The sequence below is a fragment of the Natrix helvetica genome (assembly GCF_964273705.1).
Source record: "Natrix helvetica genome assembly, chromosome: 5".
Lineage (NCBI taxonomy): Eukaryota > Metazoa > Chordata > Lepidosauria > Squamata > Natricidae > Natrix > Natrix helvetica.
This window is the reverse complement of record NC_138551.1, coordinates 63,301,638-63,552,533: the sequence shown is the minus strand read 5'-3', so window position 1 is coordinate 63,552,533 and position 250,896 is coordinate 63,301,638. Positions and strand designations below refer to the sequence as shown.

Sequence of the window (250,896 nt, the reverse complement as noted above, 5' to 3'; positions counted from 1 at the left end):
GCTGTGGTTAAGGGGCCTCCTGCACCTCAAAAATAATAAGACCTCCCCGAAAATAAGGCCAAGCGTTTATTTCGGGGGTCAAAAGAAAATAAGACCCTGTCTTATTTTCGGGAAACCACGGTAATGGTATGCATGGAATCAGCCTTCTTTCAGAGATTCTTGCAAGCATACAGTAGTGCATGCTGTATGTTCACTGAAACGCATTCATGATTAGTTAAATACGCTGATATGTTGCCGGGTTGTAGTTTTGACATTATTAGCCATTATTTTGGGAAGAGGAAACATCACACATTTTCTTAATTAATTCTTAATTTTATTCCTGCATCCACACAAGGTTTGGCGTGATCATTGAACCTAGTACCAGCCAGTAGCAGTGTGATCCATGAACGTATGGATGCCCTATATGATTATTCTTGCCTTTGGAAGTAATATTTCTTTTTTTCTCCACATAGTTATTTTTATACCTGCAACTTTTACCCAGAATGAATTCCTTGTCTCTTGTAATTATTTTGAACGCTTTTCAGCTGTGGCTAAAATAAGATATATATGTTTTTTGAAGTTGGGTCAGACTTAGTCATATTAGAATAGAATAATTCTAGAATTATTCTAGAAATTAGAATAAATTTACTAAAATCAATGCAGCATTAATCCTAATGCTGTTTTATTTTGCAGATCACAGAATACAATCTGATAGTATTTGATCTAGCATTTAGAGTTTAAATAACATACCTAAATGTAAAATATAGGAAGTAAAATACGTATTATTAAGGTAACATGTAACCTCACCTGGATTAATCTTGCATGGATTTCATACTCAGAATTTCTGGTTGGAAGATTGACTGTATCTTTATTTCTCCCCAAACAACCAAAGGATCCATTCTTTAGAGCAATTAGATAATTACAGTTAAGCTGTGTCATTTTTATCCAATAAAAATAATTAACTACATATTCAATTGCCACTAGGGGGCACATTCTAACTTGAAAATCAGTAATATATTGTTTGCCATTTCAGCAGTATTCATTATTATTCTACATCTGGTTTCCCGCCACTTATTTTTTTTTTTTAATCTGGAAATCTTGATAAAGAAACCATTATTGGAGTCAACATGTACAGTCATAAAATAGAGGAGAGTCAGTAGAATAAAAATATGTAATTGATATAAAAGCTAAATATTATTTTGTTTGAACAAAACAACAAAAGTATTTGAGCCACCAAAAGAACACTGAATAAAGCATGTCAATGATTTCAGGATTCAATGAATATAGTACTTCCATTCTCTTGCTTTTGTGTATGCTTGTTCATTCAAGTATTTGAATTTTGTGCCACAGTAGTTCCCATTGATAAAAAGGAAAGCTGGGTTGTTGGTTTTTTTGGGGGGTGACATCTCTCTTCTGCTATTAGAGGAGTAACACTGAAACTGAAAAAGAATATTCTCAGTAATATCTTTATAAACAGAGATTATACATTAATGTGGTGGTTTGGGTCATAGTTGGCAAACTGGAATTGTTTCTGTGAACATGGAATGATGATTTCAAAAACTGCTCCTTACCTATATGAGGGATTCATGCTGGCTTGGGGTGATAGAGGCTAGTTATAAAGCCATAATATAGAATAAAATTGTTCTGTTCCAGTAAATATGCCTGAGGGATTATTTCCACCACTAAACTGCTGACAACACATACATTTACATCTTGTACTATTTGAAAACTAAAATGAAATAACTACTTAATAAACAGGAGTGTGTTGGATTGGGGCCAGAATATCTGAAAGACTGCTAATTCTTGTATGAGCCTGCTTGTAAAGTATGTAACACAGGATTATGATTCTGCTACTATGAAACTCCCAACAAAAAAGTCAGAGCTCCTTTTTGGAAGTCTGTCAGTAGACATGTAGCTTTACTCCCTTCCCAAAATCAAATTCTATTAGTTGGTGAGGTATTTTAATTATTCCTGCTCCATGTTTTAATTAAAATTTTATTCTACTTTAAGTCTATTATAGACTTATACTTAAAAGTGTGTGAGAGATATGTGTTTAGTGAAGAGATTGTGTGCTTGAGGGCCAGCTTAAACAGAAAATCTATTTTTATCAAATGTTAACAAAAGATACAAGACCTGTCAAGGCATTTAAATAAAAGCTATTATTTATTTTTACTTTATTTGAACAGAAAGATGAGAACTGCCAGCTAAGTAATAATTTAACTGTGAGGTCCCCAATAAATGTTATTTTCCAAAAAGAATTTTGAAGGTGGAGAATTGGATATATCATTTGTGTTTCATAATTTCCATTAATGTTTTTCAAACAAGGTGGGTTATACATTACCCATTAATCAAAGCTGTTGCTCAAGTAACTGTTGCGCAATATAACCTTTGTCCACTCTTGCTTTTAAACAGAAAGCTATCAAGTATACTCAGTATTTTGCTGAATTCCAAATATTAAAAAACCATCAATTTGAAATTTTGCATAAACATTTAATGTGGATAGGTGTTAAATGTCAAAAGCTTTCCCACTAAATCTAGTCAAAATTACACACAGCCAGTATAACATAGGGTAATATGTTTTTAATCTCTAAATCTCATATCTCAAATATCAAACTCAAACTGTATCATCAGTACTCGCTCTCAATTTAAAGCATTTGTCAAACAATCAGAAATATTTTAAGGTGTGGCTTTTAAACAATTTTTGTGAAAACATGTCAAAAGGAAATGTTTAAAGTAAATGTGCTTGGGTCTCCCTCCATACCAACAATATTCATAAATATATACTGTTGCTTTTTTTTCTGGTGCTTTGGAGATTATTCTTATACATCTGTAATTACCTTGTGAGATTTGAAATTGTCCCAGTAAAGAAAAATTGAAACTGAAAACACTCATAAATGGATTGATATGTATTTTATTGTCTACTAGCATTATGTATACCTATATAGAATTGTAATATGCTAAATCATGACAAATGTCCAAAACAAGGATACTTAAGAAAATCCATTAGATAGGAAGCTATGCAATTTTGAGTAAAATGTTCTAATGATGACTAGCAACTTTTCCTGGCACTTGAAAGTGTCATAATTTGCCCAATGGTGGAAACAGCATTTTTTTAAAAAAAGGCATAATTAAACAAAAACATCAAATCTTGTGAAATTCTTTGCCTAGTCCTTTCATGATTTTGTTATATTTTGTGAAAAATAGTACTTTTATCATAACTGACTGATAAGAAAGTATATCATATCCATATCATATCAATAGCATTTTGCTATTTTTCTTACATAATATTATGAACCCTACATTTCCAAAAATAAGGATATTTCTGTGAATTACCCTGATGTTCAGGAATAAATAATGATACTTTAAAATAAGGGATGGAGTTTCACATGATGGAAGATTGGCTCATATCTGGAGTCTGGTCGGGTGAAATGCTACCAGTTCGGACCGGTTCACTCAAACCAGTAGTAAAAATGTTACCGGTTCACTCAAACCGGTAGTAAAAAAAAAGTGCTACCAGTTCAGGCAAACAAGTATTCCCAATGATCAGCTGTGACACACAATTTATATTAACTAGAAAGCAGGATTACCTGCTTTCTAGCTAATCTAAATTGTGTGGCACAGCGGATTCCCCATCTTGCTGTACACTTACCTTTACAGGCATGGTCGGTAGCAGGCTCTGCCCTCCTGCCTGGATGCCATCACATCTGTTTATGATGCTCTGCACATGCATGGACACTCACATTGCTAGCAAAGGTAAGTTTGGCTTAAAAAAAAAGCCACCAGTAGCCTCCCACCGTCCAGTACGATCCCACAGAGGTGGCCTTCTCAGGGTGCCGTCGGCCAGACAGTGTTGGCTGGTGACCCCCAGGGGGAGAGCCTTCTCTGTGGGAGCGCCTTCCCTCTGGAATGAGCTGCCCCCGGAGCTTCACATAATCCCTGACCTCCGGTCCTTCCGACGTGCCCTAAAAAGTTGGCTTTTCCAGCAAGCCGGCCTGGCCTGTTAATTTTATCTCATTTTTTAAATGTATTGTCCTATAAATTGGGTTTGTTTTTTGGATATGTATTTAATTTCTTTTTAACTTTCGGGATGTGTGTTTTTTAATGTTGTACGCCGCCCCGAGTCCTTTGGGAGAAGGGCGGCATATAAATCCAATAAAACAAACAAACAAGTTGATTTCACCCCTGGGCCTGGTGATATTAAAACTAGTTTATGTTTTATGGCATTTGACAGTAATGTACACAGCAAGACTGATTCCCCATTGAAATTATTTTAATATAACTGTGAATGTCTTATTCTGACATTTTTTCACTTTGTCTCAAGACTTTCTTTGTAGGTTTTCAATGGTAATTTTTTTCCACCGAAGTTCATACACATAAAGAAAATATTTCACCCAGGTTAAGATTGTGTTAAAATTTGTGAATTATTTGCAAAATTAAGCCCACCAACTTCTTACTATCCATGTAAAACATGAGTCCTTTTGCTGAAAGCAGATTAGCATATTAGACTATCTATAGATCTAAAAGTTAACAGACCAAATCCAATATGTCCACCGTCTTTTTACTGAGATAGTATACAAAGCTGCCAAAGTTTATGTTATCTTTTTATGGGCCACACAGTTAAAAATTATAGTTGAGTGGTACTTCATACGAAGAGATGCAACTAAAACCACGAATGGTTTGTTGATATTTATGGGCTGCTTTCCATATCCCCCCCCTTTGGCCAGTTCTCTAGGCTAGTCATTAAATTGAACCCAAATGATTTCATTGCTGTGTTTACTTTTATAAACAAAGAACACATGTAATGTGTACTTGGCTGTTATCAAGACATTCCCTCTTATTTGGAGTAGAGAACAATTTGTATTTGCGGAGCCCTTTCTTTCTAATGAAAGCTTTGGAGGATTGGCTTTAATGAACCTTTAATAAAGATATATATTTTAAAAAACCTTTGTACAGCTGCTCATCTTAAAATTGACTTTGGCGGCTTTTGATCAATAGACAAAATATATAATTACCAAAAAAAACAACAACAGGAAAAAAACTTGGTGCTGCAGTTACACTTTCCTGATACAATCTCATTTAATCCTGATTGCACTATATTCTAGTACCGGGGAAAAGAGTCTTGAGTGCTCTCCATAAGGATAAATGGTAATAATATATCTGATCTTAAGGGAGGGTAAGATATAGGTAAAGGTTCCCCTCGCACATATGTGCTAGTCATTCCCGACTCTAGGGGGTAGCGCTCATCTCCATTTCAAAGCTGAAGAGCCAGCGCTGTCTGAAGACATCTCTGATCTTGTGGCCAGCATGACTAAATGCTGAAGGTGCACGGAATGCTGTTATAGATATAGAAAAGGGCACAAATAACATACAATGTAGATCTGTGCAAAGTCCCCACCCAACATAGCTGCTATCTCCTCATCAAGCAATAGTTATGAGGACCCCAAATTTCACACCAGCTCCGAGTTGGAGGCATAGTCACATCCAGAGTCAAAGAGCATATTACCAGGGCCAAAAAAACCCAAATCCCACAGCCACTCTGTTTTGCCAGGGTTGAGTTGAACTTGATACCTCACTATCCAGACTCTCACAGTCTCCAGGCAGTTGGTCAGCATTTGTGATCACTTGACCAGCCAGAGTTGGAGATATATAACTAGGAATCAGCAGCACACTGATTGGTACCACAACCCATATTGGTGAATGAACCCATCCAGTAGTTTCATATAAATGCTAAAGAGACACCGAGCCCTTGGACAAGTCTTATTTATTATTATTTATTTATTTATTTATTATTTATTTATTTATTTATTATTTATTTATTTATTTATTTATTTATTTATTTATTTATTTATTTATTTATTTATTTATTTATTTATTTATTTATTTGACTTCTTAGTCGCCCCCTCTCCCCCAAGGGACTCGGGGCGACGTACACCAGCAGCGGTTATAACGATACAATATGGAGGAGGTGGAACAATAAATAAATAAATTACAATAATTTAAAACAATTAAAAAACCCAATGATAGTTAAAGTTAAAAATTAAAATTAAAAATGCCCAAGAGGTGGAGAAGCTCTAAATTAAGCCAGGCCGGCTAGTCGGAACAGGTGGGTCTTAAGTTTCGTGCGGAAGGAGCGGAGGTCAGTCGTTGTCCTAATGTCTGGGGGGAGGTCATTCCAAAGGGTAGGGCCCATCACAGAGAAGGCCCTACTCCTGGGCGCCGCCCTCTGACACTCTCTGGAGGACGGCACCCGGAGAAGTCCCTCCCTGTGCGAGCGAATAGGTCGCAGGGATGTGTGGGGCAGAACGCGATCCCGCAGGTAGCTAGGCCTTGATTTTTCTCTCCTCACCAGCATTGACTGAAACTGGATAAAGGGGGAGAACCACCACAAAACAGTGTCTCCCACTTCTAGTCCCCAAAGCCAACTTAGAAGGATAGCCCTGGCTGATGGTTGTCAGAACCCTCAAGTAAACCAGGCAAGGAACAAGAGAGACAGTTTGAACTACTGATGAAGGCGCCAGATTAGAAATGTGAGTTCTAGTCCCATTTTAGCCATGAAAGCCAGCTGGATGACCTTGGCCCAGCCACTCTCTCTCAGTCCAGCCCACCTTACACGGTTGTTATTGTGGGGGGAAATAGGAAGAAGGTACGTTGGATAATTTGTTGCCTTGAATTATTTGCAAAAATAATAAAGATGGGATAGAAGCAAAGCAAAACATGATGAGTTTCTACTTTAGTGTAAGGCTACATTAACAGAATTTTCCAAATGAGATGGCACAAACTTCCCGCTATCACTTTTAATTGTTTGATCCATTAGATTCCATTACCATGGTATTAAAAGCTGCTGAGAGAGGAAAGAAGGCAAAACACTAGCACCACTCCACTCTCAAACTCTCCAAGGTCACCTGCAAACGCAACCAGTGCTTCCTCACTATTGCACCCTGTCTTGAATCCAGATTAAAAGGGGTCCAGTAGGTGGCACTTAAGAATTAGGTTTCTGTATGTCATTGCTTCCATCTCATGCTGGTCAAGTCCAGTAGTCCTACCTTTGTTACATTAAGAGAATATTTATGTTTACCCATATACAAATGTATTAAAGCTACATCTTATGATGCTATGTAAATAAAATGATAAAGGTGACAATTGATCTGTTTAAACATGTTAGATTGGCTTTTGATGATTTGGCAGGCTCTGAACCATCTATTGTTGCTGCTCAGAACATGCCACCTCTTCTCTAATTATGTTGACTTCTTCCATGGGTGTTTTGGCTTGGTTAGTAGGAATGATCAGGCACTGAGATGTAAAGTGCCAAACACTATATGGGCTCCTTATCTATATGTGTACTAAATGCCTCAACAATCTGCCTTTGTGACAGAGGTTTTTAACTTCTTAAAATCTAAAGTCCTAGACCACAAATAGAAGGAACATCTATGGGTTTAGTGGAAGCTACAGCTCCTGACATCTGAGGGTCTGTAAGAAAATAGGAAGCTCCTTCCAATCAAATTTTGACCTATGGCTAAAACCCTCAATCAAAACTCAAACCTTAGCCCCACCTTCATTAGGAGATTGATTGGCAGATGATTTTTTGATGGCATGGAATCAACCAATCCCTTCTCTTAACTTGACATTAAAACTGGCAGGACAGTGCCACTTGTTTCATTTCTGAAGCGGCATAGAAACTGGGGCAGAGCAAATTATGCAGCATACTTTGATGCTGATTCAGGAACTATAGGGAAAGGACATAAACTTTGTTTAAAGGTTGAACCATGGCAACCCGAAACTCAGATTAACAAAGTTTGGTGCAGTTGCCACGATTCAATCTTTTAATCATTTTTGGCCTGGATAATTGACTCTTCATTGACATATTGCAAGCCATTTGGGGAAAAACCCCTGAAGTTGTTTTGGCAAGAGTTGGTCTAGTCCAATGACACTCTCTGGCTCTGCCTAACCAATTTTGCTCTGATTGATGAAGTTGCTTGGATGAGCAACAAAATGTCTCAGATTAACAAAGTTTGGTCCAGTTGCCATAAGTCAATCTTTGAACACCTTTGGCCTGGATGATTGAGTTTTCATTGACATGTGACATAGAGTTTGGTCTGAAGGTACCTAAACTGTACCCAAACCATTGCTAACAATCTTGCAAATCCTAAGGAACAATAGAGTTCATTTATATATTATAAGCTAACCAGGGCAATATTTTACTACATTCTGCATAGTTTTGCAAAATAGCATTTAATTCTCCATGTGTTTATGTTGAAAACTTTTCCTCTATGTATCTGCACATACATTTTTGGCAAGCTCTTTATTGGTCTTTAGACCTCTGATATTCCATTGGGCCAAGTGGAGAGATAGTGCAGTATTGCAGGCTAACTCTGTCAACAGTCAGGAATTTGATCTTGACCGGCTCAAGGTCAACTCAGCCTTCCATCCTTCCGATAAAGTCGATAAAAAGAGGAGCCAGATCATTGGGGCAGCAGACTGACACTGTAAATTGCCCAGAAAGTGCTGTAAAGCACTATGTAGCAGTATACAAATAATCCTTGACTTACAACAGCTTGTTTAGTGACCATTCAAAGTTACAATGGCAAAGTGACTTATGACCATTTTTCACACATGACCATTGTAACATCCCCATGGTCACATGATCAAAATTCAGATGCTTAACAAACTGACTCATATTTATGACATTTGCAGTGCCCTGGGGTCATGTGATCACCTTTTGCAACCTTCCGACAAGCAAAGATAACAGAGAAGCCAGATTCACTTCACAATTTCAGTGATTCACTTAATAAACGTGGCAAGAAAAACGGTAAAATCGGGTAAAACTCACTTAACAAATTTCTCACTTAATAGAAATGTTGGGCTCAATTGTAGTCGTAAGTTGAGGACTATCAGTGTAACTTTAAGTGCTATTGCTAAGTGCATGTTAGCTTTCATATGCAGTGCTCTATGGTCTATCACTCGATCGTGTTTGAGCTTCTAACTTCTTTCTTTCTAACTCCAGCGTTGTCTATGAGAGAGCAGAATTCGCAAGCATCCTTGGACTAAATACAAATAAGAGATTAGTCCCCAAGGCAAAGACTGTGCCTATTTCTGCCAAGCCAAATTATAAGGGAAAGCCCAATGTGAAATGTTTGCTACGGGTCCCTCATGCCAAAATAACCAAACCCAAATCAAAATAACAATGCAAAAAGAAGTCAATAAATTCTTAAGTCTGTTAAGAAAACATGGGATCCATTTTTGGCTTTGTATCAATATTTACTGTGGTTTGAGATTGAAACTATAAATTAGGGAGGGGGGGACAATAGGAAAATACATTGCAATGGTTTTACACCTTAAGGTTAGAAGCCAAAAATAATAGGATTAATTTATGTTTTCTCTCTCATCTTCATTCTTCTCTTCAGACTTTCATTAATATCATGTCTATTCTTTCTTATTCTTCCTATCCAATACTTTCTCTTTATCCCTGCCCTCATTTCTTCCTTCAACAGTCACAAATTTCTTTCATGAAAGACTTTGTCCCTAACATCTGTTCTCAAAGTTTGGGAAATGCAAAGGTAAAACTATAAATAAGCAAACGTTATGAGAGCACAATTTTCTAAACCTACAGTAATGCTTTCCTTATGTTCTACAAACTATTTTACACATTATTTTACCTCTTAAATCCTGAATGTGTCCACTTGCAAGCTGTAGTTACTAGCTGAGTGATGCTAGTTTGTTTAGGATTAATTACTTTGTCTGAATATAGGACACTGACTTGTTTTAGTTTGGTTTATGGTTATATTTTCCAGTCTTTCCTTCTAGAATAGCCTGCATCTTGCATTCAGAAAGCATGATTAATACTTTGTCAGACTTTTAGCAGTGTGACACACAAATCTCATCACATCAGCCTTGCCTTACATTCCATCAGCTTACAGTTTACAACCTTACATCAGCTGGCAGCTATTAAATCCTCAGTACCGGACATACTTTTTTTTTTAAAAAAGAGAAATTTTAAAAGAATTTCTTTCAAAAGAGAAGTGAATTTCAGAGAAATTTTCATGGGTGGAATGTGCCTGCACTTACTTAGATAAAAAGATATATGACACTTATGGGCAGTTGCGTGTTGTGGTCTGCAGTTCCCTGGCTACCCTCATTTCAATTAAATCCCAAGAGATGGAGACAAGGACTTTCTTTCATGGTGATGCTACTGTCACTACTAAGTACATGTAGTCCTCAACTGATGACCACAGTTGAGCTCAAAATTTATATTGCTAAGTGCGAAATTTGTTAAGAGAATTTTGCTCCATTTGATTACTTTTCTTGCCACATTTGTTAGGTGAATCACTGGAGTTATTAATTTAGTGACATGGTTGTTAAGTGAACCTGGCTTCCTCACTGAGTTTGCTTGTCAGAAGATCGCAAAAGGGAATCACATGACCCTGGCAGGGCCGCCAAGAGAATTATTAAGTCCTGGAACAAGACTAATATGCCCCCCAATGCAATGTACCTCCACTGTGCATGTGCCCCACGCATACACGCACAACCCCCCTGCATGTGCCCCACCCCCACACATGGGTGCATGGTCCCTGCACGCATCCTGCCCCCATCGCATGCATGTGCAAGCCCCCTAATGCACCCCTGCATGATGCGGGGGGGGGGGGGAGCTCACTGCTTTGCCAAAAAGCCATGAGGTCACTGTTTCAACCTCTGTGTCAATATCTGCAGCTATTAAGTGAATCACATGGTCAGTATGTAAATCCTCCTTTTCCCCTTCAGGGGCCCCCTTTGAGCTCCATGGGCCCTGGAACAATGTACTGGCTGCACCCCCATTCTTCTCAGGCTTGGATCCCGGAACACTACAACCGTCATAAATATGAACCAGTTGTCAAGCATCCAAATGTAAATCACCTGACCATAGCAATGTTACAATGGTCAGAACTAAAATGTCCCTTTTTTCTGTGCCATTGTAACTTCAAATAGTCACTAAATGAATTGTTGTAAGTCATGCACTACCTGTAGAACACAAGTATTTTTAATTTCAGTGAGCTAAAAAAAGTTCTAGAAAAGAGTTTATTTGTTAAATCGATCCTTGGATGTCATTGAAGTGTACTGATTTAGGGAGAACCTTCGTGACTAAGATTAAGTGCAAGAAATGTGACATTTTCTTTTCTGGTGTGAAAAACTGGCAAGATCTTTTAAAGCAGTTTTTTCTTTTGAAAAAAAAACAACCCACTGCTTTTCATAAGAATGCTTGCTTTTCATAGCATTGTCCTGTTTCTATTGCTACCTGTCAAATTTATTTGACAAAATATGTACAGGAAAGGTGTGTTCATCATACCAAACCAGCAGAAGGCTCCATCCTGTGCTGGAAATTTTGATTAAAACCCATGTGATAGAATTTATCTAGTTTAAGCAGGCTACCAAATAGATCAAATGAAAGACTTTATCTCTCTTTGGTGAAACATGTAGCGCATCTTGAGCTTTTTAAGAGTGACGCCTGGAACTGCCCTACAGTAGAGATGTCACCATGGCAACAGGCAGCTGGTCTGTTAAAATCCCTGTGTGATGCGTTGGGATGGGAGGGAGCCAACCTGACTAGTGGGGATGTGCTTGAGATTTCCCCTTCATTCTTTTGCTGGCATTAATATTCTCAATAGGATTAGCATCCTGAAGAGGCTAAAAACTTTGTGGGAAAACATTTGTGGGCCACATCTTTCTTGCTCCTCTCTCAGTGCTTCCACTGGCCAAAAGAATGGAAAAGGAAATGAAGGTAAATAAATAAATAAAGTGAAGGTAAATAAATAAATAAAATAAAGGTAAATAAAGCACGGCCTGTGTGTGTGAGTTGTGAGAACACACAAGATACAAATGTAAGATTCTACTGACTGGTTTTTTCCTCAGCCGCACTACTCTTTATTTAACAGGGTGAACAAAAAAGAAAAAAAGAAAACAAAAACCAAGTTAAAAACCTGGGAGGGATATTAAGGCCTCATTAAGCGATCTTCTTGACAACTGAGAAAGCAGCAAGGAGATTTTCATGCCTGCTTGCACACAACCCCCAGAGAAACAAGTTTCTACTTGAGGCCACCTTGTGGGAAGAAAAGTTGCCACGTCCCCTTTTTCTTACTCTCTCTTTTAATTACTCCCAAGATTTTGCTGATTTCATCCCATTTCATCCTATTCCCTGATTATCTCCTCTTGGCTTGGTTTGGTTTTCATGAACTGTTTGTTTAAACAGCATCTGTAGAATAATCCCTTTCATGCTTTTCTTAGATTGCAGATTTTTGAACCTGCCTGTCATGAAGAGAGGGAAGGAGAATGCTGACATGGCTAGCTTAACCAAGCCATTTAGATGCTGAGTGGAAGTGCCTCAAAGCTTTCCTGTTTTTCATCCTGCCCCAAGGCCTGTACCTCTCACTGATTCAACTCTTCCCTGTCCTATTGAAGATGGGAAGGGAAATGATCCATCAAAATCCCAGCCTCATGATGTCATTTCATCAATTTAGTAGGGGCTGGATTTGAAAAATACAAAAGCATCACCCGGGCATGCCTTTACCACCCACTGTGGCACCAGGAAATTTACAGAAAGGGTTGAGGTTATGACCTCAAGAATAAATCTAAGTTATGCTACCAATAGCTTAGTTTGTCTGTCCAGGGGGGGGGGGAATCTTGTTTCATATGCATTGCCCTTACTGTAGGGATCCTGTATTCAAAACTTCAATACACTTGGAAAATTAGTGGCATTTATAATATTAATGTGCTTACTGTATTGTAATATTAATTAATATTATTTTTAAAAATCTCCATTCATTCTAAAAGAAGACTTTACTTCAGAGATGGTATTCTGCCGGTTCTCCCCGGTTCCAGCGAACAGGTAGTAGCGGTGGCGGGAGGCTCCGCCTACCTGCCCAGACATCATCACACACACATACTCCCGGTTCCAAACCGGTAGCAAAGGTAAGAGGATTTCATGCCTGCTTTATTTATATCCTAATGGCCCTAGCTACATTATAATTCTTTTAAAAATGAACTTATTTTCAATCCCTGGAAAATAGGATATATATATATTCCTAATAAAACTGCAAAAATAGAATAACATATTTGATAGTATAGATTTTTACTGAATTACTACTCATGGAAATGCATAAGTAAAGTTTGTATGTATATTAGTTTTTAATAGCTTGCTGCACAGAATAGGAAAAAAATCAGAAAGACAATAGGTTAGCATTTATAGTTCAGAAAATATGTAATCTATATTAGTAGTTGTTAATAAGCAGAATATTTTCCTTTTACAGATTTAATAATTAATACATTTCCAGTGTTGATTAAAAGAGACAGTTTGGTGTAGTGGTTAAAGCATCAGGTTAGAAACTGGAAGACAGTAAATTCTAGTTCTGCCTTAGGCATAAAGCCAACTTGGTGAATTCGAATCAGTCACTTTCTCTCATCCCTAAGAAGGAGGCAATGGCAAACCACTTCTGAACAATCTCGCCAAGAAAACTGCAGAGTCCAGGCAGTGTCTGAAAACAGACACAACTGAACAGAAGTGGGGGGAAAAGTTCCTAGGACCACATTTTCTATGTGTAAGAAATGTGTTCATCAAATAAATTGGCTGTGTCAAATCCTATTCAAGTGAATAGCTGTTGTGACATCGCAAATTTAAAGTAATGGGATTTGGAGGGAAGATGAAAAACAGGCTGTATGTAAAACTATGTGCAACGTACATCTCCAGCCAAATTTTATTTTACATGGCTTTGGGGGAAAAGCAAGAATTTGTGTATTTTAAAAACACAGTTGTTAGATTCCACAGTATGTATTGAATGCTCTTCGGATAAAAAAGGGAATAAATTTTCTTTCTTTAAAATTAAATTTCTTTAAATACTTGTAATACAATTTAAAGTCCTTACTAATTTTTGTGCATTTCAATGTATTTTATTAGTATTTGGTCACTTTTATGCAGATTTTACCATATTTGTCTTGATCCATAGTCAAAATAATAAATAAACAGACTGATTGTTAAATACAGTTTAAGTGCTCAAAATAATGGCAACTACATTTCACATTGTAAATTACATTTTTGAAAGAAGAGAAATTACAGACATGGAATAGAGTATTCATTATATATCTATAGATTTCATTCCTGTAGCAGACTAAACCCACATATGTACTAACATCTTATAGCATGACAGATAATTAAGCTTTAATCAGTAGCCAGGAAACAACAGATGCCAATTACTACCAAACTGAACAACTATGCTCCAAAATGAGCTACTAGGCAGCATATTACTTTACTCATCATTCTAGTTTCAAAAACTTCAGAAAAGAAATTATTATGACCTCCTGGCTTACTCTCTAATTGAAACTCAGTGTCTAAAATTTTCCTATAAAATATTGCCAAGGAAAAGTAGTCATATTTTTTTCCAAAGAGCGTATTTTGAGCATTTCCTGATGAATAGATTCAAATACTAGTTCAGCAAAAAATAATAATACTGAAGTCTGCCTAAGAGGTATCATAAACATCTAGAAATATATTGTCTGACAGAAGTCAGCAATTTTAAATATCTCATCTTCTGCATCCATCTTTGAAAATTGTTTCCAGATAACATCACTGAAAATCAATTTGTGTTGTCATGTATTTTTGTATGATCCCTGATTATCCTACTTCAGCAAAGTAGCCTACTCATTGTAAATAGAATGCAGCAGAACAAGATGCTTACCACTAGTGTGTTGTCTTTCATACTCCAATGAAACAAAGACTGTACAAATTCCTATTTAACACCCCAAACCACAATCAATAGACTGAAAGGAAGAAAAGAATAGCCAGTATTGGATATGTAGTCTTTCCCAGTTCTCTTCCAATTTATAAACCCTGCTCTCCTCCATGGAAGGTGGCCAGCTAGTTAAAGTGAAAGAAGCACATTATTCAATTAATTATTTATTTCTACCCTCCTGATGCATGAATGCTGACTGGCTGTGGTATCTGTCACCACACCTGCTAGGATTGATTCTGCTCTCCTCCCTTCATTTGTTTTTCTTACATTCTAAATGTCAAGGATCTAAAAGTCCTGGAATCTTTAAAATATGTTGAATCTCAGCTCCTTTTTTAAAAAAATTGCAATTATGAATACTTTGGGGTTATTTCTATGGCAGCAGTTGGTACATTTGCTTTAGTCCTATTAGTCCTGTTAGCATACAGTGTTTGTTTCAATTGCTATGCTAATGACAATGTCATGCCATTCTTTTTCTAACACGGTCTACTTCATCTTCACAAGAACCCAGTATGGTAAGTTTGGGTTGATTGCCGTAACTTGTTGTTTTGAAATTTCTGAGGGTACAGAAATTAGAGAAGCCAAATTGCCTCTGAAAGTAGCGTAGAAAGACGTCTGTATTAAAGCTGCTGCATTGATACCGATTCTGTATAGAGAGTAAGAAAGATCACCTTGATAGAAATATGCAAGAAGCATTGCGTAAACAAGAGGGGGCTACAACCCATTTAAGTCCTGAAAAATGAATTCATATTCAGGAGTGACTCAGACAGATTTCCTGATTCACTGGAGTATAAGAAATGAGATGTATAGTACAATCTGACTTGCAATATTATAATCAATATCAATTAAAAATTAATATAATCATAATATCAATAATGGCCAGTGGTTAGAATGCAGTACTGTAGGCTATTTCTGCTGACTGCCAGCTGACTGCAATTTGGCACTTTGAATCTCACCTGGCTCAAGGTTGACTCAGCCTTCCATCCTTCCAAGGTAGCTAAAATGAAGACCCGTTGTTGGGGGAAACATGCTGACTGTAAACTGCTTAGAGAGGGCTATAAAGCACTGTGAAGAGGTACCGTATTTTTCAGAGTATAAGACACACCTTTTTCCCTCAAAAAAGAGACTGATAATCTGGGTGTGTTTTATACACTGAGTACAGCATTTTTTGCCTCCCAAAGCTCCATCCCTTCACCAAAATGGCCATGCATAGTCTTTAGGAACCTTGCAGAGTGCTCCTGGGGGCTGGGGAGGGCAGAAATGAGCAAAAAAATGGACTGTTTTTTGCTTAATTTTGCTCCTCAGCCCCCAGGAGCACCCTGCAAGCCTCCTAAAGGCTATTTATTCCCCCTTTTTTTGAAAAAAAAAATTGGAATGTTGAATGCAACATTCTTCCTAGAACCATTACTTTATATGGCACAATCCATTTAAAAACACGCAATAAAGTAAGTATGATATTCACATCAAACAGCATTAGCACACATATTTTAATTCTTGGAAGATTGTAATATACTTGTAAAATGGAAACATACAAAATTAAATGAATAATATACAAAGGAAATTAGATGGAAGACATGTTAATTTTACCCTCCCTGTTTGGCTGATGTTACAGAGCTCTATGATCAGATCTGGTGAGACCTTCAAGAAAAATTAGATCTGTAACTCAGATATGGAGATTAGAAAAATCCAAAAAGTGCCAATGACAAACCACCATGCTACTGTTGCCAACAAAAGTTCATGAACTTGTCTATGACATCATCAGGGGTTGAAAGCAACTTGAGGAAGTCTTTGTTTTGCTTATCTGGTGCAGAACACACCGAGATTTAGCATTATATATTAGATTACAACTATATATATTAGATTACAACTACATACTGGCAAGCTTAGAGTTATCCACTACTATACTTTCCCTCTAAATTTGTGGAGAATATAGGGAGGAACTGGATGAAGATTTGTTAAGAGATTTGTTCTGCTTCCGAGAAAGCAGAAATTTTCAAAGAGTTTCTGAAAAATGGCAGCAATGGCAGGAATTGCCTTAAGACAGGGGTGTCCAAACTTGGGAACTTTAAGACTTGTGGACTTCAACTCCCAGAATGGCTGGGGAATTCTGGGAGTTGAAGTCCACAGGTCTTAAAGTTCCCAAGTTTGGACACCCCTGCCTTAAGGTGTCTTCTTTGAGGATGTAAGTGAAGTATGAAAACCAGGGAATTCAAAGGCTTGCTTGAGACATTAGTATACAATGAAAGGCAGGAAATCTATCACCCTTTTTGGCCATTCAATTTGTGAAAATTTCTCTGAAATTCTTTTGTTATTTCAAATAGTGTTGAAACAAATTCTCTATTCTAAAAAAAATGAAAGAAAAATATATAGAATTTTAACAAAGCACTCAAGAACACTAATGATTCAGGTATGACCAAGAACTGAGCTCAGATTCCTTGTAAAAGGCAGGATCTAAGAAATAGATTGGTAAGATATAATTTAAGAGTTTAATATTCTGCTGCTAATATACAACCATTATTCTGGGCTAAGCATAAAAACAAATTAACAAAATAAAGCAATAAATAGCAGAATCAAATACAAATTAAGAACAATAGTAAAACATTTCTTTCCAGTGTTTAACATCCTTTCAAGAGTTCAATGCCCGGGAGATTTGTTCAACAAAACACTTAACTGGATGTCCTCTGCATTAGTTACACCTATGCCAATAAGTCTTCTTGACATACTCTTACATCACTTGTGGGTTGATTTAATTGTAGTTGTGTTTAGAATCACTAGAAATCCAACAGAATCATGTTTGGAAATAGAATTAGAGTGCATTAATATGAGCATATTAATCTTGTTAAATAGCATTGTTGTGGGAAATTTGTTCGGTGATGGTTGTTGTTATAAGTTCAGAAACATATATTCAAAATTCAAACTTGTCCATAATGCAGAAAAGCATTAGGAATTAATCATTTGTAAAGACTGTTTAAGCAGCTGGAATAAATGTGACTTGTCAGAGAATTCGGATAATCTAGTCTAGACAAGGCCAGTGCCTACACACACTTTCCAATTCCAGGCAAGGAAACAGTTGTTGTCACTTAGAAATATTCCTTAGATGCATATAGATGTTTTCATTCCAGATCCTCAATAACAAAAGCTATCCTTTAATAATGTTAAGGAGCCAATGCAAAAGTTATGGGCTTCTCTGAATTGGAAGTCCAAACATTAATTTCCTACTCATTTAAACATTTTATTTTTTGTCACTTAAAAAAAAGCAAAATGAAAAGAAATTCAGAGTTGCATTAGAACAAAACGAATAGTAAACAGAGACATCCCCTCATTAGGTTTTACATAAGCAGACAGCCTGACCTAAAGAATGGACTAAAAAAGTAACCATCAAAGTCAAATTATCTTAGGGCTTATTTATTTTTTTTCTCACCATTTTAAAAAAATGAAATCATTCCCCTTGACAGGGTCAATGGAAGAGTCTCTGGGAGAGCTTTAAGATACCACATTTATTATCTCAGGCTGTCAGCCATATTCTTAGGGTCATATACTGCTGAAAAGGAGACCCACTGCTCAGTTTTGTGGAATACTCTCTGGAAAAAGTTCAGTTCTTTAGCTGTACTTTATTTACAATAAGGTATCAGCTAAAATTAGGTATATCTGTGTATGCTTCTCTAAAGTTTTTATCTTTTTTAATGCCTACCTTATGAGCCAAGTGAAATAATATTATTCTTGGTGAAGACATAATGGATGGTTGATACTCGGCTGTAACTTTGACATTGGGTGAAGCTATCAGAGATTTTAACTTAGCTGGATTTAACTGGATGAAAATATTACAGACTTTGGGGTCCTTATATAAACAGAGAGCAAACTCCACTACTTTCTGGCACTGATGATGTTACCTAGTTTGGTAATGAAATGTGTGCAAGAACACAACCAAATTCAGAGACACCAAGAGCACTCATTTCAACCCTGAGCTACAAATATTCTATTCTATCTATATTACAGACTTTAATAATAGGAAGTTTGATAATGTCAAAAAAGTATGTCTCTCCCTGATACGGTGTTTAGATTCAGTAAGTTTATATTACCAAAATAAATATACAAAATTAATATAGAACAACATTATTTGATTAAAATAGTTATTTTGACAATATTAGGAATATTTCTATGTTTTTAAAGTTTAGCTAAAAGAATCATTTGATAATGTCTCATTTAAATGATTTTAAAATATTTTAACATACTATATGCTGTCATGTGGTATTTTTACTAGAGCTAGTTTTATGCAACTGATCCAATATTTAAAATTACAGTTTAAAAATTGGAATTGTTGATTTTTCAAGTTATAGTCAATATAAAAGTTGATTTGGAGCCCAGAGGAATAGGAAAGTAGGGCTTTAAAACAATACAAAATGAAGGAGGGTTTTCAATGTAGGTATGTATATATGTATGTACCATGTTTCCTCAAAAATAAGACAGGGTCTTATTTTCTTTTGACTCCCAAAATAAGCGGTTGGCCTTATTTTCGGGGAGGTCTTATTATTTTTGAGATACAGGAGGCAGCGAACAGGGTCACCTCATGGCTGCTACTGTGTTGCACTATTTTCAGGGAGCATTTATTTTGGGGGGGAGGGCTTATTTTAGCACATGAGTTCAAAATCCCAATTGGGTTTATTATCTGGGGAGGTCTTATTTTCAGGGAAACAGGGTATTTACTTATTTGTTTTCATACTTTTTAACCACCCATCTCCCTCTAAGTTGGTTGCATGAGACCTAAAGCATCTTTTTCCAATCATTTTTGCAATGTGTACAGCTTGACTTTTTTGCACTTTACTAAATTCTGAAATTTACAACATAATTTGATGGTCTTGGCATGACCCTCCAAATTTAACATTATTGTACCTAAAGGTAAAGGTTCTCCTCTCACATATGGGCTAATCGATCCCGACTCTAGGGGGTGGTGCTCATCTCCATTTCAAAGCTGAAGAGCCAGTGCTGTCCGAAGACGTCTCTGGTCATGTGGCCTGCATGACTAAACACTGAAGGTACAAGGAACGCTGTTACCTTCCCACCAAGGTAGTCCCTATTTGTCTATTTGCATTTTACATACTTTCAAACTGCTAGGTTGACAGAAGCTGGGACAAGTAATGGGAGCTCACTCTCTTTTGTGGCATTAGGGATTCGAACCGCCGAACTGCCCACCTTTTTGATTGACAAGCTCAGCATCTTAGCCACTGAGCCACCCTTTGTACCTACTTAGATATTAATTTGCTTGAAGTGGTAAGTTATATAAAATTGCAGTATTTACTTGAGAATTCCAGTCATGAGGGCTACTTTAGAAAAACAGTGTTAGCCTTCAGCTTCCTGTCCCAATTGCCATAATGAAAATCTTATATTAGAAGATGGAAGATGTGGGTGCCCCAATTTTTGATGCCATGCCTAGCAAATGTGGATGGCAAAACTCCAGAAGTCCAGAAGATGGCAACAGAAACATGTAGAAAACAGTACCTTTGTCTCTAGAAGCAACCCTGATTTTACAACTCTAATCTTATAGCCATATCACTATTAAACGGGAGAGAGAGAGAGGAGTAGTTTGCATAGTTTAAAATTCCCCACAGATTGCCTTATTTCCTTGACATGTTAGCAGAACATTTTCAGGAGCTGTTTCCTGTTGTAAGAACTTGATTCACTGCTTTGCGTCATTGCACTAACTCCCTTGCTTTTTAACAGGATATTTTTAGTTTTTGAACTGAAGCCTGCATCCCTGAATGATACTTTATTAAGAGACTATGCTAATATGAACCAAATGATAAAAGCTAATTAGTCAAGGAAGTATAAGTAAACGTGACTTTCCTTTCTCCTAGTTAGCTTAAACTTCTGTCAAAAGCATGCACAACAGTCTAATTAGATGCACATGTCTTCAGATTCTGAACCAAACTTGCCATTTGGCAATGCTTGAGTGACATTTTCACATTTTTCTGATTGTTAACTGTGCTTGACTCCAGACAGGGCAAAAGAATCTGAGCATTACAAAACTGGTCATTCTAAGTTAGCACACCACAGTATTTCTGGTAGTGTAAAAACATCTTACACTGAGTTTAATGCTCAGCACTCAGTACACCACTGCCATTTCAATGTTGAAATCAACTGTGTGAATTGTACATAATGTCTTTTCTTAGACCGAATGTTTAGAAACAGATGATACTAAAGGCACACATAACTTGGGAGGCCTAAGATAACCATCCTGCCCCACTCCCCCCCCTACTAAAAGAAAAACAAAAACAGTTAATCACACTTGATTAAAATATAGGCACGATTCATTCTTGTTTTTCCATGCAACATGGTTAAAAGCAGCTCCAAGAAAGTGTTTTTGATTGGAGAAATGCCCCGCACGTCTGCTCACTATTCCCATGGTACTGCTTTGGCGTCTGGAAGTAAGAAAAACAGTGTGATGTAGTGATTATGTTGTTGGATTAAAGTAGGGAGAACCTCAGCCACAGAAGCTCACTGGGTGATTTTGGGCCAATTACTTCCTCTCAGCTATCTACCTCACAGGGTACTGTTAGGGTTACTGCTATGGACTTGGACTCCTCAGAGCCAGAGACTAACCCTAAGGCAGGGGCATCAAACTTGCATCATCACGGCATCATCATGTGATGTACTGTGACTTTTCCCCCTTCGCTAAACCGGGCATGGGCATGGCCAGCACGTTACCATCCAGCCTGCGGGCCGCAAGTTTGACAGTCCCGCCCTAAGGGCTGATTTGTTTAGTTGCAGGTTCAGGAGTTTGCAGACAACCTACAATAAAGGGCTGATTTGGCAGAAAATCAGTGGAAAGGAATCAGATGGTGGTGAGGCCCAATCCTGACAGAACATCCAATCTAGATGTGATGTTAGCTTTGGAGGATTAAGCAGATATGCTTGCTCTGCTCTTCAAGAAGTTAAAGGGAGCAACAATGGCAAATGAACTCAACCTTCACTTGGTCTATACAGGAACTAACACCGCAACATGCCAGCTTCACATCTGCATTTCTGCATGTTGCTTCCAGCTCTGCTCCCTTGCTCGTGGCTCTTTAACTCACAACAGCTGACCAAACTTTTTGACCTTTGCCACTTGGACAATTGTAATCTATGTTTGTCTCTCTGAACTTGTGCTGTGTGACTTTGGATTGAACTCTTATGCAAGGCTTCACTCTTCTTTACATTTAACAGGACATGCGTGCACTTGTACACCAGCTCTGTGCCTGCAGTTGTGTTAGATTCACTAGTAAAGCCTTTGTAAATCAAAGCGACATGTGTGCTTGATTTGAAATAGGACAGAAAAGATAAGTTTTGCTCATTTTTAATGAAAGAAAATACTAAAAGCAATAATTGAGAAATGGAAACTGATCACAGATCTTTTGCATTGTATTTGTTTTAGTTCTTTTGTCAGTTCTGAAATTCACCCCTGGGAAACATGGTGTGAGATGATGGTATAGATGGGAAAATGGTAGCCCACTTCAAAGATATAATGTTATGTTACAGGTCATAGAATTTTTGAAAGCTGCATCTGAGGAGAATTGGAGGTTATCTCAAGTTGTCACATACTTGAGAAAATAAGACTTTTTTTATAGATTAATTTTTCTTCCCATTCTTCGTCCCCAATATTCCTTTCAGTTTAGCAACATTTGATACATACTTCTTAGGTGCTTGGTTTTATATGTCAATCACATTTTAATAAAGTCTGAGAAACTTAGTGTGATTGTGTTCAAGGACTGGAGTGTTTATCAAAAGGATTCCTATGAAACTAGCCGCACTATCTAGCAGCTGGGCAAGCACTTGTGAGCCCATATGGCTTCAAAGGGTGAGATAAGCCCTGAATGTCACATGTATAAGAGCTCTCAGGCTGCTAGTTTGTGAGAGGCAAAAATTCAGAACAAAGCTAAGGAACTCCTGCCTTCCCATTAAGCAGGGGGACGCAGCCACCTCTATCACTTTTGGAATGAATGGATGACTATGGTAGTGTTGAGGATTGTGTACTGGAGTGGGGAAAGCACTTGTGAATTTGCTGCTCTGAGAGCTCAAGTAAGTTGATGGGCTCCAGGTAGTATACACGTTGATCTGAAAGGAGTGGAAGAATAGGTTATATTTGTTCATTTGTTTTTTTTTACCAAACAAAATATTTTACTGGCGCTGTCCTTGAAGGGTTTGACTTCCTGGAGTTGTCTTTCTGGGACTGTCCTCTCTCTCTCTCTCTCTCTCTCTCTCTCTCCCTCTCTCTCTCTCTCTCTCTCTCTCTCTCTCTCTCTCTCTCTCTCTCTTTCTCTCTCTCTCTCTCACACACACACACACACACCTTCTCTCTCTTTCTCTCTCTCACACACACTCCCCCTTTTCTCTCTCTCTGTCACACACACACACACTCCCCCTTCTATCTCTCTCTGTCTCTCTCTCTCTCTGTCTCTGTCTCTCTTTCACACACACACACACACACACACACACCACTTTTTATATTGCTACATTTTTTGCTACTTTATAAGCCGAAGGGATTTTCCCTCTCAGGAGAGTGGCTTTGCAAGTACAGTTTTGCCAAAGTAATATCCAAGGAATGTATGCGTTCAGAACTGATTGCAACAGTCAGGAACAGCAAGCCTCTTTCACGAAAAGGAGTTTTGTTAAGCGCTGCGGCGAGGAGAGTTAAAATTAAATTGACCTGCAGCCAGCTTTTCCCAGGGGGCTCTTTATTTATTTTTATTTTTTAAAAAAAACTGGAGTAGAAAGTGCGCATATGGCCTACACTGTAAATCTAAGCTAGTCAGGATCTCTATTTCAACTAAAGCTCTCTTTGTGCTTGCGTGCTGCTTAGTGCCCTCAAGGATAAGTGTGGCGGGGAGCTGGCTTCCCCCACTGACACATGGAATGTGTAACGTTTTCAACTTGTTTGGGCGGGAAATAGCCTGGGGTATATCGTTTTGCTCTGGGGGCTCAAAGCAAAGGAATGACAGTCTGAGCTGTGTTACTGAGCTCTAACTAACTGGGCTGGATATTTGCATTGCCTGTCACTTCATCTGCTCTTCTGCTGCATGTTTAACTATATCCACTTTTCAGTCCTTGATGAAATCAATTTTTATTAATGAGGCACAAAAGATAATACAGGTCGCCCTTAGCGTATGGCCACAATTGAGCCCAACATTTATGTTGCTAAGTGAGAAATTTGTTAAGTGAGTTTTGCCCTATTTTACAACTTTTCTTACCACATTTGGTAAGTGAATCGCTTGCTGTTGTTAAGTTAGTAACACAGTTGTTAAGTGAATCTGGCTTCCCCATTGAATTTGCTTGTCAGAAGGTTGCAAAATACTGCAGCCATCATAAATGGGAGTCAGTTGTCAAGCATCTGAATATAAATTATGTGACCATGGGGGATGCTGCAACGGTCGTAAGTGTGAAAAATGGTCATGAGTCAATTTTTTCATCACCTTTGTAATTTAGGTCATTAAATGAACTGTTGTAAGTTGAGGACTCTCTGTTCCTGCTTTGGAATGGACAACAAAATCTACCTTCTGATAAGGCTGAAGACAATTTCAAATGCTAATAGCATTTCTGTTACTGACCTGGGAGAATGGGAACTTGGAAAATTCCTCCAGCATTTTTATAGTCTTTCAAAATTCATGGTTCCCAATATTGCCTTTCCTTCCCAAATCTGCATATCTGTCATCCAGTGACACCTATAGCACCTCAGCACCTTACAATTTCTATTCTACTATGACTCAGAAGTTTGCAGTGGATTTGTTTTTATTGGCTTACTCTAGATTGAACAAATGAGAAGATGCCATAAGGCTGGTGTTTTCACAATGCAGGATATCATGTGGAGGAGATGGAAAAGGTTACGAGAGTTCTGTTCATGTTCTTTTGAAGGCAGTTGCTTGGTGTGTCGTTAAGTAGACTGGAAAAAAATAATCCTCCTTGCATTTGAACTCGCCCAGTCAAACAGTCAAAGTGGAAAGAGGAAATCAGTAGGATCTCTGGGATATAACTGACGCAGGTCAACTAAATACTTCCTCATACCTCTGGGTTTTTTTCACCAAAAGTCAATAGTTTATAGACTCTCGGCAGTTTGACCAGTGTAGAATGAGTTTAGTCCAAATAATGTTCTTAGAACTTAAAGGCATGATTAATGATGGTTTGTTGAGAATGATTGTGTGAATATATATGATATGAAACTGTGACATGTTTTCAATCAATCATCTTTAGGAATTAAGAGAACCAGTTTGGTTCTCTAAACTACAAACTGGGAGTTTTAGTCCGCTCTTAGTCATGAAAGCCAGCTGGGTGACTTTAGGCCAGTCAGTCTCTTTCAGCCAATCCTTCCTTATAAGATTGCTGTCATGGGAAAAATTGGAAAAAGGAACATAGTTTATATTGCCTTGAGTTGTACAAAATGAAGGCAGAGAATAAGGTAAAGGTAAAGGTTCTCCTCACACATATGTGCTAGTTGTTCCCGACTCTAGGGGGCGGTGTTCATGTCTGTTTCAAAGCCAAAGAGCCAGCGCTGTCCAAAGATGTCTTTGTGGTCATGTGGGTAGCATGACTAAACACCTAAGGCGCACAGAACGCTGTTACCTTCCCACCAATCCCACCTTCCTATTTTTCTACTTGCATTTTTACATGCTTTCAAATTACTAGTTTGGCAGAAGCTGGGACAAGTAACGGGAGCTCACTCTGTTATGCGGCGCTAGGAATTCGAACCGCCAAACTGCCAACCTTTCTGATCGACAAGCTCAGCATCCTAACCACTGAGCCATTGCGTCCCTTTCAAAACCATAATAAGATTAATTATTGATCTACAGCCTCACTTACACACAAATTATATATAGAGGCCTTTCTTAACCTGGTGCCTTTTGAATGTATTGTATCTTCCACAGATGTCATCAAGAGTGGTGGTGGTGCAGTGGTTAAAATGCAGTACTGCAGGCTATTTCTGCTGACTGCCAGCTGCCAGCAGTTCGGCAGTTTGATTCTGACTGGCTCAAGGTTGACTCAGCCTTCCTTCCTTCCGAGGTTAGTAAAATGAGGACCCAGATTGTTGGGGGCAATACGCTGACTCTGTAAACCTCCTAGAGAGGACTGTAAAGCACTGTGAAGGGGTATATAAGTTGAAGTGCTATTGCTATTGCTATCATCCACAACTAGTGTGCTCAGGAGATCTATCTTGTTGATGATGTTTTGTTTGTTTGTTTGTTTGTTTTATTCGAGCTTGCTGTTCAACTTCTGAACATTTTATAACCAGGTTAGGTGACATTCTCAGCGGGATGTCAGTTGAAATATCTTGTTTCAGGTGTTTTTATCATTTCTAGATCCATGTTGCTATACAACTAGGGAAGAATAAAAGACCAATTACCTTGAAAGTATTAAACAGGGAGGACCCAACTTTTCTTCCATCACACATTTGCTGAGGATCAACAGCTTTGCGGGGGAAATCCTTATGGAACATGTTCCATGTTTTGTTGTGCGTTTTGTATTTGTCAGCGTGTAAGCCATCATAGAAAAGTGGGATTAAAATTGCTGAATATATTTTGGTAGAAGCAGGGGGAAAGGGAACATTAGCAGTGGTGGGATCCTGCCAGTTTAACAACCGGTTCAGTGATTGCACGCTTTGCTTGCGAGCTTCACGCACCGTCTGCGCATGCACAGTTTTAAGAAAACATACCTTCTGTGTTACTGCTGAGGAGTTACACATCTGAGGTGCAGCAATTCACTCTGCCACCTGAATCATCTTAGAAGATATAGGTCAGTAAAGCACAGGGGCGGGCGGGGCCACCTGAACTTTGGAACGAACTGGTTCGCTCCCAGCTGATCATTGGAGCTACTTGTTTGCCCAAACCACTCCAAACTGGTAGAATCCCACCCCTGAACATTAGTAACAACTGACTGAGATATCTTCTATGGAGTGGACAGCGAATAGGTGTGCTTGCAATAGAACCTATAATTTCAAGTAAGTCTTGGTATGTTTTTAGGAAGTTAAGAGTCAGAGGAAGAAGCTATCTGTCACACTTTCCTCCTGAGTCACATACCCAATTCATTTATTAGACTAACGTCAATCTGAGTTAGTCTCAGTACATGGCATGGTAATATAATTTACATACTTAAAATATAAGTATGCCTTCCTCTCATTAATCTTTTGGAATTCAGCTGAGTGGTTTTCTGAAAGCATGTTAGCAATTATGTGACTATTTCCTTCAATAGTATAACATAGATTAATACAATAGCTCTCAGAGTGAACAGGACAGGCTTTATTAAGGTGTGTAACAACTTTCTTTGACCTGGTGTTCTCACTGTGACTACAAATCCCAACATGCTGGTTAGGAATTCCATGAGCCTCAATTCCAACACATCAGTAAAAACATTTGACCATAAAATCTGATATGTAGTAATTTATCTGCTTTTGGAAAGCTATCAGCCTAAACCCAAGCAATCTATCTTTTCCTGTTTGTAACCCCTTTTCTATAGCCATAAAAAAGGAGATTTTTCTTTTTCTGTACTCTGTATTCCCTTTTAGGAGATACCAAATTCCTCGTGATTGCAATTTTCTTATGTAGTCTTTTTAATTTTCATGCATTTGAATGATTTCTTATGAGTTCACCCCCCCCCCTCTGCTCTTTACCAGGGGTATCATGAAGAGGTTGGAAAATACATATTTTTGTTGGAAATCTAGTTGAACCTCCTTTTCTACATTGGGAAAAAAAGTTTCACTGAGGGATGGAATATTTTTGAAGGCTTATTTTACCACAGGGTATGTATTATTTGTCCTCCCCCACTTTCCCCCCCTTAATAAACACATGTGGTCTAGTATGAGATTCTTCCCTTTCTCCTTTCTTTGACACAAGTGTGCTTAACTACAATTGGGAGAAGCTTTGGAATGCTCAAACACTTTTCAAGGGGTTCTCTTATTGGGATGCTAAGATAAAAATTGGCCTTTTCATTCATCCTTAAGTTCTGCCCACTTGAGCCCTCTTACTTCAACTCTACTCAGATGGCTGTTAGGGATATCACACTGACCCCAAGATGTGAAGATAGCTTAATAATACAATCTCCTGCTGGCAGGGGCTTACATGCATTGGAATTCTAGAGTAAGGAAGGAAATCTGCATTAGAATACATTATTTGGAACAGGTTTGTGGGCTGAGGGAAATAAGAAATGTAATGGAAACTCAAAATGTCAGGCATCTAATCCAATGTGGAGTCTGCTTAATCTCTTCAAAAAAGGTCTTAGAATTTCCAGTGTCTTTATTGCCTGATTCTTTGTGATAGTTTAGTAAAGATGGGACAATAGGATAAAGCCACAATATAATAGCTAAATCAAACTTCATTTGCCCCCACCAAAGCAATGCACCATTTTCTACCTTTTGGGAACTAGATTAACAGATAAAGCTGGATTTTATCTTAAAGGCAAGCATAGAGTGACTGTAGTACTTTTTTTAAAAGATGGTTTTAGAACATATAAAAATAACAATAGTGTATTTTAGATTCTACTTAGGGCTGCCAGATGGAAAAGAATAAAATATGTTTTATGCCTAATTGATGAAATCCAAAAATGAATATTACGTTATAGAAAATTCACACTGTATCCATATTACTTATGAAGCAAGACAACTAAGAAAAATAAGAATGACTTACTGTAACAAGGGCTTTGAAGAGATAGACCTTTGGATCACTCCATTTGTGAAATTGTGAAGTAAAGCCACATACAAATTATTATTCTAGGTTTAAAAATTATTTGAAAGAAAAATGAAATAATATGGGTATGTTAAATAAACTATCTTCCAGAAATTGTTTTAAATATTTTTTAAAACAAATAATATTTTTCTCTTCCATTTTTTGCTGCTTACACTTTTTCTGTTTTGTTTACAATATTTTGTATACTTGTTTCTGTACTTATAGTTATTTTTCATACAGGAGTAAAATTTCTGAATTTGTAAAAAATCAATAAATAAAGTGAAAATGATGTTCATTAAGGATAATGAGAAAAAGGTAGACGTTTTGACTTTGTTACCATAAGCAGAGATTGTAACGAAACTCCACATATAGGTTGCCCTCAACTTACAACCATTCATTTAGTGACTGTTTGAAGATACAATAGCACAGAAAAAAAGTTATTTATGACAGTTTTTCACACTTATGACCATTGCAGCATCCCCATGGTCAGTTGATCAAAATTCAAATGACTGAAATTTGATTCAGATTTAGGATGGTTGGTGTGTCCTGGGAGGGGGGGGGAATCATGTGATCACATTTTGTAACTTTCTGACAAGCAAACTCAATGAGGAAATCAAATTCACCTAACAATTGTGTTACTAATTTAAGAACTGCAGTGATTTACTTAACAACTGTGGGGAGAAAGGTTGTAAAATGGGGCAAAAGTGTTTCGCTTAGCAAAATAAATCTTGGGCTGAATTATGGCCATATGTCAAGGAATAAATGTACATATTAGCCAAACATTAAAATATTGTAAATAAATGCCAGTGTAAAAGTAAATATTGTCTCTTTTCTTTATCTGAAAAGTCACTATTGCCAGTTCCAGGTAAGCCACGCTCCAGCCATACAATTTTTGCACGCTTGTATGCCTTTTTATTTTGTTCATTTTTCCAAAACATACTAAAATCAACTGCTGGAACAAAAACAGACCCTTGACATGCTCCATTTTCTTCATTTGCTTAGGATAAAGTTGTAACATTTACCGATCAAGTAATTTTATGTCTTCCTTGATGCTGCAAAGATATCCAGGAAGAAGTAAAATTGGCTTGATCTATAAATATTAAAACTTTATCACAAGCAATTGAAGAAAACGGAGCATGTCAAAACTATGACCCAAATGAACTATGTAAGCATATGTTTCACATTGGCAGGAGTCAGTTAGCAATAGTATTCCCCCCCTTTTTTTTGCCTGCCCTTCTGTTATTACTGGGGAACTAATTGTTTCAATCTTCTAATTATCTGATAATGAGAAAGGGTGAACAATCTGCACATAAGTCTGAAGAAGCATAAAATTGTTTTCATTTTCAAAATAATATAGAATAGACAGTATGAGCTTCAAATTTAATATCTTCCAACACTCTAATCACATACTCTAATCAGCCCTCTGGAACGACCTCCCCCCAGACATTAGGACAACGACTGATCTCCCCTCCTTCCGGATGAAACTCAAGACCCACCTGTTCCAACTAGCCGGCCTGGCTTAATTAGAACTCTCTAACTTCCCTGGCAATTTTAAACTGTAAATTTAAATTTTTTGGGTATTTTAACTGTTTTAATTGTTGTAATTTTACTGTTATTTATTTTAACTTTGTGGCTTTTATTTCTATTTGAATTGTTAAATGTTGATGTATTTACCTCCTCCATGCCACACGTCTATATATTTGATTGTACGTCGCCCCGAGTCCCTTCGCGGAGAGGGCGCGACTGATAAATCGAATAAATAAATAAATAAATATAAAATTATTATAGAGTAACTCAGCTAAAATCCACATAATGCAATAACTTTGTACTGCATGGCTTTAAAATATTGGATTCCAAACAGAAAATTATTCTTATATAAGTTTAAAAGTGCCTCCTACACATGCAGTTTTCAACATAGAACTAAATGCTGGTCCCATTTTGAAATGCTTATGATAAAATGCTTCCTTCAAATTCAGATAGTGGTCCCTTGGTTCATTAGCACTGCTGGTTGGAGTTATTCTTTATGCTTTGTGAGACCCTTTCCTGCTTTTCCCATGTATCATCTTTTAAGGTTTAATCATAGGCCTGAAATAGCATTCTGGTGTTATCCAAAGCATGTAATGGATTAATGAACTCCTCCAGAATCAGTGGTGGGATTCACATTTTTTTTTACTGCCGGTTCTGTGGGCGCGGCTAGGTGGGCGTGGTGTGCATCCTACTCCAGGGGAAGGTTATTGCAAAATTCCCATTCCCTCCTGATCAGCTAGGACTCAAGAGTCAGAGAATAGATGGGGTGAAGAGAGGGGTGGGGTGGTATTTACTGGTTCTCCAAACTACTCAAAATTTCCACTACTGGTTCTCCAGAACTGGTCAGAACCTGCTGAATACCACCTCTGTCCAGAATCTTGTACCACTCCTTCTATTCCATAGAAGTTCTTGGTCTGTTTTGTTTTGTAAGACTTATAAAAAAGTATTTAATGTCAAATCATTGAACTGATTGCCTTATATGAATTTAAAATAGGAGTGCTTTGTCAAAACGAAGTAGATTATGTAAAAAAAAAGATTGATAGAAAGCTGTCCAGTAGATACTGGTATATGTGGGACAGGATGTATATCTGAACAGATTTTAAAAATTGGATTTTATCTGAAGTAAAAGATGTTAGGGAACTTAAGGTGTATACTGGGAATATGGTACAGTTATTAAAAACACAGGTTGGTGATAATACCATTTAATAGTTGTTTATGTGACAAGCATCTCCTCTTATGAGATTCTATGAACTAAGAATTAATGAAGAATATTGATTTAAGTAAAACATATGCTGATTATCAGGGGGAAATGAGATATGTAAACTCCAAACTAGACTTTGAATCTTCATATTAACTATCAATAGGATCTTTATATTTGTGAAGAGAGGTCATTTTATTCTAATGAAATCACAAAAAGTTAATCTCAAAAGAGAATTATCTTTATAGTTCTGATTTAATAACTTCTAATGGAGTTATATACGTTTGAAGGCAGAAGGTTCCAGTTATTCAAAATATATTGCAGCAGTGTTCAATATTTTCAAACTTTGCTTGGGAAGGTTGCAGGAAAAATCTACATTTGTTAAATTAGTTTCTCTTTTTGCACCAAAGCTAAAAGATTTTTCAATAAGGCTGACTGGAAAAAAATAACTGAGTGCCAGGTGGTTTTTGATGTGAGTGATCTCAGACTCCTCTTGATTTGTTTAGGCTTTGATAAAGAAGTGGCCTTTTTGAGAAATTGGGCTGAATCAAGGGCTCTTCAGAATTTTTCTTCAAATATTCTTCAGAAATACTAAGACTGCCAAATATTATCAAGCTCTGATAAAGGGGACTCCTAAAATGCTTTGATTCAAACAGACTTTGAAATACAATTGATTTGAAGTTGTTTCTCACCACTTAATTTATTTTATTTCTCAATTTTATCTGGGATGTGTTTCATTAATAACTCTTGTGGTTTTGCAGTTATTGACTTAAATCAAAGGATAGGTTTTCTTTAACTTGGGTGAAGCTCATTTTAAGTAGTATGAATAAAGCTCATTTTAAGTAGTATGAATGAAACTAATTTTAAATAGTATGACTGAAACTGTAAATCCAGTAGCCAGTAAGAATTGGTCCAGAGCCAAAATTATGTTTCTAAGGATGTTTTTCCTGAAATAGAAGCCAAAGACCAAAACTTTTAAACAGAATAGCATCACAATTTGGCTGTGGACCAATTCTTACTGGCTACTGATTTACAGTTTCAGTCATACATAATAATCTTCTTGTATTGTTGGTCCTTATTAGTAAGGGGTATGAAGCTGTAATATGAGAAATAGCAAACAGTCTTTAAGATTAGTAACCATTGCTAATCCAATTCTTTATGAATATGTCTAGTTCCTTTTTTATTTTAATAATCCGAACTGGTAGCCAACAAAATATGTTACAATTTAACTTCCTTAGTTGGCCCAGTTCTGAAACTCTCTGCACTTAGTCTTAAGAATGGAACATTGTGTGAGTAGGACAAAAGTTTTACATTTCCCATACCATTTCTGATTTCAGGATCTAGAAAGCTACTTTGTAACACCTGAACTTTTATCTCAACTAAAACTCTTTGCTTCATTTACTGACTTCTGAGAAGTAAACCTTTCTTTAAATGCTGTTACTTCATATTCTAGTAACAAATAATTTATTCTATAGAATTCCAGCGCATTTTAGACATTCCCATTTAAGAGCAATAAAAAACAAAGTTATATAAAAAGCTAAAAATCATATAACTATCTGGCTAAAACAATATACAAGTAAATACAAATGAGTATCCAATATCTAAAAATTGCAATCCTTTGCAATTAGAAAGATTTGAAGAATTAATAGGATGCAGTTTTTGTTCTTTTTCTTTTTAAATCAGTCTTGTCTCCCAGAAACTTTCTGGACAAGTTCCTTACAATTTTCTTGGCATGATTTTTTTAAAGTGCAGTTTGCCATTAACTTCTTCCTAGGACTACTATTTCTCTTGGGAATTATAAACAAGAAATACAATAAGGGGCTTATCTTTTTAACTATACATATTATCACGGCAGCAAGTATGGTCTTTGCCCAAAATTGGAAAAACAAGGAAATTCCACATGAAGAGGAAATAATTAGGAAAATCTTGATCAGCACTGAAATGGATAAATTGATATGGGAATTGAAGAATAAAGATGAATCAGAATACTATAAGATATGGAATAAATTTTATCGATGGTTGGAATATAAAAGGGAAAGCCCAAAATAGGCATGAGCCAAGATTCATAGAATAGAGACTAGAATTATGTATGAAGTGATAAATGCGAGAATGTACAATATAAACACAAACCAACAGGGCTGGAAATAGGTTGCTTTTTTTCTTTTTGTAAATACGATATTTACTTTACTTTACTTTACTTTATTTCGTATTTCTAGACCGCCCCCTCTCCCCAAAAGGGACTCAGGGCGGTGTACAGTCAGGCTAAAACACAAATAGGATGCATATAAATAAATACATAAATACATAAATACATAAATGGAGGAGGCTATATAAAACTGTACCTTCAAGTAAAGCATTAAAAGCAGTATTTAAAAACAACCCCTAAAAATACCCCCCAAAAAATGAATTTAAAATAATTACCCATGAAATTCCCCAATTAAAATATCTGCCAGGAGGTAAGGTAAAACTATGAGTGGGCCAGGCCGGCTAATCGAAACAGGTGAGTCTTTAGTTTTTGTCGGAAAGAGCGGAAGTCGGTGGTAGTTCTGATGTCGGGGGGGAGGTCATTCCAGAGGGTTGGGCCCATCACAGAGAAGGCTCTACTCCTAGGCGCCGCCCATTGGCATTGCTTGGTGGACGGCACCCGGAGGAGTCCCTCCCTGTGAGAGCGAATTGGTCGCAGGGATGTGTGCGGTAGGATGCGATCCCGCAGGTAGCTAGGTCCTGTGCCATGGAGCACTTTAAAGATGGTGGTCAACACCATGAAACGCACCCGAAAAACCACAGGCAGCCAGTGCAGCTCGCGCAGGAGGGGTGTAATGTGGGAGTACCTGGTACTCCCCGTGATGGCCCGCGCAGCTGCATTCTGAACTAGCTGTAGTCTCCGGGCACGTCCCAGGGGAAGCCCCATGTAGAGGGCATTGCAGTAGTCCAGACGAGACGTCACCAACGCATGAGTGACCGTGCGTAGGGCATCCCGGTCCAGTAGGGGGCGCAATTGGCGTACCAGGCGAACCTGGTGGAACGCCCCCCTTGCCACGGCTGCCACATGGTCGTCCATCGACAGCCGGGCATCTAGGAGGACGCCCAAATTGGGTGCCCATTCCACAGGGGGCAATTGCTCGCCCCCTATGGCCAGTGATGGTGTCAACTGGTTGAACCGAGGTGCCGGTAACCACAGCCACTCAGTCTTGGAGGGGTTGAGCTTGAGTCTGTTGTCCCCCATCCAGACCACGACGGCTTCCAAATACCGGGACATCATTTCGACAGCCTCGTTGGGGTGGTTTGGGGTGGAAAAGTACAGCTGAGTATCATCAGCATACAGATGATATTCGACCCCAAAACCACGGATGATCTCCCCCAGTGGCTTCACATATGCGTTGAACAGAAGGGGCGAGAGGACCGACCCCTGTGGCACCCCACAAGTGAGTGGCCTCAGGGTCGACCTCTGCCCCCCTGCCAACACACATTGCATCTGGTCGGAGAGGTAGGAGCCGAACCACCACAAAACGGTGCCTCCAACTCCCATCCCCTCCAGCCAGCGCAATAGGATACCATGGTCGATGGTATCAAAAGCCGCTGACAGATCTAATAATAATAATAATAATAATAATAATAATAATAATAATAATAATAATAATAATAATAATAATAATAATAATAATATTGAATTTATTAGCCGCTCCCTTTCCAGGCAGGACTCGGGGCGGCGTACACTAGAACATATAAAACATAACATGTGTGTACAAACACATAAACATACATATATACAAAGACATACATGCACGGAGGAGGTAATAAATTACAACATTTAGACAATTAAAACCATTAACATACCCCAATAATAAAAACCCAATATACAATAAAAATTTAAAATTTAAAAAGACAGTCAGGAGGAATACGAAAAAATTACAGTTGAGCCAGGCCAGATAATTGAAAGAGGTGGGTCTTCAACTGTACACGGAAGGAGCGGAGATCGGAAATAATCCTGATGTCACGGGGGAGGTCATTCCACAGGGCTGGGCCCATCACAGAGAAGGCTCTGCTCCTGGGTGTCGCCCCCCGACACTGTTTGGTGGACGGCACCCGGAGAAGTCCCTCTCTGTGTGAGCGAATTGGTCGTAGGGATATGTGGGGCAGGATGCGATCCTGCATGTAACTAGGTCCTGAGCCATGAAGCGCTTTAAAGATCATAATCAAAACCTTGAAACGCACTTGGTAGACCACAGGAAGCCAGTGCAGCTCGCGCAGGAGAGGTGTTACAGGGGAGTATCTAGTCCTCCCCATAATCACCCGCGCGGCCGCGTTCTGGACCAACTGTAGTCTCCGAGTGCATCTCAAGGGAAGCCCCATGTAGAGAGCATTGCAGTAGTCCAGGCGAGACGTCACTAGCGCATGGGGGACTGTGCGTAGGGCATCCCGGTCCAATAAGGGGTGCAATTGGCGCATCAGGCGGACCTGATGGAACGCCCCCCTTGCCACGGCTGTTACATGGTCATCCATGGACAGCCGGGCATCTAGGAGGACGCCCAAATTGCGTACCTGTTCCATGGGGGCTAGTTGCACGCCCCCAATGGCCAGAGATGGAAGCACCTGGTTGAACTGGGGGGCCGGAAGCCACAGCCACTCCGTCTTGGAAGGGTTGAGTTTTAGTCGGTTGCCATCCATCCAGACCCGTACGGCCTCCAAACACCGGGACATCATTTCGACGGCCTCATTGGGGTGGTTCGGGGTGGAAATGTATAGCTGAGTATCATCAGCATACAGATGATATCCCACCCCAAAACCACGGATGATCTCGCCCAGCGGTTTCATGTATGTGTTGAACAGGAGAGGCGAGAGCACCGATCCCTGTGGCACTCCACATGTGAGTGACCTCCGGGTCGAACTCTGCTCCCCTGCCAACACACGTTGCATCCGGTCAGAGAGGTAGGAGCCAAACCACCGTAAAACGGTGCCCCTGACTCCCAACCCCTCTAGCCGGTGCAACAAGATACCATGGTCGATGGTATCGAACGCCGCCGAGAGATCTAATAGGACCAGGATAGAGGAACAACCCCTATCTCTGGCCCTCCAGAGATCATCAACCAATGCGACCAAGGCCGTCTCCGTGCTGTGCCCGGGACGGAAGCCGGACTGGCGTGGGTCTAGATAATCATTTTCCTCCAGGTGACGTGGGAACTGCTGTACCACCACACTCTCTACAACCTTCGCTAAAAAAGGAAGGTTGGAGACTGGACGATAATTGACTAGGTCCGTTGGGTCCAGGGAAGGCTTCTTGAGCAGGGGCCTCACCACCGCCTCTTTCAAGGCGGCCGGTAGAGACCCCTCACCCAACGAGGCGTTCACTAGGCCCAGGAGCCAGTCGCGCGTAACCTCCCAGGATGCCAGTACAAGCCAGGAGGGACACGGGTCCAATAAACATGTGGTGGGTCGCAGACGTCCACGCAACCTGTCCAAATCCTCGATGGCAACCGAGTCAAACTCCTCCCAAAGCGGTCCCTCAAGACTCGCCACGGGCGTCTCTACTGGACCACTGAAAGGGGCCCATCCCATCCGGATTTGAGCGACTTTGTCCTGTAGATATTTCCCAAACTCCTCTGCTCTGCCCTGTAAAGGGGCTTCCCGCGGTCTCTCAAACAAGAGGGAGCGAGTCACCCGAAACAGGGCGGCAGGGCGATTCTGCCAAGACCGAACTGTGTCCAATGTTTTAATTTATGTTTAATAAAAAAACTTTTTAATTAAAACAACACTTCTTCCTAGGACTAAGAGAGAGAGAGAAGAGTGGCCCAGGGTCATTCAGCTAACTTTGTCCCTAAAGCAGGACTAGAACTCATGATCTCCCAGTTCCTAACCTGCTGCCTTAACCACTATACTAAACTCACTTCTTTTCTCTACTTGTAACTTTATTTGGCTTAATATTTGTTATTCCCTTTCTGTACTTTGCACAATATTACTTACTCAGAAATAAAGTTGCATTGTGTATGTATTTATTGTGCATGTATATTGTGTATGCATGAGAAGGTTTTTTATGTTTTATGTTGTGGGATCAGTTAGATCATCATATACCATAGTGTTGCTTACTTTAATGAGTATATCTTGCATTGTGTAATTGTGTTGTGCTTTGTGACAAGTCTATTGTTAGGAAAGAAATCTGTGCTTGATAAATTCAGCCTGCTTCATTTTTAAATTTGTAATGCTCCTTGAACAGCTTTTGATTCTAATGGCATTTCATTACATTCAGTTTCTCTAAGAGGATAAAGTGTTTCAATCATCCCATTTCAAATACACATTTAGAACAGCTAAATGTCATTAATAGATAAATGCATTTTCAGTATACTACTGTTGTGGTCCTTAGTATACAAATTATTTGGAATGCTAAATTAATTAGTTGCTTGCATGAACTTTCAGTTCTGGTTTAACAATCTGCCTGATGGCTTTTGAAGAATAAGAAAGTTTCTTCTTGATAAGATTCTATATTGCTATTTTGTCTCTCTCGTGTTGGTAGCTATTCTAGATTGTTGAAGGGTTCAAGGAAGTCGATCTAAAGCAGTGGAAAGACAGGGTCATATCCAATAGTGAAACTGCAAATGGCAAGCGACTATGCAAGCATCCATCCAAACCTTGGACAGATCATTGTGACAGATATTAGCTGGTGCTTACGCAAAAGCAGCTGCTATGTCAGTGACATACTGAAGGTTTCGGAGATCTTTTGAAGGCTGTCTGCTCCTTCAAAAGGCAATAAAGCACCAAGAAAACTTCAGTAAATTTAGTGAAATTTGTGCTTTTAAGAAAGTTATTCATAGAACATTCTTGATACATGGGTATCAAATCTGATCTTAGTGTTCTCCTATTTGGCTTCTATTAACATTTCATATTTTGGCACTGATTCTGTTCTTAGGAATTATTTGTTTATTATAGGTATGTTAACTGCTTTCAATTAAATATAAAAATAACAAAAGTGGGGTAAAGAGGCTTAAATATCCAGAAAAATAATATTAATAATAATGTACAGATACTTCAGATCTTAATACACCAAAAATCCAAGTTTCTTACTGAAGCATTTTACATAACCACTGTGGAAAAATACCACTTTTTAGTGATGCCATCAACCAAATTATCTACAGCAGATAGTAGAACACTTTAACACTTTGTCTGCCAATTAAATGTTGGAGAAATACTTAAGAGGGACAGAGAGATTTTACTCTGATATTTTCTCCATGGTTATTCAGGAAGGACTTTATTTGAGATATACAGGTACCTGCTATGATGATGCTACAATGAGAAATCTGGCACGTTGACATCACCATACATGTTCTGCTTTTTCATAGTTCTCTACTGTGTTGCACATTAGTACATAAGGGGTATAATATGCATTGTGACAATATAATGCCTCTTTTTTTTAATTTGTAGTTTTTCTGCCTGCTCTTTATCTGGATGCCCATGTTAAGTTACAATGTGAGCCAAAGTGAATCATTCAAGTATTGACACTGCTAACATCAGTGAAAGTTTGCAGATCATTTACATAATCACAGTTTCCTAAAGTAACCACAATTGGCTTTGTATAATTGCATTAAGCCAAAACTAGACACATCACATTTCAGTTTATTGTATTATATACAAATGTATCCATTAAATTAAGATAAGGGGAAAAGAAAGAACATGATTTTTAAAGAAACATATCTTAGATTCCTGTGCAAAGGATGTTGAGGGGGTGAAATGGGAGAAAGAAAAATGTAAGATCCCGTAATTTTTATGCAGCTTTGTTCATTGCAGCAGTAAATATAAGAAATATCTATGACAAATTTTGGTCTGCGAAACTCTGATTTGTAAGATGATTTACAGCTTCCTTTTCAGCAAATAGTGTGCCATTTTCAAATCTTCCAGTATATTTCATTTATAAACATCTTGGTGCATTTCAAGCATGTAATAAACCTTTTGTGTCATTCAGATTGTTTGCTGTTGTCAATTGTGGTTTGTGTAAGTGCATGCGTGCGTGCATTGTTCATGTGTTGGAACTGATTCTATCTCCCCCCCCACCCTATTTAATCTATTTATCCAAATGCTCTTGCAAAAAATTACATCTAATGAGGTTTATATACAGATTCTTTTGATGTTTTGTTTATCTGTGGCTCACACGAAGGCCTGGATGACTAAATGGTATGTTGTTGCCATTCTCTTCATCTTCACTAACTTCAAAATCAGTGTGGTGAGCATGAAGCTTGGCAGGAGTCTTAATAACTGGTTCGTGTGTTCCATGAACTGTTAGGCTGATACCTCAAATTTTCAAAACTTTCCAGAACTTTATACTACTTCCCTGAGCACTGTGCTGAACCAGGAGAAGAACCTTGCAGCAGAACCCGAAGAAATTTCTTTTGAACCTCAATGTGAAGTGAGCTATGAAGGTTATTCCTCCTGCTCTCTGAAGTCTTCAGCTCAGGAAAACAAAACAACTGCCAAAGTCAGCTTTGACTCCTCCTGTGATCTACTTAGCCAAACAAAAGAAAAATAAATGGAAGGTTCCTCAGAGCGATTTAGCCAGCTTGCTGGGAACAGCAAGGAAGCCTCTGTGAAACTAGACGTATTTGCACTTATCAGTGTATCTTTTTAAAAGTTGTGAAAAGAACGTTATGATACTGCTGGCTGACCTCAAGGGAGAATTAATTGCTGCTATTTGATCAGCTGCTAAGTATGCTAACGTTTTTTTTACAGGCTTCACCAAACTAAGATCATTTCCTGGCATCTTTGTACATCTATTCAAACTTCTCCAGATTGTTTATCCCTGTATAAAGCAGATGCCCATATTTAAACAATTTGTTGATTCTGGAGCAAGAATGAGATTAATTCTTTCATTATGAAAGACAATGCTTTCCACCGTCGGAGATAACTTACTATCACTATTCTGATAGAAGTGTGGTAGCATTTGTAAGAGATGTCAATTCAGTTTCCAGCCTTTGAAGCAAAAGTTGCTGATAAGCACCATGTGGGATGCATCAGGCAAACAGTGTGAACCTGCCTTGTTAAATGTTTTAGGTTTTTGATCCAAGATCTGAAGCAGCTGACAACTCCATTAGTGCTTATTTCAGATGATGGTATCTTTTCATCTCTATCATTCAAGAAAACACATGTCTGTCCATCTTTAAATTCTTTAAGCTCCTTAAGGCAGCTACTTCATATGGGCAGTACCCCGTATGGTCTATTCATTTTAGATGAGAGTATTGTCCCATTTAATTAATACATGCAATTTCCAAAATGAACATACTGTAGCAATGCCTTAATTTGAGCTAGGTTATTTTTTAAAGAACAATTTAAAGTATTGCTGCCCCAAAGCACAATAGCCAATGGATGAAAATAAAACAGATTTGAATGAACACACCATGAAGAAAGAAATTGGAGAAAATTTGCCATTGTCGCTTTCCTTTTATGAAAGTGTGTGTGTGTGTGTATGTATGTATGTATATATGTATGCATGTATGTATGTATATTTGAAGAAACAATTCAATATTAGTGTCTAGTGTTCTTAAGATTAAATCTTTCAGGACAAACGATTCTGACATCAATAGTTTAGAATGGTTTATATATTTATTTTCATGCATACAAAATGAATGGTAATTGAATTTAATTGAATCAAATAAGCAAAGTGTCTTTCAATTACCTGATTATGCATCTTTTTATTTAAAATCCTTGGAGGACTATTTATTTGGAATTTTATCTCAATCATCTTTAAAAAAAACTTACTTTGCTTATACAGATAGTTCTCACTTACCAACCACAATTGGGACCGGCAACTCCAACACTAAATGAAGTAATTAAATAAAATGTCACATGACTGTGCCCAACCTATGGTATCAGTTTGCCAGTTCTAGTTGCAGCTGTTGCGCAAATAATCATGGATCGTTAAATACAATATCATGTCACAGTGACATGACTTCCTGCAAGCCTCCTCATTGACTCTGTTTATCAGAAGCCAACTATGAAGGTTACAAATGGCAATCACGTGACTGTGGGATGCTGCCACCATTGTAAATGTGTGCTACTTGCCAAGCCTCTAAATCACATGATTGTGGGTACACTGTGACAGCCACAACTTCATGAACTGGTCATAACTTTCAGTGTCATCATAACTTTGAATGTCACTGAAGGAGTGATTGTTAAGCAACGATTACCTGGAAACTGCTGGCCTTCTCCAATTTTATGGTGTTGAGGCTGCGATGTCCATTTGTCTAAGATCACTGGAAATTCTGGGTGGTCAAAAAAAACAACAATCCAATTCCAAGATAATTTACAAAAGAAACTGTTATTTGACATGCTCTCTTGCAGTTGAACAACAAGATTTCAAGGGCTAGAAATATGCACGCTTTTAGATCTTCCATGATAGATCATAAATAATGTTATGCTAATTGCATTCTGCTTCATATTATAGGTGTCAATTAAATAGATTTTTTTTTCAAATGGAAAATAAAAGAGATTACACTCGCTTTTAAAAATTTAGAGAATTTGCCTAACCATTAGTTGCATGACCAACGTATAAATCTATTTTATTTTGAATAATTAAATTTGTGCTTTTAGGTTACGGTATTCTGTTCCCAACAATAATGTAGAATCCTTCCTAAGGTTTTTCCCCCCTGTGAGAAATCAATTACTTAGAATCATTCTTTGAAATGAAAGTGTTTTAGTGAGAATGCATTACAATCTCACCCAGAGACATAAAGAGTGCATTAACTATTGAAAAATTAAATTACTTGTGTGCAAATTATCCAAAACAGTAATTAAGCAATCAGCTCAATAACAACAGCTAATCCAGCAATATTACCTTGCATAGTTTACCTCCCACAGACACTGATGCAACCAGATTTTTACAAAAGAATTATTAGAACCATATTTTACCTGTTAAAAACTGCTACAACTTGTAAACATTTGTCTGTCCATCCACCCACTCATCTTCTTTAAAGCCACTATAAAGATTATGCAGCCCAAATAATAAGATGCACTACCTTTCTAATCTCTTTAATATGCAGAATAAAGTGCTCTTTATCTGACACCATGGTCTCCAAATATCAGCAAGCAATATATTGTAGAAATGGGAAAGTCTTGGGATTATTGAAAATTAATAATAATTGTAATACCAACTTTCTTTCAGGTAGATTGATGGGCTAAGGTCCATCTTTAAAATGAGGGCTGGATTGATAATCTGGTCAATCCAAACTTTCCTAAAGTTCAAATTCTATCATATTGCAGACTACTTCTCTTAAACCCTAGGTGATATTGAAAACCATTGAAAGAAAGATCCTCCTGCCACATGTAATATTTGCTGTGGATCATGGGCTTGCTAGTTCCTTTGGAGTTTCCATGGTGCTTATAGGTGCCTATTCCACACTGATGATACAGTTTTAAGAATAACGTGAACATGCAGAATGGCTATCACAATTAAAATAAATCAGAAAAAGATCTTTATTTTGATTTTACATGATGTTAGACATTTTTTTTAGTTCAGGCAATTCCTGCCATGCATTAGTGATGAAAATTCAGTATCCATATTAATATGCTCTGTCTTAGCTATTTAATTGTTTACAGCAGGCATGTCTAACCCATGGGTAGCATATGGCCCTGGATAGCTAATGATACAGCCCCACAAGAGCATAAATCTTTAATATTATTAGGTGATTTCTAGTGATAGTTACTTATTCTATATTTTATAGGCAGCCCAAGACAATTCCTCTTTACTCAATGTGGCCCAGGCAAGCCAAAAGTTTGGATACGCCTGGTTTAAAGCATGTTTACTGTACCATTCCAGCTGAAATTATTCTTGGAATATTTTCCATATGATCAGTTAAAACAAGAGCTTACAATTTAAAGCACTTAGCTTTAAAGGCAACGGAGAGAAAAAGGGTAAAAAGCAAAGCCAGTTTATTAGTAGAATTTAATGTTAGAATTAAGTTCATCTAAGGAACAGCTGGAAATTGTTCAACAAGTAATGGAGCCTACTGAAACAATTGTTTCATAGAATGTACTATATGGGCACTCCTTCCCATCTGCTTCAATTCCAGCCTAAAGAAAATGAAGAGGGAACACTTTTTTATATAGATATGCTAAATGTTCTTGAATTTGGTTTGTATACCATTTTCTGAATTTCTAAATGATTTCAGGAATTGCAGCTCTATCTGAACATAGCAGAAGTAGAGTATCTGTATCTTTCTGTAAAAAATTGTGAGAGTTAGGTCAGACAAAGATCAGAAGTAAAAAGCCTGAGATCAAAGTCACCCACTAGAATAACAATGTGCTTGTATCAATTGTTCCTTCTTGTCAAAAGCAATAAGATCTCAATCATTACATCAGATGGAAGGGAGATAAAATTTGAAACTTGCTCTGATCTCTCTCTCTCCCTCTCCCCCTCCCTCTTCCCCCTTCTCTTTCTCTCATTTTGCACTTAACTTTTTCCCTAATTCTCTTGAAAAGATCTGATGAATGGGATGAGCTTACAAGGTTTTTACAAACGGAAATATTTACCATTTCAATATATTAATATGTGTTCAATATATTAATGCGTGTTCAATATATTAATATGGGGATATTCTCTTTCTAACATGATTCAGTGAAAAGCTTGAGGCTCAATCTTTGCTTAATAGCCTTGGAATCTGTCATGTGGAAAACTACAATTTCCTCTGCCTACAAGACTTCAAGTTACTGTATCAGTCTGAGAGGAGCCTGACAACAAATCCATTAGATCTTGCTTCCATTGTTATGAGAAAAAGAATGACCAGGTCATAATGACTGGCTCTCTTGTAACTTGATTGCCTATGGATCAGGTCACTAAACCCTCGGTTTAATATCAGGTGATACTGCATCAAAACTAAGTAGTGGTTAGGTACACAAAAATGAACCAACTAGCTCAGGGTTCATACAGACCTCTATCTGTACTTCATGCCTCTTCCTGATCAAGGTCCTGATGCAAAGGCAGTTGTCACAGCATTAATCCTTCAGCACTTTGTTTGACAGAAGTGGTGAAAGCCCATTTATGACCTTCATCACTCAATACTTGTTTATCTTCTTCATAGAAGGAATTTTTTTACAATTTTCTTTCTTTTTCTTTTTTTTCAAGTAGAATTCATAATTAACCCTTTCGACAGAATAATTTTGAAATGCGTGACAGAAGAAAGCAGCCTGGATGCTGACCATGTTACTAACTTTATAGATAGGTTGGTGATTCTGTCAAATAGGTAATAGCCAACCCTAAGATTCCTATTCTTATGATAAAGGGAAATATACATTTGTATGAATGTGATTGATGTTCTATTGTTTCCTTAGAATGAACTAACTTTAGTCAACCTGTTTAAAAGGGGCTTATCTGATGAAAATCATAGCAAGAGACCTTTGGAGAATGAAAGTATTGAGCTGTTATTGAGATTTAAGATTTAGTATACAGAAGTCCTCCCTTTTACCTCCCTTTTACCCTTTTCAATTGTGACATACATCATTCTTGAGGGCATATCTCTTTCAAAGTAGCATAGAAATACCCTGCCTGGTAAAGACTCCTGCAACTTATTTTTGCCATAGGCAAGGATTTTCAGTCTGTCCAGTGCTTATTCTCAGTTTTTGTTGACCTAACATTAATGAAGTAAAGCAGTTGTTATTGAGCATTCTCTCCTACTTAGCCTTCCTTAGCTTTACTTCTCTATAATATTTCCCATTTCATTGTACTATAAATCTCAGTAAAATAGAGCCATTTTTTTTGTTTTTTGTTCTGTAATATGAGAGCCACTGCAGCTAAAATCTACAATAACTATTTGATATTATAGTCTACATATAATATTTATGTAAATATTCTGTTCACAAGAAAGGAAATATGAAGTAGAAAATAATGTGAAAGTTATCTCTGAGAGAAATTAAACTTTCAGATGTTCCCTCTCAACATACCTACCTGTCTAGCTTATCTAGTTTTTCCAGAATTCCACACTGATTTGTCATCATTTGTGGGAGGACCATAATTCTGAAAACACACACCCAAGCCCATACCTACCCACCTTCTCTTTCTTACTCGTATGCTAAAACAATGCTGTTAAGATCATGGCAGTTGTTGCCAAGAACTTTTCTTTCAGGAATTCAAAACAATATTTATTGGCCAACTCCTATTTCATCCTTACAACAGTTCTTTTTTATATATATAAGGCTGAGCTAAAAAGTGACCTTTGGCTGGAGATCATGTAGTAAGTAATGATGTAGCACAAATCTATTTCCCACTTAATCTTAATCTGACACTGATACCATTACTTTAATAAAATTTATGATCATACTAACCTTGACGGATCTAAAAATAAACTGTTAGTATAGAAGTATTTATATCTTTGTGAATTTATGATATGTTTATCACAAAACAAGTTGTTATGAACTTCTAAGATACTCTTATTTGCTGCATAATTTTTACACTTTTCATTTTTGGATAAAACTGTTCCATATCTAGATTTGACCACTCAGTCCAATGATGACTAATGGTAACTGTTCATCTGAAGGACACAACTGTACTTTACATCAATTCCCCCCCTAAAAATTATAAATATAGCCTCTCTCCAACTCCACTGTAAACCAAGAGCACCTTTGAAAAAAAACACTATAGGGGGAATACAGACAACTTAAGAGACATTATCAGGGGTCCCTGATAGACCGAGACATATCTCTTCCAGCCTAATGTATAATACTGGCAGTGCTATCTGAAAATACACAAACATGTCCACATATCACATTTACATTAAACTTTCAATGAATCTGACATCTTTGGCCATCTCCCAAACCTCTTTGTTCAAGTTACTGTAGATTTTCCATAGTTCTGCTCATCTTCTCTTTCTAAAAGACCTTTGGTCTGAAGAGCCTGTGTTGAACTGAAATTTCTAGATTCTTATATAAAAGTTCTCACAAATTGTACATTCCTTAGGAGAGATAAAGAAGGCAAATAAATAGGAATAGCAAGAGCATAGGAGCTGCAATAAGACACAATAAAAGTTTGTTTCTTGCAGCCTTGTTTTCAGTTGACAGAGATGGAATATTAGATGAAAGAGAAGAACCCCAAAGAAAGAGTTGGAACCAGCCATATACCAAAAGATTTCAAGAGTTGAAAGAAAAAAAAAGCTGTCCTGTTTTATTGCTATGGAGATTAATAACTATGGAAATCAATAGTGGCTTGCTAAAGGAGTCCAGATGTAACTATATGACATGGTCTTTCAGCTTAGAAGAAGCCAAGGCCAATATTTGTGATGTCAGCTATGCAAGTATTTATACTAGTGGTAAATCGAATGAAAAAATTCAATTGCAACTGCAATCTCAAAATTAGGTCTTCTGCAGTATATATTGAACTGTGTAACAATGCACTACACTTTTGCCAGCTAATATACCTCATAGATAATCTATTGAAACATCATCCATTGCAAGAGTTAAATTCTCACTCATATCTGCTAGTATTAATACAATAATTTTAGCAATACCCTAATATAAAGTCTCCAAAAGGAAGCTGGGGAAGGTCACACAGATCATGGAGGGGCTGGAAGTGTTGTACTAAATGCAAACTAGCTATATTTTCTGGTGTATGAAGTCATAAAATTTTTTGAAACCATCCTCCAAATTAATCATGTACAATCCGAAAGATGACACGTTTGAACATGTTCACTGTAATAGCTGATGTTATTTTAGGCATATTTCAAATTTCCTGAGCTAGCAAAAATGTTTATCGTGACTTCTCAAATACCACCCATTACAAAAGAATGTGGGACTATTTAGAGGAATGAAGTAATTTTGAAGCACTTGGAACAATAATATTGCAGTTAAAGCACCAAAGCACTCCAACCATCAACATTTACACAGAATCAGCACATCTTACTTCTATAGAAAAAAGCAATGCTCAAAGTTAGTGAAAAACCAGCAAACAAATTGGTGTCTTCTGGATACATATGAAGATTGATTGTAAATGCATATATGTTTTCTGCATCAGGGGTTAGTTAATGTGATGCAGAAGTGTACATAGGACTGAGGAAGAATTCAGCATTTATCTGAAATTGCCCACAAAGAATTTCTGCTTTAGCAATAGCAACAACACTTAGACTTATACACCTCCCCATAGTGCTTTACAATACTTTCTGAGCAGTTTACAAGTGTCAGCACATTGGCCCCGACAATCTGGGTCCTCATTTTACCAACCTCGGAAGGAGGGAAGGCTCAATCAACCTTGAAGCTGGTCAGGATCAAACTCCCAGCAGTGGGCAGAGTCAGCTTGGAATACTGCATTCTAACCACCACGGCTCTTGTACACTGTAGAAAGCCACAGAGGGTGTCTCGTTAAGAAATTAAAACTGAACCTATGGTCGCCCTGAGGTGTGCTGACACAGTAGACCAAACCAGAATTGATAAAAAATTAAGCTACATAATTTAGTGAATAAAAGGAGTACTTTTAAGTGTCAATGAACCCTGAGTCCTTTATCCCTTTGGTGAAGAGTTTGATGTCCATAAGCCATTTTGTATATCTGCAAATAAAATACTGAAGTTGAGTACATACTGTATTCTAGCAGTTTATAGGGCTGAGAAAGTCACAACATTGTAGAAGCTAACAATTGTTGTTTCCAGATATTTCCAAAGCTTTTCAAGATCAGATGGACAGAATTTCCCTTCTCATTGTGCATTAAGCTTTAAGGTCCTAATAATCTGTAGTCCTCTTCATAAGCAAATCTGTAAAGAAAGCATTGTTCGGGTTCCTTGCATCCCCTTGATTAACATAAGCCCTTGATATGCTTACTAGCTGATATAATCACAGTCTTCGGGAAATACAAGAAGCATCCTTGATATAGAAATTGTGACAATGCTGATAAAATCAAAACTCTTGATCCAGAAAGAATATTTGTTTGCTGGATGGGACAAAGCTTTCAAACATGGAACTATTAAACAACTGGGTGGAACAGTAATATTGAAGGGAATTCAGCTGGCAGCACAATGCATGAATGCATGCAAGAAATCACCAGTATTTATTTGGCAGGACAGATGTTGGCACTGTCTAATGAAGTCGTTTATTTTCTTGTTGAGTTCTGATCTTCTGCCCACTTCCCAATCTTTACTAAACCCAAGTTATTCACATACTGCTAGCAACAGATTCTGAAAACAAACCAGTAAAACAGATAGAGTTATGGAGATCTTCAGAGAAGAATTTCAGTAAAGGGGGATCCCTGTTTCTAAATGTTGGAATGGAACAGCTATGCAAAACCCAGAATCCCTTGCTGTTCAGTCAAAGCCATGATAAAGCAAGAGTAACCTCAGTTCAGAGAATCTTACCTCCACAAAAAGATCCACCTGGGTGAGGCAATGGGTGATCCATCTGCATAAACCAGGGGTGTCAAACTCGATTTCATTGAGGGCTACGTCAGGATTGTGTTTGACCTCAGGGGGGCATGGCCAGCTTGACATCATTCATGTCGGGGGTGCCTGTGATGGCCTGAGCACTCTGCTAGTAAAAACAGACTCCCAATCTCACCTTGAGTATGATAGCCCTGGCATGAATCATCAAATAAAATCTAGATTTTAATTTTATGCCACAGTTTAGCAAGAGCAACTAAAATCAAGATACTGTTGATTGTATGTAGCAATCTGCTTGCTTATACTGATTTAAAACCTTTGTCTAAATTATGCCAAATAATATATTGCATTGCTATCTTTGTAAATTATCATTTAATATGCTCAGAGCACCCCTTTCCTTCCCAGTTTCAATTTTCATGTGTAGATGACTCAAATATAACAATAATATATGAAAGGAAATATTTGGTTATTAGTGTAGCAAAATATAAATATAAATTGATATTTCTCAAAGTAAAAAGTAAAAAAGTAAATAACATTTTAGACTATATTTTAAAAATTATTATTTTTAAAGTCACAAATGTATAAATATTTGAAAAGTTACTGGAAAACATTCTAAACACATTAAAGTAATTTGTTTCTGCTAAACAGTAGGTTTAAGAATTTTGAAAAGGAACTAAATCTATAATCCTAACTTAGGGGATCATAGGAAGCCAAGCAAAGCAGACAAAAATGCTTCATTTTATTTTTCCAAAGAAATGTTCACAACTAAATTCCCCATGTCTAAAAATATCTGTCCTTTTTTCCTTCTCCAATCTTTAAAATCTGTAACCTGTATTTTAAGCATCACCGACTATTGTTAACTTCACTCACTTTTAATTAATTAAATCCTAACACAGAGAATTTAGAAAGACCTATGTCTCTTTTCAGATCTTCAGCTGAAAACTAATGAAAGAGAATGCCAGGCTGAAATGAACAATAAGGGTGAAGATGAAACGTTCTAACTTTATTTTTTAGGAAATATTACCAAAAAAGGGATTTGGGTTGGCAGTGGCTATGCATTCCTCATACAGCGATTGGCATATATTTGTAATAAACTATGTTAACATGGCCAGATTACTTGATCCTATACTCTAATATTGTTTCTGTTTATTGGAAAGTACCTTTACAATCTCAGGAACATGCTACTTAATTAAAAAAATAAGCTAGTTTAGAGATGCCAGATGGGGACTTCACCATATAAAACATGTAGTTTTATCATTGAGGTGAAACATCTACAACAGGGTGTCAAACTCGTGTCGTCATGGCGGTGTCATGTGATGTTTCGGGACCTTTCCCCCTTTGCTAAACCGGACATGAGCGTGGTCAGCATGTGACGCATCTGGACCGCGGACCGGGAGTTTGACAGTCCTGATCTACAATATACACACCAGAAATAATAACCTAGCTAGCAATGATTCATTCAAGGAATAAGACACACATGTACAATTTAACAACAATCTCAACTATTTTTGTTTTGTTTTTTAACTTAACATTTGTACTTGAAGCTAGTCCTTGTGTTTGTTTTGGCATGAATATACTATAAATTGTTTGTTTCAATTTCCGATAAGAAAAATATTTGCCCGAACATACACGGTGAGGTCAACAAATTGTCCTTGCTTTTCCTAGGTAATTTTGTTTGTCACAGGCACATCCTTTCTTTGTCATCTTTTCTTTGCTTCTGAAAGCGCCACATGTAATAACCTGGGCCAAGACAATGTAATTAATCAAGGAGTTATCTTGTTCCATCCATAGTTACTGTAGTTTTCTCCAAAAAAAAAACCAGTTCCAGGGATTGACCCATTGTTATCTACTGTAATTTCAGACATCGCATTGAGATCTAAAGCATTTTCATCAGATGTTTTTTCAGGAAAGTGTTGTGCAGACATTACCAATATGCATAATCACAATAATTCAGTTTGGTCTAGTGGTTAAAGCATCAGGCTATAAAGCCAGAGACTGTGAATTCTAGTCCTGCCTTAGTCATGAAATATAATAGGTAACCTTGAGCCAGTCATACTCTTGGTTCAACTCACAGGTTTGTTGTTGTGGGGAAAATAGGAAGAAGAAGATGTGGTGGGTATGTTTGAGCTATTTGTAAAAATAATAAAGGCAGGATATAAATGAATGAAATTTGTCTGTCTACACTGACTAAGTTGGTTATCTCCTCTTGCTTGCTCTGTAGCGCATTAAGAAATTGGTGGTGTTTCAGTGGGTAAAAAATAAATAATGCTCTAAAAGCAATTCAGAATGTTTTTATTACTGGAAGTCTTTGGCATAATTTAACATTCTATAAATTCATGATGCAGTGAATTTCCAGCTTATTATAAGTGAAAGGTTGAAGAGATGGTAGACTTTAGTTGTATTTTCACATTGGGTATTTTAGAGTTCATTGCTTCGAGGAGAAAAATGGGTAATTGTCCATGACTTCTAAGAATATTATTATTGGGAACTACTGCCACAAACAACTACAACGGTATTTTATGAAACTTAATTAACCTGATGTTGACAATGTGTCATGCAGTTTGCCCTTGGGCTACTATAACTGTTTGTTTTACTACAAATACACACTATTTGTGGTCATCACAAGATTCTGTGACCTAGTTATAACCAGTGACTCTGACTGTATCTCATCCATATAACCAAGTCTCTCTCTGTCTTATCCTGCTCACATTCGCAAACACTACAATGGTTTAAAATCTTCATTGAGACTTCATCATCCCTGAATAGTAATACTCCAGGATTCTCCACAAAGGACCAGAACAAGACACAATGAGTCCAATTTCCCAAGTCAGGATAAACACAGAGCAAATCCAGCTAATCCACAGTCCAAAACACAAACCCCAGAAGCCAAAATTCCAATTCCAAGATCTACAAGGCAAAGTCCAAAGTCCAGAAACAGAGTCAGAATCCCAAGGCAAGGTACATGGTGGCTGAACAAATGTGTGAACCAATATGGAAGAGTTGTTCTCAGCACCACTCTGCTCCATTTGCAGGGATAAATAGCCACCAGCCAGTGCAATTCATTAGGAGGAGTGAGACTGCCTCCTCAAGAGTAGCCTTGCCAAACTCTGTTGCACCTCTCTCCTGTCGGCCCTGTGGAGAAGGCAGTTCCTTCTCATCCCCACTAATTCATATCTCATAAACTTGTAATTGAATCATCCTTTTTAAGCATGTTGTTTTCCAATTTGTTATGAGATGGGTAGGTCATGAAAAAGGTAAAAACTATGAGCATTTTATTTTGCCCTAATGAGATGGCTCAAAATTTGATCAGCATAACTTAGAGAGACCAACTCAGTAAAAAAAGAAAAAAGAAGTGGTAGATGTATTGAATAAAAACAAAATCACAGGTACAAGCAACCATTTACTAAACAGATGAACAGTTATGGGCAGGGTTGTAAAGTTGGCACAAAGGATTTGATACCTGAGTAAGATGGTATCCACTTCCATGGGGCCTGCAATTCGATTGCTAATGTGCCCCTACACCACACCTGTAGGCAGTAGGTATGTGTAGCAGACCATTGAAGCGTCCAGGAGGCAGTCCACCATGCGCATTTACAATGCCTCCTGGGCCGCTTTTGCGGACTGGTGCCAAGCAAGAGGCTTTGTCACGGCTTCGGCTTCTGTGCCCCAGGTTCTGGACCTCCTCCAGGAAGGACTGGAAAAGGGTCTGGCCCCCAGCATCCTCAGGAGACAAGTCTCTTCCCTCTCCATGGTCCTGGGGGGGTGGACTCCCCACCTTCATCTCACCACCCGGTCCTAAGGCGTTTCCTTAAGGGAGCGGCGAATCTGAAACCCTCCGTGGTCCATCGATTCCCTACCTGGGATTTACCCACGGTCCTCCAGTCACTAACGGAGGCACCCTTTGAACCCTGAGGGAGGTTTCCCTTCAATTCCTGACCCTTAAGGTCATTTTCCTGGTCGCCATCACCTCAGCCAGGAGAGTTTCCGAGCTCAACACTCTGTCCAGCAGGGCAGACCTCTGCTCTTTCCTGGAGAACCGGATTGTCCTCAGACTGGACCCCGCGTTCATGCCCAAGATCAACTCCCCATTCCACAGGGGACTAGAGATAGTTCTGCCGGATTTCTGCCCGCAACCTTCCAGGGATAGAGAAAGATCCTGGCACCGTCTGGACGTTAGAAGAGCCCTGCACATCTACCTGAAGCGCACAGCATCCTTTAGGTGTTCAGAAGCCCTTTTTGTCTCCTTTCAGAATTCTACCTGAGGAGTCAAGGTTTCCCTGGCAACCATCAACAGGTGGATTAGAGTGGCCATTTCCAAAGCCTACGAGGCACGAGGTCTCCAGGTTCCAGGGGGCATCACCGCGCACTCCACCAGGAGTGCGGCCACCTCAACGGCTTGGGCCACTCAGGCTCCCATTGAGGAGATCTGCAGGGCTGCCACCTGGTCTTCTCTATCACCTTTCATCAGGCATTACCAGCTAGATGCGTACGCCTCTGCAGACGCGGCCTTTGGGAGGAGGGTTCTTCAGGGAGACCTGGACTCTCGGGGGGCTCAGGCCCATTGATCCCTCCCAAGGACATCTAGCTTTGGTATGTCCCATATGTGACTCCTCCCAGGCCTCACTTCGGAGACTGTCAGTTGGTCTTACCTGAACTGCATGTCTCGAAGATGGCATGGGAGTAGTCACTTCCCCCCTGTTAGGGAGCTGCGTGCCAAGGGCCTGAGTTAGTTCAGTGGTCAGTCAGGGACCAGGCAGGAAGGATGTGTGCTTTTATCTGTCCCTTCCTTTCTAGGTTCTTTGCTACGACCATCCGTTAATCTGGGAGGTCAGAGGAGGTACGGAGGTGTGGCCTCAAGATTTATCTCAGCCTCCAGGGCAAAAGGGCTGTGATAATATCCATATGTGACTACTCCCACGCCATCTTCGAGACATGCAGTTCAGGTAAGACCAACTGACAATCATTGCATGGACTGTTATAGAGTTTTATGCACATACTATTAAGGGCAAATTACAGACTGCTTGATACTGTGTCTATTTACCTTTATATCATGCACATTGTATTGAAGAAGAACCTGTCCTAAACCAGCAATCTCCTTATTGTAATCAATATGACGTAGAACCACTACAACGTTAAAGAAATGACAATTATTTTCAAAGAATCACCATGTCCTGAGTATACTTCCTTAATGAGTAATATCGTGATATAGTAACTGTTATAAAAAGACTTTGTTTCCTGTCATCCAAACCTTAAGTGTGATGTTGACCTTATCTTTTAATGTATCATATTTAATTTAGATTGCGAATTCTTTTTCAACAAGGAGTCTCGTGCACTTTTGAGAGATTGAGACTAATAAGTAACTCTTAGACATTTTAGGCAGAGAGCAGACACTTTTATGATGTTTTTCATTTCCTTAAAGTTCTTTGTTCCGCAAACTCACTTGAAGATAAGTATTACTTAATGAAGAATAATCTTTTGAAGGAGATTATAAGAGCAGCCACCGGAATCAGAATGGAAGTACTGTAGCTTCCTTACATTTGAAATTGATGTTACAGTTATTCTATCTCAAGTGTTTGGGACATTTATTTATGGCAGTAATAATAGTGGAAAAATAGTGATCAACAGAAATATAATCTTGTAGATTAAATCAGGAGAGGTTTTTTTTTAAAAAAAATAAATATTATTCAAAATAATGGATGATTAAGGCAAATGTCTGTGTTAATTTGATATGTGAACCAAATATATCTAAGTCATACAGATACATGCCTGTTTGGTGTTATTAATCATGCTGTCATTGAGAAAAACCTATCCTGTTTCCTGCTTTTATTAGAACCTCCCTTCCTTTTATCACAATGTAATTGTGTACTGAGGTCAGTAGAAGTCCACAATATTAAGCACGACACACACACACACATCCATGATATGTGACAATCAAATGACCCTACATTTTTTTTAAAAAATATTCTCTGATAAAGTGAGCAGACATATTTGAAAATGGACTGAACCATGGTGGTTACCATGGTTGAGCCTAGCAGAAAGTCAGCAACTGGTTTAGCCAGGGATGATGGCAATGGGGCAACTAGCTGATGGTATTTCTGTATTAGTTTGATGTGTAGCAATATTTCACCTGGGCAGGAGCAGATAGCAAGCATCACTCAACCTTGGTTGCTTGTAGAAGGTCTAGCCCTTATTTGAATTGTTGGTAAGGGGGTCATATGTTCCCATAAGTTTTATTTTCCCCATTTTCTCTGTGACGGTGTACTAGATTGTTCTGGTAAATAGGTATAGTTGGACCATATGATCTCTTCAACAACTGATTCTAAACCTTGCCTATAAGTGAGAAGCTGAGGACTGGAAGGAAACAAGAAGACAGATCCCAAGAAGGGAAATCTACTATGTTCACTTGGCCATTTTGGTTTCATTTTGAAAGCCTTATTGTTGGTCAGCAGAAGAAGCAGCCCTAGTACTCCTCACAATAAACAAAGTAAGACAATGGCATTCAGAAGATGGTGTGGCTTTGTACCAGGACTGGTTGTAGTTGCTGAAACAAAGGATTGATTGATCTCATTTGGGTGATGTTTGTAAGCATAGCTGACAAAGGGTAAGAGAATGAAAAACTAGCAGGACTGGAAGTTGGATAGAAAAGCAGAGAAGCATACAAGCCCTTTTGCTCTGGGTTTTTCTGCTGCAGATTCATTCAGCACATCTCTGCCAGGACCAAATTAGACGTGATAAGAATAAACACATTTAAAAGGGCTATCCACAAACATATTACAGAAATGGATGGCAACAAAGCTTGCAATTTCCTGTGTTTTCTTTCTCTACAGTCTGTTCCCATGACTATTTTTCTTTCGAGGATTTTTGAGATTGGAAAAGTCTCCAGCAAAGAAATGCTTCCTATGATGTGAATCAGAAAGGGTAATTTAGGAAAGGATTTAATGCATGTCCCAAGCAGATCCCTTTGGCTCTAAAAACTCTTTTTTTTTCTTTATCTAATGGAGCAGGTCCATGTTTAGATGATGGGACTGCTGACATTTCTTAATTTGAATATAATGCTACAAGCATAGCAGGATCATTCATCCATCCATCAGATCTAATCTACATCCCTTTTAAAACTGGAAAATAATTATTTCACTATACTATTTATTTTCTTTTTTTGTCCTAATATTATACAATGCTGTGAAAAATGAAACTTTGGAATTCATTTGTGTCAGAAGTTGGTAATTTGTGATATCTTGGATGTTGCTAACTCACAGTTCCCAGGAGCATTAACTAGTATGGGTAATGCAGATAGTTGCTGAGAATTGTAGTTTAGCAACATATGGAAAACACCCAAAAGATAAAGAGTTGTGTGGATTGTGGTGGGCAACAGGATATTATCATGTCGCAACCCAGAGATAATTTTTTTCTCAAGTTTTAATGAAACTGCCTTACATTTATGATGTATGTATCCATAGCTTCTCATTTAAATTGTAGTACTTGTTTTCATAGTTCAGGATTCTGCCACCAGTCTGCATTTAATTTTAAGTTGGAAATATTAAAAAAAACTACACACTTAGTAGCAGTAATTAAAATCTAGTCCTTACCTGCATTGCCCTATAGCTTAACCTGATTGGTTACGTTAGTACAAAGCTTGTGGATTTTAGAGTCATATAATCAATTATCTTGACTCTATAAAATGTTTCTCTGTGAAAAGAAGACACAAAGTTGTGTTATTTACCTCCTTGTCAAAATGTCTGATAACCTTGAAGATTTTTTTTTTAAAAAAAATATCTCATTTTGAGTTGCATAATCTAAGTTGCATAACTAGATCTGGCAGTGCGAATTCTCATGCGAAAGATGTACATACCATTCTAAAACTATTAAGCTTTTGTTCAATAGAATGTGTGCCAAAATGCATCTTACTCTTTACTAGGCATCCACAATTCTGTTTATAGTTCCATTTTTTTTCCACAAGTCAAACTGGCATGTTATCTGATCCACATACCTCCTTATAAAAGAATTCTGTGCTTCAGTTCAGGTGAAAGCATTTATGTTTTATAAGTTTGTGTTGGCTGTTTGAGCTGGGGGATTCTTCCAGGAAACAAAAAAAAAAACCAAAACAAAAAGACTGGTTCAGGCTGGGTCTATTTTCACTGATCCATCTGAAAACATTTTAATAGCATCACTGTTTTGTACAGCACTTTTTACTGATACAGTACTTGATTTCACCAGGCACGGGAATAAATATTGAAAAATGTAGTGATCAATAATCGCTTTGTTCTGTTTTTGAGTTGCAACACGATGAAAAGGATGACAGGTAGGGTTTTTTTTAAAGGAACAAATATTGACTGTCCAAAAACTCAGCTTACTTTTGGTCAAAGACAGAACCGCACAATCTTCAGACAGCTAGTAACTCTGCATGGCTTTATTGCAAGCAAGAATGTTGTCATATATATGCAGTACACAGCAGTGACGTGTGGTGAGGTTTATGGCTGGTGAGGCTGGTGACGTCATCAGGAAGGGGGGGGAATGGGATCACGTGTGCAGGAGGCTGAGGCAGCCTCAACCTCCTGCACACGTGGTCCCATTCCCCGCCTTTCTGAGTCAACATGAAGGGGACCGCGGAGCGCGAGCCCGCAAAGCGTGCTCCGCGGTCCCCTTCATGTTGACTCAGGAAGGCAGGGAATTGGACCATGTGTGCCTTTTCCCTTTTCCCTTTTTTTTCTTTTCATGATGAGAGTGGTGAGGCTCTGCCTCCCCTGCCTCCCCTGACCGCATGTCCCTGGTTAAGAGGAACATGAAGCTCTTTCATACTTTATTGGGTGATGAAATCACTGGATGAAAGATCAAACTCATGCTGTGCTAAAAATTATCTCTGCAGTTTATGCAGTCATTTTAATTCAACTTTTATGATAAAGAAAATGACCTTGATTTTTTTTTAAAGGTAGAATTTTGGTGAAAGCATAAGAGGTGTGTAGGTTCTTATATTTATTTACCTAGGTTATGCAATGCCCCAGATGTGGTTTGAGTGTTCTGTCTAGTATTGTCAATCATTTTTCTACCGGTTTTCAATTTCCCTGGCCCCAAACTTCAAATTCAATTTCCAAAGAAACATAATAAATGCAGATTTCTTTCTTCTTCTTTTAATCAGTGAAGCCTATTTTTCAAAATAGGAAAATTGATTCAGGAAATGACATTTGGTAACAATGGAAATATAAATATCAGGAAAGTGTAGCATTCTTCTCCAGTTTTCAAATAAAATAGGCTTGGAAAATCCCTAAAGAAAAGAATGGAAACACATTGAGAACGAAGTAGAAAAACAGGAACATCTTTCTGAGGGAAAGACAACTTTGAGGAAGCTGCAGAAGATTTTTGGCAGCATTAAGTATTAAATATTACATAATGATATGCATTTGATTCTGTTTCAATATTCTGTACTAAAGTATTATAGTTTACAAAGTTTTATAATATTCTAGATTAGCAAACCCAGCCTAAATCTTTTAGCATTGGCAAAGAATGAGTAATGCCAAAGTATTTTACTTACATTGGTTACAAGACTTACATACACATTCATACACATTCATACAATATTAGAATTGGTTCTATAAAAAAATTACCTCATTTATTCACTTCCTTGGAAATAATAGGATTAAACTTTTTGCAGTTAACCAAGGTTATTCTTATAGTTTCCTGTTTCTGGTCAGTCCAATACCATGCAAATCCAAGCTATTTTCTTCTAGAGATGCCTAGAATATTCTTCGCAGAGAATTCTGAGAGCCCTCCTTCCCTAACAACAAATGGGTTACCTAAAAAGGGTTGCTGGATGGCTCTTTGTTGACAAGCTAAAAAAGCAGAGAAATAACTATGTTTTCCCTCTCTTATCACCACAAATTGGTCAGGCAGGTTCACTGTTTTCTTTCAGTGAAAAACAAAGGAAGTCCAGTTGCCTTTTGAAAAAGCACTTTTGGACAACCTTTGTACAACCATGACCTGGATGACTGAGAATCTCCATAGACAGATTGATGCACCATGCAATGCTTCATAGAGCAATCTGATCTAAAGTCTTTTATCATCTATCCATTCCATGCCAAACATTCTACATGTCTATGAAGTTACCAGGAGTCAATCTTAAGTCAGAAGATGCTAACTGTAAGTTTAAAATTTGTGACACATTAATAAAGATCAATGGCTGGGGAGTTGAAGTCAAGACAATCCTATTCTGAAGAAATATTTCTGCAAATATTGGTTTTCAAAGGAAGGCAACAAATCATTCTGATTTCAGGTTCACCATCACCTTGGTTTAGTACATTAGACATTAGACAAAGTCTCCTCTCATGTTGAGTCATGCTTATTGAAAAGGGTGTTGATGGGTTGCTAGTAATATGTTGCATAAAGAAACAATTGTCTGAAAGAAACAGTTGTCTGAAAGAAAGAAGCATGCCTGAAATGGCATAGGGTCTCCTGCTTGAGCAGGGGGTTGGACTAGAAGATCTCCAAGGTCCCTTCCAGATCTATTCCAATTGATTGATTGAGTTTACAAAAGTTCTCAGACTGGGTGGAATTAAGAATGAATCTAGGATAAGGCTTTACACTAGACCTGAAATAAATTATCTTGACCTTTGAACCGGGGCTATAAAATCGATAGAATCCTCTCTTTTGACATATAGCAAAAAGGGAAGGCATGACTATAACATCATGTTTCTAGGCCATATTTTCACAAAATCTGCTAGAAATTAAACTTTAAGAACATTTTTTCTATTAGGAACAAAACTATTCAAGCTACCTTTTGTTCTTTACTTTGGCAAAGAACTGTACATACATATACCATACTGTTTTCATAGACCAACCCAAAACAATTAGTTCTCATTGATTTTCAGGCTTTGTAATGTTGGATCTTATGTGAGTCTCCTGTTTCCAATAACAAGAAAATCCTGTCAGTCTTAAAAATAAGAACAAGAAAATGAAAGGCAATATGAAGAATTGGAAAAATGCTACACTTAAGGTCTTTTGTATAATACAATGCATAACATCATTAAAAGAGAAGGAAAGAGTATTAGTTTCCCACATACTCTAATATATATATTTGGAGTTTGAAGCCATTTTTAAATGAAAACACTTATTATTAGATGTCTGGTCTGGTTTGTTTGAATTGAACTGTGATCAGGGAGACAAATGCACAGTTGCGATCTTCCAAAATAAAATCTGTAAAGCAATGCCAATTCAGATTCACTGATAGGAAGCTAGTGAAATCAATTTGGTATCCAGTAATGATCAACAGTAATGTTTAATAAAAGGACAGGGATTCATATATTTCTGTTGCAAAACATTGACTCCTAGATGCACAAAAAGGTGAAAAATGCGGTGTACTTCATTTTCCATTCTACATGGTCACTTTCTGTCAGTGACACTAGCAAGCAAGATTGCTGAGAAAAGTGAACTTTTTACCTTATTCCTCCCACCAGAAGCATTTTACTTGAAATAAACGTACTGTAACAATATCTACCCCTCATTTTTCAGCTCAATTATGAGAGAAGCTATTAACATTTCTCTCTCTCCTCCAGAAGTGGAATTAAGAAGGGATGAAGTGGGTGGGTGGGGAATGATCAGTGAGGGTGATGTTGACTGCAACAAAAAAGTTCAACCATAAAGGAGAATATTTGAAGTTCAGGGTTGAAATGAAGAGTCCTTGGTGCTATCTGAGCTTGCTTGTTCTCTTGCAGATATTTTAGGCTAATGTTAGAGCAATGAAATATGTGCAAGAAAAAAGCAAGTTCAGAAAGCAGCAAGGACCCCTCAAATTCAATATTATCATCCAGTAGACTAGGCTTCCCAAGACCATTAAGAGATGAACAAAAATGTTTATTCATAAGAACTTTTCCTTTTTTGTAAAAAACAAAAAACACCTAAATAGCTTGGCCTACTGCTTAAATATATATCCATGGCTACACTTTGTGTTGCTATTTTTTTTATTTCTTTTTTTCCCCTTACAACATTGGTTAATTAAAGGTGGAATAAAAATTTATTTTAGAATGGGTGAGCTCCCGCTACCGAACCAGTAGTGAAGCGCTCTCTCTCCCACTCCCGAACCAGTAGTGAAGATAATAGGATATCATTACTGTTCAGTATGCTGGGTGACCAGCCCCTACATTGAGTTCATTGAGAAAACCATGATTGAAATAGCTATGGATATGCAATCTATGCAAACACAGTCAGAGCTGCACAAAGGACATAGACCAGGGTGTTAAACCTGGTCTATGTCACATGACATATCACAACTTTTTTCCCCTTTGCTAAACAGGGAGTGGGTGTGGCCAATGCGTGATGCATCTGGCCCATGGGCTGCAAGTTTGACACCCCTGACATAGACTATAAAATCTGGATTTTAAAATCTATTAATGGCTCCTTTGCCTTCCCTGATGGCTATCCTTGATGCCTTTTTCCTTCTTACTCAACTGATTTTCATATAATAGAAAAGCTAGTATTTACCTCTCAAATATGTACATCGTATTAACGGCTATTCTACTAGGATCATTTAAATGATTTATTCTGAAAGGTTATCTGCTTTGTTCTGTTTTTCAGTTGCAACACAAAGGAAAAAAATGACAGGTAAGAAACCATGTTTTTTTTTTAAAAAAAATCTATAGTATTGGAATTTGAAGAATCTTATGGAACATATGTACTCTTTTCTTGTCTCCTTGGGGTTTCTAGATATACTGAACCTGTTTAGTACCATTTTACTTAACGGAAAAAAATAGATAAAATGCTATACTATCCTTGGTATTAGAATTTAAGTTAAAACTGAGATCTTGAACACTTTAATAGCACTTCCCTAAATCATTTTGAAAAGAACATAAGGGAAATTTTAATTTGGCATTCATTTTGATGATGGTATTATTCTTTTAAAAAACTACTTGGTTTTTTAAAATATTATTATTATCTTTATTGTTTCAATGTCATACTTACAAAGATGTATTTCTGATACTGTTTTAGCACATTTCCCCCCCCCCTGGTTTATGCTGCTTGTTTCTATATGCATCTCCCACTTTTAAGACCCTTTTTCATTTATGCCACAATAGGCTTTAAAGTTTCCCCCTTCACATTAATTATTAAGACAGCCATTCATTGCTTTCCTCTTGCTTCTGCTTGTACATATGTTATTTATTTATTTTTTTAAAAAAATATTGCACTATGTTTATTTATATCCCACTTTTATTGTTTTTATAAATAACTCAAGTTAACAAACATATCTAATACTTCTTCCTCTTTCCATTTTCCCCACACCAATAATCATGTGAGGTGAGCTGGGCTGAGGGAGAGTGACAGGCCCAAAGGACTAGAAATCACAACCTTCTGGTTTCTAGCCTGGAGCCTTAACTTCTAGTTATCATAATACATACATACATACATACATACATACATACATACATACATACATACATACATACGTGTGTGTGTGTGTTGTATTTGTGTTGATAAATAAATAAAGGGAGACTAGTATAAATCTATTTCAAGCTATTTAGCTCTCATCAGCTAGCCAAACCCTTACTGGGATTTGAACCTGGGCATACCAGGGGTTGTAACACAAATACATACATACATACGTACGTGTGTGTGTGTGTGTGTGTGTGTGTGCGCGTGCGTGTGCGCATGCGCGTGTATGTATGTATCTTCAAAGTGCTTTTAAATTCAATCTTCACTTTCAGTACCAATGTAATGTATATCACTTTTGATACCATTGTAATGCATATAACTTTCTACTGTGTCATCCCTTCTAGTCAACAGTTATCTGGAGAACCTCAGTGGGTGGAATGCGGGCCCTATGGGATCATACTTCTGATGATTCAATACACATGTTCATGTAGATATGTGCACATGCACACACACCCATCTAAATAAAGAATTTCACAATTGTACACTGTACAACGGTATAGTGAAAGTCTACATTATTTCTTAATAAACCAATCCTTTCTTCCTTACTGTGGTTCAGTAGAAAGGAATTTCGCTGAGAACCTAGCTTTGCTTATCTTTCTAATTCTGCTACCATGATAGATGAGCCCAATGCACAACACATTAATATATCTCTCTGCTCTAATGGTCAGAAATGGGATTCTTGAGTGGGTGCTACACAGCTACTTATCTGGAAGATAGGAAAAGGCAGTTATCACTTGTCTGTAATTCAGAGCATTCTCTGCCTTTGTCTGTTCTTCAGGGCAGGAAACATAATTTGGCCTGACAGAATCAGTGGGATTGCTTATTCCATGGAAATGAACATTAAGTATTATAGGCTGAATCATCTGCTATATTCTGGGATAATCTCTGTGCGATGAGGAACCTCAAGAATATTGGAAGGGGTAGAAATAGAAATAAGTGAAATTAGGCACTCTTCTCATGACACATCATTTCCTATGAATATATAGAAAAAGTTTTCTTTCACTCTGTATTAAAAAAAAACATTTGTAATTTTAAAAAGTGGACTGATCTAATAAGAGGTACAAGTGAGAAGTCTCTTAAAGTAGCCCTGAATCAGGATCTTAGTTTTGATGTGTTTGAATTTATCATTGTTGTGAGCCATTCACAGGGATATTTTATAAAATGGGTAGCCACGTAAGTCTTTCAAATGCATACATAAATACAGTTCAGCAAGCTATATACTATTCACATTGATCAGAGCAATGATGCGAAGCCATTCGTGCTTGGGCTCCATAGACTGCTCTACTACTTACATATGATGTCCTCATAGGAAAAATCCAAAAGATCTTACTTAAAGGTCTACAAACTAAAGAATTTAAATAAAATGAATTGGAGGATTAATAAGCTAAGCAGTCAGTAATATAAACAAACATAAATAATAGTATAGTCTGAGAGAAATCTATTGTAAGATAACATTTGAATACTAACAATAAAATTAGAAAGTATCAATAGCACCTTTGCACAGCAGCCAAGTTCCCAGAATTCCCACTGCCAATGCCTAGCCTAGTGTTCATCAGCTACACTATTACTGCACTTATATCTATAATTTTAGGTGTATGTGTTTCTGTATAATGTTTCTGGCCTAAAGGATTTAATAAAAGTTTGATGTCATTGTTAGCATAGTGTTTCAAGAAGTTCTGAGTTGCTAGTTGTAACTGCCATTTTAATTTGCCAAATTTACTGTTATGTCAGTACAATGTGGGTCATTAAAATTTGGTGAGATTTTGAGCCTGGAACATTCTATCACATGTGGTGGACATGCCCCATCACAAGGAAGTACTGGTGCAAAATTCGGAAGTGGCTAGAAGAAATTACTGAGCGAAAAATAGAACTCAAACCAGAAACATTCTTATTAGGACTGCTGGATCAAAAAATGGACAAACAATCTCAATACATACTCATACACATACTGCAGCCAGGATTGCCTTCGCACAAAACTGGCAAAAAAATCAATACACCCTCAGATGAAACTACAATCAGGAAAATACTCGAATGCGCAGAAATGGATAAAATGACAATAGAACTAAAAGAAAGAGAAGAATCAGACTTCTATAAAGTATGGAATAAAATGTACAAGTGGCTAGAAAAGAGAAGCCAAGAAAGAAAATAGAGAATACAAATATATGGATATAAATAATGAATACTATTATAAGTGTTAATACTATGTTTGTTAAATCATAGGACAAGGTTATAGTGAGAGGAAGGCAATGCAGAAGGGAGAATTATAAAAGATAAGAAGGAAAGCCGATAGAGAAAGCTGTAAAATTATTGTATATTGTTATGTATATTCTGTGTTTTGGTTTGTCTTATTGTGCTTTTTTTCTTTGCTGTGTCTATTGTTTTTAAAGATCAAAACATTTAATAAAAATTATTTATTTAAAAAAATGGTGAGATTCAGTTATATGGAATTTCTTGTAGCCCTGCTTGGAAAGTTATTATCTGTAGATCTGAAGCATCTCTAAACCTGTCCCAAGAAATCATGGACCCTTCTAGACTTCATTTTACAAAGAGTTCCTCAAACTGAAAATAGTCCTGGGAACTCTCCAAAGTTAATTACCAATTAAGTAAGACAAAAATGAATAGTGAGTTGTTACATCATGATAATGCTGAAAGAATGGAAAGAGAGACAAGGTTGAAGAAATGGAGAATTTAAGGGGAGGAAAGAACATTGGAAGATTGAATTACATAAGGCAACTCTTCTGTTAATGAAGTTAACCAAGCAGTACTATTTTCAAAGGAGAAAAAAACAGAATACAATCCTTGCAGCAATATTTATAATAAAAAATGAAGTGCTACAGAAATAAAGCTTGGGAATGTATAATCTTTCACCATATGCCTAACCTTACCCAAGGAAACCCAAGCAAGTTTCTACCTTCAAGACATCAAAATAAGATTTGCAAGGGTTTGTTTTGCTTTCAAAAAGTTTAAATGTACTAGATATAACCAAGAAATGCTATTTACAGTTTGTAAGAAGGCCTGAAATTGCCACAAATGAAAAAAAAAGGTCAAACTGTTTGCCTTTGGTGCATAGGAACTGCTAGGATGCAAATTTCTAACTTATGAACTGTGGAAAAGATATTTATAAATTTATTGTTTGACTCATATCTCAGATATAGACCTGACCTGTTCTGTGTCTGACATGTTATAGAAGGTGTCTCTTGCTGTTTACCTTAAGGACCTCTGTAAAATATTCCATGTAATATTGGAATTTGACCTCCCAATTGCATTGCATCTGTCAATTTTTCAAATGTATTTTTCAGTTTTTCTGGTTGAATAATGAGGCATCATTATCCTTATGTGTACCTGTGCTTGTTTTAGTCCTCTGGGTAACAGAGAGTGTGAATGAAGAGAGGAAATCAAGAACAGTTATTTAGTAAAGCTGTTTCTGCTATACTAAAATCCTTCCTTCCTTCCTTCCTTCCTTCCTTCCTTCTTTCCTTCCTTCCTTCCTTCCTTCCTTCCTTCCTTCCTTCCTTCCTTCCCTCCTTCCTTCCTTCCTTTTTCTATGTACATACAATGCATGCATGATCAAATCAAGAATAATAAAGACATCCCAAGTTATTATTAGAGAAGGACATCGGATTAACATTCTTTTCATGTGGCTGCAGGAAGGAAGAATAAAGACCCCATGAAAAAAAAAGAACTGCCTGCAATTGGTGCTAAAAGAATTTGTTGAAAGTCACAATGCATTTTGGAAGGCAATTGGATCATATTTCAGCCTTGGAGTTTTGACACATGTTCTGACAGCCTGCGGCAGATACGCCAAGAGCTTGTTCTATAAATCACATTTTGAGTAAAGGAGGTAGCAGCAGTGGTGGCAGTTGGTGGCTCTTTTTCTTGGCCATTTCTCTTGGATGGGGGTAGCCACTTAACCTGGCATCAGTAGAAATTAAGGAGAAACCATGTAGTTTGTGAAAATTCCAGCTCTTCTCCTCCTTGTTAACTAAGGCTCAGGGCATGTGAAGACCTCCTTAAAAAATAAAAAAGAATTCCCGTGGCACTGTGCGCGATGCAAATATGGGGATTTAATGGAATGCTGTTTTCATTTAGTTTTCTGGCAGCATTTTTAAAATATATATATATTGCCTCCCAGATCAGACCTCTCAGTGGGGATGGAAATAGCACCAGTTTAAAAGAGGAGGAAAGCAAATACGATGAAAACATTAGTCTTATCATCTCATATGCTTTTTGCTGCAAGCACTTTGACAGATATGAGAGGAATAATATATTCACTGATATTTCTTTTTATGATTAGCAATTTTGTGTCTGTCCAACGGGAGAGCTTTAAAGATATTTCTATTGTTCTCTGGCAGGGTAGTTGCATTACAAAGTTATAGGCAAGAGGAGGGATTGCTTTTTCTGGGGGCTTCAGCTTATCATTCTGGTCGCCACGACGTAAAAACGATGTGGAGACTCTAGAAAGAGTGCAGAGAAGAGCAACAAAGATGATTAGGGGACTGGAGACTAAAACATATGAAGAACGGTTGCAGGAACTGGGTATGTTTAGCTTAAGAGAAAGAAGGACTAGGGGAGACATGATAGCAGTGTTCCAATATCTCAGGGGTTGCCACAAAGAAGAGGGAGTTAAACTATTCTCCAAGGCACCTGAGGGTAGAACAAGAAGCAATGGGTGGAAACTAATCAAGGAGAGAATCAACTTAGAACTGAGGAGAAATTTCCTGACAGTTAGAACAATTAATCAGTGGAACAGCTTGCCTCCAGAAGTTGTGAATGCCCCAACACTGGAAGTCTTTAAGAAGATGTTGGATAGCCATCTGTCTGAAACGGTATAGGGTTTCCTGCCTAGGCAGGGGGTTGGACTAGAAGACCTCCAAGGTCCCTTCCAACTCTACTATTGTATTGTATTGTATCATTAAAACTTTTCTAAGATGGGACAGATTTGGTTTTCAACCATAGATTGCACTCAAACAAATGGCTGGATAGATAACAGGAGCACACAATAAGATTGGTTTTACTAGAATGGTTATAAGTACAATAAAGTAGAATATTCGTAGCTCAGGAGGGCTTCTTTGTGCGTCTGAGCTTGGTTGTTTTCTTGCAGGGATGTTTCATAACTCTAACTAGATAACATCAGCAGTGCTAGAAGAGAAGGGGATTTGTGGAGCGGAAAAGGAGAAAGGGAGAAGAAGGAGGGAGAGGAGGAGGAGAAGTGCGGGCTCCTTGGTGCTCTCTGAGCTTGGTTGTTCTTGTAGATGTTTTATTATCCAAACTAGGTAACACCATCAGCTAGCACTGATGATGTTACCTAGTTTGGGTAAGGAAATGTCTGCAAGAAAATAACCAAGTTCAGAGAGCACCAAGGACTCCTCATGTTTATAACTGCCTGGCAAAATTTTGGACAAAAGTCTGGATGAATTATCACCCTGTGTTGAGTATGAGTGAAGGGAAGAATAGATCATCTCATCAAGTATCCTTCCACTGAAAGTTTTATTCAGTCACAACAGCAAGTTGAAAAGTAGGTTTTTTCCCCCTGACTTGTTCTCTCAAAGATATTTTCCACCTCCTAATCCAGGAAAGATCAATATGTGTTAGTTTCAATAATTAAATGAATGTGTCTTTATAAAAAGTAATAAAATTAATATGTGCGAGATTAGATGTGATTTAAGACAGATTTATGATTGCCACCAAAGCCATGAAACTTTGAGGGTTTCAGACAGGGTAATTTCATCATTATGCTAGCTGGCCCAAGATCCAAGGTTGTGGGCTTTTTATATTATTTTGTTAGGTAATAAGATTGGTCACATGTTGTATATGACAGCTGAACAAAGAGATGGAGTTTCTATAGATTGTATTGTTTTATTAGCTCTCTTTACACTTGAGCTATCAAAGAAAGAAAGAAAGAAAGAAAGAAAGAAAGAAAGAAAGAAAGAAAGGACAAAATAAATTTAGTTATGTATTGCACAAATGGAAAATTGAGTTGCTATTATTGATTACTTTAAAAATGCTTAATGAGAATCCTATGCAGCTTGGGAAAACCAAAGTAGTATGTCGAGGAGGAGGAGGAGGAGGAGGAGGAGGAGGAGGAGGAGGAGGAGGAGGAGGAGGAGGAGGAGGAGGAGGAAAAGTACATATCAAAGTAGTATGTACTTTTTCCTCTTCCTCCCCCTCATCCCCCTCCTCCTCCTCTTCCTCCTTGACATAATGTTATAGTTATCACAAATGATGATAGTAAGACACTGAGTCCATCTTCTGTTAAAGTCATGACTCATAGCATGGATAATTACCCAAGGGGATAACCTTTGCATGTCCTGGGAGTAATTGCAAAATAATTTGCAATTGTTTGTGAATCAAGGATCCAGTTTTGGACTGCTGCTGCTGATAATCCTTGTGTAAAACAACAAAGTCTGGGGGTTTTGGGTCCGTGATTGCATTATTTGAGATAGAAAAATGGGTATTTGGGTCACTATTGCTACTGGGAACCACTGAATTAAATCATTAAAACCTTGTAAGACCACATAACAATCCAAACATTGTAATAAAGGGTGCCTGAGCCCCGGATTGCTGATTACTTTGCCATAAACTTCTGCCCTTGAAAAGATTCCCATTGGGGAAGAACCTTGGATCCCTTAAAATTAAATGAGTAGCAATTTATCGGATTATAGAAAAGAGAGGTCTCTGTCTCACGTATGACGTGTTTGGGCTCTCTCTACCTTCAAGGCATGCAGTGAGTTAACTTTGCCTTGTGATACCATTTTCTGAGTTACAAGTCTGTGCCTCTGCCTCTCTGTATGAATGCCACCCACACAAAAGGGGAACAATGTCAAGCCGCAACTTGCAGAAGGTAGTGTAAGACACACCTATGCAATCACTGCTTTGCTACTCTAGCAAACTCTCATGTTCCTGAAGTCTCTGCATGAACTGAATGAACAAATACAGGCCAGGTACTATTGAAGCTTCATTCCCTTTCAAATTGTACTTTTATGGTTTTCTTTCTTTCTTTTTTTTTTACTGTTGGATATATGGGAATATTGGGAGGACATTTTAATCAATGAATTCTCTCTGTGTTCTTTGAATGGATTGCATAGAAAAAGGACTCACATGTTTATTAGGAACAATACGGCTACTGGCAAGGGTTGGACTGGCTGATGCCTCTCTGTTTGGACTTGGTTGTTTTCAAGGCAAAATACTGCTACATTTTGTTTTGTGCTTAGTTTTATTTACAAGGATGTGGGCAGTGCAAAGATCATGTGAATTTCTTACTAAGCTGTTGCTTGGATAAGATACAGAGGAAAAATTGTCTGTAGCTGACAGAGCACTTTAGATGTGAAACTATAAACAAAGCATCGCCTAATTTTCATCCTAGCTTGCTTTGTGCTTGGATTTAAAAACGTCCCTTCTGTAAAATGCTTTTGTGTGTGTGTGTGTGTGTGTGTGTGTGTGTATGGGAACAAACAGTGATGGGTATCACTACAAGAAATCAAATCTAATTGAAAAGATCTGTAAAATGAAACAAGGCAAAGATAGATAGTGGCAAACATTCACTCTCTGTCAGTTAAAAGCAAAGTCATGTTGTTTATAATATTTAGGTGGAAAAATCTTCAATAGGCATGCAACAGCAAGAAAATACATCTGATTGCAAATGCAAATACATGTACATATTTGTAGGTGCAAATAGATTTATTTTTCAACCCTATTCTTTGCCATTGAATTAGATAATTCAGCATTAACTATGGTACCACTAAATTGCTTTGGGTAAGATAAATAAGCGTCCATGCACGTTTTTATGACAATGGGTTTTCTAGTATATAGATTTTCACAGAGCTCTTTATTTGTTAAGTCCAGCTCACTGGTGGGTCCCGGGTGGTATGGCCCAGTAAGGACGTACCAGTGGCAGCTGAGAGCAGTGGTCACCCTACCGGAATGGTGTTTCGGTGGGCTCACCTGCCGCCCGGGTTCCTTATCTCTATTTGAGGGAAATGGGCCACTTGCATACAGCGCCTGCGCAACCTCACCGAGCAGCTGGGGCATTGCAGGGTGGTGGTGTGCGCACGTGTGTGCAGTTTGTGTGCCCGTGGTGGGTGCCTGGCCCCGTCGCACCATGATTCCCGGTTGCGCCGGGATCTGGAATCCACCATTAGTCTAGCTTAATTGTTAGCATTTTTGGTTAGCAGAGTTTGGAAATATCGTTAGCCGAGATCTGCGACATATTCAAGTGGACTACTATAATAAAGGTGAAGCAGTGTAAATGTAATCTATGTCATTCATACTCTGGTTTAATCTAGGGCTAATCATGCAATGAGAGGGATTGGGAAGCACTTTTAAGGTTAAATCCAAGTTGACACCCTTATAAAGTCACAAGGATGTCTTTGTTAGCCCTTTCTGAAAAGAATTTAAATGGTGTTGTTTAATGTTTATCTTTAAAACCTTGTGGATTAGCAGACCTAAGATTAGCCCTTGAAGGAATACCTGCTTTTGTATCTACATGCCTCCCTTATCTTTTTCCCCTAGAGACTTTCTTCCAGGTATCCTTGCAAGTTGATATAAAATCCACATAACTGCCTGGAGAAAGACAAGGTTTTCATTGCAGAATCCTGACCACAAGACACCAATGGCACCAAGATTCTTTCAACACTTTTTATCCTCCTACACAAGTTTATGTAATGCTCTAACATGCTTTTATTTATTTTATTTATTTATCAAATTTAGGTACCGCCCATCTCTCAGATGTTAGCCTCAGATATGTTCAGGACTGTACAGTTAATCCAGTTCTATAAACTGAAAATGTAAATGAACAAATAGTTCATGAAACTGCTGTTGTGTTATCTTTCATCTAGCTGCAACCTGAACATAGAAAGGTACTTTGTAAGGCTGTTGTGCTAAATTTTTGCTTGCATATCTTTATTTTTGTAACTGCAGCATGGTACTGAAAGTGTGCAGTTCCTGCCTTGAAATATTTTATGAATTTGAACTGAAGAGTGGATTCTAAGTGGAAGAAATACATACAGTCAAGGTAGTCCTTGACTTACAACAGTTCATTTAGTGACTGTTTGCAGTTACAATGGCACAGAAAAAAGTGACTTATGACCATTTCTCACACTTACCACCATTACAGTATTCTCTTGGTCACGTAATTTACATTCGGATGCTTGGCAACTGTTTCGTATTTATGACAATCAGTGTCCTGGCGTCATGTGATCACCTATTGTAACCTTCTGACAAGCAAAGTTAAGGAGGAAGACAGATTCATTCAACAACTCTGTTGCTAACTTAACAATTGTAGTGATTCGCTTAAAAATGTGGCAAGAAAATGAGGCAAACCCACTAAATTAAAGTTTCACAGCAACATAAATTTTGGGCTCAATTGTGGTCGTAAATTGAGCACTATCTGTAGTTATAATTAATAATAGGGAAACCTATCTTCTTGCTGTATCTCTTCAGTGCATTCCTTCTTCCACAGGAATTTGCCATCTGATTTTCATAAGCACCTGTCCAATGCAATTCTAGATAAATTATTGAGAAGACCATCATGTCTGGTGTGATTTTCTGTATATGGTCAAGAAGGAAGCAAATGAGCCATGTGCAGAGAAGGTCTCTTAGATCAATTTCACCCAAGGAGAATGTAATGAGCAAAAGAAAAAAGTATATATTTATTTATTGAATGCATATAGTCATCAACCTCAAGTTTGTGACTTTAGGCCATTTACCATACATGCATACATGATATCATTCAAGAAAAGGCAAGATCCTTATTTGAGATCTTGTGTGCTGGATGGGTAGGGTAGGGTAGTCCATCTGTGATCTATGGACTTGAGATTGTCCATCTTTGACATGACATCTTTGAAACATCTGTTCAGAGAGTTCAGGAAATCAAAGGTTGCTTGTTTATGGTAATATATGAAAAATGTTCACAACCAGAGGTTCTGGAGAACTGGTAGCGGAAATTTTGAGTAGTTCTGATTGGCCCCGCCCCCAATTATTTTCTGCCCCCCAAGTCCCAGCTGATCGGGAGGAAATGGGGATTTTGCAATAACCTTCCCCTGGAATGGTGAGGGAATGGAGATTTCACAGTATACTTCCCTTGCCATGCCTACCAAGCTGTGCCACGCCCAACAAGCCATGCCCACAGAACCGGTAGTAAAAAAAATTGAATCCCACCACTGCTCCCAACGTATGACTCACTAAGACTCCATTAGCAATGAAGTGTGTTTTGATTCCTGCTTTTAAAGTAGTGTATAGTCTCTTTCTGTAGTCTGTCTTCTATTAGATCCTTTATGTCCATGGGAGGGACTTTTGTTTTCAATCTATGGGGTATACATTTTTTCCCCATTTCTCATCATCCCTTGAAATGGGGGGAAAATTGTTCCTTGGGAAACTCCTCCCTCCACTGACTTATGAAATGAATCCTGCAAAAGAGCAGTGATTTGACATGGGAATGGTAATTCCTGTCTACATCAGGAGCTATTTCCTGGGCATAGCAGTAAATGTCTCTTTAGGAACACAGACATGAGATTAGCAGAACATTTAGGCATAAGATTTGGACAGGTAACCAGGGACGTGCGGTCAGGGCAGGCAGGGGAGGCAGAGCCTCACCTCTCATCATGAAATAATAATATATAATAATAATATCCACGAGGGAGTTTCATATATATAAGAGGAAGAGGAGGGAGGAGGAGGAGCGCGTGCGGGGCGGTGCCAGCTGGGCAACCGGCGGAGGCAGGAAAGTTCTCGGAAGCGCCAATAACCTTTCTGCCTCCACTGTACTTTGCACGCTTCTTGCGACTGCAATAGACGTCCAGAAGTAGCAGGGGCTTGATGACGTCACCGCAGCTGCCATGCGTGGACTGACGGAGGTAGCCAGAGTGGCGCCGAGGGGTCCGGGCGGACGAAAGAGCGAGCGAGTGAGCGACCAAGGATCAGGCTGCCTGATCCTCCATCGCTCGCTCACTCGCTCTTTCGTCCGCCCGGACCCCTCGGCGCCACTCTGGTTACCTCCGTCCGGCCGCACCCAGCAGCAACATCGGCGACGTCATCAAGACGAAGTGGCTTGGAGGCGAAGTTCTTTTCAGTGCTTTTCTGTGCGTCTGGCGTTTAGGTAGATAGCCGGATGTCCTAAACGCCAGACGCACAGAAAAGCACTGAAAAGCAGCTGCTGTTGGGGATCGCGGAGCGCGAGCCAGCGGAATGCGCTCAGGAAGGTGGGGATTGGGATCACGTGTGCTGGAGGCTGAGGCAGCATCAGCCAATAGCACACGTGGTCCCATTCCCCACCTTCCTGATGACATCACCAGCCTCACCAGCCATAAACCTCACCGCACATCACTGCAGGTAACTAATTTTATTGTATAAATTTAATTACAACGAAGATCCACTTTCAATTACAAGGAAGATCTACTCGCCTAAGAACCTAGTTTTCTGTCCACATAAAATCCAATGTTTAAATACTGAGTTTCTTTTTCTTTTTGTTGCAAAGGACTAGTTGCCTTTCATTTTTCATCAGGGCCTATAGATGGTGTTCAGCATGCCTTTTACAAAATATTTTGTTTTTTGGGTCTATGCTCCCTTCTTTATATATCAGCCTGCCAGCTCCGGTCTTCAGACTTTTAATATTTCATATTTCACATCTCATATCCGAGCAAAAACCTGCAGGTTTCAATCTGATGACTGAGACAACCTTTGGCGAAAACTTTTAACGCGTTGTTTCCTCAAGCATTCCCTGAGCTTGTTTCTTTAAAATAGAATTTGTAGACATAAAAGGCAGGATTTATTTTATTGTGATCATATACTAGGAAAATGTCTTATATTTAGGCATTTGATAAACATCATAATACTATGATTTAGAAATATCTCATAAGGCACATGAATACGATCCATTTCTGGGAAACCAGTAAAGAATCTCAGGCCTAAAAGTTAGGCAGAGAAGTCCAAAATATTCTGGAAGGCCGTGGCAAAATAATTATATGCTGCTTCCATACAGTTTCTTAGAGATTTCTATAAAATTGGCAGAAGCTCAACTTAAATAACTTTATAGATTTATTAAATTTATATTCTGATCATCTTGTTCAGAGATGACTCTGAGTGTTTGTTTGTTTGTTTATTGGATTTATATGCCGCCCTTCTCCCAAAGGACTCAGGACAGCGTACAACATTAAAAAAAAACCATATTACAAAAGTTAAAAAGGAAATTAGATAGAGTATCCAAAAACAAACCCAATTAATATTAACAATAACATTTTAAAGTGATTTACAAACATTAAAATTAGTACACATTGAAGCAATAAAGCAAAAAAACCCCTCCACCCCAAGTAATAAATGCAACTAAAAAAAAAGTTTCCAGAGATTGATAGTCTGGTGGAGAAAATGCCTGTCTGGGGTATCAATGTTATCAACGGATGCAGATTCTATTGAACTTTGTAACCAAAGCTGATCTTCCAATTGGACAGATGAAAAATGAAGGCTAAGCAGTTGAGAAGTGTCAGCAAGAATCCTATCTGTAGTTATTTCCCAAAGGAATTAATGTTGGGAAGCCAAATGTTATATCCTATGGTAAAGAAGATTCTGTGGCTGAAAGAAACATGTCCACTCTCTACAGATTTTTGTGCTCATATAAATTCTGTGGCATTGCACTTATATTCCAAAAAGCCAGCACTAACAGATTCAGAAAAACATGAAGTCCATTTCCAGAAGCCATACTCAATCAAGGGAGTATGAGGAAACGACAAAGATGATTAGGGGACTGGAGACTAAAACATATGAAGAATGGTTGCAGGAACTGGGTATGTTTAGCTTAAGAGAAAGAAGGACTAGGGGAGACATGATAGCAGTGTTCCAATATCTCAGGGGTTGCCACAAAGAAGAGTTTGCCACAAACTATTCTCCAAGGCACCTGAGGGTAGAACAAGAAGCAATGGGTGGAAACTAATCAAGGAGAGAAGCAACTTAGAACTGAGGAGAAATTTCCTGACAGTTGGAACAATTAATCAGTGGAACAGCTTGCCTCCAGAAGTTGTGAATGCCCCAACACTGGAAGTCTTTAAGAAGATGTTGGATAGCTATTTGTCTGAAACGGTATATGGTTTCCTGCCTAGGCAGGGGGTTGGACTAGAAGACCTCCAAGGTCCCTTCCAACTCTACTATTGTATTGTATTGTAAGGGAGGTTTACAATTCTTGAGAGCTTTATTTAATATTTCCATACTGACAGGTTATTTCCTATGGTTGTGACTATTTGTGATCATAGATATTTTCTAAAAATACTAGAATATGTTATACTTTAAAAAATTATTAATGATGATGCCTGAGAAGCTATCTTAACTCTAATTTCAAATTTAATTGGACACTGTGAGAATCTTACATGAATATTTTATATACAATACAATACAATAGTAGAGTTGGAAGGGACCTTGGAGGTCTTCTAGTCCAACCCCCTGCCTAGGCAGGAAACCCTATACCATTTCAGACAAATAGCTATCCAACATCTTCTTAAAGACTTCCAGTGTTGGGGCATTCACAACTTCTGGAGGCAAGCTGTTCCACTGATTAATTGTTCTCACTGTCAGGAAATTTCTCCTCAGTTCTAAGTTGCTTCTCTCCTTGATTAGTTTCCACCCATTGCTTCTTGTTCTACCCTCAGGTGCTTTGGAGAATAGTTTGACTCCCTCTTCTTTGTGGCAACCTCTGAGATATTGGAATAATGCTATCATGTCTCCCCTAGTCCTTCTTTCTCTTAAGCTAAACATACCCAGTTCCTGCAACCGTTCTTCATATGTTTTAGTCTCCAGTCCCCTAATCATCTTTGTTGCTCTTCTCTGCACTCTTTCTAGAGTCTCCACATCTTTTTTACATCGTGGCGACCAGAACTGAATGCAGTATTCCAAGTGTGGCCTTACCAAGGCATTATAAAGTGGTATTAACACTTCACGTGATCTTGATTCTATCCCTCTGTTGATGCAGCCTAGAACTGTGTTGGCTTTTTTGGCAGCTGCTGCACACTGCTGGCTCATATTTAAATGGTTGTCCACTAGGACTCCAAGATCCCTTTCACAGTTACTACTACTGAGTAAGGTATCACCTATACTGTACCTGTGCATTCCGTTTTTGTTGCCTAAATGTAGAACCTTACTCTTTTCACCATTGAATTTTACCCTAAAGGTAATGGGTTTTCTTTAAAAAAAATACATAACCTTTTGAATTTTTGGTAACATTTATAGACTACAACTTCTATATTCTTTCTCTCTTATTTGTTTGTTAGGTGTATTAAAGTTGTTTATTCTTAATACAAGCTAATTTTCATTATTGATGTGATTTAATAAAATACTAAGGGCATTAGAGTCTTGTTAAATGACACAGATTATTCAAAGGAGAGCTAACTATGAATCACTTCTGGAATACTCCAGAATATTATATATTGGCTGAGGAACAGGAAAGGTTAGTGAGTTAGAATGCTTGCATAACATAAGATTTAAAAAATGCTAGATGCATTTTTTATGCTGCATAAAACTATATAGGTTACGCTGCCTGGAGAACTAAACAATAATAGTCTTTTCATTTAAAATGTGGAGTGCTCTGAATGGGAAAGGCTGATGAAAAAGGGGGGAAGATCTTTTTCTTCTTTTGGATGACTCTGAAAGTGAGAGCACAGCCTGAATAAAACACAAAGAGAGATAGAAAAATGATTTTGGGTACTATAGGCATCTTTAGGTATTACACAGATCCCTGGAAAAAATGAGATGGCAAGAGTGGGCTTTTTTTAATCTGCTGGAATGTTTAAGATTTCTATGCTCAGTCTTTCAATCTGTAAAGAAAGGTTAATAGCACAAAACTTTAAGTAGCCTCCGGGGATTGTACTGCAAAGTCATTGATGTTACACATCAAGAAGATCTCACCATCCTTAGTGCTAGAGGGAACATAATTGTATTCTGAACCTAAGCAGAACAAAATAATTTTGTGTGGGCTTGTATCTCTGAATAATTACCAATTTTGTTCTCTAATGGGATTGCCTGCGCTATTGCAGATGGTAAAGGATTTGTCTGCCAGTCTTTCCAATTATGCATGATTTTCTTTATGCCGGGCAGCTAGTTAGTGGTCAGACCTCCTTACTGTTTTTAAAAGATACTTTGAGATCTAAAATTAACTTATTTTAAAAAAATTAAAAATAAGCAGATACTGGACTTTTCCACAAACACATCAGCAACCAGTTAGTGTACATCTGGTGGACCTATGTTTGGTTTTCAATGTATTATGCATATTCCAAAATCTTAAAGAGTTCGTAGCTGTAGAATAACACTTTTAAGTAAAGTTTATGTACTGTTCAAGCATGCAAACTGACACAGCTTGGCTTTATTGCCATAAACTTACCTCTATTTATATTATATAGGGACATTTTAGCAAGTGAAAATGAAGTGAAGACATTCCACAAGTTGGTTAGAAGTGTTAGAATAGCTTTTTTTAAGAGTAAAAGGAGCTGTGTATATGTCTCTCTCTCTCTCTGTGTTAAAATGTGTTGATGAGTAGACCTTTCTGGCTTTCTTCTAAAGAAGAACCCCTGAGAAATTATTTATTTTACTTATAGAAAATATGGCATAGTTTAATTCCACTATAGGATTGGCTTCACTCCAAAAGCAAGCAGGATGTGGGTTTTATAAGTCTTTTAACGGAGAGTCTACTGTTTAGAATGGATTTGGATTTCAACTTCATGTTATCATTTGCTAGTGTTTGTTTATGCAATATACTATTTGAATTTCCGTGGTGGGATCTGGAGGCACTATAATTTCAGTTCAGCCTAAACATAAAGTTGAGCCTAAAGAAAAGATTGCAGAACTCTGGTATATTTTGAATAGAGAGAATAATATAGTCAGGCATTGCTAAATATAATGTGGGCTAATTAGCTTGAATTTGGAATGCAACTGTATGACCGCAGTGGTGAAATCTTCCACTGGAAAATTTCTCCCAGGTTGCTATCCTGGTTTATCATGAGCTACATTTTCTTCTTGCAACAGATCAGTGGAAGAGAAATTTGATTTAATTCACTACTTTTGGAATAACATTCTGATTTAGGATGTATTTCTGAAATTTAGGCCAGTGAGCATGATCTCATTTAACACAAAAGTATCTTCCAAGTTATGCATTGAAGGATCAGCAGAGCGTTAAGGTTGCTCGTAATCATTTTCTCAGCCTTCTAATAGACCTGACCAAGGGCCTGCATTTCCAGGTATCAATCCAAGACAAAACAAGGAGTCAATGAACATAATGTTTAATCTGCCTAAACTGATGGGATTAATCTCTGGAACAACAATTGAGTCTCCAAAATTTAAAGGAAGTGATTATCTAGAATCTAGCCAGTTTTGAAATGGCAGCAATTTTAATCACTTTGAGGATCAGTTCATTGAAATCTCTTGGATATTCTATCAAGCATTGAGATAATAGCTGTTGTTTTGATGGAATAAGGATTAGCAGAATTGTCTGAGATAATTCTGTTAATTCCTGACTGACAGGACTCAGAAAAATGGTGCTTACACTGCTGATTTCTCCTCTTTAGTGCTCCATGATGATCTTATATAATATTTCTGTAGAAAACTATTTAATGAAATTGACCAACATTTGAGACTAGATCATAAGGGAAGGGGGGAAGCAATTGGAAAGAGTTGTAATTTGGAGATTAGTTAGCAATAAAAGGTGTTTAGCAGCCTATCTTCACAATCCTCTGCTTTACACAAACTTTTTTTTTTTCATGGCCATGTTATGTGATTAAAAAGACGTTTTGTGAAAAGGAAACCCATAAATTATCCAATTAGTTATATCATACTTAAGATTTAGCTTTTCTCTAAATTTCCCAGTGATGTAGCTAAGTTATCAGTTATCTTGGTTGGAAGAGAGGATAGTTCCAGAATGCTGTGTAAAAGAGCCACTGCTGTAGCTTGGAAACAGATTTATTTATTGGTATCCAATTCTTGCAATTAGATTTGAATACTTTGCAGCCTCATACTCTCTCCATTCTTTCTTCACTTCCAAAATATAAGAAAGGACTACTGCCCCAACTATAAGAAGAAGGGCAGAGGAAAGAATGTCCTCAAGACAAGCTCAATTCCTGATTATAGAAATTCCTGATGGCAGTTTTTCTGACAACACTATGGAAATGGTTAACCACTGCATTTTGAGAATTGCTTTTTGATTTTTCACTTTGGCCTACAGAATGGGGCTTTCATAACAGGCTTCCACTCAGCTGCTAATTATGTGCTATGCAGGGGTGGGTTGCTAATGGCACTGCTGCTGGTTTGCTTCGTGCGTGCTTTGCTCGTGACCAAGGCCAAAATACCTCTACCAGTTTGCCCAAAACAGCGTGAACTGGTTTCTGGGTTCTGAGGTAACATAGGACCAGAGGTGGGTTGCTACTGGTTCGCACTGGTTCAGGCAAACCAGTGAGAACTGGTAGCAACTACCTCTGGTCCTATGTTACTTCAGAATCCAGAAAGTTTAGAAAAAGACATATTTGACTCTTTTTTCTCTTTTTGCCCAACAAAAGGTTTTGTCCACCAATGAGTTTTGCACACCAATCAATGATATTCTTTTATATGGATTGTATTGTATTTGGTTTATTCAGGTTCATTTGCATGTTTTTTCTTTCTTTCCAAAAGTGTTAGGATTATCAATCATTGGTTGACAGTTATCTCCATGAATTTATGTGCCCCGCTGTAACCATTGGGATATGAAATCACTGATTACATCTGCACTGGCCAATTTTTTTTGAAGATGAAATTTCAGTGGTCAAAAAGGAAAAAGAGTCCCATCCCCTACGAAAAAGTGGAAAGGTTGTAGCCCACCAGCATATTTTATTTATAGTCGCCTTTCTAACCCACTGGGTAATAAAGACAAAAAAAAAAAAAAATAAGGAGGGCCTTGTATTTCAGATTTTTAATGGGTAAAATGGATGCTTTAAACCTTGGCGCAAAATCTAGAACATCCATTTCACTTATTAAAACAGTTGAACCCTCTAAAATATAACCCTGGCTGCACTTTGGAGAGCACTTTTTAAAATGCTGTGCAAACTTGGTGTGGCTCTTGAGTCAACGGAAGTTGCATTCCTCTGCAATATTGCAATGTGCAGGCAAGCACACCTGCACTGCAAGTAGAATTTGTGCTGTTGTAGAAGTTAAGGAGATGTGTCATTGTAAAGGTTATGGAGATGTGTCATTTCCCCCTTTTGGAAAAAAAAAAAACATTTTTCCACAAGCCGTCACTGTTGATTGAAGGGCATATTAGAGTACTAGTCTTGTATGCTAACCATAGCTAATTTTCCAAGGCACATCTTGCAAATAAATTTTAAGAACACATGCAACTAATTCTTGTCTTTCCTCCACTTGAAATAGCACCAGGGAAGATAGCTTAGTAAATATCAATGTGCATTGATTACGTAATGTATAGGTTCATTACAGTTTTCACACACAGCTTCTACCTCCTCACCGGTTTTAAGAACAAAAAAAAAAAGACATTGGTGTGTGATAGATGTTTTGAAGCTTGATGGTGCAATTAAGTGATATACCACACAAATATGACTAATACTTGATGAATTTATAAACCTTAAAAATAGTTGTAGGGAAGGAAAGGGGCAGGGTTTTTTTTTAAAAAGAAACTTTCATGCCATTTTCTGTACAGAGAAAAATCCTCTCCAAACTATTGTTTGGCCAAAAAACAAAACAAAAAACAAACCCATGTTGATTCTTTTATGTAATTTTTACCACAGAGCATGTAAGAGCTTTGCAACGTTGGGGAAGTGACGTTGAAAAAAAAGGTTTAACGCCTTCCATTCACTGCAACAATCTCAATTAATTGCTAAGGCATCTGCAGTTGTTTTTAATTTACCCCACATACACATGCACACACATAAACACATGAACACCCATAAACACACGCACAGCATCAACATAGAGCTATATGCATCAACAGCCCTTTGCAAATTCCACATTATGTGCCTATCATGGATCTCCAATATCATGTCTTATTTGGCTTTAGATGTTACAAACTGTTAGGATCATTCATAAATAGTAGTAAATCGACTATTTGTTCTGGCTTCAATCTAATAATATTTCCTTGTTAGCAGTAGGCAAGATTTATCAAACCTTATACTGTTACCATGTTTTTTAGGGTGCTGGAATAAACAGCATAAAAGAACAATCAGAATTACAACAGAGAACATGTGTTCTATGGGTACTTGATGCTTTTTTAGCTGTGGAAAATGGGCAAAGGAAATACTGAGATTTATCAGTTTTGAGCATGTCCTGGTTGCAAACTGCAGGTGATCCAATAAGGAAAGTGGTTTTGTTTTGTTCCCATTGCTCTTTTATATCCAAAACACCAATTTTTTGTTGCCTGTTTTTATTCGGTTGGAAGGAAGGAAGGAAGGAAGGAAGGAAGGAAGGAAGGAAGGAAGGAAGGAAGGATTGATTGATTGATTTGTGGTATAGAGGTTTTCACAAGTAGGAATTATATAGATGTTCCAGTGTGGGCATGGTACATTTTAAGGAACAACATTATGTGTAAAGAATAGCTTGTTTTTGCTGACTGAATTCACACATCATGCTTAACTATAATATGTGAGACCTCAATGATTTTGGCTTGCAAAATAAATACGATATATGTGAACCTAATCAATGATGAAAAACATATTCCCTCACATTCACGTTCACCATTATTTACTTCACAGATGTTTATTATTCCTAGAATCACTTTCATTAATTTTTATATACAAACTTTTAAAATAAAACAAATAATAATGAAATACACTCATGATTTTGTGTGTACATGCATGCGTAGGTGTAAAATAGAAGTAACAAATGGCTATATGGACTCGAAAGTATAAAACTAGATCATAGCATGTTGCAGGGAATCAATCTGGAATGTAAAATGAGGTTTCATTCATCAGTGCCAGGTGTAGCTAGCATATTACTTCTTCTTTCATTCAAGAGCTCAAGGCATACAGTTGCCTCCAATTTACCTCACGGTTCTCTGAGAGACATTGGACTGAGAAAGAATGATGGAACCAAAATCAGCCAGTGAGCTTCAATGGCGAAGGGTGACAGTTGTTGTGTTTCAAGTGTTTCAGGGCTTGGTCTGAAGGCACCTGATACAGCAGTGGGATGCTGAAACAAAGAACCAGCAATATTCTAGGCTGAAGAAGTCTCCGCGGTCATGTGGCCAGCATGACTAAATGCCGAAGGCGCATGGAATGCTGTTACCTTCCCACCAAAGGTGGTCCCTATTTTTCTACTTGCATTTTTATGTGCTTTTGAACTGCTAGGTTGGTAGAAGCTGGGACAAGTAATGGGAACTCACTCCATTATGCAGCACTAGGAATTCAAACTGCTCAACTGCTGACCTTTCTGATCGACAAGTTCAGTCACTGAACTGCCACGTCCCTTGTGATCTTGTTAATTATTCTTTATTTCAATCCCTAAGTATAAAAAATCACATGAAAATAGTCGTACAAAATTTCCAGAAGCAGGTCCACAATCTTGCAAAAGATCTACTGCTCGTTAGCTGCGGGGGTCTCATATTATAATATTGGCAGTATATAATATTGGCATCATTTGGATTGTGTGGAGGCCTTGCATACAGGCTGGTACTTGCAAGTAAATTTTCTTATTCAGAAATCTGTGTTCAACATGGGAGGATGAAACTCTTTCACAGAGTAAATGAGAAAGATAGAACTGAGAGTATAACCCCACTTGTGTAGCTGTGGCATAGTATCCTATATACAAGCAATGTGTGCAGTCTTAGGTAGTTCCAGCTGTAAGAATCAGTTTGTATACAGATAATATCAAGATAGCTGTTTCCAATTCTCTTACTCTTGATTCCCAAGTCTTTTTTTCTTAGTAGACATTTTCTGAGTTCACTAAGGCTGTCAACACAACAAATCCATTTACAGTATATGAGGAATAGAGGGCCAGGATACTATATGTACCATGGACTTTAACTTTAACTTTTATTTAATTTATAAACCGCGCCCTCTCCCAGAAGGGACTCGGGGCGGTGTACAGTCATATTAAAACACAATATAAATACATACAGATATAGATAAATATAGATGGAGGAGGTAACATATAAACTGTACAATAATAATTAAAATTAAAATTAGAGATACATTAAAAACTACCCCTAAAAAGCTATCCCAGAATAAAATGTTTGCCAGGAGGTAAAAATGGGACTATAAATGGGCTAGGCCAGCTAATTGGAACAGGTGGGTCTTGAGTTTCTGTCGGAAGGAGCGGAGGTCGGTAGTGGTTCTGATATCGGGGGGGAGGTCGTTCCAGAGGGTTGGGCCCATCACAGAGAAGACTCTACTCCTGGGCGCCGCCTGTTGGCATTGCTTAGTGGACGGCACCTGGAGGAGTCCCTCCCTGTGGGAGCGAATTGGTTGCAGGGATGTATGAGGTAAGATGCGATCCCGCAGGTAACTAGGTCCTGTGCCATGGAGCACTTTAAAGATGGTAATCAACACCTTGAAACGCACCCGAAAAACCACAGGTAGCCAGTGCAGCTCGCGCAGGAGAGGTGTTATGTGGGAGTACCTGGTACTCCCCATGATAGCCCGCGCAGCCGCATTCTGAACTAGCTGTAGTCTTCGTGTGCATCTCAAGGGGAGCCCCATGTAGAGAGCGTTGCAGTAGTCCAGACGGGACGTCACCAGCGCATGAGTGACTGTGCGTAGGGTGTCCCGGTCCAATAGGGGGCGCAATTGGTGCACCAGGCGGACCTGGTGGAACGTCCCCCTCGCCACGGCTGCCACATGGTCATCCATCGACAGCCGGGCATCTAGGAGGATGCCCAAATTGCGCGCCCGCTCCATGGGGGGCAGTTGCTCACCCCCTATGGCCAGCGATGGAGTCCACTGGTTGAACCGGGGCGCCGGTAGCCACAGCCACTCCGTCTTGGAGGGGTTGAGCCTGAGTCTGTTGTCCCCCATCCAGACCCGAACGGCTTCCAAGCACCGGGACATCATTTCGACGGCTTCATTGGGGTGGTTTGGGGTGGAGATGTACAGCTGCGTATCATCAGCGTACAGGTGGTATCCAACCCCAAAACCACGGATGATCTCACCTAGCAGCTTCACATATGTGTTGAACAGGAGGGGCGAGAGGACTGATCCCTGCGGCACCCCACAAGTGAGCGACCTCTGGGTCGACCTCTGCTCCCCTGCCAACACACATTGCGTCCGGTCGGAGAGGTAGGAGCAGAACCACCGCAAAACGGTGCCCCCTACTCCCATCCCCTCCAGCCGGCGCAATAGGATACCATGGTCGATGGTATCAAAAGCCGCTGATAGGTCTAATAGGACCAGGATAGAGGAACAACCCCTATCTCTGGCCCTCCAGAGATCATCCACCAACGCGACCAAGGCCGTCTCCGTGCTGTGACCGGGCCGGAAACCAGACTGGCGCGGGTCTAGATAATCGGTTTCCTCCAGGTGACATGGGAACTGTTGTGCCACCACACTCTCTACAACCTTCGCTAAGAAGGGAAGGTTGGAGATGGGATGATAATTAGCTAGCTCTGCCGGGTCCAGGGAAGGCTTCTTGAGTAAGGGCCTCACCACCGCCTCTTTCAAGGCGGCCGGTAAGGATCCCTCACCCAATGAAGTGTTCACTAGACCCAGAAGCCAGCCTCATGTAACCTCCCAGGATGCCAGTACAAGCCAGGAGGGGCACAGGTCCAATAAACATGTAGTGGCTCACAGTCGCCCACGTAACCTGTCTAAATCCTCGGGGGCAACAGAGTCAAACTCCTCCCAGCGTGGTCCCTCAAGATTTGCTTCTGACATCTCCCCTGGTCCACTGAAGGGGGCCCATCCACTCCAGATCTGAGCGATTTTGTCCTGCAGATATTCCCCAAACTCCTCTGCTCTACCCTGCAAAGGGGCTTCCTGCGGCCTCTGTAATAGGAGGGAGCGGGTCACCCGAAACAGGGCAGCAGGGCGGTTGTCTGCGGACGCAATAAGAGCGGCACAATGTCTACGTTTGGCTGCTCTTAGTGCCACGAGGTAGGTCCGTAAATAGGCTCTTACCTGTGTTCGGTCAGATTCGGAGCGTGAGGACCTCCACCTGCTCTCTAGGCGTCTCTTGTGGCGTTTCATCACCCTTAGCTCCTCGGTAAACCAAGGAGCCAGGGTAGTTCGTTGCCGCAGGAGAGGCCGCAAAGGTGCAACCCGGTCCAAGGCCCTGGCAGCCGCCCTATTCCATGCGGCCACTAGGTCCTCCGTCCAGGAGCGGGTCAGGGCTACAGGAAGTGGCCCAAGCTCCGTCTGGAACCTATCCGGTTCCATCAGGCGCCTGGGGCGGAACCATCTGGGACAATCTGGTTCCGCCTCCCCGCGGCGGGGGGTAGCGCCAGGGAAGTCGAGCCGGAGAGATGAGTGATCTGACCATGACAGGGGTGTAATAACCAAATCCCCTGTTCCCAGATCACTCGTCCACTGTCCAGAGACAAAAACAAGGTCCAGCGTGTGGCCACCCTCGTGTGTGGGGCCCTGAATTAGTTGGGTCAGGTCCATGGCTGTCATGGAAGCCATGAACTCTCGAGCCACCTCGGATGCTTCACCCGTCGATGGCAGGTTGAAATCCCCCATAACCAGAAGTTTGGGGGTCTCAACCACCGTCTCTGCGATCAGCTCGAGGAGCTCAGGCAGGGCCGCTGATGCATAGCGAGGAGCCAAATATACAATCAGCAAGCCCAACTGCCTCCCTGGGTCCCATTTCACACCAAGGGACTCACACCCGGATATCTGTGGCACAGTGAACTCCCTCGGTTCCAGACTCTCCCGTATAATTACCGCCACCCCACCACCCTTACCCAGGGCCCGTGGCTGATGAAATGCACAGCTGCCCGGTGGGCACATTTCCACGAGGGGTAAACCACCCTCGTGGCCCAACCAGGTCTCCGTTATCCCTGCAAGGTCCAGCTCCCCCTCCGAGATCAACTCATTAATGATGGGGGCCTTGTTGACAATGGACCTTGCATTGCAAAGCATCAGCCTCAGGCCCTGGCTCTGTAGGTCCTGGCCACCTAGATTGCGGGGGTTGGTACAAGCGACCGGGCGTGTCCAACAGCCACGGTCTCCCAACCGACTACGAGATTTTCTTCCATCCTCGCACCCACCCCTGTTTAGACTATGTTCCCGCAGAATATTTTGTCTGTCCTAGACCCCTACAGCATAACACTGGGAAAAAAATATTATTTAGCACCCAGACAGGACCTCCTTCTTAGTAGATAAGATGAATTAAATACAAAACTTACCAAAATGCTTTATTGCATATTCATCATTCCCAGAGCCTTGGGCTCTATAAGGCAAGGACATTCATCTAATGGTTATCTAAATTGCCTACATCAGATCTGCCCCCACACGCTTGGTATATGTTTGTTCTGTCTGATTTAGCAATTCCTTTGAAGAATTGGAAGAGGTTATCTATGTTCTCACCAGCAAACACAGGGTGTGCCCAATGATGAAGGGTGTGTGACAGCATAGTTGAATTACAGTGGAATTTATCCCAGAGGCCATAATTGCCTTTGTACTCAGTCAGGGTATCAACAAAGAGAATAACTGGATAAGAATCCAAAAACTTTAGTGAGCAGAGAGTGAGAACTGGCTACCTTTACCACAACAGCAGCACCATTAGAAACAAGAGTTCTTTAACTTCATTATGAAAGACATTTCCTAGAGAACTACAGGGACAGTAACTCTTGAGTGACAGGATTGCACACTGCCAAACCTCCTTGTAAACATGAATAGCACATTTGATCTTATCTTGTAAAATTGTTGATCTTCATTATCTTTTCCATCTTAGCTACCTGAACAGATACAAGGCTCAGAAGGCAACTAAATGAATTGCTTAATAAGCTATGTTCTGTATAAGGTTGTCTAATTACTGCACAGGTCCATCTGGTCTGTTATGCTACAGTTCCTACTAGCCCTGATATAATGATATTTCTATGTTTCAGGTATAACAGGTAGGAACATTTCCTGGGTTGGGACTAGATCAGGATGAAACTGTCACATGTGATTCCCATAAGCTGCAAATCAAATAATATTGTTGAGCTAGCTCTGGAGAGATGGATTTCTCATTACCTGAAATGAAGAAAAAAAATCTTCATTCTAGCATAGCTTTCCTTGTTATTTCAGTGATAAACCTGTGTAAGGTGAATACACTAACTCGAGTTTTAAAATGTCAGGTGCTATCTCGACATTTTAAAAATATTTTCTTTCCCTTCAGCTGGTTAGTGTATCACAGGATTGTCAAACTTGCAGGCTGGATGTGTTACGTGCTGGCCACACCCACACCCATTTTAGTGAAGGGGAAAAAAGTTCAATACATCATGTGATGACAATATGTCATCGTGAGTTTGACACCCTGGTGTATCATAACAGAGCATGCCTTCACAGAAGCCTTCTTGGGAAGAAGTGAAAAAGTTCCTAGATTGTACAGCTTCCAAACAAGCTACAACAGAAAAAGCTGTAGTTTCTTTAGCCTCTCTTGCTAGACAGAAGCCAAGTAGGTATGAAGAAGATACACTAATATGCTGCTTCTTTTAGTGAACCACTGTTCTCAACTATTTAGGCTTACATAGTATGCAAATCCTCTAAAAGTAATGTATTCCTTCACCCTAACTCCTAGGTTTTCTTCTCTTTCTTTGGTGAAGACGGGATCTATGATATAGAAACTGTTGCTATCAGCTATATGCTACTATGTGTGTTTGTTTGTAATCTTCAGATGGGCAAAATTGAGAGGTATAGGTAACAATAAATGAGGGGTATTACGGTTGTTTGAACAGCTCTGTCATACCACTACATATAACAATAGTGATGTGGTTCTGGTTTCCATAATTTTCTGACAGTTTCCCAGAAGGCAATGGGGAAGCTGGCAGGAACTGTAAAAGTTGATTGTAATTGCCAATTCTGTCTGCAACCTTCTGAATTGCAAATACTTTGCTTGTGGAAAACTTACAGGGCGAAAGTAATGAAGAAGCGGACAGGGCAGGTTGCAACTTGCTCTGGTAAGTCTCCCTGCCCCCCCTCCACTTATGCATCCTCCTACACCCAGCAGGAGCTGCTTACCTATCTGTTGACTTTGGACTCACAACTTCCTGCTGTCTTCCACACTGATTTTCTTCCTGCAAGCTTCCCACAATCCAATAAATGGGGAAGTGAGAGGGAAGGAAAGGGGAGGGAAGAGGCAGGAAGTAACAGGGAGGGAGGAATAAAAGAAGGCAGGAGAAAGAGAAGGAAAGAAGCTGGAAGGAAAGAGTGGGAAGGAAGGGAGGGATGCTCCCTGCCAGCTTCCCATAAGAGAACACACTGCAAAAGTCAACAGGAAGTCACAATCTCACTAATGTTTTGCCTGCCTTTGGTTATTCTCTGTTTAGACAAGGAATTATCTCTGAAATGATGACCAAAGGCATAATGGTTCTCTAGTGATGCTAGCTGGCATTTTGTCAATTTTGAGGGCCAAATCTGGCTCTGGGTTCTGCCTCAGCTTCTAATAAGCAACCAAGTGGGAAGATCATTTAAAAAGCAATTTATTAGAGTACTTTGCTAATGTGGTACTTCTCTAGGAAAAGGGGGAATCAGAAAAAATGGCTTACATTTACTTTTATAGTTAGGGCAACAAAGAACTTCAAAGCAAAAGATGATTGGTTTAGAAATGGTCAGCTGTCCAGTCACATCACAAGAATTAAAGCGTTCAATAATATGTGAGCATAGCCACATATTATTGTATCGTGAGCCTTGTATTGTGAATAAAAGTAAAAGAAACATTTTCAAAAGAAAAACATCAAGATAGACATGGGTAAGATACATTCTCAGCACTGCCCAAGGGTTAGCTTGAATATTTTCTTTGTTCATGGAGGCTTGAGAACAGCTAAAATGAAGCTGTTATCTACAATAGAGTTCCCCAGCCATCAGAAGACCCTGGCATGCCAGAAACCGGGCCACGCAAACAGGCGAAGCCCCATTCCCCATGGGGATGCAGGAAGCACGCAAAACTATGCCCCCTACAGTCCACAAAAAAAACCTCTCTCCATGTAAGGGGTCCTTGGTGCCCAAAAGATTTGAGGGCCTGCTGATCTACACCCAACGCTCTCCTGCCAGTCTGGTTTCTGAAAGAGAGGCTTTTCTTGAAGCTTAAGGCACGTGGCAAATTATTAGCAATACAGATAGTCCTTGACTTACAACAGTTCACTTAGCGACCATTCAAAGTTACAAAGGCATGGAAAAAAAGTGTGCAGCATCTCCATAGTCACGTAATTTACATTTGGAAGCTTGACAACTGACTCACATTTATGACAGTTGCAATGTCCCCGGACATGTGATTAACCTTTTCTGACCAGGAAAGTCAATGGAGAAACCAGATTCACTTAACAACCACGTTACTAATTTAATAACTGCAGTTGTTCTGTAGGGCGAACGAGGCAGACAGGGACTGAGGCAAGGCAGGTTGAAGCTAACACAACCTTTATTAACAGTGACAAACAGCTCAAATGTAAAGCAAACCTCGAACCGCCAAACAGAGAAGCAAATGACAACTGACAGCTCTTTTATACTAGAGCTGTCAGACACTTAGCCAATCAGGTAGCTAGATTCTCCCGCCAGCAGGCTGCTCGGGTCTTAGCCAATCAGGAACTAGCAATGTAAGTCAATGGCAGGGAACTTCAGTACTTAACAGCAGTGATTCACTTAACAAATGTGGCAATAAAAGTCATAAAATGGGGCAAAACCTACTTAACAAATTTCTCACTTTGCAACCTAATTTTTGGTCTCAATTGTGGTGGTATGTCGAGGACTACATATCCTGTACATTTTAAAAAGCAAATTTAAAATACAACAAAACCTATGTTGATTAGACAGTGCAACAGTACTACAAAAACCATATTGCAAATATTGCAAAGTCCATCCTGCGTGGCTTTCACTAGTTTTAAACTAAGACTAGCTTGCTCTTAAACCTGACCCTTCTTAAAATGTGGCGAGTCTTAAGCCAAGTTGTGGGTTGTATCTAGACGTAATTAATTACAATTTAGGCTTCTGGAGTAAACTGTGAGTAATTGAAATTAAAAATGAAAGCTTTGACATTTCTCCTTGTGGTTGGACTGGGAACAGGAGTGGAACGGAGGGAATGCCCAAGGACTGAAGAAGGGAATGAAATCTATACAAGTATAAATAAACCACAGCTTACAGCTGTGCCAGGCTAGTTAAATGATTTGGGATTGTGGCTAAATAACTTTTTGCATAGCTGGCAAAATTTTTAGCTCTGAGATTTACCCAGATTGCTAGGCCAGACTCATATAAAATTTTTATTCCTTTTTACTCCCAATAATATATTACTCATTTCCTGCTGCCATTAATAGTGGGAAAACAAAGTTCTACTTTCCACTAGTCAGTTGTATAAGAATAGCAGGCAATGAAAGACCACTGATTCCTTTCTTACTAGGAGCTATTCTAGTGGAAAAAGCGGGCAAAATGTTTTCCATTAATAAACTGTGGGGCAAATCAAAGCTTTACTTCACAATGAAAATGGCCCAGTCAGAGAACAAACTAAAAATACAGGAATTAACAGTTGAGAGCTTCAGAAATATCCAGCTCAGACATGTACCTATTGCATTTTCTTCATTTTGCATTTGATGTGGTGGAGGGAAGCAAAAGTTTAAGTACGGTTTTTCTGTTTATCTCTATAGTTCGCAAAGAACATACACTTGACTAATGTTGTACACTTTAATCTGATTTTTTCCTAATCTCCAAGGAAAAGGAAAAGTTACAATGATTGAAAACTTGCTAATCCCCATGAAACAGAGGAGATTTATTCAATACAATAGAGGAGATTTCTTAAAAATATTTCAATAATTAACAATCTTCAGAAGAACAGAACCACAATGGTTACTCAAGAGATACACTTTTAGTTAGTCAAACATTTCTAGAGAAGCAGCAGCTTTGAGCTGCTGCAGCAAAAAATAAATAAAATAAATGAGCTGCTATATTTAGGCTTTTTCTCACTGTTCAGGTACAGCATTAGCTACTCATCCTTGAGTTGGCAGGAAACTGGACTGGCATGAAACCAGCTGCTCCATTGCTGATCCTAAACTGCCTCTCTTGCTTCTGTCCTTGTATTTGTCAATCCTCCCAGGTAAACCAGACAGGAAACACAAACAAATCAGCCAATTTTACTTTATTGTAAAGCTACATTAACAGAAACTTGCAAGTCTGCTTTCCCAATGTCAACAGCCTGATCGATTAGGGTGGGTCCTTCCTACATTTCTCTGTAATCATTGAACAACTCCAGGCTCCTCCCTTTTCTTGTCTGCAGCTCTTCCCCTCCTCCCTCAAGGTCACTCCCCTATGCCATTACATCATTATGTGACAAATCTTAACAGATTTTACACACCTTGCAGCTGCCTTGGGTGGTGCTAGAAGAAGGAAAAAAGTACTATTTTGCCCAATAGTCATGCACCACTTAAAGTTGTTTTGGCAAGGAGAGTAGCTATATAAATTAAAGCAAATAAATTTAAAGCTGTCATGGGTTGGGGATAAGATGGAAGTAATATCCTGGGCACAATAAAAATAAATAAATATTGCCAGGATATGACTATGGCTCAAATGCATATAGAATTATCTTGAGTAAGTATGGATAGTAATGGCTGTGTTGAAGTTAGAAAGAAGAGAACTAGAAGTGACACAGGAGTCCACGAATTGATAAAGAGATTAGCACATAAGAATGCTGATTTCTGCTTAAGACATGGATAATATTATGGGAGCTCTTTTTAAAAAAAAAACACAGGTAAAGGATTTCAATCTTCTACCCGAAGTGAATGTGCTACAGTGAAGAGAGTTACACAATTTTGAATATCTAGTTAGGTAGTCCAGTATCAATACTGAATACACTGCTTTTTAATTTATTCCTGTTGTTTTGAATATTTATTTTGAAACTTTTTTATATTTAAAAAATGTCAGATCAGAAAACATTACAAAAAATGTCCATGCTCATGTTTAGATGGTGCAAATCTAGACTATAAAATAAGGTAAAATGCTTTTAGCTACCATGAAGCATGGTAGAGCAGCTTTATCAATAGGGCTTGCATTTCTGGAACACTTGCCTTTGAAAGTTTAGCTTCGCTGAACTTTAAAAGCATAGTAGGAGGAACCTCAAGGCATCAGATGAATAGAAGATGCTAGGAAAGTGTTCCAAAGTTTCCAAAAGCTGGAAGAGGACTGAGTCAGTGAGAGCCAAGACCATCGGGAAGTTTTCTAAGTACTGCCTGTGGCTTATAGATCAGAGGGCAAGAACCAATAATTTAGACAAATAAATTGACCACAGTTTCACCACAGAAACCTCTCCCACATCCTTTGGAGATACCTAAAAGTGTTCACTTTCTCTCTGTGTCTTTCTTTTCACACCCACTCAGAATAAATGAATTCTATATTTACAGACAAGACTATTGATACACTGGGAAGGGTGGGGGGCTATTGAGACAAGGCTATTGACAATTGTCAACACACAAACTATAAACAAAAAGTTCAGAAAACTTCACCCCATTTGTTATACCAAGTTATTAATTCATCCAGAGAACTGCCCTTATTGAGTGGAATGGAAATTATCAATAATAGCAGCTTTGGTTACAATTTTGGAACATGACGTTCCTTTAACTTGATGTGGTTTTACTATAATTCTAATTACAAATCATAAAGTACAGCAATTGAGTTGTTTTTGTTGACTAAAAATCTGAATCTAAGTCTATACCTTTGTTGAATTTAAGCATTTATTTATTTGGCTATTTTGCACTAAAAATTTCAAGCAATTTCTGGACAACTCTTTTTCAATATCTCAGACCACTGAAAATCAAAATAGAAGCTTATCCTTTAATTTCATGCTTTTGATCTTGTATGTATGTATGTATGTATGTATGTATGTATGTATGTATGTATGTATATAAATACATATAGAAATATATACCCCTGTTTCCCCAAAAATAAGACTTCCCCAGATAATAAGCCCAATCAGGCATTTGAGTGCATGCGCTAAAATAATTCCTCCCCCGAAAATAAGCCAACCCCAAAAATATTGCAACGTAGCAGCAGCCATGAGGTGACCATGCTCACCGCCTCCTATAACTCAAAAATAATAAGATCTCCCTGAAAATAAGGCCAAGCACTTATTTCGGGGGTCAAAAGAAAATAAGACTCTTGTCTTATTTTTGGGAAAACACGGTCTGTGTGTGTGTGTGTGTGTGTGTGTGTGTATGTATGTATGTATGTATGTATGTATGTATGTATATATGACCTAGCTTTGTTATCAAATCAAGTGAAACTCATTGCCCTTAATGTGGGATATGAAAGATATCATTAAAAATACCTACTTCAGTAAAATGAGCACGCGAGTTCATAGCAATAGACTTTTAAAAATTCATGTATATTTTTAACTTCAAGATCTAAAACTCCCTATGTAAGCCCCAGAAAATGTATAGATAGTGGGAACGGCTTGCAATAAGACCCCTCCAAGAATATTTGCTTTTTCAAGGATGAGGTGTAACTATCCATGAATGTAAACCAGTCCAAGCTTGCCCAGAATATTTATTTTATCCAGAATTTAAGACAGCAAAGGCTCCAGCTTGCCTCAAGGGTGACACAGTCAAAGTGCATTCACAATTAATCAAGAAGCACAGAACATGGCCGTCAAAATGTTAGATTGGATTGTTTCCAAAGTTAGAAGCGCCCTTGATTTCTGACAGAGATTTGAACACGATATAGCAGCAAATTTAAAATCTTTGCTTTGAATAATTTGATAGCTGTGAGTTCATAATTATTGCCTTTGTGGGTTGCAAATTTAATAATCTTGTTGGAGACTCTGCTCTTGACAAGAACTCATTTGTTTGGTGACTCTAAGAAATTGGTAATATTTGGTAATGAATACCAAAAGTTCTTAACTAGCTCAATTAATTTCTAGGTTTTCCCTGCCACAGCAGGAGCCTACTATTGTTAAACATCTATGGAAGCCAACTTGGAATATTAACAGGCTTATTCTTGATACCTTTCTAAGGTTGGAAGCATGACAAAATAATTTCTTTAGAAAGTGAAAGGAAATTGTTGATGGTTATGCTGTAAATATAGCAACTATAAAATGACATTTTAAAAAATTGAGAAATCCAGCAAAATTAGGTCCCCTGCAAATTCTTCAATTCAAGATTGATTAAAATTTTTGAATTTGAAACAGCCAACCACTCTGGCAATAAGGTCAGAAATCAACACGTTTATGCTATCATTTTTGAATGACAAAGAAAATTGGTAGCAGTTGTAAGTAGCCGAGGTACCTGCTAGGATTGGATTATTAGAATAGGAAGTAGGATTGCTAGAATATTTAGAACCTGAGTAAGACTAATTATAAATACTGATACTTATATACCAAGCTTTGCGGTGCATTTTTACATGATACACACATTTTAAATATATGATCATCCTTGCACAGATGAGTAATTACATCTTACATGAAAAAAGTATAGTTCTTATGACATTGCTAATGTAGATATATTTGCTTTAAAAAAGTATTTGCTTTGCATGTAGTGAATTCAATGCATCACAAAAAGACAGCAAGGTGAATCTAACTAACCTAGCTAGCCTATGCAAGGAAAACACAGGTGTGATTGTGAGATGATGGATGATCAAATAGTTAGAATGGTCTTTAGGATGGGGAAGGGAAAGAAGAGTTGAGCTGGGAATGGGGGGGGGGCAAAATATAAAAAAGGAGTGTGTGTTGATTGTGAGCAGTATTATCAAAAAGGAGCATAATATGGCTGAACCCAAATGATAACCCAATGCATAACTCTGGCCTGTCTTGTCCCAAGATGCTTTTTCCCCCCCAAGAGGCAACTGGACTTTCTGGTTTTTCTTTGAAGATGTTTCACTTCTCATCCAAGAGGCTTCTTCAGCTCTGAAAAAGCTTCTTGGATGAGAAGTGAAACATCTTCAAAGAAAAACCAGAAAGTCCAGTTGCCTCTTGAAAAAACAGCACCTTTGGGACAATCATGACCTGGATGACTGAGAATTTCCCTAACATCTGGCCTGCCTTGATAACTCCCTCAGAAGGTAGCCAGCTATGATGGTTGAAAAGTTTTCTAGGATATTCAAATACAATTTGTAGAGCTGACTTAAACTTGTCAGAAATTGAATGCAGGGCCATTTGAATGTGTGCCTGAGAGGTGATAATATTTTTCTGCTTGCGGTTTCTGTTACTTGTGGCAATTTCAGAGACAAACAAGCAAAAAGAAAACTATTAATCTGATTTTGCTTTGCGTCTTTGTTTTCCTATTCGAGTTTTCTTTTTTATATTGTGCTTTTCTGTCCCTTTTAAGGAATTTATCACCTCTATTCTTCTCCACTCCCTTGTGGAATGCAAGCATTTTTTTTTTACAAAGTTATGTCAGCTTCTCTTTTTAAAAATGTAATTGGCAGCTTGTTTCTACATGCTGAGTAGGTGGGAAAAATGGATTGCTGAAGATAAAGCTTCAGGGAATGTAATTCACAAGCAAGAAATTGTCCTTTTCTCGGCAACAGCTTCTCAAATGAAAAACTAAATGATTAGTGTGCCCTTTCCTATTATTTTCTTCTCTGACGTGAAGAATAGCAATACATCAAGTGTATTTTTTTAAAAAAATCTATTTTAAAAAAAGTATTGCGACTAGTTTAATTTACTTCTTTTTGGCCTCGGAACACTAGCAAACAGAAATAGTTTAGAAGCCCTGTGGCATTTTTATTAAAGAAAATGGATTTGCATTTTTTGGTGAAATGTGTTTAATAAATGTGTTTGATAAAATACATAAAAGGTAAAGGTAAAGTTTCCCCAGTCCAGTCATGTCTGGCTCTAGAGGTGGCGTTCATCTCTGTTTCTTAGCCGAGGGAGCCAGCATTATCCAAAGACATTTCCAGGGTCATGAGGCTGGCATGATTATACACCAAAGGCACCCTGAACATGGTTACCTTCCCAGTGAAGTGGTACCTATTTATCTACTTTCATTTGCATGCTTTGGAACTGCTTGGGTGGATAGGAGCTGGAGCAAGTAACGGGAGCTTAATCTATCATGCAGTGCTCAGGTCTCGAACCCAGGCTGTGGCAGTGTCTTTAATTGCTGAGCCATCACATCCCCTTGTTTGGCTTTTAGAAACCATTTAAAATAAGAAATTCTGTCATAGATTCAATATTTGCTTCTGGCAGAAGAGTTACCCTTGTTCATTGATTACATAGCAAAGTATTTGGGGAACACGAGCCCAGCTTAAAATCGCGGTTTTGGTTAGCAATCTTCTTATTGTTTAGGTGGTACATAAGAGAAGAATGTACAAATGAATGGGATTCCATATCAGAAGAGCCAGTTTGGTGTGGTGGTTAAGCACAATGCCAGCTGTATGACCTTGGGCCAGTCACTCTCTCTTAACCCTAGAAGCAAGCAATGGCAAACCAGCTTGGAAATCCTGCCAAGAAAACTGCAAGGACTTGTTCAGACAGTAATCAGAAGTTAACACTCACAGATGAAGAAAAAAGGGAGGGGGCATTAGTTCTGCAAACAGAATGTCAAAACGGGGACAAAGTTTAAGGCAATTGGGCATATTCACATCATCAAATCCCTTCTCTTTTAAAATGTATATTAGTATTTCATGCGTGTGAAAAATAGAAGGAGGTTCAGTTGTGTCTGCTATTCTGATTACTTTGACCTCTTTCTGTAGATGCTGCTGTCCTCAAACATACAGAAGTGTACAATTGGCACACATGATGAATCATGCACAGGGAATGGGTTGCATTCAGGTTTCCTGTTTTTTGTAGGGAAAGCATACATGTGATTAACCTAGGGGCTCTATAGCTGTATTAATATTCCATCATGATAATGATTAGGGATACGGTGTAACATAGGTGGCTCAGTCGATGGTATAACATAGGGACGCTGAGCTTGTCGATCAGAAAAGTCAGCAGTTCGGCAATTCGAATCCCTAGTGCCACGTAACAGAGTGAGCTTCCGTTACTTGTCCCAGCTTCTGCCAACCTGGCAGTTCGAAAACACGTAAAAATGCAAGTAGAAAAATAGGAACCACCTTTGGTGGGAAGGTAATAGTGTTCCGTGCACTTTTGGTGTTTAATCATGTTGGCCACATGACCACGGAGATGTCTTCGGACAGCACTGGCTCTTCGGCTTTCAAACAGAGATGAGCACTGCCCCTAGAGTCGGGAACGACTAGCACATATTACCTTTACCTTATAGTAAAGATTTGCAAAAGGGAATGCGTAGTAGACTTCCATTGTCTTAAATAAAACATATATGAAACATTTACTCAAAATTGGTTCAACTAACGTTTAGCAGGAAAAAATGGTGACAGCCTATCCGACTTTCATTTTTTTTAAATAATTGCAGCTGATAGTGTTCAGTGTCTAAATGTTTTGTGTTGCAGATTGATCACACTTTCACTTCATACAACTGGATCTTTCTTTACAAATGGATTCATCAGAACCTTTGGAAATGGTTACATGATGTTATATAGAATAGAATAACAGAGTTGGATAGGACCATGGAGGTCTTTTAGTCCAACCCCCTGCTCAGGCAGGAAACCCTAAATCATTTCAGACAAAAGGTTGTCCAATCTGGAGGCAAGTTGTTCCACTGGTTAATTGTTCTAACTGTCAGGAAATTTCTCCTTAGTTCTAGGTTGCTTTTCTCCTTGGTTAGTTTCCATTCATTGCTTCTTTGTCCTACCTTCAGGAGCTTTGGAGGATAGCTTGACTCCCTCTTCTTTGTGGCAGCCCTCAGATATCGGAACACTCTGCTATCATGTCACCTCTACTCATTCTTTTCATCAAACTAGACATACCCAATTCCAGCAACTGTTCTTTATGTTTTAGCCTCCAGTCTCCTAATCATCTTAGTTGCTCTTCTCTGTACTCTTTATTGCCTGCACTATATATTCTCATACCATGTGGTTTAGAGTCCAATCTATGAAAAAATAAAGTTACAGGCTAAGCAGCATGGGTTTTTACATTGCGCTAAATGAGAAACTAACACAACACATTCAAGTTTAAAAAGAGGTGGCCCACTTAAAGAATTACACATAGTTTTCCATCCTCCTGTTTTTTGACCTCAGACCTCTCTTAGTTGCACTGTTGGAATACAGTTGGAGATCCTAAATAAAAATGGCGTGATTTCCTCCCACTTGTTTTGGTAGAAGATGAAATTTTAAGAGGTGTGTAAAGCAGCCAGTAGCTTACTGAATCTATAACCAGGGACGTGCGGTCAAAGGAGGCAGGGGAGGCAGAGCCTCACGGCTCTCATCATGAAAAGGAAAAAAAAAGAGAAAAGGGAAAAGGCACACGTGGTCCCATTCCCCGCCTTCCTGAGTGAACATGAAGGGGACCGCGGAGCGCGAGCACTCCGCGGTCCCCTTCATGTTGACTCAGGAAGGCGGGGAATGGGACCACGTGTGCAGGAGGCTGAGGCTGTCTCAGCCTCCTGCACACGTGGTCCCATTTCCTGCCTTCCTAATGACGTCACCAGCCTCACCAGCTATAAACCCCACCGCACGTCACTGTCTATAACATACATTTTAAATTTAAAAGACACCAAAAACATTGTGTCTATATCATTTTCAAGTTCTAAATACGTTATAAGATACAGCGATTTTACTGCAGAATATTCAAATATTCTCATAATCCAGTTACCATTTAGCAATCTAACATTTAAGTTGCAGAGAGAGATGTTTGACCAGAACTTGAGTGCTGTGTGATCTGATAAGTCTTTTTATTGGATTTTATTGGACTTCCTTCCAATATTCCGATCTTTTTTTATTCACTCAACCAGAGTTGAAAATTAAGTCCACTTGGCCATAGTTTCCTCCTGAAACGAAAGATGCCAGATCCTAGAATCTTTTAATATCAGGCTGTGGCATGGACTCAAACCTCTTCTGTTATCTTGATTGCATTGATCTTATCAGTGGACTACTGTTGCTGGATTCTATGCTGGGCGCCTTGCCATTTGCAGCTACTAGAAAAAAAGAACAATGAATGTAAGCTGATGTAAACATTCTGCATGGCTCACAAATCTATTGTACGATCAGGGCATGACTCTTTCTTATGAAATGCCAAGAATTTGCTGCTGAGAATTCCTTATGGTTGTCCAAAACTCTCCAGGAGGGGAGGGAAAAACAAACATTTTAACTACATTAACTACATTCATTTCAAAAGGAAACATTTACAGCACAAAGGCTTTTTTGTAGATTATTTTTTGCAAAGTGGCAGTTTCAGATCTTTGTGAGCTGTGATGACCGTAAGAGCTGATTGTGTGAACTTGCCCCCAGTGAATTTCCTGGAATTTAAAATAGTTGTCAGATATCACATATATCCAGTTCTGGCTATCAGCCCTTAGACTGGACTCATTTAACAGGCTAAACTAAACCTTAATGTGGATTATTTCTTTTTGTCTTATTGTAGCAAGTTATCTATCATAGTTTGATAACTATAAATTATGTGTATGAACTAATGCTAGTTCATGTGTAAACAATGAATTAATGCTAAATATATTTTATAATTCCAAGCAATTTGGATTTATTCAACAAATCATGATTAACTAAACCATAATAGTCATGGTCTAAGATATACTTATATTGAAGACACCTTATCTTTAGTGAATGTTCACTCCATTTACAAAGGAAGGCAGTTTAATCTCTTCATTATGCGTAAACTGGAAACACTGTTTTTTAAAGTACTGCAGCCTTTTGTATGATTGCCCTAATACTCTATCTTTAGAACCAGATTTCTACTAGGTTGTGCATATTTGCATTTGTAAAAGCAGCTATATATAGAGGTAAATAAGTAGGTGGATAAGGTAATTGCATCATTAGAAATAAATATGTCCTTTGTTGCTTAAGTGCATCAGCTGACAAACAGCATTTTTATCATAATTGCAATACTACTTTCATCTACAAAAATGTCATCCTAGCATCCAAAATAGATTATATATTGCAATGGCAATATATAGATTCTTCCAAATTATCATTGCGGTGGGTCCATTTGTGAATACCAGCAGAAAGATTTAAAATAAATACAGCATGAATGGATGAATATGAACTGGCACCAATTTGATACCCAGTTTGGAAACTATAGGGCTCTGGGTTTCATGTTGGGGTTACAGATTTACCAATTTTCTTATCATGTGTTGCATGTGGGTGTAAAGTTAATATTCAATCCTTCTCTGGCAGGATCTACTATTTTATAAAGGAAGGAAGGAAAGAGGCAAATCTATTGATCAACTAAATCTATGAATTTAAAAACTTATGGGGAAGGAAGGTGAGTGAAAACTCTTTCCATTTTTATCCACATGCTGAGAAGAAATGTGATTTTCCTCCCTTTTGAATGTTACGGTGGAAAGAAGTATTCAGATCCTAATTTCCCTTATTCTGTATTGATGTATCATTACCAGATTGGGGGAGAAAAAGATGTCTTGGGGGATGCTTAAGCAGCTACTCAAGACATTTTAGAAAGGGGAAAGAAGCAGAAAGATAATACTGCTCAGCTAGGGGTAGAAGGTTTCTGAATACATGCTTTGTCTGTCTTTTCTTTGGTTGGAAACCAGGAGCTGTTGTCCCTGTTTCAGTTCAAACTGTCCCCTTTAGCTCTTGATGGCTTTACTGCCCTCGCTGCTGAACCTCAACAGATTGGGCTTATTTACCTATTCACACTCTACTGTGGAACCTCATTAATAGGCTTATTAGCCACACCATTCATGTGCAGGAGAACTGACAAAAAAGGATTGTGGCCACATTTTAGAAGAAGATGAGAATGATGATGATGATGGCGATGATTAAAGAAATGTAAAGAGGTTATTCTTTTATTCAGCAATGGCAGGAAAAAGTTTCCTGAGATCACTGGAAGTGTAAATATGATAAAGTTTTTTTTTAAAAAAATACCCTGTTTCTGCTTTTCTTCAACTGACAGGCTTGTGGTGATCGAACCTGAAAATCAGTTCGTTTCAATGAATAGGTGCTATTGATCAACAGAGAAAATTGCTTCTATATGTCATGGAAGAGAAAGCTTATATTTTGTCATCTTTTATGGAATATTTCTTTTTGGAAAGAGGCAAACATATTGAATTGAGAAAAATAACTGTTTCTCCTTGCATTTATTTTAAGCTGAGAATGTTTTAACAATGTTTTTAAGGAATAAGAAAAGAGGTTTTTTGAAGGTGAAATTGGCATCTTGTTCCTTGCAGGTCACTTCCTAAATTAGAAAATTCAAATGTTGCACTTAGAGGTACAAAAATACTGTTTTAAAGCTGCAGAAGAGCAATTTCTATGAATAGGGTGCAAAGTTACAAATCATGAATGTAAATTCAATACATATATTTTAAAATATCGCAACTGCAAGAATAGAAAACCAAGGACAAGGAATCTTAGCTTTAATTCAATTATAAGCAAAGTAAGTTTGTTTTGATCATAATAATGTAATTATATTAAAGTATATGCATGTCCGTCATAAGTGAACCAAAACAAGAAAGAATAAATTTTGTTGAGGGTGCTATTTTTCAACATAGAACCTGTATGTACAAAATACAGCATCTTGTACTGTACTGTAACAACACAGTATCAGTAGCAACATAGAACTTGTACTAATTAAGCTTAGTTTATTTTACTTGATCCTTGACCAATATTGACATGTTTATCATTTATAGTGCAGTATTTACTCAAGGTTTTCGGTGGCTCTAATGAAATTTAGAGTACATTGCTGGTATTTTAATCAAAGAATAGCTTTTAAACAAGAGTAGAATTTAAGTTGGTAATGACAAGATTATAAGGACATTAAAAAAAGTATATGTCCTTTCATGTCTTCCTTTCATTTCAATACAAGAAGTATTTTCTCAATAATCAAGCCATACAAGGTATTTGTCATCTTCTCACCTATGTTTATTTTATTTTCCATTCATTCAGCTTTGATGCTGGATAGATATTTCAAGGTAATACGCAATGCCAATGCATTAGAAGCAGTGGTGGGTTTTCTTTTTTTTTCTTTTTTAATACCGGTTCGATCGAGCACGTGTGATGCTTCTATGCATACGCAGAAGTGTCCAGGAGGGTGAGCGGAGCCTCCCACTGCCACTACTACCAGTTCACCTGATCTGGGATGAACCGGGAGCAACCCACCTCTGATTAGAAGACTACAAGCAGCAAGAGGGGCACTAACCTGTATTTTAATATTGTTCTAAAAGACGAACAATATCAGCAAAGCATATGATGACATTGTTGCTAATGGAAAACAGCTCCTGTTTGGAACAGCAATGATTATGTGAGAAGTAACCGTTGGTAGCTTAGCTCATGGGACTGTTAACTTGCAAACATTTCAGATCAGGATGGTAAGAAATCAAGAGTTAATGGCTCCCGTATTAGTACCCTGGGAGATGAATTGGCTTCATATTATCCCCTGCAGGTTGACTGCTTTTCTTCATTCTTCATGATTATTGTCAGAAGTTATCATATTCTTATGAGTGTGAAGAGGTTCAGATGAATACATTCTGTTTCCAAATGTTAAACATTCACGTGGCAATCTAAGGGAAATGTAGACCTTACAGCTTTCCGTGCAATTGAAACATGTAATTGTAGAAAAACAGATAAATTTCATTAGGACAATATTGTTTTCCCCCTTTCTTTTAAATTGTCTTCCCTTTCCTTATCCCGTTTCATTTTTCCATCTATTTTAAATGTTAGTTTGTGTGACTTAGTTTTTCTTTAAGATTTACTTTAGTGCAAATCGTTTGAGTAATAGGCACAAATTCTGCTTTGCTGCTTTATTTCCATTTTACTTATGTTTGTGAAGAAAATTTATAAACTGATATTAATCTCAGCAATGCAATCTGGACTTTAATTAAAAAAAACACACCAAAAAATGGGTAAAGGTCAAGATCACAGAGAATCAAGAACAAGAAGGGCACCCAATTATAGCTGGAGCCCCCTATGCCTTTGATTGAATGTATAAATAAGGCTTTTCCTATTCATGCTTACCCAACATGAAACAGCACATTATTACTGCTTTCTGAAAAATTCCCTGATCATGTTTTCCATGCATGAAGTTTATTATAGCAGAAAAGCAGGCAGAGCAATGTGATAAAATAATGCCACCAGTTTAGAATCTTTGCACTTCCCCAAGGGACCCAAGTCTAGTCCCACTTGAATTCTACTGACCTTTATGTAACGCCAATTTAGTGCTAACCATTAGCTGACTGGATTCTTATTTATCGGCTTCAATAAATCCCCTATGCTGCAGCCTACACAAATGGTTCTGATTCTTTGTACCTATCAGTTATCAGCAAGAGAGGCTCGATGTCAAAATGGTGGGTGTGACCAGGCAATCAAAACCACACCCCTTTTTAAATATCTGTGAAGTATGTGTCATACATTACAAAAGCCAGGGCTTCATCATCTAATCACACTCCTCATTTTAATGCCATTGATCTCTCCCTTTGTGAAAGGCCCTGCAAGGAACATGGGTGCTTTGCTATAAGTAGAGATAATTCTCAATAATAGCTGAATTTTACATTTTGAAAGAATAAGGATCAACTGGCATTTGTTTTTTGCACCCCAAAATTCTAAGGGAAAGACCAAGCCCAACCTGAACCATTGGTAGCCTCTGAAAAGTCAATTTCCGTATTTTATGTTAAGACAGACTAAATGCAGCCTCTCTTGTTCTAACCCTAGCTATGCCTTCCTCAATCTACTCTTATTTTTCCCTCTTCTCTAACTAAGAGTTTGATTCTTCTGACTGAGAATTGGCCATGCTACATTTTGAAACAAATGAGTCACACAATTTTGTTGATTTATAGTTCATAAGCATGGGAGGTGATAACTGGTTTGAACCCATGATTGTGAAACATGTTTTCTGAACTTGTTGATGCCTTGCATATGTTTATCAGTACTGGTGGAAGGGAGGACTAGTAAGAGCTGAGTGTAGGTGTAGGAGAATGAGAATCTTTTTAGGATTGCACAGTAAGAATAGGATGGTGGGAGCCCTCAACAGAACAGACTCCACTGTCTGTTGGTCAGATTCGTGTCCTGCGGGCTCCATCAGGAAGCAAGGTAAGGTATGTTTGTGGTTGGATTTGTGAAATGATAGATCATTATTTGAGGGAAGTCAATGATTTTTTGAAAGAGGAGGTAGTACATCCTGTCTTGAAAAAAAAGCTAACTCCTGATCCTGCTGTTTTGAAAAGATCCACTTTGTCTTAGGAAACATTCAGTCAATGTTTGGGCATGGTCATGTTTGGGTAACATTGCTATATTAGATGATATTATTTGAGTTTGAATTGGGCACAAGGAGGATGTCCTTGCTGGTTGTCTAGAATCTATCAATGGTTTTAAACAAACATTGATCGTGGTATTCTTCTGGGCTGCCTGAAACCTTTGAGAGATGGAGACGGTGGTGGGTTTCTACCAGTTCGCACTGGTTCCCCTGAACCAGCAGCTCTGCCATCAAGCAGAGAGCGAACCAGTTCTCTGTTGCTTTGAAAGTGGGCCCGCCCACCCACCCCTGGGTTATACCTACCTTTATTTCATCTTCTAAAGCCCAGCTGTCTTCCTTGCTTTTCAAGCAAGTTTTTTTCAAGTGCGCATGTGCGCTCAGCGAACCGGTAGGAATCCTGGTAGGAACCACCACTGTAGTTGACTGAACTGGAAATGTAGATGTCTGGAGCCTATTAAAATCTAGATAAGTAGAAACCCGAACTTAAGAAGATGGAGTTTACTATACATTAGTAAAGTTCACCGGTTTACATTTTTTTCTAGTAGTAACTCTTGATGGGATCATCCTCTCCCAGGTTCAGTGCAGATAAAAGCAATGGTCAGGAAGTATGTTGCAGACCTTCAGTGGTGCATCTATTGAGGTCTAACAGGACTAGAGTGCCCCAATTTCAGTAACTCACAACCAGATCTCCTTGCACATGGATTACTGTAATGCACTCTAAGTGGGGCTGCCTTTGAGGATTATTGAGATGCTATAGCCTTCCCATTAGTTGGGAAGATCCATAGTGTATATGAATACTGCAGTTTGCCATCAAGCTTCTGGGCCAATTCAAAGTGTTGGTCATTACCTATAAAGTTCTACAAGAAGTGATACCCATGTACAATTCTGCCCATCCGATTCAAATACTGAGGGAAGTCAAGGAGACTTGAACTAGAATTCAAATGTCTTCCTCCTATAAGCAATAAGCACTTAGACTTATCTACCACTTTACAGTGCTTTACAACCCTCTTTAAGTGGTTTACAGAGTCAGCCCTCAAAAATCTGGGTCCTCATTTTACCCACTTTGGAAAGATAGAAGGCTGAGTCAACCTTGAGCCTGGTAAGATTCAAACTGCCAAATTGCAGGCAGCTGGCAGTCAGTAGAAGGAACCTGCAGTTCTGCACGCTAACCATTGCACCACTGTGGTTCATGGAGCTTGTATGCCAGGAGGTATGACTATCTCCTCCTCCCTTTCATTCTGAAAAGCCCTCTCAGTTGAACTCTCGGACCCTGTAATTAATTATTAGTGCAATATTGTATTAAACCTTTCCTCACCCAATGCCACTCATGGGCCAGAAGGGCCTTCACCATAAAAAGTTGGCACAATTTTTTTTAGCTATTTGAGACTGCATGAATTTCCGATTAATTCACAAATGAAAACAATTATTTTAGCCTTTGTACATTGCCTAAGATGAAGATACAAACCCCATCTCAATAATAAATTCTCTAATTATATTTAGCTAAAATCTTTTTGACACAATCTAGAAATAAAGAAATCATCATCATTTGTGTCCTATTTCTCTTTAATAATAATTTATCGGAGCAAAATTATTTCTGGCTTTCAAAATTAAAAATCTGAATTTCTTTTATACAGACATTCTTCGGTTTTTAAACAGTGCTGTCCACATAAATCCATTGTTGCCCCAATGCCTTCCTTGTACAGATTTTTTTTTTGAATGTTGTGCATATCTGTTCCTGAGTTCATTGTTGTTTTCCCTAGACAGGATAGAAATGAATAAAAAGTCAATAACGTTGGGCGTGACCCTACCATGAGATACAGTGAGTCAGGCACATAAGCAAGAATTACATGAAATTGGCAATTTCTCCTGAGCTTACCCAACCCCAGCTGTTCCGCTTTAGTTTGGGGAAATAAAAGCATGAATGTCTTGTACCCCCTATCTTGCCATCATATGGAGAAGAACATTAAGAAAACTTACATTGATTGTGTTGCTAGTCCATGTAAATTTTGAACATGCAATGGAGGAAAACCTCCTCCTGAAGTTTAGGCCACCTTTATGTTAACATTACTGATAACGTTGTACATTCATATTTTTCCTCTGCCAGTATTTTAGCAATGTGGAGAGCAGTGACGTACGGTGAGGTTTATGACTGGTGAGGCACTGACACAGTGCTGAGTTTCAAATATTTTTAGACTTGTGGACTTCAACTCCCAGAATTCCACAGCCAGGCATGCTCAGTTCCAATTTAAAGTGACAGCATTTGCTTTTCTCCTTTGCTCCTTCTTTCTTTTTCTTTTTCTTCTCCTTCCCCTCCTTCCTCCCTCTCTCCCTTCCCACTCTCTCAAACACACACACACACACACACACACACATTGGATTGGACTATCTCTCCTACCCCTTCCCTCTCTCACTCACTTTCAAACAAACCTCCCCACACACAAAAGTTGGATTGGATATCTTTTCCAGTGGCTTGAAAGCAGCTCCTCTGCCATCCCCCCCCCCATTCCCCTGCTGCCTTTCCCAAACACCTCCACCATTGAAAATGCAGCCTGCTGTCTGGGTGGGAAATGCCTGGAACACAATAAAGCTCACCCACCACCTCCTGCTGGCAGGCTGGGGTGAGAGGAGAGGCAGAGAAGCCGGAGGGGAGCTGAGCCGAGCCTCCCAAATGAAAGAGGCTGGGGGGAAGTGTGTGTACTATAGCATGGCTCTTTGCCTAGCTTCCTGCCTACTCCTGTGGTCTCCTCAGTGCTCGCTTGTGCTCTCCCTCCCCAAGTGTAGTTTGATTGCAGGTGGAGCCACGTTGCCTTTTCAAACTTGTAATCAGTGAATCTGGGCTAGATTTTTATATAGTTTTATCCAGCTGTGTGTGTGTGAGAGAGAAATGAATGGGGGCCTGGGGAGGAAGTCACTACACTTGGGGAGGGAGAGCACCAGTGAGGTTAAGCAGAGTCATCCACGGTGAGGCAGCAACTAGCTCAGCTTTTTCCTTTTACTTTTTTTTTTCATGATGAGAGTGGTGAGGCTATGCCTCACTTGCCTCACCTGACTGCACGTCACTGGTGGAGAGAGAGAGAAAATAAAAGTTTTGTTTTTTCCCAATTTTCTTCTGGTTCCTTCCTCTCACCTCACTTTGTTGCAGGCAGAATCAGAGAAAGGAAAACTTAGAAAAAGGTGGATCATCTCCCCTAATATGTCTTCATGACCTTTGTGCTTGTTATTGCCACTTATTAAAAGGCTTCAGATCAGACTGTTTTCACAAAATGTGGGGTTGAGACCAGTAGTGAGATTCAAATAATTTAACAACCGGTTCTCTGTCCTAATGATTTCCTCCAAAAACCAGTTCACCAAACTATTCAGAAAGTTAACAACTGGTTGATGCAAAGTGGTGTGAACTGGCTGAATCCCACCACTGGTTGAGACCCCTTCTGTATAGCCACTAGCTTTGCCTCCCGAACAATTGGAAGCAGTTTCAAGCATTCGCTAGATGCCCTTTCCTTTCCTCTTAGCTAGCCAATATGGACCCTTCCCCCCAAATCATGGAGAGTGTTTTTTTTTTAAAAAGATAATTAGAAAATAGATAGCATTCACAAAACCAGATTGTGTTTGGAAGAATACAAAGCCACCTTCAGCATGACTGGAGACCCTGGGGGGAGATGACAAGATATCTCTTTGCTTGTTACTTTAGAAAAGAGGGGGAAATTCAGGAAGAGTCAAGATGAGTTGGGAACCAACGGGGAGCTGACAACCTCACCATTTTAGAGGAAAAGTATGAAAATGATCTGCAATGGTATGTGAAAATGACCTTGGGAGATGGAGGGAAGATCTGCAGCCTAAGCAATGCTCTGATAACAAAATATGAACCTGAAGGAGAATAGTGGAGAGTAGAGAAAGCATCTCAGAAGAGGCTCACCTAGCTTTTTGGAGCATAAAAATAAGAGGTGGAAGGGGTACTTTCAGAATTGCAAGATTTTGTCAATGTAATCCTAGACTAAAGATAGAGTTGGCATTCATGGTTGTGCTTCTTGCCAGGGCTACCTTGAACGTTCTATCCTCTATCCTGCCCCCCCTCTTTTTGTATTACCTCTCAAACAACTATGTAGCCATCTTCTGGAATTAATTGATCCAGTTTTCAAAGACCACTAGAAGTCCACAGCATCATGGAAATATACATGTTCCATGCCAAATGTGCACATTCCTGTACACATGGCCCCAGAAGCACATTCTACTGAGGTTCTCAATGCGAAAATGATACAGATATAGGATTGGACCTTACAATCAGAACAATCTGCATAAGATTTTATTTCCTCTGGCAAATCTATTTTTTCATAAGAAAACTGTACAACTAATGTGGTAGAATAGGTAGCTAAGAATTCTACCCGGGGACAGGGATTGATTAGTTTGCTTTATGTAAATATTTATAGAATTTTTATTGACTATGTGCCATCAAGATATTGTTAACTCTTAGTCACTACATAGATTGTTTCCACAACTTTTTGTCCCTAACCCAGATCTTCTATCAGGGCATTCATCACCATTGTAACTATGTCCATCCAACTTGCTGCTGGTCATTCTCTTCTTCTCTTCCCTTCTATTTTTTTCCAGGATTAGATCTTAACCTAGTGTCTCTGTAGTAGAATAAGTTTTACCTGGTCATGTGTGCCTTGAATGAGAACTCAAAGTTGATTTGTTCAATTATCCTTTTGTCCCCCATGGCTGTCCATGGCATATTCTTTTCCAACACCGAAATTCAAAGGTGTCAATCATAGACGTGCGGTGAGGTTTATGACTGGTGAGGCACTGACACAGTGGTGGGTTTCAAGTTTTTTTAGACTTGTGGACTTCAACTCCCAGAATTCAACAGCCAGGCATGCTCAGTTCCGATTTAAAGCGACAGCATTTGTTTTTCTCCTTTGCGAAAGAAGTTTCCTTCTTTCTTTTTCTTCTCCCTTCCCCTTCTTCCTCCCTCCCTCCCCCTCTCTCAAACACACACACACACACAAAAGTTGGATTGGACTATCTCTCCTACCGCTTTCCCTCTCTCTCACTCACTCTCTCTCAAACACACACACACACAAAGTTGGATTGGAGGGAAGAGCACCAGGGAGGAGACCACAGGAGGAGGCAGGAAGCCAGTCAAAGAGCCATACTGGATCCCTGGAAGGATCCAGCCCAGCTTCACTGATTACAGGTTTGAAAAGGCAATGTGGCTCTGCCTGCAATTAAACTACACTTGAGGAGAGAGAGCACAAGCCAGGGTCCTTCTCTCCAGCCTTTGCCCAAAGCCCCGCACCAGGAGAATTCCTCCCCCTCCCTCCGACCCACACATACCTTTTCCAGCTGTTTCAGACAGGATTTCAATTCTGCTCTTGCCTAGGGTCCTCTGAAGAAGCCCCACCCAAATGAGCGCCCTCTACTATGAGGCAGGAGAACTGCGTACCTCACCTACGTCAGGAATTTTTAGGCTTTTAACCCTTGCTTAACTCTGCTCGAGTGATCATAAAACGCTTAAAGTCAGACTAGATGAGGCATTCAGTTCTCCTACCTCATAGTAGAGGGCGCTTTTTTAGAGGCTTTTTTAAACAGTTCAGCAGTCATCCACGGTGAGGCAGCAACTAGCTCAGCCTGAACTCAGCTCTCACCTTTTTCTTTTTACATTTTTTTTCTTTTCATGACGACAGTGGTGAGGTTGCGCTTCCCCTGCCTCACCTGACTGCACGTCAGTGGTGTCAATACTCTCCCTATCCTACTTCTTCAAAGTCTTCTACATACACTTCCAGGGAATACCATGTTTTTCATGGTTCTGCTCTTTCTAGCTCTTTTGTAGAATAAAAATATTTTATCTTGGTTTAAGTAATAATGAAGCTGCCTAAAATAACAAAAAAAAAACCCCTATTTCATTTTTTCCCCAGTTTCTATGACAGATTAGTCCAGGGGTGTCAAACTCGAGGCATAATGTTATCCTCATGTGATATATCACGACTTTCCACCCTTCATTGTTTAAACCGCCCTAAAAAATGGAAGCATAATCATCAAAATTGTCCCCAAAGTGCTTTTTTTCCTCCCAAAAGGCAGCTGGATTTTATTTTTCCTCTAAGACATTTTGCCTCTTATTTAAGAAGCTTCTTCAGTTCTGACTGAACGTCTCACCCAAGAAGCTTCTTCCGTCAGAACTGAAGAAGCTTCTTGGATGAGAAGCCAAAATTTTTCGAGGAAAAACAAAGCCAATTGCTTTTTGGGGGGGTGGGGGGAGGAGGGGGGAAGGAAGCACCTTTGAGACAACCATGACCTGGATGACTGAGAATCCTCCCTAGACCAATCATCGAAATTATTCCGTGTTATTCCAGATAGGATAGAATATTGCCTTTTTCCACTTTCTCCACTCCCACCATAGGCGGTTAAGAATCGGCAAAAATTTGGGGCGTGTGTCTGCGGGAGAAAGAAAAGAAAAGAAAGGGAAAAAAAGAAAGGGGGGGGGAAAGAAAAGAAAAGGTCTTTTTCTCTCCCACGGTTGTTTCTGCGGGGCCGCTTGGAGGCGTTTTCCCCACGGCGCGCGCGCGCGCGCTCCTTTAAAGTTGCGGGGAGAAAGCGAGAGGCGAACCCCACTTCTCTCCAACGTATCTGAAGCGCGTAGGGGAATTGCTGCCCCGCTCGTGATTGGCAGGAGAGCCGTCCAGGAAACGGCTCAGGTTTCAACTTCGGGGGAGTGACCAAGCGAAGGAGGGGAGGAGAGGGGAGAAAAAGGGGTTTGTTGTAGAGTTGATAAAGCTTTAAGAGTTTGGCGGCGAGAGGATTCTGAATGGATCCCGAATGATCGGGACTCGAAACAGCTCTATTACGTCCTGCTTTTTTTGGGGGGGGGGGGAGAGAGAGAGAGGCAGAGGGAGGAAAAAAGTTTTGGGAACGGCCGTAGCCTTCCTCATCTGGATCTTGGAGCGAAGCGCGGAGAACAACACAAAAAAAGTGTTGGGGTTTTTTTTTTTTTTTTTGGATATTCTGATTTTCGCCTCTTTCTCTCTCGTTACTGTTTTCAATCAATTCTTTTTCCCCCCAGTCTTTTTTTTTTAAACTGAACGCTTCTACCTCCTCCCCTCCTCCTCATCCGCCGTCTGCCCCAAGGAGTTTTGGAGTGGAGGGGAGAAAGAGGGTTTGAGGAGCGGGGATGGAGGTGGTCGCCGCCGAGTCCCCCCGCCCGGGTTCCTTGGGACTTCGGACCGACGTCTTGGCGCGTCCGAGCGTGGAATAAAGTCGGAGGCGACTATCGTGGGTTTTATTTTTTATTATTTTGCAAAGGTTGTTTCTGTCTCCCTTCTCCTCTTCCTCCTCCGGACAGCCCGTCTCCGTCACTCTCCGTCCGGTACGCGCGCCTGGGCAAGGGAATCAGCAGATCGTTTCGTCGGAGCCTTTTCATATAAGGTAATTGGACCGGGCTTGGCTTGGAGATGAGAGGCGCACAGCGGCCGGGGGGAAGGGGAGGCGGAGAAAAGAGGACGGGGGTGGGGTGGGTGGGGGGATCGGCTGGCCAAGACGGCGTAATCCCCCGCTTTCCAAGCTCGCAAAGAGCACGGATCCCTCCAACTCTTTCTCGCTCTAAGCTCCCCGTGCCTCGCTTCCCAACCATTCACTTTGCGCTCGGGAATTTGCGATGTGCGGTTGCCGGTCAGAATTTGCAAGATGGTACATAGTTGTGCTTCCCCCCACCCCTCTTCCCGGAGCGGGAAGAGAGGGGTTGGGTATCCGGAGCGGGGTCGTTCCAGATTTTGGCAGTTTTTGTTAAGTTTTATTTTATTTTTTATAAAGCGAGTTCCGTCGCTTTAGGTGGGTGGAATTGGTTAAACCAGGTGCAGCCCTATTTACCTACCCAGGCAGGGGACCCTTGGGTGGGTTGATCTGCCGCCCCCTCCCCCAGTTGTAATCTGTCTGACGTGATCGAGTGGAGGGGTTGCTGCTTTACAGGAGCCGCTGGCGGTTTCTGACAGGTTCCTTCTTCTCTCCCAACTCCGCCTAGTAAATCTATTTCAATCCCTTTTCTAAACGACGCTGGTCGTGAGAACGAGATTTCACGATGAGGTGGTTTACGTGGAAGACTTCACGAGGAAATTTAAAAAAATGCCAGGCGTGCTGAGTTCGACGGGAATCGAACTCAGGGTGGGAAATGAACGGGCTGCGCGCTCTTCGCTGCGTCCCAGGTTCCTATACAGCACATCGATCTAGAATCTTTCCTGGTTCTCTGGTTTTTCAGCATGGATTTGTCCGCCTTTGGTTTAGCAGCCCTTGAATTTGAAAAGCCCCATTATGTGAGCTTCTGATCTCCATGGTGTTAAGAGTGCTTCCTTCTTCCAAGTCTATCTCCAAAACCTGTTATAGTAATACCTTAATTACTACAACAGGCTTAATTAAATTCCCATAATTCTTTTCCAACGCTGGTTTAACAGAGAACATTGGAAGTACAAGTAAACATTTTAGTCTATGCCAAGTTTTTCCCTGCCCCCCCACTCCCAATTTATGAGTTGGCCTCAAGGGACAGAATCTCAAGTTCTTCCTGGAAGTATTTTACACTGAGGTTTTTAGCTCCAGCATCTGTGTTTTTAAAATGCTGAAGACCCATCCTGATCCCTCCAATGACGTTCCAGATAATGAAATATGCAAGGCATGTTGTAGTAAAAAAAAAAAAAAAAGTTGCCAATTATCATGGTTGAAACAGGATCTGAATTGTAGAACTCCAATTTGCTTGGCATAATGTTTAAAGGACTTTGATTTGAAGAGAAGGGATTTCAGAGGAAGAAGTGGCTGTGGCTTCAGAGGAACAAGTGGCAGCCTCAAGTTACATGAGCTCTGCATATGTCATACCTACATGCTTGCAAATTCTTTTACTTATTGCGCCAAAGACCCAGCTAGGAAAAATGATAACACATGGAATCCTTCAGTGAATGCTATACGGCAGTATGTGTATCAAAAGCATAGATTTACAGGAGCTTAGTAGAAACGTGCTGTAGTACTAATGCAAATCAAAAGCAGAAGAATTTATCCTTGAGGATCTTTACTATTTTCGGCCTCTTCCCTTTTCAGCGTTCAGAATTTAAGGAAGAGAGAGAGAGAGAGAGAGAGAGAGAGAGAGAGAGAGAGAGAGAGAGAGAGAGAGAGAGAGAGAGAGCCTCTCTCACACTCAATTGTTGATATTTTAATATATAAAATGTCTTTTCAAATAATGGCCCATTATTTGGTTGGTATGAAGCACTCTTCGACATTTCAAACCTCATTGTCTTCCTTGTACAAATCCCTGTAAATCTTCTACTTGCCTTTGCTCATTTTCATTTGAAAAGCCTGTTTGGTTTGAATAGGCTGCAATAAGCAGCCCCAGTACTCTTTTGGAATGTCAATTAAAATGCAGATTTCTTTCTCTGATCCAGAGAGGTCTTGGGAGACACACACAGGCTAGTCCTGCGGGTGGAGGTGGGAAAGTGACTGAAAAGAATTTGGGCAATGCAAAACTATTGAAGCTGCTGGGCTGTTTTCCCAAATAACCTTCCAGAATTAATGTTTAATAGTTGATCACTTTGAAGATTATAAGGCAGAAAGAGAGAGGGGGCCCTGGTCTCCCTCGGCAATCAGCTCCAGTGTGCCATCAATTAATTGCTGCCCCGTTAATTGATTATAGGGGCACTGATAACATCAATGCTCATGTTTTATTGCATTACTTAATGCCCAACAGGATAGACAGGCTGGCATATTGATTTAGACAACAAATGCCAACCACTCTGGGGACTGATAAACATCACACACATAACAATGGGATGAGATTAAAATGAATACTTTGGCTTCAATTTAATTACTGCCAATCTAGAACAAGTACTACTTGTTTTCTTGTGCTTTTTTAAAAAAAGAGAGAGAGAAAGGAAAAAGAATGCAGAACTTACAGCTTGAAGAAATTTGTTTGGGCTCCCAACTCTGGGCTGTTCCCCCCCCCCCCAAATGCTTGTCACTTTGGAAGGACACTTTGGGCAGGTATGTGAGGAGGTGAAAATTGACTTGATGAACTGGGTGGCAAGGTGAGCCATCAATCACGAGTGGCTGACAACTCCGCCCAGTGTACGGCTGAGAGGAGAGACAGAGTTCCCTTTCAGAGGGAAAAATAAACACCATGTGAGGCTTTTGCTCAGCCTGAGACTCCAAAAGGGATTATGCTATTGTAGTCAGGGAGCCAGGATTGTGAGGGCCAAAAAAGCATGCTGAGGCTGTATTCCAAACATTGGGATGGGGGTCCGTAATGACTCAGCATAGGCGGTCTCACTTATAAGATCATGGAGTAGCAGTGCCAGCAAAGTGGGTTGGATAAATAGTTTGATTTTGTTTTTTCACCTGGGCTGGGCCCATCTGCTTTAAGCGATGAGGATGGGGGGTGCCATAAATTGGGAGAGGGAGGTACTAAAGTGTGTTGGAAGAAGAGTGATATAGTTAAATCTGACTCTGGTATGAATTTAAGAAGGCATAATTGCTTCCAGTGCCTGGGAGAACAAAAAGCTGCTTTTGTTAAGAGAAAAAAAAACCCCGAAATTGGGTTCGCCAGCCCTTGTCTTAGTTGATACTGGCTCTGCTAAGGGATGTTTGTAGAACCACTGAATTCAGAGTTGGAAAGGACTTGTTTAGACCAGGGGTCCCCAAACTTGGCAACTTTAAGACTTGTGGACTTCAAGTCCCAGAATTCTCCAGCCAGCATCTGGCTGGAGAATTCTGGGAGTTGAAGTCCACAAAACTTAAAGTTGCCAAGTTTGAAGACCTCTGGTTTAGACCATCAAGTCTCACCCCTTGTTATGGGCAGCAATCCAAATCAAAGTATCCCTGACAGATGGATCTCCAACCTTGTTTCAACAAATTGTTCTAACTGATAGGGGGTTATTTCTAGCATTCAAACAGAATCTGCCTACCTGTAATTTAAATACATTATTCGGAGTCCTTCACTGCCTGCCTGCATGTATGTTAGGGAAAAGGTGTTGGCTTTCTTATATGTCCAGAAACTTGAAGAATGCTATTCTATTTGAATTATATCTTCCATTTATTCTAGACTCCCATCTTTCTATTTTGACAGGTACTTAAGGCAGGTACCATATGCAGCCATTACCCTTTCCTCTTCTCAAAGCTAAACGTGCCTAATTCCTCCAGTAGTTGTCTTCATAGGGTATGGGTGCCTTGAATATTGCTTTCTTTGTTCCTCATTGCCTTCCCTGAATTTGTCCAAGTTCATTTCAACCCTTCCTAAAGTGTGCCCAGAACTGGGCAAAGTACTTAAGGTAAGGTCTGACTTACTCACCCATCTTTCAAGTTCTGCAGAACACATGATATATAGGAGACTTATTTTTGCAACTGGGTTCAATACCTTGTTTCTTCTTTGGAAGAGCATGCTAAAGATTGCAGGTGCTGGAAGCGCTTAGACCATGATGGCAAACCTATGGCACACATGCCACAGGTGGCATGTGGAGCCATTTCTGAGGGAAAGGGAGATGTTGCCCTGTCAGTTCCAGCACGCTGGCCTGCTGATTTTTGGGCTTGATTTTCAGCCATTTTTTGCCCTCCGGAGGCTTTAACAAAGCCTCCTGAAGCCTCCCGAGGGATAAAAATGGCCCAACGGGCAACCCAGAAATCCGTTCCTGAATTTCTGGTTTGCATGTTGGGCAGTTTTTCTACCTCCCCAGGCTCCTAGAAAGCCTCTGGAGCCTGGGGAGGGCAAAAAACGGACCTACCTGGCCCATCGCAAGTCGAAAAATGGGCCGTTTCCAGCCACAAGAGGGATGGGGGATGCTGTTTTCACCCTCCCCAGGCTCCAAGAAAGCCATGTGCGCAGTAGCGGGGGAGAGGGTCACACGTGCATGCGCAGGGGACATTAAATTATGGGGGTGGGCACATGAGTGTGCGCAATAGTGTGCAGATGTGCTTTTGGCACCCGAGGCGAAAAAGGTTCGCCATCACTGGTTTAGAAGATTTTTATGCAGAACACAACTCCGCATGCCAATTGTTGTCTATAACCAATATACAACTACAGAGATTAAATTGCTTCCTATATCCCCTTGGTGGTTCAATACATATTTCCTAAGTCTCTTTATGCTTAGAGAAACTTTATGACTGGACAGGCTGATTCAGTCTCACCAGGCTCGAAAGAAGACTTGAGTTCTAGTCGCAGTTTAGCCATGAACGCCAGCTGGGTGACTTTGGGCCAGTCACTCTCCCTCAGCCCAAGCCACCTCACAGCATTTGGAGGAGAGAAGAGTCTTATATACGTTCAACATTCGGAGTTATTTATAACCATAATAAAGGCTTAAAATAAAATAAATAAATAAATAAATGAATAAATAAATAAGAACAGTTCATGAAAAAAAATCCTGTCCTATCTCAGTTTTTCCAAGTATATTATTGGAAAAAGAAGAAGAAGAATGGAATGTGGATACTGCTTCTGAATTATGAAGATCAGCTTGCACTATTCAGGTTTAAAGTAGTACATTAGACAATCAAGACTGAATGTTTTTAGTCCTTTAAGAATATAACATACCTTTCCCCCAACCTAGTGTCTTTGCAATTGCAACTCTTATCATCTGTAGCCAAACTAAGTGAATGGGAGGTTATAGGCAACATCATTCAATACATCTGTAGATACCAAATTGGGGAAGATTTGAAAACAACAACAACCTGATAATGCACAGTATTGACCAATATGTGACAAACCTCAACAAGATTTTGTTTCTATTTCTTTGTTCTTTCTTCTATTCCCTTTGTATGTAATTGATGAAAGCTGCATGATACTTGAGTGCTTTCCTTTTGTGCCCAGAATTATTTCACAAGTGTGTCTCATTTGTAGTGTAAAAATTATTGAAAGAGAAAAAAGAGGCAAGATGAAAAAGCATTTAGTGAATGAACAGATGGATGGATGGATGAATGAATGAAAGAACGAATCCAAAAACCTGGAGAAAATAAGGGGCACCAATACTTTAATGTTCCTTGTAGCTCTCTCTCTCTCTCTCTCTCTCTCTCTCTCTCTCTCTCTCTCTCTCTCTCTCTCTGTGTGTGTGTGTGTGTGTGTGTGTGTGTGTGTGTAAAGCTGTGGATGATAAGATGTTAATTGCAATACAACTGTGAGGAAGATTATCTTGAAAGTCTATGGCCAAGTAACTTGACCATAGACTAAGCAAAGATTTGAAATATTGCCTTAGTCCAAAATTAATCTCATTCCCTAAGCCCTTTATACACATCACCTCAAATAATATTTATTATTGTCTTGTAAGTTAGGTCATTACAGGTAGTCATTGACTTACAACAGTTTGTTTAGTGACCATTTGAAGTTACAACCACACTGAAAAAGTGACTTATGACCATTTTTCACACTTAGGATCATGAACACATGATCAAAATTCAAATGCTTGGCAACTGGCTCATATTTATGATGGTTGCAGTGTCCTGGGGTCATGTGATCCCCTTAAAAATTAACAATAATTTAAGAACTGCAGTGATCCACTTAACTGTGGCAAGAATGGTCATAAAATGGGACAAAACTCACTTAACAAATGTCCACTTAGCAATATAAATGTTGGGCTTAATTGTGGTCATGAGTCAAGGACTGCCTGTATTTTGATTTCCATTACACAGGCTGGGACTGAGATGGAAAAAATATATCTAAGACTGGGGTGAAATAAGTGACCTTCGCTACCGGTTTGCAAATGTGAGCGCGTGCACCATCTCCGTGCATGAGCTGGACCTTCCGAACATGTGCAGAGCATCAAAAATGGGACGTGATGACGTCTGAGCGGGTGGGCGGAGCCTCCCGCTGCCACCGCTGCCATAGAACCTGCTGAATTGCACCATTGATATAAGATCAAACACTGACTTCAAGGACGAAGGGATACATGTGAATCCCAATCAAGGGATTGATTTTACAGCTGCTTTTGTCATCTGGTCTTCCTTCCATTCTGCTGGTATGGGGGTAGAACAATACCTCTATACTTCTCCAGTCAGCCTGATTTGCAATACTTAAATGGAAATATAAACCTGCTAGGCAGGGACTTCATCCCTTGTATGGTCAGGGCAGCATCTACCTTGCTGAACAAGAATAGTTATAAACGTCAGTTTGGCTAATCCTGAGTTCCTGATTTCAGGACTACTCCTTGTATATACAAATGGACATTCCTGCCCACAAATCATGAACTCAAGAAACAGTCTGTCATATGGTAACTTGCTCTGGAGCGGAATCCTCAGATAATTTTGCAGACGTAATTGCCTGAAAGGACACTTTATTACATACTTCCAACCAAGGAAGGCCACCCGTCCCTGAACTGAACATGGAGTTGCTCGATCTTTTATCTTGCAGTGTATGAAGGCATGCACCATGATAAAGAGAGTCTGCTCTAATTGATTCTTGGCCTCCAGCCATGCAAATTCACAGAAGGGCTGCTCAGTCCAAAATATAGAATGCAGTAATTTTGCAAAATGGCACATGATAAGGCTGTGCATTTCCAGAGTTATATTATTTGCTAAATACAATTTTTTTTTTAAAAAAATACTGTACTTTAAGCAATAATCAAAAATTGAAAGAAAAAGAAACAGTATGCAGGAAAAAAATCCGATTAAAAAAATCCGACTTTTTATAACTTAATGGATTTTGTTTCCTTTTTTGTTTCTGGTGCAACAGTTTCCTTGGCAAGTTTTCAGAAGTGGTTTGCCATTGCCTCATACCTAAGGCTCAGAAATAGTGAATGGCTGAAAGTCACCTCATTGACACCATGCCTAAAGTGGGATTAAAGTGGGACTCATAATCTTCTGGTTTCTAGCCTTGTGCATAACCACAACATGAAGTAGCTTTTTAATGGATGGATGTGGAGAGTTTCCTTAGTAAAATATGTAATCGGCTTGCCATTGTCTTTTTTGTTTACCCAATTACCCACTAGGCTTGTATTTATTATTGGTCTTCCAGTGAGATACTAAACAGGTCTAACTCTGGTTTACCTTTATAGATCAACTAAGGTCAACTAAGTGTTGCCATCTGTCCATCTGATTGGTTATCTAAAAGCACACAGAACCTTTAACATGTAGTGAAACCACACATTCCACTTATTTGCCTTATCTGGAGACCATCTCTTAGTCCAGCAATCACTGCTAGTACATTATATTGCTTGTTTCTTTTTAGTTATTTTCAGTCTTGTTAGTATCTTCCAATCAAAAGAGCATGGATTGTGTAAAGTAAAATATGAACATAAAACAAGCATTGCACAGTATCAATATATCATCTGCTCATTACTTAAACAACAGAAATTGCTAAAAAAAAAAACAATTGCAACAATAATCACCAAATATGTGTCTTCCTAAATATTATGGGAGAACACCTTTCCTTGCCTTATTACCAGATGTAACATATTTCCAGAATATTCAGAGAGAACAATTCAAATTTTCTATCAAAAGATCTGAAAAAATGAATAAACTGATAAGAATGCAGAAATGCCACGAGTGATTGTGGCTGTAATATATTTGTATCTCATTAATTTAGTAATTTGCAATCACTGAGAATAAAGATCTTTGATTCCAAAGATATCTGCATATAGGATATAGGATTGCTTTGTACCTATAGAATATATATTTTCAGATATATTCAGTTAATATTAAAAATTGGACGTGCTAAGTACTATTATGGTGTTTACATTGTTTCAGTTTAGAGGAAGCTTACCTATCCACTCTACAGAAACAGAACATAAAAGTAACTTTAGTAGATTAAATGTTTCTAAACTGTATTATTGTAGGGTGAAAATAGTTATCTGTTTAAACCAACATCCATTTCATCCCGGATAGAAAGCTAGCATATCCGTAGAAAAGGCCAAGCTAAAACTATTTATTTATTTATTTATTTATTTATGCCACCCACCCCACTGATACAATGGTGTATTTGCTATCTATCTATAGGAGAGGTTTTATCGCCCTTCTAGTGTTTGTGGAATTTAATATTTCAATACAATCTTAAAGTTCTGTACTTTACTATATGTTATTATGGCAGCTATATGTTATTACGGCCGCTCTGTGATTCCTCGTGGAAGGTAGAATTTAAGTTCAAATGTCCCAGGATTATGTGTGTCTTTATCAATATAACATGGTATTTAACAATTGTAGCTATATTTCTTAAGACCAATTTTAAAATTAGGCAGACGTTTTATTATGTGTAATCTTTGATGGACTGAGGACCTTTGAGAGGAGAAGACTATCTTAGTCAATACTAAATGGATACTTCTTGAACTACTGAATTTATTTCTCTGTTTTGCTCTCATTACTTAAATTGCCACCTCACTTTATCTTGAAGTGTAAACAAAATTGGAACAGGACAGTAGTTGCTTAAACTGATTATGATTAAGGATACATGTAGGGGTGTTTCATAAGAATGTAATGTCATTTTGGTGATGAACTTAGCTCACATTTTCTCCCTTTCTGTTTAGGAGAATTGGTAGAAGCTGGGAATAAGAAGATATTTACCAAGGTTTAAGTGCTGCTTTCAGCCCATGTTTGTTTAGAAGAGTTCAGATGGGATTAAAGTCCACATGGAGTTATGGAAGACAACCACAGACTCGCACTGAGAAGATGTTCAGTTGGGATTCATATTGCCGTATCTGCCTGGTGATGATCACCATGGCTGGATTTTCTTTGGCTAGGCCATCAGACAGTCTAGTTGGTGAAGAAACTACTTCAGAACCTGGAGGTAAGTCCACTTTTCTCTTTTGTTCTGAACATGATCAGGCATAGGACATTCAGATCATACAGAAGCAACTATATGTCTCCAGCTCTCAAGTGATTTTTTTTTCAAAGATGATCATTTATAGAGAGCTCATCAAATTTTCCATAAGTAAACTATGAATGAAGCCAAATATATGTATCCAAAGATAATGCTTCAGGATCCAATCTGAGTCTGACTCACACTTTCGGACTCACGCTGGAGCCCATCTTCAGGAAATTTCTCTCTATTGTAGCAGAGTGGATGGGCTCTAGCACATCCAAAAGACAAAACCTCTAGGCCCGGTTATTGACTCAGATTGAATCCTGCTAAGTAAACTATTGTTGCTGAGATGCGTCATCATCATCGTTAGTTAGTTTTGAGTAAAACAAACATGAATGAATGAGAGAGCGAGATAAAGAGAGAGGGAGGGAGGGAGGGAGGGAGGGTGTGTGTTTCAGGATAGGAGACATAATACAGAAGAATAATTCAAACAAATGCTAACTGTAGGTATAATTCCTGGACTACTGTTTGTGACAATTCTTCATGGTGGCACTTTCAAACTTGTAGATAGTAGCACTTTACTACTACAAACCTGTAGTACTTTAAGAAATCTTGATAACTTTTTAGTTAGAACCACAGTGGCGCAGTGGTTAGAGTGCAAATACTGCAAGCTACTTCTGCTGACTGCCAGCTGAGTGCAATTGGGCAGTTCAAATCTCTCCAGGCTCAAGGTTGACTCAGCCTCCTATCTTTCCGAGGTGGGTAAAATGAGAATTGCTATCAAGGAGATTTTGAAGATCTAATTATTACTTTGATCTATTTACGCCACCGTTTGCTAGGTCTGGCCTAAATTAGTCCTTTTACTGATGCTTAATTTTAAATTATGTGATCAATTACACTTATAAATTATTTTCTAAGGCACTCATTCTAAAACAAAGCATTTGTCTTGTCTTTCAAAAAGCAAGAAAGATTTCTTAACTGTAATAATAATATGGATCGGACTCTGTCCAGTATTTACAATATGCTTAGCTTTGTATATTATTTTCTAACAATAATATTAAATTTTGTATATTACAAAATTCTTATTGGGAAGAGAGGGAAATCCTGTTTATGTCCAGATTTTGGTTTATCTTTTTTTCCCAAATTAAAGTGTTTAGTTTAATGAAAAGGAACCCATAACTCAAAATGGTTATCAATGCTATTTTACTTCTATTGATGCTGAATATTACTAAAGAGGAGATTTTTCACAAAATATCTGTGCCATCTTCACAATAGTTAAGGATTTCTTTATTGACACTTCTTTTAAACCCCTTATTTTGTTGGTCTAAGGCCCAGAAAATGCAGTTTGAGGAACTTTGTGGTGAGAAAAATATATACCCAGGAAAAAGGCATACAAAGAGTCTCATGTAGAATGGTTTATAACTATTGAGGTTTTCATTTTAAAATTCTGTGGATTACTGTTACTTGTTTCCCTTGGATGTAACATAGCTGCTATGTTGCACAGTCTTCAGTTGAAGATTTGGCCCATGGAAAATGATCTTTCTGCTGGCTTTCTAGCAAGTTTTTCTTATTCCTTCAAAGCCACAGAAAAGGCCTGTGGTGCACATGCCACAGAGTTCTGCTGAAATCTAAACAAAATCTCCATGCTTATGCATGCCAAAAAAAATATGGATGACTGACAATACTTGATATTGTTGTAATATTTGTATGAAGAAAGATTTTTTTATGGCCATAATTATTCCGAACTCACAGTTTGACAATCGTTCTGTTTTCCTGTGTTCCCCAAACTGTAGTATTTATGGAATGTTAAGATGATGTTTTTGATTATGGTGTACTTATTGAATGCACATATGTTTTTATTATTCTGTGCATAATCAAACCCCCCTCCCCCACACCTCCAAATCTTCTGAGCCTCTCAGGGGATCAGTGCATTTTTAATATAGTTGTTGTTATCTTGTAGTACAGTGAGCTAACACATTTTTTTAACTGACCTGTCAAATAATCTTGTCAGGGTAATGTTTATGAAATGTGTCCTTTCCCAGATGTCTTAAGCAGGAGATGAGGCCTCTGCATATCATAACATTTCTTGGCTACCCCCCTGCCCTTTCTTTTCTGCTCAGTTCATTAGAATGCAAGTATGATTGGAGTTTTTTCTTCTCATATATAAAATTAGACTTCCCCGACATTTAAAATTTATTCTCAGAGTCATTTAAGTGCGTGTATTGCACTATGCTTTTCTAGAAAAAGAATATTACCGTAGTATAGAAATTATGCACTGCCCCAATAAAACAGTGTTTTCTTATGTGGACTTTTTATGAGAGTTTACTATGTTATTATGTCATTTGACTTCTGGTGGTTTACAAATGTAAGAAGGTATTATCAGGTGAATCTCATAGTTGCTTGTTTGGAGATTATAGCAGATCTCCACATCTTGAGGTAGAGCTATTTTTCCAATGAAAGTTTGGACTTGGTATCTTTTGTGTCCAAAGCCTGTACTTTTCTACTCACTCACAGCTCTTCTTCAGAGTTGCTTCCTGCTTCCTGCAATCTGGCAGCCTTCAGAATCCTCATTCATTTCTTCACATTTACTTTACCTAGTATTTAATACAGCTCTGTATATGTTTCCTTATGTGTATCAGCTAGAGTGAGACACAGTGGGAAAAAAGTGTGGAACTCACATGGAAATTAATCTAGCAAAAGGTTTGTAGAATTATTCTGATGTCCTTTGGAAAGGGACAAAAATCTATGCCAAATGTGTTTTATGATTGGATTGAAAACAATAATATCCTGGCTGAAGAATAGGCTAGAAGATCTACCAGGACCAAGTGATAATCCAACAATTCCTACTAGTGGAGAAATACACCTTTGGATCCTTTATGCAGCTTTCGTGGATTTCAAATCTGCATTTGATTCCATATTGAGATAATTATTTTGGAATGAATTGCTATCTACCAACATAGATACAGAATTACTTTTACTAATATACTTGGTAACAATACAAACCTGAGGGTAAGATGTGATTCCCCAAGGGCAGCTAACCAACTCAAAATTTAACAGCATGAGGAGTAAAGCAAGACTGTGTCCCCATTCTATTACTCTCCGCTCCAAACTCTGCTACTCATCATTTCAAGGACGGTAATTTTCAATCACCAAAATTAGTTCATAGAGGGACCCGTTAGTCCTCCTGTATGCTGACAATATGGTTATGTCATGACCTTTGCAAAGATGCAAAGAGCCTTGAGATCCTTTGCTCAACATTATGAATTGTGATAAATTATCCCCTCCCCACAAAATCCTGCAAGTTCTGACCTTTAACAAAGGACCTAATATTTATCATTGGTATAGCAATGACAATATTTAGCAGGCCAGATGCTTTAATTACTTGGAGTTACTTTACATTCTTTGGGATACAGGGACTTACACTTGGGTCTTGTTATAAGTTGTTCAGAGGAGTGAAACAGATGTATTGTTCTTTTATCTCATTAAAGGTGTCCATTAAAATGTTTTGAGGCAAAAGCTGTGGCACAACTATTATATGGGATTCACTACTATAACCGCACCCCCAGGGGTATTGTCTTAAATTCTTAAGATCATGCAAGGCCCTAGATGTGTATTTAATTCAGCTTTAAGACTATAGATAGGAATTACAAGGATAGAAGTCAGGATCTGGATGGTTATTTTTAATTATTGGCTAATTAAAGGCTACTCTTTAATCCAACAGCCTGACATCCCTCATTAACAGAAATAGCTTCCAATCTACCTAGAAAATATCCATTACAGAAAATCTGGCAGCCTTGATTTTTCTAATGAGGCAATACATAAGATGGAATATGGCCAAGCCAAAAATAATTAAATCACTTAAGGAGAGGAATCTTGATACAGGATGGAAATACGACATTGCTTTAGCACCACGGCTACATAGGTCTCGGACACTGACTTTTATGACTAATGGTACATCACTTTAAAGTAATTATTACCCATCATGTTGCCAAATTTTGCCTCATGCTACAAGAGCAAGACAACACAATATTGATCCACAGCACTACATTTTGTTATATATCTATGGAGATTTCAGTCATCCAGGTCATGGTTGTCCCAAAGATGCTTTTTCAAAAGGCAACTGGACTTTGTTTCTCTTTTAAGAGATTTCGCTTCTCATCCAAGAAGCTTCTTCAGATCTGATGTATTTTGTTGATTCCTTTAAAACTCTTCCTCCCTTCCTTTCTTCCACTCCAACTCATATACTGGTAACTTATTTTGTCTGCCATCTTTAATATGCCCTTTGTATCTGCGTGTGTGCATGCGTGTGTGTGTTTGTGTATACACATATATTACATACACTTTTTATTTATTTAAAACATTTATAAAGCTACTCATTTTCTAACCAACTCTATGTATGTATGTATATGTACACATACTTTGCTTGCTTGTTTATTTTATTACATTTATTTTATTTATTAAACATACGGTACCCATCTCAGCCATCTAGACAGCTTATAAACAATAGACCTTAATAAGATTTACTTACCAATCTTTGGGAAGAGAATAAGAGAATAGTCAATTATGTGTTCTGGTTTCTTTCTGCCACTGTGAGGTCTAGCATCCAAACAGCTAGTCAGCCAGCACTTTCTCTAACTTTGGCTCGATCTCTAGTTCCATACCTACAAATATCTAAATGTGTATGTGTGTGTCCAGTGTTTTTGGGAGGGGAGGGAGGTATATAGTTCTCATATTCTTAATTGTATAGCATGATTTATTCATGAACTGTTCTTATGCATCCTCATCATCATTAAAGCAGAATGCATGATATTATGGAATACGACAAACTATTTTAGTAAAAGGGGCAGGGGACCATTTGTTGGCATCACAGTGGGATTATACTATTAATGTCATTTCAGGGAAGATTTATCTTCTGTTCAGAGAGTGTGCTTTCAAAGTACATTGCCCCTGGAGTAGATATTCACTGTGTCAAATTGAGATCTTACAAGCATATGGAGTTACTGAGAAAACATCTGTTTCTTTTCCTGGGGTAGAACTTATATTTGCATATAGAAAACCATTTCAGATTGGAACAATGAAGAATTACTGGAGGAGAAAAAAAAGTGGATGTGTGTAATGAGATAATAGGAATGTTTATGTGGCAGATGGGGTGGAGTTATTGGGGGACAGGCAGTGATAATGACATTTTGTAGAAGAGAGCTTCTTTTATTACACACACAGACACACACAGACACAAAAACATACACACATCAGATATATTCCGAAGCACACAAACAAGTGGAGTCAAGCCCCATAGCGCAATCACAATATGTTTTATTAATTAATATAGTATACTGAAGCATGTAGATATATGCATACATGTTCCTATATAAATATACATATACACACACACACAAAAATGTTGCTCTTTTATTATTGCCATTTTGGGTTTTTAATGTGATGAAAAATACGTTTATATGCTGGGGAAACTGAAAGACCTTTCAGAGTTTCTTAAACCATATATTTGTGTAAGATTACAATTTCAGAATCAGTATTATTATAAAGAAGCTAATTTATTAAAAGAATTAATGGTGGAATCTGGTGCATAGGCCAAAGAAAGTATGCCAGAGAAATAGAATTTCACAGATTTAATCTGAACAGTCACAGTATTGTAATTCCTCTAAGGTTATATTGGAATTACATGCACTTTTATCTAATAAACATTATACCCATTTAGCATCATTATATCTTTATTATTTTTTACTCATTATTTATTGCATATATTTTAGTTCATTCAACTCTCAAAGCTCTGAAAGGTTTATACTAATCAGTGGTTTTAAACATTGTGTAACTACAAGAGAGTCAAGAACAATATGAGCAACAAACAAGATCAAAAGCTCTTTGATGAAAGCAAACTCAACCTAAACTCATATTGTAAAAAGGGCATGTTAATACATATCTGTTAATACAACACTTAATTTAGTTAGTGAGTGTTTAACAGGTTAAATAAGCTAATCCATCTTGGAATTGTACTTGAATTGTAAATTCAAAATATAATAAATGAAATTGAATGTTTAGGCATTTGGTATTCTGAACGTATTACAATTAAGGAACTTCACTTATGCCAGGAGTTTTAAAATAGATTTTTAACTTAATCCTAAATAAGAAAGTGCAAATATACCCAGGGTTAGAATGATTGCAAGCAGCCTTTTCAGCTTGGGTTTAAAGACATCTCTAGTGTTTTGAGAAAACTTGAAAATTACAATATCTGACCACACACATATATTTTCATTCAGGAATGATTTATAGAGTCTACTTAATTCACCAAAATTTCAGATATTGCGGTATATCAAACCCTAAAGATACTATGGGAGGATTTGAACCACCTTATTCATTCTTTCTTTGCTCGTCTTCTTTCTTTCTTTGTTTGTTTGCTTAGATTAGACATTGATGAAATCTTGTTTCAAGAGCAGCCCTCGGGCACTGCTAGCATGCACCTGATCAATCATGTTTGCACTCTGGTCCATGTTTGTTGGGAGCATGCCACTGCATTGTGTAGAGCTGAGTGTGTTGCTAGGTGTAGCCCAAATACCCTTAGTGCTATCATCACAGATTGCTCATTGTTCAAGAGTGTTTTATGGGTAGCATAAATAATTGCTAAGGCTGGTTACATGTCGTTTACAAATTCCCAGTTACAGCTTTTATTTTATTTCCTGTTGATTTTATTAGTATACCAATAATCATATTTTTCTTTTAAATTGTATGCTTAATCAGTGTAATCTATCCCCCCTCCCCCAATAGTCAACTTGCCAACTAACTTTGTGTAGATAATAAAGCAAAGTATGTTATGCAAGTACAGTATCTTATTAGAATTTTCCTAGATGTTGTAACTAAATGAATATGACATACATATTTTATGGATTGGGAAAATAAGTAGAAATAATTTTATGTAATCAATTCATTTGATACTATGTTACATTATGATGTTTAACAAGCTACCTGTAGCTGAACTGTAGTGGTCCAATAATGAAGAAGAATGTAGCAAGTACATCATTGTAAGTATTAGGTTTTCTCAGCTCAAGGTAAAGATGGCAAGACCCTAATATTGATTCTTGCCAACTGCAAAATACAACGTGTTCTAGTTCTTTAGTTCAGCATAATATATTATACTACTACTAGACATGTACTACTGGACAACATTAGGATGGCATTGCCTCAATGGTTAAAAGAGCTGGAAAACTCAGAAGCTGGGTTCGAGACCTGAGCCCTAAGTGTTGGGGTGAGCTCCTGTTACTTGCCCAGCTCCTGCTTACCTAGCAGTTTGAAAGCATGCAAATGTGAGTAGATAAATAGGTATCACTTTGGTGGGCTAGTAACAGCTTTCTGTGCACTGGCGTATAGTCATGCTGGCCACATGACCATGGACATGTCTTCAGACAAACTTGGTCCCTTGACTAATAAATGGAGATGAGCATCACCCCAAGAGTTGAACATGATTGGACAGGAGAAACCTTCACCTTTATTATAGTAGTAATTTCTATAACTTTTCCTATCCAGTTCTGAGTTCCAGTATTTTTAAAAATGATTAAAGGAACTTGGAAGACTAGGATCGAATATCCACTCAATTGGGTGTCAGTCACTATTCTCAAATCAAGTACTCAGTGTTATTCTGGAAGATAAAAAGTGAAGAGTTCTCCATGTACAGTATATTTTAAAAAGTGTGTGATATGTGGATGCATAAATTTAATAAATTAGTAAACAAATGTGAGAGCAAGTTATTCTCAATAAAATCCAGTCTGAGTTCTTCCCTCCCCCCGTCTTACTATTGTAGTTTATCATCATGTATATTTTTCTTCTATTTTACACTTTTGACATATACAGACATATTTTAAATAGAAAGTTGGCTAGCATCGCCCTTGCACTTGGGGCTAATATTGCTATCTGGGGATAGAATAGAGGCCAAGAGATTCTATTCCGTCATTTCTCCTTTGCATGAAGCATTGTTCTTTCTGAACCAATATTCTTAAATTTATGAATTTCGGTATTATATGTGATCACTGTTGATCAGATCACAGAGGATAAATTTTGATTTTTGGCAGCTTTATGATTAGGAAAATCGCCTTTTAGTATCTTATTTTTTTCTTAGAGGAAATCTGATACATACATACATACATACATACATACATACATACATACATACATACATACAATTATTTAATCACTATTCTCTAGCAGTGTTATGTGCCTTGTGACTCAGGGAGAACTTCTTAAATTTGAGTCACATTCTTGCCATTCAGAGAATACTAATGAAGTTAAACCTTAATGATGGGAGGTTTTACTGAGGTCCCAGGTTGAAAGGCAGCTGAGTTGAACTGAATAATTAGTTTGTACATATAGTTGATAAATAGCAAGCTCTCTGATGACCTTTTCTCACCTACGTTGTCTGTAAGGAAACCTGCTGAGCTAGTTAATTTGGTCTCTGTTTGGCATTTAGCTTCCTTTTCTCTTTACAGCTGATGTTCAGTCTAACTATCCCTTGGTTTTTAAATAATACAAACACTATTTTGAATTCTGTCATTTTGTTAAAATGTCATTTAAAATCCTCTTCCCCAGGGACACCTTAATCACTTAGCTTTAGGTTGAGTATTGACTCATTTCAGTAAAGTAATAGGTTTTGTACTCTGAACCAAAGTACCCAAAAGTTAATTGGCCATAATCCAGCATGCTTTGTTTTATTATGAATGCTCTAGAAGTGAACATAGGCAAAGAGTGGGTATGAATTGTTATACCGAGGAACTGAAACCAATTAACCATCAGGCTTTAAAAGTAAATATTTGTAAAGATCTTTTCCCCCCCTGAAGAGATTGAAGATACTAAATTACAGGATTTTGAGGGACTTGGTTGTGTATTTGTCAGACGCTGTTACAATTGAAGCATCTGTCTCTCCTTGTCCATTTATTCACTTCCTTTTTTTAGTTGCTAAGGCTTAATGATGATTACATGAAGGAAATAAGGTAGGTGACCATCAGGGAGAATTTTGCTAAAGGGAAAACTATTGAGTAATAGCTTCTGCATTGAAGCTCGTGGATGCTACACATTTTTCCAGCATCACCTATTAAACTTTTTCTTCATTTAGATCAGGGGTGTCAAACTCGCATCGTCATGGCAGCGTCACATGACATAGCATAACTTTTTCCGCCTTCGCTAAACTGGGCATGGGCATGGGCATGGGCAGCGCTTGATGCATTTGATGCATCGTGCATAACATGATCTGTATTTTCTGAGATGTTTAGCCAAGTTGAAGATTATCAGCCTGGATGGGTATTTAAAATGTGGGGTCTTTGGTGCTCTCTGAGCTTGGTTGTTTTCTTGCCAATGTTTCATTACCCAAACTGGCTAATATTATCAGGATTAGCACTGATGATGTTACCTACTTTGGGTAATAAAACATCAGCAGGAAAACAACCAAGCTCAGAGAGAATGAAGGACCCCACATTTCAACCCTGAGCTACAGATATTCTTCTGCTCATGGAAACAACAGCTATGTCTAACTGTAGAAATGTTCACTTTATTCCCTGAGGTCCTGTGTATCTTATTTACTCATAATCCTTTGCTCTTTACAGCAGTCAGTTTACCACAATGATGGGGGTGATTTGTATGGTGACACCATTGCACAAATATCCTAATTACATACTTGTGTCATCGGATGCAAGTATATATATTATGACATTTGAAATGTGCCATCATTGCACGTGTCCTCATTTGCCTTAGCGATCCCCTAGGATTGTCATGAGTCTTTATGTATTCCTTTAGGGGTGGACTAGAGGTGAAGACGCTGGTCTCCTACTCAGAAGGTTGAAAGTTCAATTCTAGGTAGCAGCAGATATTTCTCACATAAGGTACAAACAAAAGATATCTGCTATGAGCTCAACATTGGGGTCATAAAAACAAATATTTTTAAAATCAAGAAAATGATTTTTTAAAAATAATAAAACTCCTTATTGTAGTTTGGAAATGTGGTGTTAGCTTTCAATAATGATTTGCAAGTACTGTAAATTTAAGCTACAGATACTGAAAATATGCTTTCCATGAAAATTCTAGCAAGAGAATGCTTTAAGAGAAGCTGTAGCTATGTCAAAACTAGGCAAGAGAGAATTAAAATAGTCCAATAATAAGTGCAATATTACAATATTTTCTAGTCTTTGGTTTTCCAAGTTTGCTAAAAATATTTTAATCTCCTTTCATTTTTAATATTTCATTTCACTTCAAAAATATTAAATCCCTCCTTAAATATTTTATTCAGAAATGCTTTTTGCAAAGAAATTACGTGTGTAATTTATATTGAATAAAATATCTGGGAAACTTTTGTTTTGAAAATGTTAAAAGATTGTAGTGCAATGTTTCTTTCTGATCTTGAATTAATGCCATGATACTATTTATATGATCATAGGAAGGCATCCAACTTGTCCCAAAGCCAATTAATTAAAATACTTCCTTGTACTTACATTGATGTATTGAACAGCATTTCAGAATAGCACAATAAAGGCCATGGTTCTGTGTACACATACTTGGGAATAACAACATTAAACTTAAAGGAACTGTCTGAGTAAATTAGCATTGAACGTCACTGTTCAAGGATACACAATATGCATAGACACCTACAAATACAGGCTACATTTTCATAACCAGCATTTGCATTTTCTGAGTTGGATGAGCACATCTTTCTTTCTCCAGTCCTGGCCACTTTTTACGGAGGCACGATTGAGAGCATTTTAACAAACACTATCACTGTTTGGTTTGGTGGCAGCAGGTCCTCAGATAGAAAGTCCATTAAGAGAGTAGTAAGGACAACTGAGAAGATTGTAGGAAGCTTGCTTCCTGTTATTCAGGATTCTGCATATAAGCACTATGTGCTTAGAGCTTGAAGCATTGTTAGACATCCCACATAGCCACTTCACGGTCTGTTTCTGTTGTCCCATCCTGAGAGGAGGTTTCGAAGCATTTATAGCAGGACTACTAGATTCTGTAACCACTTTGTTTCTTATGCCATCCGTCTTGTAAATTCGGATTATTATTTTTTTGTCATGTATATGTATACATTCAAACTAGACTGTGATGTTTCTCTGTGTCATATGTATGTGTGTGTATGTGGATATATGCATAATGTTTATCCTTTGAGAGCTGAAAACAACAAATTTTCATTTTAATGTATGCTACTTAGTATACATTTAAAGGGACAATAAAGTTCTACTCCTCTCCATCCATCCCATTCTATTCTATTCTATTCTATTCTATTTTATTCTATTCTTACTGCAGAGGAACAGGTATGAATTATGTATTATGTATTTAACAGTTATTAGAACTGTAAGATAAATTGCTTATTTTTGTATCCAGCAATCAAATAAATTATTAATAGATTCAGTTTTTAATACTGAAACTACATAGTTTTGGAGCTTAAACTATTTTCACCTAATCATAACTACCATTTTGGGGAGCAAGTAAACTTGCAAGCCTTTAGATAAATTGAATGAAGGCTGCTTTTAACTTCAAATTTCCTAATTTGATACCACGACTAAGGAACAAGTCTAGCATTTCTAATGTATTCATACTGGGACTAGCTGCAGTGAGTGAGATTACTGGAAACATATTTTCATATATGTTAAATAATATCTATTTTGTAACTACCCTGCCCTATCCTCTTTCTTGGGTTATCAGCTTTTGCTCTGAGGGCTCTACGCAGTGGAGATGGTGTAGAGATGTCCTACTACCTTTTTATAGGACACATCTTATAATACACTTGTATTTCATCCACAGTCCACTATTGAGGGAACCTAATTCTGCCGTTAGCTGTTCCAATTTCAAAATAGTGTTTTAAGTTTTCTCCTGATTGGTTTGTCTTGGCATACAAATGATCTACAATGCCTCATTCACAATCTTCAGTGGTTGGCACCTGCCCGGCTCCCATTGGTTGATTAAGGCAACTGTGGGCATGTCTGTCCCTCTGGTCTGCAGGCCTACAGTTCATGGCCATTTTGTTTAGGCTGCAGGATAAATTAGATCACACAGGCATAGAATCCTTGATCTTAATATCTGCAAAGTCTCCTTTGCTCATTAAGTGGGCTGTTTGTACGCCCTGGTAGGCCAGTCTTCTGAAAGACCACTAGTTTGGTTATGAAACATGTGTTCAGAAGTCTTTCTTGTAGATTTGTCTGATTAAAAAAAGGGGGGGGTATTGCTAATCAATTTAAACTGGGAAAAATGTAGTATATAAGAGCTTCTTCTCATGTTGATAAAAGTGGTATCCATTATCAAAACAATGAGCCGATGGAAATTCTACTCCTTCATAAGATGTAGATATTTAGCCCTTTTCATTGAAAGATCAGGAGGAAACAGGCAACTTTTGCCATCTTGAAACTGTTTAGGTGTCTCTTTTGAAGTAGAAGAATTTCTGGAATTTTGGAGTTGCCTTATATTCTGACACACACACACACAGAGAGAGAGAGAGAGAGAGAGAGAGAGAGAGAGAGAGAGAGAGAGAGAGAGAGGGAGAGAGAGAGTGAGTGTTAAACAGAACTTGTACCATGATTTAACTGTGGGGAACAAAGACTGATATTCTGATGGTTCTGTCCCAAATTAATAAATGAAACATTTTCTTTAGCATTTATTGAAGAGGTTTGGCAGGTTTAGGTTAAACTGACTAAAATTCTCCTGGTTTCTACCTCTAGTTGAGGTGACAGAAAGTTGAGTAAACCTGTCTTAATAATTTTCTGGAAGACAGCTTGATAGAATAAAGGACAGATGATGATAAATGGAAGGGAAGTGTCTCAAGACTCTACACACATTTCTTCCTGCTTTACTCTCCCATTCTTTTGTCCAACTACAGGTAGTCCTCAAATTACAACAGTTGATTTAGTGACCATTCAAAGTTACAACGGCACTGAAAAAAGTGAGTTATGACTGTTTTTCACACTTACAACTGTTGGACCATCCCCTTGGTCACGTGATCAAAATTCAGATGCTTGGCAATTGACTCATATTTATGACTGTTGCATTGTTCTGGAGTCATGTGATCCCTTTTGCAAACTCCCGACAAGCAAAGTCAATGGGGGAAAATTGGGGGGAAATTCACTTAATAAATGTGTCATTTGCAACAGAAATGTTGGGCTCTATTGTGATGGGAAGGACAACCTTTGATTTGTTTTACTCTTGGAAATAGAACTGCTTCCAGTGTTGAGAAATAGCCCAAATGACAGGTGACCTCTAGAGTATTTTAGAAATGGGGCCTTTCTTGCATTATTGCAGGTCTTTTTCATATTAGTATTTTAGTTGTACTATTTTATTTTGGCTAAGAAAAATAATCTATTAGATAATTTAACAATCATCCCTCTTTATATAGTGTCTGGGAATAAACACTGGATGAGATAAATAGGCCTGTCAAAGTGTAACTGGGGAGCCATGAAAAGACATAGCTGTATCTTGTCTGTCTAAGCAGGTTCAGGACAAAGAAGGATTGTATAATAATAGTTGTAGCCTTCTTCTTCAAAACTGAGATTACCAGTTTGACAAGGGTTATATCTCATTTTTTAAACATTTCTAACCCAGAGATCTTAACCACAGCTAGAATGGTGATGCCATTATAATAATTTGTTCATGCTATCTCCAATTGAGTAATTTCTGTGTTGGCTATGCATATTGCGATCCAGGCATCACTTTGGTGATATAAAATCTGTTTTTATTAGCGCTATAGAAAAATCCAGCATCTTGTTGAAAGCCAACACAGTGAGATAATTCACATGGTAAACTAAGTCCAGTGGAATGCAATGTCAAGTTTACCATTACCTATGGAAATTTAGTAGGGCAGGGGTCCCCAACCTCCGGTTCGTGGACTTGTACCTGGCTGGGACATGCCAAAAACCAGGCTGTGCAAAAAAGTGAAGCGCCATCCACAGGATGCAGGGAGCATATGAAACAACGACACTTCTGATCTTTGGAAAAACCTCTTTCTACAGAACTGCTCCCCGGAGCCCAAAAGTTTGGGGGCTGCTGTAGTAGGGAATTCTGGGTAATTTATTATGTCATCTTGCTCAACCACCTTCATAGGCTTATAGTTACAGGATATTATGGAAGGAAGGGTTGCTCAGAATATTCTTTTTAGCTCTTGGGAGACATGTACATCAAGCAAACAAGCAAGTAGCAGGTCACAGCAATTGGAAATCTTGACCAAGTTCAAAAGCTAAGAAAGCCAAGCCTGATTAGCAGTTGAAAAGAAACTTGATTTCATATTCTTTGTGTTGAGTAGCTATGTGAGTGAAATAAACCAACAAACAAATTCTCAGGAAGTCCCAAGACTATACTGTAGCCTGAACTGCACTTTATAAGCATTTCCTTCTCTCTGCTATGTGACTTGCGTGCTGAGCACAAAGTTCAACCATAAGACAGAAATCTCTGTTCAGGGTAGTTCAACATGCATGATACTTTTTCATCCTGTGACTAAGAAAATTGTATGGATATATTTAGGTAGTCACCATAAGTTCAACTTGAGTCAGGGATATCATTACACAACCTCTAGTGTGTAAATGTTCCCTCTGGCAACAAATGCCATAAATTAACGATATGCTGTATAATTAAATCCTTCCTTTTCTTTGTCTGGAATCTCCTGCCAATAGATTTCATTGGATAATCATGCATTCTGACATTGGGATGAAAATTTGTCCACACCGTACCATTTCATCTACTTCAGACATTTTTTCCTTGCCAATATATATGGGGCCCTGTGTCTGGGCCTATTTTATTTGTATTCTTGCCCAGATTAGATAGCAAAGCACAGACAGGCAACTTGTGCAATCCCATAAAAATGTAGGTTGATATCTTTTGATTGTAGCCTTTCAATCTCTCTGATATGTGACTTGGCTAAGTTGAACTATGGAGAGAAATCCATAAGGCAGAAATCTCTATTCAAAGTAGCACAGTATGTTTGGTGGATGACATGTCTTCCAAATTTTGTTTCTGGTTCAGAAGAGCATGGTTTCTAAAGGCATATTTTAACTTGCAGCAGTGTCGTTTGCTTCTTGGTTCATATTTATATGTATTTATTTTTACTGTAAATGAGTACAAAAACCTTGAACACCTAGAATAAAAAAAATCAAAAGCATATTATTTTATTTTTAACAACAAAGGAGCTGGCTTTCCCTCCTTATATTTGTATTTATAGATTTAGATGGTGTCCTATCAGATGCTGAGACTTTAGCTCTCTGTTTTAGCTATAATCTAACAGAACCACAGTTAATAAAGTAGGTTTTGTTTCCAAACTCTTAGCCCTTCTGTATGATTAATTTATTACATTGGGCTTATTATTTATGAAATTGGGCTTATTATCGGGGGGGGGGTGTCTTATTTTCAGGGAAACAGGGTATTTATATTTATATTTCTTTACTTTACTTTCATAAAAAACTGGTTAAAAGTCTTCTGGCCACAAACTTTATGATAGATTTACAAAGTACGTCAAGCGGAGCTGAAAAGTTAATCGTACAGAAAGTCTCACATATGTATAATGAATTTTGAAGTGTTATATAATATCATATAATATTGTTATATGTTATTGAAATAATTAATAATATGCAAAATAAGATTGAAAGCAAGCATATTGTTTTGCTTTGTGTCTTGGTATCCATATTAGAAGAAAGAAATACTCAGATTATTTATTTTTAATAGCCATCCTGACAGTAAAGCCACAGCAGCCAGAATTCTGATGGACCAAGAATTTTGCTGTCGTGTCTGCATCTTTCAAATGTAGTTGCAAGAATGTATTTCTTGCCAGTTTTTTTTAAAGAAGCAGCTACTGAGTTTTCGCTGCAAACCCATGTTTGTCTTCCAAGTTCAGTTGTACTCATGCCCAGGACGGTGTATAGAATTACATCTTGAAACTGGATGTTGAACAAAATATGGACCAAAATTGTTTGTCTTATTGAAAAATCTAGAAAAGAAAAAAAAGAGCATGTTGTTTGCATATCTTACAAAATCCTATCCTCAAGAACTTTCTTGTAGTGCTGTTTTATTTCCAAAACTTCCACAAAATCTAACGGGCCTTTTGTTTACATTGGTATTGTTGCTATCCGTCCACAGAATATAACAAAGCAACTGCACATGAAAAATCACAAAGGCTAAGTTAGTGAAGGTTAAGTAAATAAGTAGCAGATTTTCTCCCTGCATATAAAAACTGCTTTCTTGTTTAATGGATGCATCCCCTTTTAATTTTATGCAAAGTGGGCTGCAGATTGTCTGAGCAGTCCTCACTGATGCTGGAACAAGAAAACTTATTCTTGAATAATGTTTTGACATTGGCATGGGTGTGTCTCAGCTTGAATTGATAAGCATGAGAAACAACTTTGTAAGGTGAGCTAGTAATGAATTCACTTCCATGACAATGCTGGACATCTGCAGAATAGTACTGATGAGAGAAACATTCATGTTACCCATCTACCCATCCACACTAACTTCCCATTTTAAATTCAGAGAGATTCCCGAACTAACTAAAGGTACCAATAATAATACTAAACAAGCATCCTGCTTTCTATGAACTAGTACAGAAGGATTGTTGTGTTGTGGTCGTTTTTCCACTGTAAGCCTGAAGACAGGTTTTTTTCCCTTTAATTTATCTCTCTTAAAAATATAATGCAAGTTGTAAGGGCATTTATGTAAGCTGTGAATGCATTGAATATTGATTCAATGCATTCAATGCATTCACCAGAGTCATTTCTGGTGAGAGGGGAGGCTATACAAATTCTGACAAATAAATAAACAAATAGATAAATTATGTGTCAAGAATGATAGCTTAAAAGAGAATAAAGAACTGTCCTTGAGACAGAACTAAGATTTTGGATCAAAAAGCAGACTTACATTTTTTTTTAAAAATCCAGATTTTGAAACTTATTCCATAGGGATCAAATACGTATTGTGGGAGGGTGGAAGCCCCAATTCATTGCTGTAGAGCAGGGATGAAATATGCTCAGGGCATATGTAGGTCAGAAATGGAAATTTGCTGCATTTCTTGTATTTTCCAAGGGAGCGATAAAGTGGAAGTGACCTCCATTTTCGCTTATCCTGTTGGATAATAGGAAATGTGAAAACCCAGGAGTGCATCCAGGGTGACTCTGACTCTTTGGAACTGGCTGTTTTTAGTACAGGTAGTCCTCAACATACAACAGTTCACTTAGAGACCGTTCAAGATTACAATGGCACTGAAAAGGAAGTGACTTATGACCATTTTCCACTCTTATTATCATGGCATCATCCTCATGGCCATGTGATTTACATTTAGACGCTTGACCACTGGTTCATTTTTAGGACGGTTGATGTGTCTCGGAGTCATTTGATCCCCTTTTGCAACCTTTGGACAAGCAAAGACAACGGGGAAGCCAGATTCACTTAACAACTGTGTTATTAATTTAACAACTTCAGTGATTCACTTACAACAAATATGGCAAAAAAGGTCATAAAATGAGACCACTCATTTAACAAATTTCTCATGTAGAAAAAGAAATGTTGGGTTCGATTGTGGTCATACATTGAGGACTACCTGTACACTATCAAAAGGTGACAGAAATTGCTGCATACCAGGATCTGGTGAAGGATATGCACTATATCAGCGAGATTATTACAAGTAGGCCTTGATTTATGACCACAATTGAGGCCAAAAGTTCTGTTGTTAAGTGAGACATTTGTTAAGTGAGTTTTGCCCCATTTCACCAGCTTTCTTGCCACAGTCATTAAGTGAAGCACTGCAGTTGTTAAATTAGTAACATGGTTGCTAAGTAAATCCGACTTTCCCATTGACTTTGCTTGTCAGAAAGTTACAAAAGGAGATCACATGACCCCTGGATACGGCAACCAACAAAACACGACTCAGTTGCCAAGAGTCTGAATTTTGATCACAGGACCATGGGGTAAGTGTGAAAAATGGTCATAAGACACTTTTTCCAGTGCTGTTTTAACTTTGAATGGCCATTAAATGAACTCTCATAAGTCAAGGACTACCTGTACTGCATATTGGCATCTGGCATACAACTTAATATTTTATATCACGGGTGTCAAACTCACCACGTCACATTGCCATCTTGTGACGTATCTCAACATTTTTTCCCTTCACGGAGCTGGGTGGGTGTGGCCTGTGCATGACGCATCCAGCCCATGGGCTGCCAGTTTGACACCCCTGGTTTATATCAGAGATGGTATTCAGCAGGTTCTGACCAGTTCTGGAGAACTGTAGAAGAAATTTTGAGTAGTTTGGAAAACCTGTAAATACTACCTCTGGCCCCACCCCCATCTATTCTCTACCTCCCAAGTCCCAGCTGATCGGGAGGAAATTGAGATTTTGCACTAACCTTCACCTAGAGTGGGGCAGGAATGGACATTTTACAGTATCCTTCCTCTGCCACACCCACCAAGCCATGCCCACAGAACTGATAGTAAAAAAATTTGAATCCCACCACTGGTTTACATGCTGTCTGTGTATTACTGATGGGCATAACAAGTGGCTCTGCAGTAGAGAACAGGTGAGATGGTTTATTTTAGGTTTGTCTTTGCTGTTTTGCAGTATTTTAACCAGTAATTGAGAGCACAGCAGGTTGGAAAGTCTATCTACACTTTTAGGAGAAAAAAGAAAAGAAACATCAAATCCAAAGAGACTGATCTGCTTAATAAACATAGATCATGAGAAGAGTCTCTGGGAAATCATGCGTGTCACATGGATTGAAATGGTCCCTGCCTGGTCTGGCTGGAAGGCCTTATGGCTGTTGCTGCATAGTGTATGCCTGACAAGAGCAGGCAGCCAGGCCCTATATACTGTAGCTGAGTTCATTGCTTTTGTGCTAAATTTCATGTAAGTATTAAAAAGTATGTACTAGTTTAGCCCAAAGCATTGCAGAGGGAGATGGGTTAAATCTGTGGAGCAATATGGTTTCCAGGTTGCCTGGATCTCATCATTATTTAAACCTGGAGATTTTTCCTGAAAGAAAAGGGCAGGGTAATGCTGCACTATCTCACCTGCACTCTTTTTGGTTTGGGCACGGAGTCAAAAGCCGTGCGGAGAGAAGTTTTATAGACAAGGCTTATAAAAAGTGACAGGCTTTAGCTGCTTCTAGGTTGGAATCTGGCAAAACAAACAATTATGTCACGACTGTTCTTAATATTTTATGTTTCTCATGCTAAAACAATTATTCTTACTATTTCTAATGTTTAAGTGTAAGGGTTGATGCTTGTAGAGCCAATATGACCTCATCCTTCAGGCACTGGAAGAAGGGATCAGAAAGCTTTGAAGAAATATAATTTGAAACAAATTTTAAAAATGAAAATAATACTAAAAAACAACTTTGAAATTCAAAACAAAGGAATGGGTGAGAAAATATTCCAGTGAAGGTTGAGAGGCAATGAAATGGAATATCCTTGAAGATATTATAACTGGATGGAAAAGCGAACAAAAACATTTTGCACTATAAGTTTTTTTTTTCAAATACAGCTATTGTCATTCTAAGACCTCTTCTTTTTTTTGAAAATCATTAGCATTTCCCCCCCCCCCATTTATAATAAAAGTGATTATAGCTTTTAAAAGCATTCAGTGGAACACAAATCATTTTGGAAAACACATCTCTGGTCAACAAAGTGAAAGCCCCCCCCCCCAGTTTTTGCATATAATGGGAGTAGGACTTTGATCTCCCTGTTATGGCTATAAATTTTGTCATTCATTGTCAAAAATACTCCTATTTCATGCATCATCTCCATCTTTCTTGCTACCATTTTGATACGCAAATGTAATCTCTTTAAAGTACATCTGCCTGGTTTGCTAACAAAGTTTTTTAAAGCACAGTTAGTTTCTGATTGAAAATCTTTCATTAACATGACATCTTAGCTGATATTTAAATATTTCATGGAGTTATGTTTGAAATAAATCTTAGATCTAGTTAATTTACAAAGTTCTCTGAGCTGTTGATTAAATATAAAACCAATAAATCTTAATGTCCGAAAAGTTATATAAAGAATTGTTTGTAAGTAAATGGAAGGGGTGGGGGGCGTGTGGAGAAATTTGCATTGTGACATTATGGTATATTTTCCCTATGTATTGTGGTATATGCTCTCTATGTATTCTCAGACCATATCACAATGCAAGTATGAAAGGACAAAGCTTGGTGTATGATGTTGCAATGAATATTTGTCATTTTGGCATAAATGTTATTTAAAATGAATGTCTTGCATAAAGAATAGTATTAACTAAGAAAGTAAGCTGATCTTGCTTATTTTTAAATATACAAAAACCTAAACCAATTATGGATTCTGGGCAATTTTTTAAAAACCCTTTTTAATCATTTTATCAATATAAACTTTATAGTAGACAGCAAATCATTTGCCATTTAGGATGTCTCCTTCCTTCCTTCCTTCCTTCCTTCCTTCCTTCCTTCCTTCCTTCCTTCCTTCCTCCCTCCCTCCCTCCCTCCCTCCCTCCCTCCTTCCTTCCTTCCTTCCCATGTAATCGATTAATGCAAAATGTGGCAATAGATTAATGGAATCTATAATTGCCACATTAGTTAGTGCAGTGTATTAACATTCATTGAGGACTTTTTAGTCAAAAGAATGTTGAACTGTTGAATATTGAGACTCATTTTTTAAAACCATATGTGGGAACTGTTGCTCTTTGTATAGCAAGATTATTTAGATTATGATCCGAAGTATTTTGTAATATCAGCCACCCGTCTTATGACTTGAAAATAAAAGAATCACATTGCTTTAGTGAGGCAAAGCTAAAAGAAGGAATTTTTGCTCTAGAAAAATAATCATTGTTTTTCACAGTGCTAATTTATGGAGAGTGGTCAGGATTAGCCAGTAGTTTTATGGGCTTGGACATTTATTATGTCCTTCCACATCATCTTTACACCTGAAGACAGTTTACATATGTTATGTTTTATTAGTGATTGGTGGAAAGCGATGACTGGTGCTCAGCCATTCAGATCAGTTATACCATGAAGGAGAATAAAGACGAGTGAATTGATTCTGCCTATCTCAGTGCAAAGCAGTAGTCCTAATCACAACTGAGAACTGATTTCATGCACCTCGAACAGAGAAGGCTCCCCATTGTGAGCGTTTGCCTTCAGTTCATGATGAAGTTAGTGAGCCAACAGACTTATTCCTCCTTTCCCACATTGTGTTTTTGGCCAACCAAATCTGCTGGTATGTAGGCTGGCTGTGAGCATTAGATAATGGCACAAAATAAATAAATAGAATTAAATAATCCATAAGGTAACATTTATTTATTAACCATCATTTGGCTGCTGCCTAGTCTCAAAATTCTCATTAAAGCACCAATGTTCCTGAAACAAGCTAAATTATGCATACAGAAGAACTTCTATAATATGGCTCAGAGCTGTGACCCCCAAACATCTGGTAGAAGCCACCGTGACATTGTGTGTATGTGTCATGGCGTCATTATGTAAATGATCCAGATAATGTTATTTGTGCACTTTGCAGAATTTGCATCATTTTTGTGAGGATGTCACTGGTCAGAACCCACCTGACCAGCCTATCTCCCCTGCAGACACACACATGCCTTTGAGATTCTATAGATGAAATCCATAGGTCATGCAGACTACAATATTTGTTAGAGGCAATTTATGGTCTTGCCTGTAGGATTGCATATTACCCAGAATTGCCTCAGAAGAACTTGTAGGAGCTTTTTCATATTGCCATGTCGTGCTACAGATCTTGTAATCAATTAGATACAGTGAAGAGATCTATAGAAATAAATCTCATAGCCAATTAGACTATAGAACCAAGAAAGCTGTTGGTTCTACTTGATGTGGAATGTACCTACATTCAGCATCTTACTGTGCCTTTAACTGAATGCAAAATCTTAAATTTTCAATGTTCTTTTACTAGGATGCTTGTGTGAGGAAGAGGCTCCCTGTTCTCATCACAGCCTGCCCTTTAATTGTCCTGAGAAGTGTATCCACTTCTCTTTTGAATCTAATTTTATCTCAGACTTCTTAGGATGGTATGTTGTTCTTCTTATCAACTATCGACGATAAAGCACATTTTATCAGTGTTTCTAGCTTGTTCAATATTATTAAAATGGTAGCTTGCAGAAATGATGATGATGATGATGATGATGATGATTGTTTTAAAATCTGCACCTACTTTGCTGGATCAAGTTCTTTCACTGACAACTGTTGGACATTTTGTTTCCCACTTCTGTTGCTTCCTTTCCCTTCTGTGCCCACCTATATTTCACTTTAGCAGAGCCCCACACCAAATATCAAATCTCTCAGCCTGACGTACGTTCTGTACTTCCGGGAGAAACGTTGACATTGCACTGTCAAGTGAAAGAGGCCAACACCATCACTTGGACTAAAGATGGAAAACGTTTGATGCCCAATAACCGGACAGTCATTACTGGGGAAACTCTGTGGATTAAAGATACGACACCCAGAGATTCGGGCCTTTATGCTTGCACTGTTAGGATTGCAGACAGTGAAAGTTTCTACTTCATTATAAATGTCACAGGTAAGCTTGTTGAAAGACATTTTTCAATGTGTGTAGTTTCACTTAATTAGGTATGGGGATGCAGCTTTACTCTTTACTAAGGTAAAAGAAAATATGCCACGTAACATTCTAGTTATTCTTTCATTACTCATCTGATCTAGCTTTTAGGTGACTTCATTGATGGCCTTTTTGGTATATCTTCCATGTGAAAATCACAAGAGGGGATTTTCAACTGTCCTCCTCCTTTAAAAACCATTGTTAAGTATTCCACCAGCAATAATTTATACTATAACTATTTTAAGGTATTGTACCAGCCATAGAATACTGTAACCATTATTCCACCAGCAATAATTTATACTGTAACCATTTCAAACTATTCCACACACAATAATTTAAAATGAAACCATTAAAAATATTCCATACACAATAAATTACAATAAAACACGCCACCTAAAGCCCACGCCAGCCCGCCGCTTCAGCGAGGGAAGGCCCGGAGGCCTTTCCTCATGGAGGTTCGCCACCCGCTGCCCGCGTGACCCACGCCTGCCTGCCGCTTCAGCGAGGGAAGGCCCGGAGGCCCCTCGGCGAAGCTAGCCTCCCACCCCCCCTCGCGCTTAGTTGCTTACCTGAGGGAAGCAGCAAGCTCCTGGAAGGCGAAGGGAAGGGAGTTTTGAAATGGAGGACCTGCTTTTAAACGGGTCGCCTCCAGCCCGCTCACTGATTGGCTGGACTCCAGCCAATCATTGAGCGGCGGGCTGGGCTAGCTAGTTTAGTGCAGACAGGCGGGGGAGCAAGCGAGCGAGCTGCATTGGGACGGCAAGGGCGATCGAGCGACAGGGCCGTTTCCAGTTCCCAGAAGTTACTTCCGGGTCCGGTTACTTCCGGGTTCGGTTACGAACCGGATCGCCCGATCCGGTGCGAACCCGCAGGAACCCACCACTGTGCTAGGTTCAATTATGGCCATAACTGAAGGACTACCTGCATAAGCAGCTTTGTATGTATGTGTTCATTATTTAGCAGCTTGCCTGTATATATTAAAACTATGAAATCCTTTAAAATAGGTCCTTAAAAATGTGTGTTAGTGTGTACACAGCCTCACTATTTCAGAGCAACCATGACTCATTCCAGAGGCATACTATTTCTGCTGTCTCCTCACATGTGCGCACACACATCTCTTTCTCTTTGCATGTAGAAATATCCAGGAGTGTATTTTGATGCCTAAAAAAATGACACAGCTGCCTTAATGATTAACAGGGAAGCTGTTTATGCATTCCTGTGTGTTCTGAGTCACTTTTTTCAAAAAGGGTTTCTATAGATCTGGAATATAAACTGGAAACTAAAAATTATAATTAATAGACCCACCCAATATGTATGCATCTATCTCTGCAGAATTATATTCAGTGGGGTCACCCCAGAGATAGTCCGAAGCTCACATCATCAGAAATAAGGATGTTTAAATCATTTAATGTTCCCCTAACAAATAGAGTGGGTATATGTGTATTATAGTAATAAAAACAAACTATTTGCATTTTCAGTAATAATAAAGCTATTTTACATTACTTTGCATTTAATACATGGTACAGATATTATCTATTCCTTTAGACATATATATATTTCTTAAGTCACAAATGTATTTTATTTTGCTTCTTAAGAAAAAAGAATAAACAAGGTAATATTTTATTTATGATTTTGATTCATGATCTATGTGTATGCATGGAGGGGACAGCAGTGCATACTCATGGATGTTCTGAAGTACAAACCTAGTTTCATTGACTTACAACCTATGGTTAGTTGCACAGTCAGCTAGATGTTTAGCCTGGATTTAACATTTTGATCTACTTATCGAATCCTTCCAAGGATGATGATGATAATGGTGATGATAAATAAGACTTTTCATTGGCTCAAGGTTGATTCAGCCTTCCATCCCATTATTTTAGCCAACACATTATTGGGGCAATGTACTGACTCTTTAAACCACTTAGAGAGGTGTAAAGCCCTGTGAAGCGGTATATAAATCTAAGTGTTATTGCTATTTTCAGAATTATCTATCACATATGTATTGTTCTTAATATCCAGACTGCAGAAAAGTGCATGTTTGCTTACAACATCTAGCAGATAAATGATTTTTAAAATAATTTTTTGAAACTTCAGATGTTCTTTCATCTGGAGATGATGAAGATGACAATGATGCATCTGAGGATTTTGTGAATGACAGCAACCCAACCAGTAAGTAGATTCAATAGTTAAAGCTGTTTGGAAGATATGTGTTGAAATACATTGTTCTTGCTACCTTTTCATTCTTCTGCTCTTGAGCTCTTCATCCAAGCTCCCAGCTTAAATTTTGTGAAGATGAGGTTTTGTTTTACTGTGGTTTACTCCTTGCTGTAAAGTGCACAAGCTTTAATTATCAATTTTCTTATTTAAAAAAATATGTCTAGTATTTGTGGCATGGATATAAGTTAGCATATTTTTCTCTGTTCATTTATTTGAATATGTACCAATTTATTTTTGATAATGTGACAATAATTTATAATAAAACAAACACCTTTAAGGGAGAATATAATGATCAAGAAGCTATATTTTACCTGATGACTGTATGGCCTAATTCCAAAAACAAAAAATTTGACAGTTCAGACAGAAAGTGATTACCATATCTGTCAGCAGTATCAAAACAATTTGAAACTAAACATTGCTGTCAGATTGTATTTTTAATAAATCAGAAGAACTATATAATAATCATAAACATATTGTCTATATTTAATTGTAATTAAAGGTAAATTCAAAATGAATGAATCCAATCTAGTTTTAATTTAACTTCAACAACTCCTTTTTGGAGAATGGCCATGAGATCTCAGTCCAAGATTTATTTATTTATTTATTTATTTATTAATCATTTTTATATGCCGCACCCTCTCCACCAAGGGACTCGGGGCGGCGTACAATTTACTACATAACAAATAATGACAATGACAAGGAGGAGATATACAAAAAGCATTATACACACACAATAAATAAATAATCAATCAATTAAAACTGCAAAAAAGCAATTAAAAACAATTAAAACACCCAGAGTCAAACCTAATTTAAAATTGTATCCAGAGGGATTAGAATAGCTATAATTCAAGCCAGGCCGGCTAGTCGGAACAGGTGGGTCTTGAGTTTCATGTGGAAGGAGCGGAGATCGGTTGTTGTCCTGATGTCGGGGGGGAGGTCATTCCAGAGGTCTGGGCCCATCACAGAGAAGGCCCTGCCCCTCGGCGCCGCCCTCTGGCATTGCTTGGTGGACGGCACCCGGAGAAGTCCCTCCCTGTGAGAGCGAATTGGTCGCAGGGATGTATGGGGCAGGATACGATCCCGCAAATAGCTAGGTCCTGTGCCATGGAGCGCTTTAAAGATAGTAATCAAAACCTTGAAACGCACCCAAAAGACTACAGGGAGCCAGTGCAGCTCGCGCAGGAGTGGTGTCACATGGGAGTACCTCGTACTCCCTATCACTGCCCGCGCGGCCGCGTTCTGGACCAACTGCAGTCCTCGGGTGCATCTCAAGGGAAGACCCATGTAAAGAGCATTGCAGTAGTCCAGACGAGACGTCACCAGCGCATGAGTGACTGTGCGAAGGGCATCCCGGTCCAATAGGGGGCGCAATTGGTGCACCAGGCGAACCTGGTGGTACGCCCCCCTTGCCACGGCTGCCACATGGTCATCCATAGACAGCTGGGCATCTAGGAGGACGCCCAAGTTGCGCGCCCGTTTCACGGGGGCCAGTTGGTTGCCCCCAATGGCCAGCGATGGGGTCAGCTAGTTGAACCGAGGGGCCAGTAGCCACAGCCACTCCATCTTGGAGGGGTTGAGTTTAAGTCTGTTGTCTCCCATCCAGACCCGTACGGCTTCCAGACATCGGGACATCACGTCAATGGCCTCATTGGGGTGGTTCGGGGTGGAAATGTACAGCTGAGTATCATCAGCGTACAGATGGTATCCCACCCCAAAACCACGGATGATCTCACCCAGCGGTTTCATATATGTGTTGAACAGGAGAGGCGAGAGGACCGACCCCTGTGGCACCCCACAAGTGAGTGGCCTCAGGGTCGACCGCTGCTCCCCTGCCAACACACATTGCGTCCGGTCGGAGAGGTAGGAGCAGAACCACCGTAAAACGGTGCCTCTTACTCCCAGCCCCTCCAGCCGGCGCAATAGGATACCATGGTCGATGGTATCGAAAGCCGCTGAGAGATCTAACAGGACCAGGATAGAGGAACAACCCCTATCCTTAGCTCTCCAGAGATCATCAACCAACGCGACCAAGACCGTCTCCGTGCTGTGCCCGGGTCGGAAACCGGACTGGCGTGGGTCTAGATAGTCATTTTCCTCCAGGTGGCGTGGGAACTGCGTAGCCACCACACTCTCTACAACCTTCGCTAAAAAGGGAAGGTTGGAGACTAGACGATAATTAGCTAGCTCAGTTGGGTCCAGCGAAGGCTTCTTGAGTAAGGGCCTCACAACTGCCTCTTTCAAGGTGGCTGGTAGGAACCCCTCACTAAATTAAATGTGGTCTTTTTCCTGGAAGGAAATCACATAGCATTGTCCTACATAATATATAATATTTGTTCTGTTACGTTAACCTGGGACAGTTCAGAGGGTATGTTTGAGTGCAAATATGGATAAAGTATATTTAAAACATGGTGGCACGATGGTTAGAATGTGGTATTGCAGGCTAACTCTGCCTACACACCAGGAGTTTGATTCGAACTGACTGAAGGTTGACTCAATCTTCCATCCTTCTGAGATTAGTAAAATGAGGACCAGATTGTTGGAGGCAATATGCTGACATTTGTAAACCAATCAAGAGAGAGCTGTGAAACTAAGGAGCGGTATATAAGTCTAAGTGCTATTGCTATTTGAGTATACATTTACATATGTGCATTTGTGTGTGTGTGGATAGATAGCTGGATAGATAACTATAATATTATATATGAATAATTTCAAAATATCAGTTTTGAAAATATTTGTTACAGGGAATATCAATGTGATAGATAGCCATGTGTACACACCAGTTTCTCTGTGGATTTGCATATATGAGCTGCTTCTTACCTATGAGAGAAAAATAGAATAGATGGGTTGATGTCAACCTGCATATAACATTCATATTTTGGTAAAATGCTTTTTACTAAGAAATATAAAGGCAAGAGCACGTCTTGGCCATTCAGTGCAGTTGCTAATCTGCTGTTCCTTCAAATCCATCTCAAATTTGAATTTGAATGTCAGCATAGATACTGGATTTTATGGTGTATGTTAGATTGGGTAATGGATAGGCACACACAGGCTTAATGGTAACAACAGCTCTTTATTAAGTACAACAAGTGAGAACAATCCAGCGAAGGTTGAGTCTTAGAGCAGCCCTTTTATAGGGAGCTGTCAGACCCTTCGACCAATAGGATTAAACCTGTGTTCCCGCCGGAACAGAGGAGCTGGGTGGAAACCACTGTAGTTATAACAAGTATCTAACAGTGCATATGCTTTGACCAGCATTTTATGTTAAGATGCACTAAGTCTCACCAGTATTGTTAGTAATTTGATCACAGCTAGTAGGGATTAGGTTGAGGGTAATTGTGATAGATGATGGTATTATAATGCAATGGTACTAATTATTGTAATAGTGAAAATTTACAATGCATACCAAACACTTCATGATTTGCATTGAAAATTCATGATCTCCTTGTGTGGCTAGAAGAAATCAGTTTTAGTGATGGTCATTTTTCCAAAGGTTATCTAATGCGACACAAATTACCTAGCTACCTACGCTAGACAAATACATTTATTACGGGTTTGAAAGAAATCCAGAAACCAGGATGCCAAAATGTTTGAAGGCTAACTAGAACTTGGGAGACAAGATACACCCCACTTGTTGTTGATAAAATATAGATTGCTAATATTGTACAGTATCTCATAGCAAATAATAAATCACAACCATTTCAAGGCCAATGTGAACCTAGTAGCCATGTGAATTCCTGTACTTAATGCTGATTCTCTTTATCCAGATTTTGGACTTTCCCCCAACAATGTTATTTGTTTAAACTGCTTTGTGGAGCATGCTGGTTTGAGGGCCAAAATACGTATTCATTATGGATAGGTATTTAGTAAGATTGTTGCTGAATGAGTGAGGTTGTTTGTTTTTGTATGTGTGTTACAGACTTAACTGATTTATTTTGGTTGCCTAAATTCCTTTGCAGCAATATTGCAACTTAGTTTGTAGGATCTATTTTAAGGTTTCCTCCTTTTATACGCCTTTTAAAATACTGAAATATTTTCTTAAGGTTGTGGTTTCTTTACTTTTAAGAATGGAACAACACATGATCAAATGCTGGCTGATTTTTGTAACTAATTAGTTCTAAAGTCTCCGCCCTGAAACAAAAGCAATCACACACAATGTTTAGAGTGCTTAATTTCTTTTAGATGTTTTCTTTGATTGGTCAGCTTCTTAAAGAGTTTGTAGCTGAACGCTTCCCCAGATGTGTTTTTATTTTGCTTTGTGACTGAAAGTAGAACGGAAGATTTCTGAATGTGTGTTAGTGGATTCAAAAACAGCTATAACTAAGGGGTGGAAAGGTGTAGTTGTTATGTTCTTCTATGCTAATAAAGAAAATGCAGGGGGGGGGGGTTGAAAGAAGAATGGTTATGTGTCTGAGCCTCTCTCCTCTTAAGAAATTCCATGTCAACTGATTTATTTCAGGAAGTATCTATTGTAAAATAATTAAATGGCCCTGCTGTTAAACAATTCTACTTTTAATTTTTCGGTTGCCAAATGAATTAATAGAACTAACTATAGTCATGACATTAATACATAGCTAATCAGATTTCCCTTATCTGGAGGAAAAGACTAAGGATATAATAATTACAGCCCAGGAAATATAATGAAAATTAGAAGTAATTATGATTGAGCTAAACTACTATTTGCACAACAATGTGAAATCACAGTTGCCAGTTTAGCTTTAGCTGGTGCTGGCTGCCATTCATATTGAGTTCTTCTCAAGAACCTAAGATGTTGTAATGTATTGGCTTAGTATACGGGTAGATCTAAGCAGTATGGTGTTTTATAACTGGCAAATGGAAATTTTGTCAATGCACAGATTCTTTGCACCTACCTTCCACATATATTTAAGAGATTCCCTTCAAAACACTAATTCTGAGGCTGTATGCCTTGGCAGGCCACCATCGATAGCTTGACATTTGATAATATAACTTTGTCAAAAGTTATACTACTACTTTAGGTTTTTCTGGTTAGATAGGTTTGTTATTAATAATAAATGCTAGTGCATATTACGTAAAAGTAAAAAAAAATTGAGATTGTAATGTTGTTATTTTATTTTACTACCCCATGGCAGTGTCATGTTGCCGTCTTGTGGCGTATCATGACATTTTCCCCCTACACAGAGCTGGGATGTGTGTGGCCTGCACATGACACATCCAACCTGTGGGTTGCCAGTTTGACACCCCTGTACTACACAGAAAGAATTGAAAAGTCAATGCTTTTCTCTCTTTTTAATAATAATAATAATAATTTATTAAATTTATAGACCGCCCCCTCTCCCCAAAGGGACTCGGGGCGGTGTACAGACCACAATAAAACAATATACAAACTTAGATAATTATAAATACCCATTAAAACAAACTATATGATAGGCTGTACAGTTATAGTTAAAAATTAAAACAACCTAAAAAATCTATCCCTAAACATTTAAAATTTAAAATATAGGCTAGAGGGACACAAAAGCTACAGTTAGGCCAGGCTAGCTAAGTTAAACAGGTGGGTCTTAAGTTTTTTACGGAAGGAGCGGAGATCGGTCGTTATTCTAATGTCGGGGGGGAACTCATTCCAGAGGGTCGGGCCCATCACAGAGAAGGCCCTACTCCTGGGCGTCGCCCGCTGGCACTGCCTAGTGGACGGCACCCGGAGGAGTCCCTCCCTGTGAGAGCGAATCGGCCGCAGGGATGTATGGGGCAGGATGCGATCCCGCAGGTAGCTAGGTCCTGTGCCATGGAGCGCTTTAAAGATGATAGTCAACACCTTGAAACGCACCTGAAAAGCCACAGGTAGCCAGTGCAGCCCCGCGCAGGAGAGGTGTTACATGGGAGTATCTGGTACCTCCCATAATTGCCCGCGCGGCCGCGTTCTGGACCAACTGCAGCCTTCGGGTGCATCTCAAGGGAAGCCCCATGTAGAGAGCATTGCAATAGTCCAGTCGGGACATCACCAGTGCATGGGTGACTGTGCGCAGGGCGCCCCGGTCCAATAGGGGGCGCAATTGGCGCACCAAGCGAACCTGGTGGAACGCCCCCCTTGCCACGGCCGTCACATGGTCATCCATTGACAGCCGGGCATCCAGGAGGATGCCCAAATTGCACGCCCACTCCACGGGGGCCAGCTGTTCGCCCCCGATGGCCAGTGATGGAACCCACTGGTTGAACTGGGGCGCCGGTAACCACAGCCCCTCCGTCTTGGAGGGGTTGAGTTTGAGTCTGTTACTGCCCATCCAGACCCGTACGGCCTCCAGGCACCAGGACATCATTTCGACGGCCTCGTTGGGGTGGTTCGGGGTAGATATGTACAGCTGAGTATCGTCAGCGTACAGATGGTACTCAACCCCAAACTGCAGATGATCTCACCCAGCGGCTTCATATATGTGTTGAACAGGAGAGGCGAGAGGACCGACCCCTGCGGCACCCCACAAGTGAGCAGCCTCAGGGTCGACCTCTGCCCTCCCGTCAGCCTTTCCCCCCTACACTTTCTCTTTTTCTTCCCCTGTACGCTAATTTATTTTAATTTTTCATTGAATTTTATATTCTCATAAAGTAATGAAAAATTGATGAATGGAAAAGGTACAATAGTGAAGGGATGTTGAGAGGCTTTGGCATCCGCTAACGTATTTTCACCATAAGATACAGACAAATGCTTCTGTTTCTATTTTGAAAAATAAGTGGTAAGGTAAGGCAAGATGTGATTCACTAGGTATCCTAGGCCCTTATTACTTGAAATAATTATAAGCGAGAGAGAGAGAGAGAGAGAGAGAGAGAGAGAGAGAGAGAGAGAGAGAGAGAGAGAGAGAGAGATCTTCACTCTTTCAAATAATGTTTCTAGTTTCTCCTAGCGATATTGTCATGACACTGAAAATAAGTAAGCACAAGGAAAAATTGCTAGGTGGGTGGATAAATACTCTGGACTAACACCTTCCAATTCCATGGCATGTTAACTTTCCCTGTATTAATTAAACTTGTATATACAACCCCCGCCCCTGGTTCCAAATGTAATAAAGGGAAATATAGTACAAAAGTCATTTTTATCAGGCATGAATGTAGCCTTTGGGTACATCCTAGTATTTATCTGAGTTAATTGAATGTATTTTCTAAAAACAGAAATGAAGCTCATTAAGGTTCATTCCTGAAATTATGTTGACAGAAATCCTATATAAAATAGAAAACAAATTCTTTCCTTCCTCTCCCTTTCTTTCATCCTACCTAGATTGCTCCAACTCTTAGTGATGTTCTCAGAATGGTTTTTGAAGTATCCAATAACATTCCACTTTTAGTTACTTAGAAAGGTGGGATAAAACTAAAAAAAAACCTAACACATTGCAATTTAGAGCTACATATAAAGATTCAGAATCAAAAATAGCAATATAAATATACAAAGATCAAAACAAGATATTGAAAATGGGGGATTTTAAAGAAGCTTTAACCAGGAAGCAAACTAACATGAAAGAAGCTGCTAAGAGAGCATACTTTAATTTGGGACTACCATGGAGTAAACATTACTTAGTAATTAATTACTACAGTAATTATTTTTTCTAGAATTAAGTTGTGGTGTTTTAAGAAGCATTATAATAGGATATGTTTGTTTCTTCTCTCCAACCCACAAATTGGCCCAGAATTAGTTCTGACCAGATTGTGTAGGAAGTGGAAAGACTATCACTGCAAATTGGATGTTACACCTAACCAGGAGGGCATTGGGTTGGGTTGCCTTGAGTTGGGCTGAAAAAAAGGCTCAAATTATTTAAAAAAATTGAAGGACTTTATCCGCACAGCCCTTTTTACTATGGCACTTTTAAAAATACATTATCTGAAGAAACATATTGTGTGCATGTGTAGTATTTATATAATTCTGTACCATCATGCTTCATTGTGACGTACAATTAAATAATAATGAATAATAGATGTAAAACTATTGTAATGTAAAATTATTACAATTATATAAGTCCTATATCAAACCATAGAATTGAATAATCCCATGACTAATATACATATGCATTCTAATGTAATTAAATATAAGTAAATCCAATTAATATTCCTGAATACCTTCCTAAATGTCTTTGTTTTCAAGGTCTTCCTACAATTTAGGAATAATAGTGCCTACTAGATTCCCAGTAGAAAGGTATTCCAAAGGATAAGTGTAGTAATAGAAAAACGCTTCTCTGTTGCCCTCTCCTGATTCTCTTAGAAATAAGAAAGAAGATACACTATGCTCATTCAGGATGAGTCCACTATATGAATAGGATTGGTTTAAAATCAACAGACCCATAGGCACCTAGGCATCAAGACTTATAGAACTTTGGAGAGCAAAACTAGTTGATTAAATAATAGTTTTGTGGAAAAATCTGCAATGTGGTTATCCAGAAGATGATGGATTCAATAAAATTAAGGCCAACGTTTCAAAAGAAATGTTGTAAACTCTGTTTAATGTAATATCCCGGTTTTAAAGGAATTTTTGTTTATTTTAAGCTTAAAGATGATGGATTTTTAAAAAGTTTCATTCTTAAACTGTGTTTCAAGTGCCTTTAGGTATGAATCGTAAGTAATAATTTACATGACATTGACTAGACTTTTGTCTAGGTACACACAGAAATTTCTGAAATATTCAATATCTTATGTGACTTGTCAGAGATAACATAAATCAACAATGTAAAACATCAGTGTGTCTCATGTTGTGTCTCATTGGAATGTCACCCATTTGGGAAGATTCTGGCCTTGAATTTACATTTGTATAGAAATTGAGTATTTTTTTTCTCCTTTCTCCTTTCACTTCATTTTTTTTAAAAAAACAGAAGGACCTATATGGACAAACACTGAAAAAATGGAGAAGCGCTTACATGCTGTTCCAGCAGCTAACACAGTCAAATTCCGTTGTCCAGCTCTAGGAAATCCCCAACCAACCATGAGATGGTTAAAAAATGGGAGAGAATTTAAGCAAGAGCACCGGATTGGTGGATTTAAGGTAAGTTTTTTTACGAAAAGTTTTTTTATTAGATAAACATTAAAAACATTGGACATATAGAAGAGAACTGTGAGAATACGATGGTCAGGAAATTGTGTGATTTGCATAATTCACAATTGAAGTGGCTGATCATATGTACATAAATCCTGACTGATCATGTTCCAAAATTTGTAGTATGATTTTAAGTTTGTCTGATGAAGCCCTGGCAACTTTGGATGTTCTCAAAGAGGATTGTCAGCTTTTTATGTCTCATGAAAATTTTGCCATATATGAGGTGAAATATTCATGCATAAAACATTGCAGTTTGATGGAAACTCAGATCCCATACCGTTTAACTTGATCAAATGTAATTATTTTATGTTCTGCACACCTATTGATAGGGTACCTCTATGTGTCCCAACAGAAATAATTTATGGTACATTCATTGGTATTTAGCTATCCTTGAAAGAAGGGCAATGTGCAGTGATCACATACATATTTTGTATGTAGAGAGGCTCTGTATTGTCCTAGTAGATGTCATCTCCACTCCTTTGGGGCATGTTGGAATATTGACAGCCTATAATGAGTATTTACAAAATGATTACTATAGTACTTTTGCCCAATCATCGAAACACATATAAGAAGCCAAATAATGCACTGGTTGCAACCATCAATCATTTTACTTTTAATGACTGTTTCTGGGATCTCTGTGAGGCTCAGATAAATTTGTTGGAAATTCATGTTGTCCTTGGAATAGCTAATTTGCTTTGCAGATGGTTATCTGCAAGCAGGGCAGAGTGCCTGGTAGAAGCCAAGGAATATGTTGGCTGGTATATTGTCTCCCCTATGTTATTCACAGGGGATCTGTTATGTCTTGTGCCTGTTTCTGTGGGCATGTGTATTGATTTCTGATTTGACCCTAGAATCTCTGGAAAATGGGCAGATTATAAATTTAACAAATACTAATGTTCCTGCTAATACTAATCCTGGTAGCAGGAATAGGAATGACCAATTTTAAAATATAAAAGAGTAATTGCCAGTCAATGCAAACAATTAGATGGGCCATAATTTCGATTCAGTATATGGGTGAAACTGTACTTCTTTTCGTTGTGCTTGCAACTGAACTCAGATCTCACATTTCATTGTTGATGAGTCTTCTTGGCTGGTAGTATAGTTACATTTGTAGTTACATTTTGGGAGTTGTAATTTATGTAGTAGATCAGGGGTGTCAGACTAATGTTGTCATTGTGGCATCATGTGACGGATCGGGACTTCCCCCCCCCCTTCGCTAAACCCAGTGTGGTCAGTATGTGATGCATCCAGCCCATGGGCTGGGAGTTTGACAGCCCTGTAGTAGATGTTGTGTGCCTTCACCTGGATCATTCTTTCTGTTTACAGATTTTGTAAAGCCAAATTATCAAAAATCCAAATCGATTGTAACTAGTGACTTTCTGCTTTTAAGAGTTTAGTGATAAAGGAAAAAGGAAATAAAATAGAACTTGGCAGTAGCATTCAATTAGGTGTTCTTAACAGTTTGTACTTTTGAACTACTGCAACCAGGAATATTTCAATTTGGAGAGATAGAGTGAAGCAAAAACATAGAGCTTGGCGATTATAGCACACAATAAAAGAGCAGGAAAACTATTTTAATGAATTTTATGGTCTGTGAAATAGAAGTGGGGAACTAGGTTTTTAAGGGAAAGTAATCACAATTACTTAAGATACTTGCTTGAAATTTTCATAGCATCAGATTAGTCGTCTCTTTAATTTCTGAGTTACTGATTAGAAAAATTAGCTAGACTGTCAAGAAATGCAGGGTTAAACTGAGGTCAGGATTTTTAAAAAGTATTTAGTGAAATTGCTTTTCTTCCACTACTTTCATGTTGCCTGCATAAAGGGGGGGACAGCTCCAAATAATGTGCCCTAAAAATCCTTTTTAGTTGCACAGGCAGTGCACGGGGTCAAGAAGAAGGCAAAGGATGAAAACAGCTTTGTATTTCAATGGAAGCCCAAACCTCTTGTATGTACATTGGGATACTACACATACATATGAAATGGTTGGAACGTGCACTGGGATAGCACAATACTCAAATTATGAAAACGATATCACAAACCCCAATACAACTGTTGTTATTCTTATAAAGACAATAGTTGTCTCTGTGACCTGCTCTCCTTGGTAACTAATCAATGCTCAGGAGAACTGACTACCAAATTGACTCAATACTATGCAGCTTGGATGGCTGATGTTGGTTCACAAAGAAAAGAGGACTCTCCCAGGGGCTCCCATCAGCTTTTCCGAGATCGGTTGTGTTACCACACTAGATGCCTCGTGGCGCCCATCTCCGCCACTCCAGATTTGGGGATCTGAACCCAACTCCCTTTCAATCTGCTGAGGGTGAAGGAGGCCATCGCCTGTCCCTTCGGAATGGCGTTCGCCTATCTCTCAGGACAGACTGACCCTTGTTCAACTGCTGTACACATGAAACCCTTCTCCACTTCGGTCTTCAAAGTTCTCATTTGAAGTCACAAAGCATCCCTGACCTGCTCTTGAGTTGCCATAGGCAAGGGGGATGGGAAAGCGAACTTAGCAGCTGAATCAAGGAGCTGGTATCTCAGTCAAAACAAGGCACATTCCAACTGATATGCTGGGGTTATCTCCACGGGAACCCACAGTGGTAGGAGGAGAATGATTTTTACAACCTGTGAAATTGCTTTATTGGGGAATGTGACTGATGACACATATTGGGGGAGGGAGAAACAAGGTTACAAGCAAAGCCTGAATTAACTAAGGTCAGAGTTGGATCCACCTGGTCTGTGCCGGCATAAAGCTCCTAGTAAATAACTGGATTTCTTTTGAACCTTGGCTTGAGGCTCATGATTTAATTAGGGCATATGTCAGAACCCTGACAGGTCGTATGCATTCAGGACATTTTCATGTGGTACCTGCTGAAATTAGTTTGTTGGCTGCTTCTGTTGAAGAATGGGAGTTGGAATTGTGAACGGAGCCTGGAACTGATTTGGAGTCATCTGGAAGCTCTTTAGTTCTTCTGATATTAGAAGAAATGTCTGGTTGCTGTAAGAGCCTTGATGGAGTTTTGTGCAATGAACTGTTATGGGAAATGGTGGGGATGAGGCAAGCTATATCTTGGAAGGAGCCTAATTTAGGGTGATACGTGGATCTGGGCTGAAATTGGGGTTGGAGTTGAGGAATTAGTTGAACCTGTTGTGTGGAAGAGTTGCTAACTTAGTTTACCTCTCTGCCTGGATCTGTGCTGCTTAGAACAATATAGACTTATATAGTTGGAAAGGACCTTTCAGGTCTTCTAGCTCAATACTTTATATTGCTATTATGTCTTCCTCATGTTTCTCTTTGCTAAAAAAAACTTACCTAAATCTGAAGAATCTTCTTGGTTGAGAAGCAAAATGTCTTTAATGAAAAACAAGGAAGTCCAGCTGCCTCTTGAAAAAGCTCCTTTGGGATAACAATGACCTGGATGACTGAGAATTTCCATAAACATACCTAGTTCCTTTAGTTATTTATCATAAGATTTAGACTCCATACCTCCTATTATCTTTGCTGCTCTTTTCTGTCCTCTTTTTAGGACCTCACCACCTTTTTTCTATTGTGGTGACCAGAACTGGATCCAGTGTTCCATATGTGGTTTCACCAGTATGATATAGAGTGGTAATATCACTTCCCTTGATCTTGATACTATCCCTGTGATGATGCAACCCAGGACTGTGTTGGCTTTTTTGACAGTTGCACCACACTGCTGACTTACACTTATGTGGTGCTTTATCAGGACACCCAGATATCTGGAGACTGTAAGGATGTGTTTATCATAGGAGATGTGGTTTGTGACAGTGAACAGAGCAAGTCAGCTGATTCTGGACCGCATAGAAGTTCTTCATCTATGCTGGGGATAGGGCAACTATGTCAGAAGTTTGAAAGAGGATTGGACAAAGTCCACTCTTTGGTCTGTGGCCAAAACAAAAAAGCAAATAAATAAATGTCATTAATGACATATGTTCTCTAAGGCAGCTTTTTAACTGACGTATACCAAGACAAATAATCTAATTTCAGTTTAGCTTGCTTCCTAAGATATACAGTGGATATATAACGAAGTATTGAGATGAACTTTTGATACGACCAAATACTTATTTTCCACCATAATTTGCAAATAAATTCTTTCCAAATCAGCCAATGTGATTGGATTTGTTTTCTCATTTTGAGGTCTACCTATGATGCCAATTACAGGCCTCTCTCATCTTTTGAAGTGGGAGAACTTGCACAATTGGTGGCTGACTAAATACTTTTTTGCCCCACTGTACATACCAGCTTTTTGTTCGATTCTGTTGCTCAACTAAAACAAAGCATAGGCTCCTACCACAATATATGAAGAAATTCAAATTTGCCAGTTGCAAATGTAAAGGAGATAGGTGTTGCCATCTCCCCCACCCGTGGCCAGATTTTCTACAGCTTTCCCAAGGTGTGCAAATGTTCCACATTAATGAAATAGATATTTTTCTATTTACATTTGCTTACATCATAAAGTGTGAGAGGCCACCTGACAACAGCTTCTGTATTTCCAAAGCATAAATGAATTGTTTACCATTCAATGTTAGCCACTTGTCTTGGAGATAACAGGGTAAATACAAACCAGTTAAGGGAGTCAGGCGTATTGGTTTTTACTTCTAATGAACGTATTTCATTTTTAAGAAAGAAAATTGAACAGATGTTTCTCTTCAAGAAGAGGGATGCAATTATATACAATATATACTGAATGTGCCCCTTGATTGACACCCGCACAAATACACATAAAATTCATATGGTTAAAACATAGTATGATGTGTCCATATTGTTCAGAAGAATATTATCTTCTAAAGTTTAAGAATATTCATATTCTTATTTGAAAGCAACATGTATGTATATGTATACACACACATATGTATACATACACTGTGTGTGTGTGTACACATATACATCAGTGGTAGGATTAAAAAAAATTATTATCGGTTCTGTGGGTGTGGCTTGGTGGGTGTGGCAGGGGAAGGATATTATAAAATCTCCATTCCCTCCCTGCTCCTGGGGAAGGGTACTACAAAATCCCGATTTCCTCCTGATCAGCTGGGACTCAGGAAGCAGGGAATAGATGAGGGAGGGGCCAGTCAGAGGTAGTATTTACCATTTCTCTGAACTACTCAAAATTTCCGTTACTGGTTCTCCAGAACTGGTCAGAACCTGTTGAATACCACCTCTGATATACATACACAAACATACATACCAGAGGTGGGTTGCTGCCAGTTCGTCTTGGATTGGCCAAACCAGTAGTAGCAGCAGCAGGCGGCTCAACTCACCCATCCGGATGCTTCTGCGCATGCGCAGAAGCGCCATGCGGGAGCATGCCCGAACCCGTAGTGAAAAAAATTAGCAACCCACCTCTGATACACGCATATTGTGTGTGTGTGTTTGTGTGTGTATATATGTTGTATTTATACTGATAAATAAATAAAGGGAGATATATGTATTTGTGTTACAACCCCTGGTATGCCTAAATATGGGAGGAAGGTCACTACTCCCTCTTTCTGTCCTTCGGCTCATCACAGAAGACCATGCAGGCAGAAAACCATATTTTTATTTTTAATGTTGCCTTTTTATACATACATACATACATACATACATACATACATACATACATACATACGTATACGTTTATGTTTATGTGTGTATGTATGCATATGTATGTATGTGTACATCATACTATATTTTGATGATATCCATTTTATTTTATCATAAAGTACCCCAAGTCTTAGGAGCTGCATGTTATACAAAACGTAGACATACATGCCTGTATACATTTCCATATGTACAAGCGTGTAAAGAATGAACAAATATTTTTCTGGGGCATAGTCAACAAAACAAGGAATTACAATTCAAGGGAAAGAAAAAAGTAATGACTACTCCATGTTTTTATAGGTGCGTGACTTTTCTAGGAAATCTATTTATAAATCATATAAACCATGTATTTATAATGCCTATTAAAAAATACAGTGCACGTGGAGTTACAATGACATATTGATATTGCAATCCTACTTACTCTTGTGTTTGCTGCTTTATTTCTCCCACTCCACCTATTCTTCTCTTGCATATCCAGATTTTTTGTCAAAAACAAAATTATAAGAAAACTTATAATTCCCTTTTTAAGTTTGGTTGTGCCTGTCCCTCTAAAAGGCAGCATCCTTTAAAACAGGGGTCTCTAACCTTAGCAACTTTAAGCCTGGCGGACTTCAACTCCTAGAATTCCCCAGCCAGCAAAGAATTCTGGGAGTTGAAGTTCACCAAGCTTAAAGTTGCCAAGGTTGGAGACCTCTGATTTAAAACATAGCGGCCTCATGATAGATTTTTTTACTTGTTTGTTTGTTTGTTTGTTTGTTTGATTACTCTGCCATTACAGGATGAAAAGTACAAATGACTGCTACGGGGAATAATTAATTTTTCTGCAGAGAATGACTCTGTTCTTTAAACATTTGGAAACTCTTAGGTTTTCCAAGAATACATGCCGAGGTCGTATTTCAAAGGACTGTTCCTTTCTTTTCTTTTTTCCCCAAGTTGAAGTGTGCAGTTCTGCCGACACCATCGCCTCACACACCAGACTGCATGTCTGTTGGATAATTTTTATGCTCCTTCCTCTCCCTGCCTCTCCCCCCACCCCATCTACTTAGCAAGATAATGTACAGGACTAAAAGTTTATTCTTTCTACTTACCTCCCAGAAAGTAAATTTGGTCTATCAGTTTCTACTGAGGTATTAAAAAGGGTGTTTGTTTCCTCAGCTGTGTTTCGATAACCCTTTTGCCCTCTAAACTTTAGCTTGGATAAATAACCCGATAGTTTTCAATATGTAGATAAAAATATGTAAGGGCCACATAGTAATTGATCTTACTTTGTAGAAAGGAATAATATTCCCACACTCAGCCTTTTAAGAAGATTCTTTTTATGTATGCTGTACTGCTTGATTGTGGTTCTAATAATCTTTCATGTTGTTCCTGGGCAGAAAGTTACTTATTAAATCTAAGGTAAAGAGATTAAATGTGATAAAAATGTATACGCAATATATGTGACAAGTAGTTTAATTCTATATATTGTCACTACGTCTTCTTAAATTCAGTTGGATATACTGGTGGAGGGCGGGAATCTAATGTAATTTTACCCGGTCTACTATATATCTATAAGACCCTTTTATTCAACCATTTCTCTGTGTAAAAATAAATCTTATTCTGAAGTTTCATCATTACAATCACACACACAAGCCTGTGCTCACCATAGCACGAAACATCATTTTGCCAGGAGTGAAATTTTTATCTTTGCTTGCTTTCAACAATCCTCATGACAATGTTATGTAACCTAGTTTGATCTTAGTTTAGGTCATGGGTGTCAAACTCGCCACGTTGCCATCATGTGACGTTTCGCAACGTTTTCCCCATTTGCAGAGCTGGAGTGGGCGTGGCCTGTGTGTGACGCATCTGACCCACAGGCTGCCAATTTGACCCTCCCCCCGATCTAGGTAGAGAGATAAGAAAAGAATGTGCCATCTCCATGTTTTCCCTGATTCTTACCATGATATAGCATTACGGAAAGTCCTTGACTGACAATTGGACACAAAATTTCTGTTGTTAAATGAGACATTTGTTAGTGAGTTTTGCCCCATTCTATGACCTTTCTTGCCACAGTTGTTAAATGAATCACTGCAGTTGTTAAGTTATTAACATGATAGTTAAGTGAATCCAGCTCCCCCATGGACTTTGCTGAGACACAGCCACCTTCATAAATATGAGTCAGTTGCCAAGCGACTGAACTTGGATTCCATGAAAATGAGGATGCTGCAATGGTTGTAAATGGGAAAAATGGTGGCAGGACATGTATTTCAGTGCCATTGTAACTTTGAATAGTCGCTAAATGAATTGTTGTAAGTTGAGGACTGTCTGTCCTTTATCTAATGTCATTTTTTTTCAAGCTTAGGTTTAAGTTAGAAATTGAAAATAAGGATTAAAATTAGATTTTTTTTTTAAGAAAGCCTAGTTCAATCAACTTTGCAAATCTTTTTTGGACTGTTTTGTGCAGCTGTAATATGCACTTGTCTAGGAAAGCTGGGCTGACTTTATTCTAATTCTTAAGTGCTGGCATATCTTGGAGTCAGATAAAGGCAAGTAATAATGAGGAATGTTGAGAAGTTTCCTGGCAATACGATACAATATTTGGCAAATGAAAAATGCATGCCCTTAGCTAGCTGAACAAGTTCTATTATCTGAAGTTCTAGTTATTCTAATATAATCTTTCGCAGTGTACCAAGATGAACTGAGCTAAGGACTTGTCAAAATCAGATAAGGAGATCAGCGTATCCTCCTTCCCCCTCCCACCTTTTCCCCTTTTAATTAAAACATTTGTCTGTTCTTCCAGTCTGTTGGGCAGAGGGCAAATGTCACAGTGTGATACAATATTGTTGGCTTTGTAAATAGGCTAATTGTCCTGTTGCTGCTCATGGTCTTGTCTCCAGCTGATTCAGATACATCTCTCAGCCCTTAAAAATTTCATTCTTGTTTTTATGATAAGTATTCTTAATTCTATGCATACGTACCCTAACCCTATAGTTTTTTAATTAAATAGATATGTATTAGGGTACTACAAAATCATAATGAAGAGGATGATATCAATGCTCCATCCCAAAAACAGAATATTGAAATGAGTTATATGTAAATATCAAAACAGAACTTTGTTTCTAAGATTTCTTTAAATCTTAAGCATCTGTGAAGACCCTGGCATGAGTAGATTATGTCCAGCTACCTGCCTTATTTTTCTCTTTCCTACACACCTACCTGGTGTGCTGCTGGTGTTCTTCCTCTGGGGCTATTATTTGGTCAAGCTTTTCATTCTTGTCTGACACATTTCTTCAACATTTGGTACAGCAATGACCAACTATAAAATGTATTTTTGGAGCCTATAAATTTAAATTTGAAAACATGTTCCTTTTCTTTAAAAAAAACATGGATACATAAACTTTGTGACATAAATAGTGGATAATTTGGTCCTCACCTTTTGTATTAACTATCCGTTTTTAGAAAGCACCCTTCTTTCTTAGTGACTGCAATCTGTTCCTTAAATTGGAAGCCAAATAAATCACTAAGTGAACACTCAGTGAAGGAGGGAGGGAGAGAGAGAGGGAGGGACAGACAGACAGACAGGAAATCATTAGTTTCTGCCCTGTTATTCAAATATGTTTTCTTGTATGGTGTCCTGTTCCTGATCTGTCCCTTAGGTTTTTTTCCCCCTCCTCACAGGTGGAGAGTTTGCTTAAACAAGCTATCTCTTCCTGACTGCTTTTCTTTCCAACATCTTGAGTCCCTAAAACATTTCCTGACCTTAATTAATCGATTAGAACCCTCTGGTCAGTAGGTGTTACTACCTGAAATTAACCAAACTTTAATCAGTTTCACAACGAAAGCTTTTGTTATCAGGCGCACTAAATTTGGTTGTAAATAAACACATTTGGTCAGTAAATAATTATAATTACTATTGTATTTCTGAATAGTTGCTAAACAAGATTAACTGCTAAATGAGGAGTGTTTGTAGCAGGGGGGTCAAACGTGGGCCAGATGTGTCGCATGAAGGCCATGCCCACCCCAGCTCTGCAAAGGCAAAAAAGTCTCGATACGTCATGTGATGAGATCAAGTTTGACACCTGTGGTCTACAGCATGTAACACTGAGTCTATGTCAGGCCTGCAGTCATATTCCTTTCTGGATCCTTGGCCTGCCACACTCTCTCTTATTTTACTATGCTGTTTCATTAGTGGGGGAATTGGGAGGAGGAATAGTAAGGAGTAAAATGTGATGTTGTCAAAATAAAATTCCTTTCTAGAATCCAAGGTCATCCTTTGTTTTGCACCTCTGCATCTGACCTGAACTAGATGGGTGGAACTGCCAGCATGGCAGTAGAAGATTGGACCATGTGATTGACTTGTGGGTGTGTGGGCAAGATCATGAACTTTCAACTGGTTGGGAAAACCCAGGAAGCTTTCAGATTTGGGTTTTCACAGATGTGCCAACGTGACTCTCTTAATAAATTGGAACTTTGAAGGATACTTTGCCTTGGACTCTAATTTAACTTTGGATGTTGTTTGGAACGCTGACAGTCTATTGACTTCAACATTGTATGAAAATTCCCCTCCCCCCTCTCTTCAATCACCTATCACATTTTGAGGATTTTCAGATTGCAGTTTACACCATCCACATTTAGTGTTTGTACTAAGGAAAGATTGATCTTCTATGAGTTCCAGACTATTTTGACTTCCACTGTAATTTCACAGAGCATTTAATAAACTGAACTTTTTAGAAGAAAGTAGTGCAGAAGGATTAAAAGTAGAATTAATGCTGCTTAATCTTGGTGAAAGGCTGAGCTTGTTATAGTTGATTAACTGATAAACAGCTTGGCTCTGTAATAATAGTCCTGTCAGTGAAGAAAAGAAAAAGATATATCCTGTTAAGGTTTTATCTTGACAATAAGATGACCATATTGGGAAATTATAAATGTAATTTCTTTATGGGCATCATACACATTTTGCAGGAAAATGAGTATTAGGTATGCTCGAAGTAGGGTTAAGTTGTGAATCAAAGTAGAGATGAAGTATCAATCTTATTGAGCTCTCTCAGATTTTTTCTCCCTCAACGAAAAATCCATTATGCACAAGGCAAGTGATGACGTTATCCTTTCAAACCTTGGAAGAATCTCTTGCTCACGCCCCAGCCTGTTTCCTTATTAGATACAGCAAAGAAATAATATTTATTTTGGGTATTAGTTATTTAAAAAACTAAATTACAGGAGAAAATGCATTCTGGCACTATTTTGTAATCCCTGAAGTAGGTGTGCAAAATGTGACTAGGCATGTTTAGCTGCTGAAAATATTATGTTTGGATCACAGTTTAGATCTCTCTTTAGTCATATATACTTTGAGTAATACAGCCATAGAAATTTTGGGGTGCCTAGGTGAACTTTCTCTGTCTTAGTAGTATGGACAATAGCTCAAATTGAGTTGTTGAAAACAACTGGAGGACACCAAATTGCCAATTCCATAACCCTGGCAAGGAAAGTAATCTTATATAACATTTGAATAATTATGATGCCCCCTCAAGTTATTAATGTTTATTTCCTGATTCTGATGGGACATGCATTATAATTTATGAATGGCTTTCTGATTAGTAACTTATTTATGTAGAACATTTATGTAGCATTCCTGGTCAAAACGTATTTCTTGAAACAGTCTTAAAGATGAAGAGCAAGCTACTGAGGTCTCTCTACGGCTTTATATTTGTATTGGGAGAAGTAGGAATTAGTTAACATTGCAGTTGAAAACTCCCTTGATGTGCTCAATTAAAATAGGGACAAACGTAAGCTTTTTTTTGGAGTTATAAAGACTAAGTGTATTATGGGAATAGGACCCATGAGAACACTTTAGAAATGCTTCATAAATCAAATTAAATATTACTATATTGAAAGAAGATCTATAGATATTGAGCAACAAGAATGTTAGCCAAGGTCTCTTGATTGTGTAAAACAATAACACATTTTCACAAAGAGAGAGAGAAAGGAGAGTGAGAGAGAGAGAGAAAAGAGAAAGAGAGAGAGGAGAGAGAGAAAGGAGAGACGAGAGAGAAAAGAAAGAGAGAGAAGAGAAAGAGGAGAGGAGAGAGGAGAGAGAGAAGAGAAAGCGGGGACAGGAGAGAAAAGAGAGAAGAGAAAGAGGAGAGAGGAGAGAAAGAGGAGAGAGAGAGATGAGAAAGAGAGAGAAGAGAGAGAAGGGAGGGGGAGTAGAGAGAAGAGAAAGAGAGATGGGGAGAAAGAAAAGAGAGGAGAGAGGGAGAGAGAAAAGAGAAAAGATTTTTAACAGATATAATTCAAATAAATGAATCTAGTTATATTGGATAAATGAGGAGAACAATGAAGTTCATGTGTACAATTATATTAGTTGTGTCAGGGTTTCTTGCCTGAACAGGGATAAATTAGAAAATCACCAAGGTCCCTTCCAACTCTGTTCTTCTGTTAAGTCTCGTGATTGTATTGGCTTCCTGTAAATTTTGGCTCTTTGGAGTGTGCAATATCCATGGAAGCAATAATAATAGTGTCAGATTGCATCAAACCTGCATCTTAGACTATATAAGTAGCACACTGATTATGGAAGTATAATGTATGGCAGCACAGAATATAACAACTAGCAATAACTTGAAGATGTAGTGAGAAATAGTTGGCACATGAAATATTTTCAAGTATACTTATGCTCCTATAGTTTTTGTGTCAGGATATTTGGATTTAGTGCATAGAAAAAACTTGAGCAGTGTGGTGATGCAGTGGTTAGAATGCAGCATTGCAGGTAAATTCAGCTCACTGCCAAGAGTTCAATCCTGACCGGCTCACAATTGACTCAGCATCCATCCTTTTGAGGTCGGTAAAATGAGGACCCAGATTGTTGGGGTAAATATGCTGACTGTGAACTGGTTATAGAGAGCTGCAAAGCACGGTGAAGCGGTATATATATCTAAGTCAGACGTGTCAAACATGCAACTTGTGGGCTGGATCCGTTCCACGATAAGTCCCGCGGTGCCATCCCGGAAAGGTGACAGATCAGCACAGGCCATCCTTGGCCACCCCACCCACACCCACCTAATCGGCCATGAAAACCATGCCACACTCACCCCTAAAGGGGAAACAAAATTCTGATAATGCCCATAATGGGATCAAGTTTGATACCCCTGATCTAAATGCTATTGTTAGTGCTTATTTCTATTTTTGCTTTTGAAATCATGGCCTCGCCTATTTTTCCATTATTCTGAGTTGTTGCAGCGGGGGGTTGAGTGTATCAAGTTCTGCCACTAGTGTTTCATCCTGTGTATAATGCTGATGCACCCAATTCACCTACTCCATCCAGATTCACTGCACCTAATGAATGCAGTGCACTGCACAAGAGAATTACTCTAATAATTGCTAGTGACTTGTCTTAAATTTCATGTAGAAATTTATGAATGGTTCATGGGGTCCTAATATCTACTGTATTTTTTGGAGTATAAGATGCATTTTTCCCTCCCCCAAAAGTGGTTGGATATGCCTCTGCATCTTATACAGTGAATATTGCGGTGGGACAGGGAAGGGGATGGTGGTGGTGTGGTGCCGATTAGCTGTTGGAAAACAGGCAACGGTGGCAAATGCGTGCTGGCGAACAGGCCGTGCTGAAGGGGAGGTGGCGAATGGGCTGTTCCAAACTGGCCATGGCAATTGGGCTGCTCCAAATGGGCTGCGTCGTACAGGACCGCGGCGGAAAATGGGCAGCGCCGAACACGCCAGATGAATACCGGATGGATGCAGAGAGGCAGAGGCAAAAAAATTTTCTTGCTTTCCTCCCCATAAGCTAGGTGCATCTTACAGTCCGGAACATCTTATTGTACAATAAATACAGTACATCTTTCTTACTTGACTGTATGTAAACTCTTTTAACTATTTACTTTACATTTGTACAATATGAGTCATAGAAGGAAAGAAAGACATACTGCAGCAACAGTGCTTATTAAAAAACCAAGCCTTTGATTACTCACTGAATATTTCCTGGTGCTTAATAAGAAGCTAAAATCTATAAAGTAAACCCAAGATTTTGTTAGGAAGACAATCATTGTCTTTTATTCGGTGTCTGTGTAAAGGCTCATTATTATATTCATCTGTGAAAAAAAGATGAAAATTTAAAAAAGAATATTTCTTTTCAGCTTAAAATATTTTATGCATAGTATTATATTATATTATATTATAACTAAGTTCCAACAACATATATGTAAAAGAAGTTATATTTAAAAATTATATTATAGGAAAAATAGTAGCTAATAGAAATAACTGGGGTTGGAAAAGAAGCAGAAATTTAATATTTGTGTTTGCTCTGAATCTTGGCCTTATATTGAAGTCAGGGCACATTAGAGGATGATCCATGATGTTTTATGAGCACTTTTGGGAAGGAAAAACTCTTTATGTGTTTGAGATTACTTGACTGATTGCTGTTTTATTCAAAACAGAAATAATCTCCTAAGGCTTGATCGAGAGAAAATTAGATGTTGAGAAACTGGATTCTGGATCAGCTATTTTCCAGAAATGCAAGATTTTTTATTGGCAGCTTTGGTTTTTCAATAGAGGAAGAGCTAGTCGTAATTATTACAGTAAATGCAGTAAATTGCCAATTTGATGGATTAATTGGTAGGGAGGAATGTGTATTACTGCTCAATGTTAAATCTGAAATTATGTCATTTGTATAATAGTACTGTTCCACAACATACATCATTTTGGTCAGTAGTATGAATTTGTAATTATATAGATGAGATAAATATAATGTATTTTAGCAAAGTTAAGTAGATTGACTGGACTACTTTATATATCTGGTTATTTATCGACTCATTTATTTAGCAAATTTATATAGCTGGCCATCTCACAAAGCATGACTTTGGGTGATATATAGGGCCCCCAAACTTTAAAAACAACAAAATACTTAAACATACATTTTAAAAAAACAGACAAAACATAGCACTTAAAAACCCAGGAGAACAAGAAAACAACTTTACATCACACAACCATCTTGTCGACTTCTCATCCCCCCCCCGAGTTGATTAAAAAAACACTTTTAAGGGTCTTCCATTAAGCAACAATAGCCTTTTTCTTAATAAGCAGAAACTGAAAATTGATGCTCTTTAAATTATTATTATTTTTTAAATTCTGTTAGGTACGGAATCAGCACTGGAGTCTTATAATGGAGAGTGTTGTCCCATCAGACAAAGGAAATTATACCTGTATTGTTGAGAATATCCATGGATCCATCAATCACACATATCACCTTGATGTCGTTGGTAAGTAATATACAGTGGCTATAATACTTTTTAAAAGAAAGTTTTATATATATATATATATATATATATATATATATATATATATATATATATATATATATATATATATATATATATATATATATATATATATATATATATATATATATATATATATATATATATATATATATATATAATGTTGTATTTGTACTGATAAATAAATAAAGGGAGACTAGTATAGATCTATTTCGAGCTAATTAGCTCTCATCAGCTAGCCATACCCTTACTGGGATTTGAACCTGGGCTGTATTATATCCTAGGCTATATATCTTAAAATGATTTACTATTGGAATATAATGGTTTTGTTATCTATCTATCCATCCATCCATCCATCTATCCATCCATCCATCCATCCATCCACAATTGATTATGCACTTTGATACTGTCATTAAAACATCAGGCTAGAAACTAGGGAACCATAACTGTTAGTCCTGCTGTAGGCACAAAGCCAGTTGGATAACTTTGAGATAATCATTTTCTCTCACCTCTACGAACGAGGCAATGGCAAACCACTTCTGAGAAACTTTGCCAAGAATATTGCAGGGACTTGTTCAGGCAGTCTCTGAGAATTTACTGGAAGAAATATGTGTGTGGAGTGTGTATTGCTTAACTAGTTAATTAACTAGTTAATTGCTTAACTGGTTTACCAAATTGTTTGTACTCTCTACAATGAAAGAATAGAATTTGGGATTCACAATCCTTTCACCTAAGGAGAATCGGAACCTTTTTGCCCCCCCCTCCCCCCAGCATTTTATTAAGATTTGTCATTTTGGGTAAATATATTAATTTTATTGAAATACACTTTTTTTGTGAAAATTACATGAGCCGAACAAAATATCAATTTAATACAGGAAACACAGCTCTAATTTTTTGTAGGAGGTACAACACATTTTAAAGAATAAATCCATAAAAAGCTCCAAGATAAGAAACCAGGTTTTGGATTTAGAAGGGTTAATGTTTTAGTACTACAAAAGTATGAGTTTAATATGAAAGAGGTTTTAAATTAGGCTGAAATATATGACATGTTTATTAAAGATGCCATAGAAGATTGATGTATTATTTCTGGAGCTATTTATAGTACGAAGAAGGATTAATGTTTTCTAAAAATTAATTCTTAGTAATTTTGAATTTAGAAAATGTGAAGACAAGACTGGAATATAGTTCTTCATAAGTACTTAGAAGTAAATATAAAAATAGTAATGAGAACACTTTGGAAATATTGGAATTGTTTAACTCCATTATTTTAATTTACACCATTTTAATTAAAAACAGCTTACCGATGCTTGGAAAACAAGAAATCAATCATTTAAAAGCTATATATAATTCTGGGCTAAATTAAAAACCAACTGAAGAATAAGCACTTTTCCGACATTTCAGCACAGTTAATCCACAATAAGACTAATAAATGGGCCATGCCCACTTCTGTCATGGCTCTATAATGCACTGTTCTCACTTGATCATCTTGTAACCTGGAATTCTTATTTCTTAAGATTAGTGTGTAGCCTTAGCTGAATTAAATATAACATTTTAAAAAGAATGTTACCATTACCAAATTATTTTCTAATTCAAGTGACTATTTTGGGGGAAAGATGCATTCTTTCACTCAGAGCGCTCAGGAGCTGTTATTTAAATTGTAAAACAAACAAAGCAATTCCCAACAAATACCAAGAGGTCTCCCCTCCCTGCCAGTAATTTCTTCATAAAGGAAAGCAGAATTAAAGAAACAGACTTACACACACACACACACACACACACACACACACACACACACACACACATCATAACCACCCTATGGCTACTGTTGGATACAGAGAGCTTAGGTGTTGTATGAAATCAGAGCCTGATTGCTACCTCTCTCACTTTCTTCCTGGTTCCACTTCTTTTAAATGTAGCCCTGAAACCCACACCCTAGAACTGAAGAACTGTTTCTTCTTTTAAAGTTGTGTTGCATCTTGTGGCCTTCCTGCCCTTTCATACACATGAGCACAATTGAGTTACATGTTTTCCACTCTGTCCCCTTTGTAATTTTCCTTTTCCTGCGCTCCAGCGGTGCTTCCTTTTGTAGTGGCCTCTCCTCTCAGGCTGTGTGCCTTGGGTGCAGTTCCTTGTGCTTTCAGGCTGGCTGCATCTTGCAACAACATCTCCATATGGCATCCTAGCCTGATTACTTCAGTCTAGCAGTAGGCACCATGGTATCTGAATCCTGGCCTAAAATAACATTTTCAAATTGACTATTGTGAAACTTTTACTCCGGGAGATATTTAGAAATTTACTTCATAACGAGAATCAGAATATTAAACCCAGGTCACAATTGATTCTATACCTTGTTTATATTTTTCTGACTTTATTGTATCTATTTTTTATACCTATGGGTATAGAAAATAGTAATACAAAACACTATACCTATAAACCTAACGTATACCTTTCCTCCTAGTCTAGCCCAATCTTTTTCCTCCAGTTGCCAGATTTTCCTTCTTAGTTACATAACATTTTAGGCCATTTAGATCACAAATATTGGCTAAGCTATCTGCCAACCTGCTTTCCTTGACATACTCCTACTGTGATTCCCAAGCTATGGATATGAAACACAATTATCATTAGGCATAGTATATACGGTGGATATTTTACTAATATTTCTCTGCCAGAATGCAAAATTCATTTCAATCAATTTGCTTTTTCTGGATGAAAGGCCAGAATAAGTATTCTAAGGAAGCATAGGATTTTGTAGAGATTTCAATACTTTTTTCTCCAGGGTTGTTTCTTTTTTTAAAAAAAATTAAGATAACTTGACGACTAAATCATTGTTGTTTGAGCACTTGTTAAACAATGTTTGTTGAAGGTACAGTTCCAATAGCTGCCAGGAATTATGGTGAATAGCATTCCATGTGACACTGCCCTGAACAGACCAGCTGTTGAGAAAGCACAGCTAAATATGTTCACTGGCCAGGTGGTAGGTGTGTCCCCAATAACCAGAGAAGAAGGAAACACATGGAATATATACAACTGTTTCCAAAGAATAGTTTTCCTCTTTGTGGGAACACTTTAAAAAGAGTGTGGGTACACATATGGAAGGGATAAAGCTATTTCTAAGGATGTTACAGACTGTCCCTGTTTTACTTTTTAAAACTTTTCACTTATTTAGGGTAACCCGGGTAAATATTTATGTGAAGCCCCTTGCTTCTTCTCGGTCTTTGAGGTTTTTCAATGCCTTGCATTCAAGAGTATTTGGCCTTTTATTTTTCTTGGAAAAAAAATATCAGTGAACTGAGTGAATGAATGGAATGGTAATGAGAGTGATGTCATTTATTGCTATGTCTGCTACTTTAACAGAAAATCATAAAAGTAAATAGTCAAGCCAAGATTTTCCATTGTGATTACTGGTCGCTGTGTGTGAGATCTGGCGTTGTTGCTCTTGTCCCTTCCTCTTCTTCCCTCTGTCCAAAAATTGACTTATTTTTATTTGCAACCTTGGGTGTTTTTTGAAGGCTAGATAGGGTAGATAGATTCACTTGATAGGGTTGTTGTTCTGGGGAAAATAGGAGAAGAAAGGACTATGAGTTATAGAAATAACAAAGGAGGGATATAAATAAGTTAATAAATACATAATGTGGGCACTGGAACATAGTTCTTCTCCACTCTAAAATGTCTAGCCTGCAAAACTAGACATATCACTTTTTTGATTGGTTTTAATTATATCAATGTTTTTCAATCTTGGCCACTTTAAGACATGTGGACAACTCCCAGAATTCCCCAGGTAACATATTCTGTTCCCCATGCTGGCTGGGGAATTCTGGAAGTTGAAGTCCACAAGTCTTAAAGTTGCCAAGTTTGGACACCCCTGTCCTAGGGTATTACTGTTGCCTAATCTGAACGTATTTTTTACTTTACTTTTTTCCAGATCTGTCTTATGATCCATACCATAACACTCTAAAATAATATTATGGTTATGAACATTGTAAAAAAATCAGCATTACCTGCTAAAACTAACGTGGTAAAATCAGAATCTTTTAATCAGATATTTTCAGTGTATAGATTTACACTGAAAGTAGCTTTTAAGCCATCAAATATAATTTTACAAACCTAACATTCTGTAATGTCTAAATATCTTTCCTTCCTACTATAAACATCCATAGGCCTAGCGACATGACCTTCCTACTTTTTAATTCTACCTGTGTGTATACTGTTAACTAAAATCAATCCAGACTGACATAGATACAAAATTAATTTAGTGTTACAAAAACACATTTGTATATGGTAGTTAGGTAATAGATTCAGGAAAAACTATGTAGAACTTTGTTGGCTGAATTTTCCATCATGTATGCTACACAACCAACAATATAATTATGGGTTGCTGTGCAGTGATTATATATTACTCAGAAATCAGCCTATAGTCAGCAATAAATACACTAGAGATTGGTCTTGGCCTTCAAAAATATTTAAAAAAAAGATTATGGAATAAAAACCAGATTTTAATACCTATTGAGGTATCATTCTTCTTTGAAATCATCTGAGACAGTGTTCTTTTTTCCTAAAAATTCTAGTTGAATGTAAAGGCCATGCTGCTGATAATTTTACGCCAGTTTGCCACAGAACAGCATGCAATGTGTGGTTAAAAATAATCATTATAACTTGACGGGATTAATACTGTAGACTAAACTCTTCCAGAAAGGGAGATATATCCAACTGGTCATTTGGTGGGTTTTGGTATAGCTTTGAAAGCAAAAAGACAGAGAAATTATAGAACATGATGCCAAAACTCAGTGAAAAGAAGTAGCTAGCATCCATTTCAAATACTGCACAATTTTACATTTGGAAATGAACAGACAACTTAATTAATTTGTAAAAATTATATCTCAGCAACCCACTAGCTTAGGGGCTGATGATCTATGTTGGGTGGTTTAGCTTAAAGCTTATGCTGTTGCTATTGTTTAGTTACACTTTCATCTGTCTTCTACATGCCTTTTTATTTATTTATAATGAGTGGCAGATGAGCATCAAATGATACACACCCAACATTTGTGATGTTTTGGATACCTTTTTTGGTTTTGTTTCTGGCTAAGCTGTTTCTATTCAAAATATTCAACAGCTGAACAGTGCCTCTTTTTTATTTATCTTTTTTTAAAAAATGAATTAGCTGCTTTTCAGAACAAACCTCTTTGATATTAACAATAAAAAACAGTATTCAGATATAACGTATAATTCTTATGTTTCTTACTTCTTGCTTCAGGAAAATCCCTTATGATATCAGAGAATCTGAAATTTTTCCAGCCATTTTCTTGCCAGATATTAACCAAAGGCCAAGTTGACAGTAGACATTATTGTTTTCCTGTAGTAACTTTTGAAAAGCCTCACTCTTTAATCTTCTGTGTGTACCAATAGTTAACATAAAGTTTCATTAGGAGTATACATATTATTTTCAATTGTTAGTTAATATTTGAGAATAAAACAAGTGCATTATAATCTAATAAACTGAAACTAACTAACTAATGGGGGGCATTGTTTGGTACAATATAGTGGAATAGGATCATTTCCTGTTGTTGGTTTGGGCCTTGGATCTCTACAATTTGGGTGGCAGGGGCTGTTGGAAGCTCTTAATTTTTGTAAAAAGAAAGAAGGCAAATATTTAAAAAGCAACCACTTGCGTAGATCAACATGTAGAATTCTCTGCAGTAAAATTTCTTCCACAGAGTAATGTTCCAATTTTAGGGGCATAAATCAGCTGAATTTGCCTTAGCAATTAACAATCCAACAAATTTGTGATTATCTTTTGTTGTGGCTACAGAAATAAGAGGCAAGTTTTAGCTAATACATGCACTGAAATTTAGAAAAAAATTAGATCTGTGTAATCCAGCATCTTGGTTCATTTTTTGTATAAACGTTTGTATTTACCTAGCTTTACTGGAATATGTTTCACTTGGACATATTCTGGCATTTAAAAACATTTAGAGTTATGTAGGCTTTAATTCTTTCTACTCTGGTTATCTCAAGAGTAGAGGTGGATTCTGTTAAAAAAAAGTCTGGTTCTTGCTAGACAAAACTGTGTTGTTGCCAGTCATCATTATTTTCAGTTAGAAAAAAAAATGTTTAGAGCCTGATATAAAGTGTTGGGCTTCAGTGTTTGCTAAGCATTGCAGGAATTGATCCAAAACATCTGGAGGTACCAAACTTTGCTTTTGGAGGAAGGCTTGTTTTAAAATTTGTCTTGGTTTGATATATCGGATACTTAGAGCATTGCTAACATTTGCTTCTTGTTTACCTTTACCAGTTCATTTCATGTTGCATATATTTGTTGTTCAACTAAAGTTCTGGCACCAGTTTAACTTTCAAGGTGGGTCTGCAGTAATGGAAGTTATGACATGCCAAGGTTTACATGTCAGCTTGCTTTGCTTTGCACGTCCAAATAACTCGATCCAGTTTCCACTTTAATTTGGCCATTTTGTATCCTGTCAGATGAGCATTGCCACAGATTTTTATAGAGACGTGTAGGCCCCAATGGCAGTCTGTTGCAAAATGTTCAGGTTTTCTATGCAATAGATGCTCCCATTTCATTTTGAAGACCGAAGAGAGTGCTATATGAAAACGCATATTTAAACTTTGAAAAGTTATGTTAATGTGAGTTGATTTAACCTCACCTAACTATCTGGCACCTGGCCTACCAAATGGTATCTTTGGGGACAAAATGCCTGCCCAATCTTGAGACAGATAATTATTTGCCCTGAGATTTTGAGAAATATCAACATAAATTTACAGTCTATGTTTAAATATACATACAACCACTCTGATTCATTTCTTAAAGCAGTACCATAAGAGGTGAAACTAAAAGAATTAGCTGATGAATTTGTTAAAACATACACACATTTTGAAAGAAACAATTAATAAAAACATGATTCATAGCTAGTGGAAAAAAAATCTTCCAAAGAATTGGACCATATAATTGTTTTCTTGTTGCTAACCTGTATGACAAACTTTGCTTGATGGTATTTATTATAGTACCTTACCAAAAAGATGTAATGAATTTTTCTCATGATACCATTTCTTCATTGAATAGGACACATGGTAACAGATCTCCTGAACACATATTTGTTTTATTTCATTGCTTTTCCTGCCAGCCCCCATTTTATGTACATCACATGAAACTTTGCCTGTATCAACATTTTGTTGGAATGGAAATAATTCAGGAAATTGAGTCTATGAGAATAGTTGGATGTATTTGTTTTAATTAGAAATTCTATAGCTCAGATTAGGGTTTATAAACTCTGTATCATTTATCTCTTTGAAAGATCCTGAAAGGTCAGTCAGGAGCAAATTACTTCCCACAATCCTTGCTAACCATCGTTTGTTACAATGGTTGGACAAAAGTGGGAAGTTGAGTTCTTATTTAACTTTGTGGAAAAACTATGATAACCATGGGTTGCTTGATTTTTATATTATGGTTAGTTTCACCACAGAATACAGTGGCAGGGAAGAGAGAAGATTATAAGGATAAATTACCCCAGTCTGCTCTAAAAGCAGAATATTTAATGTCTCTTACAAGCCATTAAATGTTCGATTTTTAGAACATTTAGGGTTCAAGGCCAGTGTTCCAATGCTCTTTTGCATGATATTCCCCAGCTCTTTTAAGCAGCAAGAATGCAGGATTCTCTTTATGTAAGCAACTAGGTAATCTTGCCCCTTGCCCTCCTAAGGTGTTGCTAAATATCCACTCTAGCATTATTTATCCTTACCCTGTTAGCTGATCAGTATTTGGAAGACCAAAGGGACAGAAGGGACATGTACTTCTGTTATTGATTTCTTTTTCAATATTTTGTAAAAACATGGCATACCAATAGGAGCATGGGAAGATATCTGAGGGACCGCCTCTCTCCTATGAGATCTGGCAGAGGAGGGTTGCTGTGGGTTCTGTGGGCTAGGTAACTACATTTGGTAGGTCACAGAAGATGGTCCTTCTCTACCATGTCATCCGACCTATGGAATATTTTGCCCACTGAACTGAAGTTAGCTCCAACCCTATATTTAGGGGGTGTAAGGGCTCAGTGGTTAAAGATGCTGAGCTTGTCAGCTAGAAAACTGACAGCCCAGGTTCGAGAGCTGAATACTGCATGACGGGATGATCTCCTATTATTTGCCCCAGCTCCTCCCCACCTAGAAGTTTGAAAACATGCAAACGTGAGTAGATAAATATGTACCACTTCGGTGGGAAGGTAGCACATGCCTTTGGCATATAGTCATGCTAGCCACATAACCATAGATATGTCTTTGGACAATGCTGGCTCCCTCACTAAGAAACAGACATGAGCACTGTTAGATACTAGCTTTAGCTACAGTGGTTCCCACCAAGGTTCTCTGTTCCGGCGGGAACAGACGTTTAATGTAATTGGTCGAAGGGTCTGACAGCCCTCTATAAAAGGGCTGCTGTCAGACTCAACCTTCGCTGGATTGTTCTCACTTGTTGCATTTAATAAAGAGCTGTTGTTACCGTTAGCCTGTGTGTGCCTATCCATTAACCAATCTAACAAGCACCGTCTCCTAGAGTCAGACATGACTGGACAGGGGAAACTTTTACCTTTTATGTATTTATTGTTTTAATTAATTGTAAGATTAATTATTTAACTGCCCAGAAGCACTTTTCCTGAGATGGGCAGCTATATAAATTTGATAAATGAATAAATAAATAAAATACCAATCAGGAATTGGGCAGGGGTTCTGTAAACTATGAAGCAGCTTACTGAGTAACTGCGATTTGTGCCTGTTAGCTTTTTGGTAACATTGATGTTGGGCTTGTTAAGGAATAGTCTAGAACAGGGGTGTCAAAGTCATGTCGTCACGGTGGTGTCACGTAATGTATCATGACTTTTTCCCCGTTTGCTAAACCAGGCATGGGCGTGGCCAGCACAGGACTCATGTGGTCTGCAGGCCGTGAGTTTGACAGCCCTGGTCTAGAATAAAAAATTTATAGGACCTTCTTATGAACATAGTGCTTTAATAAATAAGAAAGAATAGGAATACACATGCCACAATGAGGATTCAGTAGAAAACTATCAAGGAAATGGAGAAAAATGTGTTATATTAAAAATATAGAACAGCAAAGGATTCAAATCCATTCCCAGGCATTTACCCTGAATACTAATGGGGCTGCCTTTGTTGAAAACAAGCCCGGTTGTTCTAGATCAGTGTTTCTCAAACTTGGCGACTTTAAGTCCTGTGGACTTCAACTCCCAGAATTCCCCAGCCAGCTATGCTGGCTGGGGGATTCTGGGAGTTGAAGTCCACAGGACTTAAAGTCGCCAAGTTTGAGAAACACTGTTCTAGATTTAGCTTAGAATTACCAGACATCAGGCGAAAGAGTGACATGTTCTCTTTTTTTGTTCTTTTGTCCTGTATTCATCAGGCATAGCCTTAAAAGCAAATAATGTCTGCATTTTGGAGTGTCTGCATTTTCCCTCCTTTGGACTGTTGTTAAAACAGTAGTCATTCAAACTTTTGTGTATTATAACAATTGTAAATTGTCTTCTTCTTTTTTCTTCTCATCTATCAACGTACACAACAACCTAGATTTACATTCTTTATTTCCTATGTCCAGTACTTGGCTTCAATCCAACTACTTCAAATTTGTGATTGTGTAGTCTGTTGATCCCATAACTCATCATATGATTCTATGGTGAAAGTTGAAAAATGTTGTCATCATCGATTCTACACCTTTGTGTTCTTCAACATAAATATTTTGGGGGGGAAATATTCCAGTTGAAAAAAAAAAACAATGCCCTATTTAGAAATACAGGCAAGGTATAAAAAAAAAAAAGACAGAGAAAGGGATGGATTTTATAAGGAGCCACAAGAACTGGATAAAATTCTACAGGGAACCGAAGAAAATTGTTTAAAATATATATATCATTATTTATTACATTTTAAAATGAAAGAAGAAACGGTGAAAGAAACAATGATAACATGGGTGACAAATTTTGGGTATGCTATAGAGTTGGAAGAATGGGAAAAAAATTGGGAAATAAATTATGAAATAACGATGGCAATGGCTTGTAGAGAGAACATGTACAAGATGTTTTACAGATGGCATCTCCCACCAGTGAGAATTGCGAAAATGTTCTGGGAGTGCTCACTTATCTGCTGGAAATGCAACCAACAACACAAAACATACTACCATATGTGGTGGATGTGCGCATCTGTGAAAAAAATATTGGAAAAAAAATAAAAGATTGGCTGGAGGAGATCACCACACACCAAATTGAACTAAAACTGGAATTATTTCTGTTAGGAATTATAAAAGGAAATTATGAAAAAAATATTAGATACTTAATTCTAAACATAATCACGGCAGCGAGAATTACATTCGCGCAAAACTGGAAAAATCATCACACAGCAACAGAAGAAAATGTAATAAAAAATGTTGGAAGGCTCACGAAAGAATTAAAAGAGAAAGAAGAATCTGAATACTACTCCGTTTGGGATTTATGTTATAATTGGCTAGAGGAAAGGGGGGGGGGAATGTAGGAAAGCAAAAGAGAAAGGAAAAAAGACTAACAAATTAAAAAACAACGACAAAACCGGAAAACGATTAAAAGATAGAACTACGAAATAGACTGTAGCAAATAAATAATAGGAAATGGATACAAAATGAGTCAAATGTAATAAAGGTTGTTATACGTAGAATATATGGTTGCATCGGGATCCGGAACCTACCACTGGTACAGATAAAAGAATCACAACAGATATATAAAAGAAATGTAATGTGTTGCAAAGATGAGATGTTTGCATAAACAAAATAAAAAGTTTTTTTAAAAAAATGATGCTGGAAAAAAGGAATTTTATATACTTGTAGGCCTAAGTGTGTTTGTGTGTGTAGCAGTTTTTTCTGTTGTAATGCTTGTCATGGCTTCCAAGGAATTTAAACAGTTATTGCAGGGGTGTCCAAACTTGGGAACTTTAAGACTTGTGGACTTCAACTCCCAGAATTCCCCAGCCGGCTGGCTGGGGAATTCTGGGAGTTGAACTCCACAAGTCTTAAAGTTCCCAAGTTTGGACACCCCTGAGTTATTGTATCCCCCTTTCCACCCATTTGTCCTCCTTTCCATGTCCTCCTTTGCCTGTTCAGATACCTGATAAACCTAGTTTAGCAAAGAAAAGCAAAGAAACTGATGAAGAGAAGATGAAAAGGAATCGGAGCCAACTCAGGGTAGAACAGGAGATTCTGGTTAGTTGAATATTGAACAGTGGGAAGCAGAAGGAGAAGCCTGCAGCGTTGGCTGCTGAACACCTAGTTTCCATAACACAATCTGCTTTTCAACTTAGATGGAAATATTTGTGTGTGGGGTGTGTGTGTAGAAATGTAATGTATCCTTTAAATAAAACTATAATGTTCCTGTTCTGTGGAAATAAGTGAATGGAGCAGGATCAAATTAAAGTTAATTTAACTTACCTACCTGGTAGAAGCGCACATATTTCAAAAGCAATTTGCAAAAAGTGCTTCTTGAGCCACATAAAGTACATTTCTCTGTAATTTTTTAAAAAAGCTGCTCACTTTTAAAGATTTCCATGCAAACTTGAAAGAAAGATATTTCTACAAATGTTAAAATGCCAACACCTCCCCCCCCTTCAGTCTTGCATAAAAAAAGAAATGTGTTCCATTTAATGAATGTTAGGGACATATTCTATTTGCATTTGAGGGGGTCCGAAACATTTTTTCCAAATTGCGCATGAGTGCAGCCTTAACAATTACATGCGTATTTTTGCTTATGGAATTTTGAAATGAAACCACTTATTTCCTCTAATACCCTTCTTAGTATTAATTGCCTGGTTTCTTTACAGTAAATCCTTCCCCTAATTCTGTTTTTTATTTAAATTTCTATTATTCATTATATTAATTTGGGGCTTTTACAAAATGTTAATCTAGTTTGATCTGGTTTTTTGGTTTTTTTTTTTTTAAATTTTAAAAGAAATATTGGTTGCAGGATAGAAATGTATCTTTGTTGATCCAAAATTGTAAAAGCAGCTTTGGTTAAAAGAAAGTCAGAGTTACGTACAGCCTAGCCTGTTGAGACTTGAATTCTGGCATAGTGATTTGCTGTTGTTGACTCTTTACACAAGCAAGAATAAACCTGACATACTTACCTTACTGGAAGGGTGGACATGCTGAGACAGGGTATTGGGGCTGTCAGGCAGGCAGGTATCCATGCATTTATCTATCCATCCACACTGGCGCTTGCCTCTAGGTATTTGGATAATAGGAGAATGAAGAAATGTTCTTTCTTTCAAAGCCTGACTGTGGACTTCACACCTGGCATAGGCTTTTGACAACACAACTCACTAATAATGCTGAGAGAGAGAGGAGGGGGGGGAGAGAGAATGTAGACAAATAATTAGAAGCAGAGGCTGTGGCTTTGCTGCTTGTCATAGTTTATCAAAGGCTTGTCTAAACTGAATGTGGGAAATCCAGGTGTTGTCATTTGTTGGAGGAATATTGGTTTGACATATTTAAGGTTACACTTTTGAATCACAGGAACTCCAGTTTCTCTTAAATTGTTCTTTTTCTAACTACCAATTTCTCCCCCTTACCAGTATTGCCCCCTTCCCCTTCCTGTCCAAACCCATAAATGCTGACTTCATTAAAAATGTGTTAATATAGTTTTCACATGTATTCAACTACATAAAGAGCAGGTTTGGTGCAATGGTTAAGAAATCAGGCTAGAAATCAGGGAGATACATGAAGACACCCGGATGATCTTGGGCCAGTAATTTTTCTCAGCCCTTGGAAGGAGTCAATGGCAAACCACTTATGAAATATTGCCAAGAAAACTGTAAGGACTTGTCCAAAGGCAAAACCTATGAAATCATGCTAGGGAACCTACTGTATTGGGCCACCCTGCTGCTCCTCTCTTGCAGTGCTTCCTGCATACCTCTAAACCAGGAGTCTGAGACTCCCCCTCTAAACAAAATGCATACTTTTTAATAATGTGTCATATGGGCACTTCTATGCAGCTACAATTTCCATTCCAGAGTTTTCTCCTGCCTTACTCCACATACAAGTGAAGCAAAAATTCCTTGTAGAGCTTTGCGGGGCTTTGTTGTTACTACTACTACTACTACTACTACAATGTATCTGTGCAATTTGGGCTGCACACTGCAACTGAAGCAGAAACTAGCCGAGCTGCAAACTCAGCCAATATTGTGAAATCAGTCAGGTCTGGAACTGCTTTTGAATTGGCGCAGGTCCTCCTGCGTAGAAATGCCCTTGCTATTTGTGCAGAAGGAAAGAGCCTCGTAGCCTTGTTCAGATTTCTTTTGCTTTCTCAGCCTATCCTATGAGGAGAGCTGAGTGGCCTCTCACATCTGATTGCACTGATGGCTTAAGCAAAGAGATGATCACAGCACGATTGCCGACTGCAGAGTTCTAGGCAACATGGCAGCGACTCTGTACAGAGCTGACAATCAGCTGGAAGGCCAATTTTTTGTGTGTGTGCTTAATATCCCCAACTCATCTTGGAGACTAAAATGGTGCTGCTCCCTGCTTGAATGCTGAAGTGAATATGAAAAGGTCTGGTACTCATTTACCCTTTCCAGTGTATTATTACTTTATGACCTTTTCTTGGAAGCTGAGACCATTTAAAAATGTGTACTTTAGGGATTAAGAACTGTGCAAAGCTTATGTGCAAAGTTAAGCATATGGGGAGAAGTTGTGAATTTTCCAGGTTATTGTAAAAATGCTGAGATAGCAAAAGAATATCCTGATACTCTGATATTACAACTTGTTGGCACCACACTTAAAAAACAACAACAACAAAAGCCTAATAAAATATAATGGGAATGTGAATCCAGCTTCAACTTATGGTATCTTAGTGATTAGGCAGGACTGAGATTTCTGTCTGAAAACTTGGGGAAGTGGGTCAGACAATCCCCAGTAAATAAGAATTAGGTGGACTTACTATCTAATTTAGTATAAGAAAATTTCTTGGTTCTTCTTTTAATAAAAACTATTTAATTATAACAATGATATATGACATTCCTTTCTGGATTCTTTTTTTACTTAACAGAACAGAATAACAGAGTTGGAAAGGACCTTAGAGGTCTTCTAGTCCACCTCCTGCTCAAACAGGAGACTCTATACAATTTCAGACACATGACTGTCTAATAGCTTCTTTAAAACCTCAAGTGACAGAACAACCACAACTTCTGAAGGCAGGCCACTCCATTGATGAATTGTTCTAACTGTCAAGAAATTAATTCCTTAGTTCTAGGTTGAATCTCTCCTTGATTAATTGCTATCCACTGCTTCTTCTCCTGCCTTCAGGTGCATTGGAGAGTGGGATAACCCCCTCTTCTTTGTGGCACTCCTCAAATACTTACCTTGTGTTCATTTAGTTTGTTTTATATGTTTTAATACAGATTAAAGCTCTAGAGAAGAAATGTTCATGTAACAGCTTGGAAATGTAAATAGTCCTTGATTAATGATCATTTGTTCATTGACTGTTCAAAGTTATAACAGTGGTGAATGAGGAAACTTACAACCAGTTGTGCCTGTCACAACATCGCTGCAGTCACATGATCACAGTTTGAGTATTTGGCAACCAGCTTGCAAATTATGATAGTTGCAACCTCCCATGGACATGGAATAACCATTTGCAAACTTCACTGCTGGCTTTCCAGAACCAAAATCAATGGGTAGTAGGTGGCAAATAATGATTACATGACATTATGCCTAATGACTACACAAGATTTCCCTAATGACCACAACTGGAATTGTCTGAACGGTTATTGTTAAATTGTCATGGTGATATGACATCACACTTTATGACTGTGTTGTTTAACATCAGACTTGTCAATCCCAATTACCACAATTAACTGAGACTATCTGTATATGCCAGCTATATAAAACCTAAAATACATTTCAGGCTATGATTTCAGCTAATGTCACACACATGGCACAATCTTTAATTTAACATACCTGGCATTTTAGCATTGTAGACCCTGCTGCAGCTGGAAACTGATGCAGTGATACTATGCGAAGCCTAGGTTTTCTTTGAGTTGACTTGTCTGATGTTCATCTCCACACATTCCCAAAAGCTGGGTCTTCTAAACAAGCAGGTTGTGACATTGCTAGTAGAAACATATTTTTTTTCTCCCAACTTCCAGCTTCGTCTGTGAGAAATTTGGTCTTTAATTTTACATTCCAGAATAATTCTGTTTTATCCTTTTTCAAAAACCTAATCCCTAAGTCACACTATTCATTGTTTTGTTTCACATTTTCCTCATCCAAGGGATGATATTATTTATTTTGCTTATCAGAAGTTCTAAAGCTTTGGTTTTGCCTGTGCCATATTAGGGATCCCATTGGTTAACTTGAAGATTAGTAGGACAGACATTACAACCTTTTCTCCCCCACCAGAACCACATTTTTCCTCTAGGGAAGCTGATGGAATGCATACCACAGCAGAATAACAATAACTTTGGTATTGAACTCTTTCCCGCCACCCGCTTCACAAAGGGCAGACTGGTATTAAGACCATCAGCCAGTGATGACAAGCAAGCACTTTAAAACGAGAACATTCATGTCATCTTTTGCCAGTTTCTGACTGGTTGGTGATTAATTTCATTTCTTAAATCTCTTTAATGCTCTCACTAATAAAGAATGCATTTTGATGTTTATTTGGTGAATTGGTGTTCAGAATATATTGTGGAAATTATTCGGTGCTTTACCAGCTGATTACAACTCCATCTGAATAATATTGATTGGCAGGGAATGATTGAGCTTTGTTTAATGCATCACTTTAGCGTACAGAATTTGTCTTTAAAGATTAAAAATCTAGTTACCCCTTTTTGGTGGGAATATTCTCATGTTTACTTCATACATTTCTGCTGGTTTTTGGATATAGCCCTGGCTTGGTGACATAGCAGATCAATCTTCTCAAATATGGTGCTTTTCTAATACGACCCATTTAGCATAGCTTTTGGCCTTGCTTTTGAAAATTTGGAAAGTAATTTTGCAACATACAAGTTGTCTTCAATTTATGACTACAATTGAGACCTGAATTTTAGTCATTGAGCAAACTGGTTAGTAAGAAAGATACCCACATGACTGCTTTGCTCAACTACCAGAATCCCAGCTGTCCCAGTTGCAGTTGTTAATTGGCCATTCATCTTATAAGGAGGTGAGGCAGCTCCAAAGGAGGACAGCCAGCTCTCCTCCCTATATAGAAGGGAAGTCAATGGCAGGTTGGAGAAAGGAAGCATAGATTTTTGTGATCCAAGTTTTCTTTCTCCAGTCCATTGAGTTGTTGCCTTCCCCTCCATGCATGGAAGGGAAATTCAACGCTGTGCTGGAAAAAAGGAGCTCAGATTTACATGACTTAACTTCCTTTCTCCAGCCCAGTGCAGAAGTTGCCCTTCTGTCTGTGCTTTTATAAGTCCATCATAACTTTGAACGGTTGCTAAACAACTGGCTGTAAGTCAAAGATTACCTCTATTTTGCATTTGTGGAAAACTATTTCTAGGCAGACAGTAGCAGATAAAAACAAGAAATACAAGAAAAGTGCCCATAAAGAGCTCATACAACACATTTGATTTCTGAAAACCTTAGGCGCTTTAAGCAGCACCAGCATGGCCCTTACTTATCTGCACAACCATGATGTATTATGGGTTCTCTTCCTACTTATATTTTCCATATTAAAAGTAGTATACATTTTACTTCATGCAACATATAAAACAGAAACAAAAAAACCACATCCTAACTTGCACATCTAAAGCAATAATGGTCAAAGATAAGAACAGGCATGATAGAGCCTAGAGATACAACCACAACACACAGTTGTTAAGTCAATCTGGCTTCCCCATTGGCTTTGCTTGTCAGAAGGTCGCAAAAGGTAACCATACAACCCTAGGACAATTGCAAACGTCATAAATGTGAGTCACTTGCTAACTGTATAAATGTTGTTTATGTGTCCATGCTGCAATGCTGCAATAGCTGTAAGTGTGAAAAACGGTCATAGGTTTTTCAGTGTCATTGTAATTTCAAATGGACACTAAATGAGTGCTGTATTTTTAGGGCTATCAGAAATAATATGCCCATTGAAAACTCATTTTTTACCTGTGGAAATCTGACCTTTTCATTTTACTTTTAGAAAAGGCATGCTGAAAACCAAAACACCATCTTTTTATCATCAAGTTTATTGTGACAGGATGCATGGGCCCCAAAAGATCCCACTGGGATGTTAGAAAGCATCCAGACAAGCTACTTTGCCTTCTGATAAATGGATATTTTGTCATTAGATATGCCCACTTTGGAAGCCATTTTAAAAATAAGAAGTCTTGCATTGCAGCTATTCTGTATTTGCATCCATCATATGCTCTTAAAATTCTGAAGTTAATTTTAACTACAACAGGTTGCCTTGCCCTGATCAGGAGGAGTAACAGTCAGCTGTGGAAAAGCTCTTATATCAGAGGACCGCCAACAATGGCGGTCGCCTCCTGAGCTCCTAAGAGAACTATGGAGCTCCCGACCGGGTAGGGGATTGCAGCCGGCCCTATGGCCCCGAGTCCCTTTTGGGAGAGGGGGCGGTCTATAAGCGCTAATAAATTGAAAATTGAATTGAATTGAATTGCATCAGAGGGGCTGAGAGTTGATAGCCCGACCACCCTGGCTTGTTTTGGGCTTGTTTTGGCCTGCCAGGGTGGTCAGTGAAGATCGGAGGGTAAGAAGGAATGGAGGACTGTAAGCGGCAAGCGGCTGGGAGAAGCTCGCGACCATCTGGACATTACCAAATTAACATCTGGACATTAAAACTCCTGGTCCTCCATTGAGACTCTAGCCCTGCCGGCTATTAACTATTAACTTTGTTTCATCAGCACCCTTACCCTACTGGGACTTTTAACATTCAACAATTTACTCGAGGTTAGACCTGCTCCACCTGCGAGAAGCCCCTCTCTCGCAGGTATGGCCCTTGGCTCTTTCAAGGGCCAGCCTTGATGACGGGTTTGCGAACCCCGAGAGGTGGAAGAAAAGGAAGCTGAGGGGCTTTTTACTCTGTTGCCCCCGAGGATTTAGACGGGCTGCGTGGACGGCTGCGACCCACCACATGTTCAATGGACCCGTGTCCCTCCTGGTTGGTACTGGCATCCTGGGAGGTGACGCGAAGCTGGCTCCTGGGCCTGGTGAACGCCTCATTGAGTGAGGGTTCCTTACCGACTGCCTTGAAAGAGGCGGTGGTGAGGCCCCTACTCAAGAGGCCTTCACTTGACCCAACGGAGCTAGCTAATTATCGTCCAGTCTCCAACCTCCCCTTTTTAGCGAAGGTTGTTGAGAATGTGGTGGCGCAGCAATTTCCACGTCACCTTGATGAGTCCGTATATCTAGACCCACGCCAGTCCGGCTTCCGACCCGGACACAGCACAGAGACAGCCTTGGTCGCGTTGGTTGATGATCTCTTGAGGGCCAGAGATAGGGGTTGTTCCTCTATCCTGGTCCAATTAGACCTCTCAGCGGCTTTTGATACCATCGACCATGGTATCCTATTGCGCCGGCTGGAGGGGATGGGAGTCGGAGGCACCGTTTTACGGTGGTTCGGCTCCTACCTCTCCGGCCGGATGCAATGTGTGTTGACTGGGGGGCAGAGGTCGACCCTGAGGCCACTCTCTTGTGGGGTGCCGCAAGGGTCGGTCCTCTCACCCCTTTTGTTCAACGCATATGTGAAGCCGCTGGGTGAGATAATCCGTGGCTTTGGGGTTGAGTACCATCTGTACGCTGACGATACTCAGTTGTACATCTCAACCCCAAGCCACCCCAACGAGGCTGTCGAAGTGATGTCCCGGTGTTTGGAAGCCGTCGGGGTCTGGATGGGGGACAACAGACTCAAATTCAACCCCTCCAAGACCGAGTGGCTGTGGCTACCGGCACCTCGGTTCAGCCAGCTGATTCCATCACTGGCCATAGGGGGCGAGCAATTGCCCCCTGTGGAACGGGCACGCAATTTGGGCGTCCTCCTAGATGCCCGGCTGTCAATGGATGACCATGTGGCAGCCGTGGCAAGGGGGGCGTTCCGCCAGGTTCGCCTGGGGCGCCAATTGCGCCCCCTTCTGGACCGGGATGCCCTACGCACGGTCACTCATGCACTGGTGACGTCTCGCCTGGACTACTGTAACGCTCTCTACATGGGGCTTCCCTTGGGACGCGCCCGAAGACTGCAGTTAGTCCAGAACGCAGCCGCGCGGGTAGTCATGGGGAGTACCAGGTACTCCCACATAACACCTCTCCTGCGCGAGCTGCACTGGCTGCCTGTGGTCTTTCGGGTGCGTTTCAAGGTTCTAGTTACCATCTTTAAAGCGCTCCATGGCATAGGGCCTAGCTACCTGCGGGATCGCATCCTCCCACACACATCCCTGCGGCCAATTCGCTCTCACAGGGAGGGGCTTCTCCTGGTGCCGTCCACTAGGCAATGCCAACGGGCGACACCGAGGAGTAGGGCCTTCTCTGTGATGGGCCCAACCCTCTGGAATGACCTCCCCCCCGACATTAGAACCACTACTGACCTCCGCTCCTTCCGACAGAAATTGAAGACTCACCTGTTCCGACTGGCTGGTCTGGCATAATTATAACGTCTACCTCCTGGCATACACATTTTATTGGTTTTTAGAGGGATTGTCTCTTTTAAATTTAATCTTACAGGATATTGGGATTTTAAATTTTGTATATTCTGATTTATTTACTTAGCTGTACAGTTTTCCATATCTTTTTATCCTCCTCACATATACGTATATATGTATCTATTTATTTAATAATTTTAATTTGTTGCATTTTTGATACGGACTGTACACTGCCCCAAGTCCCTTTCGGGAGAGGGGGCGGTCTATAAGCGCTAAATAATAATAATAATAATAATAATAATAATAATAATAATAATAATAATAATAATAATAATAATAATAATGACAATGCACTACAGTTTACATCCACGTGGTGATATTGATAGACTATACCTACCCCGGAAATCAGGTGGCAGAGGATTATTACAAGTGAAGCAAATAGTTGAAGAAGAAAAACATGCACTGGCTGATTATTTAAAAGAAAGTCAAGAACATCTATTAATCGAAGTAAAGAACAAAAATCTATTGAAGACCCAACAGACGAAACAAGAATACAAAAAAGATGTGATAAAATTAAGAATGGAGAGTTGGCAGAACAAAGCATTGCATGGCCAATTTCTGGAAAAAATAAAAGATAAAGTGGACAGTGAAAAAACTTGGTTATGGTTAACAGCAGGTACATTAAAGAAAGAAACAGAGTCACTAATCCTGGCTGCGCAAGAACAAGCTATCCGCACAAATGCCATTAAGACCAAAATCGAAAAATCCTCTGATGATGCCAAATGTAGACTCTGCAAAGAAGCTGATGAAACTGTTGACCACATACTCAGCTGCTGTAAAAAAATCGCGCAGACTGACTATAAAATGCAGCACAATTCAGTGGCACAAATGATCCACTGGAATTTGTGCAAAAATTATAACATTAAAACAGCAACAAACTGGTGGGAACATAAGCCTGAAAAAGTCGTCGAGGGTCAGATGGTCAAGATCTTGTGGGATTTTCGCATACAAACGGATAAAATACTGGCGCATAATACACCAGACATCACACTGGTTGAGAAAAAGAAGGTTACAATCATAGACATCGCAATACCAGGTGATAGCAGGGTTGAGGAGAAGGAACATGAAAAAGTCGCAAAATACCAGGACTTAAAAATTGAAATCCAACGATTATGGCACAAACCAGCAGTGGTAATTCCAGTGGTAATCGGCACACTGGGTGCTATTCCAAAAGCACTGGAATTACATTTAAAACAGTTAAAACTTGACAAAATCACCATCAGTCAAATGCAAAAAGCTGCACTGCTTGGATCTGCACGTATATTACGAAAATACGTTACGACGTCCTAGGCCCCTGGGTGGGGCCCGACTAGTAATCAATGCCAAATCCAGCGAATCAACTGGCCGCTTTGACACAATCGTATAATAATAATAATAATAATAATAATAATAATAATAATAATAATAATAATAATAATAATAATAATAATAATAATAATAATAATAATAATAATAATAATAATAATAATTCCGAGTATTCAGCACCGATATTTCAATGCAGTTTGGCATGGAAAAATGTGCCACTGTATCCATAAAAAGGGGCAAAATCACTACATTTGAGGGAATTGAAATGCCCAATGGCCAACTAATTAAATGCAACGAAAATGAAGCCTACAAATACTTAGGCATTTTGCAGTTGGATAACATCAAACATGGAGAAGTAAAAACTATTGTCAGGAGAGAGTACACCAACAGAGTTAGGAAAATTTTGAAATCTAAATTAAATGGTGGAAATACAATCAAGGCCATAAATACCTGGGCAATACCAGTTATAAGATACACAGCTGGTATAGTTAACTGGACACAAGCTGATTTGGACATTTTGGACCGAAAAACCAGAAAACTAATGACAATGCACTACAGTTTACATCCACGTGGTGACACTGATAGACTATACCTGCCCTGAAAATCAGGTGGCAGAGGATTATTACAAGTGAAGCAAATAGTTGAAGAAGAAAAACATGCACTAGCTGATTATTTAAAAGAAAGTCAAGAACATCTATTAATCGAAGTAAAGAACAAAAATCTACTGAAGGCCCAACAGACGAAACAAGAATACAGAAAAGATGTGATAAAATCAAGAATGGAGAGTTGGCAGAACAAAGCCTTACATGGTCAATTTCTGGAAAAAATAAAAGATAAAGTGGACAGTGAAAAAACTTGGTTATGGTTAACAACAGGTACATTAAAGAAAGAAACAGAGTCACTAATCCTGGCTGCGCAAGAACAAGCTATCCGAACAAATGGCATTAAGGCCAAAATCGAAAAATCCTCTGATGATGCCAAATGCAGACTCTGCAAAGAAGTTGATGAAACTGTTGACCACATACTCAGCTGCTGTAAAAAAATCACGCAGACTGATTATAAATTGCGGCACAATTCAGTAGCACAAATGATCCACTGGAATTTGTGCAGAAATTATAATATTAAAACAACAACAAACTGGTGGGAACATAAGCCTGAAAAAGTCACCGAAAATCAGATGGTCAAGATCCTGTGGGATTTTCGTATACAAACAGACAAAATACTAGCGCATAACACACCAGTTATCACACTGGTTGAGAAAAAGAAGGTTACAATCATAGACATCGCAATACCAGGTGATAGCAGGGTTGAGGAGAAGGAACATGAAAAAGTCGCGAAATGCCAGGACTTAAAAATTGAAATCCAACGATTATGGCACAAACCAGCAGTGGTAATTCCAGTGGTCATCGGCACACTGGGTGCTATTCCAAAAGCACTGGAATTACATTTAAAACAGTTAAAACTTGACAAAATCACCATCAGTCAAATGCAAAAAGCTGCACTGCTTGGATCTGCACGTATATTACGAAAATACGTTACGACGTCCTAGGCCCCTGGGTGGGGCCCGACTAGTAATCAATGCCAAATCCGGTGAATCAACTGGCCGCTGTGATACAATCGTATAATAATAATAATAATAATAATAATAATAATAATAATAATAATAATAATAATAATAATAATAATAATAATAATAATAATAATAATAATAATAATAATAATAATAATAATAACTACATCTTTGTAAAATAAGCACCATGACTATCTTTAATTCAGTTAATTAATTAAATTTAATTTAATTGTGACAACATCTAGGCTAAGCAACTGAATCCAGTGACCAAATCATTACGTCTTTTAATAAAAGATGTTGACATCATAAAAGGATGTTCAAAATTAGGTTTAGCAGAAACATCTTCTTTCACTTTGTTCCTTTCATAATGATCTTGGACTAAAATGATAAAGGGGAAGCTCTATTTAAAACTCCACTTCTGCATTGCTTTTAATAAATTGGAATTATGTTGTTATTAAAAGCTTTGCAGATACAGTGAGTGCTTCTATAGAATATCTGTTGAACATTTGACTGAAGTGCTAGCTCATAAACTTTCTGAACTATAAAACGGTTGTTGTCAATCAGCTCCTTGCAATAATTTCTCATCAGTGTTAGAATGAAGCTGTAGTGTTTCACAATCCTTAAAGATTGTATCATAGTGGATTGAATTGCAAGAATTGTTTTATTAAAAATGTCTGTCATTTACCGTGTGTTGCCTTAGTTTGTGCTTCAAAAATGAGAATGGTTACTAGTGATGGATATAGGTTCTTTTAGATTCAATCACATAAAAAATATTGTGGATTCAGGTCAATAGCTGATTAAAATAAAACAATCTGATAGACAATAATTAAGACCATAGTTAACATAACTGAGTGTTTTGTAAAGGTATAGATTCCTGAATGATACTAAGGATTATTCAAGTGATTAAACAGAGATAAATGTATGGATTGAACTGCCCAGCAGTTTCTTTAATGACTAAGCAATACTGACATTGTTGTTCTGGATGAAGTTGAATATTTTTACAAGTGATTGTCATACTTAATTTTGTGTTATAACCATTATTTTTTTTAAGAATGTACATTCTATTTGGTGATAAATCCATTTGCTAGTTGGAAAGAATATTGAGTAGTGAGGATATTAGTTGACTATTAACTATTTAGCTACATTTTAGGAAATAACTTAAGAGTCTAATACGAAGCTTTTACTCACATGGAAAAAAAACAAATAGAAAAAGTGTTCTTGATGGAATTCCCCAAATAGGTGAACAGTCAAAGATACGATTAAAAGCCAGATTATGCTTTTAATGGGATACAACAATGTGTGATCCTCACGATATTGTTGAATTCAGCTATCCAATCAACTTAGCCAAGGTAATGGAAGAAGAACCGAAGGGCCCCATATTAGCCACCATTCCTAGATATGGACATAAGAAATTTATTGTTAGAATTAGTAGACTGCTGGGATTACTTGAAAATTTGTTTTTATTATCTTCTGTTATAAAGTATACCAAGTAGTTGTTGCTATAAAAGCTGTCAATCTTCACTGTATGGGAACAGTATTTTTTCTCTAGATAAGTAGCATACTAATTCATACATCAAATCAAAATATAATTTGATCACCATATCACTTGAGTAAATCAACCAGGCATCTGATGAATAAAAATTATTAGTTGGAAAAGGTCCTACCTAGGTGTCTTCTTTTTTTAGTAAGCCAAATCATGCTTTGGGCCATGAAATTGTAATTTATTTAATAAATGTATGGTTAAGCAAACCATGATTTAATGCCATGATTGACTCTATTCACCACATTTAATCCACCTTTTAAGTAATGTGGATAGAATGCTCAATTAATTGTCAAAGATTTTTACAGAGTTTAAGCTCCTTGTTGAAGAAATCATATTCCATGATTCCATGAAAAAGGGAGCTTCCCTTTTTCGGGGGAAAGATCATGCTGCAAATTAATAAATTCTCTATCAATTCTTGTCCAGTGTTTCTTCCCTTAAAATTATGAGATAAGAATGCAAGGAACCAGCCTTAGCTGTATATTTTAACTTAGTTTCTTCTTTCCCCTGTTAGTAAGAAGGATCTTGAGTTACGTGACCTGAAAGGTTAATAGTTGAGATCTTTTGCTATTCTATCTTAAGACGTTTTGTAGACCCCAGTCTTTTCACAATATTTGGCATACCAGATATCGCTGAAGTAAATGATCATTCTTTGCTGCCATCTAGAAAAGATGTCCAGTTGCTCAGTCCAGATATGGTACATGATTCTTAAAAGCTATTAAAAAATGTTTGGAATTGCCCCTTGGTCTGCAATTTAGTAATAATTTACGGTAACTCCTATTTTCTTGCCGTAACAAGAAAAATACGTTTTAAGGATGTAAATTGATTACCATGTATGGCAAATAACATTTCACCTTTAACATTTTGACTCATGATATGGTTCTCAGAATATGGGTTGAAATATGATTTAAATTTTATTTTACTATACTATACTATTTTTGTGCAGAATAAAGCCAAAAGCTTCATTAGTTATACAGTATTTATGTTGAAAATATTTTAGACTTATATTATATAAAATTAAAGCCTGTCTTACTGATTTTACATTTATTTCCTGATACAGCCCCAAGGATATTTTATTAGCATGGATGTATTGCTTGTACTTATTTACTACCAAAGCAGCACTTGAAAAATCAACATTACCTCTTCATATTATTGAGCAAGTTGAATTATTGTACTATTTTATTTATTTGAATTTATTTTAAAATAGTACTGATGTTCATAACTCATTGTTAAATTTCTCTGTGTTAATGATACATAAAGATACAAGCATCTTGAGAATTTTGGATTATTGGCAAATATGCACGGCTACCAACTAAACCAAAGGTTTTTATCCTATGGCCATTTTTAGGATTATAAAAATGCTCATATACAGATGTTGCGGTAGTCAGGAATCATCTAGTAATAAATAAAAGAAAATGTAAAATTTGTTCTAGTCATATAACAATTATCCAGCATTGAAAAACTATCATCTTCCTTACTTAAACAGAGACCATTTATTCCATCACCATTTTTAAATATATGCCAGTTCTCATAAGTACCACTCCATTAATCAGTGAACGTAAATCATATCCATAATTTAATTAGGAGTATGACATTTTAGTTTGTATATTGCATTTTGCTGTTACTCTTTTTCAAAACACCACCAAATAGCCATTTTCTTTATTAGAAGAGATGATGGTGGGATATCATGCACAAAGGCAAAAGAGAAAGTATTAAACATGGATAAACATCAAGTCTATGTCTTATATGAAAATGTGCTGGACAAGACTAGTCATGTAGCATGCTACTGGTACACAGTGCAGACTTTTCTGTACTAAAATCAGGAATGTGTTGCTTATGTGTGAAAACTTTCCAAAACTCTGGGAAATCCAAGGAATAAAAACACTTATGTGGGAACAAGTTAAGAAACTACCTGTACATATTGAAAGAATGTGTGAAGTGATTTGCCTGGCATACCGCTATCATAGAGCTACCACAGATCTTTGCTATCTTTTTGAAATGTGTGAGAAGATGATGTATGCATTGTGTGTGTGTGTGTGTGTGTGCTTGTGTGTTCACAGAACTCCTGTGTGTGCTTGGAGTCCTTGCTTTGAAAGGGTCCCCTCTTATGTTGAGAAATTCTCTTGGCTCTATCTTTTTCTAATGTATCCTGAATGTTCAATTTACATAACCACCCATTCAATCCAATTGAATTGTATGTAGCAGTTGACCAGACTGAGCCAGAGTGAGGGGTCAAACATGTCATCAGTCTTGAGCCCCTTCATGGCCACAAGAGATCAAAGTCCAGCCATCTTGAATTCTGTAGATAAGTTTATTCTTATCTGCTGCCAATTTGCTTTGATTGTTAATAGTTCAGATTCTTGCAGACAACTTTAGCATACAGTAAACCTATATTCATTTGAACTCCCTAGACTCCTGATTTCCTGCCCTTGACATTGTATGTGGCCAAGAGGTTTTGCTTGGAGCCAGTCATTCTATGATGTCCATGCTTTTATGGCATATTGAAAATCATCCGAATATCTGTGGTAACATCAAAGAAATAACAGCAAACATACTTTGTTCTCTTTTTTTAAACAAACCATATCTAATTAGTGTTGATTGGTTTCATGTTGGTCATTATAATTTGCTGTCATGGTACCATGTTATCAAGTGCTCTTAATGCTTGATGATAGCTAAGTAAACCTATATATGGAAACATTATGCAGAAAACCTGACACTTCTTGTATTGTAGCATGTGAGCATGAAATATAGTCTAAAAGTTATTATTTTGTCAGATAGGAGTTATTTATTGTTAGATGAATGTTTGGAAAAGCTTAATAATTTGTATGCTAAAGATTTGTGTTTTCTTTCAGCCATGTACACCCAATGTTTCATTTATGTAAATATTTCTGTGATTAATACAGTTTAGAACTCAAAATTAGATCAGCTGTAATATTTCAGTTGCATTGGTATATGGAACTTAAAGTTAAGACTATCAAACTTAATACAAGGGTTGGGGAGGGTATCCTTAAGATATGGGGAAATCTCCCCTCCCCCTTTCTTTATTTTTCTTCTTTATTTGAGGGCAAGAAGTAAGGTCACTAAAAGAATCAAACCCTGATGTGGGTAAATGAAACATGAGGCCCGCTGATTTTCTAAGAACATTTTAAATAATGTTCTCCAAGGTTTCATTTTTGTACTATAGACAATTGTAATATTTTTGGGAAGGTGGAATGCTGTTAAAGAAGTGTCAGGCTTGTTGTTTTCTAACCAAAGAAGGATAAGAGTTATGAAATTATATCTTATTTATAAAAGGTGGGAAATTTTATATATTATTTCCACCACTGTAAAAATAGTAATGTATATCTTATACCGCAATTTCCACTCTGTTTTTATACCATCTACTTCTACAGCTGATGAAGCAGAACATTAGAAAGGTAAAACATGAATCATAAGTGTGAAATTTGGAAGGATGCCTTTTTATTTCTGGTATTTGTTCGAAGCCAACAGTGGAATTAGATCTAGGAGCTCTTCTCGTGTATCATTTCATGCAGGAATCGTCTGATTTGACTCCTGTTTTGTAACTAGAGGTAGTTCTTATTTAGCAACTGCCACTTTAGAGACTGTTCTCAGTCATTACAATGATGTAAAAAGTAACTTTATGATCAGTCCTTGCATTTATGATCTTTGCAGGCCTGAAGTAAAATCCTAAGCATAGCCAGAGTTACTAGTGACCGCTTTGCTTATTGATCAAATGTCCGTCTCAATTATAACACCGGGGAACTACCAGAGGACTACCAGAGGACTGGAAAAGAGCTGATGTGGTTCCCATCTTCAAAAAAGGGAAAAAATTAGATCCAGGAAACTACAGACCTATCAGCCTAACCTCAATACCAGGAAAGATTCTGGAAAAAATAATCAAGCAACGAATTTGCGAACACCTAGAAGCAAACAAAGTAATAGCCAAAAGCCAACATGGATTTGTCAAAAACAGATCATGCCAGACTAATCTTATTGCATTCTTTGATAATGTGACAAAATTAGTGGACCAGAGGAATGCCGTTGATATAGTTTACTTGGACTTCAGTAAGGCTTTTGATAAGGTAGACCATAACCTACTACTAGATAAAGTAGAAGAATGTGGGTTAGACAGCATCACCACCAGATGGATTGGTAACTGGCTGACCAACCGCACTCAACGTGTAGTTCTCAATGGAACTGCATCTACATGGAGGGAAGTATGCAGTGGAGTACCCCAAGGCTCTGTTTTAGGCCCAGTACTCTTCAACATCTTCATCAATGATTTGGATGAGGGAATAAATGGGGAACTCATCAAATTTGCAGATGATACCAAGCTGGCAGGAATAGCCAACACTCCAGAAGATAGGCTTAAGATACAGAAGGATCTTGACAAACTTGAACATTGGGCACTATCTAATAAAATGAAATTCAATGGTGAAAAGAGTAAGGTTCTACATTTAGGCAACAAAAACGGAATGCACAGGTACAGTATAGGTGATACCTTACTCAGTAGTAGTAACTGTGAAAGGGATCTTGGAGTCCTAGTGGACAACCATTTAAATATGAGCCAGCAGTGTGCAGCAGCTGCCAAAAAAGCCAACACAGTTCTAGGCTGCATCAACAGAGGGATAGAATCAAGATCACGTGAAGTGTTAATACCACTTTATAATGCCTTGGTAAGGCCACACTTGGAATACTGCATTCAGTTCTGGTCGCCACGATGTAAAAAAGATGTGGAGACTCTAGAAAGAGTGCAGAGAAGAGCAACAAAGATGATTAGGGGACTGGAGACTAAAACATATGAAGAACGGTTGCAGGAACTGGGTATGTTTAGCTTAAGAGAAAGAAGGACTAGGGGAGACATGATAGCATTATTCCAATATCTCAGAGGTTGCCACAAAGAAGAGGGAGTCAAACTATTCTCCAAAGCACCTGAGGGTAGAACAAGAAGCAATGGGTGGAAACTAATCAAGGAGAGAAGCAACTTAGAACTGAGGAGAAATTTCCTGACAGTGAGAACAATTAATCAGTGGAACAGCTTGCCTCCAGAAGTTGTGAATGCCCCAACACTGGAAGTCTTTAAGAAGATGTTGGATAGCTATTTGTCTGAAACGGTATAGGGTTTCCTGCCTAGGCAGGGGGTTGGACTAGAAGACCTCCAAGGTCCCTTCCAACTCTACTATTGTATTGTATTGTATTGTATTGCTAACGGATTAATTGTTTCCTGACTGGTTTCTGGTTTGATCCCTCATTCTTAAAAGGTTTTGATTTTATCTATTCCCCCCCCCCCCATTGTATTCTACAGATATTATTGAAACTACTTTGTGATTAGGACAGCATGTTGATAGGCAGGATATACATGTTTAAAATACATTAAGAAAGACAGAAACGTTGCAAATAAGAATTGAATGTTTTGTGCAGCATCTTTTAATGCTTCCTTAGTCCTTTCTCTAAACAAATTCAGTCTGTCCTGGAAATACCTGCTGAAAGGCAACAGATACAAAACACATTAATACATTACATACAAAACAGCAGGATTAGCCCATTCTTATTTTCCATTCCCTACTCCTGCCTCCTTTCCTGAGATTTCACACTCATTGCTTATGGGCTTTAGGATTTGCCTTTGAATCCTTGAGGGCAAGAACTGAGCTTAATTTTTAATTGAGATTCTTTCAAGTAGTCAGTGCCTGGCATGAAATTCTGCTTCCACGGAGTTAAGACCTAAGCACAATTCCACATATAGCTGTGAAATCATTTAAAAACAAGCTTTGCAAGGGGCACAAGTTAAAGAAGACAGCTGCTTTGTACTGTAGTGCTATTGCTGTATCAGCAAATACATTCCCGGGAGGCATTTGTGACGGTCCCGCCATATGAAAGATTTCATTGTTTGGCAGGGTTGTTGCTTGCTATTTAAACTCGGGATTCTACTTTTGAGGGACTCTGCCAAAGATTGTATGACATTTGGCATTTGGACACTATTTAAATTTTTCTGTTAAATACTTTAATTTTTATAGAGTGCCACTATCAAGAGTTTTAGAAAAACTAGGACAACAATTGAGCCCCAAATTTTTGTTGCTAAGCAAGGAAAGAAGGAAGGAAGGGAAAGAAAAGAAAAGAAAAAGAAGGAAAGAAAGAAAGAAAGAAAGAGAAAGAAAGAAGGAAAGAAAGAAAGAAAGAAAGAAAGAAAGAAAGAAAGAAAGAAAGAAAGAAAGAAAGAAAGAAAGAAGAAAGAGAAATTTAGACTCAAAAGAGCCAGTTTGGTGTTGTCCCAAAAAAGTTTCTTGGGAAAAAAACCAACATAGATCATGTTGTGACACTAGATGGGTGTGAATAATCTATTCCTTTTACTCTGGGTACCAAGTCTTTGTAGCTCCAAACCACAGAATGATGTCATGTGTTTTGAGATTTGCAAAACCATATGTTGGCCCGATAATACCACAAAGAAATAATAATAATAATAATAATAATAATAATAATAATAATAATAATAATAATAATAATAATAATAATAATAGTTTTGGGGAATAATCGCACTCGGCCGTGACTTAGAAGACTGTATTGTACAGTAAGTTAGGGCATGTAATGACTTTTGTACAGCTATCTTGCGAAAGCAGTCTAAGATTCTTAGAAAAGATTTTTCTAAGAATCTTTTAAATCGTAAAACATGAATTTTTACTTTTGAGCATTTTGATCCTTGTTACATTGTGTGTGTGTGTGTGTGTGTGTGTGTGTGTTTATAAAATATTTTGATTTTGCAGCAGTTCTAACTGTTAAAGTCAACTTTAAGTCAATGTTATGTTTGTAATATTTAGTCTAATTTGTAATTAATATTGATAGAACATTTTTATCTATTTTCAATAATCCAAATGATCTAAATATAAACTTAATAAATAAATAAAATAATAGAATGTTAATAATCTCCAATTAATATTTATAAACATCACTGTATTGAAGTGATATATCAAGGTTTATAACTTAAAAAATAACAAGAAATGGAAAAAAGAAAAGGTTTCCGTAACATGATGTCTTCTAGATCTGAAACTGAAACATGCAGAATTCTGTGAGAATTATTCCAGATTGAATAAAGCTATCATGGGCTATACAGATAATTTTGTTTTACGATGATAGATTTGAAATGATACTATACTTGTCTACTCTGTACTCAGCAGTAATGTTGATTGCCATTAAGTGATTACCATCTTATTTAGCTTAGAACTATTAACATATTAACATTAATCTTCCTTCCATCCATCCATCCATCCATCCATCCATCCATCCATCCATCATTTTGCATGTTGTATTGATGCATTTATATCAATGCCTGCATTAATTTCAAATGTAGAATATGTTAAATATTACTTAATGCATATTAAAATCTTCCATTTTTATGTAATAAGTGGTAAATACATCATCTCACTGGTAAAGGGCATTAAATCAAGTCTCAGTTACTTAAAAAGTGGTGATTGATGAATTTTGCTATAAAACTGCTCTATATTTTCTTTCTTTGCTCCTTTAAGGATAATGTTTCAATAGTAGTCCAGCTGTAATTTTTAAAATCTTCTTGAAAGTATAGCTTTTGCTCTGTTTGGTTGTGATATTAAGTCAGCCAAAAATTGTCTCATGTTCACCCACACTTATTTTGGCGACATTGATTAAGTCTGCATCTTTATATGCTTATATTCTATCTTTTGGATCTGTCCCCCACCCATCCCTTTGTTGATAGAGCGATCACCACACAGGCCTATCCTCCAAGCTGGTCTACCAGCCAATACCTCTGCAGTTGTTGGGAGCGATGCTGAGTTTGTCTGCAAAGTCTACAGTGATGCCCAGCCTCATATCCAATGGATAAAACACGTAGAAAAGAATGGAAGTAAATATGGACCAGATGGACTACCACATTTGGAAGTTTTAAAGGTAAGTTTACTATTATTATCATTATTGTACATTTTTGAGACAATAAGTGATTATTTTATAAATGTTATTGTGAAATGGAACTAAGGGATCAAATTCATTAGAATAAACTAGAACTTTTTCATTTTTCCTGTGCGAAAATGAGCTGGCGCTCATGTGAGTTAACTGTTTGATGTCATCAGGTGACAATACTGTCTACTGTCAAAAGCAAACATTTGTTTGGCAATTTGTTCTCTACATAACACTGTTTTTCAACCTCAGCAACTTTAAGAAGTATGGACAGACATATTGGCTAGGGAATTTTGGAAGTTGAAGTCCACACAACTTAAAGTTGTCAAGGTTGAGAAACACTGCTCTAAAAATCCTTTTATTTACTAGCAAAATGATTTATTTTTCAGATTTCATTATTTATTAAGAGAATTGTCATATATAACTTCTTAATATTACTTATGATGGATTATTATTTTTGCAAAGAATATACAAATAAATAAAGAAAACTATACTCTGCTTTTAATATTCAAGCCTAGGGGAACACTAAGTGGCCTTCTGAAATGGTCATTTTTGGTGCCAAAGAATGTTGGCTGTGCTGGTTTTACTGAATGTCAGTGATGCTGAAATGTCAATTTTTCACCACCTTGTTATGAAACTTCTGCTGGGCAATGAACTTTCAAGTTGGCAGCCACTGATTTCCTTACAAAATATTGTTCTGCTATGAAATAATAAGAGCCCGGAATCTAAGGATTTGGCACCACTCAACAGTTGGTCAACTCAGGAGTTTTTCCATTCTATTCTTGTTTTTTTAAAAAAATAAAATAAAATAAGTATATTATTTATCTACTCATATGCTAATTGAAGAAATCTTCAGTATTTTGGTGGCGGGACCATGGTGGTGTCTACATTTGGGGTAGCAGTTACATTGTTCTCCTGTGTTATTGGTCTGTTCTAGCATTCGGGGATAAATAGTTCCAATGCTGAAGTGCTGAAACTGTACAATGTGACAGAGGAGGATGCTGGAGAATATATTTGTAAGGTCTCCAATTATATAGGGGAGGCCAACCAGTCTGCCTGGCTTGTGGTTCAGCCAGATAAAGGTAAAAAATGTCTGTTCAAGAAAGCTGGATGTAGAAGCTGGAAAAAGTGGTGCTTTGGGATTCTGCAGGCAGCTTCTAGGATAACTCTATGACCTTGGTGCATTTATAATCCTGTCTTGAAGATGCAACTGGTTTTACTCCAGTAGCCATGGAAAAATTCCCACAAACAGTATACCTGTCTTTTTAATTATCTGCTTCTGAGCCCTTTTGTATTTTTCTTTCAAGCATTCAAATATATTTCTCTCTCTCTCTCTCTCTCTCTCTCTCTCTCTCTCTCTCTCTCTCTCTCTCTCTCTCTCTCTCTCCCTCCCTCCCTATCTATCTATCTATCTATCTATCTATCTATCTATCTATCTATCTATCTATATATATATATATATATATATATATCTTTCTCAGCATTCTCCGAAGGACTTTAACCTCTGACTTTCGCTTAGTTTTATTCTTCACTTTATGTCTAGCATACCCCAATATTTACAGAAACCATATGTCCTTTATTTTAAAGGGACAGGACTTTGTTTCAGGAAGCAGCCCTTCAGATTTCTTTAATTATTTATTTTCTTGGTTTTGCTGTTGGAATTTTTCTTTGTAAAGCAACATTATAAACACAAACCTTTTTTTATCCTCATGAATCTCTTACATATTTCCCATTTTCTCAGGTTTCTCCTTTCTCTTTTCCAAGAATATGTGGTGACTATACCTATACCATTAGTCACAACTAGTATTTGGGATAAACTTAAGAAGAGTAATCATGTGGGTAGCATATGCTGGACTTTTTCTCCATGGTATCAGACCAAATCTGAATTCCTATAGATTCAGTTCAGCATAAATTATTTTCCTGGAAATCTAGTGCTGACTATATTCTTTATTATCACATTATTTAAATACTTGAGCTGTACAAAGCTATACATTTTCATGTGGCTCTTGTTAATAAAGTGACAGTCTTGGTAGCTATGTAAAAGCATTCTGCTCTGATGGTCAATGAACATCAGTCCTCTATTGTTAATTCCATTGTTTGTCTGCACAATAGAACAGTAAAGCTACCATGTAGATTGTTTTAGAACATTGCTTAATTTGAGATTCTTTATTTTGCCCTTTGAACAATCCTATTGTTTACCTTGAAATGTTGAACAATAGAATAGATTTAGTATGAAAAATGGCCTTGTATCTCACTGTGCTTGGTGTCCATACCAATAAGATCATTTTAGTGAGCACTGATCTGTACATGTTTACTATAATAGTGTCAACTCGTGAAGCTTTTCTGACCTGCTCCCGACAGGAACAGAAACCCTGACAAATAGTGGATGTAGTGTAGGCACACAAACAATCTCAGATTGACTTCTCATCTCTACTTGACACATAGTTGTTCTGTTTTCTGTTATCTACTGCCATAACATTTAATGATTTTGCCTGAGAGTTTTTTTTAAAAAAATAACTCTTTAACTTCTATCAAAAGTATAATGAACATACTTCCTTTTAATAGTATTATCTCTTAGTTTTCAACTCTTCCATCTATGTCTCTGATATTCCTCTTTAATTTGAAGGAGAATCTTTTTAAAAAAAAGATTTTTCTTTTGTGCATTTTATGTTTCTGTGTCATTTTTAAAAACTCAAAACAGTTTGCGGTCGAATTTTTCCATGTTTGTTTGATTGCATGCATATTTAGGTGGTGAGTATAGGTTTGGTGAAGGGTATCCATGATTTATTCCTCTCTAAGGTGCGCTGGGATCTGTTGGTAATTGCCTTTTGGTTGAGGATTTGTGGATGGGATCTCCCCACGGCGGTGAAATTTTGCTTCTCTGGAAGTGCCAAGTTCCCGTGGTCCCATTTCCCATCCACAACAATTTCCTAAAATGTCTAGCTTTTCTCTTGCCTCCATTTTTTTCCTAGGCTGCCGGTGTTAATACCACGGACAAAGAAATTGAGGTTCTCTATATACGGAATGTAACTTTTGAGGATGCTGGGGAATATACATGCTTGGCGGGTAATTCTATTGGGATATCCTTTCATTCTGCATGGTTGACCGTCCTGCCAGGTATATACTGCTATCTTCCATGGTTTTCTTCCTTTTCCTGCTTCATTGTTGATTGCTACTAAATAACATGGCTTCTGTCTCAATAAGGGCTTTTCAAAGACTGTCCAAAATTATAGACTGGGATGGTTTTGGAATTCATTTGAATAATTCGAACTGTTTTACCCAAGTTCTCATTAAAAAAAAAGGAAGAATACTTTTAAAAAATCATAAACTTTTCCAGTTTATGTTTCTCTGGGAAGGTTAGATTTTAAAAACAAGTCAGAGGGCGAATTTGAGGGTGCACTTTTGAAAAGCTACTAATGCCAACAAATTGGGATATATATCCATGAGAATTAGCTGTACAGAAGAGGGAATACAGAAGCGATGTTTCTACAACTTTACAATCAATTTGGTGCACTCTTTAAATGCTGCATGCTCCAAGCAAACGGGCTAATACTGGTAGTCCTCAACTTAAATCCAAAATTTATGTTGTTATGTGAAAAATTTGTTAAGTGAATTTGTTCCATTTATGACTTTTCTTAAGTTAAGTGAATGATTGCAGTTGTTAAATTAGAAACATGGTTGTTAAGTAAATCTGGGTTCTCCATTGACTTTGTTTGTCAGAAGGTCATAAAATGACTCCTGAACACTGCAACCGTCATAAATATGAGTCAGTTGTCAAACATCTGAATATAAATGCCATGACCATTGGGATATTGCAGTGGTCATAAGTGTGAAAAATGGTCATAAGTCACTCTTTTCAGTGTTATTGTAACTTTGAATGGCCACTAAATAATCTGTTGTAAGTTGAGGACTATCTATAGTTTGCTTGTTTGCAAAATGTGTCTTGTTTTGCTTGCGATAATGTTGCTTCTGTTTTGAGCAGAAGTGCACAGTAATTTGCTTTTCTAGCTGAAAATGTCAATTAGAAAATAGTGGACATCTAGATGAATAAAAACTGCTTGCTTTGTAACCCTTTAACCTATTTCCTTATGTTGTTATTATTAGAAAAACATACATTAAGTTATTGAAAGTTGCAGTTAATAATTTGCCACTCTGTGTGTGTGTGTGTGTTTCTGTTTAAAGTTTTATATAAAGATTCCTGCATGTATGTATTGCTAAAGCATATAGTTTACACTTGTGCTGTACATGGCTGTAGATTTTTCTCAAGGTTTCCAAGGTTTTTCTTTCCTCTTAATGTAAGAAAGCCCACATTACTATATTTTTAACTTATTACCTTTTGAAGCTCCAAGCTGCATCCATCAATAAACAGGTGGTTATGATTTAAATGGCTGTTGCTTCTGCTTGACAATTTACTTCCCTATTTGCAATTGCTCAAGCACAACTTGATCAATTTATGTGAAGGAGTATTAACATCACATGATATGGAAGATTAGCTTTTCTACTGACCAATTATACTTGTTGAATTACTACTGTTTTAATACTGAAATAAAACAATTAGGTACATATAACATAAACTGATATTCCTAATAGTGCTTTTTCACAGATGCAAATAAAAAGTGAGAAAAAAAAAGATATCCCAAAAGTTATAAACCCAAAAGTCGCTGCAGGTTAAGATACTATTTGTCATAATTATTTTAATCTTGCACAATTTATTTTAATCACATGGATATTAGCAAATCATTACACTACCCAAAACAATTGGATATAAAATTGGTCATCCCCTGGAAGTGTAGCTATGATAGCTGGGAATATTGAAAGTTTGCTATTCAACACATCTCAAATATACCTGTTTGGAAAATGTTGATCTGTAAAATAAACATTGGTAGATGGTAACTATAAACTAGAATTGTAATTGTCCAGTGCCACTTTAGGACTAGATCTAATATGAGCACAATGTCTCCTTGGTAAGCTTACTTATATACCGTTCTTGTCTACCTAGATATGTGAGTGTATTTATGCTGAAGCTAATTTGTATCTAAGCATAATTCAAAGATTGAATTATGGAAGGAAGTGCTGAAATCATTTTTTGAAATTGTCAATCATTACAAATATAAAAGCTTTAAACTTCCTGCATTTTTTACTAGAGCAAATATATCCAACTAATTAGGCTACCATTTTCATGGTATAGTCTTATCATTATTCAGGTAGGATAATAGATAGTTCTTGTAATAATTATAGAAAATAGAAGCCTTGGGGAGAAAAGTTATGTTTTTTAAAAAAATTAATTATTAAAAATATTTTGTTTCCTGTTGGCCTTATAAAGACCTATATTAGATTTCATGAGTTGCTCTGCCAAAATGTTTGGACATAAGAGTTTTAGGTGCTCTTAACATCCTCTGAAAGGAACACAGTGGCTCAGTGGCTAAGACACTGAGCTTGTCGATCAAAAAGATCAGCAGTTCGGTGGTTCGAATCCCTAGCACTGCGTAACGGAGTGTGCTCCCATTACTTGTCCCAGCTTCTGCCAACCTAGCAGTTCTAAAGCATGTAAAATTGCAAGTAAAAGAATAGGGACCACTTTTGGTGGAAAGGTAACAGCATTCTGTGCACCTTCAGTGCCGGCCACATGATCACGGAGACATCTTCGGGCAGTGTTGGTTCTTCGGCTTTGAAACGGAGATGAGCATCGCCCCCTAGAGTTGGGAACCACTAGCACATATGTGCGAGGGGAACCTTTACCTTTACCTTAACATCCTCTTAAATGCCATTAAAGTGAATAACATTGCTATAAGACATTGAATGGCAATGCTTTAATAGCTATAGTTTTCAAAGGATCTAAAACTTCTATCTCGGTTTCTTCTGACGTTAAATGCCCTGATCCTATGCTTATCTCTTAGAAATATATATCACCTTGTTCACTGGACTTACTCCCATATGAGATACATAGGAAGATAAAATTGATGGATGTTTGGTATTTAACAAAATTTGGCAGTATTCATGAATGAGAAAACCTAATTCAAAATACTTGATGTATTTAGTCCCTGCCAACTTCAGTAGAAGTACAGAAGTCCAAGGTAGTTGATGCCTGATCTTTGTTATGCTTTGTTCTCACATAAGCCTTGCTTTTCCACTAGCTTTCAGTTCTTGTTTGGCTTTCCTTGTGTGTTCAGGTGGCCCACAGAGTTAACTACAGCGTTCCTTAAAATTATTTTACTAAACCTGTCATTTGCTGCAGGCCAAGTACTGGGAGTTTGGGATAAATGTTGATTCATCTGGAATGAATTATGTGCCTGTTTTCCTATCTAAAGAACCTTGGCTTAAAAAAAAGAAAAATAGAGTAAGAAGAAAAGGTGATCACTCGCATGATTCCAATAATATGTAGTCTTACTTTCAAAGATAAATAGGCTGCTAATAACCCCAACAGTGATCATATTCACAAGTTACCTTGAAAGAGTCATTTAATAAAGAAAAAGTCCCTTCAGTCACATTCAAAAATATTAGATGTGCTAAGCACTAAAACGTTAAAATATCCTCTCCTTTAACTTGGAAATATTAGGCTTTTGGTGTCTTATAAACTTGGTTCAGTAGTACAGGTAGTTCTTGACTTACAACCACAATTGAGCCCAAAATTTCTGTTGTTAAGTGAGATGTTTGTCAAGTGAGTTTTGCCACATTTTATGACCTTTCTTACCTCAGTTGTTAAGTGAATCACTGGTTGTTAAGTTAGTAACCCCGTTGTTAAATGAATCTGGCTTCCGCATTAATTTTGCTTCTCAGAAGGTCACAAAAAGTGATCATGTGACCTTGGGACACAGCAACGGTCATAAATATGAACCATTTACCAAGCATCTGAATGTTGATCCCGTGATTGTGGGGATGCTTCATAGGTCGTAGCTTTGAAAAATGGTTATAAGTCACTTTTTCCAATGCTATCATCACTTTGAATGGTCACCGAATGAACCGTTGTAAGTTGAGGACTACCTGTACTTGCGGTCCATCTACTTGTTCTTTTCTCTTCAGCTTGATGCTTTTCTGCCTCCTAATTTGTTGTCTCACCTGTTCCCCCTTCACACTTGCACCGTAGCTTCAGTCACAAACAAACCCTACCCAACATATCCGGACTACGTGGAGATTTCCATCTACTGCTCGGGAGTCTTCATCATTATCTGTATGGTGGTGGCCGTCTTTGTGTGCCGCATGAGATCTACAACCAAGAAATCAGACTTCAGCAGTCAGCCTGCAGTACACAAACTGACGAAGCGCATTCCTTTGCGCAGACAGGTAACAGAAAGTAGATAAAGAGTTACAAAAAACTATTTCCCTTCCCTTAAGCCAGCAGATCCTTTGGGGGCAAAAGGATTCCGATTCAGGGAGTGTCTAATGGGTGAAAAAACAGTAGTCCTACAAATTCAAAGCTTTTGGGGAACCCGCAGCAAAGTCTGATCCCAAATATTCAAATCATGTTTAAATCACAAAAATGTAGTCATGGTTTAGGACAGGAGTAGTCAACATTTTTATACCTACCGCCCACTTTTGTATCTCTGTTAGTAGTAACATTTTCTAACCGCCCACCGGTTCCACAGTAATGGTGATTTATAAAGTAGGGAAGTAACTTTACTTTGTAAAATTTATAAAGCAGAGTTACAGCAAACCCCTACTGCCCACCATGAAAGCTGGAACGCCCACTAGTGGGTGGTAGGGACCAGGTTGACTATCACTGGTTTAGGACAATAGGTCAGTTCTCTGCATAAGCTCTGAGTGTGTTCATCCAGGAACACGTAAAGGAAAGTTGTTATATTTAAAACTCTGATCCAAGGAATTTACATTGAGGAAGTGAATAATTTACAGAAACCCACTTTGAGTCCACAAATTCAATTAGAGAACTGATTTTTCAAAGTGTTGTAAGTTATTTAATGTCAGGACAGAAATGAGTGATGTTGAGAAAGAGAGATTAAGTTTCTAGGGGGGAAAAATATTTACTGAGCTACAGTAAATAGAAAAGATTTAGTGCAGGAGGAGAGGAAAATCAGTATAAGTCTAGATTTTTGGGGGAGGGGGAGGGGGAGAGAGATGCAAATTCCATGGGCACAGAAGTCTTCATCTGAATAGCAATAATTATGCTTTACTATAGCATCTCAACACAGTAATGTGTCCACATAGTGGAATGTGGTTTCTGATCCCTGAAAATGTTTTTTGTTCCTTATGTCTGATTTACACTATAGAGAGATAAAGGGATTTGTATGTATGAACGTGTGTCTCTCTGTGTGTGTGATAGAAAAGAATCTTTAAAAATAAATAGAAATTGATGATGTGTATTGATATAGCTATTTTATGCTAAGTTACTATAAATGGCATTTTTGAAGCTCCAGATCATCTCATGTTCATGATATTTGATGTAAACTGCCCATAAGATATTTTGGGGATACATATCAGTTATGATTTTACATGTGGCATTAAATCATCACTGGAATTCAGTTTATCAAAATCTTTATAAAGAACTAAACTACCTGTGTTTTCCCAAAAATAAGAGCATGTCTTATTGCCACCAAAAAAGGCACCAGGTCTTATTTTCAGGGGAGGAATGTCATCCACTGACTCACCTCACTTGATCGTGTCACCCCTGGCCTCCTTTTCATTATCAGAAGCCTTCAGGAACTTCTTCTGTGACCTGCAAGGCTTTCTTGAAGGCCTCTGCAGCCGATAACAGAGCTCTGGATTGATCCGGAGCTCTGTTATCGGTTACAGAGACCTTCAGGAAAGCCTTGCCAGCTGCAGAAGAAATGGGCTGGCAAGGCAGGTGTCGTGGTGTATAAGGCCTGGCTGCAACTGTTTGAAGGTAAATAGTAACCTCCACTCCCTATTCCCCACCCTACTTTAATTTTTAGCCATGCACCTTGGAGTATGTTGGGACCTATGTTGAGGGTAGGGTTTATATTGGGTGTATGTATAAAAAAAATCAAGCTAGGACTTACTTTAGGGGTAGGTCGTATTTTTGGGAAAACATGGTATTATGATTAAATTATTTCTCATTTACATGGCCATCATTTTGCCATAAAATGAAATAAAAAATTAACATAATATTTTAATTGAAAGTGTTATTTCTCTATATGCATGAAGCCTACTTTTAAATTTTAAAGTTTCTGTAAAAGAATTTTGACACCTTTTAAATAACCAGACCTTCTTGTATTCACCCCTTGTTTCAACTGCTTTGAAACTCATAGAATTTGGTACTCAATGTATTTTGACGCAAAAAAAATTGTCCCGATACTCATCGTTTGTTTGGTACTCAATGCACAAACTACAACTTGTTGATGTTGGCTGCTTTGTGACTCACTACTTTATTCCTTATGGGAAAATTTGTTTTGGTACTCATCATTTTTGGTACTCATTGTGCCTCCCGGAACCAATAATGACAACTAATGACGTATACTGTATCTTTATACTCATATTTGTGTATATAAAAAACATGAAAAATTGAATGCCTTGCTGTCAGCTAAACAAAACTTTCACTTTCAGCCTTCCTAAAGATAGTGATCTGAATCCTGGATAAAAGGAAATCATTGGAATCGACCCAGACTAAAACATCTAGATGATCTGACTTAGATAACAGAGAAAATATTATTGGTATAGAGCACGAAGCATCAATCAATAGTTAGGCCATGGTTCACCATAAGCTTAGTCTTTCCTCAATGCTAGTTATCCCAAACTATTGATTTGCTTTTGGAATGCTTTACTTTGGTCATCTCTCACAGATTTGCACATGGAAGTCCACACAGCAGATCTAATAGTTTGTGTTGCAGTTTTACCAAAATAATTGGTGACCAATTTCCCAGGTTTTTGTTTTTTATTTATACAAGAAAATAACTCCTGTAATTTTCTGGTGTATCTACTTGGAACCTTTGTAGCACTGTAATACATTGCTCTATTCTTTTTTGTGATGTAGACTTGGCAATAACATAATGATTGAAACTTAACATTATTCCCATAATGGCAATTGAATGGCAATTCAAGAGCGTAAGTCAAAGAAATTATAATTTGTAGACACAAAGATAATATGCATACAGCAATGCACATAACACACACACACACACACACACAAACCACATGCACACAGGTTTCTTCTAGTCCTAAAAGTTACTGCATAATTATATTTAAGGTTAATTTTTTCTACTTTTTCCTTTAAATGCAAAGTAGTTGGGAAAAAGAAATCCAAATATATTTGGTTTACATTCATGTGTTACTGAATGACATGATTAAGGCTTTATTGCTTTATCCATAAAATACCTTTTATGTTTGCCATACTTTTATTCTGAAATTTGATGAAAAAAATATTGAAGTGATTTAATAATAATCTTTTTATAGTAGTACAGCTAAGTAGAAACTAAAACAGCTAAATGCAGTATGGTTTCTTCTTGGTGTTCATAGTATTAGGAGAAACAATCATACATTAATTTAGTAGTCAATTGGTTTAGATGACATTTGGAGTCCTGGTGATACAGTAATTAGATTTCCACATTTTTAGAGATAATTTTTCTGTGAGAAATCATTCATTCTGGACAAATTAGGACTTAAGTGAAATAGTTCCATATATAGGAAATTGCTTCTAACATTCCAGGTTTCCCAAGCTAAGTTATCAAAATTAATATACCAAGTGCTGCTTGTGATATAGGTTTCAGAGATTTTATTTTGCTGCATATATGCTGCAATAAATTGATTATCCAAGTCAATAAGATTTCCTAGGAGATCTTCCAATGAACACATGAAAACTTATTTTTTTCAGTTTTCTTTATCACTTCAACAAATTTCCCCAATAAAATTAAATCAGGAGAAAAGGAATGCTGATGATTTTCCTCCATTAATAATAATTCAAAGATTATGCTTGCTAATTGTCTCATGTTGTTTAGGAGAACTGCCAGATCCCAAGTGATTAGGAAACCTACAAGTCTAAATTAATTTGCTAATAATCGATCTATCAAGTAAAGTACAGCACAAACTGCACATAATAAACTTCACCAGTTTTTTGTTATAGAAAATGGTCTTTACTAATTTTTTATTAAGGTTATATCACTTGTTCTAAACACTGTTTCAAACCAAAAAGAATGTATCATACCATTGGATCAGATTTTTGTTTTTTACATTCACCTGTTGGAGTGGTTAGCAGAAAGTTAAAAGTTATAATGTCAAAAAATGAAAGTTAATGGCATTTTTAAAGGAAATGTAACTATGTGCAGAATGTATGGATACATAATATATAAAGAAAAGAAAAATAGAAGGAAGTCCTTTTTGTAAACAAAATGTTCTAACGGAATAAAGAATAATCTGTCTAAACATGAATACATTTTTCCTTCTGAAAACCAAGCATGAACTAGACTCAAAGGGCTATCTTGTACCTGAAACCAACCTATTCAATTGTTTTACATAGAAATAAGCATTAATTGTCCTTTACTTTCTGTAATAGTTTTACTCCATAACTAATCAAAGGATGTATTTATCTTTGAGATTCACTTGTTTGTTTTATATATATCTATCTGCCTATTTGTCTGTCTATCTTTCTCCTGTCCATCTATTATCTATTTGCCTTTCCATCTATTTAGCTCTCTGTCTACCTGTCTACCTGCCTGCCATTCCTCCCTCCATGCCTCCATCCATCCCTCCATCCCTCCATCCCTCCACCCATTACTCCCTGCCTCCCTTGTTCCATCCCTCCATCCATCCCTCCACCCATCCCTCCACCCATCCCTCCACCCACCCACCCACCCACCCATCTATCTATCATCTATCTATCTATCTATCTATCTATCTATCTATCTATCTATCTATCCATCCATCCATCCATCCATCCATCCATCCATCCATCATCTATCTATCTCTATTATCACATGAAACACACACACTGTCACACACAGCTTAATAATTACTATAAAGGAAATGTGTTTTTGTTATAAACCTTGTATATTTTATTTAAATTAAAAGTTCAATCAACTATACAGATATGATCCCAAAAGGGATTAACAAAAGTTTCACTAGCTTTTCTAGAAGTTCATTATGCATCATATAGTTTTAAGCAGTTTTAAGTAGACTTTTCCATGTAAGGGTCACTTTCTGTTTTGAAAGAAATAAAACTTTTGAGCTGTGTATTGTAATTCTTAACAATTTTATATAATGAACAATGTTCAAATCATTTGATAATGTATCTGTGTTTCTCATATAAGGAATTTCAGCTTACATTAAAAGCAAGCATTGTTCTGTATTGTTAAAAATAAGAATTGGCTTTGGAAAAACACATTTTTTTGTCTAAATGTTTTTCCATAGTAGCCTGAATAACTATTCTGTCATTTAACTGAGGATAGCCCTGGTCTTGCTTTGGACAAATTAATGTGAGCATAACTTTTTGGCAGGTTTGAATTCATATTAAAATAATTTCCCCTTTGTTTTCTCATGTGATTATCCCTGTTGTTTAGTAACAACATATTTTACATCAAGCTGTCTTCTATCATTTCTCACAGGGCCCTAGGCTAAATTTGTTTTAACTTTACTACAAGTTTCCATCACAATCTGCTTCCCCCCCTCTCTCCATGATGGAAAAATTCCAGAATAATTAAAAATGGTGAGCAATTATAAATATTTGAACATCTAAGACATCTTACTAAATAGTTACTATGGAGAAGCTGTTTATTTCACCCTCACCTTCGCCCCCCCCCCAAAGAAAGAATGATGGACATAACCATTTCACAAAGCATAGCATTTGCAACAGGCAAGCAGGAATCCATAACACATACATGGTGATTAAATAAATGTGTAATTAACATACTTAAATATGTGTGGATAGGGGAACAATTAGTTATTGATACTAAAGCACAAAGCATCAGATGAGGTTTACCTTATGTCTTTCTAGGCTGTCCTGTCTTGGCCCAGGTCTTCTTTATTTATGAGTATACTTGTTTATTTTTACTTAAATTCTATGGCCATTCGCTTCAACACGGTGACTCTGGCAGGTATCCCATTAATTTTTCTTCTAGGCAGAGGCACTATTCAAAACAAAGCACTGAACTCTTATATTTTTCATATTCTAAGAATTTATATGGAATCTCTATGGAGCCCAGAGAGATTCTTGTCAAGCAGATTCATACTAGGCTGCTTTTTTAACATGTTCTAGCTTCACTTAGTATCATGACAGCTGGAATAAGGAAACCGAGACACCAAAAGAGGTATTTGTGGGACATTACTTCTTACAGGTTATCTTTGCTCTGTTCTTTGGGCTATATATGTATTACAGGATTTGGAGGGAAAGGTTTCAAACTGTATAACATGTTTATAAAATAAATATTGTTAGTTAAACAGCTGGCAAATAAACACTAAATTTTACATTTGAATTAGGAAAAAAAATCTCTTCATCTAGTAGTCATATCAGATCATAAATGAAAAACATTCACTGAGATTTTATATTCCAGAAGGATTCTCAGATTATGTTGCAAGAAATGATATTTCCATATTTTGAATGGCAGCTTTGCAGGGTCATAATACAACAGTGTTTAAAAGAACATTTTTTCTTTGTTTGGCTTTGGTTGAATGTTTAATATTGAATATGGGGAGGGGGTTTCCTAACTTTTTCCTCTTTATTTTTGCATGTATGAGAGTAAGACTGAACAAATGAGTGGATTGGAGTGTGCATCTGTGTGTAATCACAATATAAATAAATGATCCAACTGAAGTTACATCCAAACATAATTAGCGAAAGAGGCACTAGGCTAGAAAGTGGGAAACCATGAATTCTAGTACCACTTAGCCATGGAAAAACAGTTGGGTGACTTTGGCCCAGTCACTCTATCTCAACTCAACCTACCCCACAGGGTTGTTGTTGTGGGCACAATAGTAGAAGAAAGGTGTGTTTGATATGTTTGCAGTCTTGGGTGATTTGTAAAAATAAAATAATCCTAAATAAATAAAGATAAATAAATACAAAATTAATTACTTACATCTTATAATATGGAAATGAATGAATTTATCAGTATTACATTCAAGTGTACCCCTCTTGTAAATTATTAGCAAGTCTCTGGTTCAAACCTAAGTTTGAATAAATTTCAAAATTGTATGAATGGATAAAAAAGTTAGTCTGGTGAGCTTTATTTTTTTTCTTTTTTAAAGGTGGAAGGTGAGCAGCAGGAGGAGAATAATCACAGCATATTTTAAAAATATGTTTTGGGACAATAAGGTTGTTACAAATATAGTTAGTAAATAATATGAACATCCATTCAGAATTCAATAAGGAAAGTCTGGATCTATAATTAATTGAATATGGAGTTAATTAAAAGAAGTGTTTTAATAGTAAGATTCCCACCAGGACATTACAATTGTCAGTAGTGCATCTACTCCCTTTTAGAAACCGACTAGTACTCGTGAGCTGGCTGTCCTACTTTCTAGTGCCAGTTTGCAACAGTTGGACCCACATTACATCTCCTTTTTGCATCTTGTATTCATCAACAGGTGTCTGCAGAATCAAGCTCTTCTATGAACTCCAATACACCATTGGTGAGAATTACTACCCGTCTTTCTTCCAATGCTGATGCTCCTATGTTGGCTGGAGTTTCTGAATATGAACTACCAGAAGATCCAAAATGGGAATACCCAAGAGATAAGTAAGTAATTATGAAAGAAAATGATCTTTCAGTCTTTCAGTTCTCAGATCCCTCATCCAGAAGAATTATATGTATTTACTAATGCTATAGCAAAGCAGGGCAATAAACTGGTCATGGTATACAGGAATTTTCTGTTGTATATTATAAATGAAGAAAGCATGGTCCTGACCTCAAACCAAACCCTGGTTGGCCCTCATTCTTAACCAAAGTTAAACCTTTTAGATGCATGTAATCCAGTGTTTAAAATCCACCTCACTTTTCTTTTTGCAAACTTCAAACAACTTGTTTTTAAAGTTTATCCCTGAACAGTTTGCTTTTTGGCATTTCATGTATATTTATGGAAATACTCATGATTAGGTGAATGAAAGCTAGTGCCATACATTTCACTTGCCACCTGCAAGCTTCTAGTCAACAGTGGGGGTTGTATGCATAAGTCTGTCAGCTTTCCCTGAGGGGAAACATTAATGCGGAAAATCTTAACGCATTAAACACTTAAAACAGCATTCAGCATAAATGCGGGTGGACCAGATTTGTAATGAAAGAAGCTCTTTAAACCGAGGTTTATTAGATTGGGGGGCTGTAGGCTCACAAAGACAACATTGTTTAAACTCCTATAAGAAGCACAAGAACACATAAATTAGTCATTTTCCAATGCAAATGTTTGCTTTCTGCCAAGATCTTAAATTCAATTTTAGTTTCAGAATGAGCACAGCATGATCTCAGCTAAGCATACAACCCTTTAGTCTTTGTCTATTGTTGAAGTAGCAGACATAAGAGATATATTAAAGTGTTCATTAATATTAGCATAATTAAATTAAAAGCTTTTTCAGTTAAAACTTTCTTTTTAAAGAACATTTACGTTAACTGTGTTTTTATGCCATGGACATTTAATTTTATGTGAAAGAAAACATTGTGCATTTACACCGATTGGAAAACATACCAACAGTAGGTATTATTGTTCATTCCACGAGAATATATAAAAAATGTTGCAAGCTTTGAATAGCCATTTGATCTGTTGATATTTCATAACTCATAGTTATATTGCTGAGTTTGGGACAAAACGTTCTCTCCTTTTAAGATACAGAATCAGTGACATTTTTCAGAATTCAAGCAAGCTATAAAATCCTGTTTTGGTACTTCCAAGTGTATGAGAAAGTGTTGCCAATAAGTATTAATTACACACAGAATCCGTACTTCAAAAGCTGAATGGAGGAACGTGCCCAAACGTCTGGATGTATTTTAATACCCTTGTTAGTTCTTTGTAAGAAATGTCCAAGTCAAAACGATTTGCTGAAAGGTTCTTTTATGTTTCACTCTTGTATTTCACTGATTTCAACTGTACATCAGATGCTTTATGCTAATCCTTGATTTACATCCCAGGTTGACGCTAGGGAAGCCTCTTGGGGAAGGATGCTTTGGTCAAGTTGTCATGGCAGAAGCAATGGGCATCGACAAAGACAGGCCAAAAGAAGCGGTTTCTGTTGCAGTGAAAATGTTGAAAGGTAAAGAATCAAGTGACAAGTTCTGCAAATCATGTTTCTTTTCATGGTCTCTGAAGTCTTAAATTGTGGAAGCCCAAAATTCATTTAGTTCACTGTGGGCTTCAGCAGTTTTCCTAGTAAATCAGTATATTTGGCAATGTATTTAATTTTAGTAGTAGATATTTACAAAGAGAGCCTATCTCTGTAGTAATCAAGCCACCTGGCTGGAAAGCACGAAACAGTGAATTCTAGTCTGGCCTTATGCACAAAGTTAGCTGAGTGACCATTGGCCAGTCACTCTCTTTCAGCCTTAGGAAGAAAGCAGAAACAAACCACTTCTGGAAAATGCTGCCAATAAAATTTTAAGGACTAATTCAAAGCTACACATACAAAAATTACAAACAAGGCAAAAAATCATGGCTGATTAACCACCTTGCTGTATGGTGTCATTGGTTTACATCATAGCAATAGTATTTAGACTTATATACTACTTCACAGTGCTTCACATCCTTCTCTAAGTGGTTTTACAGAGTCAGCATGTTTCCCCAACAATCTAGGTCCTCATTTTACCAACCTCAGAAGGATGGAAGGCTGAGTCAACTTTGAGCCTGCTGCGATTCAAGCTGCCAAATTGCAGTCAGCTGGCAGCCAGCAGAAGTAGCATGCAGTACTGCACTCTAACCACTGCACCACCAAGGCTCTTGTTGGACATTAATCTCAGGAATCCATAGCAAAATGCATTTTTGGACATCATTTTTGGACACTTTTTGAAACAAATAAAAAAAGAACAAAAGTTTATAAAGAAAGCACATAAAGTGTGTTGATGAGAGATCCTCAGACTTCATCTTCATATAATAAGAATCTTTATTGATTAATGACACTCATATACAAACATGGATGATAAGCCTATACATAGTGTTTTCTCAGATAGAAGGAGTATGGGGGAGATAACAAGAAAAACCTCTATAAAAAGATATTAAATGATTCTGATGTGATGAAGCACAAGTCTTATAAAACTGGTTGTGTGTATGTGGTATATGCTTATACAAATCTTTACATACTGAAGATAATAAAATGGATCTGTTGCTAATAATATATGTTACGTTTCTTATATAACACCAAGATTTACAATTTACAATCCCATCCACAGTTTTCCTGATTTCAGTTGGGTTTACTTCTGATTAGATGTATAAAAATAAGATATACAGTAAAGGAGAACTTTTCAAAGCCAAGGCAACTTTAAACCAAAGTAATTTGGTTTAATAAAATCCATACATTATTGCTTATAGAAATGAATTTAAATCTTACTATGCTATTGTGCATTTATAGCCATACAGATGCACAACCAGCTACTTGTAATCTAAGTTTATATCCAGTTACTCTTATAGTATGAAAGAATATTGGTTGGATTTCCCTCCTAGATCAAAGGAGGAAGAATTCCTAGTAGACCACAGTCTGATTTCCCTGGGAAGGAAACAAAACTATTTTTAGCTCATCTAAGAGGTTGGCCAGTATAAATCAATGCAGGGAGTAAAGATTTGGTCAAGAATTGCAATTTTACTAGTTGGATTATCTGTTCAATAGATCAGTTAATGGAAAAGTGAGTTGTGTTCGTATATTGTTTAAAACTGCATGGGACTTGTTCTGTCTTGCATAGACGACGCCACAGAGAAAGATTTGTCTGACCTGGTGTCTGAGATGGAGATGATGAAGATGATTGGGAAACACAAAAATATCATCAATCTTCTGGGAGCATGCACTCAGGATGGTGAGTGTCATTTGGATCTTGCAGGTCCTGAAACAATGTCATTTTATTGTGCAACATGCATCTTTTTTTTCATTCTGCACAAGCTAAGTGAAAATTGCAGTCCGAGGGGCAGTAGAGAGATTCTGATGAATAGCATACTTGTATTTCGCTTGAAAAATAAATATAACTCAGAAGTAATGTGCTTAGACATAGATGTTGCTTTCCACATCATTAATTTTGCCTCATAACTGTATTACAGTATTATGAATATTATTAAACCTCCCACCCTTCTTTCTCTACTGTTGCACTATAATTCCCTCCAACCCAGAAGTTGGAAAGATCATTAACTGCACTCACTCCATTGATGGATTTTCCTATTCTAGTTTCCTAGAGTCTGTAAGAAAGTTGCTGGAGAACAAGAGCAGTACTTATACAAAATACTAAACTCTACAACTAGTATGGAGAGTTGCATAAAGATTCTCTTTTTAATGAAGAGAGAGAAAAAAGAGATGCAGGGGAATAGTATTGCTTTGCTTTGCTTTTAGATTCATTTTCTAATATCTTAATCTACTTTCTGTTGGAAGAAAATGTAACATTCCCCCCCCCCCATTTTTCAATAACATTTGAATCTTAAGGATAAATGCATATCTTTCACTATTGTATATCATGATCTAAATCAGGGGTGTCAAACTGGCAGCCCGTGGGCCAGATACTTCATGCCATGCCCACTACAACTCAACATGAGGCCGCAAGTTTGACACCCGTGCTCTAGATCAGGGGTGTCAAACTCGATTTCATTAAGGGCTGTAACAGGTTTGTGTTTGACCTCAGGTGGTTGGATGGGCATGGCCATGGTGAAGCATGGCCAGCTTGACGTCACTTTTGTCAGAAGCCCTTGTGGTGGCCTGAACGCTCTCAGCCCTCCAGAGTCTGTTTTCGCTGGCAGAGGGTTGCAAGAGGCCGTCGCAACCAAAAACAGAGCTCGGGAGGGCCGCACACAGCTCTGATTTTGCTGGCAGAGGAACTGCGGGGCAGTCCTTCACTTCCAGGGCAGCCCCGTGTGCCAGATCTAAGGACCCTATGGGCCAGATCTGATCCCCGGGCCTTGAGTTTGACACCCCTGGTCTAGATAATATTATGTTGAAGCACAAAAAAATATTTTTTAATAGAACTGGTTTGCCTTTCTGGTGTATATGGGGGGTGGTCTTATTATAGATATGTTGAATTGATATTCTGAGTATGAATCACAATAATATCTCCTTATTTGCTTATTTTAAAGGGCCTCTATATGTGCTTGTGGAATATGCTTCCAAAGGGAATTTGCGAGAATACTTACGAGCCCGGCGTCCACCAGGAATGGAATATTCATTTGATATTAACAGGGTCCCTGAAGAGCAGATGACATTCAAAGACTTAGTCTCATGTACATACCAGTTGGCAAGAGGAATGGAATATTTAGCGTCACAAAAGGTAAGCTAGTGCTGGTTTTTTAAAAAAAGTTTTTCATTGCAATTTGGTATTGTCATGTAAGGATGTTATTTTCCAACCTGAAAGAGAACTCTTTCACATTTAAAGAATAAGATCGGCATATGATACAAAAGAGTTTCGGCACTTTCTTATACAAAGCATATGGACATATATGTAACAAAAGAACTGATTATATTTATGTGGTTGCTCTAGGTCAGTGATGGCGAATCTATGGCATGCGCGTGCTGGCCAGCTGAGTTCACCCTTTTTTAAAGCCATTTTCGCTCTCCCCAGGCTCCAGAGGCTTTATAGGGCAAAAAGAGCTTCCCCACCCCCCAGAGGTCCTCTGGAGGCTTCATGAGCTTTTGTGAAGCCTCCGGAGTGTAAAAAACCAGCCCTACAGGCCGGAAGTTCGGGAACGGAGTTCCGGTTTGCTCAAAGTGTCGTTTTTAGCGCTCCGGAGGCTTCAGGAACCTTCCGGAGGCTTCCCTGAAGCCTTCATAACACTTAAAATGACCCTCCGAGCAAACTGGAAGTGACTTCCGGTTTGCTCGGAGGGTCGTTTTGAGCGCTCCAAAGGCGTCTGGGAGGCCTCCGGATGGTCCCTGAGGCCTTCAGAGCACTCAAAATGACCCTCCGAGCAAACAGGAAGTCACTTCCGGTTTGCTCGGAGGATCATTTTGACTGCTCCGAAGGCTTCAGGGAAGCCTCCTGAAAGTCCCTGAAGCCTCCGGAGGGTGTCCGGGAGGGGCGGGGGAGGATGTTTTCGCCCTCCCCAGGCTCATATAAAGCCTCTGGCGCGTGGGGAGGGCAAAAAAAACATGTAAAAAGGGGGGTCGCGCCTGTAGTGTGCGCATGTGCACTGGGGGGTCGTGCATTGCATTATGGGTGCGACACCCCTGCACACGACCCCCCTGTGCTCCTCCCACATATGGCACATGAGCCAAAAAAAGGTTCGCCATCGCTGCTCTAGGTCTATGACAACATAGTTATGATATATAATCACAATAAATCTCCAAAATGAGAATGAAAGACTGATCAGGCTGGTACTTCATACATTAAGATCTCTGTGTATTTGTTCATTATATTACTTTTGTACATTTAGCAACCCAGTGCTATTTCAAAAACATGCCTATTTTTCTGGCAGACAGGAATACCCGTACTCTCCTCCCCCTCCAAAAAAATATTAGCAATATTTTAGAAGTTGTTTGTTACTGCCTGCTTCCTAGGGCTGAGAGAGAGTATATATACAGTAAAATATACACTAAGTGTCCAGTATCCAATATATAGATATTTTTGTGAAGTTAATCATAGCCAGTTAAGGAGTCTTGCTAAGTAGATCAGTAAGAATGGCAGGAATGAATCCACATTTAAAATTTAGCAAAACATTGTTAGTATTTATAACAGATTCAAGCCACATGTCCAGTTTTACAGGTGAAATAGTATATTTGAGTGACTGCATCATTTCCAGCTTGGAATAATTTCAATTTAGTTTTAGAATTTGCTAGGAGCTTATAACCTATCGTAATAAATATTATATAAACATTAATTTCTATTTTGAGGCATTAGATTATCTATCTTTGAAAATCAATTGTTATGCTATCCTATAAATGAATTAAGATATGACTAGAGATTTGAAAATATCAGGAAATGTAAGAAATATATTGAAAGTACAGCTGTTTGCCTCTAAATTCTGGAGACATGCTCAGAAAGGGGTTGTGCCCCATTATCATTATTAAGTAACAATCATTGAGACATCAGGGTTAACATTTATCTTCTGCTGTCCAGAATTCCAGGCACTTCGTTTGTCTCAGTAATTCTTATATTTGTGCAATTGATTGATGGATGGATTGTTTACATGCCAACAAGTTGCTTTTGGATTCTTAGTGACCACATAAATAAATTTTCTCTAAGATGACCTATTTCTAACCTGTTCTTTCAAATCTGTCAATGGTGTAAACGTCGTAACTGCGTCCATCCATCTTGTTGCTATTCATCCACTTCTTTCATTTCCTCCCACCTTTGCCAGCATTGGAGGTTTTTTCCTGAGAGCTTTGCATAATGGGTCTGAAGTAGGCTGAAGTAGGTCCTTTGTGCCTTGAGTGAGAATTCTGGGCTTTTTGTTTGATGACCTTTCAGTTTGTTTTATTAGCTGCCCATGACATTCTCAGCATATAGTTCAAAGATGTCAAAACTCTTCATATCCTGCTTCTCTAAAGTCCATATAGTGTCACAGAGTACACCATGGCTTGTACAATTCTGATCTTTGTAGATATAGATATATCATGGTCTCTTCCAAGGCCCTCATGGCTTTTTAATCAATGCCAGTCTATGGCATATTTTTGGGCTGCTTGTTCCTTTACTGTGGATGGTTGATCCTAAAAGTCAGTAACTATCCACCATTTCAATATCATCATTGTCAAAATCTCTCTGCTATATTGCACATAGTAATTATTATTTATAAAGTAATTCTGGAAAACTAATATGGAACGATAATGATACTAGCAAGATTCAAACAAGGGTTCTTTTGATTTGCCATTCCATACAATTTTCCACTACTTGTTTCAATATCTGTGCTGCACTGAGTTTTTTCTGCAGGTAAAGTGGACTTGGATGTAGTTTCTTCTCTTGAAGTACAGATTTCTTGAATCAATTCAACAAAGTTTCCCTACCTCCCGTTTGATTGCTTTTTTTAAGTGTTCACATTACAGCAACAGAAACTAATTATGTTATATCTCCATGTACAATAGTACTGTATTTCAGTGGCAGAAGATAAAATCAACAGGTTTTAAGTAGCCAAAGAATCTAGACTGGCTTTTAAGAAAACTGCTTTCAGAGCATTTGACGTATATGACTGGAATACTTTTAAGGATATAAGTACTTATTGGGAAGCTTTGAAATGATTAAAATGCCTCCTGGAAGATATTCTTTAAGTATAAAAGAAACTTTGCCTCAATCTGAGAGTTAGATTGGATAAGTTTATATACCCTCTTTTCAAACTGCTTATTTTAGTGACAGCCTAATTTTGCAATTGAATTTCAACTAACAACAGCTTTGTTGGTATAAGAGTATGTTTCAGTAATCAAGAGAACTAGTTCAAACTATTACTGGGAGTAGATATTGGACCATTCTTTACATTATTCCTTACACCTGACCACATGGCCGTAGATTTTTGTTTCTTGGTTCTTAATTCAGCTCTTGTTGTATTCTAAAGATGTTTTATTAGGATTCAATTGTTTTATGCTCAACAATAAGCCCTAGAGATGAATAGAACAAATGAATAGTTCACCATGGTTTGGAAACCTGAAAATGCAAAGCATAATGTATAAAAATAGTAGATCAGCTTAATTTTAAAATGCCAAGAATTGCAAGCTATATAACACGGAGTACTCTGGATTTATAGCAAAAAAAAAAAAAATCAGGCTCCCCATATTTCAATTGGCTAACATTTGATTCTTTGCTAATTTTTATTTTAAAAATTCTAATTTCCATTCCAATAAGTTACATAAGACATCCTGTAGCTCCAAATCTAGTAGAGAAAAAGAAATGAGATCAAGACATAAATTAAAAAGAATAACAACATACATAATTGTGCACTTCTTTTACCCTACAGACTAACAGACTAATCTATTCTATAGATTTTTTATTATCCATTTGCTTTGCAATCTAGTGTCAAAGTCCTGGGAGAACTTTGGAGCAAGATTGTCAAAATCTTAAATCAAATTTTTGCAAATATAAAATTAGAATAATCATGAGTAAAAAAAAGATTGAATAAAAACAGATAAGTCAAATGTAAACCTAGTTTCTAAATGATTTCTTGAATGTTTTTAATAGAACTCAGTAATAAACATCAGTATATCTTCTATTTTATTTCTCCATGTTTAATTTTATTTTTGATCAATCTCTTAAAACAGAATTTTCTAAAGATCTTTTTCTTTTCTCAGCATATCACTTTTCAGATACTTCATTAAAGTTATCTGTAAAACTTTGTTGGTGTTTATTTTATTTATTTATTTTACTCCATCAAGAGATGGAGTATTGTTTGTGGGTGGGTTCGGCCAAAAGAAAACATCAGTGCATATGAATTGATGGATCCTCCACATTTTGAATTATGGGAATATCTCGTATTTTAGTTATCTGAAGTGCTTTTTTATATTGACGTAAATATCTCATGTAAGTATCTGTTTCAAACAGTAACATTTAAAAAAAATAGAATCATGTTACAGATGAGTTTCTTATTTCTTTGTATCTTATTTTATTGTATTCTTTTTCAGTGCATCCATCGAGATTTAGCAGCGAGGAACGTTTTGGTTACTGAAAATAATGTCATGAAAATAGCTGACTTTGGGTTAGCTAGAGACATCAACAATATAGATTATTATAAAAAGACTACTAATGTAAGTGAATGGCAGTCTTATCACTTGATCCACTATCTTTTTTCCAGTGCATTTAAGTAAGGCAAATGCATTCTTAATGGACTTTTTGTACAGCAGCCTAACTTTTAATCAAGAATGAAAATAATAGGCAAGTGTGTAAGGATTCCTAACTCCTTTTTACTAGGAAGGGAAGGTTATCTGCTTACATAGCCTGCAAGAGTACATGTTACATGATGCTTTATAAGGGATAAATTTTAGTGGCTCTTTTTTTTTAATGGTGTCTGTTAAAACTGTAGAACATTATTTCACTCTCAGTTTGTGGGTCTGTTTGAGAGGGACAGAATTGTGAACTCATACACATATACATGCCCATACCACTATGTGGAGGTCATTCAGTGGATGATTTTGTGGGACACATTCTTTATGTAATTGATGATTTTATGGGACACATTCTTTAATTGATGACATTTGATTTTAGTTCTGTAAATATCTCTGATTAGCCATGTTTCAATTGGGCTTCAAGAAATCTTGGTGATGTTCTTGTCAATCTCCTGGTTAAAGTATACAACGTCTTCATTTACCGGTATATCATATTCATACAGACAGTTTTCATACTGTCAACCCCTTTGGCTTTATGAATGTGATGAGCTGTCCTTATCACAGACAGCTACTTATATGAGGCTTTTAAAAAGGTATATTTGATTAAAGCTACATTCATAAAGCTAAAGAGGTTGACAGTATGAAAACTGTCTGTATGAATAATATTAGAAAATTACTGTATTTTTCTAGACAAATCCCTGAATGGATATTCCGAATCATTACATTTTGCCTCTTGCTAAAATATAAACACTTGTTTTATTTTTACCATATTTGTGTCTCATCTTTTTATATAATTGACTGAAAACAGAATTGAGTGGGTAGTTATCCATCCAGGGATTATCTTTAGCTCTAGAACTGTTGGGAGTGGTAATGAGTACCATTGGCTAAATCTGGGGCCATTTGGATTTTTCTTTATTTCAATAATTAAATAGAGAAGCATCTGCAAATGCCTGCAGGCTAGTTTACTTATTCATGGATATATGATCAAATAAAATCTTTCTGGATTATATGAATTCTTTGGAAAGTTTAGAACTTTATACAAGAGATAATAAAAGATAATGAGCTTTTATCTTCTCTTCTTTTCAACCCTGGAGGTTTTAGTGTGAATTCCAGGTCCATAGAAATTAACAATCATAAGTTAAAAGGTCTGTAGTGCTCAGATCCAAAGCCAGCAAAAGTACTTTGGATCCAGCACAATCACTTTCTCTATACCTGTCCTCAGCTGCTTAAAGGAGTTGTTCTGTTTCCGGATATCCTGTTATCACTTCCATAACACCTCCTGAGCTTAGAAGAATATATTCCTGACCCCACCCATCTATACAAAGCAAAGTCAGGAAAGATGCAGATCAGGGGTGGTTCCAGCTGCTGCTACTGCCAGTTAGTTAAGGGATGCGCTGCGCATGTGTACTTGATGCGCACGTCCTTGATGCGCGCTATGTGTGCATGTGCAGTACTAAAAATGCTTCTGTGCATGTGCAGAAGCAAAAGGCAAGATGGTGGCTCTTACAGCGCTGTGGAGAGAAACGGTTCGGGGGTGTGGCAAGCCGAGTTACTACCAACTCGGCTCAACCGAACTGAACCAGTAGGAACCCATCTCTGATGCAGATATTTTGTAGCTGCTATTGAATATAAAGCTCTATTGTCTGCTTCAGACATGAATACTTTACATTTCTGTTCACAAGTCTATGAATGACTCACAAGATCTAGTAAAGAGAGACTTTATTTTCGTATGTTGTACATGAAGTTGCTTTGGCATCTCCCTTCTTTTTGGTGTAGTTTAAATGAATCTTTGCCAACTTGTTGATGTTCTCCCTGTGCCGCACTATTTGTTAATGCATTTGTTAATCTTTCTTTTCTCATTATATGCCCAGGGTCGACTGCCTGTAAAGTGGATGGCACCAGAAGCTCTATTTGATAGAGTTTACACACATCAAAGTGATGTGTAAGTAATTTTATCTTATAACCTTCTTTTATCTTCTTCAAATGAATTTACAGCTTCCTCCAAAGAAACAGAATTGCACATAATAAAACACATATTAAACCAATTTAATTATATCTCATATAATTTTTCCTTTCAACCTTTGGACCACCATGGGAAATAACTTATATAGCATAATTTGGACATATTTATACTATATTTGAGGAAATTTAGTGAGGTTTTTTTCCTCTCTTTTTAATGAATAAGAAAATATCTTTCTCCCTTACTGCATTAGATTGAAAAGCCAAAGAAAACAATGAATATTTTCAATTTCATTCCTGATGTGTGAACTCTTTCTTTTAGCAATATTATTCTAAGTAGGTTTCTCCTTCCTGACTTTTCTGAAACTCTTGATTGCTGTTTCATTTCCCTTTTTTTAAAAAAAATGGTCTTAGATATTGCTCTGTTAATAATCTGGTTAGCTTCAGAGCACATGAATGCTCTGGTTTCTCCTCAATAGGTATAGGTTTCTTCCATTAAACCATTTTTTTAGAAATGCACACTGCCCAAGCATTTTTAAAAAACTTATTTGACTTGCAGCTTATTCTCAACCAAGTAATTTGTGATTTCCTATATCTTGAATTTTGCAGTACAAGATGACATTTGTCAGAAAATAATATTTTAATATATTTATCTAAGGATTGTCAAAAGAACTCTGGAATGAGGAAATAGCCTAAATATCCGATCCATATAATTAATTATTCTTTTTCAGCCATAGTCATATTTTTTTCATATTATTATTAAGCTTATATCTTACCTGTCTGTTTCTGGAAACTTTCATGATGGCTTAAGATAATAAAAACAGTTTCCTAAATACTGGAAGAGGGAAAGGTGAACACATGGAGGAGTTTTCCATAATATTGAAATTCTGTTGGAAACAGTATTCTCCAATGCTCCAAACAGCTGAACTTCTGGCACTGGGAGCATCTTCAACAATCTCTCTTATTCACTGAAGTAACCAGACAAATTCATAATAAATGCTGCAGATAATCAGATTCCCAAGCCATTTGGACTTTAAATTTGCTATCAATGTCTTCAATTCTATGTGTAAGAGATAATTGGCAGTATTTTTCAAAGTAAACATAATGTGATATTTGTCCTTGCACTGGATAACAATCCAGAATTTTTTACCAGTTGCAACGTACAGATACTTTTCAGGGATAGTCTCACTGCAATAGTTGAGTTGGCTTGTAGCAAAATATAGCTAGCCAATGCTCTGGCCCTACCAACTCAGAAAAAGCTTCAGTTAACATATTAGCTTTACTTAGGTAAACACATTCCTCATCACAGCTGACACCTGAAATCCAGGGACAGAAATCAAGGAGTACTTTCAATCTGCAAACCCATTCTTTCTTAATCTAATTTTAGCTTGTTCTCTCTCATCCACTCTCATCCATTAAATTTAGATTACATTTAGACAATGTTCAAGGACACCAATTATATTATATCAGCATAGGGATCCCACCCAAGTCTAAACTATGAAATAAATAATGCACTCAAGACCACCCAGAAGTATATCATAGTTGATAATACAAGCTCATCAAGTATGTCAGTTAATCAATGAAGGTAATCCATGAAGTGACCAATCTCAGTACCATACCATACTCCAGAAGAAACTCCAATAGAAATGGAACCTGATTATCAATTTTATCCAAATGCATCCACCTGGAGGTGGAAGGCCACTCCTTTCTCAACAAGAATGGAGTTTATGAGACTGAGTTATAATTATAGAGATTCCATGTCAACCAAAAACTGTTCTGGGTTTCATTTAGGCAGGAGAACTTCTTACATTGTCATTAGACCATGATAAAAACGTCTAAGCAGTTTTAATAGTTTGAACCAATCTCAACAAAACAATTCCTTTGGGTTTTTTAAATTGTATCTCTTCAATTTTGAACTGTAAGGAATTTAGCAGGATTTAGGTACATCTATTGCATAGGCTGGATTACAAATTACATTATTTTATGACTACTACATATTCTGCATTTTATCATGTTCCAATTTATTTATAAATTTGGTATGTTCAGGATATATTGCATATTTGATGACAGATGGAGATTTAATTATAGGATAAGATTCTGCACTGATCTGATTCGCACACCGTTTATTCTCTTTTTTAAATTTTTTCAGGTGGTCATTTGGTGTCCTAATGTGGGAGATCTTCACTTTAGGTGGGTCACCATACCCAGGAATCCCAGTGGAAGAGCTTTTCAAATTGCTTAAAGAAGGACACAGAATGGACAAACCTGCTAATTGCACCAGTGAACTGTAAGAGCTCTTTAGACATATATACATAGAATAGATTAACATGCATTTGTGATTTCATTCAATTTTTGTCTTTTTATTCCCTAAATATATGTGACATCAACACAGTGTATGGCTTACCAGGACACAATTCACATTTTCTCTTGCAATTACTCAAATTGATTAAAAAACGTAACTGTCAATACATTGGTAGGAAGTATTAATAACTATTTCATCATAACTATAAAAATATTTGTTTATAATTCTCAAATGGGGATTGTCAATTGTGAAAAACAGTTGCAATTTTATTTCCATCCAAACAGCATCCAGTTGTGCATTTCACCATTAATGCAGGAAATGCGAGTAGTCTTCAACTTACGACCAGAATTGACCCCAAAGTTTCTGTTGTTAAGTGAGTTTTCCCCCTTTTTTCAACCTTTCATGCCACTGTTGTTACGTGAATCATTGCAGTTGTTAGCAACATGATTGTTCAGTGAATCTGGTTTCTCCATTGACTTTTTTTATCAGATGGTAGGAAAAGGGATCACATCACCCCAGGGCACTGCAACCGTCATAAATATGAGTCAGTTGCCAAGCTTCTGAATTTTGATCTTGTGATCATAGGGATGTTGCAATGGTCGTAAGTATGAAAAATGATCATAAGTCCCTTTTTTCAGTGACGTAACTTTGAACGGTCACAAAGCGAATTGTTGTAAGTCGAGGATTTTACCTGTGAAGCATTGCTAAAAAAGAAAGCCAAGGCCTTGCCATGATATCAGAGGGCGTCACAAAATAATTTTTTAATTGTGCCTATAGAGCAGGGGTGTCCAAACTTGGCAACTTTAAGACTTGTGGACTTCAACTCCCAGAATTCCCCAGCCAGCTCTGCTAGCTGGGAAATTCTGGGAGTTGAACTCCACAAGTCTTAAAGTTGCCAAGTTTGGACACCCCTGCTATAGAGTGAATGTGTGTTACATGTATATATGTGAGAGTGTGTGTGTGTTGAACATGCTGTGTTAAACTTCAGAGAAATTGAAGTCAAAATACCCTTTGATAGCAAAAAAGATATCTGAATTATTTTAACTATATGCAGAGGTAGTCCTCAAATTACAACATGATCCATTTAGTGATCATTCAAAGTTACAATGGCATTGAAAAAGTGACATATGATCCTTTTTCACTCTTATGACCAATACAGTATCCCCATGGTCATGTGATCAAAATTCAAGACACTTGATGACTGACTCATGTTTATGACGGTTGCAGTGTCCTAAGATCAAGTGATATCAAGTTCTGATAAGCACTTACAACCTTGTTTCTAACTTAACAGCTGCAGTGTATTCACTTAACAACTGTGGCAAGAAAGGTCACAAAATGGGGCAAAACTCACTTAACAAATGCCTTGCTTAGGAACAGAAATGTTGAGCTCCATTAGGGTCATGGTCATAAGTAGAGGAATACCTGTAATGGAGTAGGTTTTGTGTTGCTTTCTTTTGTTGCTTTTTTCTCTGGCTCCACTATTTTAACAGAGCAAAACCTCAATTTAATTCATGTGGAGGAAGGCTGTCCTTTATTTCCAAGGGCCTCTTCAATTTGAAAACACCATTTGTGCTATTTTAAGTCATTTGTATGAAAGACATCTTCACAGAAATGAGATAAAACATCTAATACAATGGGAGCATTATCTGTTGCATCTGAAGTCCATTGCATTAACACCCACTAAGTTGAGATTGCCCTGTATATAAAAGCAAAGTATTTTTAGGAAGTAGAAAACAACAACCAGAAATCATTATCTAGCTTGAATTAGCCAAGAGTTTATTTTGTTTAAATAATTGTTCAGGACCAGGAAAGCATTTGAAAAGCATTTAAAGCTTTTACCTAACTCACATGGTTATACCCCCCTCGGATTGCTTTCCTTGAACCTCTGTAGTCCTAGCATATGGTTCGCAGATTTCTCATATAATCAGCAATAAGCTTTCTATCTTCTACTTATGTATGGAATTATAGTACAATCTGGACAGATTTCTAGACAATTAGAATAGCCTTTTCTCTTTAGTGCAGCATTAGGATTACCTCCAGCTGAATGCCATTAATGGGATATTCCATGCCCATTTAATTTACCTTAATTTATCTAGAGGGTGGAAATAATGATCACACAGGGGGAACAGAGAACAAAGTTAGGTGATTTGCTGTTCAATTCCTCCCTTTGCTAATGCATAATTCAGGGATTGGAATTGATGGGGACAGTATTGATAACTTCACTTCTTTTTATACATTATACATTTATATTAAATATATTAATGTTTAATATAAACATTAAACAGTACCGTATAACTAAGGAAGACTTGTTCACCACTTACAAGTTTGAAGATTTTTAGCATACTATTTATTTTAGGCAAAGGAAGATTTTGACAGCCAGGGAGGGATCCAATTCCCAATAGCTCTAGCTTCTGTAGCCAAGCACCAGATATAATGGAACTTGTAATTCAACAACAATTGGAGAATGATATTTTTTTTTCTATAGAAAGCATTGCTCTAAAGTCTTATAATGATACAAGTTAGGACAAATACAGACAGATAGTGAATAAGAACCAGTATAACTTACCTGGAGCTGAGCACAAATGAGTTTTCTCCATCAATTCTACATCCTATGAAATTTGTGAGCAAGGAGGTTAGAGGGATAAAATTTTAAAATTCTGCAATGGGACAGGAGGCCCTCATATGTTAAATTGAGCACCAGAAGGAAGAGTTTCCTGCTGTTCTTTTAACTTGTTTTAATGTAAGCAGAAAAATCATGGTTTTCAATTACAAAAATATCACATTCACCTTTAACAATGGTCCACAATCTCTTTTCTGCTAATATAATTTCTAATTGCAAATTCAACTAATTGCATAAAAATGGTATTTAAACATACTGAATTATTTTGCCTAGTAATAAATTCATCTCCAATCCTCTGAACCACAGGCATGTTTTCTTAAAGAGCAAAATGTAAAATGTGAATACATCCTGACCTCTTGCAGAACAGCCGTGAGATATTATGAATATGCCATAGAGACATTAACTAACTTAATAAAATGCTGGTTTCCACAGCTACATGATGATGAGAGATTGCTGGCATGCAGTGCCTTCACAGAGACCTACTTTTAAACAGCTTGTGGAAGATTTAGATCGTATCCTCACACTTACAACTAATGAGGTGAGTAAAACAATTTGTCCTTAAACATTAAGTAAATAATGGCAGTAAGAGTTGTTGAGATAATCTGCATACAATAGTTCACTGGCAACCAACATATTACATAAAATCTAGATGCTGGATTTTCTTTATTGCACATTTGGCCTCATGCAACAAAACAAAATCCGAGCACAGGTAATTCCTTTGGGATCTTGTAGAACACAGGTGGGGAACCATGGCCCCTTTATGACTTGTGGACTTCAACTGCCAGAATTCCTGAGCTAGCAGTCATAAACGGGCCATGGTTCCCCACCCCTGTAGTAGAATAAAGTAACCTACAAGGTGCAAGGTAAGATAATTGACCAAAAAATGTATTTGGGGATGGGATGATAGATACTTAAAGGCTTATTCTTCCCAAGTTTACTATTTTAATTCGTTACTTATACAAATAGAAAACAGTAGAGATGGATAAATGGCAGACAGAATGGATTTATTTAAATTGTGAATACATTCTCTTTCAAGGTCCCAATAAAATTAGTTGAATTGTCTATTATATCACTCACATAATGCACTTATGATGAGTTAAAGGAACACTTATAATTTGTTCTGTGCTTTTTAAGCTTTGCAGAGTCAAATAGATAGACATTTTGAAGAATCCTTGCCTGATGATAATAATACTTGACTCTAGATGGTTATGCTGCAATAATTTTGATCTTCTAACTTTAGAATACTATCAACATTGGCTGATGTGCATAATCTATAAAGCACATCAATGTGTATTTGCTCATTTTAGCCCTAACCCCAAATCTCTTTCCCAAACGTGTGTGTGCGTGTGCATACACATGCGTGCACAAACAAATAATTTAGAATCAAATCTTAGTTCTGCTCTACTTCTTTTGTTTTGCTAAAGGATGATGCACTAGAATTTTAGTATTTGTATATAATATACATAGGAATCTGAATATTGTACTAGAATTTTAACTGGGAAAAAATAGGGAGGGATATGTTATGGCTAAGATATACAAGTTCTGAAACTTACATTTAATTTGAAATATGTTTTTTTCCAAAGAGTTTTTGGAAGCTATTTGGGAGTAGGATACATTTGGATAATAACAAGGGAAAGATATTCTGGAATGTGACAGTTAAAATTACATATGCGAGCTATGCCAATGGCTACCCCAAGTGTTGAAACCGAGTAAGAGTTATTGCGTAAATTGGTTCTAGCCCTGTATTGACCACATAAATCTGTTGAATCTGCTTAAATCACATACACGCAATCTTCTTCTAATAGCTTCCTCCTCTCATTTGTGCCAAAAGTGTCCTGCTCCATCTTATTTCTCAAAGCTGTCATTCCAATTCATATGAGAAAATTATTACTTCTTTGAAGTCAGTGAGATCTTTGCCATTGATGGCAGAGGTGCCAGAGTTTAACCCTACATGTTCTGATGAGATTCATCTTGTCTCTGGATAACATAGAGATAACACACACCAGACATGAAAAAAAACGCTTATGAGATACGGAAGTAATGTTAAATCAAAAGTTCACTGCAATTTCTTTTTTACTATGTGTTTTACTCTTATTTATTTTACATTGAATTTATCATTACCATCTTAACTATTTTAACTTTTTAAATGGTGGACAGGAAAAGTGTTTGAAAACCTAGCTTTATACAATTGGTTTTTCTCATCTCGGAACCAAAATATGGTTTAGCAAATGAAACAATTGCATTTAAATAAAAACAGCTGTTCTGCAGAAGTTGAGAGAGAGAAGAAGCAATTCAAGGAGAAAAATAACTTTATTCTCCTGCCAGAACTGTTATTTCTAGAAATGTTTTAATCTAGCTTTCAATTTGGTTGATCCAATGGCTGGTTTTGCTTTCACAGAAATGCAGTGGGCATTGTTCAGCAATAGATGTTCCTTTGCATCCATTTCTTTAATATAAATGGCTTTTTTCAAGGAACACTCTCAATTCCTTACGTGGTTTTGGCTGATTTCACTGATGCTTTCTTAAAAGAATGGCTCAGTTGATTGGGTCCCACAATTATTCATGTAGCAAAAACAAAACATATAAAAAAGTACATTGTACTGCAGCTCATTTACCCTCACTGAAATGTCAAGGTATTATAAAACAGTTTAGTTGAATGAAATGATCTTTCTTTCTGCAAATTATTTCCATGTGTTGGACAAAAATAGTTCTCCGTAGGGTGAAAATTTGTATGTGTTTTTTTATAATGGCAATTTTTTAAAAGAGAGAAAACGTTTCATTTGATGTGGTTAGTGTATGTGTTTCAAATAGTGTGGTTGAAGTTGATGTTGGAACATATACAGTACATATGCCTCAGAAATCCTTTTGCTGTTGTTTTCCTTTTTCGTATCTCCCTGAAAATACTTGGCTTTATGAGGAGTTGCTATTTCATTTTTATCCCATTCTTTTAATGGTGATTGAGAGCAAAACAAAAGGGCATTTCTCCTTCACTGTTCTCTTACGTCCATACTATTCCTGTGAAACCAGTGTATTGTTTATTTATGAATGCATTTAATAAAAGCTTATTAAGACCACAGCCCACACAAGCAATTCTTTATTATATATTTTTTGAATCAACCTAAATTTAAAACCATCTAATATAGCATCTATGTAAAAAGAGCTTAAAAAGCTATTTAAACTCACTTAAAGTTAATCAGCACTGCAGTTTACAGCACATTTTGTAGGATGAAATTCTGCAAAGAAAGATCTGTGAAAATACCCCTTCTTTTCTTCTTCCCAAATAATTTGAACTTAATGGTGAATACTTTTGCAAAGCTCATGTAGCCATCTTTTTGGGCTTAAGCAGCTTTGTGTAGGTTTAGGTAGTCTCCACCAGTCTAAGCCTTGAGATAATAAGCAGCTCAAAGTCATCCAGTAATTTTCATAAAGGGGATGTAAATTGTAAAGAAGAGATGCCTGTGACCAGTAACTCATGTGAAAGGTCTCCACTTGTTTGTTGTTACTTTGTATGTGTCTATTAAACCATATGACGCATGGTACCATCTTAAGGCAATACAGATTGACTTGCTTGTTTATTTTTCATTTCAGGAATACCTAGACCTTAGTGGACCACTGGAACAGTATTCACCTAGCTATCCAGATACCAGGAGTTCCTGTTCTTCAGGGGACGATTCTGTTTTTTCTTCCGATCCCATGTCTTATGAACCTTGCCTCCCTAAGTACCAACATATAAATGGAAGTGTCAAAACATGAAAAGAACTTCTGCCATTCCACAAAGGAATGAAACCACAGCATCTACAGTATTTACCACGTGAAAAAGAGTCTCTTGCTTTAGACCCACAAGATTTTCTTGTACATAAGAAATATAAGGACCAAAGAAAAACCAAAATTGGGGAAAAGTTTGCCTAATTATTGCAAAAAAAGCAGTAGCTTGGAGCATCACCCAATATTATGAAGAGAAGAATTTTCATGGGCCATTTGTGGACACCCATGAGCAAGTTAGCTCTTTGGCCTGAAGCCAAAACAGCCTTTCTAAAGTCAATGGACAAGTTGGACTTGAGGCAAACTTCAGACCAGCCTTCTTTGTGTATTTTGTAATATTTTGAGAAAATATATGTTGACACACACTTACAGAGCACAAATGCAATATATAAGTGCTGGATGTATGTAAATATAATCAAATATGTACAAATATATATTATATATTTACAATGAACTATTTTTTTGTATTGATTTAAAAATGCATCTCCCCCCCTTCGAGGAAATTAATCTTTCTTTTTTTTAAAAAAAGAAACAGCTATTTGTAACTACATTTCTTGCATAAGACTTTTTTTTCCAATTCTCCCTGCCCTTGTCCTCCTCTTCCTTCCCCTCCTCCTCCTTCCCCTCCTTCTTCCTTCAAATCCAAAGGTGAAAAATATTTTACTTTCAGGGAAAATGGTATATCATTAATTTATTAATTAATTGATAATGTACAAAACAATTAATCTTTTATAGGGTTGTGTTATGTTGTAATTTAAATGGCATTTCTATGCAGACAGCACAAAGAACTAGTAGATATATTGCTCAAAAGTTACTAGTTGTCAATTTTTTAAAAGAGAGAAATATTTACAGTATATAACTAATTCTGGAAATTAATGTTCTGATTAACTTGGGTTTCAAACGTTGAATGAGAGGCTGTTGCTTTAACTAAAACCAAAACTCTCAAAAATAAAAATGTGTTCTTTATCAACAAAGTATCTTTTTTCTTACTCTCTTCAATTCTTGCATTGTTACTCTTCAAGATTGCAACTCCTAAAGAACAAGACAGGAAAATAGCCATTTAGAAAAGCATTCTTCTCCCGTTTTCCCAATTTAGATCTAGGAAATTATTTAATGGGGTGGACACTAATAGGGACTGAACAAATTTTAGACATACTTAAAATAAGAATGTACTCTAACTTGTCTGAAATTTTCTACAATCTTAAAGTGTCCTCAGACATGCATTTGGCTAGAAAGTATTGGAAGTCCTCAATTGATGCCCAAATTTCTGTTGCTAAGTGAAACATTTGTTAAGTGAGTTTTGCCCCATTTTATGACCTTTTTTGCCGTAGTTGCTAAGTAAATCCCTGCAGTTTTTAAATTAGTAACACGATGAATCTGGTTTTGACTTTGTTTGTCAGGCCACAAAAGCGTACCACTTGACCCCGGGACAACTGCAACAGTGGCCAAGCATCAGAATTTTGATCACATGCCCATGGGGATGCTGCAACAGTCATCAGTCACTTTTTCTGTGCTGTTGTAACTTTGGTCACTAAATGAACTGTTGTAAGTCCAGGACTACCTGTACAAATACCTGCTTCCTGGCTGTTTTGATATGTAGCACTGTTTTATTAAAGTCATATTAAAGTAACAAAATTGAGAAGGTCGCAATTTCAGAACTTCATTGGAATATCTTTCTTGACGGTTACTTTATATCTATTTATTACAAATCATTACAAATAATTTCACTTATCCAGTCTTAAACATTGATATCTGGCCAGAAATATTAGATCCCTGTTACATGTTTTTCAGAATTAAGAGCATGTTTTCACATTTTTAGACAATTTTAGATTGGTGTTACCATGCAATATGAATGCAGTTCAAACTGACTTATTTAACAAAGGAAAGACAGGGATATATATAAAAATGTCATTTCCCTTTGCATTAACAATCAGAGGTTTTCCACAGGCATTAATGTTAACATTGCAAAATAGATTTCATTCACCTTCGGTTTCTTTTTTTAATTGTACTTTAAACAGTTTCTACATAATGGATATTTTATGGGATGCACAAATAAATTCCAAACTATGTTTGATTACATCAGTCAGTCCATTTATGGTGGCTCGGTGGATGTCTGCATTGGGCAGCACAATCTTTTCTTATATTTCAAAGTTCTCCAATTGCAACACATATGGTTGGTGCTTTCTAATCAAACCATGCCAATATAAGTAAGTAAGCCTCCAGTGTCTGTAGAATGAACATTATATATATTTATAATCTAGATTCATAGAAAATCAGTATGTTTGTCTGATATTTTCTGAACAACTGTGGCCATTTCCAGATTCTTTTTTAAAAACAAATATATATCAAAATCTTTCCCTAAGACATCCACCATTGGAATATTTTTTTTATGTTTTGGCTATATTTTCATTATTATACAGTATTAGGAAACAAACAACAAGCAGAAAATTAAGCAAGCAAGGTAGAATTCACTAGTGATCTCTATATAGTTCAGCTATCATTAAGAAATGCTAATTATGAGTGATATTGATATAACTATCGTTTAACTATCATTAAGAAGTGATAGCTTTGAATAAGGTGATTTAATGTTCCCATTCTCTAGTGGCTTGCTACACGTGGCTAAATTTGACATTCTTGTAAGTTTCTAAGCCTTATGCAGAATATTTACTAACTACAATAACAATCTTAAAGTTCCATCACACATACAATTTCTATAAATTATTCTTTTTTTATTACTTCACAGAAATGCATGCTTTTTAAAGAAAATTTAAGGAAAGGGGAACCTCCTTTTCCCAGAATAGTCTATTCCCTGATTAAACTAGTTACAGTAAAATGGCTATGATATTTTGTTACCCCTAGTTACTGGGTAATTGATTATAATGTTAAAACCTGGACACATTAGGCAGAGTGCTAGCTATTGGCAAGTTATTTTGTTGACCTTTGCATAAGAAGGAAATGAATTGGTTATGGAAATTAATGTAATGAAAATGTTAATGATAAGCTATGGAATTAGCAACAACCAAGCTTTATTGGGCATACTGCATTAAAATCATACAATGCCGTCTTAAGTGCTATATGTGATATTTTATCCCATGTTACTCCAGAAATAACTATTATTATTTTATATTGATAGACTCATGAAAGAGCTGCAAGGTTTTTTCACAGATGTCCCTACTTTGGAAGTGCAGTGGCATTAAAAGAAAAAGATCGTACAGAAAGACTTTAAACTGCCAAGATTCACTTTTACATTTTGGAAAAGCCAGTGACCAAGATGGACTAGTTTGTCTAGACATTTATTTCTGGCATAGGTTAATATTTTAGATCTATAGTCAGTAGAATATAGTACTCCTTCCTCAGATTCTGTTGCCACAGAGATGTATAAACTGGAAAGTAAATATTACATTTGGGAATGTAAGCTCAATGCCAGCCCATGAGATGACCACACGGGCGTTGGAGTAAATATACTTAAGGCTGTCAGATGATTTAGCATTATCTTGTCCTGAGAACAGATTTAGTCGAGAGATGTACTTTTAAAGCACAACTTGTCCAGGTAGCTACCCACACAAAAAAAAACCCTAATTTATAACTTGAATCGTTTATACATAGCCACAATTAACAAAAAAGCAATGGCGAGAACACTCACCACTATTTCTGGATTTAGAACAGAGAAGGAGAAACAATGGAACAAAGAACAATGATTGACACAATTCAACTGTTTTTCTTCTTTCTAAAGAGTTTTCTGATATTGGTAACAAAACAGTCATCTCAGGAGTTACATCCTTGAATCCCTGTGGCTGAATAATCTATTTCCAGTATTAATGTGGGTGAAGACTATAATAATAATAATAATAATTTTATTTGTTAGCTGCAACCCTCTCCCGAAGGACTCGGGGCGGCGTACAATCAAAGCAAATAAAATACAGATAAAGACAAACATACATACACAAGAACAAAGACATATACATGTGCATGGAGGAGGTAGACTAATGAGTGAAAACAATTAAAAAACACAATTTAAAATCCCATTGAATAAAATTACCGAATTAAAAAACCCGTCAGGAGCGTTATGAAGTTATGAAGTTATGGTTGAGCCAGGCCAGCTATTTGGAATAGGTGGGTCTTGAGCTTTACACGGAAGGAGCGGAGGTCAGTGGTGGTCCTAATATCCGGAGGGAGGACTGATTGTGTAGTGCAGTGATTATGGTACTGGATTGGGAGATTGCTCCAATAGGGGTCCGACATCTGACTTTAGACCGGCCTCTCCCTCTTCCTCCTTCCCTCCCTCCCTCCCTTGGTCTAGTGGTTAAGGCACGAGGCTAGAAAGCAAGAGTTCATGAGTTCAAATCCCACCTTAGCCATAAAAGCCAGCTGAGTGATGGGCCAGACATTCACTTTCAGCTCAACCCACTTCACAATATTGCCATGGGGACAACAGAAGAAAGGTATGTTGGATATGTTTGTAAAAATAATAAATCCAGAATATAAATAAATAATAAGTTGGCCACTTTGACATGTTAGAGAAAAGCCACCATAAATTTAACAAATAATAAATGGCCAAAAAAGTCCCCACCACAACTTTCCTTTTTATTAATTGGCTGAGGTATATACTGCTAGTGGTGTGTGCAATTGATTGTACAGTATTAACTCTTTACTATTTAATTACACATAAACTGTCTGGACTGACAGTGTTTACCATTAGCTTTGATGGCAACACTTCAAAAAGTGACATCCTTGAAAATAGAAATAATATAATAGGTACCTTGTTTGTTTGCACAGCTTATTTCTCTACTCAGTGACAGCCAAGTCATTCACAAAATTGATGTCCAAATTCACCTCCACCTACTTAAAAAAACACAGAATGTCTCCAAAGCAGAATTTGGCCAGATCTGCTACATACCTGGTATAAATGTGCTGTAACTGAGAAGAAAATAGGAGAGGGTAATTGATGGTTGGTTTGATAATTTTTAAATGTGGAGCCGTTAGAAAGCTATATAAAGCAATGGAGATATTTAATATGACTGAATTATTACTTTTACCACGGTTCTTGGATAAAAATGAAGAAAGAAGAGAAGATGGTGATAATCCAAAAAGTGAAGTGCAAAAGGAAGAGTAATTTATTTTCTTTAAAGGGACTTTAGTATATTCTTGTAAGTTTGAACTTATTTCAATAATGACCCAAGATTCAGAAATGTCTTAAGCGAAAAATAATCTTTCTTCACCATGATGGTGGGGACAGCATTGAAAATGTAGTTTTCATTTACAAAACAATGTATTCCAGAACTGGTGTCTGAGGAAAGTACAGTATATTTCACTGACTCATTATGGAACTGACACTAGTTTTTTCCTTTCCTTTCCTTCCCTTCTCTTCCCTTATCATATTTTCTTTTCTTTTTCTCTTCTTCTTCAAATTTATTTGATTTGACAAAAGAGGGAAATATATTGTTTACATGCTTTTTGGAAAAAACAAACCAACCACCTTCTTTGAGCAACAATGTTTCATAAGAGCTGTGGTGACGTATTGGTTAGAATGCAGTACTACAGGCTATTTTTGCTGACAGCCGACTGCTAGCAGTTTGATTCCCACCGGCCCAAGGTTGACTCAACCTTCCATCCTTCCGAGGTCAGTAAAATGAGGAGCCAGATTGTTGGTGGCAATATGCTACCACTTAGAGAGGGCTGTAAAATACTGCAGAAGCGGTATAGAAGTCTAGCTGCTATTGCTATTTGGCATAAAACAGATTTTGGTACTAGCCAATTCTTTACAGGCAGCCCTCAACTTATAGCCATTCATTTAGCGATCATTTGAAGTTACAACAGCATTGGAAAAAGTGGCTTACAACCTCTACTCATTCTTACAAATATCAGAGCATCCCCCATGTGATCAAAATATGGGTGTTTGGAGCTGGTATGTATTTATAATAGTATGTGATGTTATGTGAAGGTGGCCATTTGTGAGCTGGCTTCTGACAACAAAAGTCAATGGTAGAAGTTAGATTTGCTGAATGAGATGCGATAAGAATTCACTTAGCAACCATGGCAAAAAAAGTCATAAAATCAGGCAGGACTCATTTAACAGCCACCTTCTTAGAAAAGGAAATTGTGGTCACAATTATGGTTGTGAGTTTATGACTACATATATTGATTACTTCCTAGCTTGCAAGTTTTCCATCTATTGATGGAATTTCAGGCGATCAGAAATTTCAATAGCCATGAAACCATTTAAAATCAATAACTCATCCTTCCATCCTTCCGAGGTCAGTAAAATGAGGAGCCAGATTGTTGGTGGCAATATGCTGCCAGGTAGAGAGGGCTGTAAAATACTGCAGAAGTGGTATATAAGTCTAGCTGCTATTGCTATTTGGCATAAAACAGATTTTGGCACCAGCCAATTCTTTGCAGGCAGTCCTAAATGAAAAAAACTCACTTCATAAAATTGTTTAAACAAATGGTCAGCTAAGACATGTTCCACAAAATTCCAGCAGTAAAATGAGATCCAGAAATAACTTTATTGTAACTAACAACAAGATGTTTTACTAAAAAAGCTCAATTTTAATTTGCTTCTAAATAATTGTAAGGCAGTACTCAAATATCCCCACAATAAATGAGAAACGGCTCAAAGAATAATAATAATTCTCTCAAACCATCGTGGGGTTTAGAAAAGTATGAAGGGACTTAACTCTGATAAATTCCAACATTTGAGAAGGAAATAAGAAAGTGATATTAGTTCAGCCAAATTTGGAGAAGCAGATTTTTTTATCTGTCAGCAACCCTGTTAAAAACAGGCAAGCCTTCTTAGTCTTTACTAAAGGTAGTATCACACTATGTGTGGCAGCATCATTCAACTTCTAGATGATGGAGAACATGTTCTCTTTCAAGGCTAATGAATGTAGACAGGGAAGATTTATGTCAGAAATGATGATATGCCTATGGAATGGTTTTTGTTTGGACTCTATGAAGTAATAAGTATGTCAGTTCACAAATTTGGAACATTTTTACCACCAAAATTCATCTTAATGGCGTTTCTCCACCAATCTATTATCTTTGGTAAGATTTTTGATGGCTCAGTTTTTGCACTATAAGTGTTTGAGTTCAGTTTTATTGTTTGTTTGTTTGTTTATTTGGATTTATATGCCGCCCTTCTCCAAAAGGACTCAGGGCGGCGTACAACATTAAAAAAACATACATCCCAAAAGTTTTTAAAAAATTAAATCTGATAGTGACTCTTTTTGGTGCAGGTGGAAGTCTTTTAAATAAATTCATAAACAACATGAAAGCATACAATCTCCTACTTCATTCTCCTCATGTTTGCTGATTGTAATGTCTTAAGAAAATGTCTATGGAGATTCTCAATCATCGAGGTCACGGTTGTCCCAAAGGTGCTTTTTTCAAGAGGCAACTGGACTTTTTGGTTTTTCTTTGAAGAGGTTTCACTTCTCATCCAAGAAGCTTCTTCAGCCAAGAGGAGAAGCGAAATGTCTTCTTGGATGACAAGCGAAACATGTTAAAGAAAAACCAAAAAGTCTAGTTGCCTCTTTATAAAAACATCTTTGGGAGACCTTAAGAAAATGTTTTTCAGAATTAGTGGTGAACTAGGAAACAAACTTCAAATTCAAGGCTTTGAAACTTGAATTTCAAGTTGGAAGCTAACTTCTGTGAAGTCTCAATAACTAGAATGAGGGTTTATACCACACATTCTGAGTTGTTTAACTTTCTGATAGATGGCAAGGATGGTCCTGTAACTTTGATTTTTGTAGAAATACATAACTTTTTTGATATGGGGGACAATAGAAGAAGAAAAAATAAGTCAGGTGATCAGCAAGTTGATGATGCTACATTGAAGCTTCCATTATGCTACTTGCTGGATATGAACAAGAATTCTATTGAAAAGCAACAAGTACTGTAGTGATATTCTGTACAAAGAATTTCTTTTGCAAAATGTTTTTGTCATCTCATAGCACAGCAATTCTCAAAGGGCAATTTATCTTTCTGACCCATATAGGTGGAACCACTAATTGCCCGAAAGAGTTATCTGGCTAACCCAGATATGGGCAATAAAACTGAAGAAAACTCTACCAAGCTCCAATTTTTCCACTTTATGAATACCGGCTGTTGTTCTTTTGAACTTCATATATATTAGTGTATGCCAAGGCACACTCAGACCTGGTGAGCAAGCATCTAGACACAATCGTATAAGGAATTGTTCATAACAGATTAGTGACAGGAAGGCTGCTGTCAACAGGCAAATCTGTTTGGCATGCTGCAAAGCAAAGTATTTTATGACTAGGCACGTCTCCCACATGGCAGCTATTCTACCTTGTGTCCTTAAAACTCTAAATGTGCTTTCAGCTCCAAAGATTTGTCCACTTGTGGAATATATAGTTAAGTATATATAAACATGTTTGTACATGAGGGAGTTTATGCAAACTTGACACTCTTGATGTCTTGATGTGCAATCTATGTTATAAACGATCAAATTTGAATCACTTGTGGATAGCATTAGATGCCAGTGTGATGACATGGCAGTATTGGGGGAAGGGATTTCCTTCCTACTGTGTAAAAATGTTATCCACCATTTTGAATTATATAAACCTATTCAGTGGCATGAAAATTGTCCCCCTTCCTGGTTTTTTCATTCCACCCACCTACAGTCAACATCATGAAACTCACCAATTCTTCTCAAGTTGTTCCAGTATCAAAACAGGAAGGATGACACCGTTCTGTGACCTCATTATTAGGGCAGAAAAATATATGCATATTGTAACAGAACAATTTATCTCAGCATATGACAGTAGCTGTGAGAAATAGCTCACTCATATTCTTGGCTCTTTCTGGAACTCTGCTTTCTAGAAACCAGTATAATCTAAGCTGAATACCATTTCAAAAATAAATGAATCTCAAAAATAGCTGCATCAGAAGTCATTTTAATTAGGAATCTGAATCTCTCCCCCCCGGGAGTCAATATGCCACTTATTGTCAGCATTCAAATTCCCTTGAATATTTATTGATTTTGGACATATGGTACTTTATATATACAACTTTCACATTCAATGTTTTAATATTTTGTAAATTTGCTTGTAGAATGGTCTAAGCTGCCTAGAATTGCTTGGCAATGAGATGGTCAGCATATAAATTTAATAAGCAAGTAAAAAATAAATGCACTGATATCCAGGTCCTCAAAGCTCTCTTTCATAGGCAATATGTGAAAATATTGGATCTGAAAACAGAGAGCATACCTAGATCAGTCTGGAATGGTCAGACAGACACTAATCCTCACTTGACAGGTCCCATTATGCTTTGTTCAGCAGTAAATCGGTTGTTTCCCAGGTGCGATTCAAGGTACTAATTATGACCTTTAAAGCGATCCATGGCTTAGGCCCAGGGTACCTGCGAGACCACCTACTGCCACCAGTAGCCTCCCACCGTCCAGTGCGATCCCACAGAGTTGGCCTCGTCAAGGTGCCATCGGCCAGACAGTGTCGGCTAGTGACCCCCAGGGGGAGAGCATTCTCTGTGGGAGCGCCTTCCCTCTGGAATGAGCTGCCCCCGGAGCTTCACATAATCCCTGACCTCCGGTCCTTCCGACGTGCCCTAAAAAGTTGGCTTTTCCAGCAAGCTGGCCTGGCCTGTTAATTTTATCTAATTTTTAAATGTTAGTGTTATATTAATTCGGTTTGTTTCTTGGATTGTTTCTAATTTTCTTTTAAGTTTTGTAATATGTGTTTTTTAATGCTGTACACTGCCCTGAGTCCTTTGAGAGAAGGGCGGCATATAAATCCAATAAAACAAACAAACAAACAATAAATCTGATACTGAATATTTAGATTGTACAAAGCAGAAATTCATTACCTTGAGAGACAGATTTCTTTTAAGTCCTTCTAAGATGATATATTACAGGTTTTGCAATGCCACATGACTGTGTATGACAATAACTTTACTCTTTCAATCAATCAGAATAGAGCCGGAAGGGACCTTGAAAGTCTTCTAGTCCAATCCAATATGTTTTCACTTTATCCAATAACTTTTAATATTTAATTACTCAATATACTTTGGTTTACTTTTAAATGTAGAAAGTTTATTTTCAATTTGTGTAACACCATGAGAAATAAATTGTGATATATGGCATAAAAGCTTTTTCAAATTTAGAAATCTTCACACAAATACAATGGTCTTGAAAATTAAGAATATTGTATACACTCCTGGAATTTCTATCACCATTCTAGTTTCAATAGTCTCTTGGGGTCATTTTGACAAATTCTTTCTCTGGTTTTCTCTTGTCTTCTCTTTTCTCTCCCTCCCTCTTTGCCTTTCTCAGTTCTTCTTGCTTGCAAGGCTTTCCTTTTTTTCCCTTTCCCTTCAAACGTTTAGAAAAGTGTATGTGTGCTGTAGGGCAAAATTGCAGTTTGCATCCAGCATCTCAATTTCTTCAAGAATCTTTGGATGCTTTGTTGACTGCTTTGAGATCAACCAGAGATATGAAAACGCAGTTTCCTTAATAGCATGCCTGACTGCTTGGAAAAATATTTTTAAAGGCAAAAGAAAAGAGAAGCATTTCTACATACAGAAAGAGAGAGAACTTTACAATGAAAGAAAAGAAGACCTGAATATTAAACTTTAGAGCTAATCAAGATTGGATTTGAAGCAAAAAGTATTTCAGATTGTGTTGGGTGCATTTGGTTCAACTGGCAGACAGAACATTCAAGCTTTTACATTCTCCAAATTCATTTTTGTTTTCAGATCTGCAGCCCTGCTCGACCCTATTGTGTGTGTGTGTGTGTGTGTGTGTGTTCATATTCTTATTTTTCAGCATAACACATGAGATAATTTTGCCTTCCAGCTTCTTCATGGTAATTTCTGCAGACCTGAGTTTATGTAAATTGATATCTTTCTTGCCCTTAATATTGGGTGAACCATGGACAATTAAATAATACTGAACATTTGATACAGCAACCATTGCACACTGACACTAAACTGTAGTGACCAAATGATAAGTGTGCATAGCGCTCCATTGTACAATTTTTATAGAAAGTTTAAAGCAGCCAAATATCAGAAGCAAACATGGTTGATTTTTCACAATGCCAACTCCATTTATTGCTTGGTGGCTTCTTTAATAATAATGATTTCTAAGGAGCTTTGCCGGGTGCACCATTGTAGACATAATACCTGTTAAATTAATACCTATTAAAATACCTGTTAAATTAATACCTATTAAAATAGTCAGTAAAAGCAGTCTACTGAGAGGCAGAAGAGTTTGGTGAAGCGTTGGCAGAAAATGAGGTTTGTTTTATTCCTGAGCATCACCAATAGTTTTTTTCCCTTTTAAATTCTTTGTTCCGTGCTCTCTAAAAAAAATAATTATCATGATTTCTCTGTTTCAACTCCTATAACTACAGACCAGTGACGTGCGGTGAGGTTTATGTCTGGTGAGGCTGGTGATGTCATCAGGAAGGCGGGGAATTCTTAACAAGGCGCCAGCCACGACTCGGTTTCCAGGGTCCTTTCACGAGCCAGCTAGCAGGGAAACGGTAGCCGACGGTCCAAAAACTCCATCACACTTTCTGCTTTCGCAAGCAACTTCCTATAAACCTGCCATTGCTCAGTGCGAGGAGGGGAGCCGCTCCCGCATGCGGATTTGCCCTGGAACATGAGCTCTGGTGTCAGAACCCAACAGAAGGCGGGAAATGGGACGTGTGCAGGAGGGAGGCTGAGGCTAGAGGAGCCCCCTGCACCTCCCTCTCTACTGCACACGTGGTCCCATTCCCCGCCTTCCTGAGTCAACATGAAGGGGACCGCGGCTCGCACAGTCCCATTCCCCGAGGCTCCTCAGCGCCTTTTCCCTTTTCCCTTTTTTTTCATGATGAGAGCGGTGAGGCTCTGCCTCCCCTGCCTCCCTTGACCGTACGTCCCTGCTACAGACTCTGTAAAGAGTTGGAGTACTTGGGAGCAATTGATAACCTATATTAAATGGTTACATTTAAAATCACAAAAAGAGTCAAGAGATTCAAATTAGCCCCTTGTAAAAATTTGGAAAATCTCCTGTCTGTTAATCCCAGCCTGGCATTCCTCACTAAAATAGCTACACCTTCATTTTTGCAAATGATTGGAAAATAGTTGCTCTATAAAAGTTTATGTAATTAAAATGTGTCCATATTTCTCCAATAATCATATAGTTAAAAGGGTTAACTTTCTACTGCTGTTCATTGTCCACCCTTTTCCTTATTCAACCTTGAATATTACTGAGAAATACTGGTAATCTGAAAAGCTTTGAATGCTCAGATTATAACTCTGAGGCCAAATATTAGTATTCCTACTATAATTTGGACAATTTGCTTACAATTCTTCATCAAGATTCCCAGTCCTTAAAAAGTTAGTGAATTATTACAAACATAAAATTGTTACGTCACAGGATGTGTCCCAAGAGTTGAACATTATTTAACTACATATACAAATACCAATGAATAAAAGGTTTTATTTTTAGATGACCAGAGATGTTTCCACAGTCCTAAACCAGCATATAAATTTACAGATAAAATGCTATTTTGGCAACTACGAGGCTGTTATGAACTGGGAGAAAGCTGAGACCCCACATGCTGTATTTTAAATTGGCTTTTCATGCAACCACAATCCCAAGTGACTTCATTGGCACTTACACCTCTGGAGAATTGGAGGGATTTCAGTTTAGCTAACACATTTAATTGCTTATTCATAAATTAAATCTAGAAGGTTTCGCATATGTCATTTGTAACTCATTGTAACCTCCTCCTACTCAAGGAACAGCTAGACTTACAATTACTCGATTGCTCATTCTAGTGACATGGCAAATAGCAAGTAATCATAACTCTGGAGAGGGGAAGATAAGCTCCTTTATACCTTCTGGTCTCTCAATTATTCTTATCTGTATCCATTGTATCAGTGGTAGCTAGCAAATAGTCTTCAATAGAAAATATCTTGAACTCCAAGTTGACAGATACCATAAACAAGCAATAGCATGCTATGGGAGCTGCAGAAGAATGCATGCTATGAATTCTTTGACCCAGATAGTGAGCAAGCTAGGGGGGGGAAACCCTGTGTTTTAAAAGTTTCATTCTGATAGGATTCAGGCAGATTTCTTTGGCATTTCTAGGCAAAAGGTAGACAAAGAAAAGTTGCTTTATTTTTAGTTTCTTTTCTACCAAATAAAGCCCGATTAAGTTAGCCAAAGGGCATGGAAATCATAAGTTTAAAAATGAGTACAAAAACTTGTACAGAATTTCCTTCCATGTCACTATTTAGGAACATGGTTTAATTTTAACTATACTTGTAATCAAAGTCTATCCATTTAAAATCAACACACTTAGTCATTAATAAGAAGATAGGGACTATGATCTTAATAGTCAAGTTCCACTAACAATAGTGGAATTAGTCTATGACTTTCCTAAACCTCTAGTTAACTAATATGCAAAATGCATATACTGTAGTATAAAGGAAATAAGTATGTATGTCAGCCTAATCATATCAATTATCTGCTCGGGAATGTGGAATATGTTCTAATCCACTTGAGGAATGTGCATACATGTCAAAGCTATTGGTCAGTTTAGAAGACACGTAGGCATTCATTTGCTGCTATTGAACCTCTGTACTTTTTCTGGGTAACATTATTGACATATGATAAAGTAACTGTAGTCTGTTACATTAATATAATAGTACATTTTTACATTCATATAATAATACATTTGTTAGTCTTCAGCCTTTTTTGCTTTCCCATCACATTATTTCACCCTTGGTATGTTTTTTGCCTGTTCAAATGGCAGGGAAGTCATTTCCAGCCAGGTAGCTTTAGGATTCATTGCAGAAAAATAATATAGAACTTAGTGGTATTTTGAAGCAGAACTAAAAGTTCTGGATAGGAACAAATAATGACAATGAATCATGCTGTTCATCCACAGCAATGTTGACATACTCTACTTACCAATGAAAATAGGTGGACATGGAATGTTGCAACTACACCGGACACCTAAAGAAGAAGAAGACACCTGAAGAAGAAGAAGAAGAAGAAGAAGAAGAAGAAGAAGAAGAAGAAGAAGAAGAAGAAGAAGAAGAAGAAGAGGAGGAGGAGGAGGAGGAGGAGGAGGAGGAGGAGGAGGAGGAGGAGGAGGAGGAGGAAGAAGAAGAAAAAGAAGACACCAGAAGAAGAAGAAGACACCAGAAGAAGAAGAAGAAGAAGAAGAAGAAGAAGAAGAAGAAGAAGAAGAAGAAGAAGAAGAAGAGGAGGAGGAGGAGGAGGAGGAGGAGGAAGAGGAGGAGGAGGAGGAGGAGGAGGAGGAAGAAGAAGAAGAAGAAGGAGGAGGAGGAGGAGGAGGAGGAGAAGAAGAAGAAGAAGAAGAAGAAGAAGAAGAAGAAGAAGAAGAAGAAGAAGAAGAAGAAGAAGAAGAAGAAGAAGAAGAAGAAGAAGAAGCAGCAGCAGTAGCAGCAGCACTGGAAGAATATCTAAAAGACGGTGAAGATGATGCAACAAAGCTAGTGCATAATGAATTCTTACTAAATACCAAAGAGGTTAAACTGACCTATGAGAAAGATGAAACCAAGAACAGAAAAGAGACATGGCAAAGCAAAGAATTATAGGGTCAGCACATTAAAAAAAAATAGAAGGGAAAGCAGATAGCAGCAAGACCTGACAATGACTAAGAACATGAAAATTGAAGAATGGGGGAGAGATGGGTAATTCTGTCTGCATGAGACTAACTAAATCTTAAGAACAAATGCATACAAGCCATAGCAATGGACTGCAAATGCTGCATCTGCAAAAAAGCTGAAGAAACAGAGGATCACTTAGTTAGCTCCTCTAAGAAGATCACAAAGATTGATTACAAACAACAAAGTAGCAACAATGGTGCATTGGAATAT

The 250,896-nt window shown here is 37.8% G+C and overlaps 1 protein-coding gene across 3 annotated transcripts; it reads left to right on the top strand.

The window, feature by feature from the left end:
* The first annotated feature begins 110,904 nt into the window (after positions 1-110,904).
* Positions 110,905-236,993, top strand: FGFR2 (fibroblast growth factor receptor 2). 3 transcript variants are annotated; one of them, XM_081955666.1, is made up of 19 exons: positions 110,905-111,560; positions 120,602-120,861; positions 133,739-133,801; positions 143,137-143,400; positions 145,531-145,605; positions 154,476-154,645; positions 169,423-169,546; positions 201,371-201,561; positions 204,540-204,684; positions 208,652-208,848; positions 216,052-216,203; positions 217,584-217,705; positions 219,342-219,452; positions 220,711-220,901; positions 225,173-225,295; positions 227,245-227,315; positions 229,482-229,619; positions 232,687-232,792; positions 235,843-236,993. In XM_081955666.1, exons 2-19 carry the CDS (start codon positions 120,687-120,689, stop codon positions 236,005-236,007), a joined length of 2,583 nt encoding a protein of 860 aa, XP_081811792.1. In that variant the 5' UTR covers positions 110,905-111,560; positions 120,602-120,686; the 3' UTR covers positions 236,008-236,993. The 3 variants fall into 3 exon arrangements, with proteins under 3 accessions (XP_081811792.1, XP_081811791.1, XP_081811793.1); XM_081955665.1 differs by lacking the exon at positions 204,540-204,684 and adding an exon at positions 202,505-202,649; XM_081955667.1 differs by lacking the exon at positions 133,739-133,801.
* The last annotated feature ends 13,903 nt before the right edge of the window (positions 236,994-250,896 follow it).

Excerpts from the sequence above, each read along its gene's own strand:
- FGFR2 (XM_081955666.1), top strand. The coding sequence starts at position 120,687 with ATGGGATTAAAGTCCACATGGAGTTATGGAAGACAACCACAGACTCGC. Across the intron at positions 225,296-227,244 it reads ATTATAAAAAGACTACTAAT|GGTCGACTGCCTGTAAAGTG; the intron begins GTAAGTGAATGG and ends TTATATGCCCAG. Across the intron at positions 227,316-229,481 it reads TACACACATCAAAGTGATGT|GTGGTCATTTGGTGTCCTAA; the intron begins GTAAGTAATTTT and ends AAATTTTTTCAG.